Raw genomic sequence first — 288,358 nt, 5'->3', positions numbered from 1 at the left:
ATATGTTCAATTAAAAATGGAAACCCATGTTTAAAGAATTAAAGGAAAGTATGGCAACAATAAAGCAACACATGGAGATTCTCAAGAGGGAGACAAATTACAATATGAAAAAATTAAAAAAATTAAATGTGTAGAAAATTATAATAACTAAAGTGAGTTATTCACTAGAGGGTATTAAGAGAATATTTAAATTGGCAGAAAACATAGCCTGTAAACTTGAACACAGAAGAACAGAAGTTCTCTAATCTGAATAATAGAGAGATAAAGAATGAAGAAAAACTTTAACAGAGCTCAGAGACCTATGAGAGAACTTCAAACATACCAACACACATGTAATAAGACTCCCAGAATAACAGAAGGGGTAAAAACGAATCAGGAAAAAATATTAGAAGAAATAATGGTCAAAAATCCCCAAATTTGATAAGAAATATTAATCTTCATATTTAATAAGCTAGACAAAAACTTATTAGGATATATACAAAGAGGACCACATGTGCAAACATAATAAGTAATCTGCTGAAAACCAAGGAATTCATGAAAACACAATACTTCAAAATTTATAAGATGTCACTAAGCAATGCCTAGGGGGAATTTCATAGCTTTAAACATTGTATAAAAAGGACAAAAGTTCGAAAATCAATCATGAAAAAGAAGAACAAGCTAAACCCAGCCTAAGCAGAGTAAGGGAAATAATAAAAATTGGAATATAAATACTTGAAATGGAAAACGGAAAACCAGAGAGAAAAAACGGTGAAAACAGCAGTCACTTCTTTGTAAATACAACAGGTTTGACAAACCTCAAGCAATAAACACCACGAAGAATGAGAGAAGACACCAATTATCAAAATCAAGATAAAAAGGAAGAACATTATTCTGGAAGAATATACTAATCTTACAGAAATTAAAAAGGATTATAAGGAAATAGAATAAATAATTTATGTCAACAAACTAGATAACTTAGAAAAATAGATGAATTCCCAGAAAGGCACAAATTGCCAAAATGGCCAAAAAATAACCATAAAATCTGAAGAGACCTATATATAATAAGTAGAGGTATTGAATCAGTAATTAACCTCTTCCCACAAAGAAAATTCCTGGTCCTGATGGTTTCATAGGAAAATATATGAAACATTTAAAGGAGGTATAGCATTGATCCTTCACAAAAAGTATTCTTTCAAAAAGCAGAGGAGTTGGGAACAATTCTCAATGGATTTATGAGGACAACATTATTATGATATCAAATCAGACATAATAAAACATTCACAGACCAGTAGCACAAAAATCATGAGCATAGGTAGAAAAACCTTAAAGAAAATATTAGCAAATTGAACCCAGAAATGTATATAATGGATTATAAACATGACAGAGTGGGATTTATCCCAAATGTAAACAGCTGTTTTCATGTCCAAAAACCAATTAATGTCCTAACCATACTAAGGGAACATAGGATAAAAACCACATGATCCTTTCATTCCAGTAGGTGCAGACAGAGAATTTGAAAAACCCAATGCCCATTCACGATAAAAACTCTCCACAGACTAGGAATACAATGGAACTTCCTCACCCTGATAGAGGGCATGTGTGAAAACCCACAGCTATAATCACACTTCATGCTGAAAGACTGAATTCTTTTCCCCAAAGACTAGGAAGAAGACAAGGACGTCTGCTCTCGCCACTTCTATTCAACATTGTATTGGACGTTCTAGACAGTGCAACAAGAAAAAAATAAAATTAAATATGTCCATCAGATCGAAAAGGAAAAAATAAAAGTCCTTATCCACAGATGACATGATCCTGTATCTAGAAAATTACATGGAATCCACACACACACAAAACCAAAACTCGAACTAATAAACAAGTTTAGCAAAGTCACAAGATAAAAATATTCGAGATACAAAATGTTAGTTGTTTTTCAATATATGAGAAGTAAACAATTTGAAAATGGAATTAAAAGAATAATTACACTCACGATAGGGCCAAAAAGAATAAAATACTTAGGAATTAGTTGAACAAAAGAAGAAAAACACTTGTATGCTGAAAATTATAAACCAAACCAGAGAAAAATTTAAAAACATCTAAATAAACGGAGAGAGAGTCTTTGTTCAAGGATTAGAAAGTTCATTATTATCATGATGCCAATTGTTCCCAAGCTGATTTTTAAATTCAAGGCAGCAGGCTTTGAGGGCAAAAATTAACAAGCTCAACCTAAAACTTACAAGAAAACACAAATGACCTAGAATAGCCAAAATAATTTTGACAAAGAACAAAGTTGAAGGCTTGTTATGGTCACCCTGCAAAAGCAGTCGGGGGAGGGAGCACCAAAATGAGATTTGGATGTTGAGACTGATCATGGAACATACACCAGAGGGTCTGAGCAGCTTCATTACTTACAAAACTGAGGTTTGAGGGGACAGCAGGGCAGGCTTTTCAAGCAAGGCCCTACAGAACATGATTTCAAAGCTACACAAAAATAAAATCACAATCATCAAGCCAGTGGGGTCCAGGGGAAAGGAGAGCACAGGGGTCAATAGAGAGAACTGTGAGTCCAGCCATAAACCCCTATATTTACAGTCAACAGTTTTTGGAGAAATGAGCGGAGTTGTCAACAGGAAAGGATAGCCTTTTCAACAAATGGTGCTGTGACAACTGGATATCCATGGGGAAAACAATGAATTTAATTCCTTACCTCCTCTATGCACAAAAATTAATTGAAAATAGCCAGGAGGGGGTGCTAGAAGGTAGTGTAAGCAACTAAATGTAAACAAAACGTTCCACGTTTTTTTTTTTTAAAGATTTTATTTTTTTCCCTTTTTCTCCCCAAAGCCCCCCGGTACATAGTTGTGTATTCTTCGTTGTGGGTTCCTCTAGTTGTGGCATGTGGGACGCTGCCTCAGCGTGGTCTGACGAGTAGTGCCATGTCCGCGCCCAGGATTCGAACCGACGAAACACTGGGCCGCCTGCAGCGGAGCGCGCGAACTTAACCACTCGGCCACGGGGCCAGCCCGAAAACGTTCCACGTTTTAAGCAGGAAGCGTGGAATTGAAAACAAATAGGAAACATGACATCATATTTTAAATTCAAATGCAATGGCCCAATGAAGACAGATATTAATCCTTGAATCACAAACAGTCAAGCAGGTCATTCGGGCACAGACCCTGGAGACGGGTAGACTTGACTCAAATTCTTGGTGTGCTCTCTAGTAGCTAGACAACCACAAGTTAAGTTACTTAACCAGTGTAAGCCTCTGTTTCATTGCAAAATGGGGATCAGTAACACCTACTTTACGCTTGCAAGGAAGGAATAAATATGCACAATGCTTGACATTCAGCAAAGGATATTTGTTACCATTTCATGGATCAACGATTTCTGTTATGCCAAAAAATTAACTTTTACAAAAAGTGATCAATTCAACTTAAAAGTGGTGCAAGAAATTCCTACTACCTTTTGAGGTCCACCAATGTTATTTTAATGACTGCTCTTGAAGAATATCTTCTGCTTTTTGTGTACTGGCAGGGGAGAATTATGTCTGGGTTTCTGCAATCTTTCTGAAATATTCTTCATGGTTCCTTACACTTTATAGTTTAAAAAGAAATTATCTATATACTTAATTGTATATATATTGAAGGGATGGAGACATGGGTTTTGGAAATTGTTAAACTTGGGTTTGAATCCAGTCTCCATGACCCACTTTTTAAGTGACACTGAGCAGGTGAAACTTTTTAAGATTCTGATGGTCTCATCTGTCAAGTGTGGTGGATTATAACTACTTTGAAGTGTTATTATAAGAATCAAATGGTACTTAAGATGGACTTAGACGGTATCTGTTTTAAAAAGAAACAAGTTGGCACAATCTCTGGCACCTCATGGATGACGAATGCAGAGGAAGCGTCATTATTCCCACTTACAGAGACTTTCCCAGGACACATCCTCCGAGTGGCAATGCTTGGACTCGAGGTACCATGCTGTCTTTTTCAAAGCAATACGTCCTCACAGAGTGAAAAGCTGTCACATCCAACTCTCCAAAGTGTCCTTTTGGGCAGCTTTGTCGTGAGAAGGACCATCTCCCCTCAGCTCACTGTATCAGATTATATCATTGGCTGCCCAGGGAGCTGGGATCCCAGGCTGAGCCACGTGACTGGACCATTCACGGGGAAAGGAACTCTGGAAGGCTGGCACCACGTGGAGTGTATCAGAACCTGCAGTTCCCTGAAGACCGCACTCACCTGGCAGCCACAGAGCCCGTGGGAAGAGCAGGCAGGATGTGAAGCTTTCATTGAGGTTTCTGGGCTACACTCAGCTTCCCTGGAAACAGTGCCTGCCCAGCCCTGCCCCAGCACTGGCAGGAGATGCTGCTGCTGTCTGGGAAGCTGCAGGGCGGCACAGAGCAGCACGGGGCCCAGGGACAGGAACTGGACTTTTTGTCCACCGAATGTGGCTTCTTCTCTCCTCCACTGTCAACTCCTATTTTACTTTCCTGTGATGAGGAATGATTTGTATTAGAGTCACTGTTTCCCATGCACGTCCCAGCCCAGACTGACTGTATGAAGATGCTGTTCACTGAAAGTTCCCTTTAATCCTCTATGGAAAGAACACACACCATATAATTCAGCTTCAGTGACACTCCTACAAGAATTTTCCAAAACAGAAACATGGTACTTTATCCCATAAATATATTTTATTTACCCAGGATTGATACAAATGCTCGTCATCAGAGGTATGTGCCCTCATGACGTTCATTACAAACACTATTGACTTGCCTCACTGGAATCACAAATCAGTATAGAAAGAACTGACACCCAGTCTCGGGTCACGAAATCATAGGAAATTCTAATAATTCATGATAAACAGACTATTTCCCATATTGCTGCCAGGCAACACCTCATATTCCTATTACTGCAATAGGAGTATAAGCAACAGTTTCTGTGCTATATCCTTCTCCCTGAGGCAGCAATGTTTTTGACAGCTCTTCCATCACCACCGTAACAATTTTTATCTCTCGATATGTGACAGGTATAACTATCAGAAGAAGCAGAAGAGGTAAATTTACATTTGTGAGTTTGAACTCAATCTCCCATCATAGCGGGCTGACTAGACCCACCACCTACATGCCACAGGCCCCCAGGAGACCAGAGAAGAGGGAGAGATGGAAACAAAGTGAGAGAAAGAGGAGGAAGGTTAATATGAGAGAGGGAAAGGAAGCTATAAACAGTGATAGTATAGAAATTAGTAATACAAAGAGAGAGAGAGAGGGATACAGAGTAGAGTGGGAGCAAGAGAAAAAGAGAGAATGACCGAGACAGTAGTGCACAGAGATTAAAAGAGTTAGTGAGAGAGACAACTACACACAGAGAAGGGTAGATCTCTGTAATGAGGAGAGAGAAAAAATAGCAGAGAGACAGAGAAACAAAAAGACAGAAAGACAAAAAAAAAAAAGGACAGAAAGACAATGAGAGAGACAGAGGGATAGAGAGACGGAAGTAGAGAGAGGCAATAAGGGAGGGAAGGTGCATATAGAGAAAAAAAACAGAGAGTAGAGAGAGATTTTGTTACAAAAATAGTGATAGGGATAGAGAGAGAGGTAAACATACAGAGAAAGAGAGAGAAATAGGGAAAGATGAATTGGAGATAGAAGGAGAGAGAGAATGATAGAGCTATAAAGATAAAGGATATATGTGGGCACATCAGTGTGGCATAGCTCGGAAGTTAGATATACAGAAATAGAGGTGGATATCGATAGAAGGAAATTAGAATTATATTAGTATTTATATACATATTATTACAAATTTTATGTTTAATACTGTTTCACATTTATTTATATGGTTATGTATATATTTCTTTCTTTTTTCCTTTATATATAATTCTACCGCTACGTATCTATTGACCTAATCGTCTGTCCTCTATTTGTATCCTATTGCACAATAATGCTGTATAACACACTGCCACAACATAGTGGCTTAAAACAACAATCATTTATTAATTCTTACAAGCCCATTGATCAGCTGGGTTGTTCTGCTGCTCTGGGCCAAGCTCAGCTGATCTATATTGAGCTTGGTTACATGTTGGTGAGCTGACAGGTTGGCAGGGGCCTGGCTGGTCAAGGTGGACTGGGATGGAATGGATCAGGTCTGTTCCAGGTGGTATTTCACCCTTGAGCAGGCCAGCCTGGGCTTGTTCTCATGACAGTAGTGAGGGTATAAGAGAGCGAGCAGAAGTGCATTAAACCTCTTGAGGCCTAGACTCAGAACTTGAACCCCACAACTTCCTTCCACGTGCAAAACCTTGGAAATAAACTGCACCTCTTGATTGAGGAGCTGTGAATTCACATTGCAAGGAGTGAGCCCCAGGCTGGAAAATTTACACTGAGCATATCTGACCCTGTGTTTCTCATTGAATGCAACTATGACTCCTGCTCTGAGGACTCTGAGCAGGAGAGAATCCTGCTGTCTTTTGTCTTCTCTTTATCCTCTTGCTTTGCTTGACCCCGATGGCAGACACAGTTGCAGGAAATGCACAGCAGAGCAAGTATGCTAATACCTCACTTATCTACAGGGTCAGAGGATGGGAAGGGGAATCCCTGTGAATTGGAAAGTGTTGTAGAGATCGCAGAGAGGAGAGAGTTTGAGAAAGAAATCTCACACAGTAGTGATTGAACAACTGGGTTTACCCCTAGCTGCACGGGCATAGATATGATGCTAAACAGCCTACCATTGGCTTTGCAAGCTGATCTAGAGGTAAACCACTGCCCAGATCCTAGCCTGACCACTGGGAGGTGCTCACACAGGACAGATCTGAGTAGCACTGTAAATTGGAACTGCCCACCTAAAGCAGGTGGGAACTTGAAACACCTAACTGGGTCAACGGTCTGCAAACAAAACACTCAGCGTCCCCCATAGTATGTAAACATTGCCTAGTTCCCCTGACATGACATTCAAATTGTGCAGGATACAATCCAAAATTACTCAGTACATGGAGAACCAGGAAAATCTCAACATCTCACAATGGAAAAGCCATTAACAGATGCCAATCTTGAAATGACACAGATGTTGAGATAACAGGCAGAGCTGTACAGCCATTGATGGTAGTCATCTAGTCCAGGACATCCTTAGGGTGCATGATGGTAATTTCCTAATTTAATACTTCTCCTGCATTTATTGGTTGTAATACTCCCGTAGAGAAGAACTTTCATTCAAGTTCTACGGTATCCTGAAGTAGTTTGTACAGAAATGGCAAGGGAAATATTTGGTTCTTTTTTATTTCCCTTTTGAGAACAATGAGATGGTGCCTTAGCAACCTCCAAGGGTGACATTAATTTTGAGTTTCATCAGTGAGCCTGTGTGTTTTATATATTATGTCTTTAACGTGCTTGCATAGATGTTGGTCTTTTGGTGCTCACATTGTCTTCTCTGTGGTCAGTGAGAGACTCTGTGAGTTGGCTTCTGTGTCCTGTGGTGTGACCTCCATCATTTTTCGTAGCTTGCTTGCTTTTTCAAACAGACGAGACGTCATTGACCTGTCCATCGCCTTCCCAGTCCTGGATTCAGCCTTTTCTCAACGGAGCCCCAGTCTTTCAGTGAGAAATGTTATTTGATGCCACATGACAGACGCTGGGAGAGCTCATTAGTGCTGGATGGTTATTCCTTTCTAGTTTCTTCAATGGATAGCTAAAACCAAGTATTTTTTAGAAAAAAAATGGATTCAAATTATAGATCACAAGGTTTTTACTAAAATTTTGTATATGCGTTTTTCCCCTATACTGAAATCTTGATTTCTCATGTAGCAGCATAAATTTATAAAAATATGTGTATATATAAAAAATACTATAATTACCATTGACAATACTATACCCAGAAGGTGCCATTTAAGATTTTTCTTCTTTTTCTTGCTCTCCTTCCTTCCTTTCTCTCTGTATCTTTCTCTCTCTCAGGATACCTTATGTTCATGAATACATCCTCGTCCCCATAGTGCCCTCTTTCCACTACTGTAGTTCTATAGCTCTTTCTACATTCTGTGGAGTACTTTTACTACTTTTTTAGGAATTTTCTTTCCACTGTACTGAGACGGCATTTTCTCCTTTCTTAGCTGTAAACCACGATTCTGTCTAGCAGGGTTGTGCTAGGACTCCGCGGCACTGAGCTTGTTTCCTGTGTGATGACCTGGAACGTTCTCTTGCAGAGATACTGCTGTGACATCTCACATCCCTGCACGTGTGGTGCCCGAGGCAGAAGGAAGAGCAGCTCAAGTCCCCTCCCTTCCTTCTTTTCCAGATGTCTGTTAGGACAGCAAAAAATGAATCACCTAAGAGAGAGGCCAAACCAATGATGGAGGGGGCATTTTCCTACATTCTGCTATGAATATTGTAAACATGTATCCAAACACCTTGTAAAAGCGAGGGGTGAAAATGTGTGTACTCACCACTTCAGTTCTCCCATGATTTCACATTCTTATTTGATCAACTAGACTTGTCTACGAATATAAGTAACTCGCAGTTGTGGGTACACTTCCTGAGGGGAGAACTGCCTAATAAAATACAAGATGCCCAAAGAAATCTGAATCGCAAACACAAATACTATTTTAGTTCAAGTGTGTCGCAAATATTGGATAACACTCTGCACCTATTTTTTATTAAATCTGGCAATCTGGCAACCTTATGTGAAGTGGCCTTTTTACTTGAGGAAGCACAGAAATTGTTTAAAAATTGACTTGAAATACACGCACACACAGACACACACATACACACACATCCATTTACCTTTCAGGAGAGTCAAATGTAGACCAACATAACTGACCCTATTTCTTTTACTAAAGCAGGTTCAGTGCTTGTCAGCTTTGCTGTGGGTGCCTCACAGTTTACTGACAGATGTGAATGGAAGGCGGTTCAGGGCCAGAAAACAGAAGCTGCAACGCAGGACAAGCCCATGGCAGCAGCGTGAACACTGAACCCTGAATTGCAGGGAAGTCCCCCAACTCAGGAATGCTCCTTGCACCAGGGGGCATGGAGCTGTATCCATGGCTCTCCTGCCCCCTCCATGGGCTCAGGCTGTCCCTGCCTCTACTCTGGGCTCTCAGGGCTCCTGGCTCCTCCTCTCCTGCAGAGGGCCTGCTCTCAGCCTGCCCCAGGAGGCTCTCAGGAAATGTGCAGAGCAGAGAGGCAGGGCTCCTCCCCAGGCCTCCCCCAGCCCCACCCCCTCTGGGTCATCAGCTGCGTGGTCTTCTAGGAGAGCCCCTCAGTCACTGCTGCCTGTGACAGCTGTGCAGAGCCCGGCTCTGACTCCCTCCTTGTGTCCTGGGCTCCCCGTCTTTTGAGCAGGACTGGAGTGAGAGAGGGTGCCTGCCCCTCCTGTCATCTGTCCCTGTCCTTCTAAGGCCCAAGGAGGAAAGCATGCTGTGGGCTCTAGCCCTCCTTCTAGCTTTCCTGGCTCCTGGTAAGCGGGTTGCCTGGGTGCTCCTGGGATTTTCTGGTTTTTGGCAATGGGAGGCCATAGCAAGGAATTCCTATTAGCTCTTCCTCATTACTTTTTGTTGTTCTCATTGCAGCCACTCAGGAATCTTCCAACTTGGAAGGGACACAAATTTCTGTCACCAGGCAAGCTGGGTCGTCTGTTGCAATCACTTGTGACATTCTTAAACGTAGTGACAACTATGTCCACTGGTACCGATACCAGGAGGGGATGGCCCCACAACGTCTTCTCTACTACGATTTCTCCAGCTCAAAGGCTGTGTGGGACTCAGGGATCAGTTCAGGGAAATACCATGCTTATGAAGCAATAGGGAGAACCTGTAAATTTTTAATTGAAAATTTGGAAGAAAGTGATTCTGGTGTATATTATTGTGCTGTCTGGGAGAAGCACAGTGATTCAGACCTCCCCTATCCTGCACTGAAAATTGTGCTTGTGGTTGCCAAGAGCAACCTTGACACACAGGATAGACCAGTCCCTGCCTCCCTTCCTGCCCTGAGTTCACTGTGCTTTGAACAAGGAGAGACCCTGAGCTCAATGCGCAACCTGCACCCTTATATCCCACTGGCCTCCCTGCTCCCCCATGAGCCATAGCACGTTCCTAAAGATGGATCTCCCATCTCCAGGCCTTAGGCAAGCAGTCTGGCAGACAGCACATTCTTTCTGCTCTCCTAGGAGCTGGTGGAGTCCATTCAGTCTCCTTCCTGGGACAGACAATGTCACCTAGTTCAGGGAGACTTTTATGAAAATGTCTGGCCACACATTCAGTTGAGCAAGCAGTGTGGGATAGAGTGCAGAGGGACTAAAGAAGAGATCCAGTGACAGCATACGAGACATGGGCGATTATTGGGACTTACACATAGGGATTGTTCAGGGCTGGCTGGCTGGACAGAGTTGTATACCCACTACCAGGGGCAGAGTGGGGTTTGCTTATATAGGCAATGCATAAAGTCTACATGTTTGCCAAGTGGGACTGTCCTTGGTACAAGCAGCATTCCCAGGAAGAGCAGGTCACGTGGAGGGGCTCTGTGTTCCTTTAAGATGTGGTGTTCTTTGAGTGAGGTAAGTTAAGATCCAGGTGTGCCAGGCCCTGGATCATTACAAATCCCAGAGCCTTGGTGTCCCACCCAGTAGGGGCCAGAAGGACACATGACTCTTAAAGGGCTTTCAGTTTATTGCTCAGCATACGAGACCTTACATTCCACCCCCCATGTGTTCCAGTGTTCCTCATGATCTTACTGTGCCATTCTTCTGAAGATCCTCTTGGGCCAGGCACCTAGAGAAACGTTATAACCATATACCACAACATCAATACAGAGCACAGCAAGAAATTAACAGCAATAACAAAAAGGCAAGAATGCCAAAGAACACTTTCCACCATGCTACCCCATGGTTGAAGAGAGAGGCAGCATGATGCATACTAGCAATTTTATAAGCCAGCACTGGTGTGTGCCCAGTCAACAAAGAGGCTGGCAGACGTTGTCCTAAGGAAGAAAAGTATGATGTTTAGAGGGAACTTAAACAGGAAGGTCCTGACCCTCCAACATGACACATGCCATTGCAGTGTCTTCTTTAAGTATGATACTGGCCTGTCGTTTTAGACCAGGATATCAATGCCACATTGTTTGTCCAGTTTCTGTGGCACCACAGGGGCAGTGTCATAGGACAAAGGAGGAATAATAACACATCAGAGGAAAAGGATGAAAGTGCCTTGGGGAATTGGAGGCCCTGGATTAGTGAATTTGGGTGGTCTCCCCAAACTAAAGGGTGTTACCATGATATCCTATTCTAAGCCTTTCCTCCATGGGGCTAATGGACCTCACCAGTGGGCCCCCAGCTGCCAGTCCTGAGGCCAAGTGACCACATGAGTCCAGGTAGGGAGTTCTTGTGCCAGAGGCAAAAGCAAGTTTTTCTGAGTGCCTATCTGTGGTTGTAGCTTTTCTTCTCGATGGGCTCTTGTCAGTAGACATCCTATCAGGTCCTTGTGTCAACATCTAATATGCACTGGGCCTGGTATGTCTTTCATGTTCATTTAGTTGACATACAGCTATTGTCAGGCGTCTTGTCCAGTGGGCTAGGGTCCTTTCTTCTGTCCTTAATTGTTTCAGCAAGCTGTTCATTTGTTCCACCAGCCCTGTGGCTACGGCGTTGTATGGCAGGTGGAAATGTCAATGTATGCTGATTTGATCATCCCATGTTTGTACCAGGTGGCCAGTAAAATATGTACCTTGGTCACTGTCGATGTCCGCAGGGACACAATAAGTGGCACAGAGGTGTTCTAGGTCTCTTATGGTGGTCTTTTGTGTGATCTTCTTGCTGGGTTATGCTTGTAGTAGTCCTGTATACGTTCCACACAAATAATGGCATGCTGTCATCCATTAGAGAGAGGCAAGGGCCCGATGCAGTCCACCTGCCAGGATTGAGTGGTCTGGTTGCCTCTGGTGATTTAGCCTACATCCTTGGGAATGTCCCCAGGTCTCTACAAGGAAGAGGAGGCCATGGCTGGCAGACCTGTAGAATATCAGCATAGCATAGGGGGAGGCCCCAGGCCTTGGCAATAGCCCATAGAGTCCTTTTTCCTTTATGTCCAGTCTTCTTGTGTAGTAATTCCACCTCTCTCTTGGCTGGTACTTCTTCCAGGACTAAAATCCTAGCTAACTTGTTGACTTGTTGGTTTCCAGGTGGCGTTGTCACCTGATGTGTAGAGACATGGTATATGGTTGTCATTCCCTGGATCCTGCTGCCAGATACCATCGCAGACCTCTGCCCTCCACAATGGGAGACCATTGATAGTCAACTTTTGTTTTGCCCATTGGGCCGTCCACAGGGAGAGCCCTTTATATGCTGCCCAGCTCTCCATACACAGATGTATTAGATCAGGCTTTTGAGTCAACACCATCTAGGCGCCCTGTAACTCAGCCCTTTGACTACTGTACCCAGAGCCAGAATCTAACCACATGCTGTTGGTCAAAGACTGGAAGGCCATTGCTGTCCACTGGGGGATGGGGATGTGATTGCCCCTTGCAGAGCCATGCATCTACCGGGCCTCTCCCAGAACTGGTCCTTCTTCCCATGCATTTGACAAGGTTTCAGACATGGGTCCATCATCCAACATTGTTCTTTCTTCTGAGGTATATGTTATTGGTCCTAGAATGGCATGCAATTCTGTACTTAAGGGACTATTGTGGGACCCCTTCCCTGTGCAGTCAGGGTCCCTCATTGTTCTAAGTATGTTTGCCATTTTGCCAATGTCTGTGGGCTGTTCCCACGTGGGGCTTTTGCAAAGTGTCCCCCAGCCACGCTGCAAGGGGCAGATGGGTACCGATAGTGACTGGCAGGAAACGGGTTATGGGCCCCACCTGTTGGTGGGCCAAGTAAGCAGCATACACTTGTCCCAGGGTGCTATACCAGTTTTGGGCCTCTTTCCACAGTTGGGACCAGAAGCCAACGGGAACTTGCTTATTGCTTTGCATCTGCCAGAGATCTCATCCAAACCTCTCTGGGTAACTGGAAATGTCCAATTCTCATTGTTTTCCCTGTGTCAAGACACCCAAAGACCGAATTTGTTTTACTGCTATTTTATCCTGGGTGAAGGCCTCCTGCTCGGTGGTCCCCCAGTCCCCCATGACACCCTTTCACAGAACCTAGACAGAGGGTGGAGCAGTTGGGCTAAATGAGGAATGAAATAGTGCCAATAACCTAATAAGCCCACAATGGTCTGTAGTTGTTTTTGGGTGTTGGGTGTAGGGAAAGCCTGTATCTTATCTATAACAGCAGCGGGAACCACTTTTGTCTTACCCGACCAGACAACACCCAAGTATTTGACAGATAACGCAAGTCCTTGTAATTTGTTGTCATTCACCACTCATCTTTGTTGGCACAGGTGGGTGATGAGGGAGCTGGCGGATTCCTGGAGGTCTGCAAAAGACTCAGAGATTAACACGGCATCATCAATTTAATGGGTCAGTCCAGGGAAGGTATCCATACCTAGGATGTACTCAGATATGGGAGCAAGATATACCATATACCATTTTGGCAGGAGACACCCTACCTGCAGCACCAGCAGCACTGGTTTCACCCTAACTGTGCCCCCACCATAACCATCTATGACAGAAATAGGACCCTCAAAATGGGATGCATTTCCGTGAATCAGAGTGCATTCTGCTCCTGTATCTGCTAATGCTAAAACGGTTATTTCCAAATGTGGCCTCTGGTCCTCCAATATCTGGGCCACCTACACGGCATTGCAGGAGTGGGCCAGGGTCCTTTGGCCTCCCTCCTAGCCCAGAGGCCTGGGATGAGAAGTGAATGAGCTCATCTCCACCCCTAACAGCAAAATGCCTTCCACTCCAGTATCCTAGATATGCAAAAAGCCACCTTATGATGCTTACTGGACCTGGTAGCTGCTTAAAGCACTAGAGGCAGGTGTGGAGAGAGGGCTCGCAGGCGAGTGGCCAGGCAATGAGCGAGGCCAGGAGCAGGTGTGGCTGAGGAGCTGGCAGCAGGCATTCTGTGGGCCTGGTAGCTCTCACTCCCCCCGCCTGACCTTTTCTCTTGCCCCCATGTGGGTGGCATCTGCGCTCCAAAGGACGACAGGAGGCAGTGTGCCTAGGCAGCTCCATTCTATTACCTGGCAACTGGCCTCAACACCCCGCCAACTGGGCACACTCCAGGGGCTTCCAAAGGGGGCGGGTGGTGACGTGCTGACCAGGTCACTCGGCTGGCGCTACTTCTGGAGTGAACACTTCCTCCTGCAACTGCCTTACTGTTACTTTTGCTTCCATCTCAGCTTCATTGTGAGCTCTCTAACAGTGAGGAGGGGCCATCCCACAGCTGCGGCAATGGCCTGGGACTCTATCATGCCCAGGACTTCCCCTAGGCCCTTTGAAATTTGCGGGAATCCTTGTAATCATGCGGTGGGCCCCATCCATCTAGGATGGTAGCACTCAGCCCACATGTTGAGAACACCAGCCAACCCAGGATTATCTCTGTAGATTTCTTCTTCCTATTCTCGTATATTTCAGCACTTATAGGGGTTTCCTCCATCTCCTGGCTGGCTCACCATGTGTTTGGCCACACACCCAGTTGAGCAAGCAATGCAGGATAGGGTGTGGAGAGAATGAAGAAAAGACCCAGAGATGGCATACGAGACATATAGGTTTACTGGGACTTATGCATAGGCAGTGATCCAGGGCGGCTGGCTGGTGGGAGTTGTGCACTCCCTACTGTGGGCAGAAAGGGGGTTACTAAATAGGCAGGGGCCAAAGGCTAAAGGTTTGCCAAGAGGGACCGCGTTCGATATAGCCAGTACGCCCAGGACCAGCAGCTCATGTGAAAGCTCTCTGTGTTCCTTTAAGCCTGATGTTCTTGGAGTGAGATAAGTTAAGATCCAGCTTGGCCAAGCCCTGGATCATGACAAATCCTAGAGAGTTGACCTCCAGCCCAGGCGGAGCCCAGAAGGACACATGGTTCTTAAAGGGCTCACAGTTTATTGCTGAGAATGTGAGATCATACAGAAAGCAATATGGGAAGGCTAGTGGCACTGAATCATTTATCCAATCATGACAAAGAGAAATGGCTGGGAAAGAGGCTCCTGCATTACTCAGGAGAATGAGAAGTGATGGAATGAAAACTGGATTTCACGAAGACCTCAAGCTGATATCCGATTTGTCTCTTAGACACACTCATATTTCCCTCACCATAACCAACCATGGCACTGCTGAGACAGTGAAAGCGTAGGAATAAAGTGATTGTTGTAGAGATGCCAACCGTTGTGTTCTACTCAGACCTTCTTTTGAAGTTTAGCCTCAGCCATAACTGCTCTGTCCTAGACAAGTAAAGCCAAAGCTCCTTTCCACCCCTCTCCCAACATTGAAACGGCCAAGGCTAAATTGGAATGAGTAGATCAGAGTATTTTTTCTCAATAATTAGAACTAAAAGACACTTTCAGTGAAAAATCACTATATAGTATATATTTGAACTGAAAAATTCTATAGGAAAGGGTTCTGGTTGCCATACTGGGCCAGCTTTAAGGAATAAAACTAATACTGACGCACAGAAATGCCAGATTCACATGCGTATGACCTCTTGTGTATGGGATTCTCCAACTTTCTGCCAGATCTGTTACCCTTGACTCTGGCTTAAAGTTTAAGCTCCTAGAACGGTGTTTCTCAGACTTTGGTCCATGGACCACCTGCATCAGAAGCAGTTGGAGGTTTGAATAAAAGTGCAGGTTCTGGGTAACTTCAAACACAATAAATCAGAATCTTAGAATGAAGGCTGAAAGTGTGTAGTTTTCAATGACCTCCACGGCTAATTCTTATTCAAACTGATTTTTAAGAACTGGTCTCCTAGCAGTAACTGATAGAGTGACACAGTTCCTTTGAAATAGACTGGTTCCCCACATGAGAAAGAATCCATCCTGGAAAGGTGCTCATGGGCTCCCTCCCAACACACAAACCCTTCCTCTCTTATGGCACCTTGGATGCTGCTGCTCTAACAGGGCATCACATTTCTCCACGACAATTCCACCAGAACCTCAAGCGGAAACTCCAGTTCTTTCTCTGTTCTGTGACCTCAGGCAAGAAGAATTGTTCATTAAATGAACCAGCTCTAACTTGCTGTACTGTACCAGGGATCACATATTTTAACTATTTTGCAGGTTTATAAAAGTTTATTCCTTACCTTGAAGCATAAAAGTATTCTCATTTATATTTTTCTAATAGTGTTAAGGCTTTGTTCTTCACATTCATTTCTTTGATCTGCTTTGAACTGAATTCTTGTGAATTTGAGATCAGGTAGGAATCTGAGTGTGGAGATCCAATTTCTCCCCCATATTATTGCCATTCCATCATTACTCCCACTGTTTTTCATCGCCACCCCTGTGATAACTAAGTTTATAGAGGCTCACACAGCCCTTCCTGCTCTCTCTCCTCTTTTCACTGTATGTGTCCACTTACATGTAACAGTTTCTCTAAGGAAACAGCTAGAGGCGGAGTCACTGTGTATGCACAACTTCACCTTTACAAATGGGGCCCAATCCTGATTTTGTCTGTTCCTGTGTGAGGAACACTGTATTCTAATTAGTATAGCTATATAACAATTATTGCTTGTTGGTAAGTAAATTGTCTTGCATTATTTTTTCAAAGTTTTCTTGGCTTTATCTTATGCATGAATAAACCCTCCATATGTAAATTTATTTATTTATAAATTAATGTTACATTAACTATGGTATAAATCCAATATGTATGTTACAAAACCTACACAGAATACATAATTTAAAAATATGTGATAAAAGTAAATAAAAATAGTAGTTCTAACACTTTATTCCCACATACCAATGTGTTGTCATGCATCCCACTTTGTAAACCACAGCACCACCAACAGGAAAGTAGATGCCCTCCCCATGTGATGGAGAGTGCTGTGTCCAGGCTCCTGTGTCATTTTATTCTAAATTTTTCCTATTTCTTGACTTACCCCACATCCCTAAGACAAATCATACTCAATGTCTTCTTTTATCTTCAAACCAAGTTCCCACAATCACTTCATAGTACAACTTTGTTTCATTCTCTGAATTACTTCTGGGTCAATGAAACTTGATAGTGTCTTTTCATGTTCTTTAAAAAGGATTACCCCCATAGCTGATAAATCTTGGGCTTTATCAGCTCTTTAAAGGAGTCCTTTGTGAGGAACGTCCAAGAAGACCAATTTTCATCATCTATTGACTGAGAAAACGAGTGTGGCCTCATAGAGTTTCATTGTCTTCACTAGTTACAAACATGACATGAGTTACTGTTGTGAATCAGTCTAGCCCTGCAACTGACATGTTCTGGGTGCTCTTGATGAAGTTGTTGAATTTGAAATGAGAGGTTCACTCCATGAAAGGTGCGTGCACTAGAGAGGAGGGAGCAGGTGCTCTGATCCTGCCTCAGCTGCTCACGGTCTCGTAATATGGAAGGAGTCACCTGTGTTTTGGGAGCTGTTTCATCATCTCTAAAAATGAAAAACAATGAGGCTTCTGGTAGAGAGGGTTCCCCTATCATCTTTAAGTGTCTAAGCTACTGTGTTTCCTTAGCAAACCTATGACTTCATTTTAAAAAGGGGGTTACTAATTCTAATAAAAGACAAATGAAATTTTTAAGAAAAAATATTTACTCAACACACAGTGTTAAAAGGTGTAAATTGGAGATACAAGAAAGAAAATCATATCCACGGTCCTCTCATCAAAATATGTCAATGGCTTCCTTCTTTTTTGGTTTTCCGGGCTTGTCCATTTCACTAGTAATTGTCCTCATGTGTATATCTAATTGATTCCATGTGACTGAAATGAAGAAGTCAGATTAGATTAGTTCTCAGATTCTGTGATGGCCAGAAGAACACTGTTCCAGATCAGATACAGATGCCAGTGTCTCAGAGGTTAAATTAAAAGTCAAAGATTCATTACCTAGATCTCTGCTTGCCCCTCTGCCTGAGTCTGGATCTGCTCTCCCCACCCCCTGCTCCCAGGCTGGCTGAGCTCAGCTCCGTCAGAGCAGGGTCAGCCCTGGCAGCAGCAGGAAGACCTGGATGAGAGGAAGTCCTGCTCCCTCAAGCAACACCTACCTCTCTTTTCCTGGAGACCAGGGGTGTCCTCATTAGAACCCTGCAGGCTCCTCATGAGGGCTGAGAGGGAAAGCCCTGGCTGCTCTTTGACTGAGTCCTGAACAAGAGATTTCCTCTATTGTTTTTTTAAACGTGTGTCTCTTTTGGATGAGTAGAACCTTTCAGTGCCCCTTAGAGAGGAGCACAGACACACTAGAGCACAAAGAGAAATAGAGGAAAGGAGAACAAATGTCACCCATTAATATAAATATCTAAGCCCAAGATGGAGCTGCTCCTGCTCAGGGTGCATGTCAGGAAACTGAAACTTCAATAACTTTCCTCTCCCTGTAAATGCTGTGCTGGACCAGAAACACAGTCTATCCAGCCAGCCAGGCCCCACCTGCCAAGGATCTGTGATGATTTCCCTGTTGTAAATAACGTCAGATATGCAACCCCAGCCAATCATTGTAAGTGATATACTCTTTCTCTGTTTCCTGATTGGCCTGTTGGCCTTATACGGAAATACTGACTTCCTAGCTAATCCTGCGTGTTTGCATTGCTCTTCCAGAGGCTCCATAGAGCTCCTCTTGCCCACAATCCCTGGGAAGAGAGGTCCACAGCCTGTGGATATTGGCCCTGATATTTGTGCCCCTACATTAACCCCAGCATGTATGGGGTTGAAACCATAAGCGAGCATCCCCTTTCCCTGCTTCTTTAGTTACATTCACATATAAACATCGGTTTCTTTAACCTTTGTTTCCCTGAGCTTCACGTATGCATGAAACTGGTGTTGAGATTAGAAAATTGACCTCCCCCTGCTTAAGGCACAGAGAAGTTACAAAGTGTTAAAGCCCAGGTGGCCTCATGCTGAAGTCATGGCTACTTACGGGTCCTTGAAGTTTATTGTAGGAAAACTGATGTCCAGAGAATGTCAAGAAAGGGAAGCTTCTGTGACCCTAACTCCTCAGCTTCATAGCACCAGAATGCACCATCCATCACGGAAGCAGACAGCCAAGGACACCCAGCTGCAGAATCTCTTGTCTCCCCACCCTTCTGCCTGCACTTAGTCATGTTCCTCACAACCTTCATAATCCCTTGCCTCCTGTCTTTCAGAAGATGAATCTGAGTGCTGACTCCTATCTCCCAACTGACATCACCCGAAATAAACTTCTTCCCTTGTCCACAAGCCTGCCATCCAGGTTTTAGGCCCCTCTTATGAGGCAGCTAAACAAACCTGTGTTTGTGTTGGTCACATTGTGAGGCAGTGTGCTCCTCAATCCGTTGATTGTGTTCACTTGAATAAGGTCATCAAACTCAATAACATATTGCATTATTTTTGTAACGGGACACACTGAAACGAGTATTTGGCTGCAGGTTGGGGGGAAGCCTTTGTTAAAATCTATGACTGGTTGGGGCTGGCCCCGTGGCCGAGCGGTTCAGTTCGCGCGCTCCACTGCAGGCGGCCCAGTGTTTCATTGGTTCGAATCCTGGGCACGGACATGACACTGCTCATTGAACCACACTGAGGCGACGTCCCACATGCCACAACTAGAAGGACCCACAATGAAGAATATACAACTGTGTACCGGGGGGCTTTGGGGAGAAAAAGGAAAAAATAAAATCTTTAAAAAAAAAAAATCTATGACTGGTTATTGTCAATAGTTGTGGAGTCCTTAATTTGAGCAGCAACTAGAAAAAATAGTTATATTAATCTAGAGAAAAATAGTTTTCAAAGGTGACAATGTGAAATACACTTTATTTTCATAAAAAAATAGATCATTTAGATCATTGTAGACTTTCTCCCTCAAGATAATATTTTCTTATTACTTTAAATCTAGAAAATACAGAAAAATAGAAAGAAAACAGTTCACACCACCCAATTGCTCACCATCTATATTGAGATCTTTCTACTGGTCCTTTTGCTATGCAGATGTCACCACAATTGTCACTTTCTTTTCCGTTTAACATTTTACCACAAATGGGCTGGACTGAGGCAGAAGGAATAAATGATAGCACCGAATATTCTTTTAACAGAGTATTCTATTTCTTTATATCTGGCTAAGACCTCAGCAGCTCAGCACAACTGAAAAGCCTACATCTGGGGACACTTGAGCCTGGAATCTTGGTCACAGCTGAGCAGGTCTGACTTTCAGCTTCTACTATAGAAGAGGAGCTCAGGCAATGGGTCTGGTACTAGGTGCTGAAGGACCCACAACTTCCCTCCCTGGGCCACATCCCCTTTACAACTGCTTCCTCCTCTTAGCCGTCAGGGAATAATTTGCACAACTAACTAGCATCGCTATACCAAGGAGGCCCTGTGTATAATTAGTATAACTGGAAAGGAAGGTTCCTTAAAGTTGAAAGTCTAGGCCACCTCTATTTCTCAAAGCTTCATTTCACGTGTATTCCTCTCTGACCCTTCACAGTACACCGTCTTACCATTTTAGAGGATATGGTGCTGAAATGGGAAGACCTGGTCCTGCCCCGGAACCTCCTTGCCCCTGATTCAATCTAGGCTTCCTCCTTTGCTTAAGCACACACCTCTGATTGTCCAAATTGGAATTATTCCCTACAATTTCTACTTTATGTGGACCCCGGATGTCGTCTATGGCAACTTGGCAGTTTCAAGGTGAAGCAATAATCCCACCGTGTCCTGGGCATTTCTGTGCATCTGGGACTGGGCAACATGCTTTGCTCACATCATTCTGTTTACTCCTCAGTAAACAGTTTGCTCTCACTTTTTCTTTCAAGGAAGATTGACCCTGAGCTAACATCTGTGCCCATCTTCCTCCACTATATATGTGGGATGCGTGCCACAGCATGGCTTGATAAGCAGTGTGTAGATCAGTTCCCAGGATCCAAGCCGGCAGACCCTGGGCCCCTAAAGAGTAGTGTGTGAATTTCACAGCTATGCCTCCAGGCTGACCCCCTCTCCATTTTTATGGATGAGAAAGAGTAGATGACATAATGTTCCCAAGACTACAGAGCTATCATGTTATTTTAGAGCATTTAAAGTCCCCTTCTGATGGGCCCTTGGGTGAAATGTTCTAATGAAGCTCAGATGGCGGGCATGGGTTTCTGGCAGGGATTACTGTTCTGTGCTTGTGCCTCCCTCCCAAGCAAGCAGCACACTCATTCCTCTATTCGTATCAAGTGGGAAATGAAGCATGGGATTTGTCTCTAGCCAGACCTGGCTCCATATCCCTACCTCATTCTCTGAAGATATTGTCAATCAATAGAAACAGAAAACAGTGTAAGAGCAAAGCATCTATTTGGGATCCAAGAATTGCAATTCGGAGTACAGCTTCAGGTAGAAACCCAAATAGTGTCCTATTTGCAGGAGAGGACTTCAGGGTTTTTATGGGAAAAAGGGAGGAAGGTGAGGTAAGTTGTATTGAAGAAGGGTTCATTGGTGCGAGAAGAGGCAAGGCTAAGATTGTACTTCATAGATTGGTTTGAGATTCAGTCGTCAGGAAAAAGGTAGATTTTTACTTCACTGATTCGTTGGCAATTTGGTCATCGGCAAAGTCCAACTTGGTCAGCTCTTATAAACAGGATATTCTTGTCTTTACTGACTTCTTGGAATGCTGGCGCGTTGGTCCAGTTTAGAAGTCAAAGAAAACAAGATGAGCAAGACAATTCCTCTGACATGGCAGCTCAGCCTCTGTTTTAATATGACTCCTGTCATGTCGTCTCTCACAGTGTGCAGCTTTGTGAAAATGATTTAATTTTCTTTTTTTCCTAGCCCCACTTTCCCTATTTCTAAAGTGAGTCTAATAATATTAATCCCACAGGGCTATTTTCAGGATTTAGTAAAACAGTGAACACCAACCAATTAGTGCATTGCTATAGCGTAGTTGATGGTCAATCCAAGAACACCAGCATTGCTGTTACTTTTCCGTCAACCTTTTTTCCCTGAGGAAGATTCACCCTGAGCAATCATCTGCTGCCAATCTTCCTCGGGTGTTTTTTTTTTTCCATGAGGAAGATTAACCGTAAGCTAACATCCATGCCAGTCTTCCTCTGTTTTGTATGTGGGTCGTTGCCACAAAATGGCTGATGAGTGGTGTAGGTCCCCACCCAGAATCTGAACTCTAGAACTCAGATCACCAAAGTAAAGCCACAGAACTTAGCTGCTATGCCATGGGTCCAGCCCCCTCCATTGGCATTCTCTAGGTTTCTCAGAATGCTCACCATCATTGTCCCTCCTTTCAACTTGTGGTCAGAATTCTGTCTCTTCTCTCTAGGACCCCTCCCTCCCTCATTTCTCACCAGTCACCTCCTTGTGCCCCCAGGGAGCAGCACCACAGGGCCCTAACCTGGCCTTCACCACCCACCAAGGCATGGATCCTCTCGCAAGGTAACTTTTCTATTCTCCCCACCAGGGCAGGACACAGGGAGATGCTGGGCTTCTTGTCCTGCTGTGGGCCCTCCTGTTCCCAGTAAATCTGGCCTCCTTTCTGGGTGCAGGTGCACAGGAAGGGTCTCAGCCCCTTGCTGCCCCTGTTTTACTGCTGTCTCCCTAGCAGGTGCTGGTCAATGTGCTGGAGCCGGCCACAGGGGTGGGGTTAATGGTCACCCTGGCTCAGCTTGGCCATCTTGCCATGCATGGCCCACATCATGGTCAGCTACATCCACTCCGTACCACCACCAGTGGAGGGCAAGGATTCTGAGAGACTCCTCTGACTGGCTATGTTCACAGCAGATGTGCAGTGGGATTTGGTCCTAAAAGTAGATAAAAAGTCACCGTGATGGAGGCCTAGGATGGCTCAAGACATACCCTGTTGGTCCTGAGGTGAAAGTAGAGAAGCACAGTGCTTCTAAACTACGTTTACAGATGATCCAGTTCAGTGTTTCTGAAGCATTTTCAGGAGATTCTGTGCTGCAAAATCCAGTATCCGCTAGCCTCGTGCAGCTCTTGAGCACTTGAAATGCAGCCAGACCAATAGTTCAATCTGAGATGGACTGCATGTGTAAAGGACAAACCTTATTTTCAAGTTAAAATAAGGAAAACATTAATAATCTTTTATATTGACTGCACATTGAAATGATATTTTGGATATCTCAGACTAAAATATAGTCCTAAAATGAGTTTTACCTGTTTCCTTTTACTCTGTTTAATGCAGCAACTAAAAAAAATTTAATTTGTGGCTCAAATTAATGAGTCGCTTTTATTTCTATTTAACTGTTACAGATTAATGATCAAGAATCTGACCATCTCGAGTGAAGAATGCATAAACAAAATATTTTGCAAACAATTTCAAGGGTAAAAACTCTCTGCAGCAGAGGAGTCAGCGGTTAGATGCACACGAGACAATATTGCCGCCTTCTTGGCACCCTCATCCATTAGCAGGCCTGCCACTCAGATCATGGTGGTAGGTGACAATCCTCATGCAGGGTGATGCAGTCAGCCCTGGGGAGACATCGGGCCCTCCGCCTTCCACTTCCTCCCTAATGCCACCCCCTATGGGAATTAGCGTGGATCTCCAGCTGCTCTGCACCTCTGTTCTATTATCTATAAAATAATGTGGTTGAAGCTGACAGTATATGGTTCTGATTTCTGTATTAAAGCGGAATCATAAAAAAGTTATATCTACGTTCACCACATTCTTACAATGGCAGTCAAATTCTTGAAAAAAAAAGAAGAGAATAGAAAGGAAAGGAAAAGAAAAGAGGAGAAATCTGTGTTACTAATCTTCCAGCGCCACCAGGAAACTCCTCTGCTGCTATAAGTGGGGGAAAGAAAAAAGCTCTTTGGGATCTAGGCTGACTTAAAATACCTTTTCAATTGAAAAGTCAAGTTTATGTATAATTCAGTAGCACGGTAAAATGATTAATGAAAGGAAAGTCTAAATGATCTGAAGGAAATGACTTCCTCAGAATGTTAACTCACTATCAGCCTAAGCTTCTGTTATTGCAGTGAGAAAGCTATAATTCAGACATGCCTCTTGTGAAAGAGCCCAGCACCCCCAACCTCTCCTGAAGGCCTAGGTCGAGGCTAAGACCCCCCCCCGTATGTGGGAGAAGGGGTCGGGGTAGAGGGGGCTGAATCTTACTTTAGGTTGCTTTTCAGGTTGTTCCTTCATTTCGGCTTCCCCATTGTGCTAATAAAACAGAACCCTTTCTCCTTCTTGCACCCACCTCAGTGCCATATCATTGCATCTTTATTACACCCACAGAACATAGTGCAATGTTCCCAAATAATGGGAGCTTCATGAATACTATTTGGATGAATGAGTCTTCTCAGTGTTCTCTGGTGGCCATATATTCTACGTGGTTTGATCTAAGGTGGAGGAGCTTGCTGTACTGTCTTCACATAGAGCGGATGTGCTAACAGTGGTGAGGACGCTCCTTCACAATGAGGCAGGGGAGCCATGTTCACCCTCCCCAATGGGAGGTTCCACGTGGTGGACTCAGCCAAGCTCCGTGGTCTGAGCCTCTTCTCAGCAGGGGTTGCACAGTTCATTCAGACATGCTGTCACTCTTCCAAGCATTACCTCTTGCTGTCCTTGAAGCCTATAAGTTGTTTGCTTCCTCCAATTCCCTTTCACAGATTTTCTCTAATTTTGTAATTTTTGAAAAACTTCTAAGTTTTTGCATGTTACTGCCTGCTCCCTTTATTTTTAATGTGTGTATGGTGCAGGTTGTCTAGAGCAACCTCAACTTTCCAGTACTAAAAGGCTGTCAAAAACAGCCCCCTGGAATGTGTGGTATCTTGTGACAATTTCTACGATGTCCGTATATTGGTATCAGGAAAGCCCTGGTCAAGTCCTGCAACCCCTGCTGCACGTTTCATCTGACAACACTGTCAGGATGGAGTCAGGCGTTCCGATCGGCAAATTTAAGGTAGATGAGATACCTGAACCTTCTATGTCCACACTCACCACTCACAATGTAGGGACAGAAGACTCGGCCACCTACTACTGTGCCTTCTGGGAGGTGCACAGTGGCAGATGTTAGAGCTACATCAGTCAATAAATGTTCCATCGTTCTTCCTTCAATACTATGAACTGGAAAAGCACAGTGACCATTTGTATGTTTTTATGCAGTTTTCTAGATACACGTTCATGTGGGTGATTGTGGTTGGAGTTGCCGAATTCTTTATCTCCTCAAAGAGGAAGCTTTGCATGAATAGGTGCAAATGATCAGCCTGGTCTTTTCAGGAATTTACTCTCCCCAGAACAGGCTTTCCCATGGCGCCCAAGGTTACTCATCTGAGTCAACCTCCTCCACTTGCTCTATTTCATTTTCTACCAAGATATGTACACCACATCATTTCTGTGACTTCTTTTGTACTAGTCAATTTGTATAACATTCGTTTTTTTGTGACCCACCTTGCTACTTTGATTAAAAAACTGAATATTAGATTAAATACTATTCATTTTCCTAGAGGCTAAAATGTAACAAACACAGAATGATCTAACCACAAGCAGGGCTGACTGCAATAATAACATCAGATGCACGCCCTGGATTTGAATTAGCACAGAAGCTATAAACACTGCTGCTTAATGAGTCTGAAACAAAGTCTACCTTGGTTTGGAGTTTGGGAAGTCATTCGTTTTCTGGCTTAAGATTCCATTCATCTAACGGTAATTGTTTGATTGACTCCTCAGAGCCAGCACTGTGCTCAGCAGACATTGCAAATCTCATCTGCTCTGTCAAGGCTACAGGTTGCTCCTGCAGAGCCCCTTTCTCCTGCTGCACTGCCGTTATCTGGCTACACATATGGTAAAGCAAAGTGGTTAGGACCCAGGCCTCTTGTCTAGAGAGCTCCAGGTCTGACCTGGGCTATGACACTTACTAGCTGTGTGTCAGGTCAATAGCTTCTCTAGCCCCTCTCGTCACCTGTACAACACAGGTCCTGTAGTTACCTCATGGGTTGTTGTGAGGGTTCCTGAGATGATGCACACTAAGCGTTTGTTCCAGTGCATGGCACACTGTGAGAGCTCAGTAATGTTAGATGATAAAAAACAAAGAAAACAACAACTAGCATACATACACATAGAGAAACACACACACACACATACCACACACCCTTGCATACAAAGGCTTAGCACCACATCTGTCAGAGTGCGGCTGACTGTTACAGTTTAGTAAAGAGAGATTAGCTGGATATGAAGTGACTCCTGGGAGTAGTCATCCCAGATCAATTTAATTCTAAGTTTTCAATCATGGTTCTATAGTCCCCTTGACTTACACACATTGGGGAGGACAGTGGCCTTGGACTTGGAGCAGACCACCTCTACTGGGGGAAAAACAAGTCCATATTTGGAGTCACTTCGTCCTCCTGCCCTTCTCCTTGAGGCTGAGGTAGCTTCCCCAAGGATATTTTGACCACACCCACCAAAGGCAAACCAGCCAGAGGAAACCAGCCCCGTCTAAGTGAACATTTGCCAACTGAATGGTGGTTTAAATTGCTGATTCATAGAAACCCTGAAGATGTCTACTGGAACGTACAGCACCAAATATAGTGGGGAGTCAGGTAATGTGTGTAGAATTGAGATGAATATGTTGATTATTACTGTGGTGCTCACATTACCCAGTGGGTGGGGATTGTGTGTACTTGGATGCCTGAAAGATCCTGATGATTTTGGCTCAATTTATTTTCCTTCAGACCTGAAGTGGGTGAGATGCAATGACTCTGAGTAACAGAAGCAACATTATAGTGTCTAATGAATGTCGATGAGAATCCCAGAAATTCTTCAGGATCACGATTTTCATGGAACATATATCTATCACCCAGCTCCCCACACACCCTAGTACTGTGGGAAAGTGATGCCTGTAACCCAGGAGTCATCTTGTAAAACTCTCAACTCAAACAATTGCCAGGATCCCCTGCAATCCATGTTGACTGCTTTGTCTTGGGGTCTCTTTTTATTCAGCCCTAAGACTGGGTTCTGAGGACCGGGCACAATTTTGGAGTGGTCATCCCTTGATATCCTGGATAGTTTTTTCTGTGACATTTCCATAGTCCTCCAATTGTCTATTAGAAAACACTTATGACTCTTGAATTCTATTTAATTTTAAAATGTATTTGTAAAAATCATTCATGTTTCATGATATTAAAACTATGTCTGTATATTATTGAGCACAGGTGAAATTTGGCGATTAGAAAGTCTTGTGATGAGCTTTGTCTTGACCAAGTTTTCTACTATTTTCTCTAACTTTTGCCTGCTTTACAAAGCAAAATTTGATTTCTCTCCTGATTGTTACTGATCCTGTCTTCCAAGTTAGAGACAAAGTTCATGGTTGGGTGCTCATGGTGGTTTATTGGGCTTGAAAACCTCTTTCTCCCTACATTTTACAGATAGAAAGTATTACAGATAGTGGTACACATACTCAGTTCTTCTCTTTCTCTCTTTTTTCACCTTTTACTGAGATTTATTTTCTAATTATTTTTGTTATTATTATTTCATTGAAGTCATCTTGGTTTATAATATTGTGTAAATTTCAGTTGTATTTCTACTTTTATATTTCTCCTTTTTTTTTTTTTAGATTTGCACCTGGGCTAACAACTGTTGCCAATCTTTTTTTTTTTTCTGTTTTATCTCCCCAAACCCTGCCCTGTACACAGTTGTATATCTTAGTGGCAGGTCCTTCTAGTTGTGGCATGTCGGATGTCTCCTCAACGTGGCCCGAGAAGCGGTGGCATGTCTGCACCCAGGATCCGAAACCTGGGCCGCAGCTGAGTGCGCGAACTTAACCACTCAGCCACGGAGCCAGCCCTAATATATTTCTACTTTTGTATAGACCGCACCATGTTCAGCCCCAAACGTCTAGTTTTCGTCGGTCACCATATTTATGTGTCCCTTTACCCTTTTGCCCTGCCCGCACCTCCTTCCCCTCTGGTAACCACCAATCTGTTCTTTTTAGCAACGTGTTTGTTTCTTCATTTATCTTCCACATGTGAGTGAAATCACACAGTGTTTGTCTTTGTCTGACATTTTTCGCTTTGTATAATACCCTTAATGTCTATGCATGTTGTCACAAATGGCGTGATTTCGGCCTTTATTTTGGCTGAATATTATTCCATTGTCTATATGTACTACATCATTTTTATCCATTCCTCCACTGATGGACTCTTGGATTGCTTCTAAACCTTCACTATTGTGAATAGTGCTGAAATTAACATAGGGGTGCATACATGTTTTCAAATTAATGTTTCCATGTTCTTTGGATAGATAGCCAGGAGTGGAATAAATAGGTCATAAGATATTTCTAATTTTAGTTTTTGGGGAAATCTCCTTCCTGTATCTATACTGGCTGCCTCAGTTTGTATTCCCTCCAGCAGTGTATGAGGGTTCCTTTTGCTCCACATCCTCTACAGTACTTATCATTTCTTGTCTTTTTAATAGTAGCCAATCTGACGGGTGCGAAATGATATCTCATTCTAGTTTTGATTTGCATTTCTCCAGTAGATAGTGATGTTGAACTCCTTTTCATGTGACTGTTGAACATCTGTACATCTTTGCAAAAATGTCTGTTCATATCCTCTGCCCATTTTTGATTGAGTTGTTCATTCTTTTGGTATTAAGTTGTATGAGTTCTTCATGTATTTTGGAAATTAACCCCATATCTGATATATGATTTGTAGATAGTTCTTTCCCAGTGAGTGTGTTCTTTTGTTTTATGATGGTTTCTTTACCCCTACAGAAGGTTTTTAGTTCAATGTAGTCCCATTTCTTTATTTTTTCTTTTGTTTCCCTTGCCTGAGGATCCATGGCATTCAAAAAGATCCTGAAAAGACTGATGTCAAGGGTGCACTGCCTATGCTTTCTTCTAGGACTTTTATGGTTTCAGGTCTTACATTTAAGTCTTTAATCCATTTTGAGTTAAATTTTGCATATGGTATAAGATAATGGCTTACTTTCATTCCCTTTTATGTGGCTGTCCAGTTTCCCAACACCATTTATTGAAGAGACTTTCCTTTCTCCATTGTATGTTCTTGGCTCCTTTGTCAAAGATTAGTGTTCATAGATGTGTGATTTTATTTCTGGACTCTCAATTCTGTTCCACGGATATGTGAGTTTGTTCTTCTGTCAGTACCATCCTGTTTTGATTACTATAGCTTTGTCGTATATTTTGAATTCACAGGTGTGATACCTGCAGCTTTGTTTTTTTTCTCAGGGCTGCATTGGCTATTTGGCATCTTTTGTTGTTCCGTATAAATTTTAGAATTCTTTGGTCTATTTCCATGAAAAACGTCATTGGGATTCTAATTGAGGTTGCATTGAATCTGTAGAATAGTTTAGGTAATATGGACATTTAAAATGTGTTAATTCTTCCAACATGTGAGCACAGAATATCTTTGCATTTCTTTGTGCCTTCTTCAATTCCTTTCAACAATGTCTTATAATATTCAGTGTCCAGGGCTTCATCTCCTTGGTTAAATTTATTCCTCGGTGATTTATTCTTCTTGTTGCAATTGTAAATAGAATTGTATTCTTGATTTCTATTTCTGCTTGGTTGTTTTTAGTTTATAGAAACAACTCATTGATGCGTTTATTTTTTTGGTAAGGCAGATTGATTCTGAGTTAACACATATTGCCAATCTTCCTCTTTTAGCTTGGGGAAGATTGTCACTGGGCTAACAACTGTCCCAATTTTCCTCTATTTTGTATGTGGGATGCCACCAGAGCCTGGATTGATGAGTGCTGTGTAGGTCTGTGCATGGGATCTGAATCCATGCACCCCAGGCCATGAGAACTTAACTAATCTGAGAACTTAACCAGCATGAGAACTTAAGCACTATGTCATCAGGGGGCCCTGAAACAACTGATTTTTATGTGTTGATTTTGTACCTTAGAACTTTGAATTTCATTTATAATTTCCAACAGTCTTTTGGTAGATTCCTGTGGGTTTTCTACATAGAAAATAGTGACAAATGGTGACAGTTTTACTTCTTCCTTTAGAATTTGGATAGTTTTAATTTCCTTTTCTTGCCTAATTGCTCTGGCTAGGATTTCCAATATGATGTCAAATAAGAGTGGTGAAAGCGGGCCTCCTTACGTTGTTCTTGTTCTTGGGGGTATCTTTCATGTTTTCACCACTGACTATGATGTTATCTATGAATTTATCTTGTAAGGTCTTTATTATGTTGAGGTAGTTTTCTTCTATACACATCTTATTGAGAGTTTTTGTCATAAGTGGGTGCTTAATCTTATCAAATGCTTTCTCTGCAACTATTGAGATGATCATGTGATTTTTACTCTTCATTTACTTAATGTGGTGTATCACATTGATTGGACTGTGGATGTTGAACCACTTGCACCCCTTGAAGAAATTTCACTTGATTGTGGTATATGAACCTTTCAAAGTATTGTTGTATTCAATCGGCTAATATATTGTTGAGAATTTTTGCATCTATGTTCATGATCGATTTTGGCCAGTAATTTTCTCTTTTTGTGTCATCCTTATCTGTTTTTGGTATCAGGGTAATGTTGAACTTGTAAAATGAATTAGGAAGCATCCCCTTCTCTTCAAATTTTTGGAAAAGTTTGAGAAGGATAGGTATTATATCTTCTTTGAATGTTTGGTAAGCTTGAGCAGAGACGTTGACTGATGCTGGACTTCCGTATTTTTGGAGGTTTTTGATTGCTGTTCAAATCTCCTTGAAAGTCACTGGTCTATTCAGATTCTTTATTTCTCTTTGATTCAGTTTCGTAATGTGGTATTATATTGGGAATTTATCCCTTTTTTCAGGGTAATTTCCTTGCTTTTGGTTTCTCATAGCACTATAATCCTTTGTACTCCTGTGGTATCTGTCCCACTTTCTCCTCTTTCATTTCTGCTTTTATTTATTTGAGCCTTCTCCCTTTTTGTCTCAGTGAACCTATTAAAGGTTAGTCAATTTTGTTTATCTTTTCAAAGAGTCAGCTCTTAGTTTCACCGATCCTTTCCATTTTCTTTTCAGTCTCTATTTCATTTATATCCACTCTCATTTTTATTATTTCCTTCTTTCTACTGATTTTGGGCTTCATTTATTCTCCTTTTTCTGGTTCCTTTAGGTGTAATGTCAAAGTGTTTATTCGAGATTTTTCTTGTTTTTAGAGGTAGACCTGTGTTGTATTAACTTTCCTCTTAGTACCACTTTTTCTGTATCCCATAGATTTTGGTCTGTTGTGTTTCATTTTCATTTGAATTTAGGTGCATTTTTATTTATTCTTGGAATTCTTCATTGATCCAGTAGTGATTTCACAGCATATTTGTGACTTTTCAAGCTTTCTTCTTATCATTGAATTCTAGTTTCACATTCTGTGATCACAAAGCATGCATGATGTGATTTCAAATTTTAGCTGAAACAATCTATTATTTCATAGAATATAAATTCTACAGATTTCTTCTTTTATACCATGAAAAGTAACACCATCACATAGATTATTTCCTCTTTTGGCATTACTGGGTAAAGAATTACATTGCCAAATGGTAAACGTGGCTTTATTAAACTGTAGAAATTTGTTCACATTTCTCAAGTACATGTATTGGCATATTTCCATTTCAGTTACTGAAAAGTTTCTTCCTTTCAGAAATACATTCTCAAATTGCTAACGAAGCAACTCTAGTGTTTGTGAGAACAAAAGTGCCTTTCCTTTGATGTATCTCTGAGCACTTTCGACACAATTGAACACCTGGAAATAAAAAAGTATTCTTAAATCTCTGAATGCTTTTCTTAGTAATTTATAAAAGTAGTTAGTTGGTCAGTTGGCCTGATCTCTTCCTCTTCCTCTCTTACTTTTTCTGTTTTCCATCAATGTTTTTCAATGATTAGTGCCTTGTAGGAAAAAAGATATTTGGGTCAATTTATCTGAGGACAACATACAAAATATCTGATGTCACAAAACTTATATTCAAGGACTTCCAAGGAACCCAGAAGATCAAATTGCCAGTACAGTCTTTTCCTGCTAGTTACATCATAAAGCTTAGAAGGAGGCTGAGTTTTTGTAGAAGCTTTAACCAGTGTGATAGATCAAACTGGATCAAGAAATTTGGAAAAGGAACTAAGCTCATAGTAACTCCATCTGGTAAGTAACTTTCATCTATTTTTACTCTAGTAACGAAAAAGTGATATATGCTTTTTAGAAAAAGCAATTCAAGATTACTCTCATCTGACTGCCACATAGTTGGCCTCAGTATATGAACAGCATGTTTGCAGCTACTGGTCCATGTACACAAAAACAAAACTGTTTTTAAACGGTTTGTTCATGTCCCTGCTTGTAAGCAGATTGAAATTCTTCTTTTAGAATACATAGACAAAAAATGATCAACTCAAGCTAAAAATTAAGATATTTTGAGGTATGTGTCTGTCATCCATAAGTTATTGGTTCAAGATGCTTTTCTCCTAGATTGTCATTTAAGTGAGAGATACTTTTATTAATTACCTCTTCTCTATATTTTGAGATAAAACATAGTGCCCCTTTCGCACAATAACCTGCAAAATCTATAGTATTGATCATCTCATTCTAACAGCAGTGAAAAACATCAATTCTTAAAGTAAATGAGCATAGAATATAGATAAGTCTCATTTCTTATTATTCTAGCTTCTAAGAGGTAGGCTGACATCAGTCCAAAGTTATGCTATCACAACTTTTGTAGTGTTGCCTAGAGATGGGCCAGTTTAAGGCAATTTGTAAGCCAAATAAGCCATTTCAGCTCCAAAGTCCATTAAAAGAGTCTGCCTGGTTTTACATCCTCATTTGCGTGTTCATTCTGTCAGCAAACGTTCATTGAAGACAATTTCTGTGTTGGATGCTGGAGATAAGTGGGGGAAGAAGATCAAGATAGAACAAGTCCCAGTACTCCAAAAGTTTCTAGTCTAGTGGATAAGTGTTCTAACTCCAACCAGGTCCTTGGAGACACTTCTCTGCCTCACCTATCGAGGAGGACATTCACAAGGAGTCAACTAGTTAGAACAATTGTGAACCCCTAAGGCATTGAGATGTTAAGTCCATTTGGTATTCCTATGTTGAAAATTTCATAATGAAGTTTATATATTTTACTTATTTGATTCTAGAAATAACCAATGGGGTGAGATGAACAGAAATTGGTAAACTTGTCATTTGGTGCGAGGATGATTAACACCAACATTTAACTGGGCAGCCAGATTAAAGAATGTCACAAAATGGTTTTGTTTTTTCTAAATTCAGCCTAATAAATTTGTTCATTCCTCATTAGCCTTAAATATGAAATTCTGCCTTAATGAGGGAGAATATCTCACAAGCATGTTCCTAGCCTACTAGATCCACTGAATTGAAAGTGGTCAAATAATTTTCCAGAGGTGCTAAGACATTGAAAGAATTTATATAATTTGATTTCCATAGTCATTGTGATTATAAACAAAGAATTCACAATTTGAAAGCCAAATTTTTAGTCCTTTTTTCCCAACTGACTGTGTATTCATTGTAAATTCTAGCAATCAAATTAAATAATGGTGACACAGATATAAGTCATGTAAAATGTCAGGGAAGCTTTTCTTAATCTATTCTGTTATTCTATAAATGTGCAATGTAAGCATGAACTGTAGAGCTTTATTCTCAAGTAATATTTACCAAATCCATGGTATGTTTTTACATTTTCTTTCACCAGTGCTAGCTCCAAAACTAGCCGTAATTGAGTTCATTTCATGTAAAGATCTTGCACAAGTAGTAGTCTTTAATCACAGCAGAGTATCAGAAGAGTATCTTTTTATATGGGAAGTAGCATTCGGACTGCAACATATGGTGACCCTTGTTTTCTGAGGGGAAATTTTGGGAAAGAGAGCCTCACTTTATGTTCTGGCACTTTCAGTCTGTTTGAATTCTGCACGTTTTGTGTCTATATCACAGAACTAGAGTTTGCAAACATATTCTCTCACCTCTCATGTCATATTCAACTTAGACCTTACTCAACTATCAACTGCTGGTTCACAAAAAGAAGTGTTATAATGCACAAACTATTTGTCATTTATTTCAACTGCCTATTTCCAAAATCTATATAAGACCTAAAATCAAATACACAAGTACAGGCATATCTCACTTTGTGGCACTCTGCTTTACTGCACTTCGCAGATACTGCATTTTTTAAAGCTTGAAACTTCCTGGCAAACTTGCATCAAACAAGTCTATCAGCACCATTCTTCTCAAAGATTTGCTCACTTCATTTTTCTGTGTCACCTTTTGGAAATTATTCCAATATTTCAAAATTTTTCATTTCTCAAAATTTTTTTTCTTTTCTTCTCAAAGAAGAAATTTAATTCTTCTTTTTAAAAGAAATTGTCCATTGAATTACACAACTCCAAACTGGCACAAAGACAATATTAGTAAAGCATTTGTGTGTCAATTGGAAATCTAATTGAAAAGAGTTTTAATATTTATGATTCCTATCATTAGATTATCAGTAAATGTATAATCAACTGACACTCCAGCATCCAAGTGGCATGCCTTTGTAAACTATGATGTTTTGTTATATAGTTTGACAAATATCTGCAAGAGACTCTGGAACTGTGACATTTAACATTACACCTGTTATATATATATACTTTATTAAACAGGTCAAAACAAAGGAAATATTGGAGCTCTAAAACAGTTCAGCAGACTAATGGGTAGATACAAGTTTTGGAAGAGGCATTGAGAGATATAATGTGGTGTATTCTTCATCACGCTTAAACAACAAGAAATTCCAAAATAAAATGTACTCTTGATGAGCATATTCTAAAGTGAAACAAAATTCTGATGAGTACCTTTACTTGATACGATTACTGTAATGTCATTTCTGAAAACAATTAATTTATTAATAGGAGTTTTAGAAACATGGCTTTTTGCTTCTAAATTCAAGGCATTGTAAATAATTTGGAGGTTCAGCTTAAATATTGCCCTGCTCAAAAATCTGGGATGGTGCAAAAGTGAAATTGAGATGTTGTATAAAAGTAGGCATCAAGTAGGAGAACTCCATCACCTCAGAAGTGAGCATGAGATCCAGATTTGAAACTAACAAGTCAACTTGATTGTCAAGTAGATGTGGAAATGAATACCCATTAACAAGTGATGGTGCATTGTTTTAAAAAATGAAAACTTTTCTCTGATACTCATTTACACAGCAAATAAGACAAATATGGTGCATTCCAGAATGTGTTAAATGAAAAGGGAGGTTTCATAGAGTTGCAGAAGTGAGAATGTATTATTTGGCCATAGATAGCACAGGTTACAAAATTCATGGGACAGGAAAAGGAAAGTACTTTAGAAAGGACCAAACATGCTCATGTGTAGAGACATCATCTAAGTTACCTGGTCTCCTCCCCCATCCCCGCCACTTACCCATTCACCTTGAAAACATGCTCCACTATGATAGAACAAAAGAGATTTAAAAAAATTAACATGTTCATGAGTGTTAGATACCTTGAAATGGCACAGTTACAAGTCATACCCCATCTTGACACGTGGAGAAAGAACAAAGGCCAATTTGTAATCCAGGCCCTGCCACTTAATAGCTGTGACTCTGGGCAAATTACATAACCTCCAGAACCTCTTTTCCCATTGAAACTAAAACCAATAAGTACCTCATAATCTATAGTGGATGAAAGGCCATGGAAAGTACTAATTAGTGGGCTCTTTTCTTCCTTTTACTATCCTTTAGGTTGTTACAAATCACACAGTCTTTGTGTTTCTCTAATGATTCTTTTTAATTGCTGATCCTTTTTCCCCCACAGATGCACGCCTTCCTGCAGACATTTCCCCCAAGCCCACCATTTTTCTTCCATCAATTGCTGAAATAAACTACCATAAGGCTGGAACATATCTTTGTCTTCTTGAGAAATTCTTCCCTGATGTTATCAAGGTGTATTGGAAAGAAAAGAACAGGGATACAATCCTGCAATCCCAGCAGGGAAATACCATGAAGACTGATAACACTTACATGAAATTCAGCTGGCTGACCGTGACTGGAAAGTCAATGGATAAAGAACACGAATTCATTGTCCAACACGAGAATAACAAAGGAGGGGTTGACCAAGAGATTCTTTTTCCTTCAGTCAACAAAGGTACGTGTATATAAATAAAACCTGCCAAAATACTTTTTTTCAAACAGAATATCCCACCTTTTCTGTCAGGTATTAATGGAAAAAATACATATATATAAATCTTTCTTAAATATTGTCCATTTGTTGGTAGGATAAATGTCTTTTCGTAACCCCACAGAAAAAAGATAGAATAGTCTTTGGAACACAAAAAAGAAAAAGCAAAATTTCCTTAATTTTTCTCAGCCTCAGTTTCATCAACAAAAATATTAATATCTCAGAGATGCTTTTAGAGTTGTTCTGTGGATTAAATGAAATAACACACATGAAAGCATCTAACAATTTAGCACACAAAACTTGCTCAAAAAGAGATTCCACTTTTGATGATCGTGATCAAGAATAAGAACAATTATGCTTCTTTCAGGAGTGTTCTACTCAGGAAACAAAGTCATTTTCAATTTCATCTTGCTATCCTCAGAGTATAAGCCAAAGCAGTGCTATTAGGTGACCAAATGGTGTGCATTCGATGGAGCCAAATCACGGTCCAACAAAAAATACAATAGTGAAGTATTTAACATAGTGCCTTGCACAGTAGTAATCACTCAATAGCTACTGGCTCTTATTCATATTGCTGTCATGTCCAGAAACACAACTCCAGAAAACCCTGTACAGGAGTTGGGGTTATGGGGCTATGCGTGCTTTGGAAAAATCTGCATGCTTCTTTTCCTTCAGTGGGAAATTTGCCTAAAGCAGATTCTTTCAAAGGTGAGATTCTGTTGTGGATACTAAGATTTGATGAACTGATTTTTGTAGCAACTCTTCATGTTAGCAGCGTGTGCTGAAGTCTGTAGAGTAGCCATATTTGCTGTTTATTTTTCCATTCAACAACTGTTTCTCCATCACCTGCTTTGTGGCAGTCACTGTGCTAGGAGCTGTGAATACAGATGAAAAATAAGATAGCCTTGGATATCACCCTCCAGTTGAGATAAAGAAGAAAAATAATGTATCCTTCGTGAAGGTCAACATCTCATGTGCAGAAACACAATACCTGAATGAGATCTACTGGATTACATAGAATTAGATGACCTAGTCCTGGAATCGTAGGGCTCATGTTTTTAAGGACAGTCTCTCTGTCGGCAGATTTTGTGTGTTTGTACGTATACACACCTACTCATATAAAGACATAACCAGACTGCTGAGCAATGGGCATGAATAATTGACTAATCTTGCTCTCATTTCTTCTAGTTGTCACCTCAATGGCCACTACTATTGGTCCTACAGAGGCTTCTCCGACAGAGGAGAGCAGTAAGTTGTCTATTTTTGCCCCTATGTCATGCTATAGGCTTTTTTTCCCCCTTCTGGTCAACTTAACTTTTGTACTTCTCTGGCTCAAAGCAGAAAAGACTATTTATTCCTGGAATTGTGGGGCTCATAATTTTCATATTTTTAATGACTGTTCCTCTTGGCTGCCAGCACATTCTATGAGTACAGATACTGTTAAAAAATGGACCTGGAAAATTGACTAAAACTTGGTCTCATTTCTTCCAGTTGCCACTACTCTTGATTCTACAATAGTTTCCCCAACAGAGGAAAGTGGTGAGTTTTTGTATATGCCTGCCTTCCTGTTAACGCTATAGCAATTTTTTCCCTTCCGATCAAAATACCTTTTGAACTCCCTTGTTAATAGTAGATAAGATCATTTATTCCTGGATTGGTGGAGCTCATATTTTTAATGAGTCTCTCTCCTGGGTCTCTGTTGACAGATTTTATATATTTGTGTGTGTGTGTATGTATATATATAAACATATATATTAACTGTCAAATAACAGGCATGAATAGTTGACTAATACTTGCTCTCATTTCTTCTAGAGCTCCCTGCTCTTAATTACACAAAACCTTGTCTGAAAGATGAAAGCGGTAAGATCTTGTACATGTTTGCCTTTATGTCATGCTATATTAATTTGTTCATCCTGATTATCTTAACTTTTAAACGTACCTGACTTAAGGTGGAAAAGTAGAATGGCTGAATGTTTAAGAATAGGCTGAGAGGTAATTGAAGTCAATCCATTGTTTCCTAGGAGTCATGACACAGTACATGCTGATTTCATGATGACATGACTATAAATTAGACAGTGCTGTGTTAGGCTCTGAATTATTTCAACAATGGACTTCATTCATTTGTGTGGCTTTTGTTTTCTGATGACTGGGGAATACGTGATATCAAGGTGCTTCTAGATTTCTTTCTTTCATTTTTCTTTTTAAAGATTTGTACCTGAGCTAACAAATGTTGTCAAGCTTTTCTTTTTTTCCATCTTCTTCTCCCCAAAGACCCCTGGTACATAGTTGCTTACTCTAGTTGTGAGTACCTCTGGCTGTGTGACGTGGGATACCGCCTCGGCATGGCCTGATGAGCGGCATCATGTCAGCCCCTGGGATCCGAACCTGGGAAACCCCGGGACACTGAAGCAGAGCTCACACACTTAACCACTTGACCCTGGGCGGGCCCCTAGATTTCTTCTTAAGTCTTTGGTCCTTGCTGGTAGCTAATAACGTGAACGGACATGTACTGAGAGCAGCCTACACCGAAGGCATTGTGCTGGGTTTTACAGGCATTTTCTTGTTAAATTTTCATAATAGTCCTGGGAGGTGGTATCGTATTTTACACCCACTTTATTCCTGAGGACAATGAGTTAAAATGAAGTCCCTTGCTACATGCCGCACAGCTAGATCTCGGGTTTCAATCCGGCCATCTGAATCAAGAGTTCATACACGTACTCAGTTTTCTCTTTTTTACTCTAAAATATAGTTATAGAGCAAGAAACCCAAAGCCACAGCCCAGAGACACGATGGACTCATGGTGGGGGGTGGGCAATAGCATGGGCTTCACAGTATCCTAGACTGGACTTGAACCTAGTTTTTTCACTTTTTAGTTATGTGAATATGGGTAAAATACTTACATTTTCTGAGCAAGACTTTCCTCATCTGCCAACTAGGAATAATTATAGTTATTGAAGAGATAAGGTCACCTGCGTGGAATGGCTAGCATACGATATCTCGTTTAGCTGGCACAGAACCAGTACCTGCTTCTCGTACTGTCTCCCTGCAAATGTATAAAGAAAATGACTAGAAGCATTGGCTCCAGCCCCGTTGATCGTCCCTCCATTTCCAATATCGAGGGGGTTCTGGACCTCAGCTAACACCTAACCTGGCCAAGGGCAAGGAATTATGACCACATTGCCTCTGAGATCCCTTTCCACAGCAAGTGCTAATGATTCGGAAGTTCTGACCCAGGATGATAAAACACGTAAAGGGAAATTTTCACAGGAAGAGGCTCAGCAATGTGGTTCATTGAATAGCCAGTCTGGTTCATCATCATTGTCGTTAGTTATTTCTTGACATCATACATTTCTTGCCAAACTTCAAAGGGTATTAAGTGCAATTGTACTCTAATATCATAGCCACAATGAGACACATTTAGAAAGAACAGGTGAGTGAGTCATGACCTCCTAAAGTTTCTGAGAATTTGGATTAACCACTCTCTTCTGTTTTCTATAATGCCCTCTTTACTCAAACCTCCCACCCACGCCACGGTGAACACCACAAAATTTCCGTGGACGCTACTCTTGATAGGAATCTCATGGCATGCACAACATGCAATGGTTCAGATGCTTCTAAATAGAATTCAGCTTTATATTTCTTTCTAAACTTTTGATGTCTGGGGTATTTATTGCACTTAGACATAGAATTACAGAATAGCTCAGAATGTGTTCTCAAAGTCATGGTACTGGGATTGAAATCTGATTTGTGGTACTAAATGCATGACACCAGTCAAATTATTTCATTCTGTCACTATATTTGAAAAATGGGAATAAAAACAATAATCCCATACAATAAAGCTCATAGCTTATTGTAAAAATTAGCTAAGATTAAAGCTGTGCATTCAAAGCTCTCAGAACAAGTGTTTGGCCTTTGGTTAATGGTTAACGGATATCAGCTATTACTTAGGGACATAGCGGGGGTGAAGAAATGCTAAAATCTATTTTTCACAAATAATGTTTCCCATTGGACTCACGCATTAAAATGTAAACCTTATTTTTCATATTTTGTAATGGTCTAAGTGAATTTAGCAGAGGCTGCTGATTGACAGCTGTTGTAAACTGGACTCTGAGTGGTGGTGTTGTTGGCCGTGGAGGTGGAGGGAGGAAATGTGTGCCTTCCTGTTTTGGTGGTGCAGGGGTGTCACTGCAATGTCCGTCGTCAGAAATAGAGAACTGTGACCACCCTCCCTTTATATGTCCATTATTGCAAAGAACAGTCAAAACTAATCATACGACTTCTCTTAGACACCCTGCGGCTGCAGCTCACCAACACCTCTGCCTATTACACCTACCTCGTGTTCCTTCTCGTGAGCGCAGTCTACCTTGCCACCGTCGCCTTGTGTGTGTTAAGGAGAACAGCTGTCTGGGGCAATGGAAAGAGTTCCTAACAGATGGTGACCCAAGAAATCAACTTTCCTCCATTGTTTATACACCCTACAACTTTCTGCCCAGGATCTAGTCGGACTTTCTCTCTGGGTTTGGGTTATTTCAGTTCACATGTGTACTTTTCTGTTATGTCATTATTGTGTACTGGTTTTTCAAATCACTGGACAAACAGAAAATCCTACTCTGTAACGATGCTGAATACTGCCATTACTCAGGGGCAGGGCCAAGCGGTAGTCCTTTAGCACCACTCTCTCCATGATCCCCATCAGCTCCTCCAACAACCCGAATAACCATGCCTTCTGAGTACAGACAACATGTGGCTCTAGTCACGTCGCTTAGGACCTTTTAACCAGAACCGCCTTGAAGCCCTCCATTTTACACACCCTAATCCAACATCATTGTTACTTAAATTCTATATATTTTTTTTTCATAATAGGAGCAATAAAAATATCAAAAGTCTATCTTTGTCTCTGTGTTCTTTAATTTGATTAAATCTAACTGAAAGTCCAAGATAAGAAGCAGCATGACACCTGAGCCATCACATCCAGTGCTGAGTTTGATGATGCCAATACCACAGTTGTAATTCTTTCCCTGAGAGAGGGGTCATGACGCTTTCTTTGGGGCACTGGCTCCAAGAGGAGCCACAGTCACATGAAGGCACCCAGGTTCCTTCTCTTTGAAAGGTCACCAGATTCACACTCATTTGGTTTGGGTCATTCCAATGGTGTAAGTATAATGTCTTGAATGACTTGCACTGTGTGTGCTCAGCACCACAATAGTGTTTACAAGCACTGTGTTTCCTGCTCCTCACAATAATCACCTGAGACCTGCACTCACATCAAGAGACATCGCAGTAGAGGGGTTAAGCCCCTGGACTCTGAGCCCGGAGTACCTGGGCTTGAATCCTGTGACCTCAGGGAAGCTATTTGAACTCTCTGTGCCATCACTTCCTCATCTGTAGAATGGAGTTACAGCGCCCTGTCTCCTGGAGTTGTGTGGATTAGATGAGTTAATAATGACTGGTTCTTGCAAGTCCCCAGTAACATTAGCATCTACTGTTGGCAGTTCTAATGTAGAGGTCATAGATCAACGCAGAAACACTGACAGTCATCTGTAATCTCATTTCCCCTTAGAAAGTTTTGTTGTGGGTGGAATAGCGACTTTAAGTTTCTACTATAGACCAGGCAACCCTACTAATCCCCTAGGAGCCCCCAGAGGTAGGTACAATTATAGTCCACACTGTAGATATTGGAGAGATTAATTTTTCTGCTCAACGTCACTATTTTGTAGGTAATAGTCACTTAAATCCAGGTCTCTCTGTACTCAGAGCCAGTAGTTTCTAACCTACTATCAAGTGGCTTTCCCTTAAAACACTGTCAACTGGGAAAAACGAAACAAAACCAAACCTGCATTGCTTCCTTACCAAGAGCATCCTCCAAGGAGTCAGTGAGAATTTTGTTAAGGGCTTGTGGTGCATCTCTCTTTTCTCCTCATGTATATACGCCGTTATTCCCATAATTGCCCCCTTTGTTATCAAAGTATGGAAATCCTACTTTATACTGTGAGGGTTGGTCCTAGATTTGCAACTGCTGTTTGTGGGTTGCTAATGAAACGGACTGAGAGACTCAGGCTCAGCAGACCCATTAATGGTGCTCTCTGTGCAGACTATTCTGATACCTCAGCTGCTCCCCTAGACAGAATGGGCCCAGGGGTCCTCAGAATCAACTGTGGAAGTCTCTGGTAGGTCCAGGTGCACTTCTGAGGTAGGAAGTAGGCTACACATCATTTTTGGTCCAGTACTTTCCTTCACAGCATGACTGCCTCATAGTGTGGTGGGAGAAACACTGGCCCAGCAGTTATACCTCAAATCCCATAGTTAGAGCCTCAGCTTCTTGTTCTACTGCTAACTAGTTATTTTGTTCTTGACCATGTCGCATTGTCTAAATTTAACCAGCTTTAGAAGAAAGTGTTCAAATAAAATAATAGCAGGTTTACCGTACAATTTACAAACTCAATGATTAACATCTGAATGAAGTGTTAGTAGCAAATGTTGATATGGTGCTCACTGGTACTGGTCTAAGTACATGTTAAATTTTTACTCTCATAAGCACCCCAGGAGATAAGTACAATTATCTCTGTTTTATAGATGGGGAAACTGAGACAGAGAGGAGATATAAAGAATGTCCCATTCGTAAGATAACTATCGAGACACAGAGCTGGGACTGGAACCCAAGCAGTCTGGCTGCAGGAGTTCTGCTCTTAGACGCTGCATTATCTGCTACTAGAGTAGAAACAGGTTACTTTTAGTTTCAATTAAAACGGGAAAATTTTCTTCCTTATTGGGCTGAGAGCTGGTGGAGGGAACTGCCTCTTCACCTGTCCACACTTCCTCTCCTTGCTCCTAGGCTCTTCCTACATTTCGAGGGTCATAGGCCAAGCTGCCACACAGTTTTTCTGCCGGGATGACTTTTATACACTGTCCTCCACCAACCAATAGGACTTTGTGATTAAGGCCCATGGAACCTGGGTGGGTAAAATGGATACTAAAACAACAGGTTGCATCCACATGTGTGCAATGGAAAAACTAGGCAAAGATTTACACAATTCCACATAAAAACATGCATCTCAGTAGTCTTTTGAAAGCTAAAGTCTCCATATAATTCTCACGTATGATAAAGGGAAACCTCAAGGCAAAAATTCTCAAAATTCCCCCATGATGAGTTCTCTCTACTGCTTCAGAGATTTTTTTCCCCTGATACATCATTTTTGAAGGCTTTCTGTAAATCAAGCAGGTCACAGTTAAGTAATATTTGATTTTCTCCTCTACATTAATCAAAGTCCCATGTAACTGCCAATTAGAAAATCTGAGTAGTAAGAGCTAACCAGAGATACTGTACCAACATGATACAATCACCCAAACGGCTAGAATCTCAACATCTTCTTTAGCCATGGAATCTTGTTGGGTAAATGCATATATCCTGACATGTTCTGTTATTCTAGTTTTTGTTTGCTTCCTGTCTTTTGCTTTGTTTAAGTAACGGCAAGTACCTACCACTAAGTGAGCATCAGGAATTCTGCTAGGCAGTTTGCGTGCTGTATGTCTAATGTTCTCAATGTGCCACATACAGGTATCATGTTCATCACACTGATGAGAAAATTGGTCCTAAAGAGGCTAAAATATATGCCTGAGATTAAAACTGGAGTAGATCCCCAGGGCATGACTCCAGGTCTGCCTGACTTAAGACCTGCTGCTGTATCCATTATCCCAGTGGCTCTCCTCTTGGGAGCCTTTAAAAAATCCCTGAGGCCCAGCCTTCATCACAGGCAAAGCAGGCGTCTTTAAAAAACCTCCTTCAATATTCTAATGTGCACCAGGGTGGAAGCCAGCAAGTGACTGAAAGAACTCCTGAGCACCAGCTCTGCTGTCCCAGATCACACGTTGTGAAGAGCCATCACAGAGCCCATCACACAAGTGAGAACGTGCTGCATCCCTGAAAGGGTTCTTATCATTCCACCCATCGATTTCCTAAAGAAACAAAAGGTATGTACGAAGATTTATATGCAAGGATGTTCAATCACGATAGCACTGTTTATAGCAGCCCCAAGTTAACCCAACTGCTCAAGAAGAAACTAAAAAAGAAACTAAAGGATGTCATCATCGTCTACTATGCATCTTCAAAAGTGTAGATTGTTTAAAGAAGCTGAAAATTAATCAGAAAGCATTGGTGAAACAAATAATATGCATAGCCTGACCCTACAAAAATTGTTGGATAGCTTCATGTGGTTGAAAAATCAAAACACTCTAAAAAATGCAGTAAGTGATCTTGCTTCAACCACTGTCTCTACCTCTCTCACTTCTTACAGATCGTTTCTTGTGCTTCCTTACAGTTTTTATTTCAGCAAATATGAATGTACACATATAAATATGTGTGCCTGTATATATATTCTCATTTCCTCCCTTTTTACCCAGAGGTAGTAAACGATATGTGTTATTCTGTATTTCTCTTTTCCCTTAAACTTCCTAGAGCTCTTTTTAGAGGGTTTCTTAGAGGCTGCCTAATATTTCACCAATGAATGTACAACACTTTACAAAATCAGTTCCCTGTGACAGGCCATTGGTTCATTTCCAATCTTTTGCTCTTATAAAAAGTGCTGAACTTATAATAGTGTTTTCTGAAATTTTGAACACATGCTTTGTTCATTTTAAAAGGTATTGCCAACTTGCCCTCGATAGAGAGAGCACCATTTTGTACTTCTACCACCGTGTCGGTGAGCACCAAGAATGTGCCTCAGGAGTCTGCAAATCTGACAAGAGAATAATACTATCTCATCACAGTTGTAATTTGCTTTTCTCTTACCAGGAGTGAGGATAAACATCGTTTCATGTAGTGAACATCGATATTTCTTTTTCTGTGGAATATTTGTTCATAATCTTTCACCATGTTTTACTTTGAGATATAAAAACAACAGATATGACACTCATTTATAAGATTCTCTCTATTTCTACAGGCATAGGCACAAAACATGATGCCCGACATATGATAGGAGGGTGTAAAAATGATGAGTGTATATTTTTCAATTTTCTCTAACTAATCCTTTTAAAGTAAAAATCCTTATATATTCAAAGTAAACAATGTCTTATTTAAAAGTGGGGGATTTTTTTGTTTGTTTGTTTATTTCTTTGCAATCAGAGTTAGTTTCTGTGAAACGCGTTCCTTTGGAAACCAAGTAGAGTTTCTCATTTGGAAACAAAATAAGACCAATTAGATCCTAGAAAGGTGAATTTTGCAGATTCTCTAGGCCCAATCCCTGGCCCTCTCCTTAGAGACCTGGAACTGTATCTACGTTGGGAAAGAGTAGAAGCAAAGAGGAGAAACATGCAAATCACTGAGAGCTTTGTGCAGGTGACATCACTGCCAAGCACTGCTAGGCAGTGTCTCCCATGGCTTCCAACTTCTGAGCAGCTTCCTTCTGCACTGGGCCTGGGCTGCCCTGAACGAGGCGGCACAGAGAGGGAGAGCACAGGTGGTGGAGGGGACAGCCTGGGTGGTGGGAGGGGGCTAGTGTGGCTGCTGGTGTGTTATTTTCTCAGGCTTCTTTTGTGTACCTGCTCTGTCCAATGTGGTTGATTTGTGGAAAATGCTCAAACTCAAACCGACCCCTACTGCTTGGGGTTGTGGGAGCAGTGGGTTGGGAGTCATAAGACAAAATAAGAACAGTTAAACCACAACCAGCCTCGCTCACTTTTCAAAATGTCACACCAATCAAAAGAAAATAACCATCTACACCCACATGCAACTGCTATCAAACATACCCTTAGGCTGCAGGTAGGGGGTTCCCTGCCTTTTACATACAAAGTTCACTCAAGTAGGGACTACATGAGTTGGGATTTTATGCCCAGGACTGCTCAGATGCTGCATCTCAATCCACTCTCATGACCCTGTTCTGAAGGAAAGAGCAGACAGGACACCTTGGAAGACTAAGCTAAATCCTAACAGTCCACCAAGTATCTGAGCTCTTCCATGGGGTTTGATTTACTGAGGCTGGCAAGTTTGCTGTCATTTTCTCAGTGTAGACAGGATGACAGAGATCTGTGCCCAAAGCCTGGTAGCATGGATGGACTGTAGTTGTGGTCTGCAGTGATGTGCCTTTTCCCCTCACAAGAACACAGAGATGCAGAGGCCCTGAGTTCAACCGTGTAATTGAAAGACATATACTGAAACAAATAAGTCCCTCTAAAATGAGTCAGTCAACCTGAGCACGGCTTAAAACTGGGCAGTAACATCAGACAAAGGTGTGATTGGGCTCCATTAAAAGACGGCTGTTCAGAAACATGAGTATAAAGAGCAATGTCCCCACCCCAACCACCCAAGCATGGGAGAGTATGGGTACCCTGTCCATCCCAGAGGGAAGTAGACCTCTATTGTGGAGATCAATGCTTTAGACTTTCTCAGACTTACCTCACGGCACATTCAAATCATTCACTTCATTCTTCTTGGTCTGTGCTCTGAGAGCCAACACCTGAGTGAGCCTTGGCTTCCTATGAGGATTGGCTGCATCTGCTGGTTGAGCCCATCATGTCTGGAGGTGAGCTCTTTCTCAAGTTAAATTAATATACTGACGTCTGGCTTAGTCACCATTTCTGGGCTGGGTATATATGCGACTCCCCTCCTGAGAGAGGACATTCTCGCTGTGGTGACACCATTGAATTCTTGAAGTTTCATTCCGGCAGACCCTGGAGTTATTCCTCATCCCCTCTCCTCCCTGAGAAGCTCTTCTTATTTAGGACTCAGCCTCCGAGTGAGACTCCCCATTGCGTTTCTGTCATTTGGCCTTTTCCTAGAGCAAGCAAATATGGACTTGACGTGATCTGCATGTGGCTGGTTTCCACCCAACGCTTCACCATTCCCACTGCACACAATTGAGTTTTTCTTGAAGGACTCAATGTATGATGAAAGAAAACTCATAGACAAGCTGCCTTCCTGTGAAGCATTGAGGTGAATATTGAAGTTTGAAAAAATAGCTCACCATATAATTCAGTTCATTTCAATTCAAATTAACTAAGGACAAAGGGAAAATGATGGCAATGATTTGATAGTGTTGGTTGAAAGCAGGAGTACTCAGACTATTTCAGAACCATATTTCTAGGAGAAAGATGCTATTTCCAGATAAAAGTAATACGAAGTGTCTCAGCACCTTTTATATATATTCACAATCCCTCCTTGTCCCCCTTTTGTAATTCCAACATTTTTGGTCAAATACATAATGCAAAACAAGAAAAAAATTAATGATTTTGATATATTGGACTTTCTTACTTGTTAAAACTGTATGAAGAATGCATGTGCATGAGTTAAAAAACACAAAGGAAATGCAGGGTGTTAAAAAAGAAATACAAAAGAAATATGAGTCATGAAACTAAAAAATTCCATTCTGTGCATTTAACTCAAAAGACATTTTGTGGGGCCAGCCTGGTGGCAGAGCAGTGAAGTTGGCACATTCTGTTTCGGCGGCCCAGGGTTAGTGGTTTCGGATTGCGGGTGTGGACCTAACACTGCTTATCAAGCCATGCTGTGGCAGGCTCCCACATATAGAAGTAGAGGAAGATGAGCGTGGATGTTAGTTCAGGGCCAGTCTTCCTCAGCAAAAAGAGGAGGATTGGCAGCTGATGTTAGCTCAGGGCTAATCTTCCTCAAATATAAAAAAAACCAGATACTTTGCTTACTAAAAAAGTGTTGTTCCAATATATTAAGAGATCTTTTGATTAGGAATACAGCACATGACTTACTTGCAACTAGTCATTAACAGATCAGACTTCGTCTCACTGAATACAAGACCCATCATTTCATTATCTTACTAGCCACAGGCAGGCTACTAAATATATGTGGAAATGGTACAGTGTCTGTGAGGTATTTATTAGCCTTTCAGTGAAGTCAGTCATTGATGTCTTCAATGGCTTCAATGGGGCAACCCCACCTAGTCCATTTTTTCCTCTGGTGACTTTCAAGACGGTTTTTCACACTAGAAAAGAGACAACACAAAAATATTTGAGATGTAGTGTAAAGGCAAAATGCCACATTGCCTTATGTTTTTATAATAATTTCTATGTCCTGAAGATGAGCTGTGCTACAGACACTTGAAGGACCCTGGGTGTGGCCACACAGAATCTATTTAAGGCGTTTTAGAAGAGGATCTCCTATTCACACGCTCACACTGTTGCTTCACCTCCAACCACTGCTGTGGAAAGAAGGGGCCGCAGCGTGTCGGGTGCTTCTGCTGGGGGCACAGGGCCTCCACCCACCACGACTCCGGCCACCTCTGCTTCTCCACGACTCCGAGTCCATCCACGACCTCTCCGTTCTGTGACTAAACAATTAGGCAGAGTCGCTGCTGCTACAGTTGACTTCAGTTTATTTGCTTGTGTCTCTGAGGATGAACTATTTCCTGTGATGACCTGAAGGGACTCAACCACGTGCCCAGCTTGAGGCCCAGCACGAGCTGCTGCTCTGACGATCACGTCCTTCATCTCTGAGGCTCCAGAGCACTTGAGAGACATCCCGGTGCAGGGCTGGAGTGGACCCTGGATCCACACTGGGAGGGCCGGGCAATAAATAAAGGTATACTCTGATTTTTGTAGGATGAAATCCTTTAAATCAGGACCTATCACTCTCACTAATCTGTCAAAATGCATTCATGTATTTACTTCTAAAAATATTCATATAGACCAAGAATTGCTATTCCTCCTCTACAACTTTGCTAAAAAGCTTCCACATGTTTTTCAAGCGCAAATAAGTTTGAGCTTTGATACAAATGATTTAATCTACATATTTTCAAAATCACTGTCCCCAGTGAAAGATCAATGAAGGCTTCCTAATGCCGAGGGCGATTCCACATGGTCAGTCTCCTGTGCTGTTCCCAGTGACCACTGTTACAACCATTGTGTGTCACTGCCTTATATTATTTATGTATTTTACCCGGGAATTTCACCCTGAAATTATTTCCTTGGGAAACATCCCTGAGGAAATAATACTTGTTTTCCGTTATGCAGATTGTCCCTCTAAAAATTAGGAAAATATCTAAATGTCTGAGAGACGAAAAAATGTAAATGATAATTCTATGTCCATGAATATCTTACATCCACTTAACACCATATTTATACTTTATTACAGCATTGGAAATGCACGTGCTGTAAACCAAAAGCAAACATATAATAAATGAAACTGTATGTATAGTAAAATCATAGTTGATAGAAATAAAAAAATTTAAATGTGCAAATCAGCGAGACTATAAGAAAATAACCAGGTGACTCACATACATTTCTAGAGACTCCAAAATTTCTACAATGAATTGAAAATGCCCTTTTAATTTTTAAAATGGGGTGTAAATGTTACAGGCAGTAAGACCACAATTGTGTTAATTATGAACACAAACTAGAAGGAAACAAACTAAACTGTTGCACTGATGCTGAGTCGTGTGAAGGACACGGGATCTTTTATTTTTGTCTTTCCACATATTTATAAAAAGCTCGCACTACTCTCATAATCAGGGAAGGGAAATAAAAAGGAGCGGTGAGAAGACTGAGGGAGCAGGTCAGGGAAGTGACCTACCCACACTCAGAAGCTGCCTGCCTCCCGGGCTTTCCTCGTGCCAAATGACACACTTTAAGAGGGACATGTTTTCTTATAAGAACGTCACGTGGACCATAGCCAAGAACAAACCTGGTACAGGAGAAAGAACAGCCAAGGATCCTAAGAGTAGATCCTGTCCCATATCTTAACCTCATCAATGTCACATAGTGCAGGTTGGTTTGTGGTGAAATAAACAGAGAAAGGTATAGGGGTTGGAAGGCTTCACTTCCCAGCCTATTAAACTGCTGTAAATCATAGAGACACTGGGGTGGTTTAATCACCTTCTCACTTTGAAAGGAGTCTGAGGAAGACGGTCAGACCAACTCTTCCTGCTTCTGGGCTCACTTCCCACCTGTCAGGCTAACGGCATTGCAGCCACAATGAGCTGACATGTCTTAGAATTATTTGTGAGTCCTAAATAAAGCCAAACTTTTAATTAAAACATAATGATATGTATGCTTTACATAATATAAATATGAATGCTAACAAGGCCTTCTGGCTCTGGTCAAGTGAGGAGGTCAGTAAATTCTCTTTTTGAAAAGCAATTATAACACTGGACTAGAGTAAAAACTAACCATTTCAGCACTCAGGAAATGACCACAGGCATCCAACAATCTGAGAAGTGCTTATGCTTGAAAAACTGCAGAATTTGGGCAACAACTGTGGCGTTCTTGCCTGGAGCTGCTTCATTCATCCCCCACCTCCCTATACCCAGCTCAATCGGCATGAACGTTCTTTGAGTTAGGGCAGGACTTGAGGACGGGGAGAAAAATTACACAATTGAAGGGAGCTCCTATAATCTTGGGTAGGGAGTGATTTGATGGTGAACTGACAAACTCAGTGGTGTGCAAGCAGGAAGTGCCACAGGCTCTGCTGGTTTGAAGTTGTGGTCATGGCTGCAGTAAGCCTATGCTTGGCTGAAGCTGTGTGCATGCCCAGCAGAAACCCAAAAGAGCCCAGGCTAGCCAAACACTCCTGGTCAACTCTGTGCCCAAAACCTGGTAGCATGGATGGACTGTAGTTGTGGTCTGCAGTGATGTGCCTTTTCCCCTCACAAGAACACAGAGTTGCAGAGGCCCTGAGTTCAACCGTGTGATTGAAAGACATACTGAATCACATAAGTCCCTCTAAAATGAGTCAGTCAACCTGAGTAAGGCTTAAAACTGGACAGTAATATCAGACAAAGGTGTGATTGGGCTCCATTAAAAGAGGGCTGTTCAGAAACATGACCATAATTCTTAGGAATTAGTTAAACAAAAGAAGAAAAACACTTGTATGCTGAAAATTATAAACCAAACCAGAGAAAAATTTTAAAAAGTCTAAATAAATTGAGAAAGAGTCTTTGTTCAAGAATTAGAACATTCATTATTGTCATGATGCCAATTGTTCCTAAGGTGATCTTTAAATTCAATGCAGCAGGCTTTGGGGGCAAAAATTAACAAGCTCATCCTATACCTTTCAAGAAAACACAAAGGACTTAGCATACCCAAAATAATCTTGACAAAGAACAAAGCTGGAGTCTTGTTATGGTCACCCTGCAAAAGCAGAAGGGGTGGGAGCCCCCAAATGAGATTTGGATGTTGAGACTGATAATGCCACACACCCCAGAGGGTCTGACAAGCTTCATTACTTACAAAATTGAGATTTCAGGGGACAGCAGGACAGGCTTTTCAAGCAAGGCTTTACAGAACCTGATTTCAAAGTAACATAAAATTAAAATCACAATCATCAAGCCAGTGTAGTTCTGGGGAAAGGAGAGCGCAGGGGTCAATCGAGAGAACTGGGAGTCCAGACATAAACGATTATATTTACCGTCAACAGTTTTTGGAGAAACGAGCAGAGTTGTCAATGGGAAAGGATAGTCTTTTCAACAAATGGTGCTGTGAGAACTGGATATCCATGGGGAAAACAATGAATTCAATTCCTTGACTCCTCTATACACAAAAATTAATTGAAAATAACCAGGAGGGGGTGCTCAAAGGTAGTGTAAGCAACTAAATGCAAACAAAACGCTGCATGTTTAAGCAGGAAGCATGGAAGCCAAAAGGAGAAGGACCATCTGCCCTCAGCTCACGGTATCGGATTATATCATTGTCTGCCCAGGGAGCTGGGTTCCCAGGCTGAGCCACATGACTGGACCATTCACTGGGAAAGGAACTCTGGAAGGCTGGCACTACATGGAGCAGATCAGAACCTGCAGTTCCCTGAAGGACGCACCCCGCTAGCAGCCACAGCGCCTGTGGGAAGAGCAGGCAGGATGCAAAGCTTTGGTTGAGGTTTCTGAGCTGCAGTCAGCTTCCCTGGAAACTGTGCCTGCCCAGCCCTGCCCCAGCACTGGCAGGAGATGCTGCTGCTCTCTGGGAAGCTGCAGGGCGGCACAGCGCAGCACAGGGCCCAGGGACAGGAACTGGGCCCCTTTGTCCACCGAGTGTGTCTTCCTCTCTCCTCCACGGTCAACTTCTATTTTAGTCTCCTGTGATAAGACATGATTTGTATTAGAGTCACTGTTTCCCATCCATGTCCCAGCCCAGATTGACTGTATGAAGATGTTGTTCACCGACAGCTTCTTTTAATCCTCTATGGAAAGAACACACATTATATAATTCAGTTTCACTGACACTCTTAAAAGAATCTCCCAAAACACAAACATGGTACTTTATCCCATAAATATATTTTATCTACCCAGGCTTTTCTCCAAATGCTCTTGATCAGAGGTATGTGCCCTCATGACATCCATTACAAACACTATTGACCTGCCTCACTGTAATCACAAATCAGTATAGAGAGAACTGACACCCAGTCTCAGGTCATGAAATCATAGGAAATCCTAATAATTCATGATAAACAGACTATTTCCCATATTGCTGCTAGATAACACCTTATATTCCTATTTTTGACATAGGAGTATAAGCAATAGTCTTTATGGTATACCCAACCCTGAGGCAATCTTTTTGACAGCTCTTCTATCATCACCATAATAATTCTTATCTCTTGATATGTAGCAGGTACAAATATCAGGAGAAGCAAAATAAGTAAATTTACACTTGTGAGTTTGGACTCATTCTCCCATCATAGCGAGTTGACCAGACACACTGCCTACATGCCACAGGCCCCGGGAGACCAGAGAAGAGGAAGAAATAGAAAGAAAGTGAGAGAAAGAGGAGGAAGGTCAATATGAGAGAGGGACAGGAAGCTATAGATAGTGATAGTATAGAAATTAGTAATACAAACAGAGATAGAGAGGGATACAGAGCAGAGTGGGAGCGAGAGAAAAAGAGAATGACTGAGACAGTAGCGCACAGAGATTAAAAGAGTTAGTGAGAGAGAGAACTATACACAGAGAAGGGTAGATCTCTGTTATGATGAGAGAGAAATAATATCAGAGGGACAGAGAGGGAGGGAAGATGGATATAGAGAAAAAGAACAGAAAGTAGAGAGAGATTTTGTTACAAAAATAGTGAAAGGGAGAAAGAGAGAGGGAGACACACAGAGAAAGAGATAGAGAAAGATGGAGTAATAGAATTGGAGATAGAAGGAGAGAGAGAATGATAGAGCTATAAAGATAAAGGATATATGTGGACACATCAGTGTGATATAGTTCTGAAGTTAGATATACAGAAATAGAGGTAGATATCGATAAAAAGTTAGAGATACTAATATTTACATACATATTGTTACAAATTTTATATTTAATACTGTTACGTGTTTATTTATATGCTTATGTATATATTTCTTTCTTTTTTCCTTTATATATAATTCTACCTCTAAGTATCTATTGATCTAATTATATATCCTCTATTTGTATCCTATTACACAATAATGCTGTATAACACACTTGCCACGACATAGTGGCTTAAAGCAACAATCATTTATTAATTCTTACAAGCCCATTGATCAGCTGGGTTCTTCTGCTGCTCTGGGCCAAGCTCAACTCATCTATATTGGGCTTGGATACATGTTGGTGAGCTGACAGGTTGGCAGGGGCCGGGCTGGTCAAGGTGGACTGGGATGGAATGGATCAGGTCTGTTCCAGGTGGTATTTCACCCTTGAGCAGGCCAGCCTGGGCTTGTTCTCATGACAGTAGTGAGGGTATAAGAGAGCGAGCAGAAGTGCATTAAACCTCTTGAGGCCTAGACTCAGAGCTGGAACCCCACAACTTCCTTCCACATGCAAAACCTTGGAAATAAACTGCACCTCTTGATTGAGGAGCTGTGAATTCACATTGCAAGGAGTGAGCCCCAGGCTGGAAAATTTACACTGAGCATATCTGACCCTGTGTCTCTCATTGAATGCAACTATAACCCCTGCTCTGAGGACTCTGAGCATGGAGAGAATCCTGCTGGCTTTTGCCTTCTCTTTATCCTCTCCCTGCTTGGCCTCAAATGCAGATACAGTTGCAGGAAATGCACAGCAGAGCAAGTATGCTAATACCTCACTTATCTATCCAGCCAGAGGATGAGAAGGGGGATCCCTGTGAATTGAAAAGTGTTGTAGAGATGACAGAGAGGAGAGAGTTTGAGAAAAATCTCTCACAATAGTGTTCGAACAACTGGGTTTAACCCTAGCTGCACAGGCATAGATATGACGCTAAACATCCTACCGTTGGCTTTGCAAACTGGTCTAGGGGTAAACCACTGCCCAGGTACTAGACTGACCACTGAAAGGCACCCCCACAGGACAGATCTGAGCAGCACTGTAAATTGGAACTGCCCACCTAAAGCAGGAGGGCACTTGAAACCCCTAACTGGGTCAATGGCCTGCAAACAAAACACTCAGCATCTCCATATTATGTAAACATTGCCTAGATCCCCTGACATAACATTCAAAATGTTCAGGATACAATCCAAAATTACTCAGCACGGAGAATGAGGAAAATCTAAACATCTCACAAGGGAAAAGCCATTAAGAAATGCCAATCTTGAAATGACACAGACATTGAGATAACAGGCAGAGCTGTACAGCCATTGATGCTAGTTGTCTAGTCCAGGACATCCTTACTGTGGATGATGGCAATTTCCTAATTTAATGCTTGTCCTGCATTTATCTGTTATAATACTCCCATAAAGAAGAAATTTCATTCAAGCTCTGTGGTATCCTGAAGTACAGTGTGTACAGAACTGGCAAGGGAAATATTTGATTCTTTTTTATTTCCCTTTTGTGAATAACGAGATGGTGCCTTAGCCACCTCCACGGGTGACATATTAATTTTGAGTTTCATCAGTGAACCTGTGTGTTTTATATATTATGGCTTTAACATGCTTGCATAGGTGTTGACCCTTTGGTGCTCACATTGTCTTCTCTGTGGTCAGTAAGAGACTCTGTGAGTTGGCTTCTGTGTCCTGTGGCGTGACCTCCATCATCTCTCACAGCTTGCTTGCTTTTTGAAAGAGACGAGATGTCATTGACCTTGTCCATTGCCTTCCCACTCCTGGATTCAGATTCAGCTGTTTCTCAACTGAGCCCTAGTCCTTCCGTGAGAAATGGTATTTGATGCTGAAGGACAGATGCTGGGAGAGGTCATTACTGCTGGATGGTTATTCCTTTCTAGTTTTTTCAGTAGATAGCTAAAAAAAGTATTTTTTAGAGAAAAATGGAGTCAAATTATAGATCACAGGTTTTTACTAAAATTTTGTGTATGCCTTTTCCCCTTATACTGAAATCTTGATTTCTAACGTAGCAACATAAATTTATAAAAATACAAATATATAAAGAATACTATAATTACCTCTAACAACACTGCACCCAGACGGTGCAATTTAAGATTCTTTTTTCTTTTTCTTGCTCTCCTTCCTTCCTTTCTCCCTCTCTCTCTCTCTCTCTCTCTCAGGACACATTACATTCCATGAATATATTCTAACCCCCATAGTGCCCTCTTTTCCTAACTGTAGCTCCATAGTTCTTATTGTATTCTGTAGAGTACTTTCCTTTTACTAATTTTTTAAGAATTTTCTTTCCACTCTAGTGTGACGGTATTTTCTCCTCTCTTAGCTGTAAACCACAATTCTGTCCAGCAGGCATGTGCTGGGACTCCAAGGCACTGAGCTGCTTCCTGCAGAGTGACCTGGAACGTTCTCTTGCAGAGCTGCTGCTGTGACACCTCATGTCCCTGCACGTGTGGTCCCCAGGCAGAAGGAAGAGCAGCCTGAGACCCTCCCTTCCTCCTTTCCCAGCTGTCTGTTAGGATGGCAGAAATGAACCTCCTGAGAGAGAGGCCAGAACAATGATGGAGAGGGCATTTTTCTGCATTCTACTATGAATAGTGTAAACATGTGTCCAAATACATTTATAAAAGAGGGGAGGGTGAAAATCTGCGTATGAATCTCTTCAATTCTCCCATGAATTCATTATTCTTGTTTGATCAATTATCTACCCATCTATGAATGCAAGTTAAGTCACTGATATGGGTACAATTCCTGAGTAGAGGGCTGCCTAAAGAAACACAGGATGATGAAGGAAATCTGAACTGCAGATAAACAACAAATACTTTTTTAGTTCAAGTGTGTCCCGAAGATTGTATAGCACCCTGCACTTTTTAATTTCACTAAATCTGACAAGTGTATGTGAGGTGACATTTTTACATAAGAATGAGTATAAATCATCTAACAAATTGACTTGTCACACACAGACACACACACACATCCTTCCATTTGACTTTAAGGAGAGTCAAATATACACCAACATAACTGATCCTAACTCTTTCACCAAAGCAGGTTCAGTGCTCATCAGCTTTGCTGTGGGTGCCTCACAGTTTGCTGACAGATGTGAGAGGAATGTGGTTCAGGGTGACAATACAGAAGCTGCATCGCAGGACAAGCCCATGGCAGCAGCGTGAACACTTGAACCCTGAGTTGCAGGGAAGTCCCCTGACTCAGGACCCCTCCCTGCACCAGGGGACATGGAGCTGCATCCATGGCTCTCCTGCCCCCTCCATTGGCTCAGGCTGTCCCTCCCTCTGCTCTGGGCTCTCAGGGTTCCTGGCTCCTCCTCTTCTGCAGAGGGCCTGCTCTCAACCTGCCCCAGGAGGCTCTCAGGAAATGGGCTGAGGAGAGAGGCAGGGCTCCTCCCCAGGCCTCCCCCAGCCCCACCCACTCTGGGTCATCAGCTGGGTGGTCTTCTAGGAGAGCTCTCAGTCACTGCCTGCCTGTGACAGCTGTCTAGAGCCTGGCTCTGACTCTCTCCTTGTGTCCTGGGCTCCCTGTCTTTGGAGCAGGGCTGGAGTGTAGAGGGTGTCAGCTCTTCGTGTCATCTGTCCCTTCCTTCTAAGGCCAGAGTAGGAAGGCATGCTGCGGGCTGTCACCCTCCTTCTAGCTTTCCTGGCTCCTGGTAAGTGTGCTGCCTCCATGTTCCTAGGATTTTTCTCTTTTTTGGCAACGGGAGGCCATACCGAGGAATTCTATTAGCTCTTCCTCATTATTTTTTGTTGTTCCCATTGCAGCCATTCAGCTATCTTCCAACTTGGAAGGGACACAGATGTCAGTCACCAGACAGGCTGGGTCATCTGTTGTAATCACTTGTGATATTAAAGAAAGCAGCGACTACGTCCACTGGTACCGATACCAGAACAGGATGGCCCCACAACGCCTTCTCTACTACCAGTTCTCCAGCTCAAATGATGTGCTGGATTCGGAGATCAGTTCACGGAAATACCATGCTTATGAAGGCACAGGGAGAACCTCTAAACTTTTAATCAAAATTCTGGAAGAAAGTGATTCTGGTGTGTATTACTGTGCTGCCTGGGAGAGACACAGTGATTCAGATCTACCCTATCCTGCTCTGAAAATTTTGCTTGTGGTTGCCAAGAGCAGCGTTGACACACAGGATAGATCAGCCCCTGCCTTCCTTCCTGCTTTGACTTCACTGTGCTCTGAATAAAAGAGAGTCTCTGAGCTCAATCCCCAACCTCCTACCCTTAAATCCCACTGGCCTCCCTGCTCCCCAGTGAGCCATAGCAGGTTCCAAAAACCCACCTCCCATCTCCAGGCCTTAGACATGAAGTCTGGCAGACAGCACAATCCTTCAGCTGTCCTAGGAGCTTGTAGAGTCCATTCAATCTGCTTCCTGGTACAGACATGGTCACCTAGAGTAGATGTGATCAGAGAGACATTCAGGAGAGCAATATGGGAAGGCTACTGGTACCTAATCATTTATACAATAATTTCCCAGAAAAACTGGCTTCAAAAGTAGCTCCTGCCTTACTCAGGAGAATGAGAAATGATGGAATGAAAACTTTGGACTTCATGAAGACCTCAAGCTGGTATCTGATTTATCTCTAAGACAAACTGATATTTATCTCACCATAACCAACCATGGCACTGTTGAGACAGTGAAAGGGCGAGAAGAAAGCGATGGTTGTGGAGATGCCAACCATGTATTCTACTTACACCTTCTTTTGAAGTTCAGTCACAGCCAGAACTGTTCTGTCTTAAACAAGTAAAGCCAAAGTTCGTTTCCCCCCCCCCCCCATGATTGACATGGCCAAGTACTAAACTGAAATGAATCTTATCATATTATTTTTTTCTCAATAAGTAAAATTAAAGGGCACTTTAGATGAAAAATCAGATAATAAATAGTATATATTTGAATTGAAAAGTCATATATGGAAGTATTTTGGTGTGCTATTGGTCCATGTTTAATGTTGTGAAATTAGTCCTGAAGTACAGAAATGCTGGATTCAAATGTGTGTGGTCTCTTGTGTATTGGATCCTCCAATTTTCTGCCACGACTCTTAACCTTGACTCTAGCTTAGAGTTTAAGTTCCTAGAACAGTGTTTCTCAAACTGTGGCCCGTGGACCACCTGCATCAGAAGCATCTGGGAGACTTTGAATACAAGTGTAGGTTCTGCATAGCAACCAACACAATAACTCAGAATCTTAGGATGAAGGCTGAAAATGTGTCATTTCCAACGACCTCCACACTTATTCTTATTCAGATTGATTTGTAAGAACTGTTCTCCCAGTAGTAACTGATAGGGTCACTTGTCTCCCTCTGAGATGGCCCGGTCCCCAGCCTGACACAAGAATGCTTTCTAGAAAGGTGCTCATGGGCTTTCTCCCAACACACAAATGCCTCCTCTCTTATCGCACCCTGGATGCTGCTGCTCTAACAGGTCATCACATTTCTCCATGACATTTGCACCAGAATCACAAGTGGAAACTCCAGTTCCTTCTCGCTTCTGTGACCTCAGGCAAGAAGTATAGTCCACTAAATGAACCAGCTTTAACTTGCTCTACTGTACCAGGGACCATGTATTTTAATTACTTTGCAGCTTTATGAAAGTTTATTCCGTACCTTGAAGCATTAACACATTCTCATTTATATTTATAGTGTTTAGGCTTTGTGTTCCTCACTTATGTCAGTGATCTTCTTTGGATTGTATTTTTGTGTATGGGGGTAAAGTAGGAATAAAGAAACCTAATTAATGTATGACACACATTTTAAGAAATTTACTAGAATTATGACTGATAACACTATACCAAGACATTTCAGAATTTCAGGAATTTTATATAATTTTTAGAACACATATTATTAACATTTATCCATGCACTATAACCTTAGAAGACTTTTCAACATTTATTTAACATGATTCCCATGTAGTTTAACATAACAAATAAGACTAATATCTGCATTTTTTATAGGAGGAGAGAACAAATTCTTTGAGATGAGTTGTTTTGGGGGCCCTCTAGAGAAATTCAATGTTATTTCCCGGTAAAAAAGACTTCATTTAAAATTTGATTTGGGGAAGTTTTTCAAAAATATCAATGTTTTAAAACACTTGGTCAAGTAAGATTATAGGCCATTGCAAAGCTTAGTTTTACAATGTAATGCTTAGTTATCCCCTTAACCATGTTGACACTTAAAGATTTTCAGTAAACTATAGAAAGTTAAATGTTTGTAAGAAAAACATGAGATGCTGTGATAAAAGACCTGCTAAAAACAAAACAGGAAATTATTCTGATAAACAAAATTAGCTTAGGACAAATTTACTTCCTAACAAAAAATTCTCTGTTTCTTATAACCTCTTTTACTGAAAACATACATTTTCTCATAGCATACTTTATTTTAATGTGGCAAAAGTAATGTTTCCTAGTAAACTCAAAAATCTTTTAGTTTTTCTGTAATAACAAGCCCAAAATAGATCAACTTAGACTTATTTAACAATTACTATTTCAGTGTTTTATCCTACTTAGAAATGATCTGGAAATTCAATTAATTCCCATCATTTAACTTAGCAGAACTCTAAGATTTCAAGTTATCAAAAAGGTTTTGAAGTTATTTTTAAGTATATGTACCATAACACATAATTATTGTTAAAAAGTTCACCAAATAAGGTTTTGATCTTACTTACATCTATTTAGTTTACTTGTCCCCAGTAATTATGTTCAGATTACCTACAAAAATTTCATGAGACATTAGACAGAGTCAACCATCAATTTTTTTGCTGCCAAATTTTGTAACAGAGATAATGTGAATTTCTTTGACTTTCAGTAAACCTATGTAGAACAAAAGTTTTATATTTAATGCTGATAACTCTAATGACAATAAACTTAAATTAGCTTTAATACTGAATATTTTCCTAGATCACGTGATTGTGAAATTCATTTGGGTTAATTTCTATTACATTTTTGAGAGAATACTCAATTATATATAGTGCTTGTTTTAAGCCGATTAAATAGAGTTCTTTTAGAAATTATTCCATTCAGAGGTACAAAAATATCACGTCTATCTTCCATACATTTATATAGACACACATACATAGAGATGCCATAGCTATTGTTTTAAAATTACTGCCATGAATCATGTACAGTACTTCAAAGCTCACTAGTTATGAAATAATAGTTCTATCCAAATTGTGTTTCTGGCAGACGGAATAAAATAAGTTTATCCACTTAGACAGTTAAAGCTTTCTTTCTTCTAATATTTGTAAAGACACTGACGATGCTAGATTTGGGGCAAGAGTTTGCAATAGCTATAGCTGTTTGGGTCTTTATTCATTTAGTCTTAGGAATTGGTGATAGTCTAGATAACAGTTCCTGGAGACGTCCCAGGCTTTTTGAGATAAGTAGGGGCAGTTTTGGGGATTCATGAAAGGGAACGAGTGGAATCTGACCACCTCTAGGGCTACATTTCCAGTTTCTCAAAGATTTAAAGGTAAGGATACTTGCTTTCAATTCCTCAGAAATTGTGTTGTAAGTTAAATGTTATCATAGATTAGTCTACCTTTCCAACTACATCATCCCTAATTTGCTTCTTTCCCTCTGGGCATATAGCTTTATTTTAACTTAGGGAAGAGGCTTATATGAAAAACAGTGTTATCAGGCTCTGAACATCAGCTTCCAATTTGGCCAAATTTCTCAACATAAATTACTAAATTGTTTCAAGTATCTTGTCAGGTTTCAGCCAGGGCAAACAGTAAATATTTCTAGTAGTGTTAAACAATCCCATTAAATTTTATTTTTAGTTTCCCCTTGACTGTTTAAGGGAGTAACACAGCAGCATACCAGAAAATCTCTCAGAATTTCCTTAACTCTCTGAGGGGCCCATACAGGGCCTCCTTCAAATCTGGCTATGGGAGTGTCTGTAAAGCCATTAATGTAATGAAATGTTATATAGTCTTTTCTTGTAGGTACCTCTTATATCTTAATTTTTCATTACCCTTTTGCCACAAAAGTTTCAATAAGGCTGTTTTGGAATATTGAAAACTTTGCTTTTAAGTGTTCTTCTTAAATGATCTTATATAAATGCTGGTGTAATTCCCCTGAGGCTGGTAGCTTGGTAGGCCCCTAGCCACAAGTGGAGTTTCATCTCTATTTCTTCCCAGCCAATTCTAGCCACAAATGGGATGCAACCCACATTTCTGTATGACCATATTTTGTGCCTCTAACCTGACAGCTACCAAGTCAAGCTCTCAGGACATAAACTAAGCTGAGCAAGATCTTCCTGTTTTTTTGTAAATATTTTACAGCTTCTGAGACCATTGTTTTTAAGCACTTGTGCCAGAGGTGGCACGTTTGAGTCTTTAAAAATTAAAGATGGCATTCAATTTGTCTTGTCTTTGATTCTCAAGTCTAGTGCACAAAAGGACAAGTTTTACAAGCTCGAACTAGCCCCAAAGTGGCCACTGTAATTTTAAATCATCTTCAGTATTATTAGTCCACTGGGACAAAAATTTACTAAAGAAAGACTGTAGTTCTTAAATATAAACCCAGCTGGAGTTTCCAAGGGAGGGAATTCTGAGGAACTTGTAGAAAATGAAATTTCCATGTTGAAGCACAGCTGGACCAAGAGACACCAGTTGCAAGCCCCAGGTTTTTACCTGGCTACAGCTGTTTGGAGAAACTGCACAAAACTCAGAATTTGAGTCTCACCATATAGGGAATAAATCCTCACATGACAATAGTCATAGCCAGCTGAAACAGAGAAAGCCTTTCAGATGGCGAGAACTGTGAGCTGCCGTAAGGTGGTCCAAACAAGGAAATTTTTTCAGACAGCAAAAGTTGTGAGTTGGCTTGACACAATTGTCTCCTGGTCGATTGACCCCAGATTGGGCTATCGTCCTCCAAACCCTAAGGAAATGCAAATACTTCGGCCAAAAGGGAGGGAGATCAGAACTTGAGAGGGCTCATGATTGGAGGAGCCAGTGGTCCGAGGAAATGGTGAGCACACAAGGGGACTTGTATTGGTAACAAACCTATTTCCAGGGGATGCTGGTGTGCAAAGATGAAATCTCTCCAGATCCCACTTCTGACACCATTTGTCAATGTATAAAAACAGGAATCAGTTTAAGGGGCGTAGCATTTATTTGGGATCAAGGAATTGCAATTCAGGGAACACAGATTCAGGTAGAAACCCAAATAGCATCCTGTTTACAAGAGAAAGATCAGAATTTTTATTAGAAAAAGGGAAGAAGATGAGGTAAGTTGTATTAAAGAAGAGTTCAAGGGTACTAGACAAGGTAATGCTAGGATTGTGCTTTACAAATTGGTTTGTGATTCAGTTATCAAGCAAAAGTCTAATACTCCATTGATTGGTTAGCGATTTGGTCATCAGTAAAGTTCAAGTTCATCAGTTCTTACAAACAGGATATTCTTGTCCTTACCGACTGCATGGAATGTTGCCAATTTAGTCAAGTTTGGAAGATAAAGAAAGCAAGATGAGCAAGGCAATTCCTCAGAAATGGCTGCTCCAGCTTCTTTTTAATATGGCCCCACTTGTGTCATCTTTCACAGTGTGCAGGCTTGGGAAATTAATTTAAAATTCCAGCCCTGTTTTCCCCATCTCTAAACTGAGGATTATAATATTTAGCCCACAGGTTCATTTGCAGGATTTACTAAAACAATGAACATAACCCAATTAGAGCAGTGCTAAAGTATAGTCAACATCCAATCAAAGAATGGTGTTACTGCTGTTATTATTCCACCAACATTCTTTAAGCAGTTCTCAGATTTCCCACCATTTATCATCCCTCGCTTCACAATGTCGTCACACTTCTGTCTCTTCTCTTTCCAGCCCCTCATTCCCTCCCTCATTTCTCTCACAAGTCACTTCCTTGTGCCCCCAGGAAAGCAGTGGTTCAGGTCCCAACCTGGCCTCCACCACGCACCAAGATGCACATCCTCTCAGCGTTTTTCCCAGTGAGATCATTCTGGGCTTTGTGTCACTCAGGAAGGAAGCTGAGCCATGCTCGGCTATCCACAGTGCCATGCTGGGCCCCCTGTCTTGCTCTGGACCCATCTGTTTCCAGGTGAGCCCCCATTGCCTTCTCCAGTTAGGGGTGTATGGGGAGGCTATAGGGATTTTGCTTTCCCTGCTTCACCACTAACTTCCTCACAGGCAAACAGGTGGCAGTGAAGCTGGAGTAGGAAGCCTCAGTGGTGGTGTGTGCAAATAGCTTTGCCATCCTGGTGGGCCTGGCCACACCACGGTCTGCTACATCCACTGATACCGCCAAAAGGAAGGCCAAGACCCCAAGAGGCTCCTCCAGATGGCCATGTTTAAGTCAGATGTGTAGAGAGATTTGGTCCTGAAAGCAGATAAAGTCGCCAAGAGGCCATAGAGGCCAAGTATTGCCAGAGCTGTCTCCTGGCAGTGCTGGGGCTGGAGAAGTGTGGTGCAGGAATATAATAGTGTGTTGCCTGGGACCCACAAAAAAGTACTTGGACTCCCCGTCCATTCATTTCTGGCAACTTACATCACCTCTGGGCCCCTTAGGTTGGCCTGGGGCCATTCTTCAGCATCATAGACTTTCTTGGAGGCCACCTCTGCAGGCCCACTGCAGAGCCTCAAGTGGACAAGCTGGTGCAGATTCAGGAAGCCATCTAGTCAGAGGAGATCTTTCTAAAGTTCATCCAGGTAGCATTTCTGAAGCATTTGGAGGAGAATCTGTGCTGCTTAATCCAACAACCACTGGCCACACTAGTGGTTATTGAGCACTTGAAATGTTACCAGACCAACAGTCCAAGGTAAGATAGACTGAATGTGCAAAATACAAACCATATTCTGAAGACTTAGTGTTGAAAAAGTAACATATCCTATTAACAATATTTATATTTATTGCATGATGAAATGATAATACTTTGGATATCTTGGACTAAATAAAAATAGTCCTAAATTAATATTACCTGTTTATTTTTACTTTTTTTAATGCAGCAACTAAAAAAAATTATTTGTGGCTCAAATTGGCAACTCACATTTACTTCTATTGCATAGGGCTGTTACAGACTCACAATTTAAGAATCTCACCATGTCCTCTGAAGAATGCACAAGTAAAACATTTTGCAAATAATTTGAAGGATAAAGGACTCTGGAGATGTAGTAGAAAATGTCTAAAGCTGAGACTGGAACTGAATTCCTAAACCCAGTTTCTAAGTTGTTGCCCCAACATCCATCAATCATTTTACAGCAGAGGGGTCAGCTGTTAGATGCCCAGGAAACAATATTGCCACCTTCTCGGCGCCCTCGTCCATTAGCAGGCCCACCACTCAGATCACGGTGGTAAATGACAATCCTCATACAGGGTGATGCAGTCAACCCTGGGGAGACGTTGGGCCCTCTGCCTTCCATTTCTCCCCTAATGCCACCCCATATGGGAATCTGGGGGGATCTCCACCTCTGCTCCCTCATCTGTAAAACAAGATGCTGTATATCTGCTAAAATTATATGACTCTGATTTCTGCATTAAAACAAAATCATGAAAAAGTTTTAACTATCTTCTCTACGTTTTTATAAAGCCAATCAACTTCTTGAAAAGAAAAGAAAGGAGGAGATGGGGAGGGAAAGAAATCCTGATCCTCCAGCCCCAAACAGGAAACAGCTCTGCTGCTATTTGTAGGGAAGGAAAACAAAAAGCCTTTGAGCTCTAAGCTGAACTGAAACACTTTTTCAACTGAAAATTCAAAGTTTATGAACAGTTTAATAACACTGATAAAATGATTAATGAAAGGAAACTCCAAATGATCTGAAGGAAATTTGTTCCTCAGTTTCCTTAAGTGATCGTCTCTCTTCCTGAGCTTTTGTTTTTGCATGTAGAAAATAAGAGGCATCAGATGTGTTAAGGAACTCACTCATTCACAAATATCTATACTGTACACAGTAAGTGAATTAATGCTCTGTAGCGATGTCTCCAAAATACCTCCAAAAATCCTTGATTCACTTTTGAATTTTTACGTATGGTGGCTGGTTCCCCCATGAACATCTTCTCCCCAAGCTGCGGACAATGATCAGGTATTCACCATAGGGCCTGACGCTCAGGATCCCCTCCCTAAGTGATGTCCATTTCTGAGCATCTCTCAGACCCTTACCAGCGTGGTTGGGGTGCACCCAGGAACACTTCCAATTCTGCATCCAAAGTCATCAACCAACTTTTCACGGGTGTGTTCAGCTCAGTCTCCATGACTGACCTGGAGGTCCTTTAATCTTTAGTCCATCCACTGTTATACTCTGTCATGCTACCTTCAACTATCATGCAGCAGAAATGCACCAGCCACGTCCTTGCCTGGTTGAAAATCTGGGAAGGATTAGGAAAACAGCTTTTGTAATCAAGTCTTCTGATAGCAAAAAGACATATCCTGGGAAAACAGCATCCCAAATTTTCAAATATGTTGTTACTTTAGGTCTTTATTATTTTTTGAATCAAATTCTCCAGTAATTAACTTTCCCTAACACTTTGGGTACAGGAAAAATAGGCCATTTGTAGCCAGTTCCCTCCTTGCTCATGTTTGCTGTGAGTGGGGATGTGGGAGATGTCTCTGAAGGAAAGTATGGGTGTGCCTGCTTCACAGACTTGGTCATGAAGCTCCACCCCACAGAGTGTTGTCTGGGAGGGCAGAGTTGAGACCCCATAGCACCTCATGATGGGGAGTTCTTCCGTCTGGAGATGCCGTATTATTCAAGTCAAGGAAATAACAGCAGATAAGAAGCCTACACAAAATCCCAAATAGGCCTCCCATTAGTAGATCTGTGCTCAGCCTGCTTCAACAGAAGCAGAGAAGAGAGGAAAGAGGTGAAGATCATGGATCCACTGAGCTCCCACGTCATGCCAGGGGTTGTGCTATGTACTTTCCTTAAACTGATGCTGAGAGATAGGCTTTCTCATTTCGTTTACATAGTTGAGGATGCTGAGTGTTAGATGGTGAATAAATCAAACTGATAAAAAGCAGAATTGGAATGAAAAGCAGCCCTGAATGATTTCTATAGCACACTGTGTGGACTTGGTATAAAGGAAATAAGTCTGAGTTCTAGTTCTACCATTTTCTACCTGAGAGGGCTAACATTACACCCTCATCCCCTCTGGGACCTACTTCCTGCCTCAAAATATTGTCATTTAGACACAATGAGCTAATGGATGTAAGTAATTTGGAAATTGTAGACATTATATGAAGATAGAGAATTATAGTTTCATTTTAGCATCTTACATCCATTCCAATAAGATCTATAATATGAATTATCTCTTAACAATAACCAAATTTTCAGGAGCCATCACTGTCAGGAATGCACTGTGCTTGATGCTATAGGGAATTTAACAATGACTAAAACATATGGCTGATGTAGAAAAAATGAAATTTAGCACAGAATATATGAAAGTAACAGGTAACAACTGGTCAAGAAAGATAGCAGTGCTCTCTGCTAAGTGATAGAGTTATTTGTTGTTATATTGACTCAGATGAGGGAGAGAAATCCTTCAGAAAAGATGCTAAAGATATTAATTGATATTGCTCATGAATGAAGAGTTTTTGTGTCAGATGTTTAAGAGTTTCATTTTGTCCCAATCTTGGCTGAGCCAAAAGCATAAGGCAACAGTCACAAGGTCTGCCTGCATCTGTAACAAAAGGGACCAGATAAGTGATTCTAGCTGGGGACAATAGCCCCTCCAGGGGACATTAGTGATGTCTGAAGAGACTTTTCCTTGTCACTGTGGGTTGGGAGTGCTATTGGCATCTAGTGAGGAGAGGACAAGGATGTTGTTAAACATCCTGCAAAGCACAGGACAGCCCCTGAGTCAAAGAAGTATTGAGACCAAAATGTCAGTAATAGCAAAATTCAAAAACATGGGGCTAGCTGAAAAGACTTTTCTGAAAGACTTGCTATGAGGTGGCCAGTGTTGGTAACTCTGAATTTTGTCATGAAATACAGCCCGCCTGGATACAAGAGGAGTTTACAGAATCCTTGGGGACACTGATTCTGCAGAGACTTTTTCTAAAGAGTACTGTTGGGAGTGTCTTGGTAACCTCTCTCCTCCCCAGTGAGGAGGTAAGGAAGCAACACTTTCACATCCACACGAAGCAAGGGGACTCCCCAGGCCCTGGGAGGCTGTGAGTTCAGAGCAGAGGTCTGTGTGAGGGGTCATGGAGGCGTTTGACTATCCTGAGGGCTGGTGGGCAGAGAGAACAGTGATGACTGTCACCTGGAAAAGTCAAAAGGTGTCTTCAGTTCTTAGCAGACTTGATAACTTGGACCAACTTTCCTGCTGAAATCAACAAAACAATCTTGATGAAATAATAATAATAATAAAGAATTTTCCTAAAATGTTCTAAGACCTAAAAAGATAAAAGGGTATGAAGAGCTTTTACCTTTGTAAATGGACTGGTTCTTTTGGCGTCATTTTGTTATGAGTCAAGCTTCCATATGGTGCTGACCAATCAGTACCCTCAGAAATGACTGATCTGGGCTCGGGGCTCTGAGCCACTCATTTCTTCTGCTAACACCATGGAAGACCTCCTTCTCCTGTTGCAGGTTCCCTATCTCTTCAGTCTTCTTTTTGGGCACACAGCCTGGGCAGACCAGATGTTGTGGCTATATTTATCCACTTTTACTCTTTGAATGCAAACTTGCTGTTCTATTTCTCAGATTGGTTCAGGGATTTAAAAAATTAATGTTTTATTAGGGGCAGTAATCTGTCCAAACAAATAGCCCATGTTATTTCAATTGTAATACTGAGCCACTTAGAATACCCTTAATGTTTATTAACTTTATGAGAATATATTATGGCATCTGTGGACAAATATGGGTTTTGTAGATCTTCTGCCCAGCCCTGCAGATCCTGGTCAGGAACAAATGAATAGTCACTCAAGACGCCATGGCTTAATGGTCACCTTAGGCACACATCTGGTAGAGTTCCCTTTCTTGACAGTCTACCATAGGAGCCTTCTCCCTAGTGGCGGGGAAAGGCTATGAAAATAGCCTGTCTTTTCTGTTTCATGATCTTGCTTTATCAGGAACTGTCATGTTTAGGGTACAGCAGGAGGAGGGCTAGAAACCCCATGGCCTGGACTTAAGTAAACAATGAAAATGTGTAATGAGCATAATGTTTTCGAAATTTGTAGCCAGCACATTTTTATTCTTCCCTGTGTTGTAGCACCTGTAGCTGTTACTCTACTTAGGCAAACTATGAGATTTACCACCCATGGAAGGAGACGGTGGCTGTGCCAGGAACAAGCTCACTTTTTGACTTAATCATGGGATCTTGGGCTTGAAAGTCAACTTAGTTGAAAAAGGAAGGGATGCTCTAAATTTCCGAATCTCTGATGTATAGGTCAAAAGGCAAGCCTCACAAACTAGGAACACAAATGTTACTAGAGGTGCAAGACACAGAAAACTGGGGAGTGATGTTGTGAAAGTTAGCATTCTCCTCGAGAGGAAGGGGTAGCACTTCTGGCTGGGATGTGTTGTGAGATGGTGGGGAGACAGGAGGTGAAGGTACTTCTGGTTCCCTTGTCTCTGAGGGTCTTATCCCAGAAGGACAGAAACTTCACCAGAAACCCAAAACAGGTGGAGGGAGAATCTGAGAACAGCTGGCTGATGTCAGGCTTCCCCAATAGGTCATGGTAGAACAACATCAACAGTGGAAGGTATTTGCAAAGATGAGCCCAAACCAGCACTGATTTTCCCCACAGGCTCCACATGGAGGAGATCAAAATGCCTCTCAGGGTCTCTAAGAAGGTGAGAGGTGCCGGGGGGAACAGCACATGCAGTACACGCAGGATGGGGATGAGAAGCTGCAGGGTGGGAACTTCATATCCCAAGGCATGGTGTGAATCACTGGTGGGTTTCAGGTCTGGTTATTGCACCAGCCAATTCAGAGGAAGAGGCCAAATCCCAGAGACCAGCAGGGTAAAGGGCTGGAAGTCAGTGAGGACACAGAGGTTGACAGGAGGAGACTATAAGAAGTAACACTCTTCCATGTGTAGTGATGTCATGTGGGGACAGCAGGAGGAAGAGAGGAACAGAAAAGATGAAGGCTGCACCAAAGAGACTGAGCTAATCAGAAAGAGACCGTTGCAAATTGGAAGAAACCATTTTAAATCGATAAGTTTAGTGACTCCCTCCAATATCAGAATGAGGAAGAGATGAGATAACCATTTATACACAATACGGACGCTCCCTCGCAACACACACTGAGTTGTATGTATGTATGTATGTATGTATGTATATATGTATGTATGTGCATATGTATGTGTTTAGCGTGTGTATGTTCTACCATGTGCCCTGCTCTAGGGTGCCTTGGTTAGGCGACACCAGTGGGGACCGAAATCCCATCCCTTGCCGACCCCCCTCTACAGCCGGGAGCAGGGCTGGGCCAGCCTGGAGAAACAGTGCCTTTTTCTAAATATTTCTCCTGGGGTACATCTTTTATTAATTAGTAAATTAAATTTGTATGCTATGGGAGCCCCTATTTATGAGGTAAGAAGTACATAGAGTTATGTAGACAAGATACAGGGTTTTAAATAAATTCAATCCATGAAGCTTCTTGGCCTAAGGAAAGACAGAAGTAGTCTAGATAAAAAGAATTATCAAGAACCAATGAAAATAGTATCGTTTGAATCCAGTAACCAGGCTTTAAATTCCAGAGCCTTGAGAGAAACTGACAGTCATCACATACATAGGGGGATAAAAGGCCTTTCCACAGACTACATAGACCACAGAGTGAAGGAGCCCAAATGCTGGAGTCAGAGGACAGGAGTGGACTTGGTCATCTCCAGTGATGTAACACCCACTCTAGTGATTGCTGTGAGAATTAACATTATAAAGTCAAAATGCTTAGCACCAAGTCTGGAGTAGAGTAAGGACTCATTAAGATCAGTTATTAGTACCTGTAATTAAATTTCACTTTTGACCTTATCCCCTTGTATGAAATAATTGGGCCAATTAGTCAAGAAAAGCCTTCCTTCAGGGACATTGCCAATATTGCTCTCTCCACTAGATACGTCTATCTCTACCTCTGTGTCAATCTCTGTCTCCACCTCCATCACCATCTCCATCTCCATCACTCTGTCTGTATCTACCTGTCTGTCTACTTACCCAAATATCTAGAAATGAACTTGTGGGCTTGTTGTTGCCACAACCTGACTAATGTTCTCCAGATAAACCAGACACCTCAGAAATGTCATGGATGACATTTCTGTTTGATCCATTATTTCCTTTCCCGAAACCAGCAGACACACACATCTGACACTTACCTGAGGTTTCTGGCCACCAGCATCCTCAATTCTCCTCTTTGTCCTTGGAGGCAAAGCCTGGGCAGATAAGATGTCCAGTAAGAAGCAATCATCTGCCATTTGCTCCGGGCTAGTGAGTTTGTTCTTCCTTCTGTTCAGAGTATGTGAGAACCTAAAGAAAATATTTAATGCAACCTCTGAGTATTTCAGAGAAAAAGGGTGTTTTACTCTTTTTAGTTAATAGCCAAAGTGGTACAACCAGAAATATCTATGTCTACAGGAGAAGAAAAGGATAAATATATTCATGTACAGTACTCAGCATTGTATCTGCTACCTTAGTCATATGTTGGTGCCAACAAAATCAAGCAGGCTCTGGAGCATCTAATAAATATTTGGTCTGTTACACACCTGCTCAGAAGCATTGACCCAGGGTGAGCATCGGTACCCTCTCTTCCTCCTTCTGTTGCCCCTGTGCAGGGGAGTAGCGAGTCCTTCTAGTCTTAGGCCACTGCTCTCTGCTCCTCAATATTCAGTTTCCCAGTGTTGGTCACCTCAGAAATGGTACTTACTAGAAAATAGGGCAGCTGCCTCAGGGAAAAATCCATCCATCAAGTCAGCTTCTTCCTCTCTTTTCTCCTCAAGAGGACAAATCCAGTCAGTGTTCACATCAAACCCACATGATACCTGACAGAGCTGGACACAAGTTTCAGGGAAAACCGGTGTCCAGGGTTAAAGGAGCTCTAATACACACAGTTTTCAGAGAAAACCATATGGAAATCATAAAAGCAAGTGAAGAAGATTAGCTGAAGAAAGGTAAAAGGAAAAAGAGGAAAAAAGTTCTCTAAGAGTGGAAAAGTGAAATATCAATAATATTTGACTGATTTCCCAGGTTTCTATTTCCAAGTGGGTACCACCACATTTAACAATGAAACTTGGGGAAAATATGAAATGGTTGACACCATGGGGAAGTTAAACTAAAAAAAAATGATAGTAGCTCTGATAATATCTAACAATTACTGAAAATTTTTTAGATGCTAGAGGCTGTTCTAGGTACTTTTAGCTACTTAATCTGCATAAACTTTTGAGATGGGTATAATTATTTCATCCATTTTCAGATGAGGAATTTGAGGCACAAAGAGATTAAGAAATTTGCACAGGGTCAGGCAGCTTCTAGGTGATGGAGGTGAACAAGGAAATAGCAGCTGACATTGAAAAATGCTTCAATGACGCGAGAAGTTCCTCAACATGAACTGAGAGAAGAAGATTACAAAACCCTATACGTATTCCACATGTAACTTATAAATATATTTACAGTCCACAAAATCATATTAATATCCATATATATTCAAAGAAGAAATCTAGAAGTTAACGCATCATAATGATAATAGTTGGTCTTGGTGACAGAATCATGGGTTTTTCTATTTTCATCTTTACCCTGTTTCTCTGACTATCTTCAATTAATAACTTTACCACTATGTCCCATTATAACCTACATGAATTTTGCTGAGTCATATCACTCCTCTGTACCTCATTTTCCTTATATTCAAAATGAAAAGTACAAATATCCATATCACGTGATCACCTTGAAGATTAAAACTGAAAAACTTTTGCTTTTAGAAAAAAGGCCTACAGATAGCAAATGCTCATTAAATATTTGCTATCATAAAAGTTAATATTTATTAAACACGCAGTGTTTTAAAATATTATGCTGAGAAAATCTTCATAAAATAGCTCCTAGGTAAGTAGAAACTATTCCCATTTCCAGAGAAATCGAGGTACCTCCATGACCCCCTCACATTCATACCCAAGAGCCCTAGGGAGACCAACGGCCTCTTCCTGAGATCAGCAGGGCATGAGGCCCTCAGAAATCAGTACCTCAGCCTCAGCCTGCACTAAAAGCCAAGGTCCCACCTGACCCACCACTTCCTTCCCCGTCCCCAGTTCAGGCCACACCCACTTGCCACTGACCTGAGGCATCCAGTCACCAGGTCCTCACTTTCCTGCCTTCTCCTTGAGGACACAGCCTGGCAGACAGGATGTCACTGCTGGAAACATTCACCTTCTTGTCCTTCTGGGCTGGTGAGTCACATTCCCTGACCATTGCAGTCTACGTGAGTGAGCAAAGAAATTCTTTAATGTTTCTTATATTGTCAGAAGTTCACTGGAAATTCTCTTCTTCTGCTTACAGTTGGACTTGGGTTATCAGATGTGGAGCAGTCCCAGATATCCATTTCCACAGAAGTAAAGAAAAGTATTAACATACATTGCAAGATAACGAGCTCAGATTTTGAAGGGGACTACATTCACTGGTACCGGCAGAAACCAAAGAAGGCTTTGGAGCATCTGATTTCTGTGAGCTCGACAAAATCCCCAGCTCGAGCTAGCCTAGGAGGGAGGAAAAATAAACTTGAAGCAAGAAAGTATTCTCAAACTTCCACTTCAGTCCTTACGGTAAATTTCATAGAAAATGAAGATGTGGCCATCTACTACTGTGCTGGATGGGACCACAGTACTAGATCTGTGGAGACAACCCACACAAGATCCCCTCTTTGGGTGTGTGCCCACCCACATCCTTCCCAACAGTGGCAACCACAACCAGGCCCAGCTGGGCTCCTGGCCTCAGCCTCTCCTTCTCTGTATCAATTCCAGAACTTTCTAGGAAGCCATTTTGGATTAAAGCTTGCATATTAGCTTCCAGCTGACCCCAGGAATTGTGCTTCCAAAGCTTTATTTGACACTATTTCCCAATGAATTGAAGTCCTGTCTGGGGACTGAGAGCACCGTGGCTGTGCCACTGTCCATCGTCTCACCATCCAGAGAACTCTCAGTAATTGGGCAACGTTCAGACTGAGAGAGAGAATCACTGTGAGCCATTATTATCATGTATACTCAAGACAGCCCCTCTGCAATATAACTATTATTGGTCCATTTTACAACTAAAGAAATTGAAGCTTAGAGAATTTAGGCTTAATGATCAGCCAAAGACATGGCCATGCTTTTTGAACTAGACTATGAGACCACACTGAAAAGTTTAAGGATTTCAGTTCTTTAAGTGAACACTAGGTTGTCTGGGGGTAAATTAGTGATGCAGCAATGCTGTTTTTACACCGAGGTGTGGGGACAAGGAATCTGCCTATATTATTTCACCAAAATAGAGCTCCAAATTCTTTGAGACCCTTAGATGAGCCCACCATATTGGGTGACCCTTGATCTGCCCAAGGAAGAGGAGAAACAATCTGCCAAGACCAGAAGAGCTAACACTGTGTGTGTGTAAGTCCTCTATCTGTGGTCTCAATTCTTTGAATATATCAGCTCCTTTAACCCTCCCCATCTACAAGTTCTGTTCTGTCATCATGAGGCATATTTGATTTATGAGGTGAGCACCAAATGGTTCAGTCACTTGTCAAGTCACACAGCTGGTATGTGGCTAGTTGGGAGAGTAGGGTAGGGACCCAGATAATCTGGCTCTTCTTGCCTGTTGCACTAACCACTTCTTAACTTCAGGGCAATGAGAGAAACAAAACACTGTTCCATCCCCATAGAGGAGAGAGAACTAACCACTATGGAATATTAACTGAAACAAATTATTATTATGTGCTGAAGCACATGCCCAGGATTTGAATGACTAGGTATCCTCACAAAATAAATAAAATGCCTATAAATTGTCAATTTTTTCAGTATAAAAGAATAAAAAGGTCCTCATTTTCTATTTCTGACAGTCGTATTTGCAGTGGGCTTCTGGGAAATATATAGATATCTCCTTGCAAGTTTCCTATAGGTACCGCATACTTTAATTAAAAATCCTCGGGGCTGGCCCAGTGGTGCCGCGGTTAAGCGCCCACGGTCCACTTCTCGGCGGCCCGGGGTTCACCAGTTTGGATCCCGGGTGTGGACATGGCACCACTTGGAATGCCATATAGGGGTAGGCATCCCACAAATAAATTAGAGGAAGATGGGCATGGATGTTAGCTCAGGGCCAGTCTTCCTCAGCGAAAAGAGGAGGCTTGGCAGCAGTTAGCTCAGGGCTGATCTTCCTTGAAAAACAAAAAAAATCCCCAAATAACCTCAACATATTCATTCTCTCCAGCCCTTACTTCAAGGATCCACAGTCTATTGTTCACATTTGAGATGTATTGGAAGGAAAAAGGAGGCATTTGCAGGCCATGCTGACACAAGAAATGGAATTAGACACATGATCCTTCAGCCCTTCCTCTCCCACCTCTGGTGGCTCATATTTCTTTGATTTACATCCTGATTTACACTCTTTATGATCATAAGGGTTTCTTAGTGGGGGAACCATTGCCTTCTTGAGCCAAAACAGAACCTTGTTAATTACCTCTATTTTTATGCAAGCAAATTAGAGACTAGAATCTGAGTGGAACACACCAATTGTGAGAAGAGGAGCCCTTTCCAGAAGGAATGCATGGAAAGTGTGCATTATGCTTCTCAAAATATCTATGCTGAATTCTTTTCATGGATTTTCTCATATACTGTAGGGAAGATCAGTGGACCTGGTGATATAGTGTCTTCAGAGGAACAGACCTCAGGAGACAAAAGTGATGTCAGCTTTTCCATAAGATCCCTAGAAAACTTAGTGACAAATTCAATGATGAACAAAGAGAACAAAGCAAATGAATTATGTTGCATTCAAAAGATAGAATATTATGAAATCATTAAAAATGGCACTTTTGAAAATTTATTAACAAAAGTGAAAATGTTTATATTCAAATATCAAAAATTCACATAACGTATGAATGAGTTTACATTAAATCTCAAATACGTAAATGTCTTTGTTAGTGGAAGAAACGAAAAAAAGGAAATATTTGAGTTTTAAGATAGGTGGTTTCATGGTAGAGTGGAGAGGTTATTTACTTGTTTATAGTTTTAATGATTTTATAAATTTTCAAAAATGGACTCCAAAAAGTTTTACAAATAAAATATTATTTAAGAAGCTAATTTTCTCTGGTTTTTCAATAATAATGAAAGCATAACTTTAAAACGTCATCAAGGGCTTATTATGTGTCAGGCACCATTGCTTCCATTTTATGTTCACTATCATTTTTAGTGGGATAGTGCAACTTTCTTAAGTCTCTGAAAGATATTTGCTTAAGCAATTAAAGATGCAGAAACTGAGACACAAAGATTAAATAACTCAGCCAACATCAGAAGGGGTAACTAAGTAGCATAGGAGGGTGGTTATCTTCAAATGTCATTAATAATGATATTCACATAAACTTTTTTGGGACCTGAAATATTTTCAAAATATAAAGTTAGCTAAGAGAACAGAATATGAAACTGTATGTGTAAAGCCCATTTAAAATAAAAAAAAAACACATGTGTAATGATCCAAGCAAAAATCCTACTATGTATAAATGTGTGGAGGAAACACTTAAAAGTAAATGATGATGGCTTTTATTTGCATCACTTTATAACCTCTTTACTCAGGTTTTCTCCACTGAGCATCTCTTGCTTATCCAAGCTCCCACATCTACCAGCTGTGTGACTTGGAATTGATCACCTTTGCTACATATTCTCATGTTCCAAAGGGAGATAATAGTACCACTAAGTCTCAAGATTGAGAAGTGAAGTGAAATAAGGCAGGAAAACACTTAGAACAGTGCCAGCACATCCTCAATACATATTAGATATAATATTAATTTTAAAGGCTTATAGTTACATGTAAAAGTCAACGTTAATTAAACATACCGCTCTCTGTGACGTCGTGTTCATGAGATAGTTCCAAGGTCCAAGTAGAGTGGAAGCTGGCCCCATCCCTGTGGATTATCTGATATTCCTTTAAGCAATTTCAATCCCATTTCTTTTTGAAGGGCACCCAGATTACAACTGAAATTTGATTTGTCTAAATTCTAATCTGTACAGTGATTTCCCAAATAATCATAAAATGAAATACCCCATTGTATTTCAAATCAAAATGTCTATGGCTTTTAAAATGAGGTATGAATAATGTCACTTTGAAACTTCAGTTTGTCTTTTATTTATATTGTAAAATATTGCTAATATTTCATACTCTTGAGCACTGAATCCAAACAAATTAGTAGGGGAACTAATTTTAATTTTATGACTCACAAGCCATACCCTCACATCTCTGGTGCAATATTTCTATGTGTGAAAATTAAGGGGGGAACAGGAAAGTTTGAAACAGATTTAGGCCAACTCCAGAACTGACCTCATCCACCCCACAGACACATTCCCGTCCAGACTGTGAACCCTATTCCCCATCAGTTGCACACCAGTCAGTCATCAGAAACACCAAACCCTCAGCTCTGCGGCAGGTCATGAAGGGTCCCCCAGGACCACCTGAGCCACCACTTCCTCCTCTTACACCAAGTCACACCACACCCTCTTCTCACTGACCTGGACCCTCCAAGGACCATGGGCCTCACTTTCCTGCCTTCTTCTTGATGACAAAGTCTGACAGACAGGAGGACAATGATGGAAACATTTATATTTTTCTCTCTCTGGGATTCTGAGTTGCTCCTCCATTACTCCACCATAGATGAGAGATGAAAGAGATCCTTTATTGTTTTCTTTTTCTGTGGCAGGTGTTCATGGGAATTTCCCTTTTTTGTTGGCAGTTGGACAAGAGCAGTTAAAGGTGGAGCAACCTGAAATGTCAACCTCCAGGGCAACAGAGAGAGAGCTCATATGTCTTGTGCGGTGCCCACTGCAGATGCTGAAAATACAGTTATGCTCTGGCACTGGCAGAAACCACACCAAATTAGGGGACACTTCATGTCTATCATCTCAGTAAAAACGCCAGCTCCATTGACTTAGGTGAGAGAAACAACATAATTGGGGCAAGTGAAACCTTTCAAACATCTACTTCAATGCTTACCATAAAGTTTATGGAAAAAGATGTGACCATTAACTCCTGTGCAGGTGGGACCCTCAGCACTGGAGGTACCAACATGCCCAACAACAGCCTCTCTTCAGTCTCTGCCCAACCACAGCCTTCCCACAGGAGCAAACTTAACTACCTCCCGCCTGGGCTCCCAGCCTCAGGCTCGCCTCCTCTGCTGCACTTCCTGAGCTTTCCAGGAGGCCAGCATGTGTTATGCTCACACATTAGGCCCCACCTTGAGTAGGAAGCACTCCTGACCATTATGCTCCCAAAGCTTCCTTTAACACTGCTTCCTAATGAATTAAAGTCTTGTCTGGGAATGAGTGGACACAGGCCCCATTTATCACATCACCATCCAGAGACTTCCACTAACTGTGAATGACTCAGGTTGAGGGAGGGAGTCATTGTGAACACAGGACTCCTAGACATGTACATATATATTACCATATATAATCATCACAACACCTCTGCAATATAACTATTATCTGTCCATTTTATAGATAAAGAAATTAAGGCTCAGAGAGTTAAAGTATTTGGTCAAAGACAAGGAATCCAGACTTTTTTAACTGGGCCATGATGATACCCTGAAAATGTAAAGGTCATAATTCTCTAATAAACAGAGTACTTGAGGTAAATTTGGGATGGAGCAAGTGTCTATTTTCTGAGGGAGGAGAAAGATGGTTCCTCACTTCACAGTCAGGGCTGTGCCAGCGTGATGCCGTCACAGCAGAGCTCTGAGCCACTGGGGCCGTTAGATGAGCCCACCATATTTTGAATAACTCTTGGTTCTGTCTGTGAAAGAAGAGAGAGTGAGCCAAGAGAAGAACAGCTAATAATTTTGCGTGTGAGTGAGTTCTCTGCTAGTGTTCTCAATTCTTTGCACATATGAGCTCCTTTAACCCTCACGGTAACCTCTGAGGTCACTTCTGTTATCATGAAGCCCACATGACCTGTGAGGTGAGTGACATACTGTGAGCTTCAGGCACTTGTCCAAGACACACAGCTGGTACGTAGCAAAAAAGGGTTGGATCCAGGTAATCTAGCTCCAGAGTCTGTCCTTTTGATCCTTGAGGATAAAAAAAGTGCTATGTATTGTTCCTACCCCCACGGAGAGAAGAAACCCAACATTTGTGGCACATTCACTGACACAATTTGTCATTTAGTACTGAATCATGTGATCAGGATTTGAGTAGTTAGGAGTCTTCACAGAATATGTGAAATGCCAATAAATTAGCAATTTGTTTTTCAAATATAAAATAACAAAAATTGCATCATTTATGAAGCCACGTCTGAAATAATTGTGAGATAAATGAAGACTACCCTTTAATCCATGCACCCTTCTCATACAGCTCATCCTGAGTAACCCAAGGAGGAATGTGGATATCACCCTGCATCTGTGCCATACATATTCCCTTATTTATTCAATAATTTACAGGGTCGTGGCAACATTCTCATCCTCATCATATTCTCCTCTAAGGATCCTGGTTCTATTTCCCAGTTCAAGGAGACCATTGGAAGAAGCGAAGGAGAGTCACAGGAAAGGGGGACATAGAATCAGTCAGCGAGCCTTTGTCCTCCTGCCTCTGATGCTCACAAGCTCCTGTGATTGCATCTGTCCCTGTAATTCCCGACCATCGCGTTCCCTCTCTGTGGGAGACATTTGGTTTCTTGAACCTATACAGGCCCTACTATTACCTAAACTTTTAACAGAATCTCAGGTGGAGAACAAGACCTGAGAGAAACACAACAAATCTAAGAACATAAACCCTTTTCAGACAGGAGGGCACAGACAAGCTTGTCAGCGGCCCTCTGCTACCTTCCCTACATGGTTGTCACATCTGGACTCAGAAGAGCCTCACAGAGCAGTAATGAGGTGTCCATAGCGAGACACCTGTGCTCAGAGGAAAACTCTCTGGCAGCTTTTTATGTATCAGGTTAAACGGTGACTAACAGGGAGACACCTGATTTAGATTGTATTCAAAGGATACAATATGATGTAGACATTGAAAACAGTGTTCTGTGGATTTGTTAATAAAATTTGGAAATATTCACAACATAAAGAGAGAAAAAGTCATTAGGATACAATAACGTCTTAAAAATATAAATGTCTATATAGATAGGAAAATTTTAAAAAGGGGGAAGGGAATTGTTTAACATTTTAAGAATGGTTACTCCTGAAGGAATACATGTTTTATTTCTTCTGTGTGCTTTGATTAACTTTACATATTTTGCTATATGAGCGGCTATGATTTTACTGTAAAAAATATTTGACAATCTAATTTTCTCTTGTTTGATAATATAGTAATAAAAGACTTCATAACATCATTGAAGACTCATGATGCACCAGGTACTGATATCTGAGCATTGTGTGCATTATGCTCACATAATATGATAAAGTAAGCCTCTCAATACCTCTAAAAGATATGTATGTATACAAGGTACCCCTGTGGAAAATGAGGCACAAGATGCTTAAATAACTCAGCCAAAGTCAGAAAGGGTTAAGTGACATAGAAGGGTGTTCAATTATCTTTGGTCATTAAAAATAATATCCACATAGATTATTTAAAGATCTGAATATTGCTCACAGTAATAACCAAAACAAGGGAATATAAAGCCAAATATGCAAACCCCACTAATAAAAATACATGTACAAGAATGTATACACATGTATACATAACTAAGTAATCCTATTTCTTTCTAAAAATATATAAAGAAAATATCAAAATAAAAGTACATACTGAATCTCTTTTATTGTCATATTTTAAGTCTCATTTTACTCAGATTTTCTTTAGTGAATACCTGTTACTTATCCATGTTCTTATGTGTACCAGCTCTGTGTCTTTGAATGAGTCACTTCTCATTGACACTGTCATCATTTATCAAATGGAGATTATCATAAAAGCTACCTAAAGCAATCTATGGATTCAGTGCAATCCCTACCAAAGTTTCAGCCATATTTTTGACAAAAATAGAGCAAAGAATCCTAAAATTTATATGGAACAACAAAAGACCCCAAATAGCCAAAGCAATCCCAAGAAAAAAGAACAAAGCTGGAGATATCACACTCCCTGATTTTAAAATATACTAAAAAGTTATAATAATCAAACAACATGGTACTGGCACAAAAGCAGACACACAGATCAATGGAAGAGAATTGAGAGCCCAGAAATAAACCCACGTATCTGTGGAGAGTTAATTTTTGACAAGGGAGCCAAGAACGTACAATGGAGAAAGGAGAGTCTCTTCAATAAATGGTGTTGGGAAAACTGGACAGCCACAGTAAAGTAAGGAAAGGAGAGCCTTGTATTATACCACACACAAAAATTAATTCAAAGTGGATTAAAGAATTGAGTGTAAGACCTGAAACCACAAAACTCCTAGAACATAAGTAGGGAGTATGCTATTCAACATAGGTCTTAGCAGCATATTTTCAAATACCATGGCTGACCAGGTAAGGGAAATAAAAGAAAAAATAAATAAATGGGACTACATCAAGCTCAAAATCTTATGCACAGCAAAGGAAACCATCAAAAAAAATGAAAAGACACTTAACAATTAAGAGAAGATATTTGCAAATCATATATCTGACAAGGGGTTAATATCTAAAATATACAAAGAACTTATGCATCTCAACAACAAAGAAACAAACAACCCAACTAAAGAATCGGCACAAGATCTGAACAGGTATTTTTCCAAAGAAGATATACAGATGGCCAACAGGCATATGAATAGATGATCAACATCACTAATTATTAGGGAAATGCAAATCAAAACTACAATGAGATATCCCTGCAGACACATCAGAATGGCTATAATTAGCAAGACAAGTCATACCGACTGTTGGAGAGGATGTGGAGAAAAGGGAACTCTCATACACTGCTGATGGGAACATAAACTGGTGCAACCACTATGGAAAACGGTATGGAGCTTCCTCAAAAAGTTAAGAATAGAATTACAATACATTCCGGCTATTTCACTGCTGGGTATTTATCCAAAGACCATGCAAACATGAATGCATAAAGATATATGCACTACTATGTTCATTGCAGTATTAATCACAATAGCCAAGGCTTGGAAACAACATATGGGCTCATCTTGCATGAATGGATAGAGAAGATGTGGTACATATACAATGAAATACTACTAAGCTATAAAAAGGAAGAAATCTGGCTATTTGCAACAACACAGATGGACCTTGAGGGTATTATGCTAAGTGAAATGTCAGATTGAGAAAGTCAAACACCATACCATCTCACTTATAAGTACAAGATAAAAACAACAACAGAAACAGCAAACAAACACATAGAAACAGAGATTGGATTGACGGTTACCAGAGGGGAAGCGGGGAGGGAGGAGGGTGAAAGAAGTGACAAGGCCCATGTGTATGGTGCTGGCTGATATTTAGTCTTTGGGTGGTGAACACGATGTAGTCTACATAGAAACTGAAATATAGTGATTTACACCTGAAATTTACATAATGTTATAAAACAATATTATCTCAGCCAGTAAATAGATAAAATAATATAAGAAAACATTTTGTATAATGCCTGACAAATAGCAAGTTCTCAGGATATTAGATGCTATATTAATTTTAAAGCTTACCTTTCCATATTAAACCTAACATTGCTTTGAAAACATTCCTGCATGTGGCATGATGCTCAGGAGACAGCTCCAAGGTCCAGGTGAGTAGAAGCTGATTCCCACAGGTTCTCTGTCTCATATATCCGCCAGCATTCAGTCTGGTCCCTTCCTCAGGCACCAAGATTATAAATGAAATTGATTTCTCTTAGTCAATCTGCATGGTGACATCTCAATTAATTTTAAAAAACACAAAGATATTCCAGTACTACTGCATATGGCATATTAAATAACGTCCATGAGATTTTTTCAATGTCTGATTTTTGTTTTGTTGTTTTACAGAAAAATAAAGGTCAGGTTTCATAGCCGAGTCCTGAATCAACAGCAAATCACAGAAAGATAGATGTAGGATCTGAATACAGCACTCATGTCTTGATATTTCTGGAGCAATGTGTCTCCAGTATGGAATTTTAGGGGGAACTGCTGTGTGGGTATGAGAACCATCCCTGCTCCAACTCTCAGATGGACACATTCATTGCAGGATTTCTTTCCAGACCAAGAACCCTGCTACCAGACCCGGGCAGTGCTCATGGGGAGCAGGAAGCCCCAGAACTGCCCATTTCCCCCGCAGATCAGGAAGAACCCAGGGAACCACCTGATCCACCACTTCTTCTGAGACACCAGAACCAGCCCTGCCCTGATGCCACTGGCCTGAGACCTCATGCCGACAGGACTCTGAGCATGGAAAGAATCCCAGAGGCTTTTGTTCTCTTAGTGAGACCTCATGCTGTAGGCTGGCCCTGAATCAGGGAGCTGTCTAGTCAGAAAGGCCTTTCTGAAGATCATCCAGCTCAGTGCTTCTGAAGCATTCAGAGCAGTATGTACATTGCTAAATCCAGTAGCCACCAGCCATGTGTGGCTATTGAGCACCTAAAATGTAGCCAGACCAATTTTAGAAGCTGAAATGGACATCTTGTGTAAAATACAAACCATGATCTGACGTTAAGAAAAGTGAAATGTCTCATGAAAAATTTTTATATTGATTGCATGTTAAAACGATATTTTGCATATCTTGGACCAGAGAAAAATAACCCTAAACTTAATTTTAACTGTTTGTTTTAAATTTATTGAAAATAGTTTTTATGGTTTCCTTTTTAGTGAGGAAGATTTGCTCTGAGCTAACATCTGCGCCAATCTTCCTCTATTTTATATGTGAGTCCCTGCCACAGCATGGCTTGACCTGTGATGTAGGTCCACACTGAGGATCTGAACCTGCAAACCTGTGATGCTGAAGTGGAGTGTGGTGAATTTAACCACTACGCCACGGAGCCAGCCATTTTTACCTTTTTTTAATGCAGCAGCTAAAAAATATTAATTTGTGACTTAAATGGCTGACACATTTATTACTATTGGATAGCACACTTACCGACTAACAATTAAAGAATTCTGACCATCTCCCTGAAGAATGAATAAATAAAATATTTTGCAAATAATCTCAAGGGTGAAGGACTGTCTGGAGATTTACCACAAAATGGCTGAAAGCTGAGACTGGAAGTCAATTCCTAACTCTAGTCTCTAAGCTGTTGCCCCACCATCCATCAATCACTTTGCAGCAGAGGAGTCAGCAATTAGATGCACAGGAGACAATATTGCCACTTTCTCCGCACCCTCGTCCGTTAGCAGGGCCGCCACTCAGATCATGGTGGTAGATGACAATCCTCATGCAGGGTGAAGCAGTGAGCCCTGGGAGACCTTGGGCCCTCTGCCTTCCACTTCTCCCCTAACGGCACCCCATGTGGGAATTTGGGTGGATCTCCAGCTGCTCTGGAACTCTGTTCTCTCATCTGTAAAACGATGTGGTTTAACTGCTGAAATTATGTGGTTCTCATTTCTGTATTAAAGCAAAATGATAAAAAAGATATAACTATATTTACTACCTTCTCATAAAACAAACTTCTTGAAAGGAAAAGAAAGGAAGGACAACCTGTGCTGCTGATCCTGCAGCTCCGAAGAGGAAACTTCTCTGCAGCTACATGTGGTGGGAAAAATACCTCTTTGACGTCTAAGTTTAATTGACACTTTTCAATTGAAAATCCAAAGTTTATGTGCACTTTAATAGTATTATTAACAATTATTAATGAAAGGAAAGACTAAATGATCTGAGGGAAAACTGTTCCCCAGATTATTAACTCATCTTCTGTCTCCCTCAGCTTCTGTTTTTGTGGTTAGAAATTGATAATTCAGACATGCCCCTCGTGCAAGAGCCCAGCATCCCCACCCTCTCCTGAAGGCCTGGGTCAAGGCTAAGACCCCCCAGAGGGAGTCGGGGTAGAGGAGGCTGAAAATTACTTTTGCTCTGTTTTCAGGTTGTTCCTTCATTTCATCTTCCCCGTTGTCCTAATAACACAGAACGCTTTCTTCTTTCTTCCCCCATCTCAGTGCCTAGCTCCATGGAGGAGGGAGCTCTGTGAACTGGTGATAATCAGGGTGAAGCCAACAGGGAAACAAGCTCCTCACTCATCTCCTTACAGAACAACATCGTCCCATTCCCCAGAGGAGCTGCCCAGTGCTCTGCCGTGAACCTCCACACCGCCCTACACCCCATCTTCTCCCCTCACTGACTCCTGCTTTGCCATTTATGAGTTCTGTGACCTTCAGTGAGGTCTTAACTCTTCTTAAAGGGCAGCATTAAAACTGACCCTCAGGATCCTGACTTGGACAAAGTGGGTAGAAAATTCCTTCACTGAGGCAAGAAGAGATGGGTTGGGGGAGGAATTGAGTTCACCCTGGGCCATGTACAAAGTCAGGTTGAACTCCTATGTCAGACATACTTGAACTTCCCCAGTAGTCAGCTAGATATGCAAGTATGGAGCTCAGGAGAAGGTGTGTTATGCAGAAGGTGTGTTATGGATATGGGCCTGTAATTTCCTCCTATCATCGCTTTCCCAATTCCCTCAAGATAAGTAAAGCCATGAATGTGAAAAGATCCCTCAGGCAAAGAAAGTAAAGTGAGAATATAAATATGGATCACAGCAACTTTTGGTGGATTGGGGAAGGGTGATCCGTAAATATACCCTAAGACAGATGGAAAGTCTTGGGTTAGAGGACGAAAAAACAGACAAAAAGCAAAGTCAGGAATCCAGAAAGAGGAACCCCAGTTTCATAGAGAAGAAGCTGTAATTTAGTAGAGATAAATTATTAGGTGGTTAAGAGAGAAGACATAAACCTGAACCTTAAACAGAAGCCAACAAACCAGAATAGAGTATTCAGACCCCTCAAGGTGCTGCTGCCCCTCTAAGCTGTAGGGTGTGTGGGTAGCTGAAAGTATGGTAACATACTGATAAACCAATGTCTCTCCAGCTGATCACAGAAGTTCTCTTTGGGCCCAATTATGCATAACACAGCCCATACCACCTTTTCTTCTTCCCATAAACTCTGGTGTGACAACTCAGTGGAGTTATTGCTGATTTATTCCATGAAAGACAGTGGGAGAAATGAGAGAAGACCAATGTTATAGCATTACGTCATAATGTTTTCCCCATTCGACAGCTCTCCCCGGTTATGTGTCATATCATTGCATCTTTATCACACTCAAGTAACTTAGCACAATTCCTTGCATATAGTGGGAGCTTCGTGAATAATGTTTGGATAAATGAGTCTTCTCAGAGTACTACGGTGGCCTTCTGTACTATGTGGTCTGATCTAAGGTGGAGGACCTTGCTCTACTATCTTCATATGGAGTGGATGTGCTAACAGTGGTGAGGATGCTCCTTCACAATGAGGCAGGGCAGCCATGATCACCATCCCCAATGGGAGGTTTGACTTGGTGGACTCAGCCAAGCCACATGGTCTGAGACTCTTCTCAGCAGGGGTTGCAGGCTGCCCTGGAGGAGAGGGCAGTTGATTCAGACATGCTGTCACTCTTCCAAGCACTACCTCTCGCAGTCCTTGGAGCTTATAAATTGTTTTCATCCCCCAATTCCCATTGACACGTATTCTTGAATATTGTAGTTTTTAAAAATTCTACATTTTTGCTCATTACTCTTCTCCTTCCCTTATTTGTTAGTGTGTTTGTACAGTGCAGGTCATCTGGAGCGACCTCAACTTCCCAGTTCTATATGTCTGTCAAACACAGCTGTCTGGAACCTGTGGTATCTGGTGTAACAATGTCTACGACATCCATATATTGGTATGAGGGAAGCCCTGGTCCAGCCCTGCAGCTCCTGCTGCACATTTCATCTGACAACGCTGTCAGGATGGAGTCAGGCATTCCGTTGGGTGAATTTGAGATACTGTTTTCATTTATCATTTCTAACAGATTTTTGGTAGATCCGTTAGGGTTTTCTAAATATAAAATCATGCCATCCACAAACAGTGAAAGTTTTACTTCTTCCTTTCCAATTTGGATACCTTTAATTCCTTTAAGTACCTAATTGTTCTTGCTAGGATTTCCAATACTATTTTGAATAAGAGTGACAAAATTGGGGATCCTTGTCCAGTTCTTGGGGGATTGCTTTCAGTTTTCCACCAATGAGGGTGATATTATCTGTGGGCTTGACTTATATGGTCTTTATTATGTAGACATATTTTCCTTCTATACCCAATTTACTGTGAGTTTTTACCGTAAATGTATTCTGAATCTTGTCAAATGCTTTCTCTACATTTATTAGATGATCATGTGATTTTTATTCTCCATTTAGTTAGTGTGGTGAATCCTGTTGATTGATTTGTGGATGTTCAACCCCCCTTGCATTCCTGGAAGAAATTTCTTTTGATCGTGATGTATGATTCTTTTAATATGCATCTTTTAAGATGTAATATTCTTTTAATAACATTCTTTTAATGTGTCCAACTTGCCAATATTTTGTTGATAATTTTGCATTTATGTTTGTCAGTAATATTGGCATGGAATTTTCCTTTTTGTGTTGTGCTTGTCTGTTTTTGGTATCAGGGTAATGTTGAACTTGTAAAATGAGTTAGGAAGCATCCCCTTCTCTCCAATTTCTTTGAAAAGTTTGGGTAGGATAACTATTGAATTTTCTTTCAATGTTTGGTAGAATTCAGCAGAGAAGATGTTTGCTTCTAAAATTTTGTATTTTTTAGGTTTTTGATTACTATTTTAACCACCTTGCAAGTGATTGGTATATTGAGACTATTTCTTCTTGATTCAGTTATGGAAGGCTGTATGATTGTGAGAATTTCTCCATTTCTTCTATATTATCCAATTTGTTTGAATTTAGCTTTTCATATTGTTCTCTTACTATTAATTTTCTTTCTGTGGTCTCTGATAATTTCTCCTCTTTCATTCCTGATTTTATTTATTTCAGTCTGCTTTTATTTTTCTTAGAGAGTCTAGTAAAGGTTTGTCAATTTTGTTTATCTTTCCAAAAAACCAGCTCTTAGTTTCATTGATCCTTTCTATTTCTTTTTAAACTCTATTTCATTTATTTCCCCTCTGGTTTCTATGATTTCCTTCCTTCTACTGATTTTTGGCTTTGTTTCTTCTTCTTTTTCTAGTTCTTTTACTGTTATGTTAGAGTGTTTATCTGAGATAAACGTTTTTCTTGTTTTTAGAGGTAGGCCTGTATTGCTATAAACATTCCGCATAGACCACTTTTGATGCTTCTCATAGATTTTGATATGTCATATTTCCTTTTCATTTGTCTTTAGGTACTTTTTTCTATTTCCTCTTTGATTTATTCATTGATCCTATAGTTATTCAGTAGCATATTTATGACTTTTCCAGCTTTCTTCTTGCAGTTGATTTCTAGTTTCATAGCCTTGTGATTGGAAAAGATGCTTGATGTAATTTAAAATTTTAGTTTAAATAAAGAATCTTATTTTTCACAGGAGATGGAATTCTATAAATTTCTTCATTTATTCCGGGAAAAGTAATGTCATCAGAGAAATCATTTTCTCATTGACACTGCTGGGAAAGGATCATATTGCCAATGGTAACAAGGCTTCATTAAAAGTGGGATACTTTGGCCTCAGTGGCCTAGTGGTAAGTTCAGTGCACTCTGATTCGGCAGCCTGGGTTCAGTTCCTTGGCCCGGACCCACGTCACTCATGTTAGTGGCCATGCTGTGGTGTCAACTCACATACAAAAAAATGGGAACGATTTGCAGTGGATGTTAGCTCAGGGCAAATCTTCATTAGCACAAAAAGTAAAATAAAATAACTGGGGAAGTTTGTTCACATTGCTCAAGTATATTTGAATTGGCGTATTTCCATTTTAGTTACTAAAGAGTATCTTCCTTTCAGAAACACATTCCCAAATCACTAAGGAAGCAGCCCTGATGTTTGTGAGAACAAAAGGGCCTTTCCTTTGATGCAACCTCTGAGCAGTTTAAACACAATTGAACACCTGGAAATAAAAAAAAAAACAAAAAACCCTTATTCTCTGAACGCTTTTCCTAGTGATTCAAAAAGTAGTTGCTTGACAAGTTGGGAATGATCTCTTCTTTTTCCTCTTTTATTCTTCCTCTTTTTCATCAATGCTTTTCAATGATTACTGCCTTGTTGGAAAACAGATATTTGGATCAATTTATCTGAGGAAAAATTATAAAATGTCTAATGCCACAAAGCTTATACTCAAAGACTTCCAGAGGAACTCAGAAGATCAAATTGCCAGTGCACAGCTTTTTAACCACTAGTTACATCATGAACCTTAGGAGAAGGCTGAGTTTTTGTAGAAGCTGTAACCAGTGTGATAGCTCAGGCTGGAGCAAGAAATTTGGAGAAGGGACAAAGCTCACAGTAATTCCCTCTGGTAAGTAATTTTTTCTATTTTTACCCTAGTAATGAAACATTGGTAGGTGCTTTTTAGAAAAAAACAATTTAGGATCATCCTTACTTGACTGTCATATACGTGGGCTCGGCATATGAACAGCAAGTTTACAGCTGCTGGTCACTGTATATGAAGAAAAAACTACTTTGTAAATGGTTTGTTTACTTCCCTGATTGTAAGCAGATTGAAATTATACTTTTAAAATACACACAAAAAAATAGTAGAGTCAAGCTAGAAATTCTGACGGTTTTAGGAATGTATTGGCAAACCATTAGTAGAAGTTATTGCTTCAAGATGCTTTACTTGTAGATGGTCTTTTAGTGAGAGATACATTTATTAATTACTTATTCTCTATATTTTAAGATAAAACATAGTGCTCCTTTCTTACAATAACCTGCCAAACGTATATTATGTTTTTTTATGTCATCCCCCACAGCAGTGCAACAGACTAATTCTTAAAGTAATTGATTATAGAACGTCAGTAAATCTCACTTATGACTCTAGCTCCTTAGAAGTAGACTGACATCAGTCAAAATTTGTGCTCACAACTCTGGATGAATTTCCTAGAGATGGGCCAGTTTAGGGGAATTTGTGAGTTCATTAAGCCATTTCAGTTCAAGGTCCATGAAAAGAGTCTGCATGGTTTTACATCCTCATTTGCTCTTTCATTCTGACAAAAACCCTCATTGAAGACAGTTTCTATGCTGGAGGCTAGAGATAAAATGGTGACAAGACACAAATAGACTCAGTCCCAACATTCTAAAGCTTCTAGTCTAGGAGATAAGTGTTCTAATTCCATCCAGGTCCTTGGAGGCAGTTCTCTGACTGACCTAGCAAGGAGGACATTCACAAGGAATTAACTAGTTACATCAATTGTAAGGCCCTAAGAGGTGGAGGAATTAGGTCCATTTGGTATTTCTGTATTGAAAGATTTGTAATGAACTTTAGATATTTGTTGTATTTGATTCCAGAAATAGCTAATAGTAAATATGAATGAAAATTGCTAAACGTGTCATTTGGTGAGAGGATGATTAACATCAGGTATTAAAATATTTAAAATATTTAAAATATTTAACTGGATGACCATTTTCAAGAATGTCGTAATGTCATTCTTTTTTCTAAATTCAGTCCAGTAAATTTGTTCAGTCCTCATTAGCCTTAAAGGTAAAATTTTGCCTGAATGAGGAAGAAAATCTCACAACGATGTTTCTAGCCCACTAGATCCATTGAAATGAAAGGTTTCAAATAATTATCACAAAATAGTTAAAGCATTGAAAACATGAAAGAAATTATATAATTTGATTTCCTTAGTGGTTGTGATCATATAAGCGAAGAATTTATAAACTGAAAAGCAACATTCTAATGCTTTTTTCCCCAACTTACTACATATTCAATATAAATTGCAGCACACAAATTAAATAATGGTGACGCAGATATAATTCATTAGGGTTCTGAGAACCCTCATGTTTTAATTTAAAAAACGTCATGTTTCTTCAGGATAATGTGGTGCGAGGAAAAATATAGACTTTGATCCTGGGTTTATCTTTTTCCGTATAATCATCCTTTGGCATGGATGATTTGGTTCACTTGTTATTGCTCTGCTAAAATTATAAAAATAATACTTGCTAATTATGAAAAAAATTTCAAAATACAAAATTAAAGAAAAAATTAATATTATATATCAACAGCCATCTTTGATAACATTTTGAGGTATTCCTATCCATTCATTCTATCTATGCAACAACCATCTCAAGTGGATGCTGTGAACAGTAAATGAAATTACATTAGGAAATTTCCAACATGGTCAGTGATAAAAATGTCAATTCTCAGGAATTCAAATTACCATCATTGGAATTCTTTATGAATTCAATGGTATAGATAAATATATTAATTCCCACCTAGTCTACAGGTCACATTATAATAAACGGTCAGTCATTGGGAAAAACTTTCCATTTTCTGAGACCAATTTTTACCTGCCTCTAAAAATGATTAGAATATAATAAGCATTATCTCAAATAAAATTAGCCTGAATATAAAGTGATCCTTCATTTTCCAGTAGAAACTTCTAGAAGTCAAAGAAAGAGGACTTTTGCAGCTTGAATCTATAAATTTATAGTGATATAGATAAATACAAATATCCATTTATAATATTCAACTTCCTAATTAGATTATGGCGAAAGAATTAAAAAGCATATCAATACAAATATCAGTTGCAAAATGTTCTTTTTGCCCTCATTAAAACATTTCATTAAACATTTTGTTCAGTCTTCACATGCATCTAAAACATCTTCTTAGAGCAACTCTCTGGGTCATCTTAAGGGCTGAGTGTCTGTTTTGGGATCCTGGTAGGATGATATCACTGGATATTTTATTCAAAGAGGCAACTCTCCACTGATAAAATAAAGAAAATAATTTCTTTTCATGTATTCTGTTCTTCTATAAAAGTGTAATGAAAGCATAAACTATAGAGCTTTATTCCCAAGTAATATTTACCAAATCCACGATCAATTTCTTTATTTTCTTTCACTGGTGCTAGTTCCAAAACTAACATTAATTGAGCTCATTTCAGGTGGAGATCATGTCCAAGTAGTATTTTTTGCACAGCAGAGTATTAGAAGAGCCTCTGTTAGTATGAGAAGTTACATAAGGGCTGGAACATAAGGCTACCCCTGTTTTCTCAGGGATAGTTTTAAGAAAGAAAAACTTACCTTATGTTCTGGCACTTTTAGTCTGTTTGAATTCTGCATGTTTTGTGTATATATCACACAGCTAGGATTTGCAAACATATTCTCCCAACTCTCACGTCACAGTAGAGTTAGACCTCACTAATCTATTAACCACTGGGGCAGAAAAAGAAGCAAGCTATAATTCACAAACCATTTGTCATTTATTTCAACTGCCTATTTCAAAAATCATCTCAATTTGAGAAAACCTGAAGTCAAATACATAGTGCAGGCATACCACATTATATTGCACTCTGCTTTATAGCACTTTGTAGATACTGGTTTTTTAAAAAATCAAAGGTTTGTGTCAACTCTGCATCGATCAGTCTATGAGCACCATTTTTGCCAAAGCATTTGACCACTTCATTTCTTTGTGTCAGATTTTGGAAATTCTCGCAATATTTCAAACTTTTTCATTCCTATTATATTTATTATGGTGATTTGTGAGCAGTGCTCTGTGATGTTACAAATGTAATTGTTTTTGGCACCATGAACCCCGCCAATATAGGACGACAAAGTTAGTCAATGAATGTTGTGTTTGTTCTGACTTCTCCACTAACTGTTCCCTGACCGCCCTCCCTCTCCTTGGGCTTCCTTATTCCCTGAGACAAAAGAATATTGAATTCAGGCCAGTGAATAACCCTACAACGGCCTCTAGGTGGCCAAATGAAAAGAAGAGCTGCATGTTTCTCATTTTAAAGGCTAGACTTGAGTAAGCTGAGTGAGGAAGGCATATCAAAGCCTAGATAAGCCAAAAGCTAGGCCTCTTACACGAGTTAGCCAAGTTTTGACTGCAAAGGAAAAGTTCTTGAAGCAAATGAAAAGTCCTACTCCAGTGAACACACAAATGGTAAGAAAGTGAAACAGCCTTAATTCTAATATGGAGAAAGTTTTTGCAGTCTGGATAGAAGATCAAACCAGCCACAATGTTCCCTTAAGCCAAAGCCTAATACAGAGCAAGGCTGTAAAGCTCTTCAATTCTATGAATGCTGAGAGGGGTTAGGATACAGCAGAGGAAAAGTTTGAAGCTAACAGTTCAGTTCATGCGGTTTAAGGAAAGAAGCCATCTCCATAACATAGAAGTGCAAGGGGAAGCAGCAAGTGCTGCTGTAGAAGCTGCAGCAAGTTCTCCAGAAGATCTAGCTGAGAAAATTCACGAAGGTGGCTATGCTAAACAACAGATTTTCAGTGTAGATGAAACAGCCTTGTGTTGGAAGAAGATGCCATCTAGGACGCTCGTAGCTAGAGAGGAGAACTCAACGCCTGGCTTCAAAGTTTTGAAGGACAGACTGGCTCTCTTTTTCTGGGCTAATGCAGCTGATGACTTTATGTTCACTTGCCATTCTGAAAATCCTGGGGTCCTTAGAATTATGCTAAATCTACTCTGCCCGTGCTATATGACTGAAACAGTAAAACCTGGGTATCTGTTTAGAACATGCTTTATTGAATATGTTAAGCCTACTGTTGAGACCTAATGCTCAGACAAGAGGATTCCTTTCAAAGTATTGTTCCTCATTGACAATGCACCTGTTCACCCAAGAGCTCTGATAGAGATGTACAATGAGATTCATGTGCTTTTCATGCCTGCTAATAAAAAGTGCATTCTGTAGCCAATGGATCAAGGAGTAATTTTGACTTCCCAGTCTTATTTTTTGATAAATACATTTCATAAGGTTAGAACTGCCATAGTAAGTCTTCTGATTGATGTCGGCAACGTAAATTGAAAATCTTCTAGAAAGGATTCACCATTCTAGATGCCATTAAGAACATTTGTGATTCGTTGAAAGAGGTCAAAATATCAACATTAACAGGAATTTGGAAGAGGTTTATTTAACTCTCATGGACGACTTCGAGGGCTTCAAGACTTCAGTGGAGGAGGTACCTGAAGATATGTGGAAATAGCAAGACAGCTAGAATTAGAAGTGGAGCCTGAAGGTGTGAGTGAATTGCTCTAGTCTCATGATTAAATTTTAATGGATGAGAAGCTGCTTCTTTATGAAGGAGCAAAGAAACTGGTTTCTTGAGATGATATCTCTTCCCGGCGAAGATGCTTTGGAGATTTTGAAACGACAATGAAGACTTACAACGTTGCACGCACTTAGTTGGTAAAGCAGTGGCAGAGTTTGAAAGGATTGACTCTGATTTTGAAAGTTCTACTGTGGGTAAAATGCTATCAAACAGCATCACATGCTATAGAGAAACAGCTTGTGAAAGGAAGATTCAATTGATGTGGCAAACTTCATTGTTGCCTTATTTTAAGAAATGGCCACAGCCATCTCAGTCTTCAGCAACCACCACCATGATCATTCAGCATCCATCAACATTGAGCAAGGCTCTCCACCAGCAAGAAGATTAGGACCCATGAAGGCTCAGATACTTGGCATTCTTCAGCAATCAAATATTTTTTAATTAAGGTAGGTACATGGTGTTTTTAGACATAATGCTCTTCTACACTTAATAGACTATGGTATATTGTAAACGTAACTTTTATATGCACTGGGAAACCAAAAAGTTGTGTGACTTGCTCAACTGTAATATTTATTTTGTTGTGGTGGTCTGGAACTGAACCTGTAACATTTTTGAGGTATGCGTATACAGTCAAACCATGAAATATAAATAAATGTCAAAACCACTAAGGAGAGCAGAGGAAAAAAGGTCTCTGATTATCTAGCAAGAAGCACAGGCTCAAATTTTATGCTCAAAGGTAGGAGAAAAAATGTAGTGGAATTCAGCCTTTTCATTAACTGATAAAACGAAACAAACCAAATTTCCAAATAAGATATGTTTATCCCACTATAAAATTAGTAAAGGATTTTAATGCATGAGTCCTTTAGGAGCAAAGTGAAATATGAAGTGGGCATTGCCTTTAAATCCAATTTATAAAATGGAAGAAGTCATCTTTCAGCAAACCCAGTTTATCCCACTCCTGCATCAATGCTTTGGGCATCGTAATATTGAGTGTCATCCACAGATGGTGACCCTCAGCAGATATGGTCAAGCAGGTAATGTTTAGTGGTCTAACATGGCAATAGGAGGATTTGAAGACAGGTCTCCTGCCATCTCTCCAGCCATTTTACCTTCAAGGCCCACTGCCAAGAATTTCAAGCTGAACTTTCCACGTGAACAGGAAGATTGTCAACTGGAGCCTGAAATGTCTGGTGAAAACTTGGAATGCAAATAGATTGTGCTGTTGATCAGGGAAAAGAGCCATTTGTTTTGGACAACACAAGTGAAGCAGTTCCATACACTGACTGAATATTATTAGACTTTAGCTAATATTCTCTTTGATTTTCTTAACACTGGGCATGCAGAGGATAAGACAAGACAATGATTGCCTAGTAATTGGCTGTATGAAAGGCGTGTTTCCTCTGACGATGGCTTTGAGAATTCCAGGCTTATTAGAGGAAAGTGGAATGCAAACGAAGGGACAAGTCTTCACGCTTAATTTCCACCGTCTAATGGCACCCCCAAAACACTGAATTCCTGTTAGTAAGGACAAGGTTTGGTCCCATGAGTTTAAGATGTCATATTGGAGCACACAGTCATCACAAATTATTAATAATGATATAATAACCTTACGATAATTATAATCTATATTTCTATAGCATTTTTAATTAAATCCCTTTTCAGATCTTGTTTCATTTTGGTCTCACTTCAGCTCTGGTAGGGATGTTGTATTATTTACACTAACATCACTGTTTTCAAACAAATAAAGCGCCAAAGCCTTTAGTTTACTTGATTTCTCAGCCCCAGAACTTGGCTGTATACTTGTTTTGAGCAAAATGCACTAGGACAAGAACCCTGGTCTCTTGAGCCGCAGGCTACATAGTTCCCTAGAATTTGAAGAACTCAGAGAAGCTAATTAGTCTAAAGTTTTTGATACGAGTTGATCACTGTGGAATTGTTAAACAAAACTCTTCAGTTTTGGAACAAAACTTGTCATCGGAGGTAGGTATTAGAAGAATGGAGCTTTTGAAGGTAATAGAGGGAAGGCAAGAAGCAATTAAATTGATAGTTAAGAAAGTTTAGGAAAAAGAGGAGTGTGATGGGATTGGATGTTGAAATCTTGAGAGATTTTAAAATAAATCCTTATGACAAAGAATAGCAAAGGTACCATTGTGCAAAGATCAGAATAGGCTTGGCTTTGTGTACATATGGAGTTAGATAGGGGACTGAAATACGACGTATGTAATTATCATGAAAGTGTTTGGTCCGCGGATAAAGCTTATGAGTACAGGTGAGTTTTGTGAGTTGACACTTCTCCTTTCTAACGGTGAGAGGGTGTCTTCAAGGAGTCTGGTCTTTGGAGTCAGGCTGACCTGGCTCCACCACTTACGTCCTGCTTATGTGAACTTGGGGGACGATTCTCTGGCCTCAGTTTCCTAATCCATAAAAGGGGATGACAGTTTGTATCCAGCAGGGCTTGTATGAGAGTCAAATGAAATCGTGTGAGTAAAGTACTTGGCACATTGTCCAACACCTAACAAGTGCTGGATACAACGTTCCCCCAATTCAAATGTGAAGAGAGATTTGTATCCAGTGTGGGGAGTGGTTTGCAGCCAATGACATGGACAAAGCAGCAACTCTCCAGAGAATCAGCTTCCTTCCAACTGCTCCACTGGAAAGTTATCTTACTGTCTGTCCACTCACACACAGAGTAGGAATTTGGAGGTGTTTGTTACTCTTTAGCAGACTTTTCCCTTATTGGCAAGAAAAATAAGATTAAAATTTGTTTGTTTTTTATTTTGTTCTTGTTCTATGCTTTAAATCTTAGTCTATATTTTAATTGATATTATTTCTAACTGCTATATTTATTGGTCTTAAAATTTAAATCTTAGTCTATATTTTAATTGATGTTATTTCTAACTGCTATATTTATTGGTCTTAAAATTTATAAGCAAAAGGTTTGAGCTTCATGTTCATGTTTATCAGAAGAAAAGTTTAAATTAATACAGAAAATGGTTGATGTAAAATCAGTTATTGCAGAAAGTTGTCATAAATTTGAAATGCACACTTAAATAGGAAAGAGCTATAATTGCTTATTTGATAAAAGAAAAATTAAAAGAAGAAACTAGAGAACGCAAATAAATATCAATGTGTAGGTTTGAAATATTATACTTTCAATTAAAAATGTAGTTGAGATTTGCTAAATTTATGTAGAAATTATACTGCTGCATCTTAGTAAAATATAAACACCTCAGGCAATTTCACTGAAATGTATTATTTGATCATGCAGAGGAATTTATATAAATGAATTAGACAGGTCTACTAATTTTTTTACCTGATTTCCTTTCTATGCAACATGAAAATGATTTTGACCATGAAAAACACTGTTAAGAAGTTTTAAAAAGGATTTTTAAGTAAAAAGCATCTCATATAATTATTTAAAATATAGGCACTAACCCTATATAGGCAAGTACATTATTTAATACTCAGCTGACTATTACATTGAGAAAGTTATGTAAATTCCAGATTCATTTTATCTTTACAAGAATGAAACTAATTCCAGGTTAGGAAAAGGGACAGGAGGTAAGAATAGTGTGGTGTTATACAGAAATTTTTCAATTGATCATTTCAATTACAATTTCATCGTTGTAACGAATCAGAGGTATTCCTATGAATAAACAAAAGTTCCTAAGATGAGAATTAGATTCTTTAACATATTGACTAAAGACTAAACTTATGTAAATAAGATGTAAGATTGAAAACTTCATCTTGTTTGATAACACACTTTAAATTACAGAGTATAAGGTTGGAGAAATATAGTGTCTTACTATCATCATCAATAAAGTGTCATTTACACTAGAAGAAAGATGTGTAAAATTAAAATAAGCACATTAGGATCTAATTATACCTAAAGCATGAGAAAAAACTCAACTTTCTTTGCTTACTGATTTACTGCAAAAATCAGGAGTTTTGCTATAGAGTCAGATCTTCCCTAGAATTCTTTTTTCTTTTCTTCTCAAATGAGACGTCTAATGCTTCTTTTCCTAAGAAATTGTCCATTGAATAATGCAAGTCCAAACTAGCCCAAAGAGAATATTAGTAAAGCATCTGTGTGTCGATTTGGAATCAAATTGGAAAGAGTTTTAATATTTATAATTCCCATCACTAAATTAACAATAAACGTGTAGTCACCTAACATTCCAGCATCCAAGTGATGTGCCTTTGTAAACCATGATGTTCTCTTATATGTTTTGACATTAAGTCTGCAAGAGATTCTGGAATTGTGACATTTAACATTACACCAATGATATATGTATTTTATTCAGCAGGTGATGACAAAGAAAATAGTGGAGCTCTAAAACAGCTCAGCAGAATTTTAGGGAAGATATGAATCTCAGAGGAGACACTGAGATTCAAAATGTGGTGTATTCTTCGTCATGCTTAAACTTCAAATAACATTCCAAAATAAAATATGCTTTTGGTGAATATTTTCCAAAGTGAAACAAAATTCTGATGAGTGCATTTACTTGATGAGATTAATATCATAGAGTTTCTGAAAGCTGTATGAAAAATTATTGATTACAAATTTTAATAGAACTTTTGGAAATATTGCTATTTTGCTTCTAAATTCAAAGAACTGTAGATAATTTTGATGTGCTGCACGCCGTACTCAAAACCATGGGGTAGTTCAGATGTGCCATTGAGATCTTATATAAAATTAGACATCAAGTGGGAGATATTCATTAACTCATAACTGGGCGTGGCTCCACATTTGAAGCTAAAAGGTTTACTCGATTGTCAGGTACACATGGAAATGGACTCATTAACAAGTGACTGTGCAGTGTATTACAAAAAAATGAAAAACTTCCTCCTGATATTTATTTATATGGTAAATGTGACAAATATGGCATTTTCCACAAACAGTTAAATGAAGAGTGAGGTTTCGCAGAGCTGCAGAACATGAGAAAATGTTATTTGGCCCAAAGAGCATAAATCACAAAATTCACAGGATTAGAAAGGGAAATACTTTAAAAAAGACCAAATGGTCTCATGAGCAGAGACATCATCAACGTTACCTGGTCTCCTCCCCCATCCCTGCCACCTTCCCACTCACCTTGAAGACAAACTCCACTATGATGGAACAAAAGAGATTTTAAAAAATACGTGTGTTCTTGAATGTTAGATGCCTTGAAATGGGGCAGTTAAGAGTCACACTCTATCTTAGCATGTGGAGAAAGAACAAAGACCAAGGTTTTATCCAGGCTCTGCCAACTAAAGCTGAGACTCTGGGCAAGTTACATTACATCTGGAACTTCTTTTCCCATTGAAAATAAGAACAATAAATACTCACAACCTAAAGTGGAAGAAAGACCACGGTAAGCACTAACTCAATGGTGGCTTTTCTTCCCTTTACTTTACATTGGGTCATTTCAGACCACACAGTCTTTGTGCTTCTCTAACGAGTCTTTTTAATTACTATTCCATTTTCCCCACAGATAGACGCCTTCCGGCAGACATTTCCCCCAAGCCCACCATTTTTCTTCCTTCAATTGCTGAAATCAAACGCCACAAAGCTGGAACACATCTGTGTCTTCTTGAGAATTTTTTCCCAGATGTTATCAAGGTATATTGGAAAGAAAAGAATGGCAATAGAATTCTGGAATCCCAGGAGGGAAAAACCATGAAGACCAGTGACACATACATGAAACTCAGCTGGCTGACCGTGACTGAAAAGTCAATGGATAAAGAACACAAATGTATCGTCCAACACGAGAAAAATAAAGGAGGGGTTGACCAAGAGATTCTCTTTCCTTCAGTGAATCAAGGTATGTGCATGTAAATATAACCTCGCAGAACACTTGTTTTCAAAGGGATACAACATCATTTCTGTCAAATGTTAAGGAAAAACAAACAAATATAAATTTTCTTAAATGTTGTTTCATTTATTGGCAGCAAAAATGACCCTGTATTTCCCCGTAAAATTAAAATAGTGTATGCTTTGGAACTATGAAAAGAAAAATAAAATGAAAAATTTACTTAACCTTTCTCAGCCTGAGATTCATCCTCCAATATATTAAGGTGGCAATGATTTTTCTACTCAGCAGGCAATGTCACTCTCACTTTCATCTTGCTATACTCAGAGTACAACCCCAAAACAATGTTATTAGGTGACCAAATGGTATTCCCTTGAGGGAGCCAGATGGCAGATCAACAGAAAATCAAATAATTTGGCCACTGCAGTTTTGTTATGGTCTTAGTTTCTCCAGGTTTGTATTTCATATACCTGAGTATGAACACAACAGACCAAAGGCCCTAGAGCACCCATAAATGAGAAGGAATCAGTTTGTACTTCTCCCTGTGGTTAACAAGCCCTTTGAAGCCGCAGGGAACAAGCACATAAATTATGCAGAGAACTTGCTGTGTAATAGTCCAAATTTCTGAAGTCTTTCTTTATCTACTCGGATCCTTAGATCATCAGTGATCAAATTAGGTTCGAAAACCTACCTTGGCTTTCTGCTGGGGCCCTGAGTTAACAAGTCTTTTTTTTTTTTGAAATTCAGCATAATACAATTTTTATTCAACCTCATCCAGCTCATATCGGCAACTCCTTTCTCAGACGCCAAATCATCTTGTTCTCAATAACAGCAACGTAATTTCTTATTAGAATACAAACCCATTAATTTCAGAAAAACAATACTAACACCACCTTCAACCATATACTGAAAACAATTTAGGAGTTTATTGCAGTTTTCATGGTTTTTTTTCTACAGTAAAATTACGGTTGTAATGCTTCTTGGAATAACGTCTCTCTCTCTTAAGCCACCAACTGGATATACAGGTTCATTTGTTTCATTTTGCTTTTTAGGAACTTGTAAATTAATTAAATTAAATTAATTTTGTTTTATAACTTTGTAAAATATTTGCATGGTTCCAAGCTCAGATTCAACACAACGAAGTATATTCAGAGACATATAGCTTTTATCTTTGTATTCTTTCTTTCTTTTTTCAGTTATTTAATTGAGGTCATAATGGTTTATAACATTGTGTAATTTCAGGTGTGCATTATTATTTATCACTTTCTGTGTAGACTACATCGTGCTCACCACCAGCAGTCTAAGTTTTATCTGTCATCGTATGTATGCCCCTTTACCCCTTACGTCCACCCCCCCAATCCCCTTCCCCTCTGGTAACCACTGATCTGTTCTCTTTATCTATGTGTTTATCTTCTACATATGAGTGAAATCATGTTGTGTTTCCCTTTCTCTGTCTGGATTATTTCATTTAACAAATCCTTTTTAGACAGGGCGAAACAGGCACATAATGAAACGTGCAAAGACCTTTTAGCCCGAATTTCTGAAGTCAGTCTTTAACTTCTTGGATCCTGAGTTTCATCAGTGACCAAATTAGGTGCCAAAAATTGCCTGGCTTTCTCCTGGGGCCGTGACAAAGAGCAAATGAAATAATGTCAGTGAAAACTCTTGCTTTTGAAAACAGAACACAGATGTAGTTATTTCTGTATATTGTCGGCATGCTTCCTCAAGTCAGATGGGAAATTTGCCAACATCAAATACCTTCAAATGTTAGATTCTTTTGTGGATTCTAATTTTGATGGATGGATTTTGGTAGCAACTCTTCATGTCAGCGGTGTGTGCTGAAGACTGTAGAGTAGCCACATTTTCTGTTTCTTTTTCCATTGGACAAGTGTTTCTTCCTCACCTCCTCTGTGGCAGACACTGTGCTAGGAACTGGGAATACAGAAAGAAAACAAGATAGTGTTGCACATTACCACCCACTTGTGAGGAAGAAGAAAAAAACATATTCTTCATGAAGGTCAACATCCTCAGGTGTAGAAACAAGACACCTGAATGAGATCTACTGAATTACACAGAATTAGGTAAACTACTCCTGGAATCATGGGGCTCATGTGTTTAAGGGCAGTCCCTCTGTCAGTGGATTATGTGTGTGTGTGTGTGTCTGTGTGTGTGTGTGTGTGAGTACATACACATCACTCATACAAAGACATAACCAGAGTATCGAGCAATAGGCATGAATAATTGACTAATCTTGCTCCCATTTCTTCTAGTTGTCGCCTCAATGACCACCACTATTGCTCCAACAACGGCTTCTACGACAGAGAAAAGGAGTAAGTCATTGTATTTACCTCTCTGTCACGCTATAGGTTTTTTGTCGTCTCATTGACTTAACTTTTGTATTTCTCACGCTTAAAAAGCAGAAGACCAATTATTCCTCGAATTTTGGGCTCATAGTTTTCATATTTTTGGTGACTGTCCCTCCTTTCTGTCAGCAGATTTTATATACATATATATATATATTTATATATATATAGCTATACACAAGCACAGACTGTCAAACAATGGGCATGGAGAATTGACCAATATTTGCTCTCATTTCTTCTAGTTGTCACTGTTACTAACGGTACAACAGCTTCCCCAACAGAGCAAAGTGGTAATTCTTTCTATATGCTTGCCTTCGTGTCATGCTATGGTATTTTTTACCCCTCCTGATCAAATCACCTTTTGAACTTTCCTGGTTTATAGTAGATAATATTAGTGATTACTGGAATTGTAGAGCACATATTTTTAATGAGGATCTCTCCTGTCCCTCCATTGGCAGATTTTATACACATATATAGGTATATTCACCAAATAATGTCATAAAAAATTGACTAATACTTGCTCTCCTTTTTTCTAGAGTTTCCAGCTATTAATTCTAGAGAAGCTTCTCTAAAAGACGAAAGCTGTTCAGTTTTTATATATGTCTGCATTTATGTCACGTTACAGCATTTTTTTTCCTTGGAATAAATTTAACTTTTGAACTCTCCTGTCTTAAGATTGGCAAACTAAAACGGCTAGATGTTACAGAAATGACTGAGTGATATTTTGAATCCAACCATCATTTCCTAAGAGCCATCTTAATACAGTAAATGCTGGATTTGGGATGAGATGATTGCAATTTAGAGGGCGCAGTAATAGACTGTGAATTATTTCAGCAATGGACTGCACTCATTTGTGTGGCTTTTGTTTCTAATGACTGAGGAATGTGTGATATGAAGGTGCGTCTAGATTTTTTTTTTCAGTCTTTCGTCTTTGCTAGTACCTAATAACAAGAACTGACAGGTAATTTCAATAGAGAGCTTTCTATACTGAAGGTATTGTGCTATGTTTTGCATGCATTTTCTTGGTTAATACTCATAACTCTCCTATGAGGTGGTAGAATATTTTTTCACAATTTTCTAGCTGGAGGAAATAAGTTAAAATTAATTAAGTCAATTACCCCATGCCACACAGCTAGACCCGGGGATTCAAACCAGCCATCTGAATGAAGAGTTCATACAGTTACTTAGCTCTTCCTTCTTCCTCTATGGTATGGTCCTAGAACCAGAAACCCCACAGCCAAGGCCTTGAGACGTGACTGACATATGGTGGGGGGGTGAGTAAGTACAGAGACTTCACAGTATCCCAGACTGGACTTCAACCCCAATTCTTTTCATCATTAGCTGCATCAATATAGGAAAATTACTTACATTTTATGACCAGCAATTTTCTCATCTTCCACCCAGTGATAACTGTACGTAATGCAGTGATTGAAGAGACAAGGTCACCTATACTGAATGTCTAGCATGGGGTATCTCATTTGGCTGTCACAGAATCAGTACTAATTTCTGGCCCTTTTTCCCTACATATGTACAAAGAAAGTGACTAGAAGCGTTGGTTCCAGCCCTACTGATCTTTCCTCCATTTCTAATCTCAAGGGGGCTCTGGACCTCAGCTAACACTTTGCCTGACCAAGGCCAAGGAGTTATGAGCACATCACCTGTGAGATCCCTTTCCACACAAGAGCTAATGATTCTGCAGTTCTGACTCTCGAAGATAAAACTTGCCAAAGGGAAATTTTCTCAGGTAGAAACTCATCCTTGTGGTTCACTGAATAGCTAGTCTGGCTCACCATCACTATTGCTAATTAAACAAATATAATTCTTTCTTCAACGTTACTCCATTTTTTGGTAGCATAAATGACACTCTATTTCTCCACAGAATTAACATAGTATAGGCTTCAAAACATAAAAAAGAAAAATAAAAATTTACTTAAGTTTTCTCAGCATGAGATTTGTCCCCTCAAATATCAAGGTCACAATAATGTCTTTTAGGGTGGTTGCATGGGTTAAATGAAACAAGATATGGGAAATCACCTGGCGCTCAGGACACAAGAAATGCTCAAAAAGAGATTCCGCTTTGGATGATCTGACTTGACCAAGAAATAAGAGCAATTATACGTTTTTCAGGAATGTTCTTCTCAGCAAGCAGAGTCACTTACACTTTCATCTTGATTTACTCAGAGTACAACCCAAAATCAATGCTGTTAGGTGACAAAATGGTGTTCATTTTAGGGAGCTGGACAGCAGCTCACCAGAAAAATAAATAATTTGGCCTCTGCATTTTTATTACGGTCTTAGGGTTTCCAGATTTGCATTTCATATACCATCGTTAGGGAAAATTCCAGAATTAGAGATTGGGAGAGGCTGATGGGTGCACACACTTCCATTCTACATAATGGATGTCTTTCTTGCCATTGGTAAATGCAGCTCAACAGGCCTTTATTGTAAAACTGGCCTGTGCCGGGCCTGGAAGGAAGATGTGGATGAGGACTGTGGTATAACTTACTGTCCCAAGGAGGATGCACTATTGTAAGTGAATATTTTCTTTTCCTAGACACTCAGGGTCACTCACAATACAGGCATGATGTCCCCAAGGGGCCTCTTTAATGCTGATGCTACATGTATTTAGAGAGTGTGGGCAGAGGGCTGAGTGAGCCTTGGTCCTGACAGTGGTCTGGGTAACACTCTAGACATGGGACTTAAAGTCCTGAGTATGAGAACCACAGAGCAAAGGCCCCAGAGCATCTGTAAATTGGAAGGAATCAGTCTGTGCTTTTCCCTGTGGTTAACAAGCCCTTTTGAAGCAGTGAGGAAGAAGCTCAGAACAAAATGTGCGAAAACATTTGCTGTGTACCAGTGTGAAATTTGAAAGTCAGTCTTTATCTTCCGGGATCCTTGGATTCATCAGTGATCAAATTAGGTTTGAAAACTTGCTCTGGTTTTCTCCTGGGGCCGTGAAGTAGAGTAAATGAAATAATGTCAATGAAAACACTTGCTTTTGAAAAAACCCCATGCATGTATTTATTCATGTATTTATTGTATCTTTTAATTTCCTTTCTTGAAATTCAATAAGATAACATTGATTCAACAGCCCTAATTTACTATTTATACAGCTAAGAAACAGAGGAGAAGCAAATATGCAAAGCACACATTTAATACAACCACTGGGCTGAAGTGTCCTGTTAGGTTTTGATTTCTCTAGTGATCAGGGAAAAATAAGCAGTATGGGAAGTTCCACGGTGATGATCATCATAGAGAAGTTCCAGTTCAGAATGCGTTTTACTTGGTGCCTAATTTCTGAAACAAATGTCTCCTATGGGCTTCCCTGGGCAAGAAAGCTAATGAGGACAGTTCTGTTAATATCATCCTACAGCCAATTTTTGATGCTGTTTCCTGGAAGTTTTTAGTTTTTGATAAAAGTTAAGAATACAACTTGGAAAGATTGCTCATGGAAAGGATTTTGAAGAAGATCTCATTAGTCTGGTCCAGGATTTTGACCAAGCTTGGTTGAGAGAGAGAACTTAGGATACATACACAGATTTTATTATGAAAAACTGTTTCTTTACTGTTTTTCCTCAATCAGTGCATGGTACTAAGAGAATTTGATTTATCTTTTGATGCATAAGTCACTGTTAAGGGAAAGAGACAGTTTTAAAACACGTTGAAGTCGGTTCTTGAAGATATTTTAACATATAAACGTGATTAACCTAGCATTTTTATTCTCGGAATTTATTCCAAATCCTATAGCTCAAACCTACTTTCAAAGCCATGAAAGAAAGATCCAATATAGTGCATAAAATTGCATACCAAAACCATATCCATCTGCACAAGAACACATCTAGCACAAAAAGGATTAACTAAAACAATGGTTTCTACTCTGTTTTCCTCCATCCAGTAGTCAGGTATCTTTAAAAAAATTATCTTTGTCTATTTGACTTCTTTTAAAAAAGGAAACATAGTTAAATCTCACCTCAGGTTATATATATTCAGAGAAGTGTAATTGTGGCACGGTTTATTTTTCTATCTCTAGAAAGAAATGCACTGAAATCCTGGGCTCCCATAATAAAAAAACATTTTGCCAAGAATATTTCACACCTCTGGAAGAGAACACGACTACAGTGTCCAGAATGGCGGAATTATGTTGTTTCTATAGATTATTTTCTATTTCTATGGATTATGTTTACAAACTCGTTTCTACCTGCTCTATCTCACTGAATCTGCCACAACAATCCTTTGAATATTGGCTCTGCCCTCAGTGGTATAATTCTCAGCAAGTTACTTAGATTCCCAACCATATTTCCTTGTTTGCAACAAGGAGTCCTCCAAAACACAACTCACTTCAGTGTGAGTGAAGCATTGAAAAAGATAATGCATGAGAAGCATTTAACATAGTGCCCGCTGCAGAAGTACTCATTCAATATCTATTAAATTTTATCCATGCTGTTGTCACCTCCAGAAAGAACCCAACTCCAGAAAATCATGTGCTGAGTTGGGGATGTTGGGATAGTCATGCTCTGGAAAGGTATGCCTCATTCGTGGGGAATTAACCTAAACTGGACTCCTTCAAGCGTGAGGTTCTAAGGTACATTCGGAGAGTTGATGAATTGATTTTGGTAGCAACTCTACATGTCAGCGTTGTGTGCTGAAGACTGTAGAGCAGCCACATTTTCTGTTTCTTTTTCCATTCAACAAGTATCTTTCCATCACCTCGTTTGTGACTGACACTGTGCTAGGAGCTGTGAATACAGAAGGAAAATAAGATAGTCTTGGATATGACTGTCCAGTTGTGAAAAGAAGAACAAAATGTGTGCTTCTTGAGGGTGAAGATCTTCATGTGCAGAAACACAATTCATGAATGAGATCTACTGAAGTCTGTAGAATCAGATGAACTAGCTCTGGAATCCTAGGGGTCCTGATTTTAAGGACAGTCTCTCTGTCAGCAGATTTTGTGTGTGTGTGTGTGCATACACACCTACTTGTATAAACACATACCCAGACTATCAAGCAAAGGCATGAATGATTGACTAATCTTGCTCTCATTTCTTCTAGTTGCCACCTCAAAGGCCACTACTGTTGGGTCTACAACGGCTTATACGACAGAGGAGAGCAGTAAGTCATTGTCTATGTTTGCCTATGTTTGGTAGCAACTCTTCATGTCAGCGTTGTGTGCTGGAGACTGTAGAGCAGCCACATTTTCTGTTTCTTTTTCCATTCAACAAGTATCTTTTCATCACCTCGTTTGTGACTGACACTGTGCTAGGAGCTGTGAATACAGAAGGAAAATAAGATAGTCTTGGATATGACTGTCCAGTTGTGAAAAGAAGAACAAAATGTGTGCTTCTTGAGGGTGAAGATCTTCATGTGCAGAAACACAATTCATGAATGAGATCTACTGAAGTCTGTGGAATCAGATGAACTAGCTCTGGAATCCTAGGGGTCCTGATTTTAAGGACAGTCTCTCTGTCAGCAGATTGTGTGTGTGTGTGTGTGTGTGTGTGCATACACACCTACTTGTATAAACACATACCCAGACTATCAAGCAAAGGCATGAATGATTGACTAATCTTGCTCTCATTTCTTCTAGTTGCCACCTCAAAGGCCACTACTGTTGGTCCCACAACGGCTTATACGACAGAGGAAAGCAGTAAGTCATTGTCTGTTTGCCTCTCTCTTGTGTGGTAGGCTATTTTCCTTCTGAATCAGCTTAACTTTTCCATTTCTCCGGCTTAAAATACAAAAGAACAAGTATTCTTGGAATTCTTGGGCTCATATTTTTCTTATTTTTGGTGACTATACCTCTTGTCTGACAAATAGAAATATATACGTATATATATTTACATATATATGTGTGTATATATATATATATTCCTATATATGCACACACTGTCAAAGAATGGGCATGGACAATTGAGCAATAATTCCTCTCATTTCTTCCGGTTGTCTCTGCTACTAATGTTATAATAGCTTCCCCAAAAGGGCAGAGTCGTAAATTCTTTTAGAGGCTTGTCTTCATGTCATGGTATGGCATTTTTCCCCTCATGACCAAATCACCTTTTGAACTTGCCTGGTTTATGGTTTATCGTAGACAAGACTATTTATACCAGAAATTATAGAGCACAAACCTTCAAAGAGTTTCTCTGCTGTGTCTCTCTTGACAAATTATATATTTATTTATTTATTAATTGTTTGTGTATTTATTTACATCTCATGGACTGTACTTCAACCCAAGTTCTTTTAATGATTACTTGCATCTAGATGGGAAAATTACTTACATTTTATGAGCAATGATTTCCTCATCTGCCAGTCAAAAATAGTTACCCCCAAAGCGATTATTGAAGAGGAGAGCTCACCTATGCTGAATATCTAGCATAAGGCAACTCATTTGGCTGCCACAGAATCAGTTCTAATTTCTGGCCCCTTCTCCCTACATATTTACAAATAAAGTGACTAGAAGCATTGGCTCTAGCCTTGCTGATCTTTCCTCCAATTCCAGTATCAAGGGGTCTCAGGACCTCAGCTAACACCTTGTCTGACTAAGGGCAATTAGTGATGAACACATCACATTTGAGACCACTCTGTGCAAGAAAAGGTAATGATTCTGGAGTTCTGATGTTTGAAGATAAAATATCTCAAAGGGAAATTTTCCCACAAAGAGATTCAGCCTTGTGGTTCACTGAAAAGCTTGTCTGGCTCACCATCACTATCATTAACTGAACAAATGTAAGTCTTTCTTAAATGTTGTCACATATATTGGTACCACAAAAGTCCCTCTATTTTCCTCCAAATTTGAGGTAGTAAAGACTTCGGAATCTAAAAATAAAGAAAAACAAAATTCTACTTAGCTATCTCAGACTGTGATTCATCCTCTGAAATATTAAGGTCAGAATGATTTCTTTTCGGATGGTTGGGTGGCTTGAATGACACAAGATATGTGAGAGCGCCTAGCTCTAGCACAAGAGAAATGCTCAAAGACAGATTCCACTGTGGATGATCTTATTTGATCAGGAAACTAGAGCCATTATACATCTTTCAGGAATGTTCTACTCAATAGCAGAGTCACTCTCACTTTCATCTTGCTTTACTCAGAGTACAAGCCCAAAATAATGATATTAGGTGACCAAATGCTGTACATTTGAGGGGGTAAGATGGCAGCTCCACAGAAAAATAAATGCTTTGGCCACTGAAGTTTTGTTATGGTCTTAGGGTTTCCAGATTTGTATTTTATATACCATTGTAAGGAAAAATTCCATAATTGCAGGTTGAGTAAGGCTGATGTGTAAACCCATACTTCCATTCTACATAATGAATGTGTTCCTTGCCACTTTAAATACAGTTCATGAAACATTTATTGCATAACTGTCCTCTGCCAGGCCTGGAAAGGATGCGTAGGTGAGGACAGTGGGATGTCTTACTGCCCCTAGGAGGATCCACTATTGTGAGAGAATATCTTCCTTTCCTAGACACTCTGGGTCACTCGTGATTCAGGCATGATGTCCCAAAGGCGTCCCTTTGATGCAGATGCTGCATGAATTGAGAGAGTGTGAGCATAGGGCTGAACGTGCCTTGGTCCTGGCAGTGGTGGGGTAACTCTCTAGTCACAGAACTTAAAGCACTGAGCATGAACACAAGAGACCGCTGTCCCCAGAGCATGTATAACTAAGAACGAATCAGTTTGTACTTTCCCCTGTGGTTAACAAGCCCTTTGAAGCCGTGGAGAGCAAGCACATAACAAATTGTGCAGAGACCTTTGCTGTGTACCCATGGGAATTTCTGAAGTCACTCTTTATCTACTCAGATCCTTACATTCACCAGCGATCAAATTAGGTTCGGTAACTTTCCCTGGCTTTGTCCCGGGGCCATGATGTAGAGCAAATGACATAACGTCAGTGAAAACACTTGCTTTTGAAAATCTAACACACATGTCATTATCTATGTATTTTTTGCAGTTTTTTTTTCTTTCCTGGAAGTTACTACAGTAAAATTAATACAACAGCCCTAATATACTATTTCTACAGCAAAGTAACATAGGGGAATAAAAATATGCAAAGCACACTTTTAATACAACCACTAGACTGAATTGTCCTGTTAGGTTTTGATTTTTCTAATGTTCAGGGAAAAATAAGAAGCATAGGAAGTTCCATGGTGATGACCATTATAGGGAAGTTCCAGGTCAGAATGTGTTTTACCTGGTGCCTATATCTGAAGCAAATGTCTCCTACGGTCTTCTCAGGGCAACAAAGCTAATGAGGACAGTTCTGTTAACGCCATTCTACAGCCAATTTCTAATGCTGTTTCTTGGAAGTTTTTAGTTTTTGATAAAAGCTAAGAATACAACTTGGAAGTACTGCTCCTGGAAATGATTTTGAAGAAGATAAAACTGTTCTGGTCCAGGATTTTGAGCAAGCTTGGTTGAGAGAACTTAGGATACATACACAGATTTTCTTATGAAAAACAGTTACTTTATTGTTTTTCCTCAATCAATTCATGGTAATAAGAGACGTTGATTTATCTTTTTATGAGTAAGTCACTGTTAAGGGAAAGAAAGAGTTTTAAAACACATTGAAGTCGGTTCTTGAAGATATTTTAACATATAAACGTGATTAACCTAGCATTTTTATTCTTGAAATTTATTCCAAATCCTATAGCTCAAACCCACTTTCAGAGCCATGAAAGAAAGATCCAATATAGTGCATAAAATTGCATACCAAAACCATATCCATCTGCACAAGAACACGTCTAGCAGAAAAAAGATAAACTAAAACAATGCTTTCAACTCTGTTTTCCTCCATCCTAGAGTCAATTATCTTTCAAAAATTTTTTACTTTGTTTGACTTCCTTTTTATAAAAAAAGAACATAGATAAATCTCACCTCATCTTGTATATATTCAGCCAAGTATAAATGTGATATGGTCTATCTTTCTACTTTTGGAAAGAATTGGACTGAAATGCTCACCTCCCGTAATAAAAACTTCGTTTACTAAGTATATTTAATACGTCTGGAACAGAAGACTTTTTTGTTGTGCAGAATGTTAGAATTATGTTTCTCCATACATTATTTTATATTTCAACAGATTATTTTCACAATGTCCTTTCCAGATGTCTTTGTCACTGAATCCTCTACAATGATCCTTTGAATGCTGGCTCTGCCATCCCCGGTGTGACTGTATGCAAGTTATTTATACCCCCAAACTTATTTCTTTATTTTCAACAAGGAGTCCTACAAAATACAATTCACTTCTGTGTGACTGGAGCATCAAGCGCGATAACGCATGTGAAGCATTTAACATAGTGCCCGCCCCAGGAATAATCACTCAATAGCTTTTAGCTTGTATTCATATTGTTGTCACGTCCACAGACACCACAACTCCAGAAAGTCATGGGCATGGGTTGGGGATGTTGTAATATGTATGCTCTGGAAAGGCATGCCTGATTCCTTTGCTCTCATGGGAAATTAGCCTAAACTAGACCACTTCAAACGTGAGATTTTGTTGTGAATTCTGAGAGTCAATGACTTGATTTTGCTAGCAACTCTTCATGTCAGCAGTGTGTGCTGAAGACTGAAGAGTAGCCACATTTTCTGTTTATTTTTCCATTTGACAAGTATTTCTGCAACAGCTCCTTTGCGGCAGACACTGTGTTAAGAGCTGTGAATACAGAAGGAAAACAAGATAGTCTTGGATATTACCATCCAGTTGTGATAAAGAAGAAAAAAGAGCTTCTTTATGAAAGTCACCGTCTTCAGAAACTCAATATATGAGTTAAAGATACTGAATTACATAGAGTCAGATGAACTGTTTCTGGAATCATAGGGCTCATATTTGAAGGTCAGTCTTACTGTCAGCGGATTATGTGTGTGTGTGTGTGTGTGTGTGTACATACACACATACTCGTATAAACACATACCCATGCTATTGAGCAATAAGCATGAAGAATTGACTACTCTTGCTCCCATTTCTTCTAGTTGTCACCTCAATGGCCACTACTGTTGGTTCTACAACGGCTTATACGACAGAGGAGAGCAGTAAGTCATTGTCTATATCTGCCTTTCTATCATGCTGTAGGCTTTTTCCCTCCTGATCAACTTAACTTTTGTGCTTCTCAGGCTTAAAATATTATTCCTGGAATTGTGGGGCTCATAGTTTTCATATTTTTGGTGACTGTCTCTCCTGACTGTGAGCAGATAATATATATATGAGTGTATGTAGGATTATATATACAGACACACTGTCAAACAAATAATGGGCATGGGGAATTGACCAATACTTGCTCTCCTTTCTTCCAGTTGTCACTACTACTAAGGCTACAACAGCTCCCCCAACAGAGCACAGTGGTAAGTTTTTTAATATTCTTGCCTTCAGGTCTCGCTATGGCATTTTTCTCTCCTGATCCCTTTACCTTTTCAATTTCCCTGTTTAGAGCAGACAAGACTAATTATTGCAGGAATTGTAGAGCACATATTTTTAATGAGTATCTCCCCTGACTGTCTGTTGGTGGACTTCATATATGTGTATATGCATGTATGTACATAAATATAAATATATACAAATAAGTATATATACACACACTCATACATACATACATACGCATATAGTTCAATGGTCACCTGATTTGTAGGCTAATAAGCATGAACAGTTGACAAATACTTGCTCTCACTCCTTATTGAGATTCCTGGTATTAATTCTAGAAAAACTTATCTAAATGAGGAAAGTCATTGAGTTTTTATATATGGTGGCCTTTACGTCATGCTGCAGCCTTTTTTTCCTCTGGATAAACTTAACTCTTGAACTTCCCTGCCTTAAAATAGACAAACCAGAATGGCTGAATGTTGCAGAATCAACTGAGTGATATTTTAAATCAAATCATCATTTCTCAGGAGTCATCTTAGCACAGTAAATGCTGGCTTTGAGATGAGATGACTATAAATTACAGTGTGCAGTCATAGACTCTGAATTATTTCAATGATACACTTCATTCACTTGTGTGTCTTTTTTCCTAATGACTGAGGTATACACGATGTCAAGGTGCTTCTAGATTTTTTTTAATCTTTGATTCTTTCTAGTAGCTGATAACGTGAACTGACTCATACTGAGAGCTTCCTATACAGAAGACATTGTGCCGGGTTTTGCACTTATTTTCTTGTTTAATCCTCAAAATACTCCTATGAGGTGGTACAATATTTTTCCCCTTTTTATAGATGAAGACAATGAGTTAAAATTGATTAAGTTCCTGCACCATGCCACACAGCTAGGATCTGGGGATTCAACCTGGCCATCTGAATCAGGAGTTCATTTGCTTACTCAGTTCTCTCTTCTTCCTCTATGATATGGTCCTAGAGAAAGAATCCCCAACCCCAAGGCCCTAAGACATGCAGTAGGGGGTGGGTAAGTGCACGGGCCTCACAGTCTCCCAGACTGGACTTGAAGCCCAGTTCTTTAGTGACTAGTTGCATCAGTATAGGAAAATTACTTACATTTTCTTAGCAACACTTTCCTCATTTGACAACCAGAAATCACTACACCTAGGTCAGTTAGTGAAGAGTTAAGTTCACCTATGTGAAATGTCTAGGATAGGGTATCTCATTTAGTTGGCACGGTACTAGACTCTGACCCTTTCACCCTAAATATGTACTAAGAAAGTGACTAGAACCATCGAGTCTAGCCCTGCTGATCTTTCCTCCATTTCCAACATCAAGGCTGCTCTGGACCTCAGCAAACACCTTACCAGACAAGAGGCAAGGAGTTATGAGCGCATCACCTCACAGATCATTCCCAGAAAGAGTGATGCTGTTCTGGAATTTTGAGTTTATGAAGACAAAACACATAAAATGGATATTTCCAGAGGAAGAGACTGAACTTTATGGTTCACTGAATAGCTAGTCTTGTTCAACATCATTATCGTTGTTTAAACAAATATAAATCTTTCTTAAAAGTGGTTCTACTTGTTGGTAGCATAAGTCTACCTCTATTTCCCCATAGATCTAAAATACTGTAGGCTTTGGAACATGAAAAGGAAAAAGAAAAATTATTTAACCTTTCTCAGCCTGAGATTCATCCTCCAGATTATTAAGGTCACGATGATATTTTTTAGGGTAATTGTATGGATTAAATGAAATAAGACATGTGAAAGCACCTAGCACTTAGCACACAAGAAATACTCAAAAAGAGATTCCACTTTAATGATCTTACTTGATCAGGAGATAAGAGCTATTATATATCTATCAGGAATGTTCTACTCAGCAAGCAGAGTCGTTTTCACTTTCATCTTCCTATACTCAGAGCACAACCCCCAAAACACTTGATTAGGTGACCAAATGGTGTTCATTTGAGGGAGCCAGACAGCAGCTCAACAGAAAATCAAATAGTTTGGCCTCTGCAGTTTTACCACGGTTGTAGGTTTTCTTGGTTTGTATTTTATATATGAATGTAAGTTAAAATTCCATAACTAAGGATTGGGGAGACTAACGTGTACACACATACTTCCACTCTACATAATAAATGTATTTCTTACCATTGGTAAATGCAGCTCAGCAAACATTTATGGCAGAACTGGCCTGTTCCAGGCCTGGAAGGGATGTGTGGATGAGGACACGAGACAGAATTATTGTCCCAAGGAGGATGCACTGTTTTAAGAGAATATATTCTTTTCCTCTTCACTCGGAGTCACGGGTGACTCAGGCATGATGTCCCAAAGGAGCCTCTTTGATGCAGAAGCTGCACATATTTAGACAGCGTGGAGAGGATTGAATGTGCCTTGGTCCTGACAGTGGTCCACTACCTGCATAGCCTCAGGACTTAAATTCCTGAGTGTGAACACAACAGACCAAAGGCCCAAGAGCGCCTATAAATAGGAAGGAATCAGTTTGTACTTTTCCATGTGGTTCTCAGCCCTTTTGAGTCAGTGGGGAACAAGCACATAACAAAATGTGCAAAGACCTTAGCTGTGTACCAGTCCAAATTTCTGAAGTCATTCTTTGTCTTTCGGGATCCTTAGTTTCTTCAGCGGCAAATTAGGGTTGAACACTTGTGTTGGCTTTCTCCTGGGGCTGTGATGAAGAGCAAAGGAAATAATGTCAGTGAAAACACTTGCTTTTGAAAACATAATATGGGTATATTTATGTATTTATTGTATTTTTAAATTTCCTTTCCTGAACCTCACTAACGTAAGATTAATACAACAATGCTAATTTGCCATTTTTACAGCTAAGAAATAGAGGGGAAACAATAAATGCAAAGTACAAGTCCAATACAATGACTGGGCTGAAGCGCCCTATTAGGTTGTGATTTTTCTAGCGATCAGGGAAAAATAAGAAGCACTATAAACTCCATGGTGATGATCATCATAGAGAAGTTCCAGTTCATAATGTGTTTTGCTTGGCACCTAATTTCTGAAACGAATGTCTCCATGGACTTCTCAGGGTAACAAATCTAAAGAAGACATTTCTGCTAATGTCATTCTACAGAAAATTTCTAATACGGTTTACTGGAAGTCTTTACTTTTTGATAAAAGCTAAGAATGTAACTGGAAGTACAAATCAATGACGTGATTTTGGAGAAGATAAAACTAGTCTGGTCCTTGATTGTGACCAAGCCTGGTTGAGAGAGAGAACTTGGGGTACATATACAGATGTTATTATGAAAATCTGTTACTTTATTGTCTTACCTCAATCAATACATGTAATAAGAGATTTTGATTTATGTTTAATGAATAAGACACTGTTAATGAAAACAAAGAGACTTCTAAGACACAAAGTCAATTCTTGTAAATATTTTCACACCTAAACATGGTTGTGCTAACATTTTCATTCTTGGAATTTATTCCAAATCTATACCTCAACCCCAATTTTAGAACCACCAAAAGATCTGATTGAGTGGCTAAAATTGCTTCCCAGAGCCATGTCCGTATGGACAAAACACATCTAGTAGAGAAAGGGAAAAATCAAAACAATGTTTTCAATTCTGTTTTCCTCCATCCAAAAGTGAACTATCCTTAATTCTTTTATTCTTTGTATGGTTTCATTTTTTTTTTTACGTTGTAGTTGTGTCACCTCAGGTTGTATATATTCAGAGAATTGTAAATGTGACTTGGCCTATCTTTCTACGTTTGGAAATAATTGCACTGAAATACTGACCTTCTGTAATAAAAAATTCTTTAGTAAGAATATTTGACATATTGTGAGGAGGAGATGTGTTTCATGTCCACAATGATAAAATTATGTTGGTACTATAGATTATTTTCTATTTCTATGGATTATTTTTAGAAAGGTCTTTCCACATGCTATGTCTCACTGAAGGAATCACAACCATCCTTTGAATGATGGCTCTGCCCTCACTGGTATGACTCTAAGTCATTTATACTCCCAACTTTATGTTTTTGTTTGCAAGATGGAGTCATCTAAAGTACAATTCACTTCTGTGAAACTGGAGCATTAAGCGAGATAATGCATGTGAAGCATTTAACATAGTGCCTGCCACAGCAATAATCACCCAATAGCAATTAGCTTTTATTCACATTGTTGCCATGTCCACAAATACCACAACTCCAGAAAATCATGTGCATGAGTTGAGCATATGGCGATATGCATACTTTGGAAAGGGCTGAGAGCTTGCTCCGCTTTGATGGGAAATCTTCCTAAACCAGATTCGTTCAAAAGTGAGATTCTGTTGTGGATTCTGAGAGTTGGTGACTTGATTTCGGTAGCAACTCTTCATGTCAGCAGCACCGTGTGCTGAAGTAGAGTAGCCACATTATCTGCTTATTTTTCCATTTGACAAGTGTTTCTCCAACACCTCCTTTGTGGCAGGCACTGTGGTAGGAGCTATGAATACAGAAGGAAAACAAGATAGGTTTGAATATCCCTGTCCAGTTCTGATAAAGAATAAAAAATTTCTTCATGCAAATCAACATCTGCATGTACGGAAACACAATCCATGAATAAGATCTACTGAATTACATAGAATCAGATGAACTAGTCCAGGAATCGTAGGGCTCACATTTTTAAGGATGGTCTCTCTGTCAGCAGATCACGTGTGTGTGTAGTTTTGTTCGCATACACACATAGTCATATTAACACATACTCACACTGTCAAGTAATTGGCATTGATAATTTGTTAATAGTTGCTCTCACTTCTTCTTGTTGTCACCTCAGTTGTCACCGATACTGATTGTACAAATGTTTCCCCAAAAGAGGAAAGTCATAGGTTTTTGTATATGTTTACCTTTATGTCATACTGTAGCAAATTTTTCTCTCCTGATCAATTATCTTTGGAACTTCCCTTGTTCATAGTGGAGGAGACCAATTATTCTTGGAATTGTGGAGCTCATGAGTATCTCCTCTGTCTCTCTGCTGGCATATTTTATGTATGTGTGTATATATATATATGTATATATACACCCACTCACAAACGTACAAATATATATCACTGTCAAATAAAAGGCATGAACAATTGACTAATACGGCATCTAATTTCTTCTAGGTGTCCCTGTTATTATTCCCAGAAAAGCTTGTCTGAAAGATGAAACATGTAAGTTTTTGCATATGTTTGCCATATTTTTCCCTCTGCTATGGCATTTTTTCCCTCTCTGGATAGATTTAACATTGGAACCTCCTTGTTTTAAGGTAGAAAAACTAGAATGGCTGGATGTTGCAGAATAGACTGAGTGATTCTTTCACTGATCATTTCCTGAGAGTTATCCTAACACAGTAAATGATGGTTTGGGGAGGAGATGAAAGTAAATTAGAGGGTGCAGTGATAGGCTCTGAATTACATCAACAACGTAATTTATTCATTTGTGTAGCTTTTATTTCTAATGACTGAGGAATACACAATATCTAAGTGCTTCTAGATTTCTTTTTAAGTCTTTGGTCCTTGCTAGTAGCTAATAACACGAACTTACATGTACTGAGCTTCTCACACTGAAGGTATTATATTGGGTTTTGATGCATTTTCTTGTCTAATTCTTATAATAATCCTATGAAGTGGTAGAATAATCTTTTCCCCATTTCACTGATGACAACAATCAGTTAAAATAATTAAGTTCCTTGCACCATGCCACACAGCTAGATCTAAGCTTTCAGCCCAAAACATCTGAATCAAGAGTTCATACACTACTCAGTTCTCCTTTATTCCTCTAAGATATAGTTCTAGTGCAAAAACCCAAACCACAGACCTGACACATGATGGACACATGGGATGAGTATGTGCATGGGCTTCACAGTACCACAGACTGGACGTGACTGCCAATTCTTTTAATGATGAATTGAATCAATATAGGAAAAGCACGCACATTTTCTTAGCAGCATTTTCCTCATCTGCCAACTGGGAATACATACACCTCATTCAGTTATCGAAGAGATAAGCTCACCAATGTGAAGTGTCTAGGGTAGGGTATCTCATTTAGCTGGCACAGAATCAGTACTAGTTTCTGGCCTTTTCTCCCAAAATATGTACAAACAAATTGACTAGAAGCGTTGGCTCTAGCCCTGCTGATCTTTCCTTGATTTCCAACATCAAGGAGGCTCTGGGCCTCAGCTAACACTCTGCCTGACCAAGGGCAAGAAGTTACGAGTGCATCACCTTTGAGATCTCTTTCCCCAGAAATTGCTGTTGATTCTGGAGCATATAAAAGGGAAAATTTCACAGGAAGAACAGCCTGTGTTTCATTGAATAGACAGTCTGGCTAACCGTCATTGTCATTAATTATTTCTTGACATCATATATTTCTTCCAAAACTTCAAAGGATATTAAGTGCAATCATCCTGTAACATCATAGCCACCATGAGAGACATTTAGGAAGGACAGGTGGGTGAGCCATGACCTCTTGAAGTTTTAGAGAATTTGGATTAACTGCTCTCTTCCAATTTATATAATGCCCTTTTACTAAAACCTCTCACCCACAACACGGGACACCACCAAATATGCATGGATTGTACCCTCAGTGGTAATCCCATTGTATACATAACATGTAATGGCTTAGATACTTCTAAATCAGGATTCAGCTTTATGCTTAACCTTTTGATGTCTGGGGTATTTATTGCACTTCGTGATGCAGAATTACAGAGTACCTAAGAGTGTGTTCTTTAAGGTCATGTTGCTGGGATTAAAATCTGGCTGCTGTTACTTCGTAAATGCGTGACATCAGGCAAATTACTTCTCCGTCCTTAGTTGATTTGTAAAATAGGAATGACAATAATAATCTCATAGTTTACTGTAAAAAAGAAATTAGATTAAAGTTTTGCATGCAAAGCTCTCAGAACAAGTCGGTGGCATTTGGTTAGTGGTTAATGAGTATTAGCTGTTATTACCTAGAGACATGGTGGGAGTGAAGAAATACTAAAAGTTATTTATAACAAATACATTTTTCCCATTGGACTTATTCATAAAATATGCAGCCTGACTTTTGTTATTTTGGAATGTTCTAAGTTGATTTAGCAGAGGTTGTTGATTGACGTTATCTATAAACTGGATTCTGACTTGTCTTGCTGTCTGTGGTGGTGGTGGTGGTGGTAGATATTTTCCTCTTGGATTTTGGAGGTGTAGGGGTGTGACTGCAATGGAAGTCATCAGAAATAGATAGCTGTGACCACCCTCACATTAATATGTCCCATCCTTTCAAAAGAAGGGGTGAAACTAACTAAACGACTTCTCTTAGCCCCCCTGCAGCTGCAGCTCAGCAACGTCTCTGCCTATTACACCTACCTCCTCCTCCTCCTCAAGGGCGCCATCTACTTTGCCATCATTGCCTTCGGTCTGTTCAGGAGAACAGAAGACTGTGACATGGAAACAGTTTGTAACAGATGGTGGCAGAAGGAAGTCAACTGGTCTTCATTTATTTTCCCTAAAAGGGACCCCTGAGGATCTAGCGGGGCTTTCTTTCTGGGTTTGGGTTATTTCAGTTCACATGTGTACTTTTTGTTATGTCATTATTGTGTAATGGTTTTTCAAACCACCGGGCAAACAGAAAATGTTACTCTGTAACAACAATGAATTCTGCCATCACTCAGCGGCAGGGCCATGGGGTAGTCCTTTAGCACCACTGTCTCCATGATCTCCATCAGCTCCTCTGGCAACCCAAATAAGCATGCCTTCCGAGTACAGACAGCACGCGGCTTCTAGTCACATCCCTTAGGGCCATTTAACCAGAACCGCCTTGAAGCGTTGCATTTTACACATCCTGAACCTGACACTTTTGCTACTTGAATTCTGAGCTGTGTTTTTTGTAATAGGCACAATAAAAAAATTGAAAGTCTACTTTTGTCTCTAAGTACTTTAATTTGATGAAATCTAACTGGAAGTCCAAAGTAAGAAACGGCACAATAGCTGAGCCATCAAATCTATTATTGGCTGTGATGACGATCAATACACAGTTCTACTTCTTTCCCTGAGATAGTGGTCATGATTGCTTTCTTTGGGGCACTTCCTCCAAGAGGCGCCACAGACAAATGAAAACTCCCAGGTGACTTCTCTTTCAAAGGTCACCAGATTCACGCTCATTTGGTTTGGAACATTCTGATGGTGTCAGTATAACATCTAGCATAACCTGCACTGCATGTGCTCAGCTCCACAATAGTGTTTCACAAGCACTGTGTTTCCTCGTCCTCAGAATAACCACGTGAGACCGGCAGTCATACCAAGAGGCATCGCAGTGGAGGGGTTGAGCCTCTGGACTTTGAGCCCCAAGTGCCTGAGCTTGAATCCTGCATCCAGTATTAGCATCAGTGTGACCTCAGGCAAGCTATTTGAACTCTCTGTGCTATAACCTCCTCATCTGTAGAACGGAGTTACAGTGCCCTGTATCCTGGGGTTGTGTAGATTAGATGAGATAATAATGATGACACACACACACAAAAGCACTGACAGTCTTGACCAATCCTATTTCCTTGCTTGGAGGTTATATATGAACAGCACAGCGACTCAGCAAGTTTACTCTATGTACCACTTAACCCTGCTAATAAGCTAAGAGCCCTCTCAGGCAGGCTCATTTGTAGCCACAATGTGTTGATAGGAGAGGTTAATTTCGCAGCTCAAGGTCAATATTTTGTAAGTAATACTCACTTGAAGCCAGGTCTCTCTGAACTCAGAGCTAGTATACTCTTATCTACTATCAGGTAGGTATCCCTTCAACCACTGTCAGCTGGGGAAAACAAAATAAAACAAAACCTGCACTGCTTCTTTACTAAAGGTGTCCTGCAAGGAGTCAGTGAGAATTTCCTTAAGGTTTTGTGGGTGCATCTATGCTTTCTCCTCATGTATATACTGTTATTGCCACAATTATTCCCTTTGTTAACACAATGGAAATCCTAATTTATTTTGTGAGTGTATATTCCAGATTTATGTCAGCTTTTTGGGGGTCTGCTGGTGAAATGGCCTGAGATCCTTGGGCAGAGGAAACCCACTGATGGCACTCTCTGGGTGTACCTTTCTCACCCCACAGTGTCTCCCCTGCACTGAATGGGCCCGGAGGACCTCAGAATCAACTGTGGCATCCTCTGGTAGGTTCAGGTGAATTTCTGATTTAGGAAGTATTTTATGCATTCTTTTTGGCCCCGTAACTTTCCACCACAGCACGACTGCCACATGGAGTGGTCGGAGAAAAATCGGCCCAGCAGTCACACCTCAGACCCCACAGTTAGAGCCTCAGCTCCATAGGCTGGCTCTAACCAACTGAGTCGTTTGTTCTTGACTATGTCACATTGCCTAATTGTACCCAGCTTTAGAAGACAGTGTTCCAATTAAATAATTTCAGCTTTCTAGTGCAATTTACAAATTCAGTGGTTAACATTCTAAGGCAGTAATAATAGCAAATGCTGGGACAGTGCTTCCTGGTACTGGTCTATGTACACGTTGGCTTAATTTATTCTCAGGAGACCCCTGTGAGATATGTACAATTATCTTTGTTTTTATACATGGGGAAACAAGCAGAGAGGCGTAAATATGTCCCCTTAGTTAGGTAGCTAATAAGAAAGAGAGCTGAGATTTGAACCCAGCAGCCTGGCTGCAGGAGCTCTGCTCTTAACTTCTACATTATTTGCTACTAGAGTAGAAACAGGTTACTTTAGTTTCAACTAAAACAGGAAAATTTCTCTCCTTATTGGGCTAAGAGCTGATGAAGACAACTGCCTCTTCAGCTGTCCACACCTCCTCTCCTTGCTCCCATGCTTTTCGGATGATTCGAGGGTCTTAGGCCATCTTGCCACAGAGTTTTTCATGCTGGGAAGACTTTTATACACTGACCTCCAGCCACTAATAGTGCTTCTGTGACTAAAGTCCATGACCTCTGGTTGGACAAAATGAACACCAGAACAACAGGCTGCATCCACAGGTGTGCAATGGAAAAAGTAGGCAAAGATTTACACAGTTCCACATAAAAACACCTGCGTCTCAACAGTCTTTATAGAGCTAGAGTCTCAGCACACTTCTCAACTGTAACAGAGGGAAACCTCAACGCAACAATCTCAAAATTCCCCAACTATGATTCTTCCCTACTGTTTGGAATTCTTTCCCTCAGCAACTTCATTTTTTACGGCTTTCTGTCAGTGAAACAGGCCATAAATAATGAACATTTGATCTTTCCCTTTGTCTTACAAAAAGGCCTATATAACTGCCATTTAGAAATTCTAACTAATAGGAGATAACCAGAGATAGTAGACCAATATGATACAATTCACCCAATTCTAACTAATAGGAGATAACCAGAGATAGTAGACCAATATGATACAATTCACCCAACAGACGAGAAACTCAACATTTTGTTAGTCACGCAATCTTCTCTCAGTAAATACATGGTCTCCATCATGTACTGTTATTCTACTTTTTGCTTGTTTGCTCTCTTTTCATTAGTTTGAATGATGGTTAGTCCCTACCACTTAGTGAGCATCAGGAATTCTGCTGGGCAGTTTGCGTGCTTTATATCTAATGCTCTCAATGCACCACACACAGGTATCATGCTCATCTCACTGATGAGAAGACTAGGTCCCAGAAACGCTAAGAAATATGCACAAGGTTAAGCATAGAGTAGTGCCTGAATCCACATGACTTCAGGTCTGCCTGACTTAAGACCTGCTTTTTATCCATTATACCATTGGCTTTCCTCTTGGGAGCCTTTAAAAACCACTGAAGCCCAGACTTCATCACAGGGCAGGCATTAGACTTTAAAAAACCTCCTCCATTAATTCTAACCTTCATTCAGTGGAGGCCAGCAAGTCATTGAAATACCTCCTGAGCTCCCGCAATGCTGTCCCAGATCACACACAGTGAGCTGCCGTCACAGAGCACATCACATAAGTGAGAATGTGCTGCAGCCAGGAAAGCGTTATTACAATTCAACCCATCAATATTCCAAGGAAATGAAAGGTATGTAATAAGGTTTATGTGCAAGGATGTTCAGTTACTATAGCATCATTTATAGCAGCCACAAGTTACCCAAATGCCCAGTAAGAAACTACAAAATCAACTAAAAGATGTCATATGACTATATAATATCCAACCTCAAAGTGTGTAGATAGTTTAAAGCAGTATAAAATTAATCAGAAAGTGTTGTTGAAAAAATAATATACATAATACGACCCTATAAAAATTGTTAGATAATACCTTCACCTGGTTCAAAAATCGAAACTCTCTAAAATGCATTAAGAGATTTTGCTTCAACCAATGTCTCTATCTCCCCACTCCTTACAGGTCACACTTTTGTGTCTTGTGCATCCTTCCAGTTTTTATTTGTGCAAATATGAATGTACACATGTAAATATATATGCCTGTATATATATTCTCATTTCCTCCCTTCTTACACAGAGGTAGTAAATGTTATACATTATTCTGCACCTCTCTTTTCCCTTAGACATCCTAGAGCTCTTATGTCTGTGTAGAGGGACACATAGACAGCTGCATGATATTTCCCTGGTGAATGTGCAACACTTTATACAATCAGTTCCCTGTGATACACCATTGGCTCACTTCCGATCTTTGGTCTTACAAGAAATGCTGAAATTGTGATAGCATTTTCTGTCAGTTTGAATGTGTGTGATGATTATTTTGATAGGTATTGCCAACAAATCCACGATAGAGAGAGCACAATGTGGTACTTCTACCACAGGGTCAGTGAATGCCAAGAGTGTGCCTCAGGAATTTCTAATCTTACAGGTGAAAAATAGTTTCTCATTGTAGTCGCAGTTTGCTTTTCTCTTACTATGAGTGAGAAGAAGCATCTTTTCATACATTGAAAGTCTATATTGATTTTTCTGTGAACTTAGTTCATGTCTTGATCATTTTTTCTATTGAGTAATAACACTCAATAGGTATGACGCTCATTTTTATTTGTCTGTATTTCTACAACCATACGCATAAAACATTTTCAATGTATGTTAAGAGGATGAAAAAGTGAGAAGAGATTTTGTATTTCTCTATTTTATTTAACTAATCTTTTTAAAGTTAATATTATTCTATATAAAAATTAAAACAGTGTCTTGTTCAAAATTGGGAATTTTTTTTTGTTTCTTCCTAACAATGAGCTTCAGTTTCTGTGAAATGCATTCTTTTGGAAACCAAGTCAAGGTTCTCCTTTGGAAACAAAATAAGACCCACCAGATCCAAGAAAGATTAAATTTAATTGGGTCTACTCCTTGATTCTCATGAATTCTGTCATAATACTCTAGGCCCAATCCCTGGCCCTCTCCTTAGAGGCCTGGAGCTATATCTACGTTGGGAAAGAGTAGAAGCAAAGAGGGGAAACTTTCAAGTCACTGAAAGTTTTGTGTGTATGACTTCACTACCAGGCACTACTAGGCAGCGTCTCCTGTGGTTTCCAACTTCTGAGCAGCTTCCTTCCGCACTGGGCCTGGGCTGCCCTGAACTAGGCGGTACAGAGAGGGAGAGCACAGGTGGTGGAGGGGACAGCCTGGGTAGCAGGAAGGTGCAGCTGTGGCTGCTGGTGTGTTATTTTCTCAGTTTTCTTTTGTTTCCATGCTCTGTCCGATGTGGTTGATTCTTGTAAAATGCTCAAACTCAATGGACCTCTACTGTGTGGGGCTGTGCAAGCAGTGGCTAGGGTGTCATAAGATAAATTAAGACCAGTTAAACCACAACCAACCTTGTTCATTTTCAAAAGACCACAGCTAATGGGAGGAAAATATCCATCTACACACATACATGCTTGCTGTCAAACACACTCTTAGGCTCCGGGTAGAGGTTTCCTTGCTTTTTACATACAAAGTTTGCTCCAATAAGCTGCAATGTGAGTTGGGAGTTTTAGGCCCAGGACAGTTCAGATGCTGCATCTCAGTGTACTCTCATGACCCTGTTCTGAAGGAAAGAGCAGACAGGACTTCTTGCAGCACTAAGATCACCCTAACAGTCCACCACGTATCCAAGTTTTTCCATGGTATTTCATACACTGAGGCTGGTACCTTTGGTTTCATTTTCTTGGTGTGGACAGGGTGACACAGATCTGTGCCCATGAACCTGGCAGCAGGGATGGACTGTGTACGTGGGCAACAGTGATGTGCTTTTTCCCTCACAAGAACACAGAGGCACAGAGTCCCTGAGTTCAACTGTGTAATTGAATGTCATTTATGGGATCATGTAAGTCCCTCTAACGAGTCAGAGTCAACCTGAGCAAGGCTTAACAGAGGACATTAACATCACAGAACTGTGATTGGGCTCAATTAGAAGAGAGCTGTTCAGCAATGTGAGCATAAGGAGCAAATGTCTCCAACCCTGCACACCGAAGCGTGGTAGAGAGTGGGTGCCCAGGCCTATCGACTCAATCTGTATAGTAAAAGGGGAAGTAGAGCTCTTTTGTTGAGATCAATGCTTTAGGTTTTCACAGTCTGACATCACAGAATACTCAAGTCATTCACTCCATTCTTCTTGGTCTTTGCTCTGAGACCCAACTTCTGGATGAGCTTTGGCTTCCTCAGAGGATGGGCTGCATCACCTGGGTGAGCCCAGCATGTCTGGAGGAGAGCTTTTTCTCAGGTTAAGTTAATACACTGACATCCAGCTTAGGAATTTTTGAAGGCTTTCTGTCAATAAAGCAGGTGACAATTAAGTAATATTTGATTTTCCCCTTTATATTAATCAAAGTCCTCTCTAACTGCCAATTAGAAAATCTGAGTAATGAGAGATAACCAGAGATAGCATAGTAACATGACATAATTCACCCAAAAGTCTAGAAACTGAACATTTTTATTGGCCATTAAATCTTATCTGGGTAAATGCATGGACTCTGTCACGTTCTGTTATTCTATTTTTTGCTCGTTTGCTGTCTTTTGCTTTGTTTGAATAATGTCCCTATCACTTTTGAGCATCAGGAATTCTACTAGTAAGTTTACGTGCTTTACGTCTAATGTTCTCACTGTACCACATACGGGTATCACAGTCATGTCACTGCTGAGAAGACTAGGTCCCAGAGAGGCTAAGAAATATGCCTATAATTAAACAGAGAGTAGTGTCCGAGTCCACATGACTCCAGGTCTGCCTGACTTAAAATCTCCTACTTTATCCATTATCCCAGTGGCTCTCCTCTTGGGAACCTTTAAGAACCACTGAGGCCCAGACTTCACCACAGGCCAGGCAGGGGACATTAACAAACTTCCTTCAGTAATTCTAACGTGCACCAGGCTAGAGGCCAGCAAGTGACTGAAAGAGCACCTGAACTCCTACACCGCTGTCCCAAATCACATGCAGTGAGAAGCCGTCACAGAGTCCATCACACAAGTGAGAAGGTGCTGCAGCCTGGAAAATGTTCTTACCATTCCACCCATCTATTTCCTAAGGAAACGAAAAGCATATACTAAGATTTATGTACAAGGATGTTCACTCACTGTGATGCCAATTATAGCAGCCCCAAATTAACCCAAATGATGATAAAAACTGAAAAATAAGCCAAAGGATGCCATATGAGTCTCCACTATGTATCTTCAAAAAACTTTAGGTTGTTTAAAGAAGAAGAAAATTAATCAGAAAAAAGTTGAAAAGATAATAGCATGACCTGATAAAAATTGTGAGATCATAACTACAGGTGGTTCAAAGATCAAAACACTCTAAAAAATCCATTAAGGGATCTTGCTTCAACCACTGTCTCTACCTCCTCCACTTCTTACAGATCAGATTTTCTTGTGCATCCTTCCAGCTTTTATTTATGCAAATATGAATCTACGTGTAAAGATCTATGCCTGTACTTATAGTCTCATCCCCTCCCTTCTTACACAGAGGTAGTAAATGATATACGGTTTTCAACATTTCTGTTTTCCTCTAAATCTCCTAGTGATTTTTTTATGTGAGTATAGATGGATACTTAGATGGCTGCATGATATTTCACGGGTGAATGTCAAAACTGTATAAAATCAGTTCCCTGTTATAGATTGTTGGCTCATTTCCAATCTTTTGCACTTTTAAGAAATGCTGAAAGTATAATAGTATTTTCTGTCATTTTGAAAGTGTGTGCTGGTCATTTTGATAGTCATTGCCAACTCATCCACGTTAGTGAGAGCACCATTTTGTTCTGCTACCAAAGTGTCAGTGAATGCCAAGAGTGTGCCTCAGGACTTTCTGATCTGACAGGTGAAAAATAGAGTCTCAATGAGGTTGTAATTTGCTTATCTCTTTCTATGAGTGAGGATAATTATCTTTTCATCTATGGTGAGATTCTATATTTCTTTCTCTGAAAAATATCTGTTCATGCCCTTTGAGCATTTTTTCCATTGAGTAATAATACCCACAGATATGACACTCATTTTTATGTGTCTCTGTATTTCCACATGCATATGCATAAAACTTGTTCAATTACAGTAGATGGGTGCAAAAATGATAAGTGATTGCACATTTTTCTATTTTCTCTAATCCTTTTAAAGTAAAAACTTTTATACATTAAAATTAAAACAGTGTCTCATTTAAAATTGAGAAAATGTTTTTATTTCTTGACAGTTAGATTCAGTTTCTGTGAAACACGTTCCTTTGGAAACCAAGTAGAGGTTCTGATCTGGAAACAGAAAAAGACCCACCAGATAGAAGAAAGACTAAATTTAATTGACATCTACTCTTGATTCTCATGGGTTTAATCAGACTTCTTTAGGCCAAATAGCTGGACCTCTACTTAGGGACTTGGAAATACTTTTGCACTGGGAAAGAGAAGCAAAGAGGGAACCTTGGAAATCACTGAAAGCTTTGTGTGTCTGACTTCACTGCCAGGCTCTACTAGGCAGTGTCTCCTGTGGCTTCCAACTTCTGAGCAACTTCCTTCCGCACTGGGCCTGGGCTGCACTGAACGAGGCGGCATAGAGAGGGAGAGCACAGGTGGTGGAGGGGACAGCCTGGGTGGCAGGAGGGCACTGATGTGGCTGATGGTGTGTTATTTTCTCAGGCTTCTTTTGTTTACATGACCTGTCTAATGAGGTTGATTTTAGGAAAATGCTCACACTCAAACCAACCCCTACTAGTTGGTGTTGTACAAGCAGTGGCTAGGGCATCAGAAGACAAAATAATGACAGTTAAACCACAACCAACTTTGCTTAATTTCAAAAGGCCACAGCTCATGGGAAGAAAATGTACATCTACACATGTACGTGATTGCTGTCAAACATAACCTTAAGCTGTGGGTAAGGGGTTCCCTAACATCTTGTATGCAAAGTTTACTCCAATTAGCTACACTGTGAGTTGGGAATCTTACCCTCAGGATTGTTCAGATGCTGCATCTCAGTCCACTCCTATGACCCTGTTCTGAAGGAAGAGCAGACAAGACTTCTTGGAGCACTGAGATAATCATAACAGTCCACAAAGTATCTGTGCTCTTTGCTGGTATTTGATTACTGAGGCTGGTAGCTTTTCGTTTTATTTTCTCAGTGTAGACAGGGTGAAATAATACCCATGCCCATGAACCTGGGATCATGTGAAAACCACAGACATGGGCAACAGTGAAGTGATTATTCCCTCACATGAACATAGAGATACAGAGGCCCTTAGTTCAACTGTGTAATTGAATATTATTTACTGAATCATATAAGTTCCTCTAAAATGAGTCAGAGTCAATCTAAGCAAGGGTTAATAAAGGACATGAACATCAGAGAAAAGTGTAATTCAGGTCAATTAGAAGAAGGCTGTTCAGCAGTGTGAGCTTAAAGAGCAAATGTCCCCACCCCTACCCACACAAGCATGGTAGAGAGTGGGTGCCCAGACCCACGGACTCAATCTGCCCATCCCAGGGGAAGTAGAGCTCTACTGTTGAGATCGACGCCTTAGGCTTTCACAGTCTGACTTCATGGCACATTCAAATCAGTCACTTCGTTCTTCTTGGTCTGTGATCTGAGAACCAACTTCTGGGTGAGCCTCTGCTTCCTGTGAGGATTGGCTGAATCGACTGGTTGAGCCCAGCATGTCTAGAGGACAGCTCTTTCTCAGGTTAAATTAATACACTGCGATCTGGCTTAGGCACCTTCTATGGGCTTGGTGTACATGTGACTCCACTCCTGAGACAAGACATTCTCACTATAGGAACAACATCCAGTGCCTGAGATTTTAGTCCCAAGGCAGATGCTGCAGCCCTTCCTGGCCGCCTTCTCCTCTGTAAGAAGTTCTTCCTCATTTGGACCCAGCCTCCCAGTGAGGATCCCAGCTGCATTTATGACATTTGGTTCATTCTCAGAAGAAGCACAGATAGAGAAGATTAGATCTGCACAAAAGGCCAGTTTCCACCCAACCCAGCATCATTCTCAATACACACAACTGAGTTTTTTTTGAATGCCTCAGTGAACATGAATGAAAACTGAAAGACATGCTGCCTTCTTATGAAGAATCGAGATGAATATTCCTGTTTGAAAATATATCTCACCATATAATTGTTTATTTTAATTCAAATTAACTAAACGCAAAAGGAAAATGATGGCAATGATTTCACTATGTAGGTTCAAAATAAGAGTACTTACACTATTTCAGAACCATACTTCTAAGAGAAAGATACTATTTCATGTTAAAATTGATACAAAGCATCTGGTGAACTTTGATATGTATTCACAATCCCTCTTTGTCCTCCTTTTATAATTCCAACACTTTTGGCCAAATATATAATGCAAAACAAGGAAAATAAAACTAAACATTTGATATGCTGAATCTTATTAGTTTTAAAAATTGTACAAAGAGCACAGGTGCATGAGTTAAAAAACACAAGGGAAATGTAGGGTGTTAAAAAAGAAGTAAGAAAGAAACCTGAGACAAGAAACAAAAATATTCTATTTTGCAAAGAAGAATAAAAAGATACCTTGCTTACTAAAATGGTGTTATTCCAATACATTAGGAAGTCTTTTGATTAGGAAAACAAAACAAGACATTTCTACAACTATTTATTTACAGATCAGACCCAGACTCACTGAATACAAGACAGATCATTCCATTATCTTACCAGCCACAGGCAGGCTACTAAATGGAGGTGGGATGTCACCATGTTGACCTTCAACTGGGAGACCCCTATCTCCGGTCCTTATTTTTCCTTCAGTCACTTTGAATGAGAGTTTTTCGCATTTAGAAAGAGAGAACACAAAACATTTGAGATGTAGTGTAAAGGAAAAATGCTACATTGTCTTATGTCTTTATAACAATATCTACGTACTGAAGAAGAGCTGTGTTACAGACACTTGAAGGACCTGGGTGTGGCCACACAGAATCTATTTAAGGCGTTTTAGAAGAGGATCTCCTATTCACACGCTCACACTGTTGCTTCACGTCCAACCACTGCTGCGGAAAGAAGGGGCCGCAGTATGTGGGTGCTTCTGCTGCGGGCACAGGGCCTCCACCCACCACGACTCCGGCCGCCTCTGCTTCTCCACGACTCCGAGTCCACCCACGACCTCTCCCTTCTGTGGTTAAATAATTAGGCAGAGTCGCTGCTGCTACAGTTGACTTCATGTTTATTTGCTTGTATTTCTGAGGATGAACTATTTCCTGTGACGACCTGAAGGGATTCACCCACGTGCCCACTCTGAGGCCCAGCACGAGCTGCTGCTCTGACGATCACATCCTGCATCTCTGAGGCTCCAGAGCACTTGAGAGACGTCCCAGTGCAGGGCTGGAGCGGACCCTTGATCCACACTGGGTGGGCCTGAGTGCCGGCTCTGCCACTTGCTCTCTGTGTGACCTTGGACAGCTTACTCACCCACTCACCTCAGGTGTAAATGGAGACAGTAACAGGACCACATCTCATAGGACTGCGACCCTCACAGCTCACATGAGGTAGTGTTTGTAGATAAACAATGTCTGACATGGGTACATTCTGGCTAAGTCAACAATAGCAAACTCACGCTCATTGTTTAGAAATTTGGGATTCTGAAGTATTTTTCATTCTTCATAAACTTGTACCTCTGCAGAAAATGTTAAGAAATGTGACATTAACAAAATATGACTGATAAATTCATGTAAATAAGACAAATCCGGTTATACACTCACACTCATAGACTTTGAATTTAATTGGAATCTACTCAAAGAAAATGCTTCATATTTAACTGCTTTGTAGTTGCAGTTTCGTTTTCAAAGACTTAGTTTAACAAGAGAAATACTCATAGCTCTAAAAGCAGTTTTTCCTTGTCCTGATTTTCTCTAGTTTCTTCTGATCCTACATGGTCAGGAAGATGATAAAGAAAAATTATCACATTCCATTAAAATAAAAAATGATTTCTTTAAAATTACAATGGATATGCATAACATTTTAAATGAGAGATATACATGTTCAATCCTCAACAGATTTAGATTAAGAAAACTGTTAATATAAAATAAAGTTTTACTTTATTTCTTGGGGGACACAATCCTTTAGAATGAGATCTATCACTCTCACTAATGTGATAAAATGGGGTGCACTTATGTACTTCCAAAAATATTCATATAGATCAAGAATTATCACCCACTGTGGTTCCTCTTCAACCTCCTTGTGGACAAGCTTGCATATGCTTTTCAATTGTTAATAACTTTGAGCTTTGGTACATATAATTTAATTTAAATATTTTCAAAATTGCTTTCAGTAAATTCTCTTTTTGAAAAGCAATTATAAAACTAGACAAGAAGAGCAAAACTAACCATTTCAGCACTCAAGAAATGAACAAAAGCATACAATAATCTGAGAAGCGCCCATGCTTGAAAAATTGCAGAATTCAGGCAACAACAGTGGGGAGCTGTTCCCATTCCTTCCCTACCTCCTAACACCTAGCTCAATGGGCATGAAGGTTCTTCCCATTTAGGGCAGGCCATTTGGACTGGCAGGAAAATTACACAGCTGAAGGGAGCTCACTTGATTTGGGGTGGGGAGTGACATGACGGTGAACTGACAACTCGGTGGTGTACGAGTGGGAAGGACCAGAGACTCTCCAGGTTTGAAGTTGTGGCCTTGGCTACAGCAAGCATATGCTTGGCTGAAGCTGTGTGCATGCTTAGCAGAGACTGGAAAGAGCCTGAAGTAGCCAAATACTCCTGGTCAACCCTGAGGAGGTGAGCGTACACAAAGAAGGCTTGAAAGGACTCAGCAAGAAGTATAAGCTGGGGAAGACTCAACAAGGCTTGAAATTTGAATGTGTTACCCAGGACATACTCAAATTCACTTGGCAGAGGATGCAAGTCTGAATTAAGCGGCTTGAGCACAATCTCTGTCCAGCCACTGGCCACCATTAAGCTATGCAGGCATGGGGTTACCCCTTGGGAGCTTGGCTTAAATATAAGAGAGTTAAAAAGAAAAGAAAAAAATGAGAAGAGATATCAGCAGACACATACCAGAGGAGAAATAAATTTTCAGGTTTAGCTCATGCAATTTTCTAATCAAACAAATAGAAAGAAAAGCAACTTTATGAGGGGAAAACCAAACTGTAGGGTTGCGACAATCTATTTTCAACAAAATATTCTTCAATAAAATCTTCGAAGACAGGCAGAGAATCAGAAAGTGTTACCATTCGCAGGAGAAAAAAGAAAACAAAACCACAAATCGGTATAAACTATCTCCTAGTATATCCAGGTATTTTTTAGCAGACAAAGTTTTCAAAGCAGCTATTATAAATATGTTCAAAGAAATATGGAAAGCCATGTTTAAAGAATTAAAAGAAAGTATGAAAACAATAAAAATAGATGCTCAAGGAGACAGAAATTACAAAATGAACAGAATAGAAAAATAAAATCTGGAGTAGAAAAGTATAATGACTGAAGTAAAATACTCGCTAGAGGGGCTTAAGAGAATATTCAAGTTAAAGAACATCTAAATAAATGTAGAGTCCATGTTGATGGATTAGAAGACTCAGTATTGTTCTCATGCCAATTGTCCCCAAATTGATATCCAAATTCAATGCAACAGGCTTTGGGAAAAAATTGGCAAGCTCATCCTAAAATTTACATGAAAACACAGAAGAGCTAGAATAGCAAAAATAATTTTGACATAGAGTAAAGTCGGAGAATCATTATGGACACCCTGCAAAAGCGGTGGGGGAGGGAGACTCCAAAAGGAGATTTGGATGTGAGACTGATGATGCCACACACACCAGAGGGTCTGACAATCTGGATTACTTACAGGACTGAGATCACTGCGGACAGCAGGGCAAGCCTTTCAAGTAAGGCCTTATAGAATCTGATTTCAAAATTACATCAAAATAAAATCATACTATTCAAGCCAGTGTGTACTGGGGCTAGGACAGCATACAGGTCAACAGAGAGAACTGAGAGTCTAGAAATAAACCCTTATATTTATGGTCAACAGATTTTTGAGAACTGAGCTGAATTAGTTCAATTGGGGAAGGATAGTCTTTTCAACAAATGGTGCTGTGACAACTGGATGTCCATGGGCAAAGGAATGAATGAAGTTCCTTACCTCCTCCATATACAAAAATTAACGGAAAATAGACAGGAATGGGATCTAGAAGTTAATCTGAATAACTAATCGCGATCAAAATACTGTACTTTTTAAGCAGGAAGCAGAGAATTGAAAAAAAATCACAGTTTGTATTCAAATGCTGTGGTCCAATGAGGACAGAAATTAATCCCTAAATCACAAACAGCCAAGCAGATTACTTAGGGTACAGGCCCTAGCGACTGACGCATTTGGTTCAAATTCTTGGCACGCTCTTTATTAACTAGGCAACCACGAGTTAAGTTACTTAACCTCCCCAATTCTCTGTTTCATCTCTAAAATGGGGATCAGTAACACCTACTTCATGCTTGCAAGGAAGGAAGAAATATGCACAATGTTTGACATTTAATAAAAGGCATTTGTTATTGTTTCTTGGATCAATGATTTCTGTTTTGACTTAAAAAATTAACTTTTACAAAAAGTGATCAAGTCAACTCAAAAGTGCTAGAAGAAATGTCTACTACCTTTTGAAGTCCCCTGCTGTTAATTGAATGAATACTTCTCAGGAATATCTTCAGCACATTGAGTACTGGCATGGGGGAGTTATTCTTGAGGTTCTGAAATTTTCTTCATGGACCCTTACACTTTATGATTCAAAAAGAAATTCTGACAAGATACTGAATTCTATATATATGGAACGAATGGTGGCCCGGGTTTTGGAATTTGTTAGACCTGAGTTTGAATCCAGGCTCCTGACCCACTTCCCTAAGTGATCCTGATCAGGTGAAACTTTTTAAGATTCTGATGATCTCATCTGACAAATGTGGTTGATTATAAATAGTTTAAAGTATTATTATAAGAATTAAAGTGTACTTTAGACTGACTTACACAGCATTTATTTTAAAAACAAAGAGCTTGGCACAATCCTTGGCACATGGTAGATGATGAATCCAGAGGAAGAGTTATGATTTCCACTTATAGTGACTTTCCCAAGGACACATCCTTCAAGGGGCAGTGCTTGGACTGGAGCTGTCATTCTGTCTTTTTCAAAGTATTACAACCTCACAGAATTGTAAGGTCTTGTGTCATACTCTCCAAAGGGTCCTTAATGGCAGCTCTGTATGAGAAGGACAACTCCCCTCAGCTCACGATATCGGATTACATCATTGGCTGCCCAGGGAGCTGGGCTCCAAGGCTGAGCCCATGACTGAACCATTCACAGGGAAAGGAAGTCTGGAAGGCTGGCACCACGTGGAGTGGATCAGAACCTGCAGTTCCCTGAAGACCGCACGCACCTGGCAGCCACAGCACCTGTGGGAAGAGCAGGCAGGGTGCGAAGCTTTGGTTGAGGTTTCTGGGCTACACTCAGCTTCCCTGGAAACTGTGCCTGCCCAGCCCTTCCTCTACTTAGGCTAAACTATGAGATTTACCACCCATGGGAGGAGATGGTGCCTGTGCCCAGAAGAAGCTCACTTAGTGATTTAATCACGGGATGCTGGGCTTGAAAGACAATTTGATTGAAAAAGGAAGAGATTTTCTAAATTTCCAAATCTCCAATGTAAAGGTTAAAAGGCAAGGCTCACAAACTAGGGACAGAAATGTTACTAGAGGTGCTGGACACAGAAAACTGGGGGAGTGATGTCATCAAAGTTAGCATCCACCTCAAGAGGGAGCAGCAGCACTTCTGGCTGGGATTTGTTGTGAGATGGTGGAGAGACAGTAGGTAAAGGGACTTCTGCTTCCCTTGTCTCTGAGGGTCTTATCGGAGAAGGATAGAAACTTCAACAGAAACCCAAGATAGATGGATGGAGGATCTGAGAACATCTGGCTGATGTCAGGTTTTCCCAATATGGCCATAATAGAGCAACTTCAATAGTGGAAGGTATTTGCAAAAGATGAGCCCAAACCAGCATTGATTTTCCCCACAGGCTGCACACATAGCAGTTCCAAATGCCTCTCAGAGTCTCTAAGAGGGGGAGAAGTGCTGATGGGACCAGAGCATGCAGTGCACTCAGGATGGGGATGAGAATCTGCAAGGTGGGAAGTTCATATTCCAAGGCGTGGTGTGAATCACTGGTGGGGTTCAGGTCTGGTTATTGCACCAGCCGATTCAGAGGAAGAGGCCAAATCCCAGAGACCAGCAGGGTAAAGGGCTGGAAGTCAGTGAGGATGCAGAGAGTGGCAGGCGGAGACTACAAGAACTAACACTCCTCCCATGTGTGTGTGTAGTCACGTCATCTGGGGACAAGAGGAGGAAGAGAAAAACAGAAAAGATGAAGACTGTACCAAAGAGACTGAGCTAACCAGAAAGACACTGTTCCAAGCTGGAGGAAACCATTGGAAATCTGTAAGTTTAGTGCCTCCCTCCACTATCAGAACGAGGAAGAGATGAGATATATCATTTATATACAATAGCGACACTCCCCTGCAACACACACTGAGTTGTAGCATGTGTCTGTTCTACCAGGTGCTCTGCTCTAGGGTGCCTGGGTGAGGTGCCACCTGTGGGGGCCAAAATCCCCTCCCTTGTTTACCCCCTTCTACACTTAGGAGCTGAGCTGGGGCAGCCTGGAGAAAGACTGCCTTTTCTAATTATTCCGCCTAGAGGTGCGTCTTTTTTTAATTAGTAAAAAGAAGTCTTATGTACTATGGGAGGTCCTATTTACGAGGTAATAAGTACATGGAGTTATGTAGACAAAATAGAGGGTTTTAAATAAATTCAATCCATGAAGCTTCTTGGCCCTAAGGAAAGACAGAACTAGTCTAGATAAAAAGAATTATCAAGAACCAATGAAAATAGTATTGTTTGAATCCAGTAAACAGTCTTTAAAATTCAGAGCCTTGAGAGAAACTGACAATCGTGATATATATAGGGAGAAACAAAAGGCTTTTCCATAGACCACATAGACTACAAAGTTAAGGACGCCGGACTCTGGAGTCAGAGGACAGGAGTGAAGGGAGCATCTCCAGCGATGTAAAACCGACTGCAATGACTGTTGTGACAATTATGGCATTATAAGTCCAAAATGATTAGCATCAAGTCTGGAGTAGAGTAAGTACTCACTGGGATTAATTATTAGTACCTATAATTAAATTTCACTTTTGTCTTTATCCCCTTGTATGGAATAATTGGGACAACTAGTCAAGAAAAGCCTTCCCTCAAGGACATTGCCAGTATTGCTCTCTCCACTAGATACACCTATCTCTATCTCTTTGTCTATCTCTATCTCTTTGTCTATCTCTGTCTCCCTCTCCATCTTCATCTCCATCACGATATCTATATCTAACTGTCTATCTATTTACCCAAATATCTGGAAATGAACTTGTGGGCTTGTTGTTGCCACAACCTGACTAATGTTCTCCAGATAAACTAGGCACCTCAGAAATGTCATGGATGGGGGCCCCTGTTCGACCCACCTATTTCCTTCCCTGAAACCAGCAGGCACACACACCTGACACTGGCCACCAGCATCCTCAATTCTCCACCTTGGCCTTGGAGGCAAAGCCTGGGTAGACAAGATGTCTGGCTACTGGCAATCATCTGCCCTTTTCTCTGGGCTAGTGAGTTTGTTCTTCCTTCTGTTCAGATTACGTGAGAACCTAAAGAAATTATTTAATGCTGTCTCTGAGTATTTCAGAGAAAGTCTGTTTCATTCTCTCCCTCTCTTTCCAGTTAATAGTCGAAACAGTACAATCAGAAATATCTATTTCCATAGTAGGAAAAAACACATTCTCGTACAGTCCTCAACATTGCATCTGTTACCTTAGTTATATATTGGTGCCAAAATAATGAACCAGTTTCCAGAGAATCTGATAAATATTTGGTCCATTACAACACCTGCTCAGAAGCATTGACCCAGGGTGAGCATTGGTACCCCACCCCTCCTCCTTCTGTTGCCCCTGTGCGGTGAGTCTTTCTAGTTTTCAGCTGCAGGACTTCTGATCCACCACCCTCTCCTCCTCAACATCAACTCCCCAGTGTTGATAAACTTAGAAATGATATTTATTAGAAAAGAGGGAAAATAAGGCACCTGCCTCAGGGAAAAATCCAGCCACCAAACCAGCTTCTTCCTCTTTTTTCTCCTCAGGAGGACCCAAGCCAGTCTGTGTTCCCGTTGACCCTACACGATACGGGATGGAGCTGGACATAAGTTTTGGGGACGAGCGCTGCCCTGGGTTTAATGAGCTCTAACACACACAAATTTTTCATAGAAATCCATACGGAAATCATAAAAAGCAAGTGAAGAAGCTTAGCTGAAGAAAGGTAAAAGGAAAAATAGCAAAAAAGTTCTCTAAGAGTGGAAAAGGGAAATGCCAATAATATTTGAGTGCTTTCCCGGGTTTCTATTTCCAAATGGTCACCAAAGCATTTAACAGTGAAAGTTGGGAAAAATATGAAACTGTTGACAGCATGAGGAAGTTGAATTAAAAAAAAATGATAGTAACGGTGATGATATCTAACTATTATTGAAAATATGTTGTTTTCTAGAGTCTGTTCCAGGTACCTTAGCTGACTTAATCTGCAGAAACTTTTGAGATAGGTGTAATTATTGCATCTGTTTTCACATGATGAATTTGAGGTACAAATAGATTGAGCAATTTGCACAGGATCAGGCAGCTTCTAAGTGATAGAGATGAACAGGAAACAGTGGCTGAAATTTAAAAAATGCTTCAATGACATGGGAACTTGTTCAGAATATAGAATGAACAGAAAGGAGAAGAATAAAAAAGACTATACGTATTCCACATGTAACTTATAAAAATATTTACAGGCCACAAAATAACATTAATATCCATATATGTATACACAAAGAAGAAATCTAGAAGTTAACACATCATCATGATAATGGTTGTTTGTCTTGGTGACAGGATCACACGTGTCCTTATTTTCATCTTTATTCTGTTTCTCTGAGTATCTTCAATGAATAACTTTGCCAGCATGTCCCATTATAACCTACACAGCTTTCGTTGAGGCCATCAGTCCTTTGTACCCCATTTTCTTCATCTATAAAATGAAAACTACAAATATCCGTATCATGTGATTGCCTTGAAGATTAAAAAGGTGAAAAAACATGTTTTTTAGAAAAAAAGCCTAACAGCCCTAAGGAGACCATCAGCCTTATCCTGAGATGGACAGGGTATGAGGCCCACAGAAATCAGCAACCTCAGATCTGAGGCCAGCACTAAAGGCCAAGGTCCCACCTCACCCACCACTTCCTTCCCCCTCGCCAGTTCAGGCCACGCCTACTTGCCACTGACCTGTGGCATCCAGTCATGAGGTCCTCACTTTCCTGCTTTCTGCTTGAGGACACAGCCTGGCAGACAGGATGTCACTGCTGGAAGCATTCACCTTCTTGTCCTTCTGGGCTGGTGAGTCACACTCCTTGACCATTTCGTTCTAGACGAGTGAGCAAAGAAATTCTTCAATGTTTCTTATATTGTCAGAAGTTCATTGGAAATTCTGTTTTTCTACTTACAGTTGGACTTGGGTTAACAAAAGTGGAGCAGTCCCAGATATCCATTACCAAAGCAGTAAAGAAAAGTGTTAACATATATTGCAAGATAACAAGCTCAGATTTTGAGGGGGAATACATTCACTGGTACCGGCAGAAACCCAATAAGGCTTTGGAGCATCTGATTTATGTGCGCTTCACAGGAAGCCCAGCTCTAGCTAACCTAGGTGGGAAGAAAAATAAACTTGAGGCCAGAAAGGATTCTCAAACTTCCACTTCAATGCTTACCATACATGCCATAGAAAATGAAGATGTGGCCATTTACTACTGTGCTGGATGGGACCACAGTACTAGATCTGTTGAGACAACCCACACAAGATCCCCTCCTTGGGTGTGTGCCCACCCACATCCTTCCCAACAGTGGCAACCACAACCAGGCCCAGCTGGGCTCCTGGCCTCAGCCTCTCCTTCTCTGCAGCACTTTCAGAGCTTTCCAGGAAGCCATTTTGGATTAGGCTTGCACATTAGCTTCCAGCTGACCTGAGGATTTGTGCCTCCAAAGCTTTATTTGACACTATTTAACAATGAATTAAAGTCCTGTCCAGGTACTGAGAGCATGATGGCTGTGCCACTGTCCATCATCTCACCATCCAGAAACTCTCAGTAAGTGGACAAGGTTCAGACAGAGAGAGGAATTACCATGAGCCATTATTATCATATATACTCAAGACAACCCCTCTGAAATATAACTATTATTGGTCCATTTTCAAACTAAAGAAATTAAAGCTTAGAGAATTTAGGCTTAATGATCAGCCAAAGACAAGATGTCCATGTTTTTGAACTGGACTGTGAGACCATATTGAAAAGTTTAAGGATTGCAGTTCTTTAAGTGAACACTAGGGGATCTGGGGGTAAATTAAGGATGCAGCAATGTTTTTTTTCAGGGAGGTGTGGGGGAAAGGATTGTGCCCATATGATGTCATCACAACAGAGCTCCTAATTCATTGAGACTCTTAGATTAGCCCATCATATTGGGTGACCCTTGATCTGCCCATGAAAGAATCTGCTAAGACCAGAAGAGCTGGCATTGTATGTGTGTGTGTGTGTGTGTGTGTGTGTGTAAGTCCTCTATCCACGGTCTCAATTCTTTGACTATATCAGTTCCTTTAACCCACACTACCTACAAGGTCTGTTCCATTATCATCAAGGATATTTGAGTCATGAGGTAAGTACCAAGTGGTTCAGTCACTTGTCAAGTCACACAGCTGGTACGTGGCTAATTGGCAGAGCAGAGTAGGGCCCCAGATAATCTGGCTCTTCTTGCCTCTCACACTAACCACTTCTTAACTGCAGGACAATAAGAGAAACAGTACACTGTTCCGTCCCCAAAGAGGAGAGAGAACTAACTATTATGGAATATTAACTGACATGAATTACTATTATGTGCTGAAGCACATCCCCAGTATTTGAAGGATCAGGTGTTTTCACAGAATAAAGTGTCAATAAATTTTCAGGGGACGGCCCTGTGGCTGAGGGGTTAAGTTCACGCGCTCAGCTGTGGTAGCCCAGGGTTTTGCTGATTCAGATGCTGGACACGGACATGGCACTGCTCTCAGGCCACGTTGAGGTGGCATCCCACATTCCACAACTAGAAGGACCTACAACTAAACATATACAACTATGTGCTGGGGGGATTTGGGGAGAAGAGAAAAGAGCAGGAAAAACAAGAAGATTGGCAACAGTTGTTAGCTCAGGTGCCAATCTTTAAACAAAAATAAAATAAATTTTCAATTGACTTTTCAATATAAAAGAATAAAAAGATCCTTATTTTCTATTTCTGACAATCATTATCTACAGTGGGCTTCTGGTAAATATATAGATACCTCCTTGCAGATTTCCTCTGCGTACTGTACACTTTAATTAAAAATTCCTCAAACAGCATCAACATATTCCTTCTCTCTAGCCCTTATTTCAAGGATTCACAGGCTATTGTTCAAATGTGAGATGTATTGGAAGGAAAAAGTAGGCATTTGCGGGCCAGGCTCACACAAGAGATGGAATTAGACACAAGATCGTTCAGCCCTTCTTCTCCCACCTTTGGTGGGTTCATATTTCTTTGATTTACATCCTGATTTACACTCTTTATGGCCATGATGGTTTCTTAATGGGGGTCCATTACCTTCTTCAGCCAAAACAGAACCTTCTTAGTTCCCTATACTTTTTACACAAGCAAATTAGAGAAAAGAACCTGAAAGGAACACATCCATTGTGAGAAGAGGAGCACGTTCCAGAAGGAATGCATGGAAAATGTGGATTACGCTTCTCAAAAAATCTATGCTGAATTCTTTGAATGGATTTTCTCGTGTACTGTACGGAAGATCAGTGGACCTGGAGATATAGTGTCTTCGAGGAACAGACCTCAGGAGTCAAAAGTGATGTCAGCTTTTCCACATAACCTCTAAAAATTTAGTGGCAAATTCAATGATGAACAAAGGGAAAGAAGCAAACAATTTATGTTGCATTCAAATGATAGAATATTATGAAGCCATTAAAAATGGCACTTTTGAAAATTTAGTAACAAAAATGAAAATGTTTATATTCAAATATCAAAAAGTCACTTAAAATATGAATGAGTATACGTTAAATCTCAAATATATACATGTCTTTGTTGGTGGAATAAACAAAAAGAGGAAATATTTGAGTTTTAAGATAGATGTTTTTTCTGATAGAGTGGATAGGTTATTTTCTTTTTTATGGTTTAATGATTTTATAAATTTTCAAAATTGGACTGCAAAAACTTTCACAAATAAAATATTATTTAACAAGGAAATTTTCTCTTGTTTTTTTGTAATAATAAAAGTATAACTTGGGGGCCGGCCCAGTGGCATATCGGTTAAATTCGCCACCGAATCTCCTCAGTGGCCTGGCGTTGACTGGTTCAGATCCTGGTGTGGACATGACACCGCTTGGCACGCCATGCTGTGGTATGCATCCCACATATAAAGTAGAGGAAGATAGGCATGGATGTTAGCTCAGGGCCAGTCTTCCTCAGCAAAAAGAGGAGGATTGGCAGCGGTTAGCTCAGGACTACTCTTCCTCAAAAAATAAAAATATATAACTTGAAAACATCATAAAGGGCTTATTATGTGTCAGGCACTATTACTTCTATTTTATGTTCATTATCATCTTTACTGGGCTAATGTAACTTTCTTAAGTCTCTGAAAGATATTTATTTAATCAATTATAGGTGTAGAAATTGAGACAGAGATTAAATAACTCAGCCAACATCAAAATCAGTAAGTAGTATAGGATGGTGGTTATCTTCAAAGGTCATTAGCAACGATATTCACATAAATTTTTTAGGGACCTGATATATTTTCAAAATATCAAGTTAACTAAGAGAACAGAATATTAAACTGTATGTGTAAAGCCCATTTAAAATGAAACAAATATATGTGTAATGATCCAAGCAAGCATCCTACTATGTATAAATATGCAGAGAAAACACTTGAAAGTAAATGACGATGGCTTTTATTGGAATCACTTCATAACAGCTTTACTCAGATTTCTCTTCAATGAGCATCTGCTATTTATCCAAGCTCCCACATGTGTCAGCTTTGCGGCTTGGGATCAGTCACCTTTTCCACATGTTCTCATCTGCCGAAGGGAGATAATAGTACCAGTAACTCCCAAGATTGAGAAGTGTAAGTGAAATAAGGCAAGAAAACCCTTAGAACAGTGCTAGCATGTCCTCGATACATATTACATATAATATCAATTTTAAAGGCTTATTATTACATATAGAAATTAACATTATTAAAAATATCCCTCTCTGTGACATAATGTTCAAGAGATGATTCCTAGGTCCAGGTTGAGTGGAAGCCGGTCCCATTCCCACAGATTGTGTGCTATTCCTTCTGGCAATTTCAATCTCATCTCTTTTGAAGGGCACCCAGAACACAAGTGAAATTTGATTTCTCTGAGTTATAATCAATACAGTAATTTCCCAAATAATCATAAAACAAAATGTTCCATTGTATTTCAAATCAAAATGTCTATGGCTTTTTAAACGAGGTATGAATACTGTTAATTTGAAAGTTCAGCTTGCTTCTTATTTATATTGTAAAATACTGTCCATATTTCATACTCCCGAGTGCTGAATCCAAACAAATTAGCAGAGGAACTAATTTTAATTTTATGATTCGCAAGTCATGTCCTCACATCTCTGGAGCAACGTTTCTATATGTGAAAATTAAGGAGGGAACAGGAAAGTTTGAAACAGAATTAGGTCAACTCCAGAACTGCCCCCACCCACTCCACAGAGACATTCCCACCCAGACTGCGAACCCTACTCCCCATCAGTTGAGCACCCACGGATCACCAGAGCCACCTAATCTGCTCAGCTCTGCAGCAGATACTGAAGGGCCCCCCAGGACCACCAGAGCCGCCACTTCCTCTTCTTACACCAAGTCACACCACACCTTCCTCTCACTGATGTGGATCCTTCAAGGACCAGGGCCCTCACTTTCCTGCCTTCTCCTTGGTGATGCAGTCTAACAGACAGGACAGTCATGGGAACATTCATAATTTTCTCCCTCTGGGCTTCTGAGTTGCTCCTCCATTATTCCATCATAGATGAGAGATGAAAGAGATTCTTTATTGTTTTCTTTTTCTGTGTCAGGTGTTCATGGGAATTTCCCTTTTTTGTTGGCAGGTGGACAAGGGCAGGTAAAGGTGGAGCAACCTGAAATGTCAACCTCCAGGGCAACAGAGAGAGAGTTCACATGTCTTGTATGATGCCCACTGCAGACACTGAAAATACAGTTATACACTGGTACCGGCAGACACCAAACAAAATTATGGCACATCCCACGTGTATCATTTCAGTAAAAACCCCAGTCAATTCATTTAGGTGAAAAAAACAACAAAATTAAGGCAAGTAAAATTTTTCAAACATCTACTTCAATTTTTACCATAAACTTTAAAGAAAAAGCTATGGACATTGACTGTCATGCAGGTGGGACCCTCAGCACTGGCGGTGCCCAACAACTGGGTCTTTGCCCCACCACAGCCTTCCCACAGGAGCAAACTTAACTACCTCCCGCCTGGGCTCCCAGCCTCAGGCTCGCCTCCTCTGCTGCACTTCCTGAGCTTTCCAGGAGGCCAGCATGGGTTAAGCTCACACATTAGGCCCCACCTTAAGCAGGAAGCACTCCTGACCATTATGTTCCCAAAGTTTCATTTAGCACTGCTTCCTAATGAATTAAAGTCTTGTCTGGGAAAGAGTGGACACAGGCCCCATTTATCACATCACCATCCAGAGACTTCCACTAACTGTGAATGACTCAGGCTGAGGGAGGGAGTCATTGTGAACACAGGACTCCTAGATACAGTACATATACGTGACCATATACAGTTATCAGAACACCCCTGCAATATAATTATTGTCTGCCCATTTTATAGATAAAGAAATTAAGGCTCAGAGAGGTAATGTGTTTGGTCAAAGGCAGGGAGTCCAGGCTTTTTTAACTGGACCATGATGCTACCCTGAAAATTTAAAGATCACAATTCTCTGACAAACAGAATACTTGAGGTAAATTTGGGATGGAGCAAGTGTCTGTTTTCTGGAGGAGGAGAAAAACGGTTCCTCACTTCACATTCAGGCTGTGTCAACATGATGCCATCAGAGCAGAGCTCTGAGCCACTGGGGCCATTAGAGGAACCCACCATATTTTGAATAACTCTTGGTTCTGTCTGTGAAAGAAGAGAGAGTGAGCCAAGAGAAGAATAGCTAACAATTTTGCCTGTGAGCGAGTTCACTGTTAGTGTTCTCAATTCTTTGCACATATGAGCTCCTTTAACCCTCACGTTAACTTCTGAGGTCTCTTGCATTATCATGAAGCCCATGTGACCTATGAGGAGAGTGAGATACTGTGAGTCTCAGGAACGTGTCCAAGTCACACAGCAGGTACACAGCAGAGAAGGGTTGTACCCAGGTAGTCTAGCTCCAGAGTCTGTCCTTTTGATCCTTGAGGATAAAAAAAGTGCTGTGCATTGTTCCTACCCCCACGGAAAAAAGAAATCTAACCTTTGTGGAATGTTCACTGACACAATTTATCATTTTGTCCTGAACCGTGTGACCAGGACTTGAGGAATTAGGATTCTTCACAAAATATGTGAAATGTAAATAAATTAGCAATTTGTTTTCCAAAACATAAAATAACAAAAATTGCATCATTTATGATACCACCTCTGAAATGATTCTGAGGTAAACGAAGACTACCCTTTAGTCCATGCCTTCTTCTCATACAGCACATGCTGAGCGCCCCATGGGGTAATATGAATATCATCTTGCATCTGTGCCATACATAGTCCCTTATTTATTCAATAATTTCCAAGGTCACAGCAACATACTCATCCCCATCATCTCCTCCCCCCAGGATCCAGCTTCTATTTCCCAATTCAAGGAGGCCGTTGGAAGAAAGGAAGGAGAGTCACAGGAAAGGGGGACATAGAGTCAGTCTGTCCACCTTTCTCTTCCTGCCTCTGATGTTCACAAGCTCCTTTGATTGCATCTGTCCCTGTAATTCCTGACCATCGCGTTCCCTCCGTGTGGGCCACAGTTGGTTTCTCGAACCCATAGAGGAACTCACTAATTACCTAAACTGTTGGTAGAAGCTAAGGTGGAGAGCAAGACCTGAGAGAAACTCAATCTGAGAACATAAGCCCTTTCAGACAGGAAGGCACAGAAAAGCTTGTCAGCTGACCTCTGCTACCTTCCCTACATGGTGTCACATCTGGACTCAGAAGAACCGCACAGAGCAGAAATGCGGTGTCCACAGCGAGACACCTGTGCTCAGAGGAAAACGCGCCGGCAGCTTCTTATGTATCAGAGTAAAGGGTGACTAACAGGGAAAAAGACACCTGATTTATACTGTATTCAAAGGATAGAATATGATGCAGCCATTGAAAACAGTGTTCTGTGGATATGTCAATAAAATTTTAAAATAGTCACAGTATAAAGAGAGAAAAATTCATTAGTACATAATAACATCTTAAAAATATAAATGTCTATATTGATAGGAAAATTTTTAAAGAGAGTGAAGGGAATTTTTTAAAATTTTAATGGTTATTCGTGAAGGAATACATGGTTTTATTTCTTTGATGTGTTTTGATTAACTTTACATGTTTTCCTATATGAGTTGCTATGATTTTACTGTAAAAATTATTTGACAAAGTAAACTTCTCTTGCTTGATAATATAGGAATAAAAAGACTTCATAACATCATTGAAGACTCATGATGCACCAGGTACTGATATCTGAGCATTGTGCGCATTATGCTCACATAATATGATAAAGTAAGCCTCTTAATACCTCTAAAAGATATGTATGTATACAAGGTACACATGTGGAAAGTGAGGAACAAGATTAAATAGCTTAGCCAGTGTCAGATAGGGTTAAGAGACATAGAAGGGTGTTTAATTATCTTTGGTTATTAAAAATAATATTCACATAGATTATTTAAAGACCTGATTGGGGCTGGCCCAGTGGCGCAGCAGTTAAGTTCACACATTCTGCTGCTTGGCGCCCTGGGGTTCTCCAATTCACATCCAGGGTGCGGACATGGCACTGCTGGGCAAAAGCCATGCTGTGGTAGGCATCCCACATATAAAGTAGAGGAAGATGGGCACGGATGTTAGCTCAGGGCCAGCCTTTCTCAGCAAAAAGAGCAAGATTGGCAGTAGTTAGCTCAGGGCTAACCTTCTTCTTCAAAAAAAAAAAGAAAAAAGACCTGACTATTGCTCACAGTAATAACAAAAAGGAGGGAATATAAAGCCAAATATGCAAACCCCACTAAAAAACGTATATGTACAAGAATATATACACATGTATACATAACTAAGTAATCCTATTTCTATCTAAAAATATATGAAGAAAATTTCAAAGTAAAAGTAAATACGGAGCACCTTTCATTGTCATTTTTTACATCTCATTTTACTCAGATTTTCTTTAGTGAATACCTGTTACTTATCCATGTATTAAATTTAAAACCAGGCAAGGAAATAAAAGAAAAAAATAAATAATTGGGACTATATCAAGCTCAAAATCTTCTGCACAGCAAAGGAAATCATCAAAGAAATGAAAAGACAACTTCACAATTGGGAGAAGATATTTGCAAAACATGCATCTGACAAGAGGTTAATATCTAAAATATGTAAAGAACTCATGCATCTCAACAACAAAGAAACAAACAATCCAATTAAAAAATGGGCACAAGTTCTGAACAGACATTTTTCCAAAGAAGATATACAGATGGTTAACAGGCATATGAATAGATGATCAACATCACTAATTATTAGAGAAATGCAAATCTAAACTACAATAAGATATCACCTCAGGCATGTCAGAATGGCTATAATTAGCAAGACAAGACATACCAACTGTTGGAGAGGCTGTGGAGAAAAGGGAACTCTCATATACTGCTGGTGGGAATGTAAACTGGTGCAGTTGCTATGGAAAACAGTATGGAGATTCCTCAAGAAATTAAGAATAGAGTTACAATATCATCCAGCTATTCCACTGCTGGGTATTTATCCAAAGAACATGAAAACATGAATGCATGAAGATATATGCACCCCTGTGTTCATTGCAGTGTTATTCGCAATAACCAAGACTTCGAAACAATATATAGGTCCATCTTGCATGAATGGATAAAGAAGATGCGGTATATATACAATGAAATACTACTCAGCTATAAAAAAAAAAGAAGAAATCTTGCTATTTGCAACAACATGGATGAAACTTGAGGGTAATATGCTAAGTGAAATAAGTCAGATGGAGAAAGTGAAATACCATATCATCTCACTTATAAGTAGACCATAAAAACAGCAACAGCAACAACAAACACATAGAGACAGAGATTAGATTGGTGGTTACCAGAGGGGAAGAGGAGAGGAGGGGGGGAAAGAAGTGACAACGTCCGTGTGTATGATGATGGATAGTAATCAGTCTTTGGGTGGTGAACACAATGTAGTCTACACAGAATTCAAAATTTAATGATTTACACCTGAAATTTATATAATGTTCTAAACCAATATTACCTCAATCAGTAAATAGATAAAATAATATAAGAAAACATTTTGTATAATGCCTAACAAATAGCAAGTTCTCATGATATTAGATGCTATATTAATTTTAAAGCTTATCATTACATATTAAAACTTGCATTGATTTGAAAACATTCCTGCATGTGGCATGATGCTCAGGAGACATCTTCAACGTCCAGGTGAGTAGAAGCTGATTCCCACAGATTGTCTGTCTCCAATATCCACCAGAATTCACAGTCTAGTCCCTTCTTGAAGCAACCAGATGATAAATGAAATTGATTTCTCTTAGTCAATCTGCATAGTGACATCTCAATTGGTTCAAAAAAAAAAGAAATCCAGTACTAATGCATATGGCATATTAAATAATGTCCATGAGACATTTCAATGTCTGATTTTTGTTTTGTTGTGTTACAGAAAAATAAACGTCAGGATTCAGAGCCAAATCCTGAATCAACAGCAAATCACAGAAAGATAGACGTGGGAACTGAACACTGCAGGTACATCTTCGTATTTCTGAAGCAATGTGTTTCCAGTGTGGAATTTTAGGGGGAACAACTGACAGGATATGAGAACCATGCTTCCCTGACTCCCAGATGGACACATTCATCCCAGGATTTCTTTCCAGACTGAGAACCCTGCTACGGGACCCGTGCAGCGCTCCTGGGGAGCAGGAAACCTCAGAACTGGTCATTTCCCCTGCAGATCAGGAAGAACCCAGGGAACCACCTGATCCACCACTTCTTCTGAGACACCAGAACCAGCCCTGCCCTGATGCCACTGGCCTGAGACATCCCGCTGACTGGACTCTGAGCATGGAAAGAATCCCAGTGGCTTTTGTTCTCTAAGTGAGACCTCCTGCTGCAGGCTGGCCCAGAATCAAGGAGCTGTGTAGTTGGAGGGGCCTTTCTAAAGATCATCCAGCTCAGTGCTTCTGAGGCATTCAGAGGAGAATCTGTGCTGCTAAATCCAGTAGTCACCAGCCACATGTGGCTGCTGAGCACCTAAAGTGTAGCCAGACCAATAGTCCAAGCTGAGATGGACTGCATGTGTAAAATATAAACCATATCTTGAAGTTAAGATAAGAAAAGTGAAATGTCTCCCGAAAGATTTCTATATTGATTGCATGTTGAAATGATACTTTGCATATCTTGGACTAGAGAAAAATAACCCTCAGCTTAATTTTAACTGTTTGTTTTAAATTTATTGAACATAGCTTTTATGGTTTCCTTTTTAGTGTGGAAGATTTGCTCTGAGCTAACATCTGCGCCAATCTTCCTCTATTTTGTATGTGGGTCCCTGCCACAGCATGGCTTGACAAGTGATGTAGGTCCACACTGAACCTGTAAACCTGTGATGCTGAAGTGGAGTGTGGTGAACTTAACCACTACTTCATGGAGCTGGCCCATTTTTACTTTTTTTTTAATGCAGCAGCTAAAAAAATTAATTTGTGACTTGAATGTCTGACACATTTATTACTATTGGATAGCACACTTGCTAACAATTAAATAATTCTGACCATCTTCCCTGAAGAACGAATAAATAAAATGTTTTGCAAATAATTTCAAGGATGAAGGACTCTCTGGAGATTGACCACAAAATGGCTGAAAGCTGAGACAGTAAGTCAATTTCTAAATCCAGTCTCTAACTTGTTGCCCCACCAACTGTCAATCACTTTGCAGCAGACGAGTCAGTGGTTAGATGCGCAGGAGACAATATTGCCACCTTCTTGGCGCCCTCGTCCATTAGCAGTCCTGCCACTCAGATCATGGTGGTAGATGACAATCCTCATGCAGGGTGATGCAGTCAGCCCTGGCGAGACATCGGGCCCCCTGCCTTCCACTTCCCCCTAATGCCACCCCATATGGGAATTTGGGTGGATCTCCAGCTGCTCTGGAACTCTGTTCTCTCATCTGAAAATGATGTGGGGCAACTGTTGAAATTATGTGGTTCTGTTTTCTGTATTAAAGCAAAATGATAAAAAAAAAGATATAACTATATTCACTACCTTCTTATAAAGCCAAGTTCTTGAAAGGAAAAGAAAGGAAAGAAAACCTGTGCTGCTGATCCTGCAGCCCCAAAGAGGAAACTTCTCTGCAGCTAAACATGGTGGGAAGAAAAGCTCTTTGAGATCTAAGTTAATTGATACATTTCCAATTAAATATTCAAAGTTTATGTGCACTTCAATAGTATTGTTAAAAATGATTAATGAAAGTAAAGACTAAATGATCTGAGGGAAAACTGCTCCTCAGATTGTCAACTCATCATCTGTCTCCCTCAGCTTCTGTTTTTGTTGTTAGAAATTGATAATAAAGGCATGTCTCCTGTGAAAGATCCCAGCACCCCCACCCTCTCCTGAAGCCTAGGGCAAGGCTACGACCCCCCAGAAGGGGTACAGGGTAGAGGGGGCTGAAACTTACTTTCGCTTTGTTTTCAGGTTGTTCCCTTCATTGTATCTTCCCCGTTGTCCTAATAACACAGAACCCTTTCTTCTTCTTGCCCCCATCTCAGTGCCTGACTCCATGGAGGAGTGAGCTCTGTGAACTAGTGATAATGAGGGTGTGGCCAACAGGAGGAACAAGCTCCTCACTTGTCTCCTTACAGAACAGCATCATCCACATTCCCCAGGGGAGCTGCCCAGTGCTCTGCTGTGAACCTCCGCACCGTCCTACACCCCATCTTCTCCCCTCACTGACTCCTACTTTGCCCTTTTGAGTTCTGTGACCTTCACTGAGGTTTTAACTCCTCTTAAAGGGGAGAATGGAGGCTGACCCTCAGGATCCTGACTTGCACAAAGTGGGTAACAAAGTCCTTTAGTGAGGGAGGAAGAAGAGATGGGTTGGGGGTGCGAAAGAGTTCACCTGGGCTATGTATAAAGACAGTTTGAGCTACTAAATCACATACACATGACCATGCCCGTTAGTCAGCTGGATATGTGAGCATGGAGCCCAGGAGAAGGTGTGGGATGGATATGGGTCTGTAATTTCCTCCTATCATTGCTTTCCCAATTTCCTCAAGATAATTAAAGCCAAGAATGGAAAAGATCGCTCAGGCAAATCAAGTAAAGTAAGAATAGAAATATGGATCCCAACAACTTTTGGTGGATTGGTGAAGGGCAGTCCGTAAATATACCCTAAGACAGATGGAAAGTCTTGGGTTAGAAGAAGAAAAAACAGACAAAAAGGAAAGCCAGGAATCCAGAATGAGGAACCCCAGTTTCATAGAGAAGAAGCTGGGATTTAGTAGGGATAAGTTGTTCAGGTAGCTGAGAGAGAGGACATAAACCTAAACCTTAAAGAGAAGCCAACAAACCAGAATAGAGTATTCAGACCCCTCAAGTTGCTGGTACCACTGTAAGCTGTAGGGTGCGTGGGTAGCTGAAAATATGGTAACACAGTGATGAACCAATGTCTTTCCAGGTGGTTGAAGAAGTTCTCTTTGGCCCCAATTATGGGTACCACAGCATAGACCGTCTTTTCTTCTTCTCATCAACTCTGGTGTGACAACTCAGTGGAGTTATTGATGATTTATTCCATGAATGACAGTGGGAGAAAGGAGAGAAGACCAACATTATAGCATTGAGTCATAGTGGTTTCCCCATTGGACAGCTCTCCCCGGTTAGGTGCCATATCATTGCATCTTTATTACACTCAAGTAACTTAGCATAATGTCTTGCTCATAGTGGGAGCTTCATGAATACTGTTGGGATAAATGAGTCCTCTCAGAGTTCTGTGGTGGCCGTCTCTACCATGTGGTCTGATCTAAGGTGGAGGACCTTGCTCTGCTGTCTTCACGTAGAGTAGATATGCAAACAGTGGTGAGCACACTTCTTCACAATGAGGCAAGGAAGCCATGTTCACCCTCCCCAACGGGAGGTTTGACTTGATGGACTCAGCCAAGCTGCATGGTCTGAGACTCTTCTCAGTAGGGGTTGCAGGCTGCCCTGGAGGAGAGGTCAATTGATTCAGACATGCTGTCACTCTTCCAAGCATTACCTCTCCCAGTCCTTGGAGCTTGTAAGTTGTTTTCTTCCCGCAATTCCCATTGACAGGTATTCTCTAACATTGTAGTTTTTAAAAATTCTAAGATTTTGCTCATTAGTCTTCTCCTTCCCTCATTTGTCAGTGTGTATGTATGGTGCGGGTCATCTGGACAAACCTCAGCTTTCCATTCCTATATGTCTGTCAAACACAGCTGCCTGGAACGTGAGGTATCTGGGGTAACAATATCTACGACGTCCGTATATTGATATCAGGAAAGCTCTGGTCCAACCCTGCAGGCCCTGCTGCACATTTCATCTGACAGTAGTGTCAGGATGGAGTCAGGCATTCTTCTGAGTAAATTTGAGGTACTGTTTTCATTTATTATTCTAACAGTTTTTTAGTGGATTCGTTAGGATTTTCTAGATATAAAATCATGTCTTCCACAAATAGTGACAGTTTTACTTCTTCCTTTCCAATTTGGATAGCTTTAATTCCTCTTTGTATCTAATTGTTCTTGCTGGGATTTCCAATACTATTTTGAATAAGTGGCAAAATTGGGGATCCTTGTCTCATTCCTGTTCTTGGAGGATTGCTTTCAGTTTTCCACCGATGAGGGTGATATTATCTGTGGGCTTGACTAACATGGCCTTTATTATGTAAGGATATTTTCCTTCTATACCCATTTTACTGTGAGTTTTTATCATAAATGTATTCTGAATCTTGTCAAATATTTTCTCTACATTTATTAGATGATCATGGGATTTTTATTCTCCGTTTAGTTAGTGTGGTGAATCCTGTTGATTGGTTTGTGGATGTTCAACCACCCTTGCCTCCCTGGAAGAAATTTCTCTTGATCGTGATGTATGATTCTTTTAATATGCTATTGTGTTCAACTTGCCAATATTTTGTTGATAATTTTGCATTTATGTTTGTCAGCAATACTGACCTGTAATTTTCTTCTTTTTGTTGTGCTTGTCTGTTTTTGGTATCAGGGCAATGTTGAACTTGTAAAATAAGTTAGGAATCATCACCTTCTCTCCAATATTTTTAAGAGTTTGAGAAGGAGAGCTATTAGATTTTCTTTCAGTGTTTGGTAGAAGTCACCAGAGAAGTCGTCTGGTTCTGAACTTTTGTACTTTTTAGGTTTTTGATTGCTATTTCAATCACCTTGCATGTGCTTGGTATATTCAGACTATTTCTTCTTGATTCAGTTTGGAAGGTTGTTGATTCTGAGAATTTCTGCATTTCTTCTATATTATCTAATATGTTTGCATTTAGCTGTTCATATTATTCTCTTACTATCAATTTTCTTTCTGTGGTCTTTGTCGTAATTTTCTCTCTTTCATTTCTGATTTTACTTATTTGAGTCTTCTTTTTTTTTCTTAGTGAGTCTAGTAAAGGTGTGTCAATTTTGTTTATCTTTTCAAAGAACCAGCTCTTAGTTTCATTGATCCTTTCTATTTCTTTTTCATCTCTAGTTCATTTATTTCCACTCTGCTTTTTATGATTTCCTTCCTTCTACTGATTTTTGGCTTTCTTTGTTTTCCCTTTTCTTGTTCCTTTAGTGTTATGTTAGAGTGTTTATTGGAGATAAACGTTTTTCTTGTTTTTAGAGGTAGGCCTGTATTGCTAAAAACATTGCACATAGTACCAGTTTTGATGCATCTCATAGATTTTGGTAGGACATGTTTCCTTTTAATTTGTCTTTAGCTACTTTATTTATATTTCCCCTGTGACTTGTTCATTGATCCTATAGTTATTCAGTAGCATATTTGTGATTCTACCAGCTTTATTCTCACAGTTGATTTCTAGTTTCATAACCTTGTGTTTGGAAAAAGTGCTTGATGTCATTTCAAATTTTAGTTTAAATAAAGAACCTGATATTTCATAGGAGATAGAATTATATAAATTTCTGCATTTATTCCAGGAAAAGTAATGTCATCACAGAAATCATTTTCTCATTGACATTGCTGGGTGAAGAATCATATTGCCAATGGTAACAAGGCTTCATTAAAAGTGGGAAACTTTGACCTCGGTGGCCTAGTGGTAAGTTCAGTGCACTCTGACTCGGCAGCCTGGGTTCAGTTCCCTGGCCCGGACTCACATCACTCACGTTAGTGACCATGCTGTGGTGTCAACTCACATACAAAAAAATGGGAACGATTTACAGTGGATGTTAGCTCAGGGCAAATCTTCCTTAGCAAAAAAGATAAAGTAAAATAAATGGGAAGTTTGTTCACATTTCTCCAGTATATTCGAATTGCCATATATTTGAATATGCCTAAAATGGGCATATTTCCATTTTAGCTGCTAAAGAGTATCTTCCTTTCAGAAACACATTCCAAAATCACTAATGAAGCAGCGCTGATGTTTGTGAGAACAAAAGGTCCTTTCCTTTGATGCAATCTCTGAGCAGTTTAAACAACTGAACACCTGGAATTAAAAAAACAAAACAAAACTTTATTCTCTGAATGCTTTTCCTAGTGATTTTAAAAAGTAGTTGCTTGACAAGTTGGGAATGATCTCTTCTTTTTCCTCTTTTATTCTTTCCCTTTGCCATCAATGCTTTTCAATGATTACCACCTTGCTGGAAAACAGACATTTGGGTCAATTTATCTGAGGAAAAATTGTAAAATATCTGATGCCACGAAGCTTATATTCAAGGACTTCCAAAGGAACTCAGAAGATCAAATTGCCAGTACACAGCTTTTTAACTGCTAGTTACATCATGAACCTGAGGAGAAGGCTGAGTTTTTGCAGAAGCTGTAACCAGTGTGATACCTCAAACTGGATCAAGATATTTGGAGACGGAACTAAGCTCATAGTAACTCCCTCTGGTAAGTAATTTTTTTCTATTTTTACCCTAGTAATGAAAAGTTGATAAGTGCTTTTTAGAAAAAGCAATTTAGGATCATCCTTACTTGACTGTCGTATATGTGGGCTCGGCATATGAACAGCAAGTTTACAGCTGCTGGTTACTGTATAGGAAAACAAAACTACTCTGTAAATAGTTTGTTTACTTCCCTGGTTGTAAGCAGATTGAAATTATACTTTTAAAACACACACAAAAAAAATAGTAGAGTCATACTAGAAGTTCACATGGTTTTAGGACTATAGCAGTTATCCATTAGAAGTTATTGCTTCAAGATGCTTTACTTGTAGACGATCTTTTAGTGAGAGACACTTTTATTAATTACCTCTTCTCTATATTTTGAGGTAAAACTTAGTTCTCCTTTCTTTCAATAACCTGCCAAACGTATATTATGGGTTTTTTAATGTCATCCCCAACAGCAGTGCAAAAAACTAATTCTTAAAGTAATTGATTATAGAACATTAATAAATCTCACTTATTACTCTAACTCCTTAAAAGTATACTGAGATCAGTGAAAATGTATGCTCACAACTCTGGATGAATTTCCTAGAGATGGGCCAGTTTAGGGGAATTTGTGAGTTCATTAAGCCATTTCTGCTCAAGGTCCATGAAAAGAGTCTGCATGGTTTTACATCCTCGTTTGCTCTTTCATTCTGACAAAAACCCTCATTGAAGACACTTTCTATACTGGAGGCTAGAGATAAAATGGTGACAAGACACAAATAGACTCAGTCCCAATGTTCTAAAGCTTCTAGTCTAGTGGATAAGTGTTCTATTCCATCCAGGTCCTGGGAGTCAGTTCTCTGCCTGAGCTAGCAAGGAGGACATTCACAAGGAGTTAACTAGTTACACCAATTGTGAGGCCCTAAGAGGGGGAGGAAGTAGGTCCATTTGCTATTTCTGTATTGAAAGATGTGTAATGAACTTTAGATATTTGATTCCAAAAATAGCTAATAGTAAATATGAATGAAAATTGCTAAACGTGTCATTTGGTGAGAGGATGATTAACATCAGGTATTAAAATATTTAACTGGATGACCGTATTCAAGAATGTCATAAGCTGGGTTTATTTTTTTTCTAAATTCAGTCCAGTAAATTTATTCAGTCCTTGTTAGCCTTAAAGGTAAAATTTTGCCTGAATGAAAGAGAACATCTCACAAGGATGTTGCTAGCCCACTAGATCCATTGAAATGAAAGTTTTCAAAGAATTCTCACAAAATAGGTAAAGCATTGAAAACATGAAAGAAATTATATAATTTGGTTTCCTTAGTGGCTGTGATCATATGAACAAAGAATTCATAAACTGAAAAGCAGCATTCTAATTCTTTTTTCCTTAACTTACTACATATTCAATAAATTGCAGCAAATTAAATAATGGTGGCACAGATATAATTCATGCTGGTTCTGGCAAACTTTTTTTAGGACAATGTAGTGCAAGGACAAGTACAGACTTTGATCCTGGGTTTACCTTTTCTGTATAATCATCCTTTTGCATGGATGATTTGGTTCACTTGTTATTTCTCTACTAAAATTACAAAAATAATACTTGCTAATCATGAAAAAAATTTCAAAATACAAAAATAAAGACAAAATTAAAATCATATATCAACAGTAATCTCTGATAACATTTTGATGTATTCCTACCTATCTGTTCAATCTAGGCAACAATCATCTCATGGATGCTGTGAGGAGTAAATGAAATTACATAAGGAAATTTCCAACATGGTCAGTGATAAAAATGTCAATTCTTCAGAATTCAAATGGCCACCATTGGAATTCTTTATGAATTCAGGAGTACAGATAAATGTATTAATCACCACCTAGTCTACAGGTCACAATATAATAAACAGTCAGTGATTGGTAAAACTTTCAATTTTCTGAGACCAATTTTTACCTGTCTCTAAAAATTATTATAATGTAATAAGAATTATCTCAAATAATATTAGCCTGATATAAAATGGCCCCTCATTTTCCAGTAGAAATGTCTGGAAGTCAAAAAAAGAGGGGCTTTTGCAGCTCGAATCTATAAATTTCTAGTGATATAGATAAATACAAATATCCATTTATAATACATAATTTCTTAATTAGATTATGGCCACAAACTTAAAAATTATATCAATACAAATATGAGTTGAGAAATGTTCTTTTTGCCCTCATTAAAACATTTCATTAAACATTTTGTTCAGAGTCTTCGCATGCATCTAAAACATCTTCTTAGAGCAACTCTCTGGGTCACCTTAGGGACTGAGTGTCTGTTTGGGGATCCCGGTAGGATGATATCACTGGATATTTTATTCAAAGAGGCAACTCTCCACTGATAAAATAAAAGGAAGGATTTTTTTTTCATTTGTTCTGTTCTATAGAATAGAAATATTCTACAATATTCTATATATTCTATATATAGAATTCTATATATAGAATATATATAATATTATATAATAGAAATATAGAATAGAAATATAGAATAGAAATAGAAATAAATTTCATTTATTCTGTTCTATAGAAATAGAAAGTGTAATGAAAGCATAAACTGTAGAGCTTTATTCCCAAGTAATATTTACCAAACCACGATCAATTTCTTTATTTTCTTTCACCACCTTTAGTTCCAAAACTAGTGCTAATTGAGTTAATTTCGTCTGGAGATCTTGTCCAAGTAGTATTTTTGGATCACAGCAGAGTATTAGAATAGCCTCTTTTAGTACAAGAAGTTACACAAGGACTGGAACATAAGGCGACCCCTGTTTTCTCAGGGATAGTTTTGAGAAAGAAAAACTTACCTTATGTTCTGGCACTTTTAGTCTGTTTGAATTCTGCATGTTTTGTGTATATATCACACAGCTAGGATTTGCAAACATATTCTCTCAACTCTCAAGTCACAGTTGGATTAGACCTCACTAATCTAACAACCACTGGGGCAGAAAAAGAAGCAAGCTATAATTCAAAAACCGTTTGTCATTTATTTCAACTGCCTATTTCAAAAATCATCTCAATTCGATAAGACTTAAAATCAAATATATCGTGCAAGCATACCACAGTGTATCTCACTCTGCTTTATTGCCCTTTGCAGATACGCTTTTTTAAAAAATCAAAGGTCTGGGGACCGGCTGTGTGGCGCAGCAGTTAAGTTTGCATGTTCTGCTTCTCGGTGGCGGGGGTTTTGCTGGTTCAGAACCCTGGGTTTGGATGTGGTACTGCTTGGCAAAAGCCATGCTGTGGTAGGCATCCGACATAGAAAGTAGAGGAAGATGGGCACTCATGTTAGCTCAGGGCCAGTATTCCTCAGCAAAAAGAGGAGGATTGGCTGTAGTTAGCTCAGGGCTGGTCTTCCTCAAAAAAATAAATAAATAAAAAATTAAAAAATAGAATAATAAATAAAAAATCAAAGGTTTGTGTCAACCCTGTGTCCATCGGTCTATGAGCGCCATTTTGGCCAAAGCATTTGCTCACTTTGTTTCTTTGTGTCACATTCTGGAAATTCCCACAATATTTCAAAGTTTTTCATTACTATTATATTTATTGTGGTGATTTGTGGTCAGTGATCTGTGATGTTACAGCTGTAATTGTTTTTGACACCATGAACTCTGCCCATATAGGACAGTGAATTTAATCAATAAATGTTGTGTTTGTTCTGACTGCTCCACCGACTGTTCCAGGATCTCCATCCCTCTCCCAGGGCCTCCCTATTCAGTGAGACACAACAATATGGAAATTAGGCCAGTTAATAACTGTTCAATGGCCTTTAGGTGGTCAAGTGAAAAGAAGACCCTCGTGTCCCTCATTTTAAGTTATAAATGCTAGAAATGAGTAAGCTGAGTGAGGAAGGCATATCAAAGCCTAGATAAGCCAAAAGCTAGGCCCCTTACACAAGCTAGCCAAGTTGTGACTGCAAAGGAAAAGTTCTTGAAGGAAATGAAAAGTGCTACTGCAGTGAACACACAAATGGTAAGAAAGTGAAACAGCCTTATTGCTGATGTGGACAAAGTTTTTGCAATCTGGATAGAAGATCAAATCAGCCACAACATTCCCTTAAGCCAAAGCCTAATGCAGAGCAAGGCTGTAACGCCCTTCAATTCTATGAATGCTGGGACAGGTTGGGAAACAGCAGAGGAAAAGTTGAAGCTAACAGAGGTGGGTTCACGATGTTCAAGGACAGAAGCCATCTCCATAACATAGAAGTGCAAGGGGAAGCAGCACGTGCTGCTGTAGAAGCTGCAGCAAGTTCTCCAGAAGATCCAGCTAAGAAAATTCATGAAGGTGGCTACACTGAACAACAGAGTTTCAATGTAGATGAAGCAGCCTTATGTTGGAAGAAGATGCCATCTAGGACGCTCGTAGCTAGAGAGGAGAACTCAACGCCTGGCTTCAAAGCTTTGAAGGACAGACTGGCTCTCTTTTTCTAGGCTAATGCAGCTGATGACTTTATGTTCACTTGCCATTCTGAAAATCCTGGGGTCCTTAGAATTATGCTAAATCTACTCTGCCCGTGCTATATGACTGAAACAGTAAAACTTGGGTATCTGTTTAGAACATGCTTTATTGAATATTTTAAGCCTACTGTTGAGATCTATTGCTCAGACAAGAGGATTCCTTTCAAAGTATTGTTCCTCATTGACAATGCACCTGTTCACCCAAGAGCTCTGATAGAGATGTACAATGAGATTCATGTTCTTTTCAGGCCTGCTAACGAAAAGTCCATTCTGTAGCCAATGGATCAAGGAGTAATTTTGACTTCCCAGTCTTATTATTTGATAAATACATTTCAGAAGGTTAGAACTGCCATAGTAATTCTTCTGATTGATGTCGGCAAAGTAAATTGAAAACCTTCTAGAAAGGATTCCCCATTCTGGATGTCATTAAGAACATTTGTGATTTGTTGAAAGAGGTCAAAATATCAACATTAACAGGAATTTGGAAGAGGTTTATTTAACTCTCATGGACGACTTCGAGGGCTTCAAGACTTCAGTGGAGGAGGTACCTGAAGATATGTGGAAATAGCAAGACAGCTAGAATTAGAAGTGGAGCCTGAAGGTGTGAGTGAATTGCTCTAGTCTCATGATTAAATTTTAATGGATGAGAAGCTGCTTCTTTATGAAGGCACAAAGAAACTGGTTTCTTGAGATGGTATCTCTTCCTGGTGAAGACATTGTGGAGACTGTGAAATGACCATGCGGACTTAGAACGTTACATGCACTTAGTTGATAAAGCAGCGGCAGATATGAAAGGATTGACTCTGATTTTGAAAGTGCTACTGTGGGTAAAAGGCTATCAAACAGCATCACATGCTATAGAGAAATAGTTTGTGAAAGGAAGATTCAATTGATGTGGCAAACTTCAATGTTGTCTTATTTTAAGAAATGGCCACAACCATCTCAGTCTTCAGCAATCGCCACCATGACAATTCAGCATCCATCAACATTGAGCAAGCCTTTCCATCAGCAAGAAGATTAGGACCCACTGAAGGCTCAAATACTTGGCATTCGTCAGCAATCAAGTATTTTTTAATTAAGGTAGGTACATTGTTTTTTAGACATAATGCTTCTACACTTAATAGACTATGGTATATTGTGAATGTAACTTTTATATGCACTGGGAAACCAAAAAGTTGTGTGACTTGCTTAATTGCAATATTTGTTTTGTTGTGGTGGTCTGGAACTGAACCCGTAATGTTTCAGAGGTATGTGTGTACAGTCAGACCATGAAATAAAAATAAATGTCAAAACCACTAAGGAGAGCAGAAGAAAAAAGGTCTCTGATTATCTAGCAAGAAGCACAGGCTCAAATTTTCTGCTCAAAGGTAGGAGAAAAAATGTAGTGGAATTCAGCCTTTTCATTAACTGGTAAAATGAAACAAATCAAATTTACATATAAGATAAGTTTATCCCACTATAAAATTAGTAAAGGATTTTAATGCATGAGTCCTTTAGGAGCAAAGTGAAATATGGAGTGGGCATTGCCTTTAAATCCAATTTATAAAATGGAAGAAGTCATCTTTCAGCAAACCCGTTTTATACCAGCACTGCATCAATGCTTTGGGTATTGTAGCATTGAATGTCATCCACAGATGGTGACTCTCAGCAGACACGGTCAGTCAGGTAACGTTTAGTGATCTAACGAGACAATAGAAGGATTTGAGGACAGGCCTCTTGCTGTCTCTCCAGCCATTTTGCCTTGAAGGCACACTGCCAAGAGTTCCAAGCTGAACTTTCCACATGAACTGGAAAGATATCAATTGGAGTCTGAAATTTCTGGCGAAAACTTGGAATGCAAATAGATTGTGCTGTTGATTAGGGAAAAGAACCATTTGTTTCGGACAACACAAGTGAAGCAGTTCCATACACTGACTGCATATTATTAGGCTTTAGCCAATGCTCTATTTGATTTTCTTAACTCTGGGAATACAGCAGTAAGATAAGACAATGATTGCCTATTTATTGGTTGTATGAAAGGCACACTTCCTCTGACTATGGCTTTGAGAATTCCAGGCTTATTAGAGCAAAGTGGAATGCAAACAAAGGGACAAGTCTTCACACTTAATTGTCGCCATCTAATTGCAACGCCAAAACACTGAATGCCTGTTAGTAAGGGCAAGGTTTGGTCCCATGAGATTAAGATGTCATATTGGAGCACACAGTCGTCACAAATTGTCACTAATAATAATAATAACCTAATAATAATCTCTATTTCTATAACATTTTTAATTAAATCCTTTTCAGATCTTGTTTCATTTAGGTCTCACTGCAGCTCTGGTAGGGATGTTGGATTGATTTACACTAACATCATTGTTTTCAAACAAATAAAGCACCAAAGCCTTTAGTTTACTTGATTTCTCAGCCCCAGAACTTGGCTGTAAACTCGTTTTGAGCAAAATGCACCAGGACAAAAACCCTGGTGTCTTGAGTCACAGATCACATAGTGCCCTAGAATTTGAAGAACTCAGAGAAGCTAATTAGTCTAAAGTTTTTGATACGAGTTGATCACTGTGGAATTATTATACAAAACTCTTCGGTGTTGGAACAAAACTTGTCATCACAGGTAAGTGTCAGAAGAATGGAACTTTTGAGGGTGATAGAGGGAAGGCAAGAAGGAATTAAATTGCAATGATAGTTAAGAAACTTTAGGAAAAACAGGAACGTGATGAGGATTGGATGTTGAAATCTTAAGAGGTTTTAAAACAAATCCTTGTCACAAGGACAGCAAGGATACCGTTGTGCAACGATTAGAATAGTATTTGGTTTTGTGTACATATGGAGTTACGTAGGGAACTGAAATACGACGTATGAAATTATCATGAAAGTGTTTGGTCCAAGGATAAAATTTATTATCACTGGTGAGTTTTGTTAGTTGACACATTTCCTTTCTAACAATGAGAGGGTGTTGTCAAAGAGCCTGGTCTTTGGAGTCAGGCTGACCTGGCTCCACCACTTACGTCCTGCTTATGTGAACTTGGGGGACGATTCTCTGGCCTCAGTTTCCTAATCCATAAAAGGGGATGACAGTTTGTATCCAGCAGGGCTTGTATGAGAGTCAAATGAAATCGTGTGAGTAAAGTACTTGGCACATTGTCCAACACCTAACAAGTGCTGGATACACGTTCCCCCAATTCAAATGTGAAGAGAGATTTGTATCCAGTGTGGGGAGTGGTTTGCAGCCAATGACATGGACAAAGCAGCAACTCTCCAGAGAATCAGCTTCCTTCCAACTGCTCCACTGGAAAGTTATCTTACTGTCTGTCCACTCACACACAGGGTAGGAATTTGGAGGTGTTTGTTTCTCTTTAGCAGATTTTTCCCTTACTTGGCAAGAAAAGTGAGATTAAAATTTGTTTGTCTTTTATTTTGTTTTTGTTCTATGCTTTAAATCATAGTCTATATTTTAGCTGATATCATTTCAAATAGCAATATTTATTGGCTTTAAAATTTATAAGCAAGAAGTTTGAGCTTCATGTTCATGTTTATCAGAAAAAAGTTTAAATTCATACAGAAAATGTTTGGTGTAAAATCAATTATTGCAGAAACTTGTCACAAATTTGAAACGCTCACTTAAATATGAAAGAGCTGTAATTGCTTACTTGATAAAAGAAAAATTAAAAGGAGAAACTAGAGAACACAAATAAATATCAATGTGTAGGTTTGAAATATCATACTTTCAATTAAAAATGTAGTTGAGATTTGCTAAATTTATGTAGAAATTATACTGCTGCATCTTAGTAAAATATAAACAACTCAGGCAATTTCACTCAAATGTGTTATTTGATCATGCAGAGGAATTTATATAAATGAATTAGGTTTATTAATTTTTTTACCTGATTTCCTTTCTATGCAACATGAAAATTATTTTGACCACGAAAAACACTGTTAAAAGGTTTGAAAAGAATTTTTAAGTAAAAAGCATCTCATATAATTATTTAAAATATAGGAACTAACCCTATATACACAAGTACACTATTTAATACTCAGCTGACTATTATATTGAGAAAGTTATGGAAATTCAAGATTCATTTTATCTTTAAAAGAATGAAACAAATTCCAGGTAAGGAAAAGTGACAGGTGGTAAGAATAGTGTGGTGTTACACAGAAATTTTTCAATTGATCATTTCAATTTCAATTTCATCGTTGTAACGAAGCAGAGGTATTCCTATGAATAAACAAAAGCTCATAAGATGAGAATTAGATTCTTTAATATATTGACTAAAGACTAAACTTATGTAAATATGATGTAGGATTGAAAAATTCATCTTGTTTGATAACACACTTTTTACATTACAAACAAAGTATAAGGTTGGAGAAATATAGTGTCTTACTGTCATCATCAATAAAGTGTCATTTACACTAGAAGCAAGATGTATAAAATTAAAATAAGCATATTAAGACCTAATTATACCTAAGCATGAGGAAGAACTCAACTTTGTTTGCTTACTGATTTAGTGCAAAAATCAGGAGTTTTGCTAGAGTCAGATCTTCCCTAGAATTCTTTTTTCTTTTCTTCTCAAATGAGACGTCTAATCCTTCTTTTCGTAAGAAATTGTCCATTGAATAATGCAACTCCAAACTAGCACAAAGAGAATATTAGTAAAGCATCTGTGTGTCAATTGGAAATAAAATTGGAAAGAGTTTTAATATTTATAATTCCCATCACTAGATTAACAATAAATGTGTAGTCAACTAACATTCCAGCATCCAAGTGACATGCCTTTGTAAACGATGATGTTCTCTTATGTGTTTTGACATTATGTCTGCAAGAGATTCTGGAACTGTGACATTTAACATTACACCAGTGATATATGTACTTTATTGAGCAGGTGAGGACAAAGAAAATAGTGGAACTCTAAAACAGTTCAGCAGCATTTTAGGGAAGATACGAATTTCAGAGGAGACACTGAGATTCAAAATGTGGTGTATTCTTCGTCGTGCTTGAACTTCAAATGAAATTCCAAAATAAAATATGCTTTTGGTGAACCTTTTCCGAAGTGAAACAAAATCCTGATGAGTGCATTTACTTGATAAGATTAATCTCATAGAGTTTCTGAAAATAATCAATAATTTTTTAATAGAAGTTTTAGAAATTTTGCTTCTAAATTCCAAACATTGTAAGTAATTTGGAGGTTCTGTACGCCCTACTCAAAACCATGGGGTGGTTCAGATGTGAAATTGAGATATTATATAAAATTAGACATCAAGTGGGAGATCTTCATTTACTCATAACTGGGCATGGTTCCACATTTGAAGCTAAAAGGTCTACCTTATTGACAAGTACACATGGAAATGGACTCTGAATAACAAGTGACTGTGCAGTGTATTACGAAAAAATGAAAAACTTCCTCCTGATATTTATTTATATGGCAAATAAGACAAATATGGTGCATTCCAGAAACAGTTCAATGAAGAGTGAGGTTTCGCAGAGCTGCAGAACATGAGAAAATGTTATTTGGCCCAAAGAGCATAAGCCACAAAAATCACAGGATAGGAAAGGGAAATACTTTTAAAAAGACCAAACGGTTTCATGTGCAGAGACATCATCAACATTACCTGATCTCCTCCCCATCCCCGCCACCTTCCCACTCACCTTGAAAACAAACTCCACTATGATGGAACAAAAGAGATTTTAAAAAATGCACGTGTTCTTGAATGTTAGATGCCTTGAAATGGGGCAGTTAAGAGTCACACCCCATCTTAGCATGTGGAGAAAGAACAAAGACCAAGGTTTAATCCAGGCTCTGCCAGTTAGAGCTGTGACTCTGGGCAAGTTACATTACCTCTGGAACTTCTTTTCCTACTGAAAATAAGAACAATGAATACCCACAACCTGTAGTGGAAGGAAGGCCATGGTGAGCACTAACTCAATGGTGGCTTTTCTTCCTTTTACTTTGCATTAAGTTGTTTCAGACCACACAGTTTTTGTGCTTCTCTGATGAATCTTTTTAATTGCTATTCCATTTCCCCCATAGATAGACGCCTTCCTGCAGACACTTCTCCCAAGCCCACCATTTTTCTTCCTTCAATTGCTGAAATCAACCTCCACAAGGCTGGAACACATCTTTGTCTTCTTGAGAATTTTTTCCCAGATGTTATCAAGGTATATTGGAAAGAAAAGAATGGCAATACAATTCTGGAGTCCCAGGAGGGAAAAACCATGAAGATCAGTGACACATACATGAAACTCAGCTGGCTGACCGTGACTGAAGAGTCAATGGATAAAGAACACAAATGTATCGTCCAACACGAGAAAAATAAAGGAGGGGTTGACCAAGAGATTCTCTTTCCTTCAGTAAATCAAGGTATGTGTATGTAAATATAACCTCTCAGAACATTTCTTTGCAAAGGGATACAACACCATTTCTGTCAAATGTTAAGGAAAAACAAACGAACATAAATTTTCTTAAATGTTATTCCATTTATTGGCACCAAAATTGACCCTGTATTTCCCCGTAGAATTAAAATAGTATATGCTTTGGAACAGTAAAAAGAAAAAGACAATGAAAACATACTTAACTTTTCTCATCCTGAGAGTCATCCTCTAAAATATTAAGATGACAATGATTTTTCTACTCAGCAGGCAGTGTCACTCTCACTTTCATCTTGCTATATGCAGAGTACAACCCCAAAACAATGTTATTAGGCAACCAAATGGTGTTCATTTGAGGGAGCCAGATGACAGATCAACAGAAAATCAAATAATTTGGCCACTGCAGTTTTGTTATGGTCTTAGTTTTTCCAGGTTTGTATTTCATATAACTGAGAATGAACACAACAGACCAAAGGCCCTAAAGCACCCATGAATGAGAAGGAATCAGTTTGTACTTCTCCCTGTGGTTAACAAGCCCTTTGAAGCCCTGTGCAACAAGCACATAAATTGTGCAGAGAACTTGCTGTGTAATACTACAAATTTCTGAAGTCTTTCTTTATTTACTCGGATCCTTAGATTCATTAGTGATCAAATTAGGTTTGAAAACTTGCTTTGATTTTCTCCTGGGGCCCTGAGTTAACAAGCCCTTTTTTTTTGAAATTCAGGATAATAACAGTTTTATTTAACCTCATCCAGCTTATACGGGCAACTCTTTTCTCAGACGCCAAATCATCTTGTTCTCAATAACAGCAATGTAATTTCTTATTAGAATACAAACATTAATTTCAGAATAACAATACTAACATGACCTTCAACAATATACTGAAAACAATTTAGGAGTTTATTGCAGTTTTTGTGGTTTGTTTGTACAGTAGAATTAAGGTTGTAATGCTTCTTGGAATATCTTCTCTCTCTCTTAAGCCACCAACTGGATGTACAGGTTCATTTGTTTCATTTTACTTTTTAGGAAGTTTTAAAAAATTAATTTTGTTTTATAACTTTGTAAAATATTTGCATGGTTCCAAACTCAGATTCTACAAAAGGACAGATATTCAGAGACGTATAGCTTTTATCTTCGTATTCTTTCTTTTTTCAGTTATTTATTTGAGGTCATAATGGTTTATAACATTGTGTAATTTGAGGTGTTCCTTATTATTTATCAGTTTCTGTGTAGACTACATCGTGCTCACCACCAGTAGTCTAATTGTTATCTGTCACCATATCTGTGTGCCCCTCTACCCCTTACATCCACTGCCCCCAATCCCCTTTCCCTCTGATAACCACTGATCTGTTCTCTTTATCTATGAGTTTATCTTCTACATATGAGTGAAATCATGTGGTATTTGTCTTTCTCTGTCTGGATTATTTCATTTAACAAACCCTTTTCAGACAGTGCGAAACAGGCACATAATGAAACATGTGAAGACCTTTTAGCCCGAATTTCTGAAGTCAATCTTTACCTTCTTGGATCCTGAGTTTCATCAGTGACCAAATGAGGTGCCAACAATTGCCCTGGCTTTCTCCTGGGGCTGTGACAAAGAGCAAATGAAATAATGTCAGTGAAAGGTCTTGCTTTTGAAAACATAACATGGATGTAGCTATGTCTGTATATTGTCCACGTGCTTCCTCAGATTACATGGGAAATTTGCGAAATCAAATACTTTCGAATGTGAGATTCTTTTGTGGATTCTAATTTTGATGGATGGATTTTGGTAGCAACTCTCCATGTCAGCGGTGTGTGCCGAAGACTATAGAGTAGCCACATTTTCTGTTTCTTTTTCCATTGGACAAGTGTTTCTTCCTCACCTCCTCTGTGACAGACACTGTGCCAGGAACTGTGAATACAAAAAGAAAACAAGATAGTGTTGGACATTACCATCCACTTGTGATGAAGAAGAAAAAAACATATTCTTCATGAATGTCAACATCCTCAGGTGCAGAAACAAGATAACTGAATGAGATCTACTGAATTACATAGAATTAGGTGAACTACTCCTGGAATCATGGGGCTCACGTGTTTAAGGGCAAGCTCTCTGTCAGTGGATTATGTGTGTGTGTGTGTCTGTGTGTGTGTGTGTGTGTGTGTACATACACACCTACTCATACAAAGACATAACCAGAGTATTGAGCAACAGGCATGAAAAATTGACTAATGTTGCTCTAATTTCTTCTAGTTGTCGCCTCAATGACCACCACTATTGCTCCTACAACGGCTGCTACGACAGAGGAAAGGAGTAAGTCATTGTCTGTGTTTACCTCTCTGTCATGCTATAGGTTTTTTGTCTTCTCATGGACTTAACTTTTGTATTTCTCAGGCTTAAAAAACAAAAGACCAATTATTCCTCGAATTTTGGGGCTCATAATTTTCATATCTTTGGTGACTGTCCCTCCTTTCTGTCAGCAGATTACACATATATATGTGTGTGTGTATATATATATATATATACACACATATATATAGCTATACACATGCACAGACTGCCAAATACTGGGCATGGAGAATTGACCAATATTTGCTCTCATTTCTTCTAGTTGTCACTGTTACTAATGGTACAACAGCTTCCCCAACAGAGCAAAGTGGTAAGTTTTTCTATACGTTTGTCTTCGTGTCATGCTGTGGCATTTTTTTCCCCCTCCTGATCATATCACCTTTTGCACTTTCCTGGTTTATAGTAGATAAGATTAGTCATTACTAGAATTGTAGAGCACATATTTTTAATGAGGATCTCTCCTGTCCCTCCATTGGCAGATTTTATACACATATATATGCGTAATTCACCAACTAAAGTCATAAAAAATTGACTAATACTTGCTCTCCTTTTTTCTAGAGTTTCCAGCTATTAATTCTAGAAAAGCTTCTCTAAAAGATGAAAGCTATTCAGTTTTTGTATATGTCTGCATTTATGTCACGCTATAGCATTTTTTTCCTCAGAATAAATTTAACTTTTGAACTCTCCTGTCTTAAGACTAGAAAACTAAAACGGCTAGATGTTGCAGAATTGACTGAGTGATATTTTAAATCCAACCATCATTTCCTAGGAGCCATCTTAAAACAGTAAATCCTGTTTTGGGATGAGATGATTGAAAATTAGAGAGTGCAGTAATAGACTCTGAATTATTTCAGCAATGGACTGCATTCATTTGTGTGGCTTTTGTTTCTAATGACTGAGGAATATGTGATATGAAGTTGCTTCTAGATTTTTTTTAAGTCTTTGGTCTTTGCTAGTACCAAATAACAAGAACTGACAGGTACTTTCAGTAGAGAGCTTTCTATACAGAAGGTATTGTACTGTGGTTTTGTGCATTTTCCTGGTTAACACCCATAACACTCCTATGAAGTGGTACAATATTTTTTCACAATTTTTTAGATGGGAGAAATAAGTTAAAATTAGTTAAGTCCCTTACTCCATGCCACACAGCTAGACCCGGGGATTCAAATAAGCCATCTGAATGAAGAGTTCATACAGTTACTTAGCTCTTCCTTCTTCCTCTATGGTATGGTCCTAGAACCAGAAACCCCACAGCCAAGGCCTTGAGACACGACTGACATATGGTGGGGGGTGAGTAAGTACAGGGACTTCATAGCATCCCAGACTGGACTCAAACCCCAGTTCTTTTAATGATTAGCTGCATCAATATAGGAAAATTACTCACATTTTCTGAGCAGCAATTTCCTCATCTTCGAACCAGTGATAATTGTACCTGATGCAGTGATTGAAGAGATAAGGTCACCTATACTGAATGTCTAGCATAGAGTATCTCATTTGGCTGTCACAGAATCAGTACTAATTTCTGGCCCTTTTTCCCTACATATGTACAAAGAAAGTGACTAGAATCATTGGTTCCAGCCCTGCGGATCTTTCCTCCATTTCTAATCTCAAGGGGCCTCAGGACCTCAGCTAACACTTTGCCTGACCAAGGCCAAGGAGTTATGAGCACATCACCTGTGAGATCCCTTTCCACACAAGAGCTAATGATTCTGCAGTTCTGACTCTCGAAGATAAAACTTGCCAAAGGGAAATTTTATCAGGTAGAAACTCATCCTTGTGGTTCACTGAATAGCTAGTCTGGCTCACCATCACTATTGCTAATTAAACAAATATAATTCTTTCTTCAACGTTACTCCATTTTTTGGTAGCATAAATGACACTCTATTTCTCCATAGAATTAACATAGTATAGGCTTCAAAACATAAAAAAGAAAAATAAAAATTTACTTAAGTTTTCTCAGCATGAGATTTGTCCCCTCAAATATCAAGGTCACAATAATGTCTTTTAGGGTGGTTGCATGGGTTAAATGAAACAAGATATGGGAAATCACCTGGCGCTCAGGACACAAGAAATGCTCAAAAAGAGGTTCCGCTTTGGATGATCTGACTTGACCAAGAAATAAGAGCAATTATACGTTTTTCAGGAATGTTCTTCTCAGCAAGCAGAGTCACTTACACTTTCATCTTGATTTACTCAGAGTACAACCCAAAATCAATGCTGTTAGGTGACAAAATGGTGTTCATTTTAGGGAGCTGGACAGCAGCTCACCAGAAAAATAAATAATTTGGCCTCTGCATTTTTATTACGGTCTTAGGGTTTCCAGATTTGCATTTCATATACCATCGTTAGGGAAAACTCCAGAATTAGAGATTGGGAGAGGCTGATGGGTGCACACACTTCCATTCTACATAATGGATGTCTTTCTTGCCATTGGTAAATGCAGCTCAACAGGCCTTTATTGTAGAACTGGCCTGTGCCAGGCCTGGAAGGGATATATGGATGAGTAGAGTGGGATGACTTACTGTCCCCAGGAGAATGCACTATTGTAAGCGAATATCTTCTTTTCCTAATCACTCAAGGTCACTCGTGATTCAGGCATGATGTCCCCAAGGGGCCCCTTTAATGCTGATGCTACATGTTTTTAGACAGTGTAGACAGAGGACTGAATGAGCCTTGGTCCTGACAGTGGTCTGGGTAACTCTCTAGACTTGGGACTTAAAGTCCTGAGTATGAGAACCACAAAGCAAAGGCCCCAGAGCATCTGTAAATTGGAAGGAATCAGTCTGTGCTTTTCCCTGTGGTTAACAAGCCCTTTAGAAGCAGTGAGGAAGAAGCTCAGAACAAAATGTGTGAAAACGTTTGCCGTGTACCAGTGTGAAATTTGAGTGTCAGTCTTTATCTTCCGGCATCCTTGGTTTCACCAGTGATCAAATTAGGTTTGAACACTTGCCCTGGCTTTCTCCTTGGGCCATGATGTAGAGTAAATGAAATAATGTCAGTGAAAACACTTGCTTTTGAAAACACCACACGGATGTATTTATTCATGGATTTATTGTATCATTTAATTTCCTTTCCTGGAACTCAATAAAATCAGATTAATTCAATAGCCCTAATTTACTATTTCTACAGCTAAGAAACAGAGGTGAAGCAAATATGCAAAGGACACGTTTAATAGAACCTCTGGGCTGAAGTGTCCTGTTAGGTTTTGATTTTTCTTGTGATCAGGGAAAAATAAGTATACTAAGTTCCATGGCGATGATCATCATAGAGAAGTTCCAGTTCAGAATGTGTTTTACTCGGTGCCTAATTTCTGAAACAAATGTTTCATATGGGCTTCTCAGGACAACAAAGCTAATGAGGACAGTTCTGTTAATGCCGTTCTACAGCCAATTTGTAATGCTGTTTCTTGGAAATTTTAGTTTTTGATAAATCTAAGAATACAGCTTGGAAGGACTGCTCATGGAAATGATTTTGAAGAAGATAACTAGTCTGGTGCAAGAGTTTGACCAAGCTTGGTTGAGATAGAGAACTTAGTATACATACATAGATTTTATTATGAAAACGGGTTGCTTTATTGTTTTTCCTCAATCAATAAGTGGTAATAAGAGACTTTGATTTATCTTTTGATGAATAAGTCACTGCTAAGGGAATGAGTTTTAAAACACATTGAAGTTAGTTCTTGAAGATATCTTAATATATAAACATGATTAACCTAACATTTTTATTCTTGAAATTTATTCCAAATCCTATCATTCAAACCCACTTTCAGAGGCATGAAAGAAACATCCAATACAGTGCATAAAATTATGTACCAGAACCATGTCCATCTGCACAAGAACACATCTAATAGAAAACAGACAAACTAAAACAATGCTTTCGACTCTGTGTTCCTCCAATAGTCAATTAACTTTTTAAAAAAATTTAACTTTAAATGTTTGACTTCTTTTAAAAAAATAGGAACATAGATAAATCTCACCTCAGGTTGTGTATATTCAGAGAAGTATAAATGTGACGTGGTCTATGTTTCTATCTCTAGAAAGAAATGCAATGAAATGCAGGGCTCCTGTAATAGAAAATTTCTTTGCTAAGAATATTTCACACAACTGGAAGAGAACACTATTTCAGTGTCCACAATGGTGGAATTATGTTGTTGCTATAGATTATTTTCTATTTCTATGGATTACTTTTACAAAGTCCTTTCCACGTGCTCTATCTTACTGAATCTCCCACAACAATCCCTTGAATATTGGCTATGCCCTCACTGGTATAACTATCAGCAAGATACTTATATTTCCAACCATACTTTGTTTGTGTCAAGGGGTCTTTCAAAACACAACTCACTTCAATGTAAGTGGAGCATTAAACGAGACAATGCACGAGAAGCATTTAACATAGTGCCTGCTGCAGAAGTAATCACTCAAAATCTATTAGTTCTTATTCCTGCTCTTGTCACATCCACAAACAACACAGTTCCAGAGAATCATGTGCTGAGTTGGGGATGTTGCGATATTCATGCTCTGGAAAAGTATGTCTGATTCAGGGAGAATTAGGCTAAACCAGACTCCTTCAAAGGTGAGGTCCTAATGAGCATTCTGCGAGTTGATGAATTGATTTTGGCAGCAACTCTTCATGTCAGTAGTGTGTGCTGAAGAATTTAGAGGAGCCACATTTTCTGTTTCTTTTTCCATTCAACAAGTATTTCTCCATTTGTGACAGGCACTGTGCTGGGAGCTGTGAATATAGAAGGAAAATAGATAGTCTTGGATATCACTGTTCAGTTGTGAAAAGAAGAACAAGATCTGTACTTCTTGAAGGTCAACATCTTCATGTGCAGAAACACAATTCATGAATGAGATCTACTGAATTATTGAGAATCAGATGAACTAGTCCTGGAATTGTAGGGCTCGTGTTTTTAAGGACAGTCTCTCTGTCAGCAGATTGTGTGTGTGCATGTGTGTGTGTGTGTGCATGCACACCTACTCATATAAACACATATCAAGACTATCAAGTGATGGACACGAAGAATTGACTAATCTTGGTCTCATTTCTTCTAGTTGTCACCTCAATGGCCACTACCGTTGGTTCTACGATGGCTTCTCCGACAGATACAAGCAGTAAGTCATTGTCTGTGCTTGCCTCCCTGTCATGCTATAGGCTATTTCCCTTCTGGATCAACTTAACTTTTGTATTTCTCAGGCTTAAAATACAAAAGACCAATTATTCCTGGAATTTGGGGGCTCATAATTTTCACATTTTTGGTGACTATGTCTCTTGTCTGCCAAATATAAATATATATCTATACATATATTTATATGTATATATTCCTATGTATGCACACACTGTCAAAGAACGGGCATGGACAATTGAGCAATAATTGCCCTAATTTCTTCCAGTTTTTTCTGCTACTAATGCTATAATAGCCTCCCCAAAAGAGCAAAGTGGTAAATTCTTTTATATGCTAGCCTGCATGTCATGGTATGGCATTTTTTTCCCTCATGACTAAATCACCTTTTGAACTTCACCTGGAACTTCCCTTTCCTTTATGGTAGACAAGAATATTTATGCCTGGAATTATAGGGCACAAACTTTTAAAGAGTGTCTCTGCCGTGTCTCTGTTGACAGATTTATATATATACACACACATATATATAAAATATATATATTTATTTATTTATTCATTATATTTATTTATTTACATTTCATGGACTGGACTTGAACCCCAGTCTTTTAATGATTAGTTGCATCTATATAAGAAAATTACTTACATTTTATGAGCAATAATTTCGTCATCCGCCAATCTAAAATGATTACGCCCAATGCAGTTATTGAAGAGGTGAGCTCACCTTTGCTGAATATCTAGCATAAGGCATCTCATTTGGCTGCCACAGAATCAGTTCTAATTTCTGGCCCTTTCTCCCTACATATCTACAAAGAAAGTGACTAGAAGCATTGGCTCTAGCCTTGCTAATCTTTCCTCCATTTCTAATATCAAGGGGTCTCTGGACCTCAGCTAACACCTTGTCTGACTAAGGGCAATGAGGTAGGAACACATCACATGTGGGACCCCTCTCCACAACAAAAGGTAATAATTCTGCAGTTCTGATGCTTGAAGATAAAATATGTCATCTTACGAAGAGATGCAGCCTTGTGGTCCACTGAAAAGCTCGTCTGGCTCACCATCATTATCATTAACTAAACAAATGTAAGTCTTTCTTAAAGGTTGTTTCATTTATTGGAAGCACAAATATCCCTCTATTTCCCTCCAAATTTGAGGTAGTAAAGACTTTGGAACATAAAATAAAGAAAAACAAAATTTTACTTAACTTTCTCAGCCTGTGACTCATCCTCTGAAATATTAAGGTCACAATGATTTCTTTTCAGATGGTTGGATGGATTATATGACACAAGATCCGTGACAGCACCTAGCTCTAGCACACAAGAGATGCTCAAAGAGAGATCCCACTTTGGATGATCTTATTGATCAGGAAACAAGGGCAATTACACATCTTTCAGGAATGTTCTACTCAAGAGCAGAATCACTCTCACTTTCATCTTGCTTTACTCAGAGTACCACCTCAAAACAATGCTATTAGATCACTAAATCCTATACATTTGAGGGAGTAAGATGGCAATTCCACAAAAAATAAATAATTTGGCCACTGAAGTTTTATTATGGTCTTAGGGTTTCCTGATTTGTATTTTATACAACACCACAAGGAAAAATTCCATCATTGGAGGTGGAGTAAGGCTGATGTATACACCTATAGTTCCATTCTACATAATGAATGTGTTCCTTGCCATTTTAAATACAGTTCATCAAACATTTATTGAACAACTGGCCTGTGCCAGGCCTGGAAATGATGTGTGGATGAGGACAGTGGCATGACTTACTGTCCCAAGGAGGATGCACTATTTTAAGAGAAAATCTTCTTTTCCTAGCCTCTCAGGGTCACTCATGATTCAGGCATGATGTCCCAGAGGAGTCCCTTTGATGCAGATGCTGCATATTTTTAGACAGTGTGGAGAGGACTGAGTGTACCTTGGTCCTGGCAGTGGTCTGGTAACTATCTAGTCTCAGAACTTAAAGCCCTGAGTATGAACACAAGAGACCACAGGCCACAGAGCACCTATAAATAAGAAGGAATCAGTTTGTACTTTTCCCTGTGGTTAACAAGCCCTTTCGAAGCCGTAGGGAACAAGTACATAACAAATTGTGCAGAGACATTTCAGAATTTCTGAAGTCAGTCTTTATCTACTCAGATCCTTAGATTCCCCCGTGATCAAATTAGGTTCAAAAACTTTCCCTGGCTTTGTCCTGGGGCGGTAATTAAGAGCAAATGACATACTGTCAGTGAAAGCACTTGCTTTTGAAAATCTAACACACGTCATTATTTATGTATTTATTGTTATTTTTTGTTTTCCTTTCCTGGAAGTCAGTATGGTAAGATTAATCCAACATCCCTAATATACTATTTCTACAGCAAAGTAACATAAGGGAGGCAAGATATGCAAAGCACATGTTTAATAGAACCACTGGGCTGAAGTGTCCTGTTAGGTTTTGATTGTTCTAGTGATCAGGGAAAAATAATAAGTATAGCAATTTCCACGGTGATGATCATCATAGACAAGCTCCAGTTCAGAATGTGTTTTACTTGGTGCCTATCTTGTTAAAAAAAAATGTCTCCTATGGGCTTCTCAGGGCAATAAAGCTAACGAGAACAGTTCTGTTAATGCCATTCTCCAGCCAATTTCTAATGCTGTTTCTTGGAACTTTTTAGTTTTTGTGAAAAGCTAAGAATACAACTTGGAAGGACCACTCCTGGAAATGATTTTGCAGAAGATAAAACTAGTCTGGTCCAAGAATCTGACCAAGCTTTGTTGAGAGAGAGAACTTAGGATACATATACAGTTTTATTACGAAAAACTGTTACTTTATTGTTTTTTCCTCAATCAATTCATGGTAATAGATTTTGATTTATCTTTTGATGAGTAAGTCACTGTTAAGGGAAAGAAATTGTTTTAAAACACGTTAACTCAGTTCTTAAAGATATTTTAACATATAAACGTGATTAACCTAGCATTTTTATTCTTGGAATTTATCCCAAATACTATAGCCCAAACCTGCTTTCAGATCCATTTGACAAGTGTTTCTCCAACACCTTCTTTGTGTCAGGCACTGTGGTAGGAGCTAGGAATACAGAAGGAAAACAAGATAGTCTTGGATATCACCGTCCAGTTCTGATAAAGAATAAGAAATGTCTTCTTCATGCGGGTCAACATCTTCATGTGCAGCAATATAATTCATGAGTTAGAACTACTGAATTACATAGAATCAGATGAACTAGTCCTGAAATCGTAGGGCTCACATTTTTAAGAATGGTCAGCAGCTCATGTGTGTGTGTGGTTTTGTTCGCATACACACATAGTCATATAAACACATACTCACACTGTTGAGTAATTGGCGTTGATAATTTACTAATTGGTGCTCTCACTTCTTCTTGTCACCTCAATTGTCACTGATACTGATTGTACAAATGTTTCCCCAAAAGAGGAAAGTGGTAGGTTTTTGTATGTTTGCCTTTATGTCACACTGAAGCACTTTTTTCTCTCCTAATAAATTACCTTTGGAACTTCCCTTGTTCATAGTCGATAAGATCACTTATTCCTGGAATTGTGGAGCTCATGAATATCTCCTGTCTCTCTGTTGGCATATTTTATGTATGTGTATATATGTGTATATATGTATATATACACACACTCACAAACGTACACATATATATCACTGTCAAATAAAAGGCATGAACAATTGACTAATACGTCATCTTATTTCTTCTAGATGTCCCTGCCATTATTTCCAGAAAAGTTTGTCTGAAAGATGAAATATGTAAGTTTTTGTATATGTTTGCCATTTTTTTCCTCTGCTATGGCATTTTTTTTTCCCCTCTAGATAAAGTAAACTTTGGAACCTCCTTGTTTTAAAGTAGGAAAACTAGAATGGCTGGATGTTGCAGAATAGACTGAGTGATTCTTTAAATCAACGATCATTTCTTGAGAGTTATCCTAACACAGTAAATGCTGGTTTTGGGAGGAGATGAAAGTAAATTAAAGGATGCAGTAATAGGCTCTGAATTATATCAACAATGGAATTTATTCATTTGTATGGCTTTTATTTCTAATGACTGAGGAATACACAATATCAAGGTGCCTCAAGATTTCTTAAGTCTTCAGTCCTTGCTAGTAGCTAATAACATAAATTTACATGTAGTGAAATCTTCTTACACTGAAGGCATTATACTGAGTTTTGCATGTATTTTCTTATCTAATTCTTATAATAATCCTATGAAGTGATAGAATAATCTTTTCCCCATTTTACTGATGAGAGCAATGAGTTAAAATTAATTAAGTTCCTTGCGCCATGCCACACAGCTAGATCTAAGCTTTCAGCACAAAACATCTGAATCAAGAGTTCATACACTGCTCAGTTCTCCCTTCCTCCTCTAAGATATAGTTCTAGTGCAAAAAACCCCAAACACAGGCCTGACACATGGTGGACACATGGGATGAGTATATACACGGGCTTCACAGTACCACAGAGTAGACTTGACTGCCAATTCTTTTTAATGATGAATTGAATCAATATAGGAAAATCACGCACATTTCCTTAGCAGCATTTTCCTCATTTGCCAACTGGGAATAGATACACCTCACTCAGTTATTGAAGAGATAAGCTCACCTATGTGAAATGTCTAGCATATGGTATCCCATTTAGCTGGCACAGAATCAGTACTACTTTCTGGCCCTTTCTCCAAAAATATGTACAAAGACAGTGACTAGAAACATTGGCTCTAGCCCTGCGGATCTTTCCTCCATTTCCAATATCAAGGGGGCTCTGGGCCTCAGCTAACACTCTACCTGACCAAGGGCAAGGGGTTACGAGCACACCACCTTTGAGATCTCTTCCCCCAGAAATTGCTGTTGATTCTGGATCATATAAAGGGGAAAATTTCATAGGAAGAGCAGCCTGTGGTTCATTGAATACCAAGTCTAGCTAACCATAATTGTCGTTAATTATTTCTTGACATCATATATTTCTTCCAAAACTTCAAAGGATACTAAGTGCAATCATCCTATAACATCATAGCCACAATGAGAGACATTTAGGAAGGACAGGTGGGTGAGCCATGACCTCCTGAAGTTTCAGAGAATTTGGATTAACTGCTCTCTTCCAATTTAGGTAATGCCCTTTTACTAAAACCTCTCACCCACAACACGGGACACCACCAAATATGCATGGATTGTACCCTTAATAGTAATCTCACTGTATACATAATGTGTAATGGCTTAGATACTTCCAAACCAGAATTCAGCTTTATCTTTATGCTTAACCTTTTGATGTCTGGGGTATTTATTGCACTTGGAGATGCAGAATTAAAGAGTACCTAAGAGTGTGTTCTTTAAGGTCATGTTGCTGGGATTAAAATCTGGCTGCTGTCGCTTCCTAAGTGCGTGACATCAGGCGAATTACTTCTCTGTCCTTAGTTGATTTGTAAAATAAGAATGACAATAATAATCTCATGGTTTATTGTAAAACAGAAATTAGATTAAAGCTTTGCATGCAAAGCTCTCAGAACAAGTGTTTGGCATTTGGTTAGTGGTTAATGAATGTTGTTAGCTGTTATTACCTAGAGACATGGTAGGAGTGAAGAAATGCTAAAAGCTACTTATAACAAATACATTTTTCCAGTTGGACTTATTCATAAAATATGCAACCTTACTTTTGCTATTTTGGAATGTTCTAAGTTGATTTAGCAGAGGTTGTTGATTGACATTACTTGTAAACTGGATTCTGAGTGTCTTGTCGTCTGTGGTGGTGGTTGTGGTAGATATTTGCCTTTGGGTTTTGGTGGTGTGTGGGTGTGAGTGCAATGGAAGTCATCAGAAATAGATAGCTGTGATCACCCTCACATTAATATGTCCCATCCTTTCAAAAGAAGAGGTGAAATTAACTAAATAACTTCTCTTAGCCCCCCTGCAGCTGCAGCTCAGCAACGTCTCTGCCTATTACACCTACCTCCTCCTCCTCCTCAAGGGTGCCATCTATTTTTCCATCATCGCCTTCCGTCTGTTCAGGAGAACAGAAGACTGTGACATGGTAACAGTTTGTAACAGACGGCGGCAGAAGGAAGTCAGCTAGTCTTCATTTATTTTCCCTAAAAATGACCCCTGAGGATCTAACTGGGCTTTCTTTCTGAGTTTGGGTTATTTCAGTTCACATGTGTACTTTTTGTTATGTCATTATTGTGTAATGGTTTTTCAAACCACCGGGCAAACAGACAGTCTTACTCTGTAACAACAATGAATTCTGCCATCACTCAGCGGCAGGGCCACGGGGTAGTCCTTTAGCACCACTGTCTCCATGATCTCCATCAGCTCCTCCGGCAACCCAAATAACCATGCCTGCTGAGTACAGACAGCATGCAGCTCTAGTCACATCCCTTAGGGCCATTTAACCAGAACCGCCTTGAAGCCTTGCATTTTATGCATCCTGAACCTGACACTTTTGCTACTTGAATTCTAAGCTTTGTTTTTCGTAATAGGCACAATAAAAAAAATTGAAAATCTACTTTTGTCTCTGTGTACTTTAATTTGATGAAATCTAACTGGAAGTCCAAAGTAAGAAACGGCACAATAGCTGAGCCATCAAATCTAGCATTGGTTGTGATGATGGTCAATACACAGTTCTAATTCTTTCCCTGAGATAGTGGTCATGATGGTTTCTTTGGGCCACTGACTCCAAGAAGAGCCACAGTCAAATGAAAGTCCCCAGGTGACTTCTCTTGCAAAGGTCACCAGATTCACACTCATTTGGTTTGGGACATTCCGATGGTGTCAGTATAGCATGTAGCATGTAGCATGCCTGCACTGTGCGTGCTCAGCTCCACAATAGTGTTTCACAAGCACTGTGTTTCCTGGTCCTCAGAGTAACCACATGAGACCGGCAGTCACACCAAGAAGCACCATGGTGGAGGGATTGTGCCCCTGGACTTTGAGCCCCAAGTGCCTGGGCTTGATTCCTGCATCCAGTATTAGCATCTGTGTGACCTCAAGCAAGCTATTTGAACTCTCTGTGCTATAACCTCCTCATCTGTAGAATGGAGTTACAGCGCCCTGTCTCCTGGAGTTGTGTGGATTAGATGAGTTAATAGTGATGACACACACACACAAAACCACTGACAGTCGTGGCCAATCCTATTTCCTTGCTTGGAGGTTATATATGGACAGCACAGGGACTCAGGGAGTTTACTCAATGCACCAGTTAACGCTGCTCATAAGCTAAGAGCCCCCTGAGGTAGGCTTATTTATAGCCACAATGTATTGATAGGAGAGATTAATTTTGCAGCACAAGGTCAATATTTTGTAAATAATACTCACTTAAAGCCAGGTCTCTCTGAACTCAGAGTTAGTATGCTCTTATGTGCTATCAGGTGTCTTTCCCTTCAACCACTGTCAGCTGGGGAAAACAAAATAAAACAAAACCTGCACTGCTTCTTTACTAAAGGCATCCTGCAAGGAATCAGTGAGAATTTCCTGAATGATTTCTGGGTGCATCTGTGTTTTCTCCTCTTATACATAGTGTTATTACAATAATTATTCCCTTTGTTATCAACACAATGGAAATCCTACTTTATTTTGTGAGTGTGTGTTCTAGATTTGTGACAGCTTTTTGGGGGTCTGCCAGTGAAACGGAACGAGATCCTTGGGCAGAGGAAGCCCGTTGATGGCGCTCTCTGGGTGCACCTTTCTGACACCACAGTGTCTCCCCTACGCTGAATGGGCCCGGAGGACCTCAGAATCAACTGTGGAATCGTCTGGTAGGTTCAGGTGCATTTCTGATTTAGGAGGTAGTTTATGCATTCTTTTTGGCCCAGTAGTTTTCCACCACAGCACGACTGCCACATGGAGTGGTCGGAGACAAACCGGCCCAGCAGTCACACCTCACACCCCACAGTTAGAGCCTCGGCTCCTTGGGCTGGCTCTAACCAGCTGTAACATTTGTTCCTGACCGTGTTACATTGCCTAAGTTTACCCAGCTTTGGAATAAAGTGTTCCAATTAAATAATTTCAGGTTTCTAGTGCTTGCAAATTCAGTGATTAACATTCTAATGCAGTATTAACAGCAAATGCTGGGACAGTGCTTCCTGGTAGTGGTCTAAGTACACGTTGACTTATTTTACTCTCAGGAGACCCCTGTGAGATATATACAATTACCTATTTTTACAGGTGGGGAAACAAGCAGCGAGGGGTGAATATGTCCCCTTAGTTAGACAGCTGATAAGAAAGAGAGCTGGGATTTGAACCCAGCAGGCCGACTGCAGGAGCTCTGCTCTTTATTCTACATTATTTGCTACTAGAGTAGACACAGGTTACTTTAGTTTCAACTTAAACAGGAAAATTTCTCTCCTTATTGGGCTAAGAGCTGATGAAGACAACGGCCTCTTCAGCTGTCCACACCTCCTCTCCTTGCTCCTATGCTTTTCGTATGATTCGAGGGTCTTAGGCCAGCTTGCCACAGAATTCTCATGCTGGAAAGACTTTTATACACTGACCTCCACCCACTAATAGTGCTTCTGTGATTAAAGACCATGTCCTCTGGTTGGATAAAATAAATACCAGAAGAGCAGGTTGCATCCACAGGTGTGCAATGGAAAAAGTAGGCAAAGATGTACACAATTTTACATAAAAACACCTGTGTCTCAACAGCCTTTATAGAGCTAGAGTCTCAGCACACTTCTCAACTGTAACAGAGGGAAACCTCAAAGCAACAATTCTCAAAATTCCCCAACTATGATTCCTCTTTACCATTTGGAATTCTTTTCCTCAATGACTTCATTTTTGAAGGATTTCTGTCAAACAGGCCATAATTAAATAATTTTTGATTGTCTCCTTTGTCTTACAAAAAGGCCTATACAACTGCCATGTAGAAATCCTAAGTAATAGGAGATAACCAGAGATACTAGACCAACATGATACAATTCACCCAACAGGCGAGAAACTCAACATTTTGTTAACCATGAAATCTTCTCTCAGTAAATACATGGTCTCTATCATGTACAGTTATTCTATTTTTGCTTCTTTGCTGTCTTTGCTTTTGTTGAATAATGGCAACCACCTGAAACTTAGTGAGCATCAGGAATTCTGTTAGGCAGTTTACATGCTTTATGTCTAATGCTCTCACTGTACCGCATACGGTATCACGCTCATCTCACTGATGAGAAGACTAGGTCCCGAAGAGGCTAAGAAATATGCACAAGGTTAAGCATAGAGTAGTGCCTGGGTCCAATTGACTCCAAGTCTGCCTGACTTAAGACCTGCTTTTTATCCATTATGTCAATGGCTCTGCTCTCGGGAGCCTTTAAAAACCCCTGAAGCCCAGAATTCATCACAGGCCAGGCATTGGACTTTAAAAAACCTCCTTCATTAATTCTAACATTCACTCACTGGAGGCCAGCAAGTGACTGAAATATCTCCTGAGCTCCCGCACTACTGTCCCAGATCACATGCAGTGAGCTGCCGTCACAGAGCCCATCACATAAGTGAGAATGTGCTGCAGCCAGGAAAATGTTATTACAATTCAACCCATCAATATCCCAAGGAAATGAAAGGTATGTAATAAGCTTTATGTGCAAGGATGTTCATTTACTGTAGCATCATTTATAGCAGCCACAAGTTAAACAAATGCCCAATAAGAAACTACAAAATAACCTAAAAGATGTCATGAAACTATATAATAACCAACCTCAAAGAGTGTAGATTATTTAAAGAAATGTAAACTTAATCAGAAAGTGTTGTTGAAAAAATAATATACATAATACGACCCTACACAAATTGTTAGATAATACTTTCCCCAGTTCAAAAATCAAAAAACTCTAAAAATGAATTAAGAGATTTTGCTTCAAGCACTGTCTCTATCTCCCCACTTCTCACAGGTCAGACTTTTGTGTCTTGTGCATCCTTTCAGTTTTTATTTGTGCAAATATGAATGTACACATGTAAATATATATCCCTGTATGTTTATTCTCATTTCCTACTTTCTTACACAGAGGTAGTAAACATTACATGTTATTCTGCATTTCTCTTTTCTCTTAGATATCTAGAGCTCTTTTTATGTCAGTGTAGATACTTACACGACTGCATGAGATTTCACTGGTCAATGTGCAGCACCTTATGCAATCAGTTCCCTGTGACACACCATTGGCTCATTTCCAATCTTTGGTCTTAGAAGAAATGCTGAAATTGTGATAGCATTTTCTGTTATTTTGAATGTGTGTGATGATTGTTTTGATAGGTATTGCCAACAAATCTATGATAGAGGGAACACCATTTTGTACTTCTACCACAGGTTAGTGAATGCCAAGCATGTGCCTCAGGACTTTCTAATTGGACTGGTGAAAAATAGTCTCTCATTGCAGTTGTAATGTGCTTTTCTCTTACTATGAGTCAGGAGAAGCATCTTTTCATATATTGAAAGTCTATATTGATTTTTCTGTGGACCATTTGTTCATGCCTTTGATCATTTTTTTCTATTGAGTAATAACACTCAATAGGTATGACACTCATTTATATTTGTCTGTATATCTACAATAATAGGCATAAAACAACATGTTCAATGTATGTTAGGAGGATGAAAAAATGATAAGAGATTCTGTGGTTTTCTATTTTCTTTAACTAATATTTTTAAAGTCATTATTATTATACAGAAAGTTAAAACAATGTCTTATTCAAAATTGGGAAAAATTTCTTGTTTCTTCCTGACAATGAGCTTCAGTTTCTGTGAAATGCATTCTTTTGGAAACCAAGAGTGGTTCTCCTTTGGAAACAAAATAAGACCCATGAGATCCAAGAAAGATTAAATTTAGCTGGATCTTCTCCTTGAGTTTCATGAATTTGGTCAGAATTCTCTAAGTCAAATTCCTGGCCCTCTCCTTAGAGGCCTGGAACTATATCTTCCTTGGGAAAGAGTAGAACCAAAGAGGGGAAACTTGCAAATCACTGAAAGCTTTGTGGAGCTGACTTCACTGCCAGCCACTACTTGGCAGTGTCTCCTGTGGTTTCCAACTTCTGAGCAGCTTCCTTCCGCACTGGGCCTGGGCCGCCCTGAACTAGGCGGTACAGAGAGGGAGAGCACAGGTGGTGGAGGGGACAGCCTGGGTAGCAGGAAGGTGCAGCTGTGGCTGCTGGTGTGTTATTTTCTCAGGTTTCTTCTGTTTACATGCTCTGTCCAATGTGGTTGATTCATGTAAAATGCTCAAACTCTACGGATCACTACTGTTTGGGGCTGTGCAAGCAGTGGCTAGGGTGTTATAAGATAAATTAAGAGCAGTTAAACCACAACCAACCTTGCTCATTTTCAAAAGACCATAGCCAATGGGAGGAAAATATCCATCTACACACATACATGCTTGCTGTCAAACACACTCTTAGGCTGTGGGTAGAGGTTTCCTTGCATTGTACATACAAGGTTTGCTCCAATAAGCTGCAATGTGAGTTGGGAGTCTGATGCTCAGGACAGCTCAGATGCTGCATCAAAGTCCACTCTCATGACCCTGTTCTGAAGGAAAGAGCAAACAGGACTTCTTGGAGCACTAAGATCATCCTGACATTCCACCAAGTACCTGAGCTTTTCCATGGTATTTCATTTACTGAGGCTAGTACCTTTGGTTTCATTTTCTCAGTGTAGACAGAATGACACAGAACTGTGCCCATGAACCTGGCAGCATGGATGGACTGTAGATGTGGGCAACAGTGATGTGCTTTGTCCCTCACAAGAACACAGAGACACAGAGGCTCTGAGTTCAACTGGATAATTGAATGTCATATACGGGATCTTGTAAGTCCCTCCAAAATGAGTCAGAGTCAACCTGAGCAAGGCTTAAGAGAGGACATTAACATCAGATAAAAGTGTCATTATGTCAATTGGAAGAGGGTTCCTCAGCAATGTGAGCATAAAGAGCAAATGTTCCCATCCCCACCCACCCATGCAAGGTAGAGAGTGGGTGTCCAAGCCCACCGACTCAATCTGCACAGTAAGAGGGGAAAGTAGAGCTCTGTTGTAGAGATCAACGCTTTAGGCTTTCACATTCTGATCTCATAGAACATTGAAATCTTATACTTCACTTCTCTTGGTCTGTGCTCTGAGAGCCAACTTCTGGATGAGACTCGGCTCCATCTGAGTATGGGCTGCCTCATCTGGGTGAGCCCAGCATGTCTGGAAGAGAGCTCTTTCTCAGGTTAAATTAACACACTGACGTCCGACTTAGGCATCGTCTGTGGGCTTGACGTTGTGCGACTCCACACCTGAGACAGGACATTCTCACTGTGATAAGATCATTGAGTTCCTGAGGTTTCAGTCCCACAGCAGACCCTGGAGTGTCTCCTGGCCCCATTCTCCTTCATAAGCAGCTCTCCTGGTTAGGACCCAGAATCTCAGCGAGCCTCCTAGTTGTATTTCTCTCATTTGGACCATTCTTAGACAAACACAGAAGCAGTTGACTTGATTGGCACAAATAGCCATTTTCCACCCAAATCAGCACCATACCCACTACACAGAACGGAGTTTTCCTGGAATAAACAATGAAAGAAAACCAAAAAACATATTGCCTTCCTATGAAGCATTGAGGGAAATATTCATGTTTAAAAAATAGTTCAGCATATAATTTAGTGCATTTTAATTCAAATTAGCTAAACATAAAGGGAAAATGATGGCAACGATTTCACAGTGTGTGTTCAAAATTGGGGTACTCAGACTAAGTCAGAACCATACCTTAGGAGAAAGACAACATCTCATGACAAAAGTAATAGAAAACGTCTGGTGATATTTTATATGTGTGCATAATCCCTACCAGTCTCCCTTTTGTAATTCCAACACTTTTGGCAAAATACACAATGCAAATATGAAAAATAAAAGTAATATTTTTGATATGTTGAATTTTATTATTTTCAAATTGTACAAACAGCACATGTGCATGAGTTAAAAATAAAAAGAGAAATGCATGCTGTCAAAAAAGAAATACAGAAGAAATCTGAGACACGAAGTAAAAGAATTCCATTCCGTGAATCAAAATAAGAAGATACTTTGCTTATTATCACAGTGTTATTCCAATACATCGAGAAGTCTTTTGATTAGGAATGCAGCACAATGCATTTCCCCAACTCTTCATTAAAAGATCAGACTTGGTCTCACTGAATACAAGATGGGTCATTCCTTTATCTTACCAGGCTCAGGCAGGCTACAAAATGGATGTGGATGTGGGACAGTGTCTGTGAGGCATTAGGATGAATGAATTCTTTATTAGCCGTTCAGTAAAGTCAGCAGTGGGTGTTAGCATTTGAGCCTGCAATAGGGAGACCCCATCTCTAGTCCTTTTTTTCCTCCAGTGACTTTCAATGAGGATTCTTCACACTAGAAAAGAGACAACACAAAACTATTTGAGATGCAGTGTAAAGGTCAAATGCTACATTGCCTTATGAATTCATAACAACGTCTGTGTCCTGAAGATGAGCTGTGTCACAGACACTTGAAGGACCCTGGGTGTGGTCACACAAGAATTTATTTAAGGCATTTTAGGAAATAATCTACTATTCATATGCCCAAGTTGTTGCTTCACGTCCAACCACTGCTGTGGAAAGAAGGGGCCGCAGCGTGTCGGGTGTTTCTGCTGCGGGCACAGGGCCTCCACCCACCATGACTCCGGCCGCCTCTGCTTCTCCACGACTCCGAGTCCACCCACGACCTCTCCCTTCTGTGACTAAACCATTAGGCAGAGTTGCTGCTGCTACAGTTGACTTCAGTTCATTTGCTTGTGTCTCAAATGAACTATTTCCTCTGATGACCTGAAGGGATTCACCCACGTGCCCACCTTGAGGCCCAGCACGAGCTGCTGCTCTGACGATCACATCCTGCATCTCTGAGGCTCCAGAGCACTTGAGAGACATCCCAGTGCAGGGCTGGAGCGGACCCTGCATCCACACTGGGCAGGCCTGTGTCTCAGCTCTGTCACTTCCTCGCTGTGTGACCTTGGACAAGTTGCTTGCCCACTCTAGTCTCACTTGCCTCAGGTGTAAATGGAGACAATAACAGGACCACATCTCGTAGGACTGCAACCCCACAGCTCACTAAGTTAGGGTTTGTGGATAAAAAATGTCTGACACAGAGACATTCTGGCTAAGTCAACAATAACGAACTCATGCCCATTCCTTAGACATTTGGGACTCTGAGGTATTTTTCATGCTTCACAAATTTATATGTGTGCAGAAAATGTTAAGAAATATGGCATTGCTAAAATGTGAATGATAAATTAATGTAAATACAACAAATCTGGCTATTCACTCATACTCATATTCTTTGAATTTTACTTTGAATCTACTCAAAGAAATTCTCCATAAAACTACTTTGTTATTACAGTTTCCTTTTCAAAGACTTACGTTTACAAAAATAGTGCTCATAGTTCTAAAAGTGAGTGTTCACTGTCCAGCTTTTCTTTAGCTTCTTCAGAGCCTACATGGTAGGCAAGGGGAAGTAGAAAAATTACCACATTGCATTAAAGTAAGAAACAATTTCTTCAAAATTAGAGCATGTGTGCGTAACATTTTAAATGAAAGATGCATATATTTAATCTTCAAGTGATTCAGGTTAACAAAACTACAACTGTACCATAAAGTTTTACTTTATTCCTTGTAGGATGAAAGCCTTTAAAATAGGATCAATCACACCCACTAATCTGTCAAAATGGATTCACTTATATAATTGTAAAAATATTCCCATAGACCAAGAATTACTATCCACTGCTATTCCTACTGACAAGCTTGCAGCTCTTTCTCAAGTCCAGATAACTTTGAGTATTGGTACAAATAATTTGATCTATGTATTTTCCAAATCGCTGTTCTCAATGACTGAGAGAGCTATGAGGGCTTTCTAACTCCAAGAGCAATGCCTGATGGTCACTCTCGTGCACTGTTGTCATAAACTGCTGTTACTACCATTGAGGGCCAATTACTCGTGAGGCTTATATTGTTTGTGCATTTGGTCCAGTCATTCCAATCTGAAATTACTTCCTTAGGATATACCCCTGAGGAAATAGCACTAGTTTTCCTTTATTCAGATTTCCCCTCTAACAACTAGAGAAAACATCTAAGTGTGTAAGTGTAGAAGAAAAGTTAGTTATTTTATTTCCATGAATATCTTACATTCACTTAAAAATATATTTCTGGTTTATAACAACATGGAAACTGCATATGCTATATAGTAAAAAGTAATAAAATTTATAGTAATGAAAGTAGGTACTGTGAGATCATATTTGACAAAAATAAAAAACTAAATAAAAAGGTGCAAATCACAAAGACTAGAAGAAAATAGCCAGGAGACTTACATACATTTCTAGATGTTCCAAAATTTCTACTACAAAAATAAATTGATCTTTTAATCTTTAAAAGAGGATATAAATAATATGGGCCATGTGACCGCAGTCATGTGAATTACAAACACACTAGAAGGAAAAAGCTAAACCGTCACACTGATGTTCCTGAGGAATTTGGCGGACAGGTGATTTTTATTTTTGTCTTTCCACATTTTTTTTTTTTAAAGATTTTATTTTTTTACTTTTTCTCCCCAAAGCCCCCCGGTACATAGTTGTATATTCTTTGTTGTGAGTCCTTCTAGTTGCGGCATATGGGATGCTGCCTCAGCGTGGCCTGATGAGCAGTGCCATGTCCGTGCCCAGGATTCGAACCAACGAAACACTGGGCCGCCTGCAGCGGAGCGCGCGAACTTAACCACTCGGCCACGGGGCCAACCCCTGTCTTTCCACATTTTTATAAAAAGTTTGTATTAGTCTCACAATCAGGGAAGGGAATAAAAAGAAGCAGCAAGAAGACCGAGGCAGCAGGTCAGGGATGTGACCTCCTCACCCTCAGAAGCAGCCTGCCTCCCATGCTTTCCTTTTGTCAGACAACACACTTCAAGAGGGACGTGTTTTCTTGTGAGAACGTCTACCTGAACTGTAGCCAAGAACAAACCTGGTACAAGAGAAAGAATGGCCGAGGATCCTAAGAAAATATTGTGTCCCACATCACAACCTCATCAGCGTCACATGGTTCAGGATATCTTCGTGGTGGAATAAAGAGAGAAAGATATAGGGGTTGAAAAGCTTCACATCCCAGCCTACTCAACTGCTGTAAATCATAGAGACTCTGGGGTGTTTAACTGCCTTCTCTCTTTGAAAGGAGTCTGAGGAAGATGGTCAGACCAAGTCTTCCTGTTTCTGGGCTCACTTGCCACCTATCAGGCTAACTGCCTTGGACCCTCAATGAGCTGACATGTCTTCGAATTACTTGTGAGTCCTAAATAAAGCAAACTTTTAATTAAAACTTAATAATATGTATGCTTTACATAACATAAACATGAATGCTAGCAAGGCCTTCTGGCTCTGGGCAAGTGAGGAGGTCACTAAAGTCTCTTCTTGAAAAGCAATTATAACTGGAATAGATGAGCAAAAGTAAGCATTTCAGCACTCAGGAAATGACCAAAGGCATACAACCATCTGAGAAATGTTTATGCTTGAAAAACTGCAGAATTCAGGCAACAACACAGGTGTTCTTGCCTAGAGCTTCTCGCATTCCTTCCCCAGCTCCTAATACCCAGCTCAATGGGCACGGAGATTCTTTCAGGGTAGGGTAGGTCATGAGGCCTGTCAACAAATTACACAGTTGAAAGGAGCTCACTTAATTTGGGGGAGAATGAGGCGATGTTGAGCTGACAACATCAGCGGTTTGCAAGTTTGAAGCTGTGGTCATGGCTGCAGTAAGCATAAGCTTGGCTGAAGCTTTGTGCATCATTAGCAAAGACCCAAAATGAGCCCGAGCTAGCCAAAGACTCCTGGGCAACCCCGAGGCTGCGAGCATTTGCAGAGGAGACATGAAAGGACTCAGCAAAACGTACAAGCTGGGGAAGACTCAAAATGGCCAGAAATTTGAATGCGCTACCCAATACATACACATATCCACCTGGCAGAGGATGGGAGTCTTCATCAAGGTGCTTGAGCACAATTTCTGTCCAATCACTGGCTACCTTTAAGCTACGTAGACACGGGTGATCCCTAGGGAATTAGGAAAAATAAGAGAATTAAAAATTAAAAAAAGAAAAACACTCACTAGCGACATCAGCTGCTACATCTCACAGGGGACATAATTTCACACATCATAGGAAACCTGCTGAAAACCGAGGAATGCATGAAAACACAATACTTCAAAATTTATAAGATGTCACAAAAGCAATACTTTAGTAGAAATCTATGGCTTTAAATGCCTGTATCAAAAAAGAAAAACGGTCTAAATAAATAGCAAAAAAAAAGACCAAGCTAAACCTAGCCCAAGCAGAATAAAGGAAATAATAATGGTAGGAATGGAAATAATTGAAATGGAAAACATAAAAGAAGAGAGAAAAATTGATGAAAACAGAAAAGAAGCGATAAAAATCAATGAAAACAAAAGTCAGTTCTTTGAAAATATCAACAAATTTGACAAACCTTAAGCTAGAATTATCTATTAGATAAGGAGTAGACACAAATTACCAAATCAAGAGGAAAAAGGAAGAACATCAATACCAATCCTATAGAAATTAAAAAGGATTGTAAAGGAATAGTATAAAATTTTATATGAAGAAACCAGATAATTTAGGAGAAATGGATGAATTCCTAGAAAGACACAAATTAAGAAATTTGACTCAATAATAAATAAATGATCTGAATAGACCTATAAATAATAAGTAAATTAAATTAGTAATTGAAAATCTTCCCACAAAGGAAATCCCTGGCGCAGATGGTTTCCTTGGAGAAACTATCAAACATTTAAAGAAAGAATAATATTGATCCTTCACAAAAAGTATTCATTCAGAGCACAGAGGAGTTGGGAACACTTCCCATTGTGTTCTGTGAGGCCAGCACTACCCTGAGATCAAAGCCAAAGACATAATACGAAATCCTCACCAGTAGGTACAAAAATCATGAGCATAGGTAGAAAATCCTCAAGAAAATCTTAGCAAAATGAATCCAGAAACATACATAATGGATTATAAACATGACCAAGTGGGATTTATCCTAGACATAAACAGTTTATTTACCATTCAAAAATCAATTAAAATCACACACCATATTAACTGAAAATAGGACAAAAACCACATGATCATCTCAATTGATGCATACAAAGCATTTGAAAAATCTGATGTCCATTCATGATCAAAACTCTCCACACACTAGGAATAAAGTGTAACTTGCACAACCTGATAAAGGGCATCTGTGAAAACCCACAGCTACCATCACACTTCATGGTACAAGACTGAATTCTTTTCCCCAAAGACCAGGAACAAGACAAAGATGTCTGCTCTTGCCACTTCTATTCAACATTGTATTGGAGGTTCTAGACAGTGTAACAATGGAAAAACAAAATTAAAGATATCCAGAAAAGGAATGAGTAAAACATTCTTTATCCACAGACGACATGATTCCATATGCAACAAAACTCCATGGAATCCTTACACAAATAAAACCAAAACATGAATTAAAATTGGTTCAGCAAAGTTACTAGATACAAATATTCAATATACAAAATCTCAATTGTATTTCTACATATGAGCAATGAACCATTTGAAAGTGGAAGTAAAAGAACAATTACATTCATAATAGGGCCAAAAAGAATAAAATACTTAGGAATTAATTTAACAAAAGAAAACTTGTAGCCTGAAAACTATAAATCATGCCAGGAAAAATTAAAGAACGTCTAAATAAATGCAGAGAGAATCTTTGTTCGTGGATTAGAAGATCTGGTCCTATCATTACAGCAATTCTTCCCAAATTAATCCATAAGTTTAATGCAGCAGGCTTTAGGGGAAAAATTAATAATCTCATCCTGAACTTTACATGAAAACACAAATGACGTTGAATAGCCAAAATAATATTGACAATAAACAAAGTTGGAGGACGCTTCCATCACCCTACAAGAATAGTGTGGGGAACTGAGCCCCTAAAATATGACTTCGATGTTGACACTGATGATGCCACACACGCAACGGGACCGACAAAGTTCATTACTTAAAAAATTGAGGGCTCTGGGGACAGCAGGGCAGGCCTTTCAAGCAAGGCCTTACAGAACTCGATTTCAAAGTTACATAAAAATAAAATTACGGTCGTCAAGTCAGTGTGGTCCTGGGGCAAGGAGAGCACACAGGTCAATGGAGAGAACTGAGAGTCCACAAATAAATGCTTATATTTATGCTTTTTGAGAAACTTGCTGAGTTAATTCAAGAGGGAAAGGACAGTCTTTTCAACAAGTGGCACTGCCTCAAAAGAAGCAATTTAGTCCCTTACCTCCATATGCAAAAGTTAATTCAAAATAGCCAGGAGGGGGTGCTAGAAGGTAGTGTAAGTAGCTAAATGTAATCAAAATACTGTACTTTGTAAGCAGTAAGCAGGGAATTGAAAACAAATAGGAAGTATAACGTCACATTTTGCATTCAAATGCAAGGGTCCAAGGAGGACAGAAATTAATCCCTGAATCACAAACCACCAACCAGGTTACTTAGGGCACAGGCTCTGGAGACTGACAGACTTGGTTCAAATTCTTGCTGTGCTCTTTATTAGCTAGACAACCATGAGTTATGTTACTTAACCACGCTAAGCGTCTGTTTCATCTGCAAAATGTCAATTAGTAGCACCTGCTTTATGCTTTCAAGGAAGGAATAAATTTGCACAATGTTCAACATTCAATAATTTATCATTTCATGGATAAGTGATTTCTGTCATGACTTTAAAAAAATAACTTTTGCAAACAGTGATCAACTCAACTCATATGTGCTAGAACAAATTTCTACTGCCTTTTGAGGTCCACCGCTATTAATTGAATGAATGCATTTCACGAATGACCTCTATTCTTTATTTACCTGCATGTGAGAGTTATTCTTGAGTTTCTGCAATCTTTCTGAAATTTCCTTCATGTTCCTTACACGTCTAGTTTAAAAAGAAATTCTATATATATATATGTATACTGAATTCTATATACATTGAATGGATGGTGGCAAGGGGATTGGGAATTTCTTAGATTTGGTTTGAATCCAGGCTCCATTAGTTACTTTTTAAAGAATATTTTTAATTGTGGTCTAAATAGTTTATAACACTGTGAAAATTCAGTTGTACATTACTATTTGTCAAACAGCATATAAATGTGCCCCTGTACCTCTTGTGCCCACCCTCCCCCTCCTTCCCCCTGGTAACCACTAAATTATTCTCTTTGCCCGTGTGTTTGTTTATCTTCCATGTATGAGTGAAATCTTTATTTGGTTTATTTCGCTTAACATGACGTCCTCAAGGTCCATGCGTGTGGTTGTGAATGGGACGGTTATGTATTTTTTTACGGCTGAGTAGTATTCTAGTGTATATACATATACCACATCTTCTTTATCCCAGCATCAGTCAATGGTCACTTGGGTTGCTGCCATGTCTTGGTTATTGTGAATAATGCTGCAGTGAACATAGGGGTGCATAAATCTCTTTGGATTGTTGATTTCAAGTTCTTTGGATAGATACCCAGTAGCAGGATATCTGGGTCATATGGTAATTCTATTTTTAATTTTCTGAGAACTCTCCATACTGTTTTCCAAAGTGGCTCCACCAGTTTGCATTCCCACCAGCAGCTTGTTCTTACCAGCATTTATTCTTTTCTGTCTTATTGATTATAGCCATTCTTATGGGCCTAAGATGATATCTAAGTGTAGTTTTGATTTGCATCTCCCTAATGATTAGTGATCTTGAGCATCTTTTCATGTGCCTATTGGCCATCTGTATTTCTTCTTTAGAAAAATGTCTGTTCATATTCTCTGCCCACTTTTTGATCGGGTTGTTTATTTTTTTGTTGTTCAGTTGTGTGAGTTCTTTATATATTATGGAGATTAACCCCTTATCAGATATATGATTTGCAAATATTTTCTCCCAGTTGGTGGATTGTTTTTTCATTTCGATCTTGATTTTCTTTGCATTCCAGAAGCTCTTTAGTCTGATGAAGTCCCACTTGCTTATTTTTTCTTTTGTTTCCCTTGTTTGGGTGGATATTGTATTTATAAAGATCCTTTTAAGGCTGATGTCAAAGAGCGTACTGCATATATTTTCTTCCAGAAGTTTTATGGTTTCAGCTTTTACCTTCAAGTCTTTGATCCATTTTGAGTCTATTTTTGCATATGGAGAAAGATAGCAATCTACTTTCATTCTTTTGCATGTAGCTGTCCAGTTTTCCCAGCCCCATTTACTAAAGAGGCTTTCCTTTCTCCATTGTATATTCTTGGTTTCTTTGTCAAAGATTAGCAGTCTGTAGATGTGTGGTTTTATTTCTGGGCTTCCAATTCTGTTCTGTTGATCTGTGTGCCTGTTTTTATACCCATAGCATGCTGTTTTGATTACTATAGTTTTGTAGTATGTTTCGAAGTCAGGGATTGTGATGCCACCAGCCTTGTTCTTGTTTCTCAGGATTACTTTGGCTATTCGGGGTCTTTTGTTGCCCCATATAAGTTTTAAGATTCTTTGTTCTATTTCTGTGAAGAATGTCATTGGGATTCTGACTGGGATTACATTGAAACTGTATGTTACTTTAGATTGTGTGGACATTTTAGCTGTTTATTCTTCCAATCCATGTACGTGGAGTATCTTTGCATTTGTTTATGCAATTACTGATTTCTTTCAGTAATGTCTTATAGTTTTCCTTATATAGGTCTTTCACCTCTTTGGTTAAATTTATTCCTAGATATTTTGTTCTTTCTGTTGCAATTGTAAATGGGGTTGTATTCTTGAGTTCTTGTTCTGTTAGTTCGTTATTAAGGTACAGAAATGTCACTTATTTTTGTACATTGAATTTGTATCCTGCCACTTTGCTGTAGTTGTCGATTCTTTCTAATAGTGGTCTGATGGATTCTTTAGGGTTTTCTATATATAAAATCATGTCGTCTGTATAGTGTGAGAAGTTCACTTATTCAGTGCCTATTTGGATTCCTTTTATCTCTTTTTCTTGCCTAATTGACTGGCCAAAACCTCCAGTACTATGTTGTATAAGAGTGGTGAGTGTGTGCACCCTTGTCTTGTTCCTGTTCTCAGTGGCATCACTTTCAGTTTGTCCCCATTGAATATGATGTTGGCAGTGGGTTTGTCATATATGGACTTTATTATGTTGAGGTATTTTCCTTCTATACCCATTTTATTGAGTGTTTTTAGCATGAACAGACATTAGATCTTGTCAAATGCTGTCTCTGCAACTATGGAACTATCACGTGGTTTTTGGTCCTCCTTTTGTTAATACAGTGTATCACATTGACTGATTTGTGTATGCTGAACAATCCTGGTGTCCCTGTTATGAATCCCACTTGATCATGGTGTATGATCTTTTTAATGTATTGCTATATTTAGGTTGCCAATATTTTGTTAGGGATTTTTGTATCTATGTTCATCAGCGATATTGACGTGATTTTCCTTCTTTGTGTTGTTTTTGTCTGGTTATGGGATCATGGTACTGTTGGCCTCGTAGAATGTATTAGGAATATTTCCATCTTCCTCAATTTTTTGGAATAGTTTGAGAAGAAGAGGTAATAAATTATCTTTGAATGTTTGGTAGAATTCTCCCAAGAAGCCAACTGGTCCTGGACTTTAATTTTGTGGAGGTTTTTGTTTACCGTTTTAATCCCTTTACTTTTGATTGGTCTATTCAGAGTCTCTATTTCTTCTTGATTCCATTTTGGGAGGTTGTAAGAGTCTAATGATTCATACATTTCTTCTAGATTGTCCAATTGGTGCAACCTAGGAGCAGATCTTGGAGCAGAGAGCAGCATATCTGTGGCTGGGCAAACAAGCTCCCAGGTGTCTCAAATGACCACAGTACCACTGTGGTCCCAGAGCAGGGGATGAGAGTCAGCAGGATGATGGGAGCAGGCAGCAGCAGCCCTGAACACCTGTATGATCACTCTCTCGACAGGTGGGGGAGTCCACAGACCCACAGCAGTGCCAGGGAGTGACTCTGACTCAGACTTACTGGGGAGGCCTCACCCACACAGTACAACAGCTGCTACAACCTGGAAACAGACCACAGCGGAGCTGTGAGTACAGGTAAACAAGCTCCCTGCTGCCCTCTGAAGGGAGGAGCTCATCTGGAAAGGACTGTGGGAGCAAGCGGCAGCAGACCACAGCCCCTGTGTAATTGTTTTCTGGTTTGTTTGGCAGTACCACAGGACTGCTGTGATCCCAAGGAGTGGCTCCAACTTGAATAGGCACAGCTGATGGGGAGCCTGCTGGGCTCAGACTACACAGCTCCTACCCCCTCCCCCAAGTGGCAGCAGGGGGAAACTGTGACCAAATACTATCTCTATGCAGAGATACAAATCCATACCATCAAGCAGTATGTAAAAATATTTTAAACCTCCAGACCAGGAGGAAAAGGATAAGTACCCAGAAATCATTCCTGAAGACCCTAGAATTTATAATCTAATTGACAGAGAATTCAAAGTAGCAATCATAAAAAAAACTCAATAAGTTAAAAGAAAATACAGATACACTATTCAATGAAACCAGGAACAAATTTTATGACCAGAGTGAACTCTTCATGAAAGAGATTGAAAGTATGAAGAAGAACCCATCACAAGTGTTGGAGATGAAAAACATCAATGGGCGAGATAAAGAAAAATCTGAACTCTTTGAACAATAGGACTGATATTATGGAGGCAATCTTGAGGACAGAAATATAGAAATGCTTTAGATGGAGGTGGAGAGAGAAGTAAGGCTAAAAAGCAATGAAGAAATTCTCCAAAAATATCTGACTCAACTAGGACAAGCAACATAAGGATTATAGGTATTTCCTAGGGAGAATAGGACAATGGAGCAGAAAGCTTATTAAAAGGAATAATAGCTGAGAACTTCCCAAACCTGTGCAAGGCACTGGAAATACACGTGACAGAAGCCAAGAGATCTCCAAACTGTATCAATATAAAAAGACCTTCTCAAAGGTATATAGTAGTAAACTTGGCAAGAGTCAATGACAAGGAAAAAATATTAAGAGCAGCAAGGAAGAAGAAAATAACTTACAAAGAAACTCCTATCAGGCTTTCAGCAGATTTCTCAGTAGAAAGCTTGCAGGATAAGAGAGAGTGGAATGATATACATATACAAAATTCTGAAAGAAAAAAACTTTCAGTGAAGAATACTCTATACAGCAAAAATAACCTTCAGATGTGATGGAGAAATAAAAGCTTTCCCAGATAAACAAAAGCTAAGACCACAATACCCTCCTACAAGATGTCCTCAGAAGGTCCTCATATCAGAAAAAAAAAAAAGAAAGGAGTTACAAAACCATGAGCAAGGAGATAAATAGATAGACAAAATCAGAAAATTGCAACCCTCCTTCAGAACAGTTTAGCAAACACTTAATTATAATGTTAAAGATAAAGGGAAGGACAACACCAAAAATAAATAGAATATTGTCATTTTGACCAGAAACTCACAACAAAAGATGGAACAAGATGTGACAATAACAACTTAGAAGAGTAAGAGGAATGGAGTGGAATTGGGTTAGTTTAAAGGATTAAGAGAATTCCATGCCTTTTTATATATTATGTCTTTAACATGCTTGAATGGGTGTTGATCTTTTGATGCTCACATTGTCCTCTCTGCGGCCAGTGAGAGACTCTGCAAGTTGGCTTCTGTGTCCTGTGACATGACCTTAGTCATCTCTCATGGCTTCTTTGCTTTCAGAAGAGATGAGATGTAATGGACCTTGTCCATCTCGTTCCCAGTCCTGCATTCAGCCATTTCTCAACTGAGTCTTTTAGTGAGAAATGGTATTCGATACCACAGTACAGATGCTGGGAGAGCTCATTACTGCTGGATGATTATTGCTCTCTAGTTTTCTCAGCGTATAGCTAAAAAAGTAAGCAATTTTTAGAAAAAATTTCTAACAGTATCAACATAAATTTTAAAAATATAGATATAAACAAAATTATAATTACTACAAACAAAACTAGATCCAGAGGATGTAATTTAAGATATTTTTCTTTATCTTCTCTTTCTCTTTCTTTCTTTCTCTCTCTCCCCCACCCCCACCATTATGTACCATGAATATATTCTGGTGTCGATAGTGCCCTCTTTTCATTTCTGTAGCTTTACAGTCATTTTTACATTCTGTGGAGTATTTTTCTTTTACTACTTTTTAAATAATTTTCTTTCCACTCTAGTGTGATGGCATTTTCTCCTTTCTTAGCTTTAAACCACAATTCTGTCCAGCAGGCATGTGCTGGGACTCTGTGGCACTGAGCTGCTTCCTGCATAGTGACCTGGAATGTTCTCTTGCAGAGCTGCTGCTGCGACACCTCATGTCCCAGCACGTGTGGTCCCCAAGGCAGAAGGAAGAGCAGCCCGAGTCCCGTCCCTTCCTCCTTTCCCAGCTGTCTGTCAGGACGGCAGAAATGAACCACCTGAGAGAGAGGCCAGAACAATGATGGAGGGGGCATTTTTCTTCATTCTACTATGAATAGTGTAACCATGCATCCAAAGACATTATAAAACTAGGGGGTGAAAATATGTGTACTCACCACTTCAATAGTCCCATGATTTCACTATCCTTGTTTAATCAACTCTCTACCCATCTAAGAACGCAAGTTAATTGCAGATACGGTGACACTTCCTGAGGGAAGGGGTACTAATTAAACGAAGGATGACTAAGGAAATCTGAACTGGAGATAAACAACAAGCAATTTTTTAGCTTACGTGTGTCCCAAATATGACCTACCACCCTTTTTTTTTCTTCACTAAATCTGGTAACGCTATGTGAGGTGGCCTTTTTACTTGAGGATGAACAGAAATGACCTAACAAATTGCCTTGACAGACACACACAAACGCACACACACAGAGACATATACCCACACACATGCATTTGACTTTCAGGAGAGTCAAATGTAGAACAACAAAACGGACCCCAATTTCTTTTACTAAAGCGGATTCAGTGCTTGTCAGCTTTGCTGTGGGTTCCTCACAGTTTACTGACAGATGTGAAAGGAAGGTGGTTCAGGGCCAGAATACAGAAGCTGCATCACAGGACAAGCCCATGGAAGCAGTGTGAACACTGAACCCTGAGCTGCAGGGAAGTCCCCTGACTCAGGACCGCTCCCTGCACCAGGGAACATGGAGCTGCATCCATGGCTCTCCTGCCCCCTCCATCGGCTCAGGCTGTCCCTCCCTCTGCTCTGGGCTCTCAGGGCTCCTGGCTCCTCCTCTTCTGCAGAGGGCCTGCTCTCAGCCTGCCCCAGGAGGCTCTCAGGAAATGGGCTGAGCAGAGAGGCAGGGTTCCTCCCCAGGCCTCCCCCAGCCCCACCCACTCTGGGTCATCAGCTGGGTGGTCTTCTAGGAGAGCCCCTCACTGCCTGCTGCCTGTGACAGCTGTGCAGAGCCCGGCTCTGACTTCATCCTTGTGTCCTGGGGTTCCCGTCTTTGGAGCAGGACTGGAGTGTGAGAGGGTGTCTGCCGGTCCTGTCGTCTGTCCCTTTCCTTCTAAGGCCCGAGGAGGAAGCCATGCTGCAGGCTCTCACCCTCCTTCTAGCTTTCCTGGCTCCTGGTAAGTGTGCTGCCTGGATCTTCCTGGGATTTTTCTTTATTTTTGGCAACGGGAGGCCAAACTAAGGGATTGCATTAGCTCTTCCTCATTACTTTTTGTTGTTCACATTGCAGCCACTCAAGTATCTTCCAACTTGGAAGGGACACAGATGTCAGTCACCAAACAGGCTGGGTCCTCTGTTGTAATCACCTGTGATTTTAAACAAAGCATCACCTATGTCCACTGGTACCGATACGTGGAGGGGATGGCCCCACAACGACTTTTGTACTACCATTACCACAGCGCCAAATTTGTGATGGAACCAGGAATCAGTTCACAGAAATATCGTACCTATGAAGGCACAGGGAAGAACCGTAAAATTGAAATCCGAAATCTGGAAGAAAGGGATTCTGGTGTGTATTACTGTGCTGTCTGGGAGAAGCACAATGATTCAGACCTCCCTTATTCTGCACTGAAAATTTTGCTTGTGGCTGCCAGCAGCTTTCTTGTCACACAGGATAGACCAGCACCTGCCTCCCTTCCTGCCCTGAGTTCACTGTGCTCTGAAAAAAGAGAGACCCTCTGCTCAACCCACACCCTTATATCCCACTTTCCCCCCTCCTTCCCTAATGAGCCACAGCACATTCATAAAGGTAGCTCTCTCATCTCCAGGCCTTAGGCAAGCAATCTGGCAGACAGCATGTTCTTTCAGCTCTCCTAGGAGCTGGTGGAGTCCACTCAATCTGCTTCCTGGGACAGACAAGTTCATCTAGAGTTGAGGTGTTCGTGGAGTTATTCATGAGAGCAATATAGGAAAGTTAATGGTACCGAATTATTTATCCAATCATTCCCCAGAGAAAATGGCTGGGAAAGGAGCTCCTACCTTACTCAGGAGAATGAGAAATGATGGAATGAAGACTTTGTACTTCATGAAGACCTCAAGCTGGTATCCGATTTATCTCTTGGCAAACTGATTTTTCCCTCACCGTAACCAACCATGGCACTCTTGAGACAGTGAAAGTGTAGCAATAAAGTGATTGTTGTAGAGATGCCAACCGTTGCATTGTGCTCACACCTTGTTTTGAAGTGGAGTCACAGCCAGAACTGTTCTGTCTTAAACAAGTAAAGCCAAAGCTCCTTTCACCCCTCCCCCAACATTGACATGGCCAAGTCCTAAACTAGAATAGTCTTGTGAGATTATTTTTTCTCATTAAGAAAATTAAGGGACACTTTGGATGAGCAATCCGACAATTAATAGTAGATATTTGAATTGAAAAGTCATGTAAGAAAGTGTTGTTCCTGCCGTATTGGGCCAGGATTAAGGATATAAAATTAACACTGAAGCAGAGAAATGCTGGATTCACACGTGTATGGTCTTTTGTGTATTGAATCCTCCTTCTTTGTGCCAGAACTCTTCGCTTGACTCTAGTTTAGAGTTTAAGCTCCTAGAACAGTGTTTCTCAAACTGTGGTCCATGGACCAGCTGCATCAGAAGCAGCTGGTAGGTTTGAATAAAAGTCAAGTCCTGGGTAACACTGAACACAATAAATTAGAATTTTAGGATGAAGGCTGAAATGGTGTATTTTTCAATGTTCCTTATTCAGATTGATTTTTAAGAACTCCTGTTCTATCAGTAACAGATAGGGTGCCCTGTCTCTCTCTGAAGTGGGCTGGTTTCCAGCCTGACACTAGACAGCATTCTAGAAAGGTGCATGTGCACCTCCTCAAAACACACAGACCCCTCCTCTCTTCTTTTCCTCATTTTCTTCTTTTGCAGGAAAAGATTCAGCCTGAGCTAACATATGTTGCCACACTTCCTCTATTTTTTTATGCGCCCCAAAATCACAGTACATGACTGTATATGCTAGTCGTAATTTGTTCTAGCTATTCTATATGAACTGAGCCACAGCGTGGGGAACTGAGAGACAGGTGGTGTGGTTCTCCAATGGGGAGTGAACAGAGCTGCCAAGGCATAAACGCCTCCTCTCTTATGGCACCCTGGATGCTGCTGCTCTAACAGGGCATCACATTTCTCCATGGCAATTCCACCAGAACCGCAAGTGGAAACTCCAGTTCCTTCTCACTGCTGTGACCTCAGGCAAGAAGAATTGTCCACTGCATGAACCAGCTTTAACTTGCTCTACTGTACAAGGGGCCATGTATTTAATATTTTGCAGCTTTCAGAGAGCTTAATCCTTGCATTGAAGCATAAAGGTATTCTCATTTATATTTTTCCAGTAGTGTTAAGCTTTGTTCTACACATTTATTTCTTTGATTTGCTTTGAATTGAATTTTTGTGTGTGAGGGTAAGGTAGGAATCTGAATGTGGAGATCCAATTTCTCCCCCAAATTATTGATTAATCTGTCATTACCCCCACTGTTTTTCATCGGCACCCCAGTGATAACTGTTTCCAGAGGCTCACACAGCCCTTCCTGCTCTCTCTGTCTTCCTTTCACTGCATGTGTCCACTTACACGTGACAGTGTCTCTGAGGAAACAGCTGGAGGTGGAGGCACTGTGTGTGCACAACTTCACCTTTACGAATGGGACCAAATTTCTATTTTGTCTGTTCTTGTACCAGGAGCACACTGTTCTATGTAGTAAGCTTTACTATCATTCTTCCTTTTTTGGTAAGCAAGTTTTCTTGCTTTATTTTTTTTTCAAAATTTTCTTGGTTTTATTTTATGCATGAATAACCCCAATATATGCTCATTTATTTATTTATAAAGTAATAAGTTACATTAACCATTGTAGAAATGCACTATGTACTTTACAAACCACACAAAAATAAATAATTTAAACATAGGTGATAAAAACATATATAAATAGTAGTTCTAACACTTTCTTCCCACACATCAGTGTATTGTCTTATGCCCCCCACCTTGTAAATCACAGCACCGCCATAACCAAGGGCAATAACACATTTCATTCTAAAATCTTCCTATTTCCTGACTTAAGACACATCCCTAAGGCAAATCATACTCAATGTCTTCTTCTTGTCTTCTTGTCTGTAAATGTTCCGCTTGTTCAGAAACGCAGTCTATCCAGCCAGCCAGTCCCCACCTGCCAGGAATCTGTGATGATTTCCCTGTTCTAAATAAGGTCAGATATGCAACCCCTGCAAATCACCTTATGCAAATGCTGACTCCTTGTTCCCTGACTGACCTGCTGGCCCTATAAGGCAGTCCCTGCCCTCCTGGCTAATCCTGCCTGTTTCTGCATTGCTGCTTCTAAGCCTCCATAGAGCTCCTCTTGCCCACAATCCCTGGGACGGGGGCTCCACTGTTTGTGAGGCGCTATTCTCGCCTGTCCATGGATTGTGTTCCCTTGAGTGGAGACATCAGTCTCATTACTAAATTGTATTATTTTTGTAATTGGACACAGTGAAAAGGGTCTATGGCTGGAGGTTTAGGTTAGACTTCATTAAAATCTATGGCTAGTTATTGTCAACTGTTATTGAGACTCTAATCTGAGCAGTAATTGAACAAAAATGGCTGTAATTAGAATTGAGAGAAACATTGTATTCAATGGTGACAACACAAAATAAAATTTATTTTCATAAAACAATAGATGTTTGTGGATTTTCTCCCTCAAAGTAATGTCTTCTTAATGGTGAAAATCTAGAAAATACAGAAAAATAGAGAACAATTAACCCAATTTTTCACCGTCCAAATGCTCACCGTCTATATTGAGACTCTTTCCACCTGTTTTTTTTGCTATGCAGATGTCTCCAAAATTGTCACTTTCTTTTCCACTTAACACTTTACTATGGCTGGGCAAGAGATCTACAGAGGATGCAAATGACAGCCCTGGAATATTCTATTAACAAAGTATTCGATCGCTTTATATTTGGCCAACACTTCACCAACTAAGCACAACCCAAAAGCCCGCCTACATGTACAGACACTTGAGCCTTGAATCTTGGTTACAGCTGAGCAGGTCGGACTTTCAGTTTATGCTATAGAAGAGGAGCTCAGGAACTGGGTCTGGTACTCGGTGCTGAAGGACCCACACTTCACTCCCCAGGCCAAAACCCCTTTCCAACTGCTTTCTCTTCTTGGCCATCAGGGTTAATTTGCATAACTAATTAGGATAATTAGCATAACTAATAATAACTGAAAAAGAAAGTTCCTTAAAGTTGGAAGTCAAGGCTGCCTCTATTTCTCAAAGCTTCATTTAAGATGCATTTTTCAGCTGACCCTTCACAATGTCCTATCTTGCCATTTCTGAGGATACAGCACTAGAACAGGAGGACCTGATCCTGCCCTCTGGCCCTCCAGCCCCCTGGTTTGATGTAGTCCCACTTGTTTATTTTTTCTTCTTTTCCCTTGCCTGGGGAGACACGGTAATCAAAAAGATACTGCTAAGACTGATGCCAAAGAGTGTACTGCCTATGTTTTCTTCTAGGAGTTTTGTGTTTTCAGGTCTTATGTTTAAGTCTTTAATCCATTTTGAGTTGATTTTTCCATATGGTGTAAGATAATGACCTACTTTCATTCCTCTGCATGTGGTTGTTCAGTTTCCCTAACAATTTACTGAAGAGAATTTCCTTTCTCCATTGTATGTTCCTGGCTTGTTTGTTGAGGATTAGCTGTCCATCGATACGTGGTTTTATTTCTGTGCTTTCAATTCTATTCTGTTGATCTGTGTGTCTGTTTTTCTGCCAGTACCATACTGTTTTGATTATTATAGTTTTGTAGCATATTTTGAATTCAGGAGTGTGATACCTCCAGCCTTGTTCTTTTTTCTCGAGATTGTTTTCCCTATATTGGGGTCTTTTCTTGCTCCATATAAGTTTTAGGATTCTTTGCTCTATTTCTCTTAAAAATGTCCTTGGGATTCTGATTGGGATTGCCTTGAATATCTAGATTGCTTTAGGTAGTATGGACATTTTAAGCATGTTAATTCTTGCAATACATGAGCACAGAATATCTTTCCATTTCTTTGTGCCTTCTTGAATTTCTTTCAACATTGTCTTTTAGTTTTCAGTGTACAGGTCTTTCACCTCCTTGGTTAAATTTATTCCTACGTATTCTCATCTTTTTGTTGCATTTGTAAATGGAATTGTATTCTTGATTTTTCTGTCTGCTAGTTTGTTTTCATGTATAGAAACGAAATTGATTTTTATATGTTGATTTTGTACCCTACAACTTTACTAGCTTCATTCATTATTTCTAACAGTTTTCTGGTGGATTCTTTAGGCTTTTCTATACATAAAATGATGCCATCCAGAAATAGTGACAGTTTTACTTCTTCCTTTCCAATTTGGATACCATTTATTTCCTTTTCTTGCCTAATTGCTCTCACTAGGATTTCTAACACTATGTTGAATAAGAGTGACAAAAGTGTGCATCCTTGTTTTCCTCCCGTTCCTGGGGAATAGCTTTCAGTTTTTCACCAACGACTATGATGTTAGCTGTGGGTTTGACTTATATAGTCTTTACTATGTTGAGGTATTTTCTTTCTATACCCACATAATTGAGAGTTTTTATCACAAATGGATGCTGAATCTTGTCAAATGCTTTCTCTGTATCTATTGAAATGATCATGTAATTTTCCTCTTCATTTTTTAATGAAGTGTAATACACTGATTGATTTATGGATGTTGAATCCTACTTGCAAAACTGCAAGAAATTCCACTTGATCATGATGCATGATACTTTTCATATATTGCTGTATTCAACTTGCTAAAATTCTGTTGAGAATTTTTGCATCTATGTTCATCAACAGTATTGGCCTGTAATTTTCTTTTTTTGTGTCTTCCTTGTCTGTTTTTGGTGTCAGAGCTATGTTGAACTTGTAGACTGAGTTAGGAAATATCCTCTTCTCTTCAGTACTTTGGAAAAGTTTAAGAAGGATGGGTAGTAAGTCTTCTTTGAATGTTTGGTAGAATTCACCAGAGAAGTCATCTCATCCTGGAATTTTATATTTTCCAAGGTTTTTTATAATGGTATCAATTTCCTTGCAAGTGATTGGTCTAGTCAGATTTGTTGTTTCATCTTAATTCAGTTTGGGGAGGTTGTATGATTCTGGGAATTTATCCATCTCTTCTAGTCTATTCAATTTGTTTGCAAATGTGTTTTCAAATTATTCTCTTATAATCCTTTGTAGTTCTGTGATATCTGATGTAATGTCTCCTTTTTCATTTTTGATTTTATTTATTTGAGACCTCTCTTTTTTTCTTAAAGCCTAGCAAAGTTTTATCAGTTTTGTTTATCTTTTCAAAGAATCAGCTCTTAGTTTCATCAATCTTTTCCATTTTCTTTTTAGTCTCTATTTTATTAAATTCCAGTCAGATTTTTATCATATCCTCCCTTCTACTGATTTTGGGCTTCATTTGTTCTTCTTTTTCTAGTTCCTTTAGGTGTGATGTTAAGGGATTTATTTGAGATTTTTCTTGTGTTTAGAGCTAGGGCTGCATTGCTATAGACATTGCTCTTAGTGCCACACTTGCTGCATCCCGTAGATTTTGGTATGTTGTGTTTCACTTGCACTCGAATTTAGATATTTTTTAATTTCTTAATTGATCCAATAGTTATTCAGTAGCATATATGTAACTTTTCCAGCTTTTTTCTCTAGTTGATTTCTAGTTTCACATCACGTGATCAGAAAATATGCTTGACGTCATTTCAAATTTGGGTTCAAATAAAGAATGTATTATTTCATAGGAGATATAATTCAATGAATTTCTTCTTTTATTCCAGGGAAAGTAATGTCATCACAGAATTCATTTTCTCCTTTGGCCTTGCTTGGTAAGGAATCATTGTCAAATGGTAAAAGTGACTTTAATAAAAATAAAGAAATTTCTTCATGTTTCTCAAGTATATTCTTATTGACATATTTCCATTTTGATTACTGAACGCTTTCTTCCTTTCAGAAATACATCCCCAAATTGCTAACAAAGCAGACCTGGTGTTTTTTAGAACAAAAGGGCCTTTCCTTTGATATAATCTCTGAGCAGTTTCAACACAATAGCACCTGGAAATTTAAAAAAAATCTTAATTCTCTGAATGCTTTTCCTAGTAATTTGTAAAAGTAGTTGTATGATCAGCTGGGCCTGATCTCTTGTTTTTCTGCTCTTATTCTTTCCATTTTCTATCAATTATTTTCAATGATTAGTCTCTTGGTGGAAAACAGACATTTTGGTCAATTCATCTGAGGAACACTTATGAAATATGTGATGCCACAAAACCTATATTCAAAGACTTCCAAAGGAACTCAGAAGATCACATTGCCGGTACACAGTTTTTTAACTGCCAGTTACATCATGAAACTTAGGAGGAGGCTGAGTTTTTGTAGAAGCTGTAAGCAGTGTGATAGCTCAAGCTGGATCAAGAAATTTGGAAAAGGGACTAAGCTCGTAGTAACTCCCTCTGGTAAGTAACTTTTTTTCTATTTTTCCCCTAGTAATGAACAACTGATAGATGCTTTTTGGGAAAAAACACGTTAGAATCACCCTTATCTGACTGCCTCATACTTGACCTCAGCATATGAACAGCAAGTTTGCAGCTACTGGTCACTGTAAAGGAAAACATAACTACTCCGTAAATGGTTTGTTCGTGTCCCTGCTTGTAAACAGATTGAAATTCTACTTTTAGAATACACACGCATAAAAAAAAATGATAGACAAGCTAGCAATTCAGATTTTTTTGGACCATATCTGCAAGCCATTGTTATAAGTTATTGACTCAAGACACTTTTCTTGTAGACCAATTTTTAAGTGAGAGACACTTTTATTAATTACCTTGTCTCTATATTTTGAGATATAACATAGTGCTCCTTTCTCACAATAACCGGTAAAACCTCTTATTAGTTTTCATCCCATCCCTAACAGCAGTGCAAAACATTAATTCTTAATTTAAATGACTATAAAACATCAAGAAATCTCACTTCATGTTATTCTAGGTTCTTAGAGGTGGGCAGAGATCAGTCAAAGTTTATACTATCACAACTCTTGATTAATTGCCCAAAGATGGCCATTTTAAGGGAATTTGCAAACTCAATAAGCCGTTTCATCTCCAAAGTCAGTGAAATGGTCTATATGGTTTTACATCTTCATGTGCTCACTCATTCTGTCAGCAAACACTCACTGAAGACAATTTCGGTGCTGGTTACTGAGGATAAATGAGGGAAGAAGATAAAGCTAGAAAAAGTCTCAACATTCCACAAACTTTTAGTCTAGTGGGTAAATACTCTAACTCCAACCAGGTCCTTGGGCGTTGTTCGCTGCCTGATGTAGCAAGGAGAACATTAGCAGGGAGTTAACTAGTTAGGACAATTGTGAGCCCCTAAAAGGTTGAGATGTTACGTTCATGTGGTACTTCTCTATTGAAATGTTTGTAATGAAGTTTAGATATTTAATTTATTTGATATTTTATTCCCAAGCAATATTTACCAAATCCATGTTCAACTTCTTTATTTTCTTTCACCAGTGTTAGCTCCAAAACTAGCATTAATTGAGCTCATTTCAGGAGGAGATCTTATCCAAGCAGTACTTTTTATCACAGCAGAGCATTAGAAAGGTATCTTTTAATATGAGAGGTTGCACAAGGACTGAAACATAAGGTTACCAATGGATTATTTGGGGAAAGAGGGCCTCACCATGTCTTCTAGCACTTTCAGTCTGTTTGAATTCTGCGTGTTTTGTGTTTATATCACACAACTAGGATTTGCAAACATTGTTCTCCCAACTCTTATGTCACATTTGAGTTAGCCCTTACTAAACTTTTAACTACTGGGGCAGAAAAAGAAATAAGCTATAATGCACAAACTATTTGTCATTTATTTTAACTATTTCCAAAATCTATTTGAGAAGACTTGAAATCAAATCCACAAGCACAGACATAGCTTATTTTATTGCACTCTGCTTTATTGCACTTCACAGATATTGCATTTTATAAAAATCGAAGGTGTGTTGCAACTCTGAGGCGAGCTAGTGTATCAGCACCATTTTTTCCAAGAGCATTTGCCCACTTCATTTCTCTTTTGTCACATTTTATAAATTCTCACAATATTTCAAGTCTTTTCATTATTAGTATATTTGTTATGGTGATCTGTGATCAGTGATCTCTGATGTTACAATTGTAATTGTTTTGGGGCACCATGAACCAGGCCCATATAAGATAGCGAAGTGAATTGATAAATGTGTGTGTTCCGACTGCTCCACTGACTTCCCCCATCTCTCTCCCTCTACTTGGGCCTCCCTGTTCCCTGAGATCCAACAATATTGAAATAGGTCAATTAATCACCCTACAATGGCCTCTAAGGCTTCAAGCGAAAGAAAGAGCTGCATGTCACTCATTTTAAATTAAAGGCTAGAAATGAACAAGCCTAGTGAGGAAGGCACACTGAAAACTGAGATAAGCCAAAAGATAGGCCTCTTGTGCCATTTAGCCAAGTTGTGACTGTAAAGGAAAAGTTCTTGAAGGAAATGAAAAGTGCTACTCCAGTGAACACAGACAGGAGAAGAAAGCAAAACGGTCTTATTGCTGATATGGAGAAAACTTTAGCAGTCTAGATAGATCAAAACAGCCACAATATTCTCTTAAATCATATCTTAATCCAGATCAAGCTCCTAACTCTCTTCAGTTCTATCAATGATGAGAGAAGTGAGGAAACTACAGAGGAAAAGTTTGACACTAAGAATGGTCGATTCATGAGGTTTAAGGAAGCTGTCTCCATAACAGAAGTGCAAGATGAAGCAGAAAGTGCTGATGAAGAAAGTGTAGCACATTATCCAGAAGGTCTAACTGAGATAATTCCTGAAGGTGGCTACACTAAATGACAGACTTTCAACATAGATGAAACAGCTTTATGTTGGAAGAAGACGCCATCTAGGACTTTCATAGCTAGAGAAGAGAACTCAACACCGGGCTTCAAGTTTCAAAGGACAGGTTGACTCTCTTGTTAGGAGTTAATGCAGCTGATGACTTTATGTTCACCTACCACTCTGAAAATCCTAGGGCCCTTAAGAATGATGCTAAATCTATTCTGCTTGTGTTTCATAAATGAAACAATAAAACTTGGGTGACAACACATCTGTTTACAACATGGATTAATGAATATTTTAAGCCCACCCTTGAGATCTACTGCTCAGAAGAGAAGATTCCTTTCAAAGCATTACTGCTCATTGACAGTGTACCTGGTCACCCAAGAGTTCTGACGGAGGTGCACAACGAGATGCACCTCGTTTCCATACCTGCTAACATAAACTCCATTCTTCAGTCCATAGATCTAGGAGTAATTTTGAATTCCAAATATTATTATTTAAGAAATACGCTTCGTAAGGCTATAACTGCCGTAGATGGTGATTCCTCTGATGGATCTGGGCAAAGTAAATTGAAAGCCTTCTAGAAAGGATTCACCATTCTAGATGTTATTAAGAACATTCATCACTCATTGAAAGTGGTCAAATATCAACTTTAACAGAAGTTTGGAAGAGGTTGTTTCCAACCGTCATGGATGACTTTGAGGAATTCAAGACTTCAGTGGAGGAAGTGCTTGCAGACATGGCGGAAATAGCAAGAGAAGTAGAATTAGAAGTAGAGCCTGAATTGCTGCAATCTATGACAAAATTTAATGATTGAGGAGTTTCTTTTTACGGATGAGCAAGGAACTGGTTTCTTGAGATGGAATCTCTTCTTGGGGAAGACACTGTGGAGACTGTGAAATGACAATGAGGATTTAGAACATTACGTAAACTTAGTTGATAAAGCAGTAGCAGGGTTTGAGAGGATTGACTCTAATTTTGAAAGAAGATCTACTGTGGGTAAAATGGTATCAAACAGCATCACATGCTACAGAGAAATTGTTCATAAAAGGAAGAGTCAACCAGAACATGACAAAGTGTTCTTTGTTCAAAAGAGCGTAAGTAACAAAATTCACAGGATAGGAAAAGGGAAGTACTTTAGAAAGGACCAGACATTCTCATGTGTAGAGACATCATCAAAGTTACCTGGTATCCTCCCCCACGCCTGCCACCTGCCCATCCACCTTGAAAACATGCTCCACTATGATGGAACAAAAAAGAATGTAAAAAACACGTGTTCATTGATGTTAAAAGTCTTGAAATGTTAACATTGATGTTAAAAGTCAAAAAACATCTTAGCATGTGGAGAAAGAACAAAGGCCAAGTTGAAATCCAGGCTCTGCCACAAACCAGCCATGACTCTGGGCAAGTTACATAACCTCTGGAACCTCTCTTCCCATTGAAAATAACAATAAATACCTCACAATCTATGGTTGATGAAAGGCCATGGTAAGCACTAATTAAACGTTAGCTTTTCTTCCTTTTACTATGCACTAGGTTGTTCCACGATATTTGCGCTTCTCTGACGATTCTTTTTAATTGTTTTTCTGTTTTCCCCCACAGATAAACGCCTTCCTGCAGACATTTCCCCCAAGCCCATTATGTTTCTTCCTTCAATTGCTGAAATCAACCTCCATAAGACTGGGACATATCTTTGTCTTCTTGAGAAATTCTTCCCTGATGTTATCAATGTATATTGGAAAGAAAAGGATGGCCATACAATTCTGCAATCCCAGCAAGGAAATGCCATGAAGACTAATGACACATACATGAAACTCAGCTGGCTGACCGTGACTGAAAAGTCAATGGATAAAGAACACAAATGCATTGTCCAACACGAGAAAAATAAAGGAGGGGTTGACCAAGAGATTGCTTTTCCTTCAGTGATCAAAGGTATGTATATGTAAATACGACCTCCCAGAACACTTTTTTTCAAAGGAAAAATCCCAGCTTTTCCGTCAAGTATTAATGAAAAATGAAGAAATATAAATATTTCTTAAATCTTGTTCCATTTATTGGTAGCATAAATGTCCCTCTATTTTCCCATAAAGTTAAAATAGTTAAGGCTTTAGAACATAAAAAAGAGAAAGAAAATTTTCCTTAACTTTTCTTAACTTCGATTTAATAAACCAAAATATTAAGATCTCAGTGATATTTTTTAGGGTAGTTGTATGGATTAAATGAAGAAACATTTGTGAAAGCACCTAAGAACCCAGAACACAAGAAATTCTAAAACAAGATTCCCCTTTTGATGATCTTATTTGATCAGGAAATAAGTATAATTATATGTCTTTCAGGAATGTTCTAGTTATCAGCAGAGTCACTCTCACTTTCATCTTGCTATACTCAGAGTACAAACCCAAAACATAGCTATTAGGTGAAAAAATTGTGTTCATTTGATGGAGCCAAATGGCAGCTCAACAGAAAATCAAGTAATTTGGCGACTGGAGATTTATTACACTCTTAGGGTTTCCAGATTTGTATTTTATATACCATCATAAGGTAAAGTTTCATAATTAGAGATTGGGTGAGGCTAATGTGGACAGACATTCTTCCATTCTGTATAATGAATGTATTTCTTGCCATTTGTAAATGTAGCTCAACAAACATTTATTGCAGAACTAGCCTGTATCAGGCCTGGAAGTGATGTGTGGGTTAGCACACTGGATGCAATATTGTCCCAAGGATGATGCACTATTGTAAGAGAATACATTCTTTTCCTAATCACTCAGGGTCAGTCTGATTCAGTCATGATGTCCCAAACGAATCCCTTTGATGCAGATGCTGTACATATTTAGAGAGTGTGGGCAGAGAGCTGAATGGGCCTTGTTCCCAGCAGTGGTCTCATAACTCTCTAGACTCCGGACTTAAAGTCTGAGTATGAACACAACAGACCAAAGGCCCCAGAGCACCTATAAATAAGAGGGAATCAGTTCGTACTTTTCCCTGTAGTTAGCAAGCCCTTTGGAAGCCGTGGGGAACAAGCACAGAACAAAATGTGCAAAGACCTCTGCTGTGCACCCGTCGGAATTTCTGAAGTCGGTCTTCATCTCTCAGATCTGTAGTTTCATCAGTGATCAAATTATGTTCGAATGCTTGCCTTGGCTTTCTCCTGGGGCCATAATGAAGAGCAAATGAAATAATGTCAAAGGAAATACTTGCTTTTGAAAACCTAACATGGATGTATTAATTTACGTATTTATAGCATTTTTAAATATCTTTTCCCCAAACTCACTAACGTAAGATTTAAAAAACAGCCCTAATTTACTGTTTCTATAGCTAAAGAACAGAAGGGAAGCAGATATGCAAAGCACAAGTTTAATATGACCACTGAGCTGAAAAGTCCTGTTAGGTTGTGATTTTTCTGGTGATCAGGAAAAAATAAGAAGTACAGTAAGTTCCGTGGAGATGATTATCATTGAGAAGTTCCAGTTCATAATGTATTTTACTTGGCTCCTAATTTCTGAAACAAATGTCTCCCATGGGCTTCTCAGGGCAACAAAGCTAATGAGGACATTTCTGTTAATGCCATTCTACAGCACGTTTCTAATCCTGCTTCTTGGAAAATTTTGTTTTTGATAAAAGCTAAGAATATTACTTGGAGTCACAAAACAATGAAGGGATTTTGAAGAAGATAAAACTAGTCTGATCCAAGATTTTGACCAAGCTTGGTTGAAAGAGAGAACTTAGGATACATACACAGATTTTATTATGAAAAACCGTTACTTTATTGTTTTTACCTCAATTAATGCATGATAATAAGAGTTTTATTTATCTTTTGATGAGTAAGTCACCACTAAGGAAAAGGAAGAGAGTTTTAAAACACACTAATTTCAATTCTTGAAGATATTATAACACATAATCCTGATTATGCTAGCATTTTCCTTCTTGGAATTCTAAATTCTAAATCTTATACTTCAAACCCATTTTTCTAGCCTCCGTAGAAAAGAGCTCATTGTGTGCATAAAATTTCATGCCAGAACCGTATCCATATGGACAAGAACACATCAAGTAGAAAAAGGATAAAGCAAAACAATTGTTTTAACTCTATTTTCCTCCATCCAACAGTAAATTATCTTTAAAAAAAAAGTTATCTTTGCATGATTTCCTTCTCTTTTTTGTTTTTGTTTTTTTTTTTTTTGCATTGTACATAAGTCTCACCTCATGTTTTACATAATATGACTTGGTCTATCCTTCTACCTTAGGAAAGACGCACTGGAATGCTGAGCTCCTGTAATAAAAAGGTCATTCACTAAGAATAATTAAGATATCTAGAAGAGAAAATGTTTTTAGTGTCCATAATGGTAGAATTACGTTGCTTATCTATATATTATGTTCTATTTCTATGGATTATTATTTACTTTTTATTTTTGGAGGGAAAACTTCTCCCTGAGCTAACATCTGCTGCCAACCTTCCTCTTTTCTTTTTCCCGCCCTAAAGCCCGAGTAAATGGTTGTATATTCAAGTTGTAAACCATTCTAGTTCTTCTATGTTAGCCACCACCACAGCACAGCTACTGACAGACAGGTGATGTGGTTCCTTGACCAGGAGGCCAACATGGGCCCCCAAAGCGGGGAGCACTGAACTTCAGCCACTAGGCCATCAGGGCTGGTTCTCTGTGAATTATTTTTATGAAGTAATTTCCACATACTGTATCTCAATTAATTCCGCAAAAGATCCTTTGAATGCTGGCTCTGCCATCACTGGTATGACTCTCAGCAAGTTAGTGATATTCCCAACTTATTCACTCCTTTGTAACAAAGAATCCTCCAAAATATAATTCACTTCAGTGTGACTGGAGCATTAAACAAGATAACGCATGTGAAGCATTTAACATAGTACCTGGCACAGGAATAATCACTCAATAGCTATCAGCTTTTATTCATATTGTTCTATTCATATTGTCACATCAACAAACATCACACGTTCAGAAAATCATGTGCATGAGTTGGGAATATGGGGATATGCATGATTTGGAAAGATATGGATGCTTTCCTTTTCTTCACTGACACATTGTCCAAAACCAGATTTTTTCCAACATCAGATTTTCTGATGAATTCTAAGATTTCATGAATTGATTTTGGTAGCAACTTTTCACGTCAGCAGTGTTTGCTGAAGACTGCAGAGTAGCCACATTTTCTGTGCATTTTACCATTCTACAAATGTTTCTCCAACACCTCCTTTGTGGCAGTCACTGTGCTAGGAGCTGTGAATACATAAGGAAAACAAGATAGTCTTGGATATTACCCTCCAGTTGTGATAAAGAAGAAAAAATTGCCTTTGTCATGAAGGTCAACATCTTCCTGTGCAGAAACACGGTACATAAATTAGATCTACTGAATTATATAGAATCAGATGAACTATTCCTGGAATTGTAGGACTCATATTTTTAAGGATGGTCTCTCTGTCAGTGGATTGTGTGTGTGTGTGTGTATGTGCATTTACAAATACTCATATAAACAGATACGCACACTGTCGAATAACGGTCATGAATAATTGACTGACACTTGCTCCCCTTTCTTCTAGTTCTCGTCTCAATTGTCACTACTATTGATTCTTCCAAGCCTTCTCTGAAAGAGAAAAGAAGTAAGTTATTTTCTATACTTGCCTCTATGTCATGCTATGGGGTTTTTTTCCCCTCCTGATCAACTTAACATTAGAACTTCTCAGGCTTAAAGTAGAAAAGACCAATTACTCCTGGAATTGTGGGGCTCATAATTTTCAGACTTTTAGTGACTGTCTCTCTTGTCTGTCAGCAGATTATATACGTATATACACACATATACCTATATGTACACAGACACTGTCAAATAATGCGTATGGACAGTTGACTAATATTTGATCTCATTTCTTCTAGTTGTCACTGCTTCTAATTCTACAACAGCTTCTCCAGCAGAGGAAAGCAGTAAGTTTGTGTATATGCCTGCCTTTATGTCACGCTAGCAATTTTTTCCCTTCTGATAAAATTACCTTTTGAACTCCCTGGTTCATAGTAGATTAGTCCAATTATTCCTGGAATCGTTTGGCTCATATTTTTAATGAAATCTCTCCTGTCTCTCTGTTGACAGGTTTTATATACATATATGTGTGTATATGCGATATGTGTATATATGCGATATATGTGTATATATCAATTTTCCAATAATAGGCATGAACAATTGACTAATACTTTCTCACATTTCTTCTAGAGGTCATGGCTATTAATTTGACAGAAGCTTGTCTGAAAGATGAGAGCAGTAAGTTTTTGTATACGTCTCCCTTTATGTCACGCTATAGCAATTTTTCTTCCTGATCAACTTAACTTTTCAACATCCATTACTTATGGTAGAAACACTAGAATGACTGTATGTTGAAGAGTAGAATGAGTGATAGCTTAAAACAATCCATCATTTCCTTAAGAAACTAAAAAGTGCTTTCAGGATGAAATGACTGTAAATTAGAGTGTGCAGTGATAGGCTCTCTGAATTATTTCAAGGATGGGCTTCATGCATTTGTGTACCTTTTGTTTCTGATGACTGAGGAATACATGATATCAAGGTGCTTCCAGATTTTTTTATATGTGTGTGTGAGGAAGATTGGCCCTGAGCTAATATCTGTTGCCAACCTTCCTCTTATTGCTTGAAGAAGCCCATTGCTGAGCTACCATTTGTGCCAATCTTCCTCTATTTTATGTGGGATGTGGCCACAGCATGGCTTTAGGAGGAGTGCTAGGTCCGTGCCCAGGATCTGAAACTGTGAACTCCTGGCCACACCAGCAGAGCACACAAACTTAACCAGCACCCCACCGGGCCAGCCCCTAGATTTTTTTTAAGTATTTGCTCCTTGCTAGTAGTTAATAACATGAACTGACTTGCACTGAGAGCTTCCTATACAGAAGGCATTGTGCTGGGTTCTGCATGCATTTTCTTGTTTAAATCTCAAAATACTCCTATGAGAGGATACAGTAAGTTTTCCCCATTTATAAATGAGGACAATGAGCTAAAATTAATAAAGGTTCCTACACCATGGCACGCAGTTGGATCTGGGGTTTCAACCCAGCCATCTGAATCAAGAGTTCATACACTTACTAGGTTCTCTCTTCTTTCTCTAAGATATTCTAGTTCCAGGGCAAGAAACCCCAAAGCGAGGCCCTGAGACATGATGATGGGGGGTGGGTGAGAGCATGAGCTTCACAGTATCCCAGACTGGATTTGATTCTAGTTCTTTTAATGATTAGTTGCATCAATATAGGAAAGTTACTTACATTTTGTAAGGCACACTTTCCTCATCTGCCAACCAGGAATAATTACCCCTAACTCAGTTATTGCAGACATAAAGCCACCTAGATGGAATGTCTAGCATAGAGCATCTCATTTAGCTGGTACAGAATCAGTACTAGTTTCCAGCTCTTTATTGCTACATATGTACAAGTATATTGACTGGAAGCGTTGGCTCTAGCCCTGCTGATCTTCCCTCCATTTGCAATATCAAGGGGGCTCTGGACCTCAGCTAATACCCTACCTGGCCAAAGGCAAGGAGTTATGAGCACATGACCTCTGAGATCCCTTTCCACAGAGACTGCAAATGATTCTGAAATTTTACTCTGTGAAGATAAAACATGTAAAAGGAAAATTTCCACAGGAAGAGACTCAGCCTTGTGGTTCATTGAATACCCAGTCTGGCTCATCATCATTGTCATTAATTATTTCTTAACCATATATATTTTTTGCAAACCTTCAAAGGGTATTAAGTGCAATTATTCTATAACATCATACCCAGAATGAGGGACATTTAGGAAGGACAGGTGAGTGAGCCAAGGAATCCTAAAGTTTCCGAGACTTGGGATTAACCACTCTCTTCCATTTTATATAAGGCCTTTTTTACTCAAATCTCTCACACACCCCTTTGTGAGCATGATCCAATTTCCGTGGATTGCACTCTTCACAGGAATCTCATTGAATACATAACGTCTATTAGCTCAGATTCTTCTAAATCAGAATTCAACTTCATATTTATGCTTAACCTTTTGATGTCTGGCATATTTATTGCACTGGAGATACAGAATCACAGAGTACTTAAGAGTGCATTCTTTAAAGTGATATTGCTTGGATTGAAATTTGGTTTCTGATACTTACTAAATGCATGACATCAGACAAATTACCTCTCTCTGTCTTTAGGTTATTTGAAAAATGGGAGTGACAATAATGATTTCATAGATTATTTTAAACTTAAATAATGTTATAGCTTTGCATGCAAAGCTCTCTGAACAGGTGTTTGGGATTTGGTTAGTGGTTAATGAAGATTCGTTATTATTATCACTTAGAGACATGATGGTGGTGAAGAAATGCTGAAAACTATTCATCACAAATACTTTATTCCCATTGGACATATTCATTAAAAACGCAACCTTACTTTTCATATTTTGGAATGTTCTAAGTGAATTTAGCAGAGACCGTTGATTGACATGATCTGTAAACTGGATTCTGAGTCGTCTTGTTTTTGTCTGTGGAGATGGTGGGGGTAGATGTTTACTTTTGGGTTTTGGTGGTGTGGAGTGTCACTACAAGGTAGGTCATCAGAAATAGATAACTGTGAACACGCTCCCATTAATATGTCCTATACTTTCAAAAGAACAGTCAAAATTAATCAAATGACTTCTCTTAGATGCCCTGCAGCTGCAGCTCAGCAGCACTTTGGCCTGTTACGCCTACCTCCTCCTCCTCATCATGAGCGTGGGCTACTCTGCCAGCATCGCCTTCTGCCTGTTTAGGAGAACAGCAGTCTGTGGCAATGGAAAGAGTTCATAACGGATGGTGGCACAAAGAAGACAACTTTTCTCCATTGTTTATTCTCCTTAAAAGTGTATCCTGAAGATCTAGCTGGGTTTTCTCTCTGAGTTTGGGTTATTTCAGTTCACATGTGTATTTTTCTATTATGTCGATATTACAAAATGGTTTTCTAAGCCACTGGGCAAACAGAAAATCTTACTCTGTAATAACAGTGAGTTCTGCCATTACTCAGGGCCAGAGCCAAGGGATAGTCCTTTAGCAACACTCTTTCCATGATCTCCATCAGCTGCTCCAGGCAACCCGAATACCCATGCCTTCTGAGTACAGACAGCATGCAGCTCTAGTCACGTCGCTAGGGCCATTTAACCAGGACTGACTTGAAGCCTTCCATTTCAGACACCATGAAGCCATCATCTTTGCTGCTTAAATTCTGTATTTTGCTTTTCATAATAGGCACAATAAAAAAACCAAAAGTCTACATTTCTCTATTTGTGTTTTGATGAAATCTAACTGAAAGTCCAAGGTAAGAAGCAGTGTGACACCTGAGCTATGAACTCCAGTGTTGGCTGTGATGATGGTCAATACCAAAGTTCTAATTCTTTCCCTGAGATGGTGGTCCTGGTGCTTTCTTTGGGGCACTGGCTCCAAAAGGAGCCACAGTCAAATAAAGTCACCCAGGTTATTCTCTTTCAAAGGTCACCAGATTCACAATCATTTGGTTTGGGACATGCTGAAGGTGTCAGTATAACATCTAGCACAACTTGCACTGTGTTTGCTCAACTCTACACTAGTGTTTCACAAGCACTGTCTTACCTGATCCTCACACTAACCCCGTGAGACCTGCACTTGCATCGAGGCATCACAGTGGAGGGGTTAAGCCCCTGGACTCCGAGCCCCGAGTGCCTGGGTTTGAATCCTGGGTCTAGTATTAGCATCTGTGTGACCTCAGGCAAGCTATTTGAAGTCTTTTTGCCATAACCTCCTCATCTGTAGAATGGAGTTACAGTGCCCTGTCTCCTGGAGTTGTGTAGATTAGATGAGTTAATAATGCCTGGTACTTGCAAGCCCTCAACAGCATTAGCATCCCCTCTTAGCAGTTCTACTTTTGAATAGTATATATTACACAACACAAAAACACAGAGAGTCGCATATAATCTTATTTCCCAACAGAGTGGTTAGCTGTGGGCAGAATAGGAACTCTGATTTTCTGCTATGCACCAGGCAACCCTGTTAACCCTCTAATAGCCACCAGAGGTAGGTACAATTATAGCCCACAGTGCATAGCTTTGGAGAGATGAAGTTCTCGCTCAATGTGACTATTTTGTAAGTAACAGTCATTTAGAGGCAGGTCTCTCTGAATTCAGAGCCAGAATTTTGTTACCCAATATCATGTGGCCTTTCCTTCACCCACTGTCAACCAGAGGAAACAAAACAAATAAAACATGCACTGCTTCTCTACTAGAGCCATCCTCCAAGGAGTCAGTGAGAATTTTCTTAAGGACTTGTGGGCACATCTGTGTTTTCTCCTCATGTATATACTCTGTTATTACCATAGTTGCTCCCTTTCTTATCAACACTATGGAAATCCTACTTTATTCTATGAGTGTGTTCTAGGTTGGCAACTGCTCTTTTGGGGGATGCTACTGAAATGGACTGAGAGTCTCGTGCAGAGCAGGCCCGTTGGTGGTGCTCTCTGGGTGCACCATTCTGACACCCCAGCTCCTTCCCTACACTGAATGGGCCCAGAGGAACTCAGAATCAAATGTGTAACCCTCTGTTAGGTCCAGGTGCATTTATGAAGTAGGAGCTAGGTTATACATCCTTTTTGGTCACGTGCTTTTCCTCCACACATGATTGCCATGTGGTGTGGTGGGAGAAACACTGACCCAGAAGTTTCATTTCACAGCCCATAGTTAGAGCCTCGGTTCCTTGGTCTGGCTCTAAGTAGCTGTTTCATTTGTTCTCAACAATGTCACATTGCCTAGATTTACCCAGCGTTAGAAGAAAACTTTCAAATTAAATCATACCATTTCTAGTGTGATTTACAAATTCAATGATTAACATCCTAATGAAGTAATACTAGCAAGTGCTGGGATAGTGTTTGATAGTACAGGTCTAAGTACAAATTAACTTGTTTAACTCTCAAAAGAACCCAGTGAGAAATGTACAATTATCTCTTTTTTATAGATGGGGAAACTGAGGCAAAGAGAGGAAAAGAACGTCCCCTTAGTTACATATCTAATAAGAAACAGAGCTGGGGTTGGAAAGCAAGAGGGCTGGCTGCAGGAGCTCTGCTTTTAAATTCTTTATTTGCTACTAGAGTAGAAAGAGGTAACTTCATTTTCAATTAAAATGGGAAAATTTCTTTCCTTATTAGACTAAGAGCTGGTGGAGAGACCTGCCTCTTCACCTGTCCATACTTCCTCTCCTTGCTCCTATGCTGTTTAGACAATTTGAGGGTCATAGGCCAACCTGCCACACAATTTTTATGCTGGGAAGACTTGTGTATGCTGACCTCCACCCACAGTTAGGACTTCTGTGATTGGAGTCCACGGCATTGTGTTGGATAAAATGAATACCAGAACAACAGGTTGCATCCTCAGGTATGCAATGGAAAACTAGGCAAACATTTACAAAATTCCACATAGAAACACTCGTGTCTCAATATCTTTATAGAGCTACAGTCTCCAGACACTTCTCCACTGTAACAAAGGGAAACCTCAAGGCAACAATTCGCAGAATTTCCCAATTATGAATTCTCTCTACTGTTTGGATCCCTTCCTTAAGACACTTCATCTGTTAAGGCTTTCTGTCAATCAAGCAGGTCATAATTGAGTAATATTAGACTCCTCCCTTTATATTAATCAAAGTCCTCTATAACTGCCAATTAGAAAATCTTAGTAATAGGAGATAACCAGAGATACTATACCATCATCATACAATTCACCCAAAAGGCTAGAAATTCAATATTCTCATCAGCCATAAAATCTTATCTCAGTAAATGAATGGACTCTGTCATGTTCTGTTATGCTATTTTTTGCTTGTTTGCTGTCTTTTGCTGTCTTTGAATAATGGCAAGCACCTACCACTGAGTGAGCATAAGGAATTCAGCTAGGCAGTTCATGTGCCTTATGTTTAATTCTCTCAGTGTGCTCAGTATGGATATCGCACTCATTTTGCTGATGAGAAGACTAGGTCCCAGAGAGGCTAAGAAATATGCTTGATATTAAACATGGAGTAGTGCCCAAGTCCACATGACTCCAGTTCTGCCTGACTTAAGACCTGCTGCTCTATCCATTATCCCAGCGGCTCTCATCTTGGGACCCTTTATAAACCACTGAGGCCCGGTCTTCATCACAGACCAAGAATCAGAATTTGAAAACCTCCTTCAATAATTCTCATATGCACTGGGGTGGAGGCCAGCAAGTGACTGAAAGAGTTCCTGAGCTCCAGCGCTGCTGTCCCAGATCACTGCAGTGAGGAGCCATCACAGAGCCCACAACACAAGGGAGAACATGCTGCAGCCAGGAAAGTGTTCTCACCATTCCACCCATTGATTTCCTAAGAAAACGAAAGGAATGAACTAAGATTTATGTGCAAAGATGTTCATTTTCTGTAGCACCATTTATAGCAGCACCAAAGTAACCCAAACACCAATAAGAAACTAAAAAATAAAATGAAGGATGTCATATGATTGTCTACTATGCATCTTCAAAAAATGTAGATTGTTTAAAGAAATGGAAAATTAATCAGAAAGTGTTGTTGAGAAAATAATATGCATAGCATGACCATATAAAAATTGTCAGATAATACTTTAGCGTGGTTCAAATATCAAACACTCTAAAAAATGCACTAAGAGATTTTGCTTCAACCACTGTCTGTCCCTCTGTGACTTCATACAGGTCATACTTTCGTTTCTTGTACATCCTTCCAGTTTTCATACCTGAAAATATGAACGTAGATATATAAATATATATGCCTGTATATAAATATACTCATTTCCTCCCTTCTTACACAGAGGTAGTGAATGATATACATTATTCGACACTTCTCTTCTCCCTTGAACATCCTAGCACTCTTTTCATGTCAGTGTAAAGGCACACTGAGACGGCTGCATGATATTTCACTGATGAATGTGCAACACTTTATAAAGTCAGTTCCCTGTGATAGACTGTTGGCTCATTTTCAATCTTTTGCTACTATGAGAAATGCTGAAATTATAATAGTGTTTTCTGTCATTGTGAATGCCTGTGTTGGTCATTTTGATAGGTATTGCCAACTTGAACACAATAGAGAGAGCATAATTTTGTACTTCTAACACTGTGTTGGTGAATGCCAAGAGTGTGTGTCAGGACTTTGCATGTCAGACAGGGGAAAAATAATCTCATCACAATTTTAATTTGCTTTTCTCTTACTATTAGTGACAAGAAGCATCTTTTCACATGTTGAAAATCTATATTTCTATTTCTTTGAAATATGTTTCATGTTCTTTGAGCATTCTATTGAGTAATAATACCAACAGATATGACACTCATTTGTATACATCTCTCTATTTCTACAGCAATAGGCGTAAAAGAACATGCTCAATGTATGGTAAGAGGGTGACAAAATGATAAGAGATTGTATATTTTTCTATTTTCCATACCTAATATTTTTTAAGTAAAATCATTTTTACATTAAAATTAAAACACTGACTTGTTTCAGCAAAATTTTTCGTTTGTTTATTTACAATCACCTTCAGTATCTGTGAAACATTTTTCTTTTGGAAATCAAGTAGAGGTTCCCATTTGGGAACAAAATAAGACCCAACATATATAAGAAAGATTAAATTTGATTTAGATTTTGCCTTGATTTTCATGAATTTGATCAGACTTCCATAGGCCAAGTCCCTGGCCCTCTACTTAGAGGCCTGGAACGATTCCTGCATTGAGAAAGAGTGGAAGCAAAGAGGGGAAACCTGCAAATCACTGAAAGCTTTGTGTGGCTGACTTCACTGCCAGGCACTACCAGGCAGTGTCTCCCGTGGCTTCCAACTTCTGAGCAACTTCCTTCCACACTGGGCCTGGGCTGCCCTGAACGAGGTGGCACACAGAGGGAGAGCACAGGTGGTGGAGACGACAGCCTGGGTGGTGGGAGGGTGCTGGTGTGGCTGCTGGTGTGTTATTTTCTCAGGCTTCCTTTGTGTACATGCTTTGTCTAATGTGGTTGATTCTGGGAAAATGCTCAAACTTAAACCAGCCCCTACATGTTGGGGTTGTGCAAGCAGCGGCTAGGGTGTCATAAGATAAATTAATGACAGTTAAATCATAAGCAGTTTTGCTCGTTTTCAAAAGGTCACGGCTAATGGGAGGAAAATATCCATCTACACACACATGAAATTGCTGTTAAACATACTCTTAGGCTGTGGGTAGGGGTTCCCTGCTTTTTATATACAGAATTTACTCCAATTAGCTACAGTGTGAGTTGGGAATCTTACTCCCAGGACTGTTCATATGCTGCATCTCAGTCCACTCTCATGACCCTGTTCTGAAGGAAAGAGCAGACAGGACATCTTGGAGCACTAAGATCACCCTAACAGTCCACCAAGTATCCGAGCTCTTCCGTGCTGTTTGATTTACTAAGGGCGGTACCTTTTGGTTACATTTTCTCAGTGTAGATTGTATGAAACAAAACCCGTGCCCATGAAGTGGTAGCATGGATGGACTGAAGATGTGGGCAACCGTGATGTGCTTTTTCCCTCACAAGAACACAGAGATACAGAGGCCCTGAGTGCAACAGAGTAATTGAATGTCATTTACTGAATCGTATAAGTCCCTCTAATGAGTCAGTCAACCTGAGCAAGGCTTAACAGAGGACATTGACATCAGATCAAAGTGTGATTGGGCTCAATTAGAAGAGGCCTGTTCAGCAACGTGAGCACAAAGAGCAAATTTTCCCATCCCCACCCACCCAAGCATGGCAGAGAATGTGTATCCAGGCCCATGGACTCAATCTGTGCATCCCAAGGGAAGTGGAGCTCTATTGTCTTTCATAGTCTGACCTCATGGCACGTTCAAATCATACACTTCATTCTTCTCGGTCTGTGCTCTGAGAACGAACTTGTGGGTGAGCCTCGGCTTCCTATGAGGATTGGCTCCATCTACTGCTTAAGCCCAGCATGTCTGGATGAAACTCTCTCTCAGGTTAAATTAATACACTGATCCCAGTTTCAGCATCATCTGTGGGCTTTGTGTATATGTGACTCATGAGTCCCAGCTCAGCCGCTTCCTCCCTTTGTGACTTTGGACAAGTTACTCACCCACTCTAGAGTCTCTTGCCTCAAGTGTAAGTGGAGACAATAACAGAAACACATATTGTAGGACTGGAACCCTCACATGTAAGTTAGGCTTTATAAATAAAGAATGTCTGACACAGAGACATTCTGGCTAAGTCAACAATAATTAACCCATGCTCAACTTTAGGAATTCTAGACTCTGAGATATTTCTCATACTTCACAAATGTATACCTTTGCAGAAAATGTTTAGAAATGTGACATTTACAAAATGTGACTGAAAAAATTGATGAATATAGGACAAATCTAGCTATATAGTCACACTCATGTTCTTTGAATTTTACTTGGGATCTATTCAAAGCAATGCTCCATATTTGACTACTTTGATTTTACAGTTTCATTTTCAAAGACTTACTTTAGCAAAAGGAGTCCTGATAGTTCTAAAAGTGGTTTTTCACTGTCCTGCTTTACTTCAGCATGTTCAGATCCTACATGGCCGGGAAGGGGGAGGGGAATAAGCATTGCAGTCCATCAAAATAATGAAAAATTTCTTCAAAATTACAATATGCATGCATAACATTTTAAATGAGAGATACATATGTTTAATCATCAAGAGATTTAGGTTAACAAACCTGGACCTGTTAAATAAGGTTTTACTTTATTTCTTCGTGGAAGGAAGCCTTGGGAATAGGACCTATCCCTCACACTAACCTGTCAAAATGGATTCACTTATGTACTTCTAAAAATATTCATTTAAACCAAAAATTGTTATCAACTGCTCTTTCTCCTGCACCACTTCACTGAGAAGTTTTCATACACTGTACAAGTGCAAATAAATCATAGATCTGGTATAAGTAATTTAATGTACATATTTCCAAAATCACTGTCCCCAGTGACAGAGACAGCTATGAGGGCTTCCCAGCACCGAGGGCGATGCCCCATGTCACTCTCATACACTATTGCCAGTGACCACTGCTACAGCCACTGAGGGCCAATGTCTTGAGAGCCTTACCTTATTAGTGCATTTGACCCACTCACTCCACTTTGGAATTATTTCCTTAGGATATATCCCTGTGGAAATAGTACTGATTTTCTATTATATAAATTTTCCCTTTAAAAATTAGATAAAAATCTAAATATTTGAGAGTAGAAGAAAAGTAAAATAACTATTATGTTTCTATTAAATACCTCACATCCACTTGAAATTAAATTTATAGCTTATAACACCATGGAAAATGCACGTACTATAAAGTAAAAGCAAATGTGTAATAAATAAAACTGTATGTACGGTAAGATCTTTGTTGATAAAAATAAAAAACTAAATATAAACGTGCAAATCAGAAAGACTAGAAAAAAAAAAACCAGGTTACTTACATACATTTCTGGAGATTCCAAAATGTCTACAACAAACTGAAACTGACCTTTTAATTTTTAAAATGAGATGTAAATAATACGGGCAATGTGACCACAATTGTGTTAAGTACAAACACAAACTAGAAGGAAAGAAACTAAACTGTCACACTGATGTTGCTGAGTCGTGTGAAGGACGGGGATCTTTATTTTTGTCTTTCCACATTTGTATAAAAAGCTTCCATTACTCTTACAATCAGGGAAGGGAAATAAAAGTGAGCGGTGAGAAGTCCACAGCAGCAGGTCAGGGATGTGACCTCCTCACACTCAGAAGCAGCCTGCCTCCCGTGCTTTCCTCGTGTCAGATAACACACTTCAAGAGGGACATGTTTTCTTATGAGAATGTCTACCTGGATTACAGCAAAGAACAAACCCGGTACAGGAGAAAGAATGGCTGAGGATCCTAAGAAAAGATCGTGTCCCACATCTTAACTTCATCAATGTCACATAGTTCAGGTTACGTTTGTGGTGAAATAAATAGAGAAAGATATAGGGGTTGGAAGGCTTCACTTGCCAGCCATTAAACTGCTCTAAATCATAGAGACACTGGGGTGGTTTAACCGCCTTCTCCCTTTGAAAGGAGTCTGAGGAAGACGGACAGACCAAATCTTCCTGTTTCTGGGCTCACTTTCCACCTGTCAGGCTAACGGCATTAGAGCCAGAGTGAGCTGACATGTCTTGGAACTATTTGAAAGTCTAGATAAAGCCAAATTTTTAACTAAAATGTAGTAATATGTATGCTTTACATAATATAAACCTGAATGCTAACAAGACTTTCTGGTTATGATAAGGTGAGGAGGTCAGTAATTCTCTTTATGGAAAGCAACTATAAAACTGGACTAGATGATCTAAACTAACCCTTTCAGCACTCAGTAAATGACCACAAGCATACAACAATCTGAGAAGTCCTTATGCTTAAAAACTGCAGAATTCAGGCAACAACCGTGGTGTTCTTGCTTGGAGCCGCTCCCATTCCTTTCCCACCGCCCAACACCCAGCTCAACAGGCATGAAGGTTCTTCCCATTTAGGGTGGCTCATGAGGACTGGGAGAAAAATTACGCAGTTGAAGGGAGCTCACTTGATTTGCTGTGAGATGGTAAACTGACAAACTCAGCAGTGTGCAAGTGGGACAGGCCAGAGGCTCTGAAGCTTTGAAGTTGTGGTCACGGCTGCAGTAAGCACATGCTTGGCTGAAGCTGTGTGCATTCTTAGCAGAGACCCGAAAAAGCCCGTGCTAACCAAAGACTCCTGGTCAACCCTAACGCTGTGATCATTTGTAGAGGAGACATGAAAGGACTGAGAAAAATGTGCAAGCTGGGAAAGACTCAAAATGTCCTGAAATTTGAAGGTGCTGTCCATTACATTCACATAAACACATGGCAGAGGATGGGGCTCTTAATCGATGTGCTTGAGCACAATCTCCATCCGAGCACTGGCTACCACTAAGTATGCAGACACAGCGGGGAACCCTAGGATGTTAGGCTTAAAAATAAGAGAATTAAATAGAAAAGAAACACTGAGAAGAGACATCAGCAGTCACACATCACAAGGGACATAATCTCACAGACTTAGCTCAGGCAATTTTCTGAGCAAACCAACAGCAGTAACAGCAACCTTATTGGGGAAAAGTCAGAATCTGGAATTGGTACAATATATTTTTGACAAAATAATTTCAGTAAAATTACAGGCAATGAATCAGAAAAGTGAAAAGCAAAAAAATCTACATTCAGTACAAACTGTCTCTGAGTATACCCCAATATCTATTTATTTATACATATGTTCAAAGAAATAGGGAAAACCATGTTGAAAGAATTAAAAGAAAGAATGACAACAGTAAATAAACAAATATAGATTCTCAAGAAGGAGAAAAATTATAAAATGAACACATTAAAAATATAAGATCTGGAGTAGAAAAGTATAATAACTGAGTGAACTAACAGAGGGTTAAGAGAGTGTTCAAGTTGGCAGAAGGCACACCCTGTAAACTTGAATACAGAATAATAGATGGTCTCCAATCTGAATAACAGAGAGAAAAAGACTGACAAAGGTTGACCAGAGCTCAGAGATCTATGCACGTCCCTCAAACATACCATCATACATGTAATGGAACTCTCAGAATAAGAGAAGAAAGAAAATCAGGAAAAATGTTTGAAGAAAGAAAGGCCCCAAATCCTCAGTATGTTTAAAAGTACTAATCTATAAATCTAATAAGCTAAACAAACACAGATCAGGATATATACAAAGAGATCCACAAGTAGACACATCTTAGTCAACCAGCTGAAAACCAAGGAATGCATGGAAACACAATACTTCAAATTTATAAGATGTCACTAAGCACTGCCTAGGGGAAAATTTGTGGCTTTAAATTCCTGTATCAAAAAATTTAAAGAGATGTAAAATCAATCATGAAAAGGAAGAGCAAACTAAAGTGCAGCCAAAGTAGAATGGAAGAAATAATAAAAACTGGAATGGAAATAATTGAAAAGGAGAACAGAAAACGAGAGGAAAATCAATGAAAACAGCAGTCAGTTCTTTGAAAATTTCAACAGACTTGACAAACGTCAAGTTACAATTATCAAGAAGAAATGAGAGAAAACATAAATTACCAAAATCAAGAAAAAAAGGCAGAACATCACTATCAATCCTACAGAAACTAAGAAGGATTATAAGGGAATAGAATGAACAATTTGTGCCAACAAACAAGATAACTTGGAAGAAACAGACGAGATCCTTGAAAAGCACAAACTACCAAAACAGCCTCAAGAGTAAATAAAAAATCTGAATTGACCCATATAATAAGTAAGGAAATTGCATTAGTAATTAAAAATTTTCCCACAAAGAACATCCCTGGCCAAAATGGTCCCCTTGGAGAATCTATCAAACAGTTACAGAAGGAATATTGATCCTTCACAAGAAGGAGTCATTCAGAACACAGAGGAGTTGGGAGCACTTCCCAGTGCGTTCTGAGACCAGAACTACCCTGATATCAAAGCAAAAGGCATAATAAGAAATCCATAGACCAGTAGGTACAAAATCATGTGCATAGGTAGAAAAGTCTCAAGAAAATATTAGCAAATTGAATCCAGAAACATATATAACGGATTATAAAGATAACCAAGTGGGATTCAACCTAGATACAAACAGTTGATTTAACATCAAAAGATCAATTAATGCCTATATTAATTGAATATAGGACAAAAACACTTGATCAACTCAGTAAATGCATATGAAATATTTGAAAAATCCAATGCCCATTCATCATAAAAACTCTCCACACACTAGGAATACAATGGAACTTCCTCACCCTGGCAGAGGGCATCTGTGAAAACCTGCAGCTAACATCACACTTCATGTTGAAAGACTGAATGCTTTTCCCCAAGACCAGGAACAACACAAGAATGTCTGTTGTTGCCAATTCTATTCAACATTGTATTGGAGGTTCTAGACACTGCAGTAAGAAAAAATAGTTAAAGTTATACAGCAGATTGAAAAGGAAAACATAAAACAGTCTTTGTCCACAGATGACATGATTGTGTATGCAGAAAATTCCATGGAATCCACACACACATGAAACCCAAACCTGAACTAATAAACAAGTTTAGCAAAGTCATAAGATACAAATATTCGATGTACGAAATGCCAATGGTATTACTATATACTAGCAACGAACATTTTGAAAATGAAAGTAAAAAACAGTTACATTCACAATAGGGCCAAAAAGAAGAAAATACTTAGGAGTTAATTTAACAAAAGAAGAACAAAACTTGTATGATGAAAATTATAAAACAATGCCAAGAAAAATTAAGGAACATGCAAATAAATGCAGAGAGAGTCCATGTTCATGGATTACAAGATTCAGTATTGTCATGATGGCAGTTCTCCCGAAATTGATCTATAAATTCAATGCAGCACACTTTGGGGGCAAAAATTAACAAGGTCATCCTAAAATTTACATGAAAACACAAATGATCTAGAAGAGCCAAAATAATTTTGACAAAGAACAAAGATGGGGGACTCTTACATTCACCTTGCAAAAGCAATGGGGGAGGGAGCTCCAAAATGTGATTTGGATGCTGGGTCTGATGATGCCACACACACCAGAGGGTCTGACAAGGTCATTACTTACAAAGTTGAGGTCTTGGGGGACAGCAGAGCAGGCCTTTCAAGCAAGGTCTTACAGAAGCTGATTTCAAAGTTATGTAAAAATACAATCACAGTATTTAAGCCAGTGTGGGCCTGGGGCAAGGAGAGCACACAGGTCAATGGAGAGAACTGAGAGTCCAGAAATAAACCCTTATATTTGGAGTCAGCTGGTTTTTGAGAAATGTGCTGAGTTAATTCAAGGGTGAAAGGGTAGTCTTTTCAACAAATGGTGCTGCTGCGACACCTGGACATTCACGGACAAAAGAATGAATTTATTTCCTTACCTCCTCCGTGCACAAAAATTAACTCAAAATAGCCAGTAGGGGGTGCTAGAAGGTAGTGTAAGCAACTAAATGCAATCAAAATGCAGTACTTTTTAAGCAGGAAGCAGGGAATTAAAAAAAAATCACATTTTGCATTTAAATGCAATGGCCCAATGAGGATAGAAATTAATCCCTGAATCACAAGCAGCCAAGCATTTTACTTAGGGCACAGGCCCTGGAGACGGGCAGACTTGGTTCAAATTCTTGGTGTGCTCCTTATTAGCTAGGCAACTACCAGTTAAGTTACTTAACTTCCTTAATCCTCTATTTAATCTGCAAAATGGGAATCAGTAACACCTACTTTAAGCTTTCAAGGAAGCAATAAATATGCACAATGTTGGACATTCAATAAAGGGTATTGGTTATTGTTTCAGGATCAATATTTATGATATGACCTTAAAAACTTAATCTGTTACAAAAAACCATCAGTTGTTAACTGAAAATTCTAGAAGAAATTTCTACTACTCTTTGAGGTCCACCACTGTTAATTTAATGACTGCTCTTCAAGGATATCTTTTGCTCTTTGCCTACTGGCATGTGAGAGTTATTCTTGAGTTTCTGAAATCTTTCTGAAATTTTCTTCATGGTCCCTTACCCTTTATAATTTAAAAGAAATTCTATATGTAAATACTGAATTCTATGTATATTGAATTAATGGTGGCATGGGTTTTGGGATTTGTTAAGCTTGAGTTTGAATCCAGACTCCATGACTCACTTTTTAAGCGACCCTAAGCAAATGAAACTTTTTAAGATTCCAATGATCTCGTTTGTCAAATGTGGTTGATTATACATACTTTGAAGTATTATTATAAGAACTAAGTTTTTGGGGCCGACCCTGTTGCATAGCGGTTACTTTTGGCGCATTCTGCTTCAGCTGCTGGAGTTCACGGATTCAGATCTCTAGTGTGGACCTACACCACTCGTCAGCCATGCTGTGGCAGTGACCTACATATAAAGTGGAGAAAGATTGCCCCTATGTTAGTTCAGGGCTAATCTTTTCCAAGCAAAAAAAATCATATGAGGAAGATTGGCAACAGATATTTGCTCAGGGCTAATCTTCCTCAGCAAAAAAAAATAATAATAATTTTTATAAGAATTAAATTGTACTTAAGACTGACTTAGATATTATATATTTTAATAACAAATGACTTGGCACAATCCCTGGCACGTGGTGGATGGTGAAGACAGAGTAAGCATTTCATTCCCACTTTCAGAGACTTTTTAAATGACACATTCTCCAAGAGGCAGTACTTGGACTCGACCTGTCATGCTGTCTTTTCAAAGGCAATATAGCCTCACAGAAGTAGAAGGTCTCAAGTAATCCTCTCCAAAGTGTTCCCTTTTTGGCAGCTCTGTCCTAAGATGGACCATCTCCTTCAGCTCACTGTTTATCAGACCATTCACGGGGAAAGGAAGTCTGGAATGGTGATACCACATGGAGTGGATTAGAACTTGCAGGTCCCTGAAGACCACACGCACCTGGCAGCCACAAAGCCTGTGGGAAGAGCAGGCAGGATGCGAAGCTTTGGTTGAGGTTTCTGGGCTACACTCAGCTTCCCTGGAAACTGTGCCTGCCCAGCCCTGCCCCAGCACTGGCAGGAGATGCTGCTGCTGTCTGGGAAGCTGCAGGGCGGCACAGAACAGCACAGGGCCCGGGGACAGGAACTGGGCCCCTTTGTCCACCTAGTGTGGCTTCCTCTCTCCTCCACTGTCAACTCCTACTTTAGTCCCATGTGATGAGGAATGATTTACATTAGAGTCACTGCTTCCCAGTCGTGTCCCAGCCCAGACTGACTGTATGAAAATGTTGTTCACCGACAGCTTCTTTTAATCCTCTGTAGCAAATACACACACTGTTTAGTTCAGTTTCACTGACATCCCTATAAGAATCTTCCTAGACATACACATGGTACTTTATCCCCTATATATATTTAATTCCCAGGTTTTGCTCCAAATGCTCTTAATACGAAGGTTTGTGCCCTCTTGAAGCTCATTACAATCATTATTGACAAGCCTCACTGTGGTCACAAGAAAGAAAGGGAGAGATGGAGGCGAGAGGTCAATATGAGAGAGGGAGAGGAAGCTAGAGAGACACTGATAGCGCAGAAATTAGTAATAGAAACATGGAGAGAGAGGCTATGGAGTGGGAGTTAGAGAAAAAGAGAGAATGACTGAGACAGTGGCATACAGTGATAAAAATAGCTAATGAGAGAGAGAATTATACATAGAGATGGATAGATGTCTCTACAGAGGAGAGAAAAATAACAGAGACACAGGGTAATTAAAAGACAGATAGAGAGCATGACAGAGACAGAGGGATAGAGAGATGAAAATAGAGACAGGCAGAGAGGGAGGGAAGATGGATATAGAGAAAAAAAGAACAGAGACTAGAGAGAGGTTTTGATATAAACGTACTGATAGAGAGAGAGAGGGGTACACATACAGAGTCAGAGATGTAGAAATAGGGAAAGATACAGTAAGAAAGAATTGGAGACAGACGGAGAGGGTGATAGAGCTATAGAGATAAAGGATATATGTGGGCACATTGAGTGTGATAGAGTTAGCAAGACAGAGATAGATATACAGAAACAGATGTAATTATTGACAGAAAGAGAAAAGTTAGAGATATATGCATATTTATATACATATTGCTACAAATAGTGTATCTATATATTGTTACAAATTTGCTTACATGCATACGTATATATTTTAGATGTCATGATTATATACATTTCTAACTTTCTTTTTCTCTTTATATTTAGTATCTTTCCAGTTACATATATCTATATATCTATTTATTTATCTTAAGAGGAAGGACCTGGCCACCCACTTGAGAAAATTGCCCTTGAAAATCCTATGAATAGCAGTGGAGCATTGTGTGATATAGCATTGGAGGATGAGAGGATGGCACAAAAAGACCAAGAAGGGTTCTGCTCTGCTGTACGCGGGGTTGCTAGGAATTGGAACTGACTCCATGGTACTAACAAGAAATCAATCTGTCTATCTATCTATCTGTCTATCTATCTGTCTGTCTATATCTCTTGTATTGCACAATAACACTTTATAACAAACAGTCTGAAACACAGTGGCTTAAAAGTACATTTATTAATTCTCACAAGTCCGTTGATCGGCATGGCTAGTCTGCTGATCTGGGACAGGCTCAGCTGATCTTTGTTGCATTTGGTCATGTGTTGGTCACCTGATGGGTTGGCTGGGGGCTGGCTGGTCAAGGTGGCCTGGGCTGGAACGAATCAGCTCTGTTCCACGTGATCTTTCATCCTCCAACAGGCCAGACAGGACTTGTTCTCATGACAGCGGTGAGGGTCCGAGAGAGCCTGCAGAAGTGCATTAGGCCTCTTGAGGCCTATACTTGGGACTGGAACCCTCTAACTTTCTCACACATTAAAAAATGGTGAAATAAACTGCGCTTCTTGATTGAGAAGCTGTGAGTTCAGATTGCAAGGAGTGAGGTCCAGGCTGGATAAATTGCACTGGGTACATTTGACACTGTGTCTCTCACTGAATGCAACTATAACCCCTGCTTTGAGGACTCAGTGTAGAGAGAATCCTGGTGGCTTTTGTCCTCTCTTTTTCCTCTCCCTGCTTGGCCCCGAACGCAGACATAGTTGCAGGAAATGCAAAGCAGAACAAGTATGCTAAAGCCCAACCTATCTGGCCACAAGATAGAAAGGAGGACCCCTGTGAATTGGAAAATGTTGTAAAGATTGCAGAGAGGAGAGAGTTTAAGGAAGAAATTTCACACAATGGTGTTTGAACAACTGGGTTTCCCCCCTAGCTGCACAGGCATAGATATGACCCTAAACAGCCTACCATTGGCTTTGCAAACTGATCTAGGGGTAAACCATGGCCCGGGTCCAAGACTGGCCACTGGGTGGCGCTCACACAGGACAGATCTGAGTAGCACTATAAAGGCTTTGAAAGCTGCACTGATTGGAACTGCCCACCAAAAGCAGGTGGGAACTTGCTAACTTTGTCAATTGTCTGCAACCAAAAAACTCTGCATCTCCGTAGTATTTAAACACTGCCTCGAACCCCTAACATAACATTCAAAATGTGCAGGGTACAATCCAAAATTACTCAGTATATGGAGAAACAGGAAAATCTCAAAATCTCACAATGGAAAAGCCATTAATAGATGTCAATCCTGAAATGACACTGATTCGGGGATAACAGAATTTAAAGTAGTTGTTACTACCTTGGGATGAAACGGAAAGCGAGGTAGAGATGGAGATAGAATGTAAGATAGATAAGAAAGATATAGATAGAGAGATAGAAAAAGAAAGATAGTTAGTAGAAATAGGCAGAGAGATACAGAGACATAAACATAAAGAGATAAGAGAGAGATGGTAGGAAAGAGGAGAGATAAAGAGAAGTACAGAAAGAGAAAGAGACAGAACTGGAAAGGCAGATAGAAGAGAGGGATGGAGAAAACAGGAAATAGAGAAAAGAAAGAGTGTTGACCTAGAGGCAGAGAGATGGGGGGATATGAAGAGTGATGGAGACAGCAGGGGGGAGACAGAGACATAGAATGGTGGAGAGAGAGCCAGTGCAGGAGGCAGAGCTGCACAGCCATTGACGGTGGTCGTCTAGTCCAGGACATCGTTAGGGTTGCAGGAAGGTAATTTCCTAATTTAATAGTTCTCCTGAATTTATTGCTCTTAATACTCCCATAAAGAAGAATTTTCATTCATGAGCTCTGGTGTCCTGAAATACAGTTTGTACAGAAAGAGAAGGGAAATGTTCGATTCTTCTGTATTCCCCTTTTCAGAATAATGAGATAGTGCCTTAGCAACCTCCACAGGTGACACACTAATTTTGAGCTTCATCAGTGAGCCTGTGTGTTTTCATATATTAGGGCTTTAACATGTTTGCTTAGGTGTTGGTCTTTCGATGCTCATATTGTCCTGTGGCCAGTGAGAGACTCAGCGATATGACTTCTGCATCCTGTGACATGACCACAGCCATCTCTCACGGCGTCTTTGCTTTCAGGCGAGATGACATGTCACTGATCTTGTCCACCTCCTTCTCAGTCCTAGATTCAGGCATTTCTCCATTGAGCCCTAGTCTTTTAGTGAAAAATAGTACTTGATGCCACAGTACAGATTCTAGAAGAGCTCATTGCTCCTGCAGGGTTATTGGTCTCTAGTTTTTCAGTTTATAGCTAAAAAAAAAAACCTCTGTTTTAGAGAGAACAGATTCAAATTATAGATCGTAGGGATTTTATTAAAATTTCTAATTTTTATATCTGCATTTTCCCTTACACTGAAATCATAATTCCTAACAGTGTCAAGTAAAATTATAAAAATATAAATAGAAACAATATTATAATTATCACCGACAACGCGAGGCCCAGAGGATGTAATTTAATCTTTTTTTTTCTTTTTCTTCACTCTCTCCCTCACTATCTCTCTCTCAGGATATACTATGTTCCATGAATATATTCTAGCCCCAATAACGCCCTCTTTTCATTACTGTAGCTCTATACTTCTTTTTACATTCTGGTGGAGCAGTTTTCTCTTCTTACTTTTTTAAGAATTTTCTTTCCACTCTAGTGTGACACCATTTTCTCCTTTCTCACCTTTAAACCACGATTCTGTCCAGCAGGGATGTGCTGGGACTCCACAGCACTGAGCTGCTTCCTGCATAGTGACCTGGAATGTTCTCTTGCAGAGCTGCTGCTGCGACACCTCATGTCTCTGCACGTGTGGTCCCCAAGGCAGAAGGAAGAGCAGCCCGAGTCCCCTCCCTTCCTCCTTTCCCAGCTGTCTGTTAGGATGGCAGAAAATGAACCACGTGAGAGAGAGGCCAAAACAAAGATGGAGAGAGCATTTTTCTATGTGCTGTAAACATGTGTCCAAACACATTTATAAAAGCGGGGGTTCAAATCTCTGTATGCGTGACCTCAATTCTCCCATGATTTCACTATACTTGTTTGATCACCTATCTACCCATCTGTGAATCCAAGTAAATAGCAGATGTGGGTACACTTCCTGAGGGGAGGGCCGCCTAAGAAAACACAGGATGCCCAAGGAAATCTGAATTGAAGATAAACAACAAATAGTTCTTTAGTTCAAGTATGTCCCAAATATTGCCTAGCACCCTACACTTTTTTTCTTTACTAACTTTGGCAACCTTATGCGAGGTGTCCTTTTTACATGAGGATGAAGAGAAATCGTCTAACACATGGACGTGATACATACACACCCACACACATTAATTTCTCTTTGAGGAGAGTCAGATGTAGACCAACATAACTGATCCTATTTCTTTTACTAAACCAGGTTCAGAGCTTGTCAGCTTTGCTGTGGGTGCCTCACAGTTTACTGACAGAGGTGGAAAGGAAGTCGGTTCAGGGCGGGCGAGAATACAGAAGCTGCATCGCAGGACAAGCCCATGGCAGCAGCGGGAACACTGAACCCTGAGTTGCAGGGAAGTCCCCTGACTCAGGACCGCTCCCTGCACCAGGGGACATGGAGCTGCATCCATGGCTCCCCTGCCCCCTCCATTGGCTCAGGCTGTCCCTTCCTCTGCTCTGGGCTCTCAGGGCTCCTGGTTCCTCCTCTTCTGCAGAGGGCCTGCTCTCAGCCTGCCCCAGGAGGCTGTCAGGAAATGGGCTGAGCAGAGAGGCAGGGCTCCTCCCCAGGCCTCCCCCAGCCCCACCCACTCTGGGTCATCAGCTGGGTGGTCTTCTAGGAGAGCCCCTCAGTCACTGCCCTCCTGTGACAGCTGTGCAGAGCCTGGCTCTGAATCCCTCCTTATGTGCTGGGGTCCCTGTCTTTTGAGCAGGACTGGATTGTGAGAGGGTGTCTGCCCCTCCTGTCGTCTGTCCCTTTCCTTCTAAGGCCTGAGGAGGACGGCATGCTGTGGACTCTCGCCTTCCTTCTAGCTTTCCTGGCTCCTGGTAAGTGTGCTGCCTGGATGCTCCTAGGATTTTTCTCTCTTTTTTGGGCAATGGGAGGCCACACGAAGGAATTCCTATTACCGCTTCCTCATTACTTTTCATTGTTCCCTTTGCAGCCACTTGGATATCTTCCAACGTGGAAGGGACACAAATGTCAATCACCAAGCAGGCTGGGTCTTCAGTTGTATTCACTTGTGATATTAAACAAAGGATCACCTACGTCCATTGGTACCGACACAAGGAGGGAATAGCCCCACAACGAATTGTCTACTACCATCATCAAGACTCCAGATTAGTGTCGGATCCAGGAATCCGTTTAGAGAGATACCGTGTTTATGAAAGCACAGAGAGGAACCGTAAAATTGAAATCCGGAAGCTGGAACAAAGTGATTCTGGTGTGTATTACTGTGCTATCTGGGAGGCTCACAGTGATTCACATCTCCCCTATTCTTCACTGAAAATATTGCTTGTGGCTGCCAATAAGTCTTGACACAAAGGATAGACCAGCCCCTGCCTCACTTACCGCCCTGACTTCACTGTGCTCTGAACGAGACACTCAGTTCAGTGCCCATCCCCCACCTTTATGTCCACTGGCCTCCCTCCACTCCCAATGAGCACTTTCTCTCATCTCCAGGCCTTAGGCAAGCAGTCTAGCAGACATCATATTCCTTCCCCTCTTCTAGGAGCTGGTGGAGTTCATTTTATCTGCTTTCTGGGACAAAGTAACCTAGGGTTGATGTGTTCAGGGAGACATTTACGAGAGCAATATGGGAAGAATAGTGATACCTAATCATTTGTCCATTCATTATGCTGAGATAACGCCTGAGAAAGGAGCTCCTGCCTTTCTCAGGAGAATGAGAAATGATGGAATGAAGACTTTGGACTTCATGAAGACCTCGAGCTGGTATCCAATGTTTCTTTTGGACAAACTGATGTTTCCTCTACCATACCCAACCATGGCACTGTTCACACAGTGAAAGTGTAGGAACAAAGTGATTGTTGTAGAGATGCCAAGCATTGTGTTCTATTCACGGGTCTTTTGAAGTTCAGCCTCAGCCAGAACTGTTCTGTCCTAAACAAGTAAAGCCAAAGTTCCTTTCCACCCCTCCCCCAACATTGACATGGCCAAGTCCTAAACTAGAATGAGTCTTATCAGATTAATTTTTTCCCAATAATTAAAATAAAGGGATGCTTTCCAAGAACAATCAATAAATAGTATATGTTTGAACTGAAAAGTCAAATGGGAAAAGGATGTGACTGTCATATTGGGCCAGGTTTAAGGATATAAAACTAATCCCGAAGTACAGAAATGCCAGATTCACCTGTGTGTGGTCTCTTGCGTATTGGATCCTCCAGCTTTCTACCGGATCTCTTGACCTTGACTCTAGATTAGAGTCAATAGCTCCTAGAACAATAGTTCTCAAACTGTGGTCCAGGGACTACCTGCATCAGAAGCACCTGGAAAACTTTGAATAAAAGTGCAGGTTCTGGGCAACATCCAACACAATAAATCAGAAATGTAGGATGAAGGCTGAAAGTGTGTATTTTTCAAAGACCTCCGCAATGATTCTTATTCAGATTGATTTGTAAGAACTTCTGTCCTGGCAGGAATAGATAAGGTGACCTGTCTCCCTATGAAATGGTCCAATTCCCAGCCTGACACAACAGTGCATTCTAGAAAGGTGCTCATGAGCTTCTTCCCAACACACAAAGCCCTCCTCTCTTAATGCACCCTTGATGCTGCTGCCCTAACAGGTAATCAGGTAATCACATTACTCTATAATTCCACAAGAACCACAAGTGGAAACTTCAGTTCCTCTCACTTCCGTGACCTCAGGCAAGAAGAATTGTACACTAAATGAACCAACTTGAACTTGCTCTACTGTTCCAGGGACCATGTATTTTACCTATTTTGCAGCTCTATGAAAGCTTTTTTCCTTACATTGAAGCATTGACATATTCTCATTTATATTCTTCTAATAGTGTTAAGGCTTTATTCTGCACATTTTTTCTTTAATCTTCTTTGAACTGAATTTTTGTTTATGAGATAGAAGTAGGAATCTGAATGTGGACATCCAATTTCTCCCCCAAATTATTGAGTAATCCATCATTAATCCCACAGTTTTTCATTGCCACCCCTATGATAACTAAGGTTCCATAGGCTTCACACAGCCTTTTTTACTCTCTCTCTTCTTTTCACTGTATGTGTCAACTTACATGTGACAATTTCTGTAAGGAAACGTCTAGAAGTGGAGTCATTGTGAATGCACAGCTTCACCTTTACAAATGGTGCAAATAGACACCATTTGTAAAGGTGACAATAGACAAATACCAAATTTTGTCTATTCCTATGCCAGGAATACAGTATTTTAATAAGTATAGCTGTATAACAATTCTTGCTTTTTGGTAAGCAAGTTTTCTTGTTTTTTTTTTTTTTCAAAACTCCCTTGGCAATAATTTATGCATGAATAAACTCTAAATATATGTACCTTTATTTATTTATAAAGTGATAAGTTACAGGATGTATGGTAGAACTGCTTTGTGTCTGATCCTGGAGCTGTTTACAGACACAGATGCAGACAAAGAAAAACCAGACTCGGTGAACTAGATTTTGGGTAAAACATCCTACAATTTTTCCCACTCTGAATGCATGTCAAAATGGTCCTATTGGATGGCAGATAGGCCTGCTGTAAATAGAAAGACCCCAGATGGAGGGGAAGGGAGGTGACTTACCCTATTTCAGATTGAGCCTGTGGACTTGCCAGACACAGCTGTTTCTTTTCCTTCTACAGTCAGTGTTAGGAGGCAGCTAGCATCAGAAAAGGAAAAGGAAGAAGGGCAGACCCTCAAGCCAAAGAGAACCTTGGTAGCTGCTAGGGACTTAGCCAACAGATTGCCCATCCGAGGACAGTTGGCCATGAGCAAGACCCAAGGTCTCATCTGGAGTCCCAAGTTTGTTACCACCCAAGGGGGTATTGTCTGCTTGTTGCAAAACATGCCAATTGCTGAAAGGCAAGGTGGTAGGAGAGAAAAGGTTTTATTACAGCTTGCTAGCAAGGGAGAAGATGGTCAACTAATGTCCAAAGGAATCATCTTACAGAACAAAGACTACAAGCCAGTTATATATGGGGCTGGTCTCTGAGTGTGGGAGGCATCTTTGTGTGGGGCAGACATCAAGTCTTAGTTCCTGATAATCTTTTGTTTTACTGGATATACATCAGAGACCAGAGCAATGCCCTATACCTTGATTTGGTTTAAAGACAAGAAAAAAATCTCCAATGTATATAGTAAATGTTATCCTTTACATGAATGGCACCAATATATGATTTGTTAAAATAATTTCCTGTGTTCAAAAAGACTAAGGTCTCTCTATTAAGGTTTTCTTAACTGTTTATGTTTTCACGTTGATTGAATGGATAACTAAACATTCCTTGCAATTTGACCAAGTGTTTTAAAAGTGTTTAATATTTTTGATAAACTTTGCTCAAAATTAAAGTCTTTCTTTTGATCAGGGAAACTTTGAGAATTTTCAAGTAGCCCTGGGACTTCTCAAATAGTTTGCTCTCTCTCTTCCTATAAGGAGGAAGATGTTAAACTAATTAGACTTATTTGGTATGAAAATTATATGGGAAGCATTACCAAATAAATGGTGATAAACTTTCACAGATGATATATAATGTAGGTACATGTTATTGATGTAAGTGTTTTAAAAATTATATAACATTCATAAAATCCTGATCTGTAATGATTATAGCCATAATTCTACTTATTATTTCAAAGTGTTGTATGGCACAAAAATAACCAAATTTCTTTGTCAATTGCCATTTTTAAGTCTTTTGTCATTTACAGAGAGTTGCGTTTTACTCTGCTTTTCCAAATGTATTCTTCCTCAGAGATATTGACAGAAAAGGCTCTGGAACCTACTTTGGACTCCAGGTTTTTGATCAACTATCAGATCATAAAACTGGACTAGGTTAAAAAAATTACAGAACTCTAGTACAGGAACTGATGACTTCCTGAAACAGCTAATAAAAGATCAAGATCAAGCATTGATTATATGGGACCGAATGAACTGATGAGGATCATTAAAATTTTTGTGACGTTTTGTTTGAAATATTGCAGATTTTTTAAATGTTTTGTTTGTTCAGGTTTATGAAAAGGTTCTCTCTTTCCTCTTAAGAGAAAACTATGACTTATAGCAATTTGAAAGTTATAGTTTTGTAATCAGATTTGAAACATTTATCTTTTTCTCCCTAACAGATCCCACCAGAATTTTGACACTCTTAGTGAGAGAATATTTCTTACTTCATGGTAATGGAGTTATTTGCATAAGTTCAATAGGAATCTATTCTCCTTATAACAGGACAAAATTGAAAACATTGGTCATATTACCAAAGCTTTTACTGGAATGTTGTATTTGAGAGAAACATGCATAGACTCAGATATGACCAGATGCCTTTTGGGAAACGAAGATTGAACTTTACGAAATAAAGTCGCTTGGAAATATTGGCTTGGTTCTTTGCTTACAGGGTTCCCATAAAACTTACCAGGTGAGTAAAGAAGGTCACTTTTCTGGCAGGTAATTCACCCAAATCTCTAGGTATTGCAGGTTGAATCTGAAAAGTCCTTGGGTTGGCTTTCCTAGCCTCAAAATACCTTTGAAGTTCAATCTGAGATATCTTATAAAAAGTTCCAGCAAAGCAAATTTGAAAGAGGCTGTAAGATCAGCTATGAGTCTTGCTTTATGTATGTAAATAATAGGGCCAGGTTTGTTGAAACTAGACATTTTAAAAACCAGTTAATTTTAATTTGCTATAATTGGTAAAAATGATTGTGATTTTAGAGATAAAAATTATGTTTCAGAAGAAACTATAGTACGTATTCGAAGATATTAGTTTCTAGTTTTTTTAATTGCCCTTAATGGTTTCTTTTCTGTCTATAATCTAGGGGGGATCCTGAATTCTTCTTGTCTCCTGAAATATCTAGCTACAAATCTCCAAACTAAAATTTTCAAATTTTTCCATCATTTTCATTAGGAATTGTTGAGAACAGCAACCACTCTGTTTCCTGAAGCTCTGCAAACTGAAGCTGGCTAAGTTAATATACACTTAAAAGAGATCACCACAATAGCATGCCTGTTGTTATGTAAGACACTCAAAAGGATACCTGGACACCAGATGACATAATCAGAAAATTTCAAGCTGCAAAAGATGCTTCAACCCTGACATCTAGAAATCTTCTTGAGGGACTGTCCCATGGGCAGATAAACTGGTTTATAATTTACTCCAACAACTCATGTTGTTTTTCTTTTTGTTTCCAAAGAAATACTTATTAAATATCAGATTTCTTGCTTCCACAATATAGGCCACAGTATGGGATCCCACCCACATCACCGCCTTCTAAAATGAATTTAAATGTATTGATCTAGTATCAGAACGAAGAAATGTGTTCAGTGAAATGCAATAATCTACCAACTCAGCTTCTGGACTGTGAAACTTCTTAAAGTTTCAAAAACAGGAATGTGAGGGATCAGAATTGACCACCCAAAATGTGTCTCTTTGCCTTCATTATTTTTAAGGAGACAAAGGCTCTGAAAGAAACTTTGACCCTCCCCACTAATTACCTAAAAGGTTTTAGGATAGAAGGCCTGTTCCAGGAAGAAGAAAGTACTATCAGGTAACTGTAGTGTAATGTAAAATGTGTCTCTCACCTCACATTGTCCATAGTTGGCCCCTTTACTTTTCTATTTCCATGTAAAATGCCTTCCTCTCCTTTGATGACCCAAACCACTACCCACAACATCCTCCTTGTTCGTTAGCTGGAGGTCATATTCAAGGTGACAGATTTTGGTATTCCTTGGAGTCACTCAGGATTCCTGGGTTTCTCTCAAGTATACCTGTTTTTAAACTTTGTTTAATTTTCTCCTATTATTCTGTTTCATGTCAATTTAATTCTTACACTAGCCAGAAGGACCTAGAGGGTAGAGGAATTGTCTTCCTCCCCTACAGCTGCATGCTTTGCTCACATAATGCTGTTTACTCTCCAGGCAACCCCGTGAGGTCCTTTTTACAGATGAAGTAAAGGAGGTGACATAAATTGCTGAAGAATACAGAACTATCATGTTCCTTTAGGGCATTTAAAATCTCCTCCTGATTGGACCTCTAGATGAAATGTTCCAATGAAGCTCAGATGGTACACATTTGTTTCTGGCAGGGATTGCTGTTCTGTGCTTGTCCCTCCCACCAAAGAAAACAGCATGCCCATTGCTTTCTCAGTATTAAGTGGGAAATGAGCATGAGATTTGTCTCCAGCCAGTCCTGGCTCCATAGCATACCTCATTCTCTGTAAGTGTTGTCAATCTATAAAAGCAGAAATGAGTTTAAGGGCAAAACATTTATGTGGGTTCAAAGAATTGCAATTCAGGAAGCACAGATTTGTGTAGAAACCCAAGCAGTGTCCCAATTACAAAAGAGGGGCTGAGGGTTTTTATGAGAAAAACGAAAGGAGATGAGGTAAGTTTTATTTAAAAAGAGTCCATATGCACTAGATAAGGCAAGGCTGGTTTTTACTTGATTGATTGGTTAGTGATTTTGTCATCAGCAAAGTCTGATTTCATCATTTCTTACAAACAGGATATTCTTGTCCGTTCTGACTTCTTCAAATATTGCTAGTTTGGACCATAGTGGAAGAAAAGAAAAATATGAGAAAGAAAGTTCTTTTCAAATATCTCCTCCAGCTCTATTTAATATAACTGGTCTCAAATCGTCTGTCACCCTTTCCTTTTTGATGAAGATCCCCTCCAAAGCATCACTGATCTAACGCTGGAAAGCATTGATGATTGATTATTGGAAAGCATTGCTGATGAACCATCAAAGCATCATTAGTCTCTTGTCTCAAAGAAAGCTCATTACCAGTATCTCCTGTCCCACATAGGAGAGAAAGGGGTTTCCTTAGGAGCCTTTTAGCTCACCTTTGAGCAATAAAAATGCCAGAGCAAACGAATGCTACTGTCAAGTTCTTTTAAGGGTAAACATTGTCTGCAGTTCCTTGAAGTCTCTCATGTGAAGTTTCACAAACATTAGTAATCATTTCAAAGCACTGAGTGATCATTATCTGAGTGGTGTTTTTATAACATGGAGTTATGTAGAGTACATTAAGTTTCACAGCAATGAGAATTCTTGTCATAACAAACAAAACACTAAGTCCAAATTGTAGAGTAAACAGGAACTAGGAGGCAATTCATGAAGGCAGCCAGCCAAGGGGATCAAAGAACCACAGAACGTCAGTGAGTGGTGAAAAGAGTTGACAAGACCAAAGGTATTACCCTATACCAGGAGAGTCCAGTCCTTAGGTGTATAACAAAACCTCAAAGACAATTAGCAGGACTAGAATCCAACATCTACAAAGGTGCAGAAATAATTTTTCTATCCACAATTACCATCATTTTCTTTAGTCAAAGATAATCAAAGGAAAACTAATTTGTTTTTGTTAAACAAATGGGAGCTTCTGAATTCTGGAAGGATCAGACAGTGAGAAAAAGCAAACATTCCATCTTTGTTCACAAAGATATATCTTACCAAATTGTTGATAGCTTAAGAGAAAAGATTTCTTTAAATCTGGAAAAACAAAACATTAGGACACTGTCCTCAGTTCATGTAGTCTCATGTAATTAATATTTGTAATTGATCTTTTCTTAACAGTTTTATGAAGCCATCAGTTTCTGTTAGACTTCTATAATTTCTTACTCAGTTCAGTATTCTAATGTAAAATTTTATCGGAACTCTGTATTCTAGAGTAAGTGTCAGAGTAAAAAATAACTATCAATGACAGAAGACTTAACCTTTTAATGCAATTGACAAAGAAACTTTGTTATTTTTATGATACAAATTTTAAGATAGTGGCTAGAATTGTGGCTAATAACATATACCAAGGTATATTAGAATTTTGCAAATTTTATATGTTTTAGAACACATATTAATAATATTCACCCACACAATATAATCTAAGATGGATTAACATCATTTATTTAACAATGCTTCTCATGTAACTTAACATATTAAATAGTTTAATATCTCCCTCTTTCTACTAGGAGGGAACAAATTCTTTGAGGCAAGATGTTCCAGGGGCCATCTAGAAAACCCCAAATTTATTTCCATGTCAAAAAGTCTTCATTTAGAATTTGATTTGGGGAATTTTGTCAAAAATATCAAAATATTTTAAAACACTTGGCCAAATAGGGTCATAGAGCACTGTAAAACAACGTTTACTTATTTACTTAACCTTGGTAACAATTAAAGGTTTTCATACAAATACAGAAAATTAAATATTTGTAAGGAACCCCCAAGATCTTGTGATTAAAGACCTGATAAAAATAATACAGGTCATTATTTTGATGAAACATAATTACTTCCTGACAAATTTACTTTCTTAACAAAAAATATCTCTATTTCTTAGAAGATCTTTTACTGAAAACATACATTTTCTCATAGCATATTTTTTTTAAATGTGGGACAAGGAATGTTTAATAATAGACCCAAACATCTTTAAGTTTTTCTGTAATAAAGCCCAAAGTAGGCAATCTTAGACTTGTTTAGTAATTTTCAATAATTTATTTTCTTTGGAAATGATCTAGACATTCGGTGAATTTCCATCATTTAATGTAACTTAGCAAAATTCTAGTTTCAAGCTGCAAATTGATTTTTAAGTACATATACCATAACACATACTTATTGTGAAAAATTTCACCTAAAAACTGTTTAATATTACCTACATCTATTTAGTTTACTTGTTCCCAATAATTATGTTAAGATTACCTACAAAAACTTCATGAGACATTAAAGTCAGCCATCAATGTTGTTGCTGCCACATTTTGTAACAGAAATAACATGAATTTATTTAACTTTTAGTAAATTGAAGTAGAACAGAAGCTTCGTGTCTAATGCTGATCATTCCAAAGACAACAAACAAATTAGCGTTAATCCCAAATATTTCCTAGGTCGTGTGATCCTAAAACTCGTTCAGGTTAGTTTCTATTATATTTTTGAGAGTGCACTCAATATAATGTGTGTTTTAAGCCATTAAATAGAGCTATTTTAGAAATAATACCATCCAGAAGTAGAAAAATATCACATCTATATGACATAAATGTATATACACAGACATACATAGGGACCCCATAGCTATTGTTTTAAAGTTACCACCATGAATCATATATACTAATACAAAGCTCACTAGTTATGAAAGAAAGTTGATTTCAATTTGTGTTTCTGGAAGATGGAATGAGTTAAGGTTATCTGCATAGCTGGTTAAAGCTTTTCTTCGAATATTTGTAGAAAAGGCACTTAGGATGCCACATTTTGGGTAATGGTGCTTCTCTAGCCATTTGGCTCTTTTTTCTTTCAGTCTTAGGACTTGGTAATGGTCTAGAAAACAGTTTCAGGAGAAGTTACAAACTTTTTGAAATAAATAGGGGTGGTTTTTGAGATTGATAAAGGAGAATGAATCAAATCTGAACTGCCTCTAGAGATGGATTTCCAGTTTTGCAAAGATTTGTAAGATAAGGACAGTTGCTTTCAATTCCTCAGAAATTGGATTGTAACTTAAACAACGTCATAGGTTAATCCACCTGTCTATATCCACCTGTCTGTATGTACGTTGGTCAAATTTCTCACGATAAGTTACTATATCCTTTCAAATATCTTGTCAACTTTCAGCTGGGACAAAGATTAAATATTTCTGTCAGTAATGAACAATTCCTTTAAAATTTAATTTTACTTTCCCCTTGATTGTTTAAGGGAATAGAATAGCAGTTTACCAGAAAATATCTCAAAGTTTTGTGAACTCTGAGAAGGACCCATACAGGACCCTACCTTTGAATGTAGTTATGGAGATGTCTGTAAAGCCATTAACTTAATTGTCTTTTGTATAGTCTTTCTTTTAGGTTTCCCTTTCATCTCAATTTTTCTTTAGCTTTTTGCAATGAAACTTTCAATAAGGCTTTTTTGGCATTTTGAAACCTTTGCTTTCTAGTGCACTTCTTAAATGATCTTATCTAATTGGAACATTTCTTCTAATGAACAATGTGATTTCCCTGAGTCTAGTCGCAGTTTGGTAGGACCATAACCACAAATGGAATTTATCCCCCATTTCTACTCAGTGACATATGGCTACAAAAAGCGTGCAAACAACATTTCTGTCTTACGTATTTTGGGGCCCCCAAAATAATGGATATTGATCCAAGCTTGCAGGACACAAAATGAGATTAGCAAGATCTTGAGGTTTTTTGGTAAATATTCATAGCTTCTGAGACGACGGTTTTTAAACAGGTGTGTCAGATTGGACCCTTTAGAAATTAAAGTTTTCATTTAATTTGTCTAGTCCACTGTTCTCAAATATAGTGCACAAAACCCCCCAAGTTTTGGAAGCTCAAAACAGCTCCAAAGTGGCCATTATAATTTTAAATCATCTTTAGTACTATCGGTCCACTGGGACAAAAATTTATAAGAGGATGGGCCATAGTTCTTAAATATTAACCTAGCTATAGTTTCTGAGGGAAGAACTTCTCAGGAACTTTCAGAAGATGAAATTCCCACGTTAAAGCATGGCCACACAAAGAGTCAAGGAGACAGAGAGATGTTTGTTGCAAGCCACAGGTTGTTACATGTTCCTCTGACCAACTGGCTACAGCTGTTTGGACCAATAACACAATTTCCCTGATAGTTAATGATGTTTAACATCTTTTCACTTGCCTATTGGTCATTGGTATATTTTCTTTGTAGAAATCTCTGTTCAGATCTTCTTCCCATTTTTTAATTGGTTGTTGTCTTTTTGTTGTTATTTATACATAAGAGTTCTTTGTATATTTTGGATATTAACCCATTATCTAATGGATAGTTTGCAAATATCTTCTCCCAATTGTTAGGTTGTATTTTCGTTTTGTTGATGGTTTCCTTTGCGGTGAAGAAGGTTTTGAGTTTGATGAAGTCCCATTTGCTTATTTTTTCTATTGTTTCCCTTGCCCAGTCAGACATGGTGTTTCAAAAAAAATGTTGCTAAGACCAATGTCAAAGAGCATACTGCCTTTGTTTTCTTCTAGAAGTTTCACAGTTTTAGGGCTTACATTCACATCTTTAACCCACTTTGAGTTGAATTTTTTTTTTTGCATGATGTAAGATAATGGTCAACTTTCATTCCTTTGCATGTGACTGTCCAGTTTTCCCAACGCCATTTATTGAACTAACTTCCTGGTCTCCATTGTATGCTCTTGGCACTCTTGTTGAAAATTGGCTATCCATAGAGGTGGGGGCTTACTTCTGGGCTCTCAATTCTGTTCCATTGATCTGTGTGTCTGTTTTTGCACCAGTACCATGCTGTTTTGGTTACTATGGCTTTGTAGTATATTTTGAAATCAGGGAGTCTGATACCTCCAGCTTTGTTCTCGTCCCTCAGGAGAGCTTTGGCTTTTGGGGGTCTTTTGTTGTTCCATATACATTTTAGGATTATTTCTTCTATTTCTCTGAAAAATTTTGCTGGAACTTTGATAGAGATTGCATTGAATCTATAGATTAGTTAAGAAAGTACGGACATTTTAACTATGTTAATTCTCCGATCTGAGAGCATGTAATATCTTTCCATTTTTTGTGTGTCTTCTTCAATTTCTTTCAACTATGTTTTATAGGTTTTGGTGTACAGATATTTTGCCTCTTTGGTTAAGTTTATTCTCAGGTATTTTACTCTTTTTGTTGCAATTGTAAATTGGATTGGCTTCTTAATTTCTCTTTCTGCTACTACTGTTAGCATATAGAAACACAAGTGATTTTGTGTGCTGACTTTGTATCCTGTGACTTGACTGTATTCATTTATTATTTCTAAAAGTTTTTTAGTGGATTCTTTAGGGTTTTCTATATATAAAATCATGTGGTACACAACAGCGGTAGATTCACTTCTTCTTTTCAAATTTGGATCCCTTTTATTTCTTTTTCTTGCCTGATTGCTCTGGCCAGGACTTCGAATACAATGTTAAATAAGAGTGGTGAAAGTCAGCATTCTTGACTGGTTCCTGTTCTTAGAGGGATAGCTTTCAATTTTTCTCCATTGAAAATGATATTCATTGTGGGTTTATCATATGTGGCCTTTAATATGTTGAGGTATTTTCCTTCTATATCCATTTTATTGAGTTTTTATCATAAATGGATGCTGCGTCTTGTCAAATGCTTTCTCTGCATCTATTGAGATGATCACGTGGTTTTTATTCTTCATTTTGTTAATGTTGTGTATCGTGTTGATTGATTTGCAGATGTTGAGACATCCCTGCATCCCCAGAATAAATAACACTTGATCATGATGTATGATCTTTTTAATGTATTGTTGTATTCAATTTGCTAGTATTTTGTTAAGGATTTTTGCATCGATGTTCATCAGTGATACTGGGCTGTAATTTCCTTTGTTTGTGTGTTGTCCTTGTCTGGTTTTGGTATCAGGATAATGTTAGCTCCATAAATGAGTTAGGAAGCTTCCCCTCCTCTTCAATTTTTTGGAAGAGTTTGAGACGGATAGGTATTAAATCTTCTTTGAAGGTTTGATAGAATTCACAAGGGAAGCCATCTGGCCCTGGGCTTTCACTTTTTGGGAGGTTTTTGATTACTGTTTTGATCTCCTTACTGGCGATTGGTCTATTTATATTCTCTACTTCTTCTTGGTTCAGTTTGGGAAGGTTTTATGATTCTAAGAATTTATCCCTTTCTTCTAGATTATTCGAATTGTTGGAATATAACTTTTCATAGTATTCTCTTTTAACCATGTGTATTTCTGAGATGTCCATCATAATTTCTCCTTTTTCATTTCTGATTTTATTTTTCTGAGCCTTCTCTCTTTTTTTCTTGGTGAGTCTAGCTAAACGTTTTCAAAGAATCAACTCCTGCTTTCATCAGTATTTTCTATTTTTTTAGTCTCTATTTTGTTTATTTATGGTCAGAATTTTAGTATTTCCTTCCTTCTGCTGATTTTAAGCTTGTTTTCTTCTTCTTTTTTCCAGTTCGTTTAGGTGCACTGTTAGATTGTTTATATGGGATTTTTCTTGTTTTTTGACATAGGCACGAATTGCTATAAACTTCCCACTTTGAACCACTTTTGCTGTATCCCATATATTTTGTCATGTCGTATTTTCATTTTCATTTGTCTCCAGGTGTTTTGTGATTTCTCCTTTGATTTCTTCATTGATGTATTCGTTGTTCCATAGCATTTTATCTCCACATTTTTGCAGCTTTTCTGATTTTCTTCCTGTAGTTGATTTCTACTTTTATACCTTGGTGATCAGAAAAGATGCTTGGTATTATGTCAATCCTCTTAAATTTATTGAGACTTATTTTGTGGCCTAATATATGATCAGTCCTGGAGAATGTCCTGTACGCATTTGAAAAGAATGTGTATTCCATGGTTTTTGGATGGAATGTTCTATATATTTCTAAGTCTGTCTGGTCTAATGTGTCATTTAAGGCCAATATTCCCTTATTGATCTGTTTGGATGATCTATCCATTGGCATATGTGAAGTGTTAGAGTCCCCCACTATTATTGTGCTACTGTCTATTTCTGCTTTTATGTCTGATAGTAATTGCTTTATAGATTTAGATGATCCTATGTTGTGAACATAGATATTTAAAAGTGTTATATCCTCTGGTTGGATTGTCCCCTTTATCATTATGTAGTGCCCTTCTTTGTCTCTTGTTATAGTTTTTGTTTTAAAGTTTATTTTGTCTGATATAAGCATAGCTATCCCTACTTTCTTCTCTTTGTCATTTGCATGGAGTATCTTTTTCCATCCTTTCATTTTCATTTTGTGAGTGTCTTTATGTCTGAAATGTGCTGCTTGCATGGATTTTATATATGGGTCTTGTTTTTTATCCAATTGACCACCGTATGCCTTTTGATTAGACCATTTAGTCCATTGACATTTAAAGTAACTATTGATAAATGTGTGTTTATTGCCACTTTTTAATTTTTTTCTAGGTGTTTTAGTAGTTCTCTGTTCCTCTCTTCTTCTCTTGCTCTCTTCTCTTGTGGTTTGATGGCTTTCTTTAGTAATATGTTTGATTTATTTCCTCTTACTTATTTGTTTATCTGTTATAAGTTTCTGGTTTGTGATTACTGTGAGGATCCTCTGTAATATTCTACATATATAGCAATCTATATTCAGATGATGGTCTCTTTAGCTTGACCTCTTTCTAAGAGCTCTACTCTTATTCCTCTCTTCCCACATTTTATGTTTTGAAATCATATCTAATCTCTTATTTTGTGCATGTCTATGTATTACCCTTTTATCATTGAAATCAGTGATTTTATTAATTTTGTCTTTTAACGTTTATATTATCTTCATAGGCGTTTGATCTTCTACCTTTATTGTATTTTTGCCTTTACCAGTGATTTTATTGCTTGTCTTGGGTTTTTTCTTTTTTTGATATTTTTCTTATCCCTATTTGTCATCTTCTCTTTCCTACTTAAATAAGTCCCTCCAAGATTTCTTGTAGAATTGGTTTCTTGGTGATAAACTCTTTTGAATTTTGTTTGTCTGGGAAACTCTTTATCTCTCCTTCCAATCTGAATGATAACCTGTCTGTATAGAGACTGTAGGTTTTTTCCTTTTAGCACTTTAAATAAGTCTTGCCACTCCTTTCTAGCTTGTAGGGTTTTGGCTGAGAAATCCACCGATAGCCTTATGGGCTTTCCTTTATATGTCACTTATTGCCTTTCTCTTGCTGCTTTTAGGATTCTCTCTTTATCTTTAGTTTTGGACATTTTAATTATAATGTGTCTTGGTGTGGGCCTGTTTGGGTTCATCTTCCTTGGTGCTCTCTGTGCTTCCTGTACTTGGATGTGTATTTCCTTCCTTCAGTTAGGAAGGTTTGCAGCTGTTATTTCTTCAAATGGATTCTGTGCCCCTTGGTCTCTCTCTTCTCTTCCTGGGACACCTATAATATGAATGTTAGTGTGCTTGATGTTGTCTCAGACTTCCCTCAGACTGTTCTCATTCTTTTTACTTCTTTTTTCTTTTGTCTGTGCAGCTTGGGGGATTTCCTCTAGTCTTTCATCCACCTCACTGATCCATTCTTCTGTATCCTCTACTCTGCTATTGAGTTCCTCTAGTGGATTTTTCATTTGCAGTACTGTATTCTTCATTTCTGATTGGTTCTTTTTTATGTTTTCCAATTCTTTGTTGACATTCTCACTGTGTTCATCCAGTATTCTCCCAATATCAGAGAGCATCCTCATGAGTTTTTGTTTGAACTCTTTCTCAGGTAGATTGCTTATTTCTATTTCATTAAGTTCTTTTTCCATGGTTTTTCTCTGTTCTCTTGCTTGGAATTTATTCCTTTGCCTCCTCATTGTGTTTCTTGTTCTGTGCCTATGTCTATGTATTAAGTGAGTCAGCTATGTCTCCGGATCTTGGAAAAGTGGCCTTATGGACAAGGTGCCTTTAGAGGCTAGACAGTGTGCTTCCCTCTCATCACCAGTCCAAATGTTCCAGGAGTGACTGCTTTGTGGGCTACTTGTGTTCTTCTGCTGCAGCAAGGTTGCTCTTACTGCAGGTACCCAGAGAGTCTAGGCTTTTTCTCCCTGGCCACCTGTTTGTAAGTTGCATTTGAGCAGTCACAGGACGATTAGCCACAAGGTCTAATAGCACATTCCTGTTGCAGTTTTCCTGTTAATTGGGTAGGTATCCAGTGCAGCTGGTTACTAGGCTCAGGGGCTTACTGTTGCTGTATGCCCCAGGCCTGTAAGCCTGTTGTGAGCTGTCTTAGGATTGAAGCTGAGTGGGCCTGGCCCCAGACATGGGAGTAACCAATTGTTTCAGGCTTTTGGAAGGTGAGGCTGATCCTCTTTGTGACTGTGAAGCAGAGGTCTTCTGCCACTGATAAGCCACAATCCCAAAGGTCCACACAGACAGTCAACAGTTCTGGCCCATGCACACTTCCTAACCCCCTTAAGCATACCCAGTCACCCCACTGCAGAGGTCCCCAACTCTCCACAATGTCCCTCACAGTTCAACTGATCCTCACAGAGGCCCTGCCCCACAGAGGTGGACACACTCACCTGCGTGCAGATGATCAAGGCACCCAGTGTATGCAGGCTGACAAGTAGCCTGAGGGCTTGCTGTTGTGTGGGGCTTGTCCCTAGGGCAGTCTGCCTGCCATGGCTAAACTGGATTAAATCTTCACTCTAGTGGGTGTGGCTGACCCCAAGGCTAAATGGCCAGGGGAAGAACCTCAATGGCGTCTGCCAGTGTCTGTGCCAGCATGCTCACACTAGGTCATACCAATGGCTGCCACCAACGTCCCAGTCTCTGGGGAGGTCCCACCTCCCACTGGCATGCACTCAGAGACCACCAGGTGAGTCTCTTTTCACCAAAGGACTGTGCAGCCTTCTTTCTGGTGATTTTACGTTGCTCTCTGAGATGGGTGAATTTGTGCATGGGCCCTTCAAGAGCTGCTTTTTTCCAACTTTCATCTGATAGCTTTTCTGCTGGTATTCCTCACTGCAGTTATTAGCCAAGGAAGACAAATAGTATGACACTCATCTCAGTTGTGCAGAATCTGAAGGATGCTGATAACAGTCATGAGCCCCTACCCAGGTCCCCACTCCTCCAGGGAGGGCTGCATACCTTAGGATGGCACCTGCCCAACTGGCTGTCAAACTCTGCCACTGGTGATGGTGTCTTTTTTCTCTCCAGAAGGAATTTCTGCCTCTTCTACCTTATTCAGGACTTTCCCTTGTTGTGCAGGTTCTTTTGATCACATTTTCAGTTGTCTCTCTGGGGTGATTTTTACAAGAATATTTGTCACCTGGTTGTGTTCATGGGAGGAAGTGAGTTCAGACTTTGCCTACACTGCCATATTTTCTTAAAGAGGAATCTTTGTATAAGTGGGTGTAAATGATCAGCCTTATTTTTTCAGGAATCTACACTCTCCCCAAGATGCTGTCCCTGGCACCCAAGTTTATTCCTGTAGGTCAATTTCTGTGACTCTTCTATTTTCTTTTCTGCCAAGATATGTATTCCCCATCATTTCTCTAACTTCTTTTGTATTACTCAAATTGTATTACAATTAGTAGTTTCTGAACCACTTTTCTTCTTTGATTAAAATATTGGAGATTACCTTAAATTATCCTCATTCTCCTAGAGGCTATAATGTAAACAACACAGCATGATCTAACCACAGGCAGAGACAACTGCAATGATAATATGTCAGATGCATAACCTGGAGAAGAGTGGTGATATTTGATTTTGCACAAACTTATGAACATTGCTGCTTAATGAGTCCAAATCAAAGTGTACTTTGGATTGAAGTTTGAAGAGTAGTGCATTTTCTGGTCTAGGATTCCATTCATCCAACGTAAGCAAGTGTTTGACTGACTCCTCTGAGCCAGGCACAGTGCACAGCAGACATGGCAAATCTCACCTGCTCTGTCAAGACTGGAGGTTACTCCTGCAGAGCCCTCTTCTCCTGCTGGGCTGCCATTATCTGGCTACATATATGGTAAAGCAAAGTGGTTAGGACCCAAGCCTCTTGTATAGAGAACTCCAGGTCTGACCCGTGCTCTGACACTTACTAGCTGTGTGTCAGGCCAACACCTTCTCTAGTCCATCTCCTCATGTGTACAACAGAGGTCTTGTAGTTACCTCGTGGGTTGTTGTGAGGATTCCTGAGATGATGCACATTAAGTGCTTGGTCCATTGCATGGCACACTGTGACAGCTCAGTAATGCTAGATGATAAACTACAAACAAACAAAACAACAACTAGGATACATATACACACAGAACATACACACACGCATGTACCACACACATTTGTATACCATGGCTTAGCACCACGTCTGTCATACTGTGGCTGACTGTTACAGTTTAGGTAAAGAGAGATTAAATAGATATGAAGAGACTCTTGCGAATAGTCATAGCAAATCAATTTAAATCTAAGTTTTCAATGGTGGTTCCATAGTCCCCTTGACTTATGCACTTTGGGGAGGACAGTAGCCTTATGCTTGAGCAAACAATGTCTACTGGGGGAAAAAACAAGTCCATATTTGGAGTCACTTCCTCCTCCTGCCCTTCTCCTTTAGGCTGAAGTAGCTTCCCCAAGAACGCTTTGACCACACCCACCAAAGGCAAACCAGCCAGAGGAAACCAGCACTGTACTAAGTGAACATTTGCCAGTTCAATGGTGGTTTAAATTGCTGATTTATACAAACACTGAAAGCATCTACTAGAATGTACAGCACCAAATATTGTGGGGACTCAGTTACTCTCTGTGGAGATGAGAGAATATTTTGATCATCATTGTGGTGCTCACATTACCTACTAGGTGCAGGATTTTGTGTTCTTGGATGCCTGAAAGATCCTGGTGATTTTGGCTCAACTTATTTTCCATCATAACTGAAGTAGGTGACAATGACTCTGCATAATAGAAGCAACATTATATTATCTAATGAGTGCTGAAAAAGACCAAGAAGTTCTTCAAGATCACTATTTTCATATATCATATCTATCACCCAACTCCCCTCACATCCTAGCACTGTGGGAAAGTGATGTCTGTAACCTAGAAGTCCTCTTATAAAAATCACAATTCGAATTGCAAGGCCCTCCTGAAATCTATGTTGACTACTTTTTCTCAGGGGCTGTTTTTATTCAGCCCCACGAATGGGTTCAGAGGAAAGGGTACAACTTTGGAGTGGTCATCTCTGGACACTGGGATCATGGAGATTTTTTTTTCCTGCATCATTTCTGTACCCCTCAAATTGTCTAGTAGAAAATAGGTATGTATTTTATTTTAAAATTTATTTTGAAGTACAATTCACGTTTCATAATATTAAAACTATCTCTGCCTATTATTGAGCACTTAGAGACCACGTGTGGAATTTGGTGATTAGAAAGGACTGTCATGGGCTCTGTTGTGACCACTTTTCCTCCTCTTTTCTCGTCCAACTTTTGTTGTTTTTACAAAACAAAACCGGTTTCCTTTTCTTATTCCTACCTATCCCATTTTCCAAGTTAGAGACAATTGTGATGTTAGGGTGGCTTATTGGGCTTCAAAATCTCTTTTTCCCCAAGTTGTGCAGATAGGAAGCTTTACAGATAGCAGTAAAAATGCTCATCTCTTTTTTTTGCCATTGACGGAGAACTTTCAAAATTATTTTTACTATTTTATGAAGTCACGGTGGGTTATAACATTGTGTAAATTGCAGGTGCACATCATGATATTTTGGCTTCTATATAGACTGCATTGTGTTCACCATCAAAAGTCTAGTTTCTATTTGTCACCACATATATGTGCTCCTTCACCCCTTTTGCCCTCCTCTCACCCACTTCCCTGCTGGTCACCGTCAATCTGTTCTTATCTATGTGTTTGTTTATTTTGAACATATGAGTTAAATCATGCAGTATTTGTCTTTCTCTTAATTATTTAACTTAGTATCGTACCGTTCATCCATGTTGCCATAAATATCACAATTTCATGTTTTCATGAGTGAGTAATATTCCACTGTGTAGATATACCACATCTTCCTTATCCATTCATCCATTGATGGGTACTTGGGTTACTTTCAAGTCTTGGTTATTGTGAATAATGCTGCAAAAACATACATTTGCATATATCTTTTCAGGTTGGTGTTTTCATGTTCTTTGGTTAAATACCCATAAGTGGAAGAGCTGTATCATACAGTAGTTCTATTTTTAAATTTTTGAGAAATCTCCATACTGTATCCCATAGTGGCTGCCCCAGTTTGCATTCCTTCCTGCAGTGTATGTGTTTCTTTTTCTCCACATCCTCTCCAACACTTGTTATATTTCTTCTCTTTTTAATAATTGCCATCTTCACGGGTATGGATGCTGTGATATCGCATTTAGCTTTGATTTGCATTTCCCTAATGATTAGTGACATTGAACACATTTTCATGTGCCTGTTGGCCATCTGTATGTCTTCTTTGGTTAAAAATGTCTCTTCTGGTCATCTGCCCATTTTTTGATCAGGTCGTTTGTTTTTTGGTTTTGAGTTATATGAGTTCTTTACATATTTTAGAAATTAACCCTTTATCTGATATCTAATTTGCAAGTATATTTTCTCAGATAGTGTGTTGTCTTTTCATTTTGTGGATGGTTTCTTTTACCATGAAAAAGCTTTTTAGTTTGATGAACACCCATTTGCTTACTTTTTCATTTCTTTCCCTTGCCTGAGGAGACATGGTATTCTCAAACATACTGATAAGATTGATGTCAAAGAGTGAACTGCCTATGTTTTCTTCCAGGAGTTTTATGTTTTCAGGTCTTACATTATAATCTCTAATCCATTTTGAGTTAATTTTTGTGTGTGGTGTAGAATAATGGTCTATTTTCACTCCTTTGCATGTAACTGTCCAGTTTTCCCAACACCACTTATTGAACAGACTTTGCTTTCTCCGTTATCTGTTCTTAGCTCCTGTATTGAAGATTAGCTGTCCATAGATGTGTGGTTTAATTTCTGGGCTCTCAATTCTGTTCCATCGATCTATGAGTCTATTTTTCTGCCAGTATCATGCTGTTCTGATTATTCTAGCTCTGTATCATATTTTGAATTCAGTGAGCATGACATCTCCAGCCCTATTCTTTTTTCTCGGAATAGCTTTGGTTATTTGCAGTCCTCTGTTTTTCAACTTAAATTTTAGGATTGTTTGTTCTATTTCATTGAAAAAATGTCATTGGGCTTCTGATTGGTATTGCATTGAATATATAGATTGCTTTAGGTAGTATGGAGATTTTAAGTATGTTAATTCTTCCAATACATGAGTGCAGAATGTCTTTCCATTTCTTTCTGCCTTCTTTGATTTCTTTCAATACTACCTTATAGTTTTCAGTATGTAGATCTTTCACTTCCTTGATTAACTTTATTCCTAGGTATTTTATTCCTTTTGTTGCAATTATAGATGGAATTGTATTCTTCATTTCTCTTCCTGCTAGTTCGTTGTAGTTGACTAGAAACACAACTGATTTTTGTATGCTGATTTTGTACCCTACAGTAATTTGTTGTCTTCATTTATTATTTTTAATAGTTTTTTAGTGGATTCTTCATGGTTTTCTATATATAAAATCATGTGATCCATAAGTTGTGACAGTTTTTCTTCTTCCTTTCCAATTTGGGTACCTTTTATCTTCTCTCTTGCCTAGTTGCTCTTGCAGGATTTCCAATAGATTGTTGAATGAGTGGCAAAAGTGTGCCTCATTGTCTTCCACCTGTTCTTGGATGATAGCTTTCAGGTTTTTACCATTGAGTAGGGTGTTAGTTGTGTGTTTGTTTATACAATCATTATCGTGTTGAGGTACTTTCCTTCTATACCTATTCTATTGAAAGTTTTTATCATAAATGGATGTTGGATCTTGCCAAATGCTTTCTCTGCAGCTGTTGAGATGATCACGTGATTTTTATTCTTCATTTTTTAATGTAGTGTATCACATTGATGAAACTGTGGATTTGAATTACCCTTCCATTCCTGGAGTAAATCCCACTTGATTCTGACATATAATCTTTCTAGTGTACATTTGTCTTCAATTTGCCAACACTTTGTTGAGAATTTTTGCATCTATCTTTGTCAACATATTGGCCTCAATTTTCTTTTTTGTGTCATCCTTTTTTGGTTTTGGTATTAGGGTAACGTTGATGTTGTAAAATGAGTTAGGAAGGGGCCCTTTCTCTTCAGGTTTTTGGAAAAGTTAGAGAAGAATAGGTATTAAATCCTCTTGAAATGTTTGGTAGAATTCACCTGAGAAGTCATCCACTCCTGGACTTTTGGGGAGAAGAGGTTTTTGATTGCTCTTTCAATCTTCAGTTTTGGAAGCTTGTTTGGTCTGGAAATTTACCCATTTCTTCTTGGTTATCTGATTTGTTTTCATATAGGTTTTCATAGTATTTTCCTATACTCCTGTGTATTTCTGTGGTATCTGCTGTAATTTCTCCTCTTCCATTTCAGATGTTATTTATTTGAGCCTTCTGGTTTTTTCTTATTTGTCTACTAAAGTTTGTCATTTTGTTTATTTGTTCAAAGAACCAACTCTTACTTTCATTGATCCTTTCTATCTTCTTTTTAAACTGTATTTCACTTATTTTCCACTCGTGTTATGATTACCTTCCTTCTATTGATTTTGGGCTCCATTTGTTCTTCTTTTTCTAGTTTCTTTAGGTATAATGTTAAACTGTTTGAGATTTTTGTTGTTTTTAGAAGTAAGCCTGTATTGCTATAACCTTTCCTCTTAGTATCATTTTTGCTGCATCCCATAGATTTTGGTATGTTGTGTTTCATTCTCATTTGCGTTTATGTATTTTTTATTATTTATACTTGCATTTCTTCATTGAACCCACAGTTATTCAGTAGCATATTTGTGAATTTTCCAGCTTTCTTTTCGCATTTTATTTCTAATTTCACACAATGAGGTTGGAAAAGATGCGTGACAGGAATTCAAATTTTAGTTTGAATAAAAATCTATTATTTCTTAGGGTATAGAATTCTGAATTCTTTAAATTTCTTCTTTTAGTCTGGGAAAATTAATGTCATCACAGAAATGATTTTTCATTTGGCATTGCCTAGTAAAGAATCCTTAATATTGGTAAAATGGCTTTATTTTAAATGAAAAACTTTGTTCACATTTCTCAAGGCCATTTGTGTTGGCACATTTGCATTTAAGTAACTGAAGAGTTTCTTCCTTTCAGAAATACATTCCAAAATTGCTAACGAAACAGCCCCTGTGTTTGTGAGAACAAAAGGACCTTTCCTTTGATGCAATCTCAGAAGTTTTAACACCATTGAACACCTGGAAAGAAAAAACAAGTCTTAATTGTCTGAGTGCTTTTCCTAGTGATTTAGAAAAGTAGTTGGTTGACAAGTCAGGCCTGATTTCTTATTCTTTCTCTTTTACACCAATGCTTTTCAATGATTACTGCCTTGTTATAAACCGATGTTTGGGTCAATTTATCTGAGGAAAACATAAAATATCTGATGCCACCAAACTTATATTCAAGGACTTCTGAAAGAACCCAGAAGATCAAATTGCCAGGACACAGTTATTTAACTGCTACTCACATCATGAAGCTTATGAGAAAGCTGAGTTTTTGTAGAAGCTGTAACCAGTGTGGTAACTCTGGCCAAGAAATTTGGAGAAGGGACTAAGCTCGTGGTAACTCCCTCTGGTAAGTAATATTTTTCTATTTTTACTCTAGAAATGAAAAACTGGTACATGTTTTTAGAAAAAACAATTAAGGATCACTGTTATCACATAATTGGCTTCAGCATATGAAAAGCAAGTTTGCAGCTACTAGTCACTCTTTATGAAAACAAAACTACTTCATAAATGGTTTGTTCACTTCCCTGATCATAACCATATTGAAATGATACTTTTAGAATACACACACACAAAATTATAGATTCAGGCTAGAAATTAAGATAGTTTTTGGACGATATCCATAAACCATTGGTATAAGTTATTGGTTCAAGATACTTATCTTATAGACAATCTTTTAAGTGAGAGACACTTTTATTAATTACCTCTTCTTTATATTTTCAGATAAAACATAGTACTCTTTTGTTGAAATAACAGGCAAAACCTATGTTATTGGTTTTTATCTCATTCCTAAGAGCAGTGCAAAAAACTAACTCTTAAAATAAATGGCTATAGAACATGGATAAATCTCACTTCTTATTACCCTAGCTTTTTAGAAGTAGGCTGAGATCAGTCAAAATTTATGATACCACAACTCTTCTTGTCTTGCCTAGAGATGGGCTAGTTTAAGGGAATTTGCTAGCTCAATAAGCCATTTCAGCTCTAGTGTCCACAAAAATTTTCTCCATGGTTTTATATCTTCATTTGCTCATTCATCTTGTCAGCAAGCATTCATTGAAGACAGTTTCTGTTCTGGATGCTAGAAATTAAACGGTGAACAAGACACAGATAGAACAATCCACAGCATTCCAAAGGCTTCCAGTCTAACAGATAAGTGTTCTAACTCCATCCATGTCCTTGGAGGCAGTTCTCTGCCTGACATGGCAAGAGGGAACATTGACAAGGAGTTAACGACTTATACCAATTGTGACTCCCTAAGGGTTGGAGACATTAGGTCCATTTGGTGTTTCTATATTGAAAGATTTGTGATGAAGTTTAGATATTTTATTTGTTTCCAAAAATAACCAACGAGGGAAAAAATTGCTGAACTTGTCATTTGGTCGGAGGATGGTGAACATCAAGTATCAAAATGTTTAAGTGGGCAAACTTATTCAAGAACGTCATAAGCTGGATTTGATTATTTCTAAATTCAGTCCAGTAAATTTGTCCCATCCTCATTAGCCTTAAAGATGAAATTATGCATGAATGAGGGACAATATCTCACAAGGATGTTCCTAGCCTGCTAGATCCATTGAAATGAAAGTTTTTAGAGAATTTTCACAAAGTTGATGAAGCATTGAAAAAATGAAAGAAATTACGTATTTTGGTTTCTGCAGTGATTGTGATCATGTAAATATAGAATTCGTAAATTGAAAAGCAACTTTCTGGTGTTATTTTCCCTAAATGATTATATGTTCAATGTAAATTGTAGCAATCAAATTAAAAGCTGCACAGATATAATTCATGTAGGTCCTGAAAAATGGTTTTTAGGAGAGTGTGGTGCAGGGAAAGGTGTGAACTTTGATTCTGGGTCTGTCACTTTCTGGATAAACATTCTTTGGCCAATGAATTTGGATTCATTCGTTACTGCTATGCTAAAATTATAAAAATAATACTGCCCATTATGAAAAAAAATTCAGAATACCAAAAACAAAGAAAAAATTAAAATTTTATATTGACACATCACTGTTAACATTTTGATATATTTTCTTCCACTCATTCTTTCTATGTAGCAACCATTCAAATGGATGTTGTGATGATTAAATGAAATTAAATATGGAAATTACCACCATGGTCAGTGATTAAAAAAAATCGGTTCCCCAGACTTCAAATTACCGCCATTGGAATTCTTTATGAAATAAGAAGTACAGATAAGTGTATTAATTACCACCTAGTCTACCTATTACATTAGAATAAATGGTTAGCATTTGTAGAAAACATTCAATTTCTAAGACTAACCGTCACCTGCATCTAAAAATGATTGGAATATAATAAGCATATCTCAAATATCAATAGCCTGAATATGAGGTGATCTCTCATTTTCCATTAGAAATATATGGGGAAAAAAAGAGGGCTTTTGGAAATTGAATGTATCAATTTATAATGAAATAGGTAAAAGGCAAATAGCTTACAATATTTAATTTCTTAATTAAATTATAGCTACACAGTGAAAAATTTTATTACTACAAATATCACTTGGGGAAATATTACTCTCTTTACTCTCACAATTCATTAAAAATTTTGTTGAGAGTCTTAACATGCAGCTGAAACATCTTAGAGTAAGTTTCCAGGTCATCACAGGGGCTGAGTATCTGTTTTGGGATCCCCATAGGAGGATGTTACTGGATATTTTATCTAAAGAGGCAATTATCCATTTGTAAAATAAAAGGAAAGCATTTTTAATTTATTCTGTTATTCTATAAGTGTGCAAGGAAGCATAAAGTACAGAGCTGTATTCCTGAATAATATTTACCAAGCCCATGTTCAATTTCTTTATTTTCTTTCACCAATGCTAGCTCCCAAACTGGCATTAACTGAGTTCATTTCAGGTGGAGATCTTCTCCAAGTAGTATTGTATTTTTTGATCACAGCAGAGTATTAGAAGAGCATCTTTTAATATGAGAGGTTGCACAGAACTGAAACGTAAGGTGACTCCCATTTTCTGAGGGACAGCTTCGGAAAGAAAACCTCACTTTATCTTCTGGCACTTTTGAGTCTACCTGAATTCTGCATGTTTTGTGTCGATATAACAGAGCCAGGATTTGCAAGACTATTCTTCTAACTCTCATGTCATATTGAAGTTAGACCTTACCAAACTACCAACCAGTGGGTCAGAAAAAGAAACAAGCTATAATGCACAAACCATTTGTCATTTATTTCAACAGCCTATTTCCCAAATCTATTTGAGAAGCCTAAAATCAAATACACAAGCACAGGCATACCTTGTTTTTGTACTCTGCTTTACTGCACTTCGCAGATATTGCATTTTTTAAAAATTGAAAGTTTGCAGCAACCCTGCATTGAACAAGTCCGTCCGTGCAATCTTTTGAAGAGCATTTGCTTGCTTTGATTCTTTGTGTCACATTTTGGTCATTTTTGCAATATTTCAAAGGTTTTAATTACCAATATTGGTTATGGTGATTTGTGATCAGTGAGCTTTGATATTACTGTTGTAATTGTTTAAGGTGCCCATATACGAGGGCAAAATTAATCAATAAATTGTATGTGTGTCATGGCTGCTCCACTGACTGTGTCCCCATTTCTCTTCCTCTTCTTGGGCCTCCCTATTCCCTGAGACACAACAATATTGAAATTAGGCCAATTAACCCTACAATGGTCTCTAAGTGTTCAAGTGAAAGGAAGAGTTCCATGTCTTTGAATTTAAATTAGAAGCTAGAAATGAGTAAGCTTAAAGAGGAAGGCATGTCTAAAGCTGATGATGGATCACTAAATTTGATACATTTGATGTATCTGGGCAAGGTAAATTGAAAACCTTCCAGAAAGGATTCACCAGTCTAGATGCCATTAAGAACATTCATGGTTCATTGAAAAAGGTCAAAACATCAACATTAACAGTAATTTGGAAGAGGTTGATTTAACCCTCATGGATGACTTTGAGGAGTCTAAGACTTCAGTGGAGGAAGTCACTGCAGACGTGATAGAAGTAGAAAGATAACTAGCAATAGAAGTGGAGCCTGAAGATGTGACTGAATCACTGCTATCTCATGATAAAACATCAATGGACAAGGAGTCACTTCTTATGGATGAGCGAAGAAACTAGTTTCTTGAGGTGGAATTTCTTCCTGGTGAAGATGCTGTGAAGATTGGTAACATGACAGAAAAGGATTTAGAACATTACATGAACTTAGTTGATAAAGCAATAGCAGGGTTAGAGAGAATTGACTGTAATATTGAAAGAAGACCGGGGCCAGCCCCATGGCACAACGGTTAAGTTCACATGTTCAGCTTTAGTGGCCCAGGGGTTCACCAGTTCAGATCCCGGGTGCGGACAAGGGACCGCTTGGCAAAAGCCATGCCGTGGTAGGCGTCCCACATATAAAGTAGAGGAAGATGGTCATGGATGTTAGCCCAGGGCCAGTCTTCCTCAGCAAAAAGAGGAGGATTGGCAGTAGTTAGCTCAGGGCTAATCTTCTTCAAAAAAAGAAAGAAAGAAAGAAAGAAAGAAAGAAAGAAAGAAAGAAAGAAAGAAAGAAAGAAAGAAAAAAGACCTACTGTGTGTAAAATGCTATCAAACAGCATCACATTCCACAGATAAATTGTTCATGAAAGGAATCTTCAAACAATGTGGTAAACTTCATCATTGTCTTAAGAAATTGCCACAGTTATCCCAACCTTCAGCAACCACCACCCTGATCAGTCAGCAGCCATCAACATTGAGGCAAGACCCTCCATCTAGAAAAAGATTACAACTCACCGAAGGCTCAGATGGCTGATATTCTTAAGCAATAAAGTTTTCTGTGCGTGAGGAAGATTGGCCCTGAACTAACACATGTTGCCAATCTTCCTCTATTTTATGTGGGATGCTGTTGCAGCATGGGTTGACAAGCTGTGCTAGGTCTGCGCCAGGGACAAGAACCTGCAATCCCTGGGCTGCCAAAGGGCAGTGCACAAACTTAACTACCATGCCACCAGGTGGGCCTCAATAAAGTATTTTTTAATTAAGGTATGCACACTGGTTTTTTTAGGCAGAATGCTACTGCATGCTTAAAAGACTATAGTACAGTGTAAATATAACTTTTATATGCCCTGGGAATCCAAGAAAATCATATGACTTGCTTTATTGCAATATGTGCATTATTTCTGTGTTTTGGAACTGAACCTACAATGTCTCTGAGGTATGCCTGTGCATTCAGACCATGAAATAAAAATAGAAGATCAAAACCACCAAGGGAAGCAAAAGAAAATAGGCCTATGATTATCTAACAAGAAGCACAGGGTAAATTTTTATGCTCAGGTAGGAACAAAAATGGAGTGGAATTCATAGTATTCATTAACTGATGAAATGAAGCAAACCAAATTTTCAAATAGGAAGAAGTTTTCCCACTGTAAAATTAGAAATGGACTTCAATGCATGAGTCCTTTAGGAGAACAGTGAAGTAACAGCGTGGACATTGCCTTTAAAATCCATTTCATAAAATGGAAGAAATAGTCTTTCAGCAAACCTGTTTTATACCACCACTGCATCAATACTATAGGCATCGTAACATTGCATGTCATTCACAGATGGTGACATTCAGCAGACACGGTCAGGCAGGTAACATTTAGTGATCTAATGTGACAATAGCAGGATTTGAGGACAGGCCTCCTGCCATCTCTCTAGTCCTTCTGCCTTGAAGGCCCACGGCCAGGAGTGTCAAGCTGAACTTTCTGCATAAGCTAGAAAGATATCAGCTTTAGTCTGAAATTTCTGGTGAAAACTTGGAATGCAAATAGATTGTGCTGTTGATTAGGGCAAAGAGCCATTTGTTTTCACAACACAAGTGAAGCAGTTCCATGCACTGACTGCATGTTATTAGGCTTTCGTCAATGATCCTTTGATTTTTCTTACACTGGGAATGCAGCAGATAAGACAAGACAATGGTTGCCTATTAATTGGGTGTGTGAAAGGCACGTTTCCTCTGATGATGGCTTTGTGAATTTCAGGTTATTGGAGCAAAGTGGAATGCAAACGAAGGAACAAGTCTTCACACTTAATTGCCACAATCTAATAGCAGCCCCAAAATACTGAGTCCCTATTAGTAAGGGAAAAGTTTGGTCCCATGAGATGAAGATGTCATGTTGAACCACACAATCATTACAAACAAAATGTTAATAATAATGATAACGATAATAATGATCATAATAATAGTTACAGTCTCTATTTGCTAGCATTTTTACTCTAATTGCTTTTCAAATCTTCATTTCCGTCTCACTTCAGCTCTGGCAGGGACATTGAATTGATTTACACTAACATCACCTTTTTCAAACAAATAAGGCACCAAAGTCTCTCATTTACCTGATTTATCAGCCACACAACTTGCTGTGAGCAAAATTCACGAGCACCATAACTGTGGTCTCTTCAGTCTCAGGCCACCATAGCTTCCTAGGATTTGAAGAACTCAGAGAAGCTAATTAGTCTAAAGTTTTCGATATGGGTTGATCACGGTGGAATTCTTATACAAAACTCCCCATTGATGGAAAAAAAATTGTCATCACAGGTAGGTATCAGAAGAATGGAATTTTTCCAGGTAATAGAAGGAAGGCAAGAAGCAATTAAATTGGAGGAACAGTTAAGAATGTTTAGACAAAGACAGGAATGTGATGGGGACAGGATGTAGAAATCTTAGGAGAGATTTTAAATCATTATGACAAAGAACAACATAGACAACATTGTGTGAATACTGTGATAGGATTTGGCTTTGTGTACAGGTGGACTTATATAAGGACTCAAGTATAACATATATAATTATCATGAAAATGTTTGGCCCACAGAAGAAGTTTATGATTACAGGTAAGTTTGTGAGTTGACACATTTCCTTTCTAACAGTGAGAAAGTCTTCTCAAAGAGTCTGGGCTTTGGGTTCAGGCTGACCTGGCTCCACCACTTACGTCCTGCTTATGTGAACTTGGCGATTATTCTCTGGCCTCAGTTTTCTAATCCGCAAAATGGGGTGACAGTATGTATCCAGCAGGGCTTGTATGAGAATCAAATGAAGTCATGTGTAAAGTGCTTGGCACATTGTCTAACACACCATACACGCTGGATACGTGTTCCCCCAATTCCAACGTGAAGGGAGAGCTGTACCCAGCGTGGAGAGTGTTTGCAGCCAACGACATTGTCGGAGCAACAACTTTCCAGAGGATTCAGCTGTACTTACAACTGCTCAAGTGGAAACTCATCTTACTGTCCACTCACACGCACAAAAATGAGTTTGGAGATATTTGCTTCTCTTTGGCAGCCTTTTCCCTCACTTGGCAAGGAAAATGTGATTAAAATGTCCTTATTTATTAATTTTGTCATTTTACTCTCTTTAAAACTTAATCCTTTATTTTAACCGATATCATCTCTAACGCCAACATTTATTGGCACCAAAATTTATAGCAAACGTGTTTGGATTTCATGCTCATATTTATCAGAAAAGCAGTTTAAATTCATACAGAACATGGTCAGATTTAAAATCAATTATAGCAGAAACTTGTCATAAACTTGCAATATATATTAAAATATGAAACGGCTATAATTATTTATTTGATGAAAGAAACATTACAGGAAGAAACTCAAGAACACTTTATCAATATCAGTATGTAGGTCTGAAATATCATAATTTCAATCTAAAATGTAGTTGACATTTGGTAAATTCATGTGTAATTCATACGATTGTATCTTAGTAAAATACAAACAACTCAGACAATTTCACTCAAATGTATTATGTGAATGTGCAAATGAATGCGTATTAATGAATTAGAGAGGTTTATTTACTTTTTTACCTGGTTTCTGTTCCTTGCATTGTGAAAAGGATTTTGACCATAGAATACACCATTAATACGTTTTAAAAAGACTGTTTAAAGAAAAAGTGGGTAGTATAATTACTTGAAATATAGGCACTGAACATATATACACAAGTACACTATTTAATGCTCAAATATTACGTTGAGAAAGTTATGGAAATTCAAGATTTATTTTATCCTGAAAAGAATGAAATTTAAAGAATCTAGCTAAGGAAAAGTGACAGGTGGTAAGAATAGTGTGTTATCATACAGAAATTTTTCAATTCATCATTTGATTTTCAATTTCGTCAGTATAATGAATCAGAAGTATTCCTATGAAGAAACATAAGTACCTAAGATGAAAATTAGATTTTCTAATATTCTGACTAAAGACTAAATTCTGTAAATAGAATGTAGGATTGAAAAATTAATCTTGTTTTACATAACATTCTTTTTAAACTAAAAACAAATATAAGGCTGGTGAAATAAAGTGTCTTATTATCATGATCAATAAAGCACCAATTACACTAAAAGCAAGATGTATAAAATTAAAATAAGCACATTTTGACCTAATTATATTTACAGCATGAGAAAAAACCCAACATCGTTTGCTTAGTCATTTACTGTAAAAGTCAGGAGCTTTGCTGAATAGGCAGAACTTCTCAAGAATTTTTGCTCTTTTCTTCTCAAATAAGACATCTAATTCTTCTTTTCTTAAGAAATTGCACATTGAATTATTTAACTCTAAATTAGTCCAAAGAGAATATTATTAAAGCATTTATGTGTCAATTGGAAATCAAATTGGAAAAAATTTTTAATATTTATAATTCCCATCATCAGATTAACAATAAATATATTATCAAATAACATTTCAGCATCCAAGTGACAGGGCTTTGTAAGCTATGATGCTTTGTTATATATTTTGACGCCATATCTGCGAGGGACTCTGGAACTGTAGCATTTAGCATTACACCAATTACATATATAATTTATTGAGCAGGTGATGATAAAGAAAATAGTGGAGCTCTAAAACAGTTCGTCAGCTTTTTCGGGTAGATACAAATTTCAGAGAAGACACTGAGATTCAAAAGATGGTGCATAATTCATCATGCTTAAACTTCAAATGAACGTTCAAAATAAAACAGTCTTTTGGTGGATATTTTGTAAAGTGAAACAAAATTCTGAGCGCATTTACTTAATAAAAATAGCATAACAGCATTTCTGAAAATAACCAATACATTTTTTAATATAAGTTTTGGAAATATTGCTATTTTGTCTCTAAATTCAAGGCATTGTAAATAATTTGGAAGTCCAGTGTCAATGCAACCGTACTTAAAAACCTGGGGTGGTTCAGACGTGAAACCGAGATGATACGTAAAATTAGACATCAATTAGGAGAACTGCATTACCTCAGAACTGGGCATGGGACCCACATTGAAAGCAAAAGAATGACTAGATTGTCAAGTACACGTGGAAATTGATTCCCATTAACAAGTGACTGTGCGTTGTTTTAGAAAAATTAAAAACTTCCTCCTGCAATTTATTTATACGGCAAATAAGAGATACATGGTGTATTCCAAAAGTGGTTAAATGAATAGTGAGGTTTCACGGAGTTGCAGAAAATGAGAATGTGCTATTTGGTGAAAGAGAGTACAAATTACAGAATTCACAAGACAGGAAAGGGACGTACTTTAGAAATGATCAAATATTCTCATGCGTTGAGACATCATCAAAGTTACCTGGTCTCCTCCCCCATGCCCACCACCTACCCACCCACCTTGAAAGCATGTTCCAGTATGGTAGAACAAAAGAGATTTTAAAAAATATTTGTGTTCATGAATGTTAGGTGCATTGAAATGGAGTCATACCCCATTTTAGCATGTGGAGAAAGAACAAAGGCCAAGCTGTAATAACCCCTGGAACCTCTTTTCCCATGGAAAATAAGAACAATAAATACCTCACAATCTGTGGTGGAAGAAAGGCCATGGTGAGCACTAATTCAATGACCGCTTTTTTCCTTTCATCATGTGCTAGGTTGTTGCAAACTACAGGATCTTTGTGCTTCTCCAATGATTATTTGCTGTTCCATTTTCCCCCACAGATGCACGCCTTCCTGCAGACATTTCTCCCAAGCCCACCATTTTTCTTCCTTCAATTGCTGAAATAAACTTCCATAAGGCTGGAACATATCTTTGTCTTCTTCAGAAATTCTTCCCCGAGGTTATTAAGGTATTTTGGAAGGAAAAGAATGGCAATACAATCCTGCCATCCCAGCAGGGAAATACCATGAAGACTGATAACACTTACATGAAATTCAGCTGGCTGACCGTGACTGGAAAGTCAATGGATAAAGAACATAAATGCATCGTCCAACACGAGAATAATAAAGGAGGGGTTGACCAAGAGATTCTTTTTCCATCAGTGAATGAAGGTATGTGTATTTAAATATAATCTCCCAGAACATTTTTTTCAAAGGGATACCCCACCTTTTCTGTCAAGTCTTAATGCAAAACATATATATATATATATATATATATATATATATATATATTTCTTAAATGTTGTTCTATTTATTGCTAATGTAAATGTTCCTTTCTTTCCCCATAGAATTAAAATAGTATATGCTTTGGAATATAAAAATGAGAAAGAAAAAGAAAAATTTACTTAACCTTTCTCAGCCTGAGATTCATCATCTAAAGCGTTAAGGTCACAGTGATGTATTTTAGGGTAGTCGTATGCATTAAATGAAACAAGATAAGTCAAAACAGCTAGGAAACAGCACCAAAGAAATGCTCCAAAAGATAATCCCCTTTTGGTGATCGGTAAATAAGAACAATTATATGTCTTTCAGGAATGTTCTATTAAGCAAGCGAAGTCATTCTTACTTTCATCTTGCAATACTCGGAGTACAACCCCAAAGCAACGCTAATAGTTCTCGAAACAGTGTTCATTTGAGGGAGCTAACCACAGTTCAACAAAAAAACAGGATAAATTGGGCACTTCCATTGTTTTGTGATCTGAGGTTTTCCAGATTTGTATTTTATATACCACTGTAAGGCAAAATTTTATAATTAGAGATTGGGAGAGGCGAATGTGTACACACATACTTCCATTCTACATAATGAATCTATTTTTTGCCATTGGTAAATCTAGCCCAAGAAATATTTATTGCAGAACTGGCCTGTGCCAGGCCTGGAAGGGATGTGTGGATGAGGACATTGGGATAAATTACTGTCCCAAGGAGGATGTATTGTTGTAAGAGAATACATTCTTTTCCTAATCTCTCAGGTCCCTCGTGATTCAAGCATGGTGTCCCCAAGGAGTCCCTTTGATGCAGATTCTGCACATATTTAGACAGTGGCAGACGACTGAATGTGCCTTGGTCCCAGCAGTGGTCCAGTAACTCTCTAGTCTCGGGACTTGAAGTCCTGAGTATGAATACAGCAGACCAAAGGCCCCAGAGCACCTGTGAATAGGAAGGAATCGGTTTGTACTCTTCCCTGTGGGTAACAAGCCCTTTTGAAGCCGTGGGGCACAAGCACAGAAGAAAATGTACAAAGACCTCTGCTGTGCACCAGCACAAATTTCTGAAGTCAGTCTTTATCTTCTCGGATCCTTAGTTTCATCAGTGAATAAATTAGGCTCCAACACTCGCCTTGGCTTTCTCCCGGGGCTGTGATGAAGAGCAAATGAAATAATGTCAGCGAAAATACTTACTTTTAAAACTATAACATGAATGTATTTCTCTAAGTATTTATTGTATTTTTTAATATCCTTTCCTAAAGCTCAATAATGTAATATTGAAACAACTGCTCTCATTTACTATTTCTACAGCTAAGAAACAGAGGAGCAGCAATATGGGCAAAGCAAAGCTTTAATATAACCACTGAAGTGAGGTGACCTATTAGCTTTTGATTTTTCTAGAGATCATGGAAAAATGAGAAGTACAGTAAGTCCCACGGTGATGATCATCATAGAGAAGTTCCAGTTCATCATGTGTTTTACTTGGTACCTAATTTCTGAAACAAAAGACTCCCATGGGCTTCTCAGGGCAACAAAGCTGATGAAGACATTTCTGTTAATGCCATTCTACAGCAAATTTCTAATGCTGTTTCTTGGAAATTTCTAGTTTCAATAAAAGCTAAGAATATAACTTCGAAGCACAAATCAATGAAGTAATTTTGAAGAAGATAAAACTAGTGTTTTTAACCGACCTTGGTTGAGAAAGAGTTTAGGATACGTACACGGATTTTTTTATGAAAAATGTTTCTTTTCTCATTATTACCTCATTGATTCATGATAATGGAGTTTTATTTATCTTTTAATAAATAAATCACTGTTATGGAAAAGAAATAAATTTAAGATACATCAAAGTCAGTTTTTGAAGATATTTTAACATCTAAACATGATTATGCTGTTTCATTCTTGGAATTTTTTCCAAATCTTATTGGTTCAAACCCAGTTTTAGAGCCACCAACAAAAGAACTCATTGTGTGCAATAAATTGCCTACCAGAACCTTATCTATATGGACAAGAACACATCTTTTAGAAAAAGGATTAACTAAAACAATGGTTTCGACTGTTTTCCTCCATCCAAGAGTCAATTATCTTTAAAAATTTTTTATCTTTGTATGTTTTCCTTCTTTTATTTTTTACAGTGGAGATAAATCTCACTCCAGATTGTATAGATTCAGAGAAGTATAATTGTGTCTTGGCCTACCTTTCTATCTTTGGAAAGAATTGCACTGAAATGCTGAGCTCTTGTAATAGAAAGTTCATTTGCTGGGAATATTTAACATATTTGGAACAGAAAATGTTTTTAGTGTCCACAATGGTGAAATTATGTCGTTTCTCTATAGATTATTTTCCATTTCTATGGGTTATTTTTACGAAGTACATTCCACATGCTCTATCTCACTGAATCCGCCACAACGATCGTTTGAATGCTGGCTCTGCCCTCGCTGGTATGACTCCCAGCAAGTTCCTTATTCTTCCAGCCTTATTCCTCCTTTGTAACAAGGAGTCTTCCAAAACACAACCAACATCAGTGTCACTGTAGCACTAAATGAGATAACACGTGTGAAGCATTTAATAGTGCCTGCCACAGTAATAATCACTCGATAGCCATTAGCTTTTGCTCATATTGTTGCCACGTCCACAAACACCACAACTCCAGAGAATCAGGTGCATGAGTTGAGGATCTGGGAATATGCATGCTCTGGAAAGGTCTGCATGCTTCTGTTGCTTTGATGGGAAATTTTCCTAAACCAGATTCTTTCAAGCGTGAGATTCTGTTGTGGAGTCTAAGAGTTGATGAGTGGATTTTGGTAGCAACTCTTCATGTCAACAGCATGTGCTGAAGACTATAGAGAAGCCATATTCCGGTTATTTTTCCATTCGACAAGTCCTTCTCCAACACCTCCTTTGAGGCAGGCATTGAGTGGGAGCTATGAATACAGAAGGAAAACAAGATAGTCTTGGATATTATCGTCAGGTTGTGATAAAGAAGAAAAAAATGTATTCTTCATGAAGGTCAACATCTTCCTATGCAGAAGCACAATATATGAATTAGATGTGCTTTACTGCATAGAATGAGAGAAACTATGCCCGGATTTGTAGGGCCCATATTTTTAAGGACAGTCTTTCTGTCAGCGAAGTATATGTGCGTGTATGTGTGGTTGTACATTCACGTGTACACATATAAACACATACAACACACCCTCCAATAATGGACCTGAATAATTGACTAGTTCTTGCTCTCATTTCTTCCAGTTGACGTTGCTCCTGATTCTCCAACAGCTTCCCCAACAGAGCAAAGTAGTAAGTTTGCATATATGCTTGCCTTCACATCATGCTGTAGCATTTCCTTTCCTCCTGATCAAATTACATTTTGAACTTCCCTGATTTGTAGTAGACAAGACTAATTATTCCTGGAATTGTAGGGTTCATATTTTTAATGAGTATCTCCCCCGTGTCTTTTAGTAGATTTTATGTCGGTGTGTATACACACACACATACATCTGCATATATATCACATGTAAAATAATAGGCGTGAGCAATTGACTAACACTTGCTCTCATTTCTTCTAGACGTCACTGCTGTTACTTCTAGAAGAGCTTGTCTGAAAGATGAAAGTAAGTTTTTGTACATCTTTGCCTTTATGTCATGTGACAGCATTTTTTTCCTCTGGCTAGACGTCACTTTTGTAATTTCTTGGTTCAAGGAAGAAACAGTAGAATGGTGGGATGATGCAGAATAGATTGAGTGATATTTTAAATCAATCCATCATTTCCTAGGTGTCTTCTTTACACAGTAAATATTGGTTTAGGGATGAGACGACTATAAATTAAAGGGTGCAGTGATAGGCGCTGAATTATTTCCACAATGGATTTAATTCATTTGTGCAGCTTTTATTTCTGAGAAATGAGGAATATGTGATATCAGGGTGCTTCAAGATTTTTTTTTTAAGTCTTTGGTCCTTGCAAGTAGCTAATGACATTAGGTGACATGTACTGAGATCTTCCTCTACAGAAGGCATTATGGTGGGTTTGGCATGCATTTTCTTGTTTAATGCTTATCATACTCCTGTGAAGTGGTACAATAATTTTTTTCCCATTTCACAGATGAAAGCAAAGACCCAAAATTAATTGAGTCTGTGGCACCATGCCACGCAGCTGGAGCTGGGGTTTCAACACGGCCCTTTGAATCAAGAGTTCATACACTTACTCAGTTCTCTCTTCTTCCTCTAAGATATAGTTCTAGAGCAATAAACCCCCAAGTCAAGGCCCTGAGACGTGATGGACACATGGTGGGGGTTGGGTAAGGGCATGGCTTTTGCTGTCTCACAGGCTGGACTTGAACCCCAGTTGTTTTAATGGTTAGTTGCATCAATATAGGAAAATTAATTACATTTTCTGAGCGACACTTTCCTTGTCTGCCAACCAGAATTAATTACAACTGGCTTAGTTATTGAAGGGATAAGTTCACCTATGTGGAAGATCTAGGATTGGGTTTCTCATTTAGCCAGCACAGTCCTTGTCTTGGGCCCTTTCTCCTTATATGTGTACAAGGAAAGTGACTAGAATCACCAGTCACTGGTGCTCTAGCCCTGCTGATCTTTCCTCCATTTCCAAAATCAAGGGGGCTCTGGGCCTCAGCTAACACCTACCTGACTAAGGGCAAGGAGTTATGAGCACATCTCCTCTGAGATCCCTTTCCACAACAAGTGCTAATGATTCTGGTGTTCTGATTCTTGAAGATAAAACATGTGAAAGGGGAATTTCCACAGGAAGAGATTCGGCCTTGTTCATTGAATAGTCAGTCTGGCTCACCACCATTGTCATTACTTACTTCTTGACGTCATATATTTCTTGCCAAACTTCGAAGGATATTAAGTGCAATTATCCTATGCCACAATGAGAGACATTTAGGAAGGACAGGTGAGTGAGCCATGATCTCCTAAAGTTTTGGAGAATTTGGATTAACCACTCTCTTCTGCTTTATATAATACTAATTACATATAAACAATTGTATGATGTTCTAAATGAATTTAGAAAAGGTTGTTGATTGACATGACCTGGTGAGTGGCTCCTCAGTTGCCTTGTTGTTGTCTGTGGTGGTTATGTTGGTAGGTAGACGTTTACTTTTGGGTTCTGGTGGTGCAGGGTATGACTACAAGGTAGGCCATTTGAAATAAATAACTGTCACCAGCCTCCCATTAATATGACCTCTCTTTCAAAAGAACAGGCGAAACTAATCATCTGACTTCTCTTAGACCCCCTGCAGCTCACCAGCACCTTGGCCTATTACAGCTACCTCCTGCTCCTCCTCGTGAGCGCAGTCTACTTTGTCATCATCACCATCTGTCTGTGCAGGAGAACAGCCGTCTCTGGCAATGGAAAGAATTCATAACAGATGGGGGGACAAAGAAGTCAACTTTTGTTCATCATTTATTGTCCCTAGAAGTGTCTACTGCGAATCTACCTTGGCTTTCTCTCTGGGTTTGGGTTATTCCAGTTCAAAAGTGTGCTTTGCTGTTATGCCATTATTGTGTAATGGTTTTTCAAAACGCTGGGCAAATAGAAATTTTTTTCTATAACAGCAATGAACTCTGCCATTACTCAGGGGCAGGGCCATGGGGTCGTCCTTTAGCACCACTCTCTCCATGACCTCCATCAGCTCCTCCAGCAAACTGAATGACCATGCCTTCTGAGTACAGACAACATGCAACTCTACTCACATCCCTTAGGGCCATTTAACCAGATGACCACCTTGGAGCCTTCCATTTTACACACGCAGAAGTCACCATCATTGTCACTTGAATTCTATACTTCGTTTTTCATAATGGGCACAATAAAAAAAAGGAAAACTCTACATTTGTCTCTGTCTACTTTAATTTGATGCAATCTAACTGAAAGTCTGGGGTAAGAAGCAACATGACACCTGAACCATCAAATCCAGCATTGGGTGTGATGATGGTCAATACCACAGTTCCAATTCTTTCCTAGATGGTGGTCATGACACTTTCTTTGGGGCACTGGCTCCAAGAGGAGCCACAGTCAAATGAAGGCACCGAGGTCACTTCTCTTTCAAAGGCCATCAGATTCACATTTATTTGGTTTGGGACATTCTCATGGTGTCAGTAGAACATCTAGCATGACTTGCACTGTGTGTGCTCAGCTCTACACTAATGTTTCACAAGCACCGTGTTTCCTGCTCCTCACAATAACCACATGAGACCTGCACTCACACCAAGAGGCATCGCAGTGGAGGGATTAAGCCCCTGCACTCTGAACCCAGAGTGTCTGGGTTTGAATCCTTGGTCTAGTATGAGAATCTGTGTGACCTCAGCCAAACTATTTGAACTCTCTGTGCCATAATTTCCTGCATGTGCCCCATCTCCTGGAGTTGTGTGGATTAAGTGAGTTAATAACGCCTCGTACTCGCCAGTCCTCAACAACATTACCAACCACTGTCGGCAGTTCTACTTTTGAATAGAGGATACTACACAACACAGAAACACTGATAGTCATTTGTAATCTTATTTCCCCACAGAGAGGTTAGCTGTGGGCAGAATAGAGACTCTGCATTTTTACTGTGTACCAGGAAATCTCGTTAATCCTCAAAGAGCCCCCTGAAGTAGGTACAATTATAATCCACAGTGTAGATATTGGAGAAATTAATTTCTCTGCTCAAGGTCACTATTTTGTAAGTAATAGTCATTTAAAGCCAGGTCTCTCTGAACTCAGAGCCAGTATTTCATACCTATTATCAGTTGGCTTTCCCTTCAACCACTGTCAACTGGGAAAAACAAAACAAAACAAAACATGCACTGTTTCTTTACAAAAAGCATCCTCCAAGGAGTCAGTGAGAATTTTTTTAGGGATTTGCGGGAACATCTTTGTTTTTTACTCATGTTTATATGCTGTTATTACAATAATTGCTACCTTTGTTGTCAGCATTAAGGAAATCCTACTTTATTCTGTGAGTGTGTGTCCTAGATTTGCAACTGCTTTTTTGGGGGCTGCTAATGAAATGGACTGAGAGTCTTGGACAGAGCAGGCCCATTGCTGGTGCTCTCTGGGTGTCCCTTCTGACACCCCGCCTCCTCCCCTAGACTGGATGGGCTCAGAGGAACTCACGATCACCTGTGGAAGCCTCTGGTAGGTGCAAGTGAATTTCTGAGGTTGGAGGTTGGTTATACATCCTTTTTGGTCCAGTAATTTTCCACAACAGTATGAACACCACATGGTGTGTTGGAAGAAACACTTGCCCAGAGTTCACACCTCACACTCCATAGTTAGAGCCTCAGTACCTATGTCTGGCTCTAACTAGCTGTGTCACTTATTCTTGACCAAGTCACATTGCTTAAATTTACCCAGCTTTAGAAGAATGTGTTCAAATTAAATAATTTCAGGTTTCTAGTGCTATTTACAAATTCAATTATTAACATCCTAATGAAGTAATAATAGCAAATTCTGGTATGGTGCTTACTGGTACTGGTCTAAGTACACATTAACTGACTTAACTCTCACAAGAAACCTTTGAGATATATACAGTTATCTCTGTTTTATAGATGGGGAATCAGGCAGATAGGGGATAAAGAATGTCCCCATAGTTAGCCAGCTGAGAAACAGAGCTGGGATTTGAACCGAAGCAGCCCGGCTGCAGGAGTGCTGCTCATAACTTCTCCATTAGATGCTACTAGAGTAGAAATAGGTAACTTTGAGTTACAGTTAAAGCAGGAACATTTCCTTCTTTATTAGGCTAAGAGCTGGTGACGAGAACTGCCAAGTAAACCTGTCCACACTTCCCCTCCTTGCTCCTATGTTGTTCCTACAATTCAAGGGTCACGGTCAACAGGCCACACAATTTCTATGCTGGGAAGACTTTTATACGCAGACCTCCACCCACCCATAGGACTTCTGTGATTAAAGTCCAGGCACTGTGTTGGATAAAATGAATACCAGAACAACAGGATGCATCCACAGGTGTGCAATGGAAAACTAGGCAAAGATTTACACAATTCCACATAAAAACACTCGCGTCTCAATATCTTTATAGAGTCTCCATACACTTCTCAGCTGTAACAAAGGGAAACCTCAAGGAAGCAATTCTGAAAATTTCCCCATTACAACTTCTCCCTACTGTTTGGAATATTTTTCTTCAAAGACTTCAATTTTTGAAGGCTGCTGTCAATCAAGCAGGTCACAATTGAGTAATATTTGATGTTCCCTTTCATATCACTCAAGGTTCCATACAACTGCAAATTTGAAAATGTAAGTAACAAGAGATAAAGAGAGATGCTATACAAACATGCACCATTCACACACAGGCCAGAAACTTAACATTTTCATTAGCCGTGAAATCTTATATGGGTAAATTCATGGACTCTGTCATGTTCTGTTATTCTATTTTTTGTTTGCTTGCTGTCTTTTGTTTTGTTTGAATAAAGCAAGTACCTACCACTTAGTGAGCATCGAGAATTCTGCTGGGCAGTTGGCATGCTTTATGTCTAATGTTCTCACTGTACCACACATGAGTATCATGCTCATCTCACTGATGAGAAGACTAGGTCCCAGAGAAGCTAAGAGATATGCCTGAGATTAAACATGGAGTAATGCCCGAGTCCACATGACTCCAGGTCTGCCTGACTCAAGACCTCCTTCTCTATCCATTATTCTAGTGGCTCTCCTCCTGGGAGCCCTTAAAAACCACTGAGGCCCCGCCTTCCTCAAAGGCCATGCAGAGGACTTTTAAAAAAACCTCCGTCAGTAATTCTCATGTGCATTGGGGTGGAGGCCAGCAAGTGACTGAAAGAGCTCCTGAGCTCCAGCGCTGCTGTCCCAGATCACATGCAGTGAGGAGCCGTCACAGAGTCCATCACACAAGGGAAAATGTGCTGCAGCCAGGAAAGTGTTCTCACCATTCCTCCCATAGATTTCCTAAGGAAACGAAAGGTATGAACTAAGATTTATGTGCAAGGATGTTCACTCAGTGTGGCACCATTTATAGCAGCTCCAAATTAAGCCAAATGCCTACAATAATGCCCAATAAGAAACTAAAAAATAAACTAAAAGATGTCGTATTGTCTACTATGCATCTTCAAAAGATGTAGATTGTTTAAAGAAATGTAAAATTAATCACAAAGTGTCAAAAAAATATTACGTATAGCATGACCCTATACAAATTATTAGAAAATATCGTAACATAGTTCAAAAATCAAAACACTCTAAGGGCCGACCCACTTGTGCAGTGGTTAGGTTCGCACGTTCTGCTTCGGTGGCCTGGGGTTCACTGGTTTGGTGCAGACACGGCACCGCTTGGCAAGCCATGCTGTGGTAGCCGTCCCACGTATAGAAGAAGATGGGCAAGAATGTTAGCTCAAGGCCGGTCTTCCTCAGCAAAAAGAGGAGGATTGGCAGCAGATGTTAGCTCAGGGCTAATCTTCCTCAAAAAAAATAATTAATTACTTAATTAATTTAAAAATTTAAAAGAAAATCGAAACACTCTAAAAAATGCATCTAGAGATCTTGCTTCAACCGCTGTCTCTCCCTCTCCCAATTCTTATAGGTAATACTTTTGTTTCTGTACATCCTTCTGGTTTTTATTTATGGAAATATGAATGTATATGTAACATATATACACATGGATATACATATGCATATTCTCATTTCTTCTCTTCCTACATAGAAGTAGTATATGATATACATTATTCTGCACTTGTCTTTTCCCTTAAAAGTTCTAGAGCTCTTTTGATGTCAGTGAAGAGTGATGGACAGATGGCTGCATGATATTTCACTGGTGAATGGACAATACTTTATTAAATCAGTTCCCTATGATAGCCCATTGGCTCATTTTCAATCTTCTGCTACTGTAAGAAATGCTGGAACTATAACAGCATTTCCTATCATTTTGAATGTGTGCATTGGTCATTTTGGTAGGTATTGCCAAATCAACCAAGATGTAAAGAGAGCATTGTGTTGTACTTCTATCGAAGTGTGAGTGAATGCCAAGAGAGTGCCTCAGGACTTTCTAGTCTACAGGTGAAAAATAGACTCATTGCAGTTTTAATTTTTTCCTCTTACTATGAGTGACAAGAAGCATCTTTTCTTATACCAGCAGTCTAAATTTCTTTTTCTGTGAAATATTTTTCATGTCGTTTGGCCATTTTTTCCATTAAGTAACAATACCAACATGTATGACACTCATTTATATGTGTCTCTGCATTTCTACAGGCATATTCATAAAACAACATGTTCAATGTATGGTAGGAAGGTGCAAAAGTGATAAGAGATTCTATATTTTCCTGTTTTCTCTGCAAACACTTTTAAAGCAAAAACTTATTTATATTAAAATTGAAACATCTCAATTAAAATTTGGAAAAATTGTTATTGATTCTTTACAATCAGCTTCAGTTTCTGTGAAACACCTTCTTTTGAAAGCCGAGTAGAAGTTCCCATTGGGAAACAAAGTAAGACTCACATGATACAAGAAAGATTAAATTTAATTAGATCTACTCCTTGATTCTCATGAATCTGATCAGATTCTCTAGGCCCAATCCCTGGCCCTCTCCTTAGAGACCTGGAACTATATCTACTTTGGGAAAGAGTAGAAGCAAACAAGGGAAACTTGCAAATCACTGAAAGCTTTGTGCAGCTGATGTCACTGCCAGGCACTACTAGGCAGCGTCTCCTGTGGCTTCCAACTTCTGAGCAACTTCCTCCTGCACTGGGCCTGGGCTGCCCTGAACGAGGCGGCACAGAGAGGGAGAGCACAGGTGGTGGAGGTGACAGCCTGGGTGGCGGGAGGGGGCTAGTGTGGCTGCTGGTGTGTTACTTTCTCAGCTTTCTTTTATGCACATGCTCTGTCAAATGTGGTTGATTCGTGGAAAATGCTCAAACTTAAACTGGCACCTACAGGTTAGGGTTGTGCATGCAGTGGATAGGGTGTCATAAGATAAATTAAGGACAGTTAAACCACAACCAACTTTGCTCACTTTCAAAAGGTCATGGCTAATGGGAGGAAAATATCCATCTACACACACTTGTGATTGCAGTCAAACATACTCTTAGGCTGGGGCTGTGGTAGGGGGTGCCCTGCTTTTTATACACAGAGTTTACTCCAATTAGCTACAGTGTGAAGCTAGAATCTTACTCCCAGGGCTGTTAGATGCTGCATCTCAGTCCACTCTCATGACCCTGTTCTGAAGGAAAGAGCAGACAGGACACCTTGGAGCACGAACTTCATCCTAACAGTCCACCAAGTATCTGAGCTCTTCCATGGTATTTGACTTACTGAGGCTGGTAACTTTTGGTTTCATTTTCTCAGTGTAGATGAGGTGACACAGATCTGTGTCCCTGAACCCGGTAGCGCAGAATGACTGTAGATGTGGGCAACAATGATGAGCCTTTTCCCTCACAAGAACACAGAGATACAGAAGCCCTGAGTTCAACTGTGTAATTGAATGTCATATAAGGGATCATATAAGTCCCTCTAATGAGTCCCTCTAATAAGCCTGAACAAGGCTTAACAGAGGACATTGACATCAGATCAAAGTGTGATAGGGCTCAATTAGAGGAGGTCTGTTCAGCAACGTGAGCATAAACAGCAAATGTCCCCACCCGCACCCACCCAAGCATGGGAGAGAGTGGGTTCCCAGGCCACTAATTCAATCTCTCCATCCCAGGGAATGTAGAGCTCTATTGTTGAGATCAATGCTGTAGGCTTTCTCAGTCTGACATCACGGCACATTCAATTCATAGACTTCATTCTTCTTGGTCTGTGCTCTGAGAGCCAACTTCTGGGTGAGCTTTGACTTCCTATGAGGATTGGCTGCATCTGCTGCTTGAGCCCAGCATGCCTGGAGGAGAGCTCTTTCTCAGGTTAAATTAATACACTGATGTCCAGCTTAGGCATCACCTGTGGGCCTGGGCACCCACTTTCTTGGTGTATATGTGACTCTACTCCTGAGACAGGACATTCTCACTGTTGTAACACTGTTGCATTGCTGAGATTTTAGTCACAAGGCAGACCCTGGAGCTGATCCTTATCCCTTTCTCCTCTATTAGAAGCTCTTTCTCATTAGGACCCGGTCTCCTTAAGAGACTCCCAGTGGCATTTCTGTCATTTGGCCATTCTTAGAATAAGCACACGTGGAGTTGATTAGATTTGCACAAATGGCCACTTTTCCGCCCAAACCAGCACCATTCCCACTACACACAATTGAGTTTTTTTTTAATGACTCAGTGGATAATGAAAGAAAACTAAGAGCCAAGCTGCCTTCCTGTGAAGCACTGAGGTAAATATTCAAGTTTGAAAAAATAGCTCACCATATGATTTAGTGCATTTTAATTCAAACTAGCTAAACACAAAGGGAAAATGATGGCAATGATTTCATAGTATGGGTTCAAAATAAGAGTGCTCAGAATATTTCAGAACCATACTTCTGGGAGAAATATAGCATTTCATGATAAAATTAACACAAAACATCTGGTGAGTTTTTATATGTATCAAAATCCCTCCTTCCACCTTTTTGCAATTCCAACACTTTCAGCCAAATACATAATGCAAAACAAGGAAAATAAAACTAGTGATTTTGATATGCTGGACTTTATTCTTTTTAAATTGTACAAAAAGCACATGTGCATGTGTTAAAAAACACAAGGGAAATGTCAGGTGTTAAAAAAGAAATACAAAAGAAATCTGAGACAAGAAACAAAAAATGTCCATTCTGCAACTCAGAAAGATACCTTGCTTACTGAAAAAGTGTTATTCCAATATATTGAGAAGTCATTCGATTAGGAATGCAGCACAAGCCTTTTCTGCAACTATTCATTAATAGATCAGATTCAGTCTCACCAAATAAAAGATGGATAATTCCACTATCTTCCCAGCCACAGGCAGGCTACGAAATGTATAAGGATGTGGGACAGTGTCTGTGAGGTATTCCAATAAATAAATCCTTTATTAGCCGTTCAGTGAAGTCAGCAGTGGATGTCAGCATTTCAACCTTCAATAGGGAGATCCCGTCTTGTCCATTTTTTCCTCTGGTGACTCTCAGTGAGGGTTCTTCACACTAGAAAAGAGAAAACACAAAAATATTTGAGATGTAGTGTAAAGGTCAAATGCTACATTGCCTTATGTTTCTATAACAATGTCTGTGTCCTGAAGAAGAGCTGTGCTACAGACACTTGAAGGACCTGGCTGTGGCCACACAGAATCTATTTAAGGCGTTTTAGAAGAGGACCTGCTGTTCACACGCTCACACTGTTGCCTCACGTCAACCACTGCTGCGGAAAGAAGGGGCCGCAGCGTGTCGGGTGCTTCTGCTGCGGGCACGGGGCCTCCACCCACCACGACTCCGGCCGCCTCTGCTTCTCCACGACTCTGAGTCCACCCACGACCTCTCCCTTCTGTGACTAAACCATTAGGCAGAGTCGCTGCTGCTACAGTTGACTTCAGTTCATTTGCTTGTGTCTCTGAGGATGAGCTGTTTCCTGTGATGACCTGAAGGGGTTCACCCATGTGCCCACCTTGAGGCCCAGCACGAGCTGCTGCTCTGATGATCACATCCTGCATCTCTGAGGCTCCAGAGCACTTGAGAGACATCCCAGTGCAGGGCTGGAGCGGACCCTGGAGCCACACTGGGTGGGCCTGTGTCCTGGCTCTGCCACTTGTTCGCTGTGTGACCTTGGGCAAGTTACTCACCCACTCTAGTCTCACTCGCCTCAGGTATAAATGGAGACAATAACCACATCTCATAGGACTGCGACCCTCACAGCTCACTAAGTTAGGGTTTGTGGATAAACAACGTCTGAGATGGAGACATTCTGACTAAGTCAATAATAATGAACTCATGCTGATTATTTAGAAATTTGGGACTCTGAAGCATTTTTAATACTTCACAAATTTATACCTATGCAGAAAATGTTAAGAAATGTGACATTAACAAAATATGAATGATAAATTCAAGTAAATATGACAAATCTGGTTATATACTCACACTCTTATTCTTTGAATTTTCTTTGAATCTACTCAAAGAAAATGCTCCATGTTTAACTACTTTGTTGTTATAGTTTCATTTTCAAGGACTCACTTTAACAAAGTAGCACTCATAGTTCTAAAAGTAGTTTTTCACTGTCCTGCTTTTCTTCAGATCCTACATGGTAGGGAAGGGGAAGGAGAAAAAGCATCGCATTCCAGTAAAGTGAGAAACAAGTTCTTCAAAATTACAACATATATCCATAAAATTTTAAATGAGAGAGTCGTATGTTGAAACCTCAGAGATTTAGCTTAACAAAGCTGTTAATGTAAGATAAAGTTTTACTTTATTTATTGTAGGATGAAAGTGTTTAAAATAGGATCTATAAGTCACAACAATCTGTCAAAATGTATTCACCTATGTAATTGTAAAATTATTCATACAGATCAAGAATTCCTATCCACTGCTATTCCTCCTGCACGTCTTTGCTAACAAGCTTGCATGTGTTTCTCAACCGCTAATAACTTTGAGTTTTGGTACAAATAATTTTATCTCTGTATTTTCAAAATTGCTGTCCCCAGTGACTGAGAGAGCTAAGAGGGCTTCCTAATGCCGAGGGCGATGCCACAAGGTCATTCTTGTGACTCTTGCCAGTGACCACTGCTACAATCAATACAATACTTCAAAATTTATAAGATGTCACTAAAGCAGTGCCTTAGTAGAAATCTAAGGCTTTAAATGTCTGTATCAAAAAAGCAAAAAAGATCCAAATCAACAATGGAAAGAAAAGCAAGCTAAACCCAGCACAGGTAGAATAAAGGGAATAATAAAGATAGGAACGGAAATAATTGAAATGGAAAACAGAAAAGAAGAGATAAAAATCAATAAAAACAAGTCAGGTTTTTGAAAATATCAACAAATTTGACAAACCTCAAGCTAGAATTACCAAGAAGAAATTAGAGAAGATAAAAATTACTGAGTCAAGGAAAAAAAGGGGAACATCACCACCAACCCTACAGGAATTTAAAAGGATTATAAGGGAATAGTATAAATGATTTATGTCAAGAAACTAGATAATTTAGAAGAAATGGATGAATTCCTAGAAAGACACAAATTAAGAAATTGGACTCAAGAAGAAAAAAAAGATCTGAATTGATCTATAAATAATAAGTAAATAAATTAGTAATTGAAAATCTTCCCATAGAGAAAATCCCTGGCCCAGATGGTTTCCTTGGAGAATCTATCAAACATTTAAAGAAGGAATAATATTCATCCTTCATGAAAAGGATTCATTCAGAAGACACAGGAGTTGGGAGCACTTCCCAATGTTTTCTATGAAGCCAGCGTTACATGGATATCAAAATCAAAGACATTATAAGAAATCCACAGGCAGATCGATACAAAAATCATGAGCATGGGTATAAAAATCCTCAAGAAAATATTAGCAAATTGAATCCAGAAACATACATAATGGATTATAACCAAGAACAAATGGGATTTATCCTATACATAAACAGTTGATTTAACATCCAAAAATCAGTTAAAATCACACATCATATTAACTGACTATAGGACAAAAACACATGATCATCTCAACAGGTGCATACAAAGCATTTGAAAAATCCAATGGCTATTCACGATAAAAACTCTCCAACACTAGCAATAAAATGCAAATTCCTCAACCTGATAAAGGGCATCTGTAAAAACCCACAGCTACCATCACACTTCATGTTGAAAGACTGAATGCTTTTCCCCAAACACCAGGAACAAGACAAGGACGTCTGCTCTTGCCACTTCTATTCAACACTGTATTGGAGGTTCTAGACAGTGAAACAATGGAAAAACAAAATTAAAGATATCCAGTAGATTGAAAAGGAAAAAGTCAAATGTCAATTGTATTTCTATATACTAGCAAGGAAAATTTTGAAAATGAAACTAAAACAACAATTATATTCACAATAGGGCCAAAAAGAATAAAATACTTAAGAATTAATTTAACAAAAGAACAAAAGTTGTATGTTGAACAGTATAAAATGATACAAAGAAAATTAAAGAACATCTAAATAAATGCAGAGAGAGTCCATGTTCAAGGATTAGAAGATTCAGTGATGTCATCATGGCGATTCTTCCCCAATTGATCTATTAATTCGTGCAGGAGGTTTTTGCGGCAAAAATTAACAAGCTCGTCCTAAAATTTACATGAAACCACAAAAGACCTAGAATAGCCAAAATAATTTTTATAAAGAACAAAGTTGGAGGACTGTTATGGACACCCTGCAAGAGCGGTGGGGCTAGCCGAGCCCCGCAAATCTAATTTCCATGTTGAGGCTGATGATGCCACACACCCAGAGGGTCTGACAAGTTTTATTACTCAGAAAAGCGAGGTCTTGGGGGGTGGCGGGGCAGGCCTTTCAAGCAAGGACTCACAGAACCTGATTTTAAAGTCACATAAAAATAAAATCACAGTCATCAGGCCCGTGTGGTCCTGGGGCAAGGAGAGCACACAGGTTAACAGAGGGAAGTGCAGAGTCCGGCAATAAATCCCTGTATTTATGCTCAATAGGTTTTTGAGAAACGTGCTGAGTTAATTCAAGAAGGAAAAGACAGTCTTTTCAACAAATGGCGCTGCCTCGGAAGAACGAATCTAGTTCCTTACTTCCTCCATACACAAAAATTAATTCAAAATAGCCAGGAGCGGGTGCTAGAAGGTAGTCTAAATAACTAAAAGCAATCAAAATACTATACTTTCTAAGCAGGGAATTGAAAACAAAGAGGAAATATAACATCACATTTGGTATTCAAATGCAAAGGCCCAATGAGAACAGAAATTAATCCCTGAATCACAAACAGCCAAGCAGGTTACTTGGGGCAGAGGCCCAGGAGAATGGCCGACTTAGTTCAAAGTCTTGGTGTGTTCTTTATTAGCTAGGCAACCATGAGTTAAGTTGCTTAACCAGCCTAAAACTCTGTTTCATCTGCAAAATGTGGATCAGTAACACCTGCTTTATGCTTGCAAGGAAGGAATAAATATGTGCAATGTTCGACATTCAATAATTCATCATTTCATGGATAAGTTATTTCTGGCATGACATAAAAAAATTAACTTTTACAAAAGGTGATCAACTCAACTCAAAAGTGCTAGAAGAAATTTCTACTACCTTTTGAGGTCCATCAACATTAATTGAATAACTGCACTTCAAGAATAACTTCTGCTCTTACTGGCATGTGAGAGTTATTCTTGAGTTACTGCAATGCCTCTGAAATTTTCTTCATGTGACTTAGACTTTTTAGTTTAAAAAGAAATTCTATATATATGACTACTGAATTTATATATAGTGAATGGATGGTGACATGGGTTTTGGAATTTGTTAGAATTGGGTTTGAATCCAGGCTCCATTAGTTACTGCTTAAGTTACCTGAACAGGTAAAACTTCTTAAGATTCTGATGATCTCATCTATCAATAACTCTCCTGCCCCCTCCATCGGCTCAGGCTGTCCCTCCCTCTGCTCTGGGCCCTCTGGGCTCCTGGCTCCTCCTCTTCTGCAGAGGGCCTGCTCTCAGCCTACCCCAGGAGGCTCTCAGGAAATGGGCTGAGCAGAGAGGCAGGGCTCCTCCCCAGGCCTCCCCCAGCCCCACCCTCTCTGGGTCATCAGCTGGGTGGTCTTCTAGGAGAACCCCTCAGTTACTGCCCGCCTGGGACAGCTGTGCAGAGACCAGCTCTGACTCCCTCCTTTTGTCCTTGGCTCCCTGTCTTTGGAGCAGGACCGGAATGTGAGAGGGTGTCTGCCCCTCCTGTCGTCTGTCCCTTTCCTTCTAAGGCCCGAGGAGGAAGGCATGCTGTGGGCTCTCGCCCTCCTTCTAGCTTTCCTGGCTCCTGGTAAGTGTGCTGCCTACCTGCTTCTGGGATTTTTCTCTTTTTTTGGCAACAGGAGGCCATAGTAAGGAATT

At 39.3% G+C, this 288,358-nt stretch overlaps 1 protein-coding gene, 2 long non-coding RNA genes and 5 gene segments (V, D, J or C); 6 read left to right on the top strand and 2 right to left on the bottom strand.

Annotated features, from left to right (window-relative positions):
- The first annotated feature begins 24,507 nt into the window (after positions 1-24,507).
- Positions 24,508-40,964, top strand: LOC100061824 (T cell receptor gamma constant 2-like). The segment is given in 8 exon segments: positions 24,508-24,555; positions 24,663-24,974; positions 31,993-32,056; positions 35,716-36,045; positions 37,267-37,326; positions 37,570-37,617; positions 37,891-37,938; positions 40,365-40,964. Coding segments are annotated over 8 exon segments (1,053 nt in total).
- Positions 40,965-56,714: 15,750 nt separating this feature from the next.
- On the top strand, positions 56,715-119,886 carry LOC100629239 (T-cell receptor gamma chain C region DFL12). Of its 8 annotated transcripts, none has more exons than XM_070265496.1 (11): positions 56,715-56,954; positions 57,067-57,378; positions 88,719-88,774; positions 98,958-99,287; positions 101,546-101,605; positions 106,688-106,747; positions 107,223-107,282; positions 111,600-111,659; positions 111,921-111,968; positions 117,112-117,159; positions 119,288-119,886. In XM_070265496.1, the coding sequence occupies exons 4-11, from the start codon at positions 99,143-99,145 to the stop codon at positions 119,488-119,490; spliced, it is 684 nt and encodes a 227-aa protein (XP_070121597.1). In that variant the 5' UTR covers positions 56,715-56,954; positions 57,067-57,378; positions 88,719-88,774; positions 98,958-99,142; the 3' UTR covers positions 119,491-119,886. The 8 variants fall into 8 exon arrangements, with proteins under 8 accessions (XP_070121597.1, XP_070121596.1, XP_070121594.1 ...); XM_070265495.1 differs by having other exon boundaries at positions 88,711-88,774; XM_070265493.1 differs by lacking the exons at positions 56,715-56,954; positions 57,067-57,378 and adding exons at positions 72,524-72,641; positions 72,751-73,071 and having other exon boundaries at positions 88,711-88,774.
- On the top strand, positions 56,912-57,503 carry LOC138923906 (T cell receptor gamma variable 8-like). The segment is given in 2 exon segments: positions 56,912-56,954; positions 57,067-57,503. Coding segments are annotated over 2 exon segments (480 nt in total).
- Positions 119,887-138,669: 18,783 nt separating the features above from the next.
- On the top strand, positions 138,670-218,649 carry LOC100061555 (T-cell receptor gamma chain C region C10.5-like). The segment is given in 8 exon segments: positions 138,670-138,805; positions 138,915-139,235; positions 206,933-206,996; positions 210,992-211,321; positions 214,956-215,015; positions 215,287-215,334; positions 215,618-215,665; positions 218,073-218,649. Coding segments are annotated over 7 exon segments (735 nt in total).
- Positions 154,486-179,583, top strand: LOC100061654 (T-cell receptor gamma chain C region DFL12-like). The segment is given in 7 exon segments: positions 154,486-154,813; positions 165,293-165,622; positions 167,865-167,924; positions 168,223-168,270; positions 173,015-173,074; positions 176,797-176,844; positions 178,985-179,583. Coding segments are annotated over 7 exon segments (912 nt in total).
- Positions 214,496-230,139, bottom strand: LOC138923875 (uncharacterized). The gene is made up of 5 exons (XR_011438104.1): positions 230,007-230,139; positions 224,885-224,957; positions 222,107-222,140; positions 214,901-214,999; positions 214,496-214,635 (listed from the first exon to the last, which is right to left on the bottom strand). It is a non-coding gene; the product is annotated as an uncharacterized lncRNA (long non-coding RNA).
- A 6,506-nt stretch (positions 230,140-236,645) lies between these two features.
- Positions 236,646-276,299, top strand: LOC102149258 (T-cell receptor gamma chain C region C10.5-like). The segment is given in 7 exon segments: positions 236,646-237,268; positions 237,385-237,689; positions 260,411-260,469; positions 270,028-270,357; positions 273,699-273,746; positions 274,016-274,060; positions 275,701-276,299. Coding segments are annotated over 6 exon segments (705 nt in total).
- Positions 276,300-283,021: 6,722 nt separating this feature from the next.
- LOC138923940 (uncharacterized) lies at positions 283,022-283,905 on the bottom strand. The gene is made up of 2 exons (XR_011438319.1): positions 283,782-283,905; positions 283,022-283,503 (listed from the first exon to the last, which is right to left on the bottom strand). It is a non-coding gene; the product is annotated as an uncharacterized lncRNA (long non-coding RNA).
- Positions 283,906-288,358: the final 4,453 nt, after the last annotated feature.

This window comes from Equus caballus, chromosome 4, assembly GCF_041296265.1.
Source record: "Equus caballus isolate H_3958 breed thoroughbred chromosome 4, TB-T2T, whole genome shotgun sequence".
NCBI classification, from domain to species: Eukaryota; Metazoa; Chordata; class Mammalia; order Perissodactyla; family Equidae; genus Equus; species Equus caballus.
This window is presented reverse-complemented; position numbering and strand designations above follow the sequence as displayed.

What these genes read in the sequence shown, in the direction of transcription:
- LOC100629239 (XM_023638936.2), top strand. Translation starts at nt 88,579, where the DNA reads ATGCCACAAAGCTTATACTCAAAGACTTCCAGAGGAACTCAGAAGATC. An exon ending in GCTCACAGTAATTCCCTCTG is followed by an intron (nt 88,775 to 98,957) that starts GTAAGTAATTTT and finishes TTTTCCCCACAG; the next exon opens with ATAGACGCCTTCCGGCAGAC. An exon ending in TTATACGACAGAGGAGAGCA is followed by an intron (nt 111,660 to 111,920) that starts GTAAGTCATTGT and finishes CCTTTCTTCCAG; the next exon opens with TTGTCACTACTACTAAGGCT.